Raw genomic sequence first — 288,358 nt, forward strand, 5'->3', positions numbered from 1 at the left:
TTTCTGCATCCTGCTTTGAGTAACACCCAAATATCAGCATCAGGTGTGAGGGGTGCAACTCTGTACCAGCAAAAGCTGGCATGTTGTTGTGGCAGGGGCAGAAGGTTGTTCACTATATAAGATGAAAAACTCTCTTCCTGCTCTCAGTTTGTTATCTTAACTTTACGGACTGCTGCACGCATAATTGCCTGTGTACGCTTGAAGAATGTAAAGTTTAATCTTGGATGTCTTTTGCAGTATTATGCTAAGCCACAAGGTGGCACTGGAAGATTGTAATAATGCAGTGTAATTAAGCCCTCCCCCCCAATCTTTGCCAGAGAAAGCATGAATCTTTACATTAAATGATGTAAACCACTGGAATTGGCTATTTCTCTTTCTTCTGATTTTTTGGGCTTCACTTCCCATCAGTATTTAGTAAAGTTTTCTCAAGAGTAAAATGGAAATATATCTGTGCGCAGTATAGCTATTACAACAGTACAGCAAAGTACTAGACCAGACAAAACAACATCCTTTTGTTTTTCAACATGTATTCGTTAATACTGGTGATCTTGGCAGCTGTCTCTCTTTTTGTAGCCAAGTATTTATACCTTAGCAGCAACTGCATGCAAAAGTAGGTATTTCATTTCCTCTGTAATATCTTTGATATGCTGTCTGAAGCTTTCTCTTCCCTTGTAAAGCAAAGATGAAAACCTATTTCAGGTTTTCATCAAAGGTGAAAATTCTTCCAAGATTTGTCCATTTCTAACAAAGGTCTCACAGTACTCTGGTCCAAAATGTCTCACTTTGTTTTAATACCAAATGTAGACTTCGGTGAGCAAAACCAGGTAATTATTGTGTTGCTAGTACAGGTGAAATTTGACACATTTTTGCATGGTTTTACAAAGTACATAGCTCCTTCCCATATTCTCACATTTCTTTCTTATCCTCTAAATACTGAAAATATTGAAGCTCGTTCATGCTTGAGAAAAGTAGAAAGATGCTGTACATTTGAGTGGGTTGATGTCTGACTGAAGATTGTCCTTTACACTTATGACTAAGAGAATCCCCTCTAGATCGTACTTAAAAAAACCCAAACAACAACAACAACAAACACAAACTCTTTTAGGGCCTTTTTAGCTCTAATTACTGTAGTTGCAGTGTGAAATCCTGACCCTGAAATGCAAAGAGCTTTAAATGATTTTAAAGATATTCCATGCTGGCCTTAACACCTTGGCACATGAAATCATTTACTAGATGAGAGACTTAGACAAGACCTGTTTCTAAAAATTCTTGTCATTGAAGGAGGTATCCAGATAAGATTTCTACAAAGGCTCAGCTCCACTTTGTTTGGAGGAAGGCTCAAATTTATGGGTCTAAGTAACAAAAGGCAGAGTTGTTTCCAAGTTGTTTCATGTTGCCTTGTAGGAAAAATGATACTAAGTTGTGTCATTATGAAAAATAAGATATCCCACACACTCAGGTTCTGCTGCTTACTGAGCTCCTAGCAAAATCAGTGTGGTAGGTAGTTTACAAACCTGCCATGAAGTAGAAGCATCTGAAAGGGTGCAGAGCTCCACATATCACACTGGGGACTTGACCAGGAGCCCATTTCTGCTTAGCTACAGCCAGTGGCAACAGTATTTGGCATAAAGAGTTCAGTGTCTGAGCTCAGCTTTCAGGCTGTTCTAACCAACATAATTTATCCTTTTATCAGCTGCTTTCTTAAAGGAGAATAAGCCTTCTTCAGGACAACAGAAATTCCAGTCATTCACCACCTGTACTTCCCTTCCTGATGTCAGCAGAGCTCTGAGGCTCTTTATCACACTGCATAAAAGCTCTAGCCCCAGCCTGGCTCCCCATGAATGGGTGACTGTGCAGCAGAAGACCCAGCGCCACTGCCTGTCAGCCTTGCTCTGAAAATGGTAGAGGGAAAGACACTAGGAGATCTCCCTTCAGTGGCAGCAATGTTATGTCAGGAAGTTTATCCTGACTTGCAATATAGTGAACAGAGAACAGCTGACTATGCTGCTTTAGAAGGTGCAGCTACATGATGTCATTTTGGCGCATGTGATATAGAGCTAGGATGGCTTACTCGGGCAGGCTTTCAGGGACAAGTTTTGACACTGTTCCTCATTCTCCATGGAGTGGCCTTCTCCCTGAATGCTCAGGGTTTGTGCAGCTTTCTGACCCAAACCTTGAAGAGCAATGTGCCCCCAGGAGCCCAAAAGCTTTGACGGTGCCTTGAGCTGTAAGCATCCCTCCTTCCTCTGGCTGGGCAGGCAGTCAAAAAGCCTGTGGGGACTTTCCTGCTTTCTTCCTTGCCATTAAACAGAAAGAAAAGATAACTGGCCTTGCAGACCTTCTCCCACATCAATACCTACTTCAAAACAATTTAACTCTCATATTTTAGCTCTTGTGTAAAGCCTTCCCAGTTGACATTATATACATTGTGTTATTTTGCAATTAAAAACCATACACATATGAATAGAAATTTTAATAAAACTTTTGTTATCAAGTGTTATTATTTCAACAAGTGTTGCTGTCAGCTAATAATCCCTAGAGTGGCCATCATGAAGTATTCCAATAATTGGATTTTAATTAAAAAATTCACTTAGTCCTACACTATTTTTGAAATCTAATTATGTCTTCAGAAAACTCACCCAAGTTGTGGTATTTTGTGGACAATGTACAGACTCAGTACAGACTCCTTCCATTACTTTAAGTTCTTTTTTCCTTTCTTTCTTTTCTTATGGGTATTATTAAAGCTCTTCTATTTCATGCATTGCCACTGTAGAAAATTGTCATGATCTAATGCATGAAAAATACGTGGAATGAAAATACAAATCTGTTATACACATCATGTTAGAAAAGAAGCTCCCTATGCAAAGAGGATTAGAAAATTTTTTCCTTATTCTATTAATGATCTTGAGATTTTCTCCCCTCTTGGGTTTCAAGGCATTATTAATGAAAAAATCCTGAAGATGAAACTGGCTGTAAATGGACAGTAATTTATGTCTCACTCATCTCAAGTATTTTGGGAAAACTCCTGAGTCTATATATGCCCACTGAGTGTTACCTGGAGTAACTCTAGTGGAGCCGGTAGGCTTGTTCATATTTGTATCACAGGAGCACTGAGTGATCCAGACACTGCTGTTTGTGCATTACCCTTTAGCCCTTTTTGATGCTGAATGTCACATCTCACTCCAGCATTGTAAGTGCTCATGACATAGCGACAGGAGGAATAGCAAACACCATGAATTCAAGGCATTTCTCTTCAAGTGGTTGGAGTATTCCTGTATTTTTCCACATGGAATACAGAGCAACACCACTTTGTGGTATGTCTTTGACTGCAAGTAGGCAGAAATCAATGTAATAAAAATAAAAGTCTTGCAGAAATATTTTTTATATTTAGAAATATGAATGGTACATACAGTCATATTATGACCTTGAAAGAATGGAAATAAAATGTGACAAGGGAATCTCTTTGTAATATTTTTACTAAGCATAAAAATACACTGTTCAAGCATAAAGATTTCCTTGAAACAAAAGAAATCTATTTAAAATGTGAAGAGGGGAAGGGATAAGAAGAGAAGGTCTGATGAATGAATGGTTGGCAATATGAAGAACATTTCAGTAAGATTATTTACATGAGTGATATGAAGCATCTGGCCTGCACATTGTATAATACAAATATAGAAAAGCTGTGGAAACCATAATCTGTCATTGTAGTGCATATGCAACTCCAGTTGAATTCAACAGTACTTCAACATGCATATAGATGAGATACTGGAGTTGCATGTGTACTGCGTATGGACTGTACAGTGTGCAGGCCAGATGCCTCGTATCACTCATGTAAATAATCTTAATGAAATGTTCTTCATATTGCCAACCTTTCAATCATCAGACCTTCTCTTCTTATCCCTTCCCCTCTTCACATTTTAAAGATTTCATCTTTCTCTGGCCCACCTTTGCCTTCTTTCGTTTTTCCAAGCAGTATTTCCAAAAATAAGAAACATGGACTGCAAAAATAGTACTGCATAAGATTTAGTTCTGTTTACTATTTTTATTTCTCACATAATTGTCCATGTTTAAGCAGGTTAGCTACATTGTACCATAGGTTTAGCATAGTAATTTGATATTTATCATTGCAGCATTGTATTTTCTTCTAGTGCCTCAAGCAATTAAACCATGTGCCCATATTCTGTTGGAATCTGTAGCAATTATTAATCACTTGCCATTGTCTTTGGATTTTCTGCTTGTGACCCTTTCAGTTCTGCAAGCCAGGAAGCTATCTTTGCAGTAACAGGGAAGATGACTAAAGGTTAGGATGTATTTCAAAGCTTTAAAAATAGAACAATTGCATTTTAAAGTCTAATTGGTCTTTTTAAAAGGCCATTAGTAAGCCTGGAATTTGTGATTCCAGGCTTACTAATGACACTACCTTTCTGACACTACCTTGCTAGAGACCTTATTGTTAAGTTTCCAAAGAGTATCCAAATGGTTGAAATTAAAATTCACTTTAAAAAATCAAATATTCCACTAAAGCTGTTGTACCAATATTACAGAATCAGATAAAAGTCAAAAGGCTGTGTCCAAAAATCCTAAATGTCAGATTTTCATAAGCATTGCATCTTTGAAAAAAATCACATGCTCACAGCTGGAATACTTTGGAGCCTGCTTTTTTTCTGGAGTGATAATGGAGGGAAGGAGCAGTCCAAACAGCATTTCCGAAGGAAACTTTGATTCTGCTGTAGCTGAAGAGTTTGTCCCAGTGGCCTTCGGCTAAGGAGGTCAGCTGAAGAGCAAAGATGCCCTCAGTGAAGCAAATGGGACCCTGGATCAGCCACAACCTGACAGAAAGCAGGTTCATCTGTCCTGAAGAACTCTGCCTCAAGAGCCTGCTCACAACACAAGTAGATATCACGCACGCTGGGCTGTTTGTAAAAGACTTTGCTGAATTTACAGGGGAATGAAATTTTAGTGGGCTAAAGTAAAAAGGAACCATGCTTGTGATTCCAGTGGAGCTAGAGGCTCCTCTAAATGGCATGTAAGGATCTGGATGAAAAAGAATGGGAGAACCTTCTCCTATTTTACCAGCTGGAGGAATAATTCTTCTCCGAGGACTACTTCCTTATCACCTCCAATATGAAGGCATTAGTGATCAGACCTTGGAGAAGCTGAGTCAAATTACACAGAAAGTAGAGTTCAATTATTCCTTCTTAAAAAATATCTTCCTCAAGAACATGACCCACTGAAATTTGGGGGACTTTGCATTTGCTTTTTCTGCTCCATATATTAACCTGGCAATCTCATACCTAAGGTAAGAGTAACCATGCTCCATCTCAACAGCATCTTATTGCAAAGATCAGCAGTACACTCTCTGCAGTTTATGGCATTATTTTTTTTTTCCTATGCAAAGACAACATCATCTATCATCTATCTATCTATGTATCTATCTATCTATCTATCATCTACCTACCTATCTACCTATCTAGTTATCAGTCTATCTAACTCTGTCTAGATTGATTACTAACTGTGGACATGTGCACTCTCACTTATGGGGAAGCATGAGTGGAACAGATAGGAAGGAGGTAGTTGAAAGGGAAAAGTCAGCTGTAATTTCTTCTCTGTTACCCATGTGATACAAGAAGTCCCTAGGCATCTTCAGCCTGCACTGTAATGCAGAGGCTGTCTGGAGGGGCAGGATGACAATATGATTCCTCTCAGGCTGCACACTTCAAAGTTGTGACGTGAGCATTCCACCTGTCTAGTAGAGTGATGGTGCTGGAGACATATGGAGGTGTCCATCTTCCAGGTGTTTGGAACAGAAATGGCGGTGATGGAGGCTCTGGTGTAGCTCTTTCAAAGGGCACTTACTCATTACCCCCCCCCCCCCCCCCCTTTCCCCACTCCCCTTCTATTACAGTGTTCCAACCTCAAACCGTCAAATTAAAACAGTGGTTTACAGCTTTACTGAAGACTGATTGCAGATATTAATTACCAGGACGTGCTCCGAGGGAAGCAAGGATTTGGCAGGACAACTGAAGTCCTCACTTTCCCCTCTCTGTACAGCATGCTGGCTTGCTCTTGGTTCCCCTGTGGGAGGTGATAAATCTGGGCTTTGCTATCGAGGCTGGGCATCTGGTAAGGGTACCCTGTGCTGTTGGCATCCTCCCCTTCGCCCTGTCCCAGTGTCACACTGGTAAGATAGGGTTTGGGGGATGGAATCGGGCAGGAGAACCCTCACAGGACTCCTTGTAAAGAAGGAAAACAAGGTCGATGAGACCTTTTACTTTGCGTGACAGCTGGCGGGATTAGCCGCAGCACAGGGCAGGGATGAGCGTTCAAGCTTCGCTCAGAGGGACTGTCCAGCTACAGGTTCCTGCTTGCGGGGAAGAAGCAGCCGTTTAATCCCAGAGCTTGGCTCCCGCAACCGACACATAGCTCTGCTCCAAGATCCCGCCGCCTCGGTGCCGGGCTGAGCAGCACTGTCTTTGCACGGGACACCCCCGAGGGAGGTGGAAAAAAACCTAGAATGAAAGGAAGGAGAGAGGGAAGAGCCGCTCTCCCAGGCTCCTTCCAGGCGCTGGGCAAACCGCCGCCTCCCGCCCGCTGGCGGAGAGGGAAAGGGGCTGTGCCCCTGGCGGCAGCGCGGGCAGCGCCGGCACCCCGGCAGAGGAAGGCAGCAGCACGGGCAGGACAAGCAGCCCGGGCAAGGCAGGCGGAGCGGGAAGGGCAGGCAGCGCGGGCAGCACAAGACAGCTCGCGCCACCCGGGGAGGGCTCTAATTCATCACCCCGTTCACAGGAGAGGATGGGACGCCGCTAAACTCCCCTTTCTCCCTCCTCCCTTCCCCCCTCGCCAGGCAAGCTCCCCCTTTTCTCCCCCCTCCGCTGCTCTTTCTCTCTCCCCAAGCAGTGAGGCTCGGACAGTGCTCGGCTCCAGCGCTTTATTTTAAGATGATCGGCCAAGGTCTTTGCAGATAGATTTCATCCGAAGTTAAATAGCAGGCGCTCGTCGCTCCCTCGCCAATAAGTCATTTTTAATAGAGACAAATCGTCCTGGACGCCCCGGAGCGCCGGTGCCGCCGCTCCCGCCCGCGCCCCCCGCCGAAGCGGAGCGGGCAGCCCTGGCAGCTCCCTCCTCCCGTAAGTGTCCTGCTTGGCGGAGCCGGAGCGCGGCCGTGTGCAGAGAAGGGGAGGCGAGAGGGGGGGAGAACCTGCCAGCAGCCCCGCCGCCCTGACAGTGCCTGCGCCGGATGCACAGCGGCCGCGGGACACCTCGGTGCGGAGCACGGCGAGGAGATGCGCAGGGGCGGCCGGCTGCGCCGCGGAGCTCAGCCCCTCTAGGCTCACCCATGGAGCGCCCCGCGGAGCCCCGGCCGCCGTCGGACCCCCCATGCCGTACGTATCCCCGCCGCGCCCCCCCCGCGGCTGCGGGGCTGTCCGCGAGGCGCGGAGGGGGGCTGGGGCCGGGGGTGGGGGTCCGCACCCGTCGGGGCTCCCCGGAGTTCGGTCCCGGCCCTGGGCGAGGTGCGGCTTAAGAGGGGCTGAAGGAGGTGGGCACTTGTGGGGATAGGCAGAGCCCTCTCTGGCGTCCCGGAGGCGAAGCGCTTCGCCTCGGGTGTAAGTGACCGGGAGTATCCGCAGCCCCGATCCCAGCGTCTCCTGCCCCTTCTCCCCCTCTCTGGCGCAGCTACGCTCTCCAGCACGCTGCCAGGGCTTCGTTGCCAACAGGAGGGCGGCCGAAGCCCTGTCCCCGCCTGGGGCACGCAAGAGGGCAGGGCAGGGCAGGGCAGGGCAGGCAGGGCTGGTGGTGGCATCCCCGGGCCGTCCCATCCCACACCGCAGGGCTCTCCAGCCCGGTAAAAGGACTGAGCGCCGGGGAACGCTGCCTACAGGCTCTCTGCAGCCAGCCTGGACCGTGCGATCACTTTGCTATGACGCTGGATTAACTAGATTTTAATCGTTTTTTGTTTCCCCCACCCCCATCCACACACCCCATCTCCTCCTTCTCTCCCGCCCCCCCTTCCCTACACACCTCTCTTCCCCCCTTGTCTCAAGCCTAACCTTGTCTTGTGGTCATGGGGTCTATAATTTCATTTTTGTCTAGGCTGGTGAGAGCTCTGCTTGTTCTGTAAAGTGGATGTCAGGTGGATCTATGTTCTGGAAGGAACAAAGAGGCAGCGACGGCAGCGCGGGGGAAGTTTGAGCGGCGAGGATGCAGCCTGTGTACTGGTACGCGGTCCTTCTGCTGCAGCCCACCCTTTACCTGGTGAGTGTCCCCGGCCCCTCGCACGGGCCGGGGCGGGGGGACCTCGACGGGGAGGAGGGCACCAGCCTGGCCGAGAAACAGCAAACTCACGGCAACTGCGGCCGCCCCGCAGCCAGCCCTGCCCGTCCTCCCGGGGTCGTGCCGGGACAGGGACCGGGGCAGGGAGGCGCGGGGCTCGGCCGCATCTCTCGGCGGAGCACGGAGGAGGCAGCACCCGTAACTTCTCCGCCGGGAAGGGGCGCACCATCCGGGCCGGGTTTCCCTGTGCCTCCTCCCGGGCTGGGTCCCCCGGTCCCTGCAGGGGGGCCCGCCCAGGCTGAAGGCTGGAAGCAACTTCTTGCCCTCTGCTCCCTTCTGAGGGTGGCAGCATCTTCGGATGGAGCCCGCCTTTCATGTGCCACTGCGGGCGGCTCGGCACTAGCGCGCGGTGCAGAGCGACGGGCACAGCTTAGTGTACTCCGCCTGAAGTGTCATTGACTTTAGCAGCAAATATCCTTTAAGATTACCGGGGGAACACGAGTAAACAGAGGCGTTATCTCCTTTAACACACACTTCGTTCCCTCTACGATCGCAAGTAACAAAACCAAGGAGGGCTGCTTCTTTGCAGGCGCGCCTTCTCTCGCCTGCCATGCGTTACTTAGGCGATATCTTGCCGGGGAGCTCGCCCCCGTGGCGGCGGGGGTCGGAAAAGCCCCTTTTCTGGGGGCGCTGCCTAGAGAAGCACCCTGGAGCCGTACCGGGGTAGGCGGCTGCTCCGGTCCGGCTTCTCGGCCTCCCGTCACTGCCTGCGTTGGCGCTGCCACGCCACGTGGGGGCACTGCGGGGCAGTGCGGCGCGGCGGAGTGCAGGGCAGCCAATCCCGAGCGGGCCCGGAACGGGACGGGACGGAGGGGGGGGGGTGTGCAGGCGGAGGTGACGATCGCTTTTTCCGCGCCCGCGCGGCGTCCAGCGCGGCAGCGCAGCCCCGAGTCGGCGCCCGTCCCGTCCCTCCCGAAGTGTGTCCCGCTGGGGGCCCCTCGGCGGGCTGTGCCACCTCAGCCGCGGGCGCCTCTCCTCCCCGCGGATTTTATAGCAGGGGGCTGGGGGGGGGGGGGGATTGAGCTGGAGAGTGGGGGGGGGGGGGGGGGAGCAGGGAAAAAAGTGCGAGGCAAATAATCTATCAAAAGCCGGAGCGAGATCGATACGTCGTGTTAAATTTTAAATGTGTTTGCTGGCAGTTAAACTGCTCTCGACTCATTACAACAACAGTGCTGGATTTATTCTAATGCGCTGCAGTCTGAACAACAAGCGCATTAATTCTCCTTTAATTGTAAACTGGGAGCATTTGAAAACCATTCAGTGTGCAAATTATGCTGATTCAATTACCGTTTAGTTACAGACTTCATTACCTGAATGTCTTTTTTTTTTTTTTTTTTCCTGGTTGTGTTGTTTTCCGAGGGCTTGGCATTGCAGAATGGGGAGATGATCTTTCAGTTTCCCTCGAAACGATGCGAAATATGATGAAAAAGAGACAAAATAAGGAATAAAAGACAAGCTAGGGGGAAGGGATGCGCTCTTCGGCTGGACTGTGTCTTCTGCCAAAACACTCGGGGGCAGATCCAAAGGATTTCCTCTGTCTAACCCACTTCTCCTTTCTGAGTCGATACTTCCACGTTTGTGTCAGCCTCTCCCTGTTCTCTGTATTTCGGGAGTGACTTTGAAAGTTTGCATTAGGCCATCGCCTGTAAATAAACAGTTTATTAGTATCAAAGCATGAAACTTGGATTAAAGCTTTAACACAGTGCCACAAACCAGCACGGCACAGCACTCTGGGCTGCCAGCCCCTGTGCATGAGCCACTCTGTGTGGACCAGAGCGTTTTCAATTAGGAATTACATTTTCAGTACCCAGCCTGTGAGGAGGGACAAATGAAATGGTAGCGCAACCAGCTTCCCATCGAGTTGGTTAAACTAATCCTTTCTGAGAGGGGCTAGTATTATAGGGGAGAGGGACAACAGCCTGTTTCCACTCTGCCTGAGCTGGGTGGTGTTCAGTTACTCATTTCCAGACACTCGCTGGCTTGTAATTTTCTCTTCACCAAGCAAAACATTACTCTCTTTTCTTTTTAATTTATTTTATTTATTTATTTTTCCCACCGTTAAACCTCTTCCTAATTAAATTGGGGGCGTGGGGGTGGGGGGAGAGAGTGATCCTTCTCTTCTTCCCCTTTTTAATAGAGCCATATGCCATCCAGCCTTGTTGCCACAAATTTATAGAGGTCACGGCCAGAAAGAGAAGGAATGTTGCTGGGGTAGAGATGGTTCGTCCTATTATGTTCACTGATAAGAAACAGTAGTTGGCCTTTGAGAGATGTGTATTTTCTCCTTGTTTCGAGCTGTGCAGTGTATTGAAAATGTTGCGTTTGATTTGCAGTGGAAGTGCATTTCCTTTGGCCTAAACGGATAACTTAGTACTTATTTGGTAGAATTAGGAGTTAACCTTTAAATGCTTGCAGTTATTTTCTTTCTAGACATTTGGAGAGCTGCAGAAAGTGTTCAGGCAGCTACGCTCGGTCTCCCTTACCACGACACTCCACTTCACTGCTGTTCTTTCAAAAGCATCTTAGTCTTATTCTAATGGGTAATGTTTTCTTAACGAACAGGGCTGTGCCAAGGTCAAAATCGTCATTAAGGAAGCAAGTAAATATTAAGAAAGAAAAAGCCGCCCGGAGATCGTAGACTTTTAGGTTTGAGCTCTATTAAAGACAACGGGGTTTTACACCGTTCCCTTAGTGGAAATTTCCTCGTTTAATTCCTGCTAATTGCCAGTGGATTTCCAGTCTGACACCACAGGACAATAAAACGCCAGGCTGCTTTTTTCCATTTCTTCCTTTTTTTTTTTTTTTTTTTTTTCATTTTTTCCGCTTTTTCTGAGTGGAAGAGACACGCTATAGAAGCGACTACAAACCCCGCGGATTGCTGGCGAAGACGGCAAGGTTCCTAACTAGTTATTTCTCACTAGAACAAGCCAAGCATGGCCCCAGAGGAGAAGGCAGGTCGTTTCCGTCACGGCTGTTAAGGGGACCCACCTTAGCGTGGAAGGCGGCCGGCGGGCAGGGGGCCGGCAACTCCCGGCGGCTACCGGAGCTCGCCCCGTCCTGCCGCTCACCGGCCCCAGCCTGATCCTGCTCCCCCCCCCCCCTCCCCCGGCCAAGCCAGGGCGCCGGGTGGCAGCGTGCCTTCCGGATGCCGGATGCCCCAGCATGTCCCCAGGTTTTGCTTTCCCGTGCTCTAGGGGGGAATTTCCCGCACTGGTTTCCTGAGATCACACCGGCTTGAAGAGACTTCGGCTCCTTTCCCTAGGTACTCCTTCCCCGAAGTGGCAAGTACGGGACTAAAACCGGTCGGAGTTTTGCGTTTAGTGTTGCTAGGGTAAGGATCCCTCCCCCCCTGAGTCTCCCCGCCTTGTCGTCTTTTCCCAGCAAAGTGTTTCTTTGCCGGTGAATTTGTAAAATAGGATATACACCAGAGCCGGCTGGCAGAGCAGTTTAACTCCTTGTAGAACTTATGGACAGCAAGAGCAAATGGAGGGGTGATTTTCCTCCCCCCGACGAGGGGTACGAGCAGGTTTTTCCGCGGGGGAAGCTGCTCTGCGAGGCGCTTTACCCGAGCAGGAGAACAGAGGGCTCCCGACCGGAGCCTTGCTCTGATGGGCCAGGGCTTTGGCGAGGGTCCGGTTCCAGCTCGACACCCTCCTTCAGCGCCGGGCTGGGAATTTAAGGTCTGTTCCACACCGTCCCTGTAGTTTGGAGGCCTTCTGACAGCCGAGCGGAGCTTTCCTGCAAAATGTTGTGAATAAGAGAGGTTTAAAATTGTCCTCAGAGGTGGCACACTTGGCACGGTATTTGCCGAGGGGGAGGAACGGGGGCGGGGGGGGGGGGTAGTGCTCAAGACTTTGTGTACATTTAATTTCGCTCCATGTCGCACTGTTTGCGGTGATTTCACCCCAGTTAATGAAAGCTATGGGGAACGAGAGGAGGTATCACGTGCCGGAGAAGATAAGTTGATTTATATCTTCTTCTTTCTTTTTAAAGATAGTTGCTGCTTGTGTCCTACTTTGTCTTGGGAGGAACAAAACCCCTCTGTAGGCAGCGAACATAAAAGAAAAAACAAAAAAACAAAAGAGGAAGAAGGCATTATCCTACCATAATCGGTACCCCCGGTAGTTTCTCAGAGGCATTTTGTGCTGAAAGTAGTCGGGTACTGCTTTTTTTTCCCCCAGATAAGCGATTTCTTGCCGTTTTCAAATTGACGTCGGCGGGGGGGGGGGGAGGAAGGGCGGGGGAGGGAGAAGAGAGCGCTTGGCGCGGAGGGGGTGAAGTGGCTTTCTGTGCGGGAGGGTTTAGGTAGCCTTGCGAAAGGATTCCGCTCCCTTTTTCTGGAGGAGTTTGAGAGGCTTCGCGGTGGTGTAGGTGATTACTCTTTCGGAAGGCAAGGCACGGGGATGGCAACGGGCTTGGAGGTGCTGTAGGCAAAACAAACTTTTCTGCCCTCTAGTTTCTTTTTTGTTTCCTGTTAAGTGGAGATGGTGAATTCTTTTCCGGGTTTCCTTCCTTCCTAACCACCAGGGACCTGCTCTAGGAGTTTAAGAAGGGGCTTCCCCGCACTAAGAGTTCTTTTTCCTGGTGCTTAGTACACACTACTTTAATTTCTTATATCGCTGGAGAAAGCAGTCTGGAACAGATTTCGTCTTTTGGGGAGGCACCTGAATATAATCCAATATCTCTGCCTCTCTTTGACTAGCCCAATCTTCCAAGTCGGCATCTAGAGGTACCCATTTTAAGCTCTTTAATATTTCCCTGCATCTCTAAACCGCCATTTTAATTAACAAAAAGTCAATTTCCCAGCCGTCTTGGAAAGTGCAGTGAGGCAGGTTAAGAAACCAATTGCTCGGAATAGCCAGCACTTGGAGAAAATGAATGTGTGAGCCATCCTTCCCTCCCTAGGATTGGCTTCTATTCTCCCGATTGGGTTTGGATGAAGTTATGCTGTGATTTATCAGATAGTTTAACACCCAGCTCGCTCTTCTTGTAAGTCAGCATTAAACCAGCTCCTGGGCTCTTTGTAAATACAGCTTTAGCATTTTTTTTTTTTTTTTCATGCAGCAGATTGACATGTTGACGATCCTGTTTTAAGGAATGTGACAATAAAGTGGAAAACCGAAGGCTGGCAAGCACTTCATCAAGGATAAAAAGGTTCTGCTGTAAGGATGTCACTCAATTTATTGTGAAAGTCGAATGAATTACGTTTAATGAAAGTGCTCCCCAGATGAATATTACCAGCAATTTCCTGACTTGGCTCTGTCAGATTGATAAGAGGAAATGCCAACCCGTGTCAAAAAAGATCTCCAATCTCAATTACTATGCAAGCTTTCGAAGAGCTTCTTTTTATTGATATGATATATATTGGCAAGTTCTCAATGCTAGGGAAACTGCTCTCTGTTCAACAGGACAGCATATTTCCTAGTTGATTGTTTAACCCTACGTGTTTCTGGTTGTTGTTTAAACTTCTGTGAGTGTCCTTCTTTTGGAGGAGTCCCTTTGTGTGACTTAGAGAGACCAAAGTTATGTGTCTGGTAGAGAGCAGGGGTGATGTTCTTTCCAGGAAATTTGTTCAGCCTGGATGAGCAAAGCCGAAGGTCAAGAGAAATAACACAGCTGATACAATGTCGTCGAGTTCCCTCATTTTTTGTGTATTTCTAGTAGACAATCCAGAGCACGCTAATATTTGTTACCACTAGCAATCCCAATATTCCTGCCATTTCTTCCTCATTCCTCTAGGGCTTCTTTGAGCAAATTAGAAATTCACTAAGACCGCAAAGAGAAAGAAAAGCTCTTTTGTCCCCTCATCTGCATAAGAATTGACTTTGTGAGAGGCTTTTCTGTTCCATTTTAACTACTATGACACCGGTCGTTGTTTAGGAATACAGCTCCTCTTCCCACAATCCATCTTGCTGGGCTTGTTTGTGATCAAAGGAGGGATTCAGTCAGCTTTCTTCTACAACTTTCCCTTTCTCTTTCAATTTTTAAATCGAAGAGGAGAGAGAGACGCTATTGAAGGACAACCGGGATATGTTCGGTACTCTGCAGCAGGGACATGAGCACCTTCACGTGTGGAGCTGTGCTCCCTACATGCAGCATTAAAGAGGAAGCAGAAAGAGTTTGTCCTTATCACATATCGGGTTAGTTTTGGTTCCCATTTTACTTTTCACTCCTGGATGCGCTCCTAAAACTTTCTTCAGTGCATGATTAGTCCAAGTGGGTTTTGTTTGTTTTTTCTTTCTTTTTTTTTTTTTTTTTTAAGTGTGTTTTCTTCCCCCTGTGTCGGAGATGCTGCCTGTTTCGAGCCGCGAAAGGCCAGTGCAAGCTCTGCGGGGAGAGCCGACAAAGGCTTGCAGACGGGCTGGGACAAGGCTGACTTCGAGGTGCCCCGCTCCGCTCCGGGCTGCTCCGAGCGGCCCGTCGCCGGCCCGGGACTGGCGCTTCCCGTTAGCTCTGTCAGTGCAGCACCTTGGAGAGGTCCCGGTGGAAAGCGGACGGGGAGCGGGGGCAGCCGAGCCAACATAGCGAACAGCGCCCGGCCCCCCTGCGTCACGGCGGTCGCTGTGCGCTGCCGGGGAGCCCGGCGACACCCGCAAACATTATGTCACAGGCGCCCTCAGTGTTTCGGGTCACTGCTGCTCAGACCTCGCCTGCAACCCGCTCTGGACGTGCGGTTTGGCTTCCTGCGTTAGTTTCCTGAAGGAAAAAGTAGGCAGGTGGACCAGCACACCAATGTATTTACTGTTGCTGTTGACTGGATTTCTTTTAGAGGCAAAGAAGCTGCTTTATATTCTGAGGGAAAAAAAAAAACAAAAACAAAAACAAAACCAAAACTGACCAGAGAAGCAATATATGAGTGTATGGGGCAACAGTGATGGGATCTCTGATAGGATCTTGGCAGGATTAATCTGGGGATCAGGAAGGCTGTTTTGGTATGTTTGTGTTTGTCTCACTTTATCCTAGAATGACAGCATCCTCTCTTTCTGGGGAGAGTCCCAAGACATCCGTGAGCATTGGAGTCAAAACGGCTGCGCAACACAGTTGATACTAAGACATGAAAGCAGGGAGTGATTAGTTAATAATACTTCCTATCCTGAGGGTCACGGCAGGAGTTGCTCTCAGGCACAGTTGATGTCATTGGTATAGGACAGTGGTACTTTTGACACACCTGTAAGGTGCAGGCAGATCTTGCTCCCTCCACATGCCTGTGTCCCGACAGCCAGTGCTCAGGGTGTCTCCCAGATCCCTCCTTGCTTTCAAGAGGAAATAATACCAGGCAAGTGCCTTCCTCCCTGTAAATCCCCACACACTATTGACAGAGCTGTCTTCTAGCGGTCAGATACCTGAAAAGCACTTGTCAATAAAATACTGACTTTTGGCAAGGCAGGTGTAAGTGGATGACTGATGAATAGTACTTCACTAAAGGAATGTGATGGGAATTGACTAGGCTGAGAGGAAAAGCAACCCACAATCCCCACCAACCCTGCAGACAAAAGCCATTTATTCCTGGTCCATATTCTCCCATGAATATCAGTATCAACTGTGATGCTTTTTTTCCAGTCCCTATGTATGGTGCCTGGAAATTGTATTGTCTGCTTCAGAGATACAGCTTTTATCTTCCAAATGCCACCCTCATTAATGTCAGTGTCTCACAGTCCAGCTAGCGACAAATGTCTCAGGGACGTTCATCTGCCTTGCACACTACATCCATCTCTCCAGGTGCCCTGTCTTTTACTCTCCAGGGAGTAGTTTAGTAATATTTTCTTTCTCGTTCTCTCTGTCTGCTATGAAAAGATTTGTTCACTAGCTGGTTTCTGCCCTGTCCATTCGCATTAGTTTTGTCAGTGCCCTCTGAAGTGTCACGTCTCCTGTTAACCTGTTCCATCACCTTGATGACAGGTTTACCAGCACATGTGAAGATAATCTTTCTACATCTGCAGACTATGATGGGGAGAAAGTAGGCTTTTTTGCTTGCATGATAATAACACCCTATTGTACTCAAGCCTCATTTTCTAGTACAGACTGGATGCAAAAAACTAAAAAATGAGGAGCCTGCTTGTTTCTTTGTGTGTGTAGCCTGGTTATTTCTTATTGCTGAACTTCTGAAAAACTGATAGGTAAAGTATGCTTATGTTATTTCTTTGTATATTTCTTAAAACTTGAGTGTTTAAGCTGGACAAGGTCTCTCTAGGCTCAGCAGAATCAGCAGCAGAGCTGATGACCAAAACAATACCAGGAAAGAAGTGATCTAGCAGACTCAGTTCTTGGATATATCTCTAATTAAAATATTTTATATATATATATAAATTGTTTTATTTATTTAGAAAAAAAAGTGAAAAGTCACTTAAAATCTAATCAATACAGCATTCCCAGTTGAAAAACAGAAAATCCTACTTATCTTCCTAGTTAGAACATCTGATATTTTGATCCAGAAATCCCTGGACTCAGTGTTTCTGCCTGATACTACATACTGATTTCAGAAATAACATCTGTAACATGATAAATTATTACTGACTCTCTTGTCTTAACGTTGTGTTCTCCTCCTTGACTCCCCATGCATTATTTGGGAGTTAATTTTAGATGGTGCAATATTTCCTGCATCTGTCTGAGAGGTGCATATAAGCCACTGGGTAAAAGGAAAAAGAAAAAAAGAAGATATACTGTAGCCATGTATTGAGAGCACTCTTGTAAACCAAAATCTCCTATACAGCAGATCCTATGGCCTGTTCCTGCAATGTTATACAAAATAGGATTCCTCTGTAAATTCATGTCTTACTTGTGCGAAGAGGATGGATTCTGTTTCCTGTTGAAGATTAAGTAGACTGTTTCTATCACTGAGAATTGCTTGCCATTATTCAGATGCCACTTCAAATTGAAAGTGTAATTGTCAGGTCTGAAAAAATTGTAGCTAATGGAATTTCTGTTATGGATAGTTCAGACCACCTGTACTGTAACACTTATTTGCACAGTCATTTTTATAAGCTATTCTTGATTGAACTGTGGAAAAATAATTCTTCTGCTAGGCTATTTTGTCAACAAATGTTGTCATAGGCCTTCAGATATATAAAACTACATATATAAAATAAATGGACTCCTTTTTATGTTTACAATCTCATCCATAATATTTGAGGTCCTGAAAAGGAAGGTATGGACTTAAAATAATGATCATATTAAAGCTGTGTCCTCATGCTTGCTGCACTATCAATAACAATATTGTAAAATACTAGTCATTTAAAATCAGAATGTTAGTGTGTAATTTGACTCAATTTCTGTTGTTGCTTTCTGTAACTACTCTGTTACACACTGAGTTTTTTCTTAATGTTTATGTGGGGAATGATTTGTGTCATGAGAATATTTTGTAAGCAATATTGTTAGGTAAAACATAGCAGCAATACTGTAGCTTTATGGGTGACAATTTCTGAGTGAACAGATCTTTAAAGAGGAGGGAAATAAGGAGGAGTACAAATACAGAGATGTGACATAAAAGATGTGCATACTAATACAGCAAAACCTTCACCATTAGAAAAGATGGACTCCATCCTGTTGCCTTTATCTGTAGTGGATATTACCTTAACAAGGCCCACAGTTTTATATTCCTACTTATCTATTCTCCCTGCTTCCACAAACAATCCCATTTGTTTAATTGGCTTGCTTGCTGTAGATGGTAGTGTTGAACATGTTGGAAACAGAGGTACAAGAGTATGACCCTTTAATTATACTGCTTTCTAATATCTGAAAGAGGAGACATTGGGATTTTGATAGTTACTTGCACAAAAGATGTTCACAAAATGCACAAAAGCAGAGCCACTTCTGTGAGCGGTCACTTGGAGTGAGAAAGGAACAACGTTATCTGACCCTTGGTAAGACAGTGGTCTGTATGAATCATCTATGTCTTCAGCTTTCTTCTGCTGAATCAAGTGGTAGTACCTCTTGCTGTTTACCTCCTTCCTCTGTGAGCAGCTCTGTTGCCTCTATTAAAATTAGTTATTGCAGTAAGATACTATCCCACAGAATTACAGATATATCAGTTTGTGTTTGCACCTTAAATGCACAGAATATTTGCTAGCTAAAGCAGAGTGTGAGCCTTAAAAAAGTTGTTGAGTGGATTAGCAGATTTTAATGTTATGGCTCAGTATTTCAATGTAATGCAACCCAAATGAATATGGAAATGTGTGACTAAGTATGTAGGAGGAGGTAAAAGTGCTGCTTTTATTCTTCACAATTTATAAAATATTCTGAAATTGTGGGGTTGTAGCAGACACTTCAGAGTAGATGCCAATGGTTTGTAAATACTGTTTAGAAGCAAAACACAAGCTTAACACTTCAGTGTTAAGAAATTCACTCACATACTCTTCAGTGCTTTACTGAACTAGGATCATAAGAAAGCAAATGCAGTATGTTTTTTGCATTTCTGGTTTTAGGATATAAAATTTTCTTCTTCCATATCAGAAAAGATCTCACATCTGTATCTTTATAAATGTTACAAAGTAGTATTTATGCCAAGATCTTGCTGAATTTACCTCTGGGCTACTTAGGATCTATTACAATATTATGCTTATAATGATGCATCTGATATTTCACACCCTAAATATATTTTCTCCATTATAGTTGGATAATAATTAATTGTATAATAAACATGATCCATTAATTATTTAATTTTTTTTTTTTGCAATCATAATTTGTTCTGGCTAGAGATTCAGTTTCTGAAGAAATACTTTGTGAAATGTCATTATCTTTGAAATGAAACTGAATTTTTTTTTTTCAAATAGATTTTTTTTTGGTAGATGTATTTTTTAAGTATCAGGCACCCCCAGAATCACAAAGAGTTACAAACAGATGCAAATGGTGGCATAGCTGAGAAGCCATGTGTGGCCTGTATGCAGTATTATATCTGTGCTCTACATTTGCAGTCTAACTGATACTGATGCACATTTTTTGCAGACCACTGCAGATTTTTTTTCCTTACAGAAGAAAAAAGTACTTAAATAGTGACCATGTAGGGCAAAAAAACTACATTATTTACTCCTACACAAGAAACTTGCATGTTGATTCAAGACCATTCAAGACCATTCAGACTCATCAGAACTTTGCCATTAATTTCTCTGGTCATAAAATGGTATCCTTAGCTTGATAAATACTTCCAATTTTATAAGGAAGTTGGGAATGCTATTTCATTACATTTTAGCTTGAGTTGCTTTGTGTAAATTGCCTATTCATACCTAGCACCGGAAGAAAGTAGTAAGCATTTCTAATAATAGTGGAAAATATACGTACATATGGCTATGTGGTGTTCATAGCCTTTGGTCTGAGCAACTTAGCACTCAACAGTGCTGAGCAACTGAGCAACATAGCCTTTGGTCTGAGCAACCTTAGAGCAACTAAGGTTTGAGCAGCCTTAGTTCTGTGCAACAGAGCACAGTCACTTAACTGTGAAGTTAAGAAGAACTGAGTGGGCTCCATATGCTTTCATTTTTAGCATATTTTTTTGACATTGTGGTTTGCTTCAGTATGTTTACCCAGAATATTGTCCTGTCTTTAATCTGCCATGAGACCCTTCCTTTAGATCCATTTGTTCTCTGGCAGAATGGTTCAATGGCTGCAGTACTCTGTCACCTAGAGTAATGACTCCATGAATTGTCCCTCAGCTTTTGTGTTTTATTTTATCCACGTGGCACATTGCTAGTGCCAGTTATCTATGTCTGGCAAAAAAAGGGAATCTGTGCTGCCAGACGGTATAGGTGGGTGATTTGCTTTAGCTCAACAGGTGGAGCTGTGACTTTGCTAGCCTGTTGATTCAGGCAAAAATTCAGCTAGTTGACAGGTCCCTGACTCGGTTATGCTTGTGTATTTCACATTCCCTAAACTTGCACCTACTTTTCCATTGCTTATGGAAAGTTTTTAACCTCCTGAGCAGGTGTAAAACACTTCATGTAATGAGAGGCATATGTGCTCTTGTATTCATAGGAAAAGTTGTTCACTGGTGGGAATGTAATGGTTTCACAGCTGCTATGGAAGCTGTTTTCTATCCTAGCTTTGCAAATTAATGTAGATATGTAGACTGAATCTAAGGCAGTATTTCTACATAGCCCTCCTTAAGTATGGTCCACTTGGCATGATTGATTTAAGATTAATCCCCAAATTCCAGGAATTTTTTGTCCCCTGCCTTTTTGTCAGGACCTCAAAGGCTGTAGAAATGTTCGGAATAATTCTCTCTTCAGCATGTTTAGAAAAGGCTAATTACCCTGGATTTATGCTAATAACTTCTGTAAAAATAGCATACTCATTGTTTGCAAATCCTGTATTTCTCACTTTCTAGACTACTTGCAGCTCCTATGTGCCATGGTCCTTGTTGCCCCTTCTTTCCTTGACTTAGTTGCAGCTGATCATGTGGTGGTTGGATTAACAGATGAAGGATCATTCTGTATTGGAACAACTATCACAGAAAAACAGGGGAGTGGCTTGAAATAAGCTGGGTTAATAGCATAAGGATCCACTTTCAAAAATTCTTACACTTTCAGAAGCTTTCAATTCTTCTGTATTCTCATCCTTTTATATTAATTTTTGAACACACACCTATGTAAAATTATTTTGTCTAATGAATGTTTAGGGAAGGATTGTTTCTGTATAGATTTGTGTCTCCCCTGGTAAATCAGAGCTTCAAACATCATACTAAACGTTTACTAATCGCATCATAAGCATTCCTGATACTACAGTTAGAGTGACCAAGTCAGCAGGACAAAGACAATACTAGCTGATGATTTAAAGTCACACCATCTCTAGTAAAGAAATAATCATGATTAGATGAAACAAAGAGCTCCTAAGCAAATTCCAGAGTAAAATATGCTGAAAACATTCACTGAATGCTTATGAATAAAAAAGGCACTCAGAGTGGGAGAGGCTATTTCATGAGCAGAATTGTAGGATAAATTAATCAAATTGTTTGCTATTAATAATGGTACCAGCTACAGTCAGATTCTAACAAATATGCCCACTGGGGATGGAAAATCTACCCAATTGAAATTAAATTGATAAACTTACCCTAGTTTCCAATGCCTTTCTGAGCATATATTTAGGAAGCAAAAGCTGTCCTAAAGATGGCCTGACTGAAAATGGACTCAATTACTTTTCTTAATTGAGATAGTTCTCTTTGACAATGGAAGCAATTTTCAGGTTACTTGAGGCATTAAATGTGTCACTGCTTAGGTAGAAAATTCTCGGCAGAAATATAAGTATGAAAGTAATCTCCAATGTTTACAAAAAAGAACTTGAGTTTATGTTCTTTTGTTTGTTTTCAAGATAAGTAAACATGATATGGGAGTTTGTTTTTGGTTTTGTTTGTTTGTTTGTTTTTTACATCATGTGTTTTGACCTGTTTAGTACCTAATGAATGTTTTCTATGTCCACCTCTACTTTTGCTAAAAGACTCATTGGGAATGGTAGAGAATGCATGTTGTTAGCTTTCATGCATGATGAAACAGGAGGTTCATCTTCAATGAAATCATGTTTGTCCTAAATTATGAATGAGTCACCGAAGTTGCATAGAAATAAGTACAGTAATCAAAAGGCAATCCCAGCACAAATTCCTTCTTAGAAATCAAAACAAAATCTCAAAGAAAATAGAATCTGAATAAAGACTCATTCTGTCCCAATTGCTTTGCTTTCACAGTCTTTTCTCCTTCAATATCTTAATTCTAGAAGAGTCTGTCTCCTCTAAGCCTAGACTTCTATTTCATTCTTGCCTGCTTAAGAATCATTTACACAGCATCTGATATTATTAGCAACTGAATCAGTGTTACCCAAATCCTAAGATTCTGACTTCAGTCACAAGCTTGTTTCAAGGCTGTACTCTTCACTTAGGGTTGTTTGGGCTTTTTTTTTCATCTTTTACAGTATTACTGCCATTGAGCACAGGAAAGAAACTACAAATGTTCAGTGAAATGACTATGCAGAAAGTTTCTCTTGTATGCAATATTCTTTAATCTTCATCTTTGATGTCTTGTATCACAGCTTCTACCTTTAAGTGGTTAACTACTTCATATTCAATTACTTCATAGTTACTTCACATCAACCATGCTCTCAAGCTCTAACTTTCTTCAGTGTGGTGATTTCAGTTCATGACAGGCTGAATATCATCTTTGTACATTTTTCAGTGTCCTCACTGTATAGTACCTTTTCCGTTGACTGGTGTAATTCAGAACATTGAAACATGTTAACAACATGCAGCTAAACTCTAATCCCTGATAAATGACTGCACCTCACATCCAGCTATCACAACAGAATTAGTATCAGCTGTGGTAGTTAGACTGTGGATTATTTGTTAGCTTAAATGCCACCACTGCAGCCTAAAATACCATGACATCTCTAGTAATCATGCCCTTGATTCACAGATGCACATGAAAGCAGAAAAACAAAAAATAGGGCAGGGCTGACTATTGGGAAGTAGCTCTAGCTGGGTCTGTAACACCCTACACTTGCAAAATATATGGTAGGGTCATAGGGCTTTTCTATTCTTCATTTAATTGGTCTTCCATCCATATTTTTTCATTAGATCAGGGTCTGAAGCCCTTGGTATGAATACAAGAGATATAATTTCTTTCTCTACTTCAGGACCATGAACACAAAACTTACACTTCTGAGGTAATTGCTTTAACTACTGTCTAGTGGAATAACATCGGGATTTTCTTTATTTTGCTTGCTCATTTTATTCTGCTTAGTTTAATGCACTCAGGTAATTCTTCAGCCAGGAAACAGGGTCTTCCTATAGGTAAGCTTTAAGACAGTTGTGGTTTTGAGTCTTTCCCTCTTGTTCTTTAGCCCTATGTATATGACTTTATTCATAGTAGAAGCACTTAAGGTTTGAGAGCCCTTATCAGAAAAAAAGCTTTATTCTGATGTGAAAGAAATTCTTAAACCAGAAAGTTAAAATTATGTTGCCTTGCCAACTCTATCCACTGGGCATATTAGCAAGAGTAAAATAAGGTGCCTAATTCTTGGAACAATTTATGTCTCAGAAATGTCAGAAAGTGTTTAAATTAATTCCTTGTCTTCCTTTGGTTGCTTAGTTTGGGTAGTTTAGTAGTTTCTGTGGACTATGCTTTCAGAAAACTTCTCCCAGGAGGGATATGTGGGTATCTAATTTGAAGTTACAAACTCTTAACAAGTCCTTGGGACAGAGAGAGGGAGCACTTCATTGAAGTAATTATAGGCACCTTCTGAATCTAGCCTGGATGATCTTCCAAAATTGCTAATAGTAAGCATAAACAGTTTTGTGATTTCCTGTTTTTAATTTGTTTGGTGGACGTCCTTTATTTTCACTTGGATTCAAGACCAATTCTTGTCCTTACATTTAAACAAACCCCCTGTCAGTCTGTCATAGCACAGTTAATGAACTACTTCTAGAAGGCAGTTTATGTGCCTACGATTATGAAGGCTTTTATTTTTACTTGAGAGCAATACTTATGGTTGTATACTTATGGAGTTGTGAGTGTATACTGTTAGCTTGAAACAAGTAACCAATTTGCAGGCCAGTACCATCACTCCTCATCCACTATGTTTAAGCTTACAATTGGTTTTGTTTAATGATTTGTATCTATCACTCCCCATAAAAATCTATCCACTAACTACTGCATGCTTTCTTTGTCTAGCTGCCTCTTCATCCTCAGTGCACCAGCAGAAACTGGCAGTAAAAGGAGAGGAGAACTTGGCTTCAGCATCTTACTTTGTTGGTTTAGGACGTCAGGAGCAAGGATTGCCAGGATATTCTAGCTTGGCAGGTCTAGCTCTATGGGTTGAAGAAAGACTGTTTTGCAGAGATGAAACATGTATGGTTATTCCAGGCAAGTAGCTTCTGAGAGTTGAAGCAAGCAAAGAATATTAATGATTTTTTTTAGCTGTAAAAGCTGAGGTGCTTCTAGGAAAAAGTAGCTAAGACTTGAGATTAAAACTACCCAACAAAATAGACTGGCTTTAAATGGGCACTTCAGGAACTGTAAAAATTATATACCTGACAAAAAGGCTGTGTCGCACCATGTTTCAAAGGTTTTTCTTTCTCCAAAAACGCAACATTAGGACTCCTCAAAGAAGAACCATCTTTTTCAAAGCAAGGTATATTTTCCTGTAATCTTGTTCTCTAAACCATTTTGTGTTAAACTTTCCACAAAGGCTAGATAAACATTGAGGCAGATACCTTACAGGTAAAATTTTACTCCAAGTGCTTAGAATTCAACAAAATCATAAGCAACTGAAAAATAGGTCTTAATACGGGAAGTTTCAGGCAACCTTAATCATAGCCATTGCTACCAGAATAATCTATAATTTATAGACAGATGTTTCCTCCTAGTTGTTCTTTGTGACAGTACTTTCTAAAACGGTTTTATCCTATAAATACCTTTTATGATTTCCTTTTCTGTTTTTTTCTTTTTCTTAAATGTTGCACTTCAGAGAAGCTTGAAGTGTTATACAGAATGCTTTGAAGAATGCAGTTACTGCTATTTATAATTACTTTATAACACTGCCCACTTTATAGTGGTTGCAGACCAGACTTCTAGTAATAAGTTTTTCATCATAAGGTCCTTAGAAGGGGCAGAGAAAATGCTGTGATATAATGGATAGGTTTGTTTGTTTGTTTGTTTGTTTGTTTGTTTTAATTGAGAGTGGCAGACAGCCACATTTGGTATGCATATAATGAAAAAAGTTGTTATTTAAGTACTTAAAAGCACAGATTATATAAAATTATACATAGCTTTAATTATTTTCTAAATATGCTCTTCTAGAATACTAGACATCGTAGTTCTGTTGGTCTAAAAGAGTGCAATATATTTCTTTTCAAATCAGGCTTTTTCACCCTGCCATCTCTTTATGGGTAGGCCTTTTTAATCTCTACAGCTGAAACATGTAGCTTGTTATAACAGCTCAAACATAATTAGTGATTAGTTTGTGCAGAAACAGCTAAGGGAAAAAAGAACTGGTCTCTCATAATTTCTTATATCTCTATCTTAAAATAAAGAGATTTCTCAACTGGTAAATGAAAATAGATCACCAGATCTGGGTGAAATGTACTGGTAGCACGATTAAGGAAGTCTTGCTTCATTTCAGGCTACGTGTGACCTTGGGGGATCTCAGTTATGCCTTGGGACAAAAAAAATTAATATTTCATTTTGTGGTGGTACCATCTTTCACCTTTATGTGGTTTTAAAAATGTAAATAAAATTGCTTTCTGTCAATGGTATGTGTGAAGGTCGCAGTCATATTCACCATGAGAATTCAAGCTACCATTTGACCCACTATTGGTTCAGTAGATAACAATGCATTCTATTCACTTCCAGTAATCTAATTTGTAAGCATTTTATGGCCCAATATTTTATGCCTAGCTGCTAAAAGGTAAGAAATCAGCCTTTAAGCACTTCATTGTAGATTTATTTACAGAATAACTGTGCATCAAGTACAGAAGCTTTTTAGAATGCCAGGATGTCTTGTATTACAGTCTTGCTTGCAAAAATGGCATGACTGAGTACAATGAAAGATTGGAGGAATGACTAAGAAGAGATTTCAAGGGTTCTCTGATCGTTTTACTTTTAAATTCTATGTTCTATCTCACACAATTCTGTCAGATTACCTTTGTGGCAGCTTTGTCAAATTGTATTCTTCTAAAATAAAAAAAAAAACAACCAAAAAACAAACAAAAACCAAACCCAAAACAAACAAAAGCCACTCTGCCTGATGTTTAAAGGTGGAGATGGATAAAACCAGTTTTAATTTAGATGATGCACTATAAATGGGATTTTTCTAGTTTTGTCAAATTATATTCTTCTAAAATAAAAAAAAAACCAAAAAACAAATAAAAACCAAACCCAAACCAAACAAAAGCCACTATGCCTGATGTTTAAAGGTGGAGATGGATAAAACCAGTTTTAATTTAGATGATGCACTATAAATGGGATTTTTCTAGTTTTGGCAAAGAAAGTCCTGGGTATAAGCGTGATATTTGTTTGCCACAATGCACACTTCCCAAGTGCCAGCAGATTTCTCTCTGGATATCTGGAATGTCTGTTGGCCAGAACTTCAGCCGGTATTAAATCCGGATGGTTCTGTGATCTGGCCATATGTGACTATACATACCTTCTGCTGTTGCTTCCTCTCTTGGCTAGCAGACCAATTGCCCTGAAAGTGTGTAAGCTGTCATGTTTTGAGACAAAAAAAAACCCTTAAATGTGAAATGCTAACATGAGACTTTCCTACCTGCAACTAATTCTGTATTTGCTCAGAACAAACAATAGATATTCCTGTGCTGCAGTATTATTTAGAGCTTCCTCAGAAACAGCTGATGCCATAGGTAGAATCAGGACACTAGATTAGGTGAACTGACTTGGCCATTAGTGATACCCTAAGATTATCTCCACCTATTTGAGAGTAACCGGTGAAAGCTAACAACTGTTAGACTACAAATGTTTTATGGCAACAGAGTTGTGATGGAAACAACTTCTCAAACTCTCCCCAGATATCCATGGGTATCAACAAGATCTGACTTACAGTATTAAGAGAAGACACTGTGGACTAAATTTTTACAAAAATATCAAATCTTCTGTGGGATTTCATACAGCTTATTTTAGGAACCTAAGGAGTTATCACTATGACTGGTAGTGGGGAACTCTGCACTTCTCATAAAATAGATGTCTGTAAAGAGTTACTGTAGAGAATGTGCTTGTGGCTCTTAAAATGCAGCTGCGTAGGCAGATACAGACAACCTTTTGCTTGATTAGTCTACCTTTGAGCTTGGGGGATAGGAAGCATCCCTAATCCTGGACATACGTAGTTAAGAGTGACAGTGTTTGAGCAAAGAAGTCCTGCTTCTTAGATGGACTTAGCTGTACACAAATATAAATAGTTTTAGTTTGGAAATTGCTTACATGCAGGCAAAGTAATGTACTGTATTTGACCACACAGATGCATTCTTTGTGTGCTCTGTCCTGAACCGCAGCATAAATGAACAAGATTAATATTGTATCTGAGACACAGGAGTAGAAGATCTATCTTCCTTAAATTGTTTCATTCTTCCTCTTCTCAACTACTTTTGTTGATCTTTGCTTACAAAGGTATTTGTAGGTTTAATAAAGAATGTAAGGGCAGTGTTTATTTGTAGTATTCACAGTAAATCTTAGCTTGAAGGAAAACATGTGAAAGCAAGACTATGAGTCTAACGGCAACAGTTCTTGTGTTTATTAACCAAGAGGGATTTTTATCAGACTGGATGTGTTTAAATGGAGTCTCATGTCAAGCTCAATGAGATCTAAGAACATGCTGATTATAACCAGGATTACTAAATGGTTTGGAGAAGTGAAACTTTATTTACTTTTTGTTTGCTCTTTTGCCTTTTTTTGAAGTCTCCCTTTGAGAAAAAGTACAAGCAAAAAGAAAACTGAAGGTTATGAATTGTACTCAAAACATAGTATAAAAAACAGAAATGTGGGGAGAAAAGTCTGGTAGTTGCCTATGCTAGACGTAGTCTAATCTAAAGCCCATCAATGAAATCAATGGGCACTTTTCCCACTGCCTTTCGAGAAGTTTAGCAAAGTCTCTCACCCAAAGATTTCAGAGCTTTGTAAAAAATAAAAAGACGTTATTCACCTCCTTCCCCCACCAAAAAAAACACTAAACCCCCAAACCCAATCAAAAAAACAAACAAACCCCAAAACAACCAACAAATCAAATAACAAAACAAACAAACAAAACAAAACCATTCAAAATGTCACAACAAACAAATTGGAAGTGCAGAGGAGTAAAAAGTATTACACCTTCTGTCCACCTCTGGTTTTAGATGTTCAACTCCAAACACCTACGTCACTTATCTGGCTGAGTAACCAACCGCAGGGGAGCTGGTGGTAAAGTTAGAGGTAGAAAGCAGTTCTCTGCAAGCTGCACTCTAATCACAGGCACTCAACATAAGCAGTAATTCTGGCTACTGAGTGGGATGCCATACTACAGTCACAAAGTCTTCATTTGAGGCAATTGTCTTATTTGCCATTAATAATGACATTAATGTATAACTAGGAATACTTCACCAATTCAGAACAATTAATGAGATGATAGCTCAACACATTTAATCTTTACTTGAAGTTCCAGACTTTATGAAAAAATAAAACAGTGAGGCAGAAATAGCAGAAAAATATATTGATTTGTCAGTAATTGATTTAAGAAGAAACAGAACAAAACCACCCCATGAATCCTGCTCTCATTATGCCATCTCAGATTGATGTCTTGGGATATTATGTGCTTTTGCAACTAACTCATCTGTAATAAAACACCCAGAGCAGCTAAACGTGACTCAGAAAAGGATTTAAAAGCACCAAACAAAACTGAACTCCTCATGGTGCCTTAGAAAGCTATTCATAGCTCATCGTCATTGATAGAGACGTAGCAGAAGAAGGGCAAACAGTCCCCATTTTTTGGTATTAACAGAGCTGCTCCATAATCTTTAGATGCCAAAAGGTTTTGCTGTGTCTGAGCCAGCTTGAATAGCTGGGCTGAGCACTCTGCACGTCTTTACACCTTTCTTTTGTGCATTATATATTATTTTGAAGATAGCAGATAAACCAAAGGTCCTTTCTATGTGTCAGTTGTACCATTACAGATTAACCTAGTCTGAATTTTTGTATTAATAATTAAACTGTTCACTACTGTGATGAAGAGGAATTGCTTGATGTCACTGGTATGGAAACCCTGTTAGTGCCAGTAAAGCAAAACACTGGAGCATGTGATGAACTCTGAATATGCAACATGGGTTGCATATTCAGGCAATGGGACTTTTCACAAGTTTAAACATTTGCTTCTGTCCTCTGCTACATTGAGGAATATGTCCTGCAAAAGAATCTCTGAGTACTGTAAGAATGGACTTAAGGCTAAATTCTTGTACTACCAGTGAATCAGTATTAAAATTAATAAAAAATTTATATCTGAAAGATTACTTTGTAATACATTTCTTAATACAACACTGCCTCATTTTTTATCTTCTGTGAATTAGAAGCTAAACACCTGAGCAGTGCCAAAGTTCACATGACAAACCACTGCCTGAATTGTGTACAGTTCTTGAGGCAATAGACTCGAGATTCAAACTAAAAAAAAAAAAACTAATGAAGATAACCATTTATTATTTTATATTGTGTCTTATGTCTTTATTACCTAGCTTACCAATAGATATCTGATTGATGAGGGATAATGATGATTTTGTACAGTACAGAAGCTGGGGATCTTTGTCCTTTAGCAAGACCTACAGAAGATTTAGGTACTATCCAAAGCAGGTTTGAGTAGGATAAACAAATGGTAAAGGGCTGGCTTTCTAGCTAGTTTTCAGTTATAGTGGATACTGAGAAGTAATTCAGCCCTCAGGTGCTTGGAAGGAAATACTTATTTGGTATCAATAAAACCAAGTGTAATATCATTAAATGTGTATGGGATTTCGGGTTTAGATAGAAAACATGTCTTTCTGCCTCACATGCTTTTGCTGGTGATACTGGCTAAGTATTGAGAAAAATGTAGCCTGGATTTGCCTACCAGCTCTGTTGCAAACCCTTGACATCACACAGTTACAGTGGCTTTTGGTGATAAGCACAACACTCATAAGTATGCATGCATAGCATTACTTTGACTTCCCGTAGTAACCACACAGATCTGTGGCTGCTTCTGCTTGATCCTGCTTATGTGTCAACCAGTGGTGCCAGTCCTAGCTTTATGCACCTACCGATGTTGTCCATTGCCAGTCTGCACCCACACTGAAGCAAAAATCAGTCAGGAGTTTGGCAGCACCTCCCTGCTGTGAAACCTGCCTGGCTCCCTCCACATGGCTCCTCTCCTCCCTTCGTAGGGCTTTCATGAATATATATATGTGGAGTGGCTTAATTTCGTGCAGTAGAAGACACTTGTGTAGGGGATGAATATGTTCCATATGTGCATATTTGTAATGTTTGTACAAATTCAATTTTCTTTAGCATAAATTCTCATGCAGAAGAAAAAATGTGAGTGACAGCTGGAGGGATTAAAAAAATCAAGACTGTTGTCTGTGAAAGATGATGAGGTATGTACATATTTGGTTTGGCCTTGCTCCTCCCCTGTTCCAGTTTCTGCTCTCTCACCCTCTGCCCTGCTTGCTCTTCTTGGCTAACCATCTGTTGCTGCTCTGTGGAGCTATTTTCTGTTCTTTGGGATGCCTTAAATTTATCCGCTCTTTCATTGTTGCATGGGAAGGAAAGCCCTGTCCATAACTCAAGCCATCTGTGTGAATCCTACCAAGTCAGATGATTGCTATCCTGGGAACAGGCACATGAGAAAAGGACACCCGTGAAGGTAGCTCAAGCACAGGGCCAGACTTGAAATGGCTCACATGTTGAAGGATGAGGTGGGTGAGTGCAGAGGCAAGTAAAGAAGTTTGTATAGCTTAAAGAATGTGTTTTAATGTGCCATTTTTTATTGGGGATTTCCCTATTAGAAAATCTTGTAGTATTTATTTATCCAGATTACTGTGTGTGATTGCTTGGTCAGAGGGTAATCAATTTTGATTCAGGGATCTGCCAGGGAGTAGTCTTGTGTGAGTAAAGGTCAGTGTCTCTTTGGATCACAATTAAGTAGAAAGAGCACATACATGCACACGTATGAATATGCATAAATGTATGTATGCATATAAGTGACAACTTGGCCTGCTTTTGTGAAAGTCCATACCAGGCGGGGACCCTTAGCATTGCCTGTCTTTGACAGACCCTTCAGTTATAGGTCAGACAGCTGAGGTGTGGCTTCCCACAAAACTTCATGTTTGAAAATATTACAGGGTGTGCTAAGGACAGGGTCCTTTGTGACAAATGCCATGTTTGCTTTCCAGATGGCCCAAGAACACAGAAAAGCACTCAGGATGCTGCTCCATGAAGCAGGGCTGTCAGAATTCATTCTTTGTGAAGAGAGCAAAGTGTGGATGAGGTTAATGAAAGTCTTCTGTCTTGGAGAAGAATAAAGGCTTTTTTGAAGAGTAAAACTGGTGTGACTTGTTGACATGTAGCTCATCTCCTGCCTGTGTGACTTGGGAAAAGAAACTTGTCCTTGGTAGTATCTGTTCTCTTACTGCCTACCTACCTCTTTTTGTGGACCCAAGAAGGTTGCATGCAGTGTTAAGTGCTCTGTCCTCTTTGCTGTTTTTAAATCTTGGTGACCTCTTATGACTTGGGATATTTTCAGTGGGGGAATAATGTTCCAGTACATCACAGCATCACTTATACTCAGGAAAATGAGGTTAAGCAGATCATAGTGCCTGCTGGAGTGCTCTGGCTTGGGTCCTTGGAAAACAAGGTGCTTGTTTGCTACGTAGCCCTCTTGGACTGCCAGCTACAATGTCTACATATGCCTGATGAAAGCCTGATAGCCACATCCAGTTTCTCGTCTCCTTTTTGTTTGGTTATGAGTTAATCGAGTGGTGAGATTTGGGCAGGGCCATTTAAGTTGTGTGGCTGGTCCCACAGTCCAGCTGTCAAAGGTGTGGAGAAATCTAGGCAGGGACTTTTGGGAGGAGACCTGAAGGCATGTAAGGACATGTGTAGTATTGAATCCATGTAGGTGGACAGGAATGTGGATAGCTGCCTACAGGGTTGTAGGATGGGTTGCACTTGGTGGGAGAAACCTGACTGATGTAAATGGCATAATGATGTTAAGTTCCAAGGCTGTGGACTACTGCACAACAGTGAGTGTGCACTACAGAATATGGAGGTAATTACATAAAGGTAATCCATTTGCATGTGATCCCATCAGCTGGAGGAGCCTGATGCCCATTGGAAAGCACCTCTCATTATAAGTGTTTTAATAGGAACCACATCAATACACTAACTCTTATCTGAGAAATGCTTCTGTGTTTTTTGCTCAGGATTCATTCTTTGGTTCATGGAAGTTCAATTAATTAGATAATACTAACATGATTTCAAAATACTTACATTTTAAGCAGAACTTGTATTTTACATTTCTACAGTTTGAAAGGCTGAAAGGGCCCCATCTCACTCTTTTGAAAGGCAAAGTGAGATTGCCAGTAGGCAGTAAGCATGATAGATGCATAATTTGCAGTTACATCCATTTTTCTATCAGATCTATTTTTCTCTTTGCTATTTAAAAAGTAAATGAATGAAGAGGTCAGAACTGCAAAGGAGTTGACACACCAGTCTAAGGTAAAGCTTTATCTGCCTGCTAGGCTGCCATGGCTCACAATAAAGTGAAGCTTCTCTTCTTATGGAAATGATTTAAAAAATTTGGAAGTCTTTGTAAGTCAAGCTGTACAGGGATGCAGGTATTGCCAGGCAGAAATTTCAATTTCAATCGTATGCAAGGCCTACAGTATTAACATTCATAAGCAGTTTATGAATAGCAATCCAGAGGAAATTATCTACTTCTTATCAATAGTTACTGTTTCCCCCATCTGCTGAGAGAGCTGGGTGAGAATATTTGGTATCTTTATTATTAAAATGTCAAGTTATTTCTTTTGTAGACTTTTGGAGTATGTGTGTTGTGTTATAGCATAAAGAGTGCGTGTCTTTTGTGCACATGGAAGACAAAGTGTATTATGCTTTTTAGTACTACTCTTACATGGTGTGTGAGCAGAAATAACCAGCATTCTTGGATTTCTGCACATAGAAGGATTGCTCTGCTGTGCCTAGGCCTGTTGAGGAGGATCAGGGAGTGAAGTACAAGGTTATTAAAGGAGAGATTTGTAGGAACTCTGGGAATGCTTACCCACAAATGCTTGCTGCTCTATAATATAAAAAAGAGAGGATGCACCCTGGACTCCTCCTGTCCACTGCAGTGGTTACCAAAGCAGGTTGGTAGCTAGGCCTAATTTGCCTTCAATAGCAATTCTGGAAAGGTCCATCATGTGTGGAGTAACTCCTGACTTACACCAGTGGAAAGCAAAGAAAGTTTTGTCCCTTTATGCCTCTTTGTGATTACGTGTGCTCAGGATTTTCTTACCCCTTCTTCCCAAGGCTGATGAATTTAGGACACCAATGAACCCATTCATAATTTTTATGAAATAAATATAGCCACTGGTTTTCTATACGTTAAATCTCTCCTTGAGGAGAGGTGATGGGCAATGTTTTCCAGAAAGAATATGTTCTGACTCAGGAGATCTCTGAGCCACAAATGGTTAGACACTGGAAGGACATTCTGGGTAAATGTCATTACAGACTTCCCTTGTTCTTATACTCTTCCCTATGCACCTTTTTTTGCTGGTGTTGAAAGCAGACCTTTGGCCTCACCTGTCTGTTTCTTCTTATGTGATTATGTGAGCAGTGGTGAATTTTCTTCAAGTAATATCAGACTGGTGGTAGAAGAAAATGTTTTTCAGTGCCACATCCTGAGGAGGAGTACAGTTACTGAATCTGAGTCTTCTGATCTCTGCATCCATCCCTTGAAGCAGTAACAACTATCTGAGTTGCTGCAAGCTAAGTATAATCAACTCTTTGCAGACAATTCTCTTTTCTGCAGCTAAAATATGCTCATGCAGGTGGATAATCTACTGCAATTTGACTATATTTTCCAACTTAAAGGGAGCAGGTGTCTTATCTAAGAGACATCTGTCTCTGCTCCTGAGATTAAATATTCTGGTTCAGCTGAAAGGAAATAAATTTGGCAAGCTCTAAATAATTAACAGTTTTCTGTGTCAAGCTTGAACTTGAGATTGGCCACCTGAAAAATGAGAAGCTCATTGGGACTTAATTTTCATTTACCTTATTCTTTTGCTGTTCAGACAGCTTTCTTCCCTTAAAAATATTTTGAAAAATGTGTATTGCTGAATATTCACTCAGAAAATTATGTAGTCTATTTTCATACTACTTCTAGTTCTGATATATATTTGTCTGTCAGACCTGAATGAAATGTAAAACCTTTGTTTGTTTCTAAAATCACTGTGGGAAATCTGAAAAAACAAAAAGTTCCATCAAAAAAAAAACCAACCAAAAACACAATGTCATGTATGTATTTCAAAGCTTGAATTGGAGTTTCAGCTGACTTTCTCTATAAAGAAGTTGAAATGTGTAACTGTATTCAAGACTCCCTGTTTTCGTGTTCAGAACATGCTGTATCAGAGGAAATTCAGCTGAATAGAAAATACACCTGTGGAAAATAAAAAAAATTAGTTTTTCCGTACAGTGCATTACAAGTTTCTTTGAAATTTGTTCTTAACTACATTAAAAGAGATGGATCTGATTTTCTGTTTAACACCAATGCTGACTTACCCTTTGTTGACCAGAACAATGATCAGAAAACTACCAGTGTATTACACTTATTTTGTATGAGCATAAATGACTATCAGAAGCCTAAAATGATAAATCAGGGTCAGTGCTTATCTTTCAAATAGAGAACCAAAAGAGCAGCTGGTCACCATGATTGAGCCTAAAATGAGATTCCTCAATCTGTGTTTAAACAGTTCAAGTTCTAAATGGCAGTGAGAATCCAGTATCTCCCATTTTATGGATATTTAGTGTTTTTGAAATGAAAATAATTTCTCTTAAGTACCTTTTGAAATCTAGGACTCTCTAGGGATGTCTAACTTCATACTCTATTTTGGTATTTTAGTACTACTTGCAAATAAAAGGTAGCCCTAGATTCCATCTTTTTTTTTTTATTTTATTTTAAAAAAGAAGGAAAAAAGCCCCACTCCTTGCTTTTTACGGTATGGGGTTCAGAACGATCTTGTCTGCATGTAGATACAGCACTTCTACATGCAGTGTGTATTTGCACTTCTATGCATTTAAAGATCTGTACAGAAATGATGTGGAGAATAATAAAGACAAGGAACACAACCACTGTAGGAGTGAAGAGAATAAAATCTTTGGATATGATTTTGCCATATTCACATTTTATGAATACAAGTATCAGTTTTAGCATTGGATGTATTTTTACTTCCTTCACTTCTTATTAAAGGGAGCTTTAAAAACATGAACAGTGTATCTATAAAATGCTTAAGACTTCATATCAGGACATATTGAGTGATCATAGTACTCATGTGCACAAGAGTATAAAGGTGAAGATAGGACTATACTAATGTCTGTGGGAAACTGATGCAGTAAATTCCCTTCCTTCCTCTGTCTCTCTCTCTCTGTATGTAAATGAAAATGTATGAGAAGAAAAATATTGATTTTTACCATGTGTACAAATTATATTTTCACAAAGTAAAAACACTTCATGAAAATTATTGAAGATGTGACAGACCTATTTACACTCCATTAATTTAACTCTGTTGGGGTGAATCACAGATCTTGAGTAATAGAACACAGAATTAACTAGATTGTTCAATAGTGTAACTACATCTTTATCAGCAGTGACAGCAAATCACAGTTCTGGTGTTTTCACAGGGTGCTGGAAACACAGCTGTGAATCTTAGGGCCAAATCTATCCATTTCTTATCTCTCGCGGTGAGGAGACTGGTTCTTGTTGCAGAAGTAAGAAGTGACAGGGAGATGTAGTTTTAGGTGATCAATGGGATTGTTTATTGTGAGGAAGAGCTCTGGAAGGGAGGAACAAGTGCTTTTTACTTGAATGTGTGGCATCCAACTGTACATGCTAGATACATCTAGTGAACGTGACAGACTTTTGAAGAGTGTATTATGGTGGGCTTTGCATCAGAGATGACCTGATTGATGAATGAAATAATACAAGGGTGTGTCAAGGAGGACAGGAAATACATGCAATAAAGGACAAAACTATTTCCTGAACAACAGCAAATGCCCTGAAGTGTTCATGGCAATGTATGTCATTATTTCCTACTTGTATAGGCTGTATGAAATCTGTGGAACATAAGAATTACTCCCCATGCATTCATCTGCATGACCTGGTCATTTCTTGAATTGTCTTCCTATTCTTCTCCATTCCTATGCTTTCACTTTTCTAGGAGAAAGGGCATATGAGCTTTAGGTGAACTTTATTCAACTTTGAGTAGGTGTCCAAATGACTGATTGTGAACAGACTATAACCTGCATCCTGCAGCGCATTCATTGCAGTCTGTGTATAGTCTTTGGGTGACAGCTCTTGCTTTTCAGCTGTGTCACTGGCATGAACAACAGAAGAGGAAAGAACTTCTAATCTCCTGTAATTTTGGAGGTTACATATACCCATGGCTTCCTTATCCATCTCCATAAGGTCCCCAAACCCCATCGTTTAGTTTTGGGATGGCCTTTTATCTTGGTCTTTATCCCATTCATTTCCTTTACTCAGGCTGTGAGGATAATCTAGATGCTTTCTTTGTTTTTCTGGAAGTTGCCTGCTTTGAGTCGTTGCCACAGGAGAAGACTGTTGTCTTTCAACATGTTCTGCATTGATGGTGTGGCAAATGCTGTTCAAGTACAACTAAGGATTGGGGCCATATGCCAGCTGTCAGACATGATTATTTTTCAGAGTTATGTTCACAGGAGTGAGTCCTTTGATCATATCCCAAAGGCAAGTGCAATAGGTTCTCTCTGGTCATATTAATGTCATGCTGGTTTTCATTTATTTTTCAACCAAGTTTTTTCCCTTATATGGTGAAAATCCTCATAAATAAATCATGAAGCATTAAATGACTCAGTATGTACTTGTTACTGAAAGTATTTGCTTTTTAATTTTAGAATGCTTTAAAACTTATTTTAGATTTCTCTGTGATGGTATTATATTGAGTGTTCAGTGTTCAACTGCTGTGACATTTCTGCTGGTTTCTTGTTTTCACTGTGGAGATGCCTGAAACAACACTTTCCTGGGGAATTAATTTCCATAAAGAAGGTTGCTTACTCATGAATATGTTTTTCTAAGTCATGGTGTAACTCATCAGTAGATCAGAGGGGAGAGAACTTGTACTTTAGCTACCTGAAGTGCTGTTGACACAAAAATGGATGGTGTCTAATTTTGGGTATTATACTGTAAGTCCCCCATGACCGAGGTTCCACTTCAGAAGTTTCTCTTGTGACAGATACAGAAAGAAAATATTTCTATAGGAGAAACCATGCTGCTGTAGTTAACACTTAAACATGTCCTGTGATTGTTCCAAAGTCGATATCACAAGCAATTTTGGATTAAAATTATGAAGCTATAAGTGAAATATACCCCCTTTATGTACTTACTTCCTGTCAAATCTGGAAACATAGAATCATAGAATAGTCAGGGTTGGAAAGGACCTTAACATCATCAAGTTCCAACCCCCCTGCCATGGGCAGGGGCAACTCACACTAAACCACCTCACCCAAGGCCTCATCCAACCTGGCCTTGAACACTGCCAGGGATGGAGCATTCACAGCCTCCCTGGGCAACCTATTCCAGTGCCTCACCACCCTTACAGGAAAGAATTTCCTCCTTATATCCGATCTAAACTTCCCCTGTTTAAGTTTTAACCCATTACTTCTTGTCCTATTCCTACAGTCCCTAATGAAGAGTCCATCCCCAGCATCCCTATAGGCCCCTTTCAGATACTGGACGGCTGCTATGAGGTCTCCATGCAGCCTTCTCTTCTCCAAGCTGAACAGCCCCAACTTTCTCAGCCTATCTTCATATGTGAGGTGCTCCTCATCCTCGTGGCCCTCCCCTGCACTTGTTCCAACAGTTCCATGTCCTTTTCATGTTGAGGACACCATAACTGTACACAATACTCCAGGTGAGGTCTCACGACAGCAGAATAAAGGGGCAGGATCACCTCCTTCAACCTGCTGGTCACACTCCTTTTGATGCAGCCCAGGGTACGGTTGGCTTTCTGGGCTGCAAGCGCACACTGAAGCCGGCTCATGTTCATTTTCTCATCGACCAGCACCCCAAGTCCTTCTCCACAGGGCTGCTCTGAATCTCTGCCCAACCTGTAGCTGTGCCTGGGATTGCTCCGACCCAGGTGTAGGACCTTGCACTTGGCATGGTTAAACTTCATGAGGTTGGCATCAGCCCACCTCACAAGCATGTCAAGGTCCCTCTGGATGGCATTCCTTCCCTTCAGATTATCAACAGAACCTTGGTGTCATTGGCAAACTTGCTGAGGGCGCACTCAATCTCACTGTCCATGTCAGCGATGAAGATGTTAAACAAGACCGGTCCCAACACTGATCCCTGAGGGACACCACTCGTTACTGGTCTCCAGCTGGACACTGAGCCATTGACCACAACTCTTTGTGTGCAGCCATCTATCATAAAGTCTTTACACTTCTTGGAAGAAAAAAAGAAATGTATAGTCTGAAAGGAGTCATGAGTGAGTAACATAGCTATATGGCTGCTGAGCAAAATAAATTCTTGGTGTGTGTGTTTTGAAATGGCTGTTAGCAAGTTAGATGGAGCAAGTTCAAAATCTATATGCTTGTGAAATAGTGTGTTGTGGCTGTGTACCTAACTTTATTGGATAACTAGAGTTGGATGAAATGTTTTTTATGTAATTCAGAAGAAGACTTCCAGACGCTGATGAGACTTTGGGGTAGAGTGGTGGGTGTCACAGCAATATAGGCTGGATTGTAGGTGTTGACTCTTTCTTTTTTTTTAGTGCTCGGTAAGAAAAGATTAGAATAGTCGCATCACCAGAAATGGTGCTTCCACATGAGTATGGCTCATCAAATACAAAAGGAGATGGAAACTTTAGCCTTGCAAATATCTATGTGTACCTGCACATGCAGAAGTGTTACCAAAATCAATGGCATAAAATGTAGAATGTGTATGCTCATAAGTTTCTGTGAAATAAACCAACCTTGATGGGTAGCATCATCCTCTAATCTTACAGATTAGAAATCAGTAATACAATGTGTTACTGTTAGGGCTTTGTATTTCTAATTATTTGTTCCTTTTGTTTCATCCATTTTCATTTGAATTTGATTATTTTTTTCACCGAGGATTTTAACCAGTGTTTTATATTCTGTTAGGCTAATTAATCTTTTTTCTTTCTTCTTCAATCTCATTTTCTTCCTCTAAAACTTTCTCAAGACTTTTTCTCCCCATCTTATCCTTTTTGCTACCATTTCTTTCTTCAAGGTTTATTTTCGCTCTTTTTTCCCCTAGTGTTTGTGTTTCACATCTGTGTATTTGTACTGACTTTCTTCTCCTGCTTAACTCTTTCCAGTCTCTTTATTTTACTCCCACTTTCTTAGTCTTATGCCACTCTATTGTCTATGACTTTTGTACCAGGTTTCATTACAGTTGTATGGGAAATTGTGGAAAAGCAGCATATAGTAGTCACTGAACACAAACACATTTTTTATGAGAGTCCGTATAATTCAAGAGTATGAGTAATAGATTTCTTATATTGCAGTGATAAGAAAAAACAGATAGACCTGGTTTGTATTTTTATTCTTCTTAACCAAAGAACTTTTTCAAAATTTATAGCTGTTAGTCTATAGAGAGTGTAGTAGTTGTGTACTAAAGCATCCAATAAATAGGATTAACAAGCCAATTGCATCAACATAAAGGACAGTGAAGCATTTTTTCAAGCTTAAGGAAGAATTGGTGATGAAAGCCCTTCAATGAGGTTTGAAATGTACATTCTTCTGATTTGGTTTACTCTTGCACAATATTTGCAAGGCTGGTTAGATGTGAAATATGTCAGTCTTTAAGAATTATCGGGAACTGCAAATTAACTCTACCTGTCAGTGTCTCCAAAGGGAAAGCTTTGCTCATGTGCAATATGGGAAAGAAGAGGGGAACCAAATGTCATAGGGAGCTCTAAATCAGCTGTGACAACAGACAAATCTTCTTTCAAAGAAGATCAAACCAATAGCCCTTCCTGCCAGTGAGGATTTTAAAAAGAAAAATACAAAAGTTCAGAAGCAGCACTGCAGGATAACACTTTAACAGGTCAAAGGAAGCAAATTGGTAGGAAATAGATGAACTAGAGAAACTAGGCAATCTACCTCATAAACTTAGGCTGAACCACACACTGTATTCCTAAACTTATTTTGTCTGTCCTTTCACTAGCCAGTCTCCCAAACACCCTTGAAGTATTCGTTGGCCTTGTCTTCCCTACACTGTTGCAGTGACCCCATGCAGTACAGCAATTCTGCCTCATGTTTAGTATCATCTGGAGGCAGGGACAGGAAATACTAGGAAAATCCTAGGATCTTCTCTCATTTTGGCAACCTAAAATATTCTAACAACAGAATGGATCTGCATGGGGTAGGAAGTATCAGGGGTTTAACTTCTAGAGTTTTGGCTAAAGCAACCAGACTAACACAAATAATTATAGGTGTTTATTTCAGTTTAGGAAGAATTTCCTGAGGGTCCCTTGATCATATATGCTAAATCTCCATCAGCTACAATGAAACCTTAGACTCTTGGCTCGTGTGCACAGACCTACATGTAGCCATGTAAATTTAGCTCAATATCCTCCTCATTCTGAAAGATTTTTGTGAACACTTATGTTACTTCATTTGGCCATTGCTGATATAGGAAGAATGCAATATTTCATGTCCACTTTGCTATTGTGGCAAGCAAAATCAAATAAAGCCAGTTTTCCAGCTCTAGTATATTGACTTCATTAGCTTGACTGAGCAATGCCACTTTACACCTGCTAAGCAACTGATACAGGAGAATAGCAGGGCTTTCAACAAGTCTCATCATTATTTTGATTCCTAAATTTTTAAGGATTGGGACCTGGAGGATGTATAGCCCCTAGCCTGGAATAAATTTTCTCTTTGGGATCCTGAATTTCCTTGCTGGAAGTGTGCTGGAGTAATAGAACTTTGTTTATTTTTTTCCCTATTGAAACAAAGGCACTTTTTCCTGACTATGTCTGAGGAGAGACTGTTACTTTGAAAATATTTTAGTGAAAGAGTTGGCAAGTATTCATGTTCTGTACTTTGAAATTATGCTGAGGAATATAAAGAAGGGTTTTCTTATAAGACTGAAGACAGGATATGTCTTTTTGTAGGGCTGTGGAAAACATCACAAGAAGAGTTTAAAAAATAACAAGATACAATATGGTATGTTAGAAAACCGACAAATTTGCACTTTCATTCATTTCATTTCTGGATCTGGTTGGGATGGAGTTAATTTTCTTCAAAGCAGCCTGTATGGTGCTGTGTTTTAGATTTGTGATGAAAGCAGTATTGGTAACACGTTGTTTTGGCTATTGAACAGTGCTTGCACAGTGTCAAGACCATCTATGTTTCTTACTTTGCACCTTAGTGAGTAGGCTGAAACGGGGAAAAAGTCTAGGAGGAGATGCAGCTGGGATAGTGAACAACCAAAATGATACTCCATACTGTAGAAAGTCATGCTCAGCAATGAAATGAAGGGTAGTTTTTCCAAAGTAGTCACTGCTCAGAGACTAGCTGGACATTGATCTGGTGGTGAGAAGTGATGAGTGATTGCTGTTGCATTGCTTAATTTAGTTTTATTTCTTCTGTCTCCCCCCACCCTTCTCCCCTTCCAGCCTCCCCCCTTCCCCAATTAGTAACCTTGTGACTTGTGAGGTTTTTCTTGCTTTTGTCATTCTGATTTTTTCCTCCATCCTTCTGGAGGGAGACTGATGGACTGACTGGGTGGAAACTTAGCTAACAGATAGAGTCAACCCACCACAGTTTTTCCCCAGGTAACGATTGCTGATCAATATTGAATGAGGTGTCAGCACTATTATCTTAAGTTTTTTTTAAGTCCTTTGGGAACTTTTTTTTTAAGGTTGGGAACGCTGCAGCAGATCACCTCCTCAACCACAAGTCAAGCTGAAGAGAGGGACTAGTAGCCTCAAATGCTGGAAAAAACAAGATCCATCAGCCATAAGATTTTCATTTGCTTATGAGAGGTGCCCAGCAGATCCCCATTGTAGAATAGTCCAGGCAATGTTCCACAGTTAAGCCTTGCAGCATGGTGGTTGTAGGGCTGAAGTTGTATGCAGCAAACTGCAGGCTACTATAAAAGGTAGCTAATAGTATCTTTTGTGGGAAAAAACCTGACAAAAACCCAACCCAAATAACTCCCCAAACCATAATTCTGCCTTTCCCTTTACAGTTTTGATCGCTAGAATTTGCAGAGATCACTGTTATTATGGTAATGGTACTAGCCACTAATTTGCAGTTGTTTCTGGAAACTGCTTTGGCACCTCAGTAGGATTGAAAAGAAGGTATCTGAAGAGATGATCTCTGCTGACAGTTCATAGAGTGAGGCTAGGCTTGGATTCAACAGACAAACCTGAGTATGTGAAAAAAACCACAAAATGAGACAAAAGAGATTAATGTACTCAATAGTAGTCTTTTTTTTTTTTTTTCTGGAAAGATATCCAGTTTCTTCATATGTGAAGGACTGTTTTTACATAGGAATGTTGGGAAGTTGCTTCATTATAGGAGCTTGTCATTATGAATTTCTGAAGTGCTGGGTATATTTTAGGTCATCATTTTGTAGCATCATTCTTACAGGGATCCCATGCCTGCTAACTTGCTGTAGGAATGGAGGGGCTAGCAATCATCTTAGGAACCTTGAATTTTCTAAAAGGCAAATTTGCACCACTTTTTTATTCTGTGATACCAATAATCTCTACTGAGTAGGTATGAAAAATGAGGATAGAAAGCTAAATGTCATGGCCAAGGTCAAACAGAAAAGAATGGCAGAGCTGGGATTTAAACTCACTTCTCTCCCAGGTGTCTTAACAATAGATCTAATCTGCCATTCTTTGTCTTAAAGGTAATTTCTTTTGTAAGTCAAATGCTTGGTATATTACTCCTAAGATGTAGCAGGATAATAAAAATAATTAAGCAGATGTTAGAATCACTAAATGAATGTCATTTTTTGTTTGAAGGCTATCCCAACATGAACTCAGATTTTAGTCTCTAGTGAAAATATCTGATATGATGTTGGGTTTTAACATTACCAGAGAGAAGAACACTCAGCTACCTTCAATGTATTCAGCTATTTGATTAATTGAAGGGCTCAGCAGTCAGCGGACATCTCATTAGCCAATTCATGTAGGCATGCTGTGACTATTTTGGATCACATATTCACAATTCAAATTGACGGTAAAAGTCCAATTAAAAAGTAAATGTATTTTCATACTTTGTAACAGTGGTGATGCCATGTGGTTTGAGTTTTTTCCTTTTATTTAATTCCCAATTACTCATTTTAATGATGTGCTCCTGAATGTGAGAAACTAATGCTCTGATTTTGAGTTCTGCTTAGAAAAACTGTCAAGCAACCTTTCCCATACTGCTCTACTCAGCTGCTGCAAAGTTGTGTACTTTGACTACATGTGCAGAGGTTATTGTGCCAGATGGTGTGGTTGTTTCTGAGATGTGAAGAACCACAGAGAGACCCTTGAAATATATCCCTTATGTCATAAAACATCACTTCAACTGGATTCTCAGAGATGAGACTTATAAGTAAATGAAGGTGCAGAGAGCCAAATTATATTTAACACTGAATATCAAAAAGGTCAGCTGATACATTTCCAAAGGCATTCAATTTATCTCCAATATTGGACTACTTTTTAGCAGAAGGCTCTTTACTGATATCAGTTTCTTGCTTTAGGCTATTGTTTAAACACAGAATGTTAATTTATCCATCAAAATAATAGTTTAAGCCTCTAAATTATATTGATTATGCATAGGGATTATAAAATGTACTTACTAGTACTTCAGACTAGATAGAATTATACAGTTTTACCAAAGTAATGCAAACCTATCAGAAATACAGGTTTAGTCTGAATTATATCAGGACCAAAGCAAATAATTAGGGACTTGTGGTTTCCTACCTACAGACACCCTCTTGGACAGTCCTTCAAGAAACCAAATTAAAACTTAGGTTTCCTAATGGCTTAGCTCCTTAAACAGACACTGAATTATATGAAGCAAATGGCAGTGCTAGAACAAAGGAGTGGGCAGGCAAGAGGGCTCTTTTATATGTAATCATCGGTTCTGTTGACTGAAATCTATTATGAATATGAGACTCACCCCCCTACCTCTGCAATAAGAACATGCAGAGGAGAGTACAGCGTACTTCCATGGCCAGTGAACTCTGCTAGCTGATGTAGTTTGGGGAAATTTAGGATTCTGCAAGTTCTCTTTCTGTTTAATCCAAGGGTAGCATCTGAGCTTGTTCACCTGTAGATCAGTTCTTGGTTGTCCTGAAAGGGCTTTATAAGACATGAATGAGATCCTTTTTCTCCATGGGTGCTTGTGTTCCACCAGTTAGCAGCTGGGCTTCAGTGAATATAATACCAGTGAATTCAGTTATGTGTAGGAAACCTTTTGCTCCACTGACCATGAACAATGCTTGTGAATATTCATATTCTACTTTTTATTTTTTTTGGCCATGTATAAAGCATGTGTATTATATATGTGTATGTGTACATATGTGTATTATATATGCATACGTGTGTATAGCCTTTTCTCAAAGGCTGTTGGAGCAGTACTTATCCGTGCCTTCTCACTGGGCTCTAAGAATATCTACAAGAGTTGAACATCAGGGAGATGGGCAATGAATCTGAGTGGGCTAAGCCACAACCCTATATGGCATATGCATTCCTTATGTTTCAGTGAATAGCAGTAAACTGTAGTTCCCAGAAATTGCTGCAGATCTAACCTCTCAGTATGTGAACCTGAATGTTTGCTTCAGCCTATGTATTATATGATGACAAAAAAGGAAAAGATTTGCCAGTGTGTGCAGACTTACTAGTGCAAGCCTTTTTCAATCTGTTCTGGAAATTAAACCTTTTTTGTTTTTTTTTTCCCTTTGGCAGTTTGTAAGTGTGTAATTCAAGATCCTTACTTGTAGATCTTGGCAACATGGTTGTTACATCAGTATTTTTGATGTTTCATGGTCAGCTTCTTCAGCATAGTTCAATTACTGAGAAAAATGACACATAAGTGCTTTGAGTAGTAAAGTTTCATTTGTAAATTCTCACACAATGAGAAGATGAATATGGCTACTGCAACCAGAGTTTAATGAGAAGCAGTAAACTGATCCACTCACATTTAGGCAGACTTTTGAAGTTCATCATTCAGTGTCTAAAACAAGCATTTAACTAACTTGCTATAAAGATTAAACTAAAAGGTTATTTTGATTAAGTTTTTTTCATTTACCATTTTGTCAGGTGGACTAAGAAAATATAATTTGAATTCTGTAGATGTTTATCTTTATTAACATCTCAAAAGTTACCAGAGGATGACTGTTTTTTTGTGCCACATAATAATACCTTGTTGCTTTGAGGTACACTGACTAGTCAGTCTTTTGTGTCTACCCAGTACTTATTTAAGTATCATTTATTCATTGTGATTAGTAATCTGATCTGCGCAAGAAAGATAAAACAAATGTAAAAATATTCCTCTGTCTCTGAATTATTTCTTGCTTTTAAGGCAGAGGAAAAGTAAAACAGGTCATCAAGAAATTAAATACATGAAGATGAGAGGTGAGATAATGAGCTCATTTGCATTGCATTCAGGATTTGTTTTGAACTTCAAAACACAGATCATAAACCAGTCAACATTTAAATGCTGACAGCTATATGAAAGACTAAATCAAAATGGGCTTTTTTTTTTTCATCCTATAACAATCATTTTCTCATTGGATGTTTTCAGTCTTTCATTTTGTGGTCTTTGAATGTGAAGTTCTGTTGTTAATTCTTTGTTCCTTAAAAACAAAGGAACAAACCAACCCTCAACATTCCCCCAATAATAAGACAGAACTCCATCCTCCCCCCAAAAAAGCCAAACCCGAACAAAACAAAAAACCCACAAAAAAACTGCAAACAAACAAAAAATGCCTCCCAAACCAAACAATCAGAAATCACCCCAGAAGTCTACTGTAAATAGCCATTACTAGAGAGTAGAAGAATAGAAGAGATACTGGGAAGGAAACAGAATTGCAGATGTTGGATTGTTCAAGAAACAGCTGCTTAAAAGTGTTTTGTGGCTGTTGCAGTTCAGAGCTTGACTTTGGGCAAACGAGACTTGTGTTATGTCTGTTGTTCTAACAGGCAGGGTATGCCACAAAGTGACCGCACACTAGCTGTATAATATGCAGAGTTTATTAAACAAGCACACAAAAGCCAATAAGCACACTAAAAGCAACCACACTAACGTGAGTAAGGGAAATCTCTCTCTCTATATATAGTGAATAAGTACAATAAGGCAAATCAGAGATACAGGTATATAAGCAAAGTACCAAAGAAAGTTAGCAATGCATTAGATCATTACTGTATAGCAAGAATAGAGATTAAGAAGAAACACATCACCAATTACCACTGAATCATAATCCAGGCTCACACTTCCAGCTGGCAAGCCCTGTTGCAGCTGATGCCGGGAATCTCAGGTAATTGGGAAAATTCCTATGTGGTGCTTCCACGCATAGGTAAGGCTTCCCTCATGGCCACAAGAGGGTCCCACTTTTATACTCTTATCAAAACAGCTGGCTTTATGCCAGATATCTAATTGATTACTAGTGGGACCGTGCAGTTTCTCCTGATCTCACCGTTGTTCACTCTGAAAGCATTGGCCAGGCTCCCCAGTGTGGCCAAGTATGAAGAACAGCTGCACACCTATGTTTTCCTGCCTCTTTCCAACAAACAGTCACAATGAGCACAAATGCATATACTCTGCCAAATAAACTGTGGCAAACCACACCCTTTGTTATGGTTCCCATCCATTGCAACACCACAGGAAAACAGAGCTGAGGTAATTGACACCAGCAAAGTTTTCCTGTTTTCACAGTAATGTTTACATCTAGTAATTTTGCAGATAAAGTATGCAGACCTCTGTAAGGCTGAAGGAAAAGAAACTTATTCTTTTCTGGGTTGTGTCTTTACAGTCTGGCACAGAATGTTGGAAAATAAAAAGTACAGCTGTACTTGTCTTAATCTTAGAACAGACCAAAGGAGAGTCTGAGCCTGGATGAAGATGATGGCATGTACGTTAGCAAGTTTTAGGATACTGCCAGTAAGATTTCCATCTTTGCCCTTCTATTCCTTCCCTGTTTAATTTCTGTGTAGGGGATAAGATACTTCACAATGTTTCACTGACCAGATTATTCCTCATATCCTTCTGGCAAGACTGCAGATGGGTTGTACGTCTCTTAATTCCCCTTTCCCAGTTACGTGGATGAAACCTTCTTGCTCTGTTCGCAACAATGAAATTTGTATTCCGAGCAGAACCAGGCAAGGACCTATGCCTGTGTTTCCCTGAGCAGTCAGCCAAAGCTATGACAGTTTTAGCCTGCTGTGATAAATGATAGCTCAGCCAGCTCATGACTGTAGTGAGGAGGGAGCTTAAAGATGTAACAGCATAACCTTTCAGGGATGTACAAATTTGCTCAAATAAATAAAATCAAGAAAGGGCACCACATATTTCCTTGGGTTTTTTTTTGCAATTACTGAAACTAACCCTTGCCCTCCCTACCACATTACTGTAAACTCATTTGATTTTCCATTATTTAAGTCATTGGTTCAAATTTGGTCCAAGATGTCACTTGGCCCAATCTTCTGTAGATTAGGCACACTTGACTAGGGGTACTGTCAGATACTCAGTGACTGTAAGTGGACACACAATATCTTTGCTTTGCCAGTACAAAACCAGAGACATAGATGAAACCCATAGAAAGATATGAGTAAAAAGCAGCTCAGGTGACTTTTTGTAGAAAGCCTAGTGGAGTCTCCAATCAGCCCCATGGATAAACCTGCTATTCCTACTTGCAATCTATTTCCTACTGGATATAATCAGCTAAACAAACACAAAATAATCTTGTTTGGTGCAGACTGCTGTGTTGGCACCTGAACAGTGCCTAATGTGCCAGCTGCTGCTTTGATTTGTTTGGTTTGTTTGTTTCTTGCTGTATTAATGGATTTTACATCACTTTTATTATCCAGTGAAAATATAGTAAAGACCATTCAGGATATGCGAATGCAAGGTGGTTTTGTGGAAAAATTTGGACGTATAGCATCTATTTTTGGAATAGGTGATCTTTGTATGTTTTCACTTCATTACACTTGTACAAAATGCGTGGCCTGTTTACTGCTTTGAGCGGACACTAGGGATTGATGATGAGTTTTCTAAGGGTGCCTGTGTGCTATGCACCACTTTGGTTTGCAGAGGGCACTCTGCCGAATTGCTGCTGTCAACCTAAAGAATCATTCTATGCCTCTCTTTATTCTGTGCTCCTTTTCCCAAGAAAAACTGATTTCAAACATGCTAAAACTTTTAGTGGTAAGATGAAAGGAGGAGAGGTTTTTGAGTTTTTAATTGCATCAGCATTTCAGATAACTTCTTTTTTTGTTTGCTTTCATATTCTCAATAGGCTATCTCAGGTATATTAGAATCTTCCATTCCTGGACAGCGAAAATAGTGTATGGAAATCAAGTATTATACTATTTTGATCCATAAGAGACTAATCAGAATAATACTCATAAGAGTGAAAGCCAAGATATTTAGGGTTCTGTTAAATTTAGCTGGACAGACTTACTGAACTGATCATTTACTTTCACAGGTGAAATTACTGTGAATTTTTGAAGCAGGCTAGAGATGAATTTTAGGAGTTGTAAGAATTTTTGAATAGTAGTGGAGGGAAATAGCAGAGAAGAATCTCAGATAGCTAAGCACTAGTTACGGCCTTTGGTGCACAAAACGACTCTTACTTATCAAAAAGTTCTCATAACTTTCACATACACAATAAGCATAGATCTTCACATACAGTTCAGCATTTACAGTGCCTGTAAGAGTTTGAAAAAATCATAGCATAGTAATTTAGATGGGGAAATTTGATTTATTTTGATTTTGTGTATTTCCCAGAGACCTTCCCTCAAGTAATAATCGATTTAATATTTCTGATAAAAGTTTCATGCAATATTTATGGGCTTTAAATAGTTTTAGACTGGAAGTGTTTATAAAATTCTTTGAAAAAATCCTTGTTTCAAAATGTTGGGATAACAGCTGTCTATAAAAACAGTGACAGTATTAAAACAATGGCATAACTTTCTGACTATTTTTATGTCTGCTAGCGCAACTCGTAGAACTACAGCTACACCAATCTCTTACTTGTTTGTTTGGTGGCTTTTTTTTTTTAGTAAAATACATTTCAGGAATAAAATAGACAAGTGGTTTATGACAAGTGATTACACATAAGTAGTAGTAGAAATAAATATGTATAGAGCACAAAAAATTATAGACAATGGTGTGTCAACAGAAGCAAACAAATAGGCATTTGAGTGCATATGCATACATGGCTTTTTGATATGTCAGGATATGGAGCTTTTATAATCATTATTACCAGTGTTTACCACTTGCTTGCTTTCCAGCCTGCATGGCTTATTGCATATTATAATTTGAAAAGATTATCGTACTAGGGTAATGAACAATAAAAAATTTGTAATTCATCCTAATAAGCTTGAATGGTAACCCGCATGCCTTGGACATTTCTAGCCAGGCATAATTTATCCACATCTTTGGCTGTGAAACGGTGTGGATCTTCTTAACCGAGTCCCTGACAGATGGTTTAAGCTTTTTCAGGACTACATTTCCAATCATTTCACCCATATTGCAAAATTGGCCTTGGAAAAGGGTAAAAAGTTGTTATGCTGCATTAACATCTCTTCTGAATTGCTTGCTGTGAAGGACACAAAACAAGAAGGAAATCATAAGAGGAATGCTTAAAAACAAAACAAACAAACAAACAAACAAAACCCAAGCCCCAAACGTATTTTAAAAGTTACGGATATGATGGTGATATTAAGCTATATCCCTTACCTCAATTCTGGTCACATTATGAGTGCTAATGAAAACACAACTGTTTACCTTGTTTCATAAATGACTTGGATGGCATTCATGGTATAAGAACTATTAAAAGAGCTGTATTTAGAAAGACTTCCTATATTCTTAAACTCTGCTGATGGATAGCACAAATGACTGTCATTAGATGAACAGGGATTTCTGTTGCTTTTGTCAAGATTTTTGTTACTCTGAATGGGAAGTCTCAAATATCTGTGCTCATTTCTGCATGAAACATGGATTGATCACATGTATTATTCTAAATTCTCATTTTCTTTTGCAGCTTCAGCTGACTGGATTCCTCACATAAAATGCTGTTCTTTTCTTCTTGCCACCTTTTAGTTTATGATAAAAATCAATGAAAGCTGAAGCCTTCCACAGTCGTCTATAAAATGCAATTACTGTATACAACACACAGTAAAACTCCTGTGGTGTATATGTTGAGACATAATTTATGCCACTTACCTCCAGAGAGATATTGATCCTACTCTATGAATATCTTACAAAAGGGCTGTTGAATGCAGGCTCAAGGAAATATGTGGTTATTGGGTCTGATCTATAATTTGATTAATAATGACCTACTTCTTGAACTCTGCTCCTTACTGCACTGTTTTCTGTGACTGAACCTTTTATCTTTGAATATTGCCCTTGCTGATCTCCTTCAGAGGCCCACCTTGTCTTGCTGTCTTTTAGGCTCACTGTGGTCTCTCTGATCCACACCAAAGGAGCTGCAGGACAAATGGCTGAAATGACTGGGCAGATTTAGTTATTATTTTTTAAGTGGCTGGCAAACTGCTAATTCTGAAAGTGGTGATTGCCTAGCACAGCCTGCACCCATTCTGCGATACGATCCATTTCTGAGGTTCCTGCTGCATATAGGAAGGAAAGGCAATTCTGAATAAATAGTCCAGCAAGAATTCTCCAAGACACAGCATAAAAACACCATCACTTACTTCAGCTTATGGTTTTGAAAGCTGTAATCTAGCATATAAAATGCCAGGAAATCTCCTTAAGAATGATATAAAACAGAAAGTGGGTGGATTTTATGTGCAACCTGTCAGTGTTTTGGTATTGGGTAATATCTGCACAGTGAAATCATGAGTATAAGCCTTTGTTACTAAGTGTCTCAGCACCTTGTTTCAGGTAAATTCCTCAAATAAAGGATTGTTGAGTGGTGTCTCTGACCTAGCAGTTTCCATTTCAAAGTTCACGTTCCTTGAGATGCTGCAAGAATGTTAGCAATTTGCCATACTGTGTGCAAAAAACATTGTGTATTCATAGAAAGAGAGTTCTGGAGAGTTAAATTTGCTTTGGGCAGAGACCTGGGTAGCAGGGGAAGCTTCTCTAATATATGATTACAATAAATAGTTCAAACTTGTTCTGACATAAATGCCCTGTTTTGGGATTTGACAGAAGTTAATTGCCTATTGCAATTGCAGTGTAGTTGATGAATGCTATGGTGGGGCATGACAAAATAATATTTATTGAAAATGAGAAAAATAGCCTGTTAAAGAATAGTAGCAATATAATTTAGGCTCAAATTAACCTAAAGTAATTCAAAAGAGAAATATGCATAATAAGAGACACTTTACATCTATTCATCGGTGGCATTTTCCACAAAGTATAAGCTTATTTCATCAGTTCTGGAAATCTGAAAGTGGTGCTTGAGTAGAAATGGAATAAAAAGCAAACTGTAACACAATAGCCTCATTATACATACAGGGAAAAAAACCCCAAAATGACCCAAACCCCCCAAAATGCAAAACCCTAGCTAAGAAAATAAAACCAGGACCTAAATTTGATTTAAAAATGCCTTTTGTTTTACTAATCATGTTATTATGAAAACTTAGTCTCAGTGAAGTCCATGCTGGTCTATTGTTGTATTCCTCAGAGCAAGGAGTACAGCTGTGATTTCTGCAGCTTTACATGGTTACCTTATTGGGCAAAGTCTCAGTTTCTCCATCTATGAGATACTTTATCTTTGTTTGAAGATAAAATAAAATTGCTTGAAAAAATATCTCTTGAGACTATAAAGCTTGATTGTGTACTTAATAAGAGATAAAAGAGTCACCACAGTTGGATGCAAATCAACTAACTAATTTCTTTGCTGACCTAGTATTTTTCTTGCAATGTATTTTGTAAAGTTTTGTCCACTCAGGAAGAAAAAAAGCTTTTTAATATTGAGTGGATCTGAATAAGAGTAAAGTTCCTGGTACAAAGCAGTAGTCCAGCCCAAGTATGGAGTTGAAATCCAATCTGTGCAAGGCTTTCTGGAAGCTCTTACACCATGAGTGAGCTTGACTTTTCGTTTGAAAAACGGAGAGGAAGGATAGTGAAATGAACATTTTTAGAACTCGGTCACTGAACTTAGGAACTAATAGCAAGAGTTTATTTTATAAACTGGAGAAATAATTTTTTGGAAAATGATGAGGAAAGGATGCCTGGTTGAATCAAATGATAACACATTGACCAACATCTGTCAATATAATTTCTGCATGAAATAGGTCAAATGTTCCTAAGGCAACTCAGGTGAGGCACTTCTGCTGAGATGGGAAATAATATTGCCAGTTCTTTATCTGGAAAACTATGTGTAATTCTAGTAACTCCTATCCAATGAAGAAATAAAAGACTCTGGGAAATAATCATAGAACAGTTAGGGTTGGAAAGGCCCTTAAGATCATCTAGTTCCAACCCCCCTGCCATGAGCAGGGACACCTCACACTAAACCATCTCACCCAAGGCCCTGTTCAAACCGGCCTTGACACCAGGATGGAGTAAATTGAGGCCAGAAGTTTTCTAGCCGTCGGAAGTGGAGCATCTGGCCACTTGGAAGAGCTGAATGAAGATCTTAATTAGTATTAAGGTGGATTTTGACCAGTTTCTGAAAGACATTATGGGAATGTGATGTCTGAAGTAGCTCATCAGTATCCTCATTTTTTAACTATGCCTTTTAGCTCATATAACCTAAACCCACCCACTGAAACCGATTTAACGCTGCCAACTTCAGTCTGACTGCATAGGCATATATTTAGAAGCAGCACTTCTAAAACGTAAATGATGCTTTGCAGAGACAACAGCAGATTAAAAAAAAAATAAATCTTAATTACAGCCAGGGTTAGTGGATTCATCTGAATTCACTCTGCTTAGTGAAAGCCTAAGGGAGGGTCAAGGAGCTATCTGTGATCTTTCTGGTGCCAGAAATCCAACTAGAATAACCTGAAGCTAAAATACCTCAAGAGAACATTAGATGAACCAGAGCTTGAGAAAATATGCAGCCATATTCCTTCAACGATCTTTTCACTTACTATGCACACTGCCTAGGAAATGCAGGATAAGGCATAGTGGAGACTATGCAACACTATCCTGTTTGGAGATTTCCTGTTAATGGAAGAATTAGCAGGCAGCTCTTTGCCTGTGACATGTTTTCAGCCTCTGGAATGAGACCAAACTAACTGTACTAACCTAAATATATTTTAGTTTCACAAGTAAAAAAACCCCAGACACTATCGTCACATGGTAAATGTTAAAGAGCTCTTATTTACCTGGCGAGTTTGCTCTGTATGTTTTTATTAACTTGTATCGAGTTCTGTGGACATCAGCTGCTGGCAAGGTTACCATAATACCAAAGCATAGTTTGGTCTAGGTTGAGTGTCCCAGAAGGGATCAGACAACCCAAATTGTGTTTATCCTCAATTTGATATACAGTTTATCAGACTGTGCCTGGTCACTGCACACTGTCTACTCTGCCACTGAGATTTGATGTGTTTGATCTCAAGAATCATGACACTGGGTGAATGAACTATCAGACTGTCTGGCCATCAGGGGTCTTGAGAAGATAATTACAATTCCTGACTGGGAAATGAAGTCTGGTGGGAGGTAATGCTTTACCTATAGCATATCAAAACTTCACAGAGCCATAGGATGGATAAATTGTTGATTTGGTCTGTCATTGTCCTTCTACTTTCCCATTCCCCCTTTCTTGACTATCATGTTGTGTTCTGGCAAAGGATTTGGATGGTGGAACTGGGAACTACCACAGGAGACAGGGCAGCAGCCTCTGCCAGCCTGGTTTCTCTCATGATTGCCCCCTCTGCAGAGGAAATCTGTAGGCAAAAGGGAATTCTTGGGGAGCTTTGCATACACTTTGCAGCTTGAACATACCTCAAACAACATTAAGCCTATATTTACATGTTAAATGTTACATACAGATGAGATATACACAGAGTCCATACTGCCTGTTTCACTGATTGAAATTTCTACCATGTTTCCCTATGCGTCTTTGGTGAGGTAGACTTTGGCTACAAAATCAGACCAAGGCTAATTAATTTGAAATCTTCGTTTCAGAAAGTATTTAGCTTTGTGACCTGGGAACTCTCTGGCAATTGCTTTGAGCATTTATTATTATTATTTTTTATTCCATAGGTTCCACATATGATGTGGAATTTAGCCCTTTATAAGGTTTCTTGGGCTTTCATGTTCTTTGTCTATGAAGTCCTTATTAATTTATGTCCTGTCAGTTTCAATCTCACACTTCAAGTACAAAATCTGGATTTAGAGAGTTTTCTAGTGGTTTGTAAAAATGGGAGGTTGGGATTTCGGTCTGCACTCATGTAGTGTTGGTTTCGACTAGTAAGTTACTTTGATTCATCTAGGGTTAAGGTACTGACATAGTCTGTAGATTGTTGTGCATCTGCTGACAGGTGATAACTTGCCAGGATCATAATTTGGTTACTTTTAGTTTTGTGACTGCATACCAGAAATTTTCTATAGAACTGTTTCTATGTCTGAAAACAAAGGCAGGTATAAAATGTCTGCCTTGTTTCTGAAGAAATGGCTCAGCAGTGCAAATACAAATGACTGGTATGACTTCCAGACACTGTGGCAGTCAACAGTTTCCAGGTGCTTTTAGAAGAGTGGGAGGCTTGTGCTTGCCTTGAGTACAAGATGCGGCCCATTGGGTTTGTTTGCAAGTGTAGCAGCTACTGTGAAGCATATTTTCTCTTATCAAGGTTGACTCAAAGGAAAGCAGCCACCAGGATGTGAAGGGAGTCCAGCAGCAGGTTGGCCCTGCACCAGCCTGAAGGCTGTTGCACCACTGGGAACAAAGCCAGGGCAGAGGATAGAGAAAGGACCAGTCACAGATGCAGATGCCAGTACTCAAGAAGTATCATCTGGAATCTGACAGCTGCCAAACTAGCCCTCAGAGTGACCTAGCTAGTTGGCTTTTTTTTGGAGGAGATGACAGAAAGTAGCTAAAGGGACCAGTAATGGAAATTCTCCAACTACAGGACTAAACCATGGCCAAGTGAGTATTGTGATTGTTCTGGTGTTTTCAGAAGAGGAGGCACTGTCAACAGAATTCTAAATCAGACATTTCCTATTGAATCCACACATCCTGGAGGGCCTGAAATTAAATGTAAGAACAAAATAGAAACTTACCCCCACTTTTCCTAACTCCATTTCCGTCTGAGGCAATGGCAAAGTAAAAAAATAGACACATCCCCTTCCCCAAATCTTGTAATCCATTGAGCAAAATGGTCTTTAAATTAGCAACTCAGCCTGATTTAGGCAGCTGGGCACTGGCCAGATGGGTCAGCCCTTTAATGGAGTCCGCTTGCTGTTACACAGCATAAGGTAGGAGGTATTTAGAGGCAAACTGTGACAGCTCATCACCTCCCTGGAGTTCATATTAAACACTGCTAATTCTTGCTAACCTACCTCTGGTCTGCTGCTGTGCCTAGTGCCTGCAGCTGACCTGGCAGCCTTCCACCCTGTGGCTGCAGACTGACCTCTCTCAACTGTGCCATGGGAGGCCAGGGGCAGAGGCCTCTGTCCTCAGCCCAAACACCTCTAATATCATGCTCAGCTAATAAAGCTCCTGAATTGTTGTGTGGCTGGCCTCAGGGGAAGATTGATTCTGCCACCAAAACAAGCCAACATTTCTCCGGTTTAGTCAGGTCTCCTTAAAAACCTTTGACAGAGTTAAGGATGAGCTCTCATGCTAGGAATGAAGGCAAAAAGAGAGTTTGAAGTTAGAGATGATGTTTTTGAAGTAAGAAGGAAAAAAAAAATAGTCTGGGGAGCAGACCAGAAGAAAGATTTCATATTTGAGAAACAAATCTAGTGTGAAAGGGGATTGATTTCTAGGGGAAAGACAATATGAAAGCTGTTACTAGAATTGACTTTTATTCTAGTACATTTGAAGAGATCCTTTCCACTTTATACAAACAGAATGGACCATGTGGCAAATCATAGAATCACATGAGACCTGAACAGGTCATATTCCTATGACCATCTTCATCTATCATACATCCTTTGTCAGACAGTTCGTCTTATTACAATTAAGCCATCATCTTAACATGTTAAAATCAGTGTAGAAAAGACATATTTCCTACTTCTGTTCCCAAATATAGAATTTACTTCATAGTACTTCTAGCAAGTACTGAGGATGGAAAAGTTACAACCATACTTTTCTATACACAGAAAATGTCACTCAGAGTGCTTCATTTCAAATCTTGGATTGCAAAGTGAACAGTCAGAGAGCTCAGATTACTAACTGGTGGATCATCCACTCACATCCCAGGAGACAAGGAAATATAGCTTATGTTTTTATACCTTAGCAAGACAGGTGTTTTACTGCATAAATATACCTGCTTCCCTCCATTCACTGCAAGTGGAGCCTGCTATGAAAAGTTCAGTTATAGATATTTACTTTGTAGACATCTGTAGGTATTTAAGGGGAGTCACACTAAATGGAGTCTTTATGCCTTGATGGGAGACTGGAATTGAGACCCCCAAAGTTACTAGGACAATCCTTGTCTTAGGGCTTGCGTACAGCTCAGTAGGTGGGAGACTCAACTACTTAAAGGCAGTGTTCTCATTGTTTGAAAAAACTGAGTACAAATTTTCCCTGTCTGTATGCTTTACTTAGAGGGGAGCTGGGCCCTGGGGTTCTTAGTTTTAAAGCACACAAGAGAAGCATAAGGTGTTATTATTAAAACTGTTATCACATAATCTGATAAAACATGTCTGGAACCTATGCTTAAAAAAAGTCCAATGATACGGATTTTACAAGTCTTTCCAGGCAATCTGTTCTGATCCTTTGCTCTCCTCATGTTAGAAAGTTTTCTAATGGCTAAAATTCCCACATTCCATTATTTCTTGTTCTAATCCCTGTGGATGCAGAGAACAATTGATTCCGATTCATCAGCAGGATACTGTTGAAGTCTCTTATGACTTTTCCTCTTAAGTGTTTCATTCTCCAGACTGAACAACTCTGATTTTGTTCAATCTTTACTTGCAAATCACTTTTTCAGCCTTCTAATCCACCTTGTTTCTCCCACTGGACTGCTGCAAGAAGTTCACATCTCTCTTAAAGCACAGTGCCTAAAGGGGCATATAGTGCATTAGCTGCTTACTAATTCTGAAGTATCTACAGTCAAATCATACACATGATTCTGTCTATACAACCTGTGCAATATTTTTGCGGGAAGGTGAGTTTGTTTATTTCTGTTCAGCTTGCAATTCCCCACAGACCACGAACTGTTTCCTACTGACTCATTTGCTACCTTCTATTTGTACAGTTGATTACTTCTACATGAATGTAGCACTTTCACTTGTCCTTACTGAATTGCACCCTATTGATTTCAGACTACTTCTTCAAATTGTCAGGTTCATTTTTAATAGTGAAAAATGAGCTCTCCTACCTCAGAGCCTGTCTGTGCATAGTTCAGTATGGTAACACAGGAGGCAGGAAAGAGTCACAGACTTTTTCATTTGTATTGCTCTAGGATGGCAGTGCACAATGACCACATCTCTGCTGGCATGAGTTCATTCTTTGGGATAAGAAGTAGTGATCATCTTTTGTTACAGTAGAGCCTGAAGGCAAGACAAGTTTATCCGATGTTTAGAAAGTGTTTTCTAGTCCTTCACATAAAGTTCTTCATTCCATTACTTCTTGTCTTGGAAGAGAAGAGGAAGAAAAATTTACTCTCATTGCTCAACAGGAAACCCTTTGTTTTAGCTACTGCATTCAAGTGAATCAATACATAATTTGTGCTCTGCTAAGTTTGTAACCTAAAGAAAAGAACCCAGGAATAGAGGCAAGGTCATTAACAGATAATGGGAAGGTGGCAAATGGTATGTCATTTTTTGGCAATTTTTAGGGCAGGGCTTAGACAGGTGTTGATGATTGAAATGGAATGCAAAAATGTAGGGAAAGGGTACACTGAAGTGTGGCATAATGAAGGGGCATGGGTGTGCTAAAGTCAAGAGAGAGGGAGGAGACTCCAGGAGGTGACTGTAGAGAAAGTCAAAGACAAGTCAAGAAAGTCCAACCATATCTGTGAAACACTGTCTGTCAAAAGGTCCCTTTGTCTCTGTCAAGCAGTATGTCTGTAGCTGTACTCATTCCAGAATTTGTCTTAAGGCCATAAAGCAAGAGATTAGCATGAAGAGGAGTGGAAAGGATGCATACTAGTTAGAAGCATTTTGTTAAGAGTCTGTGTGGAGGTGAGGGTGAGGGTGCGTGTCTCATGTGCACGGTTTGGGAAAGTGCTGAGGTGGCAACTTTAAAACTGTGTTCCACACTGAGTGACATGTTTGGCATTGCACAGCAGGCCCTTCCCAAGACAAATGCCATCTGTATATCGGAAGAGGATGATGACACAACTGTATTTTCTTTTTGCTGCTCCAGAAATACTGTCTTCAGGAACCCTTGTTGTGGTATTCTTCCATGCCACCTTTAAAGCATGCTCCTTCTGTGCACCTTTAAAACTTTCTAGCTCTGTGTCTAGAAAACTATTTTCAGTTGTTAACAGCTCACTGTGAATTAAAATGGGCTATTCAGAAGGGTGGAATCAGACCATTTATAACCCAAGTTCATTTTTTTTTTTTTTCATTTCTTCTTCCCCCCTTTCCTCCCCGACACAAGTGGGGCACATTAGCTTCACTGTCTCAGTTCATTAGGTCACTTCTGAAAATCGAAAATCACAGTTTTGTGTGTATTGGTGTCTTTTTACTTGTAGGAAATCATTTGCAATCAAACTACTTCTAAATTTCCTACTGTGTAAAAGACTCCAGAGCTGCTTACTTATACTTCATCAGAAGAACTGCTGGAAATAATAGCTCTGAGTTAAGAGAATGATGTTGCTCAAGCATTCTAGCCTTGGTAATTAAAAATGCCAGTCCCTCATGATGCTGAAAATGCTCAGTTCTTGTGGACTGAAGAGGGTTTTAGTTCTTTGCAACATCAGGACCTAATTGCAAAGTGATGGAGTAAGCTTTTCAGAACATACACAAGGGCAAAGTTTTTCTGCTGCAGTATCAAAATGCAGTGCAAGAACAGATGAACAACATCTATGGGACATTCAAGGGTAGTTTCTTTTAACTAGGTTGTACTGGTAATGTACTCTGTAGCCTATGATGTTTATAACAACTAAGATCTGTTTCTATCTACATCTGTCAGAAAAGAATCAGAAACTTAAAATTTTAAAGATGACCTAAAGAACTTACAATTTGCCTGAGAGATGCTTTTATTGAACCTTTATATGGCTTTTACAGAGGAAGAAAAAAACTCAGGATTATCTCTATAGGAGAAATAGTCCAGTGAATTATATGTTAGAAGATTACTGGGAAAGGGAAAACCTGCTCCTTTTGCCTTTCATAGCCTTTTTACCCCAGCTTCGCTTCACTCTCTTCTTTCTTCTTCAGTCCCCCTCATCCTTTTTCCTGTCAGTGATATCTATTCCCTCATTTTTTTCAAATTACAATTTTAAATGTCAGCCTAACCTGGGGGAATAATAAGCCAATTTAGTCTATTTTTAATGGTGTCTTTGAGTCCAGAATAACTTTTCTTGCTCTTCTTACTGCTTGTTTAAAGATATTCCTAGTCACTGTGAATATGCATGAGAGGCTATGAGATGCGATCTTGAGTAGCAAGCCTTTAGCTAGGGCTTATAACTGAAGAAACTGAAGACTACTCTGAACTTCCAATGTGCAGAACACTTTTGCAGAATATTTGCCTTATATTCTGAAGTGTGCCTTTGGCTTACTTCTAAGACTGACTGCAACCTGAGTACGAACTCTGATTGCTAGGTAAGACTTTGAAAGAGAACAGTTTCATTAGGACTTCTGTTACAGACTTGTAAATCTTTTAATCCAAAGTTTTGTTCCTGGAGCAATTAGTTGCCTGTACTCTAGCCTGAGGGAAACTGCCACAGGGAAAATGATATGAAAAATGGATGTAAATGGAGAACTGCTCCACTATCACTTAAAATTCAGTTACTTGACTGTGATGTTTTCAAAGAATACAAAATCATTTAAATATGCAAAAAGATTTTAAATATGTAATCCATATCAGTCATAATAAATTAGGACTTCCTAAAAGAAAGAAGTTAGAAAGATAATTTACACATTTTGTGTTCTCATTCATTGTAATTTGTTTTCCCTGGAAAATTTCAGTGATATCAGCAGTTCAAACTAGACCCTCTATAAAATGGCGAAACTTGAAATTGTTCCTCTGTGCTACTGTTGGCAGTAGAAAATTCTCTCATTATTCTGAATAAGTCACTGGGCAGGTGATTGTTGGGAAGGTATGTGTGACTGATATGAAGATGGGTTATTTCCTGAGATGAGCATAGAGGAAGTATTCAAAACCTCAGGACTGTGGTGGGAGAACTGATGTAAAGACAAAGGATTTACATGTACTCAGAAAGAGAAAGTTTTGAAGAACAAAAAGCCTCTACAGAAAGTGATGCTTCCTCTTTGCCTGACAAGGCTGAAGTGCTACCACAGAGAACTGATGATGTTTAGGGAGATTGCATAAAGAAGAAGCAGGAGAAGACTGACAGGTGCTAAAGATTATTCAGGTCAGACAAAGACATCTGCCAAAGACATCAGTCATATGAGATAAGGAAAATTACAATTGAACTAAGGGAGGAACAGGTGCTACTCACAGAGGAGTATCCTGGAAATTTAATGGTATGTCAGAACACAAAGCTAAATAAAAGAGCCAAAAAATTAAATAAAACCTATATATCTTTGTGCACAGCTGGGAAGGCTAAGAAGGTGAATGTGATTGCTTGGTCATGGTGTAAGGAGACTTCTGAAACATGGGGAAATGAAAGGTATAAATAAAATCTTTAAATAGGTGGCTTTGACTATTCATCATGAATAGATTAAGTCATCAAATGGTTGAGTAGTACTACACCTGCATTATTCTATATTCTCCAGAGAGGTATTTCTTTCTAAATACATGGAAACATCTACAGAAATACCTGCTTCATCTCACATTTATTAGATTACCAGCATTGTGATCAAGCTGTTTTGTATGAAATAAAAAACCAAAAAACCTAAACCAAAGGAGATTGATAAAATATCAACTCATTAAAGATCACAAAAAGAGTGACTTTGGGTATCTGGCTCTAAACCCCAATGAATAAAACATACTTTCTCTGTAATATGTAGGACAGTCCAATTGGAAACAGCTGAAATGCCAGATGTGACACTGATATAATTAAACCTGATTTATTAAGTGGCCACAGAGTTGGAAGCATAGTGTTGGAGGCCACTTTGGACAGCTCACTATCAATCTCCATAGTAATCAGCAAAGAGATATAACATGGAAGAAATAGATACGATACCATCACTTTATTAACTCTACTTCTAGCTGAAGTCATATACATTTAAACAAGAAGAGGTGAAGAGGTAAACTGCAAAAAAAAGGATAGAATCATGAAACAATTTTAATCTGAGGAAAAAAATGAAATATTGAAATTTAGAAAAGAAAAAAGGCACAATGAAGATATTCAGGATAGTAAGAATATTAATAAGAAGCTGAATCTGAAGCTTGTTTACTTTCTAAAGATTTTATCAAAAAGGGACTTGTGTTTGAAATTGAAAGTGTCTGCAATTAAAACTGATAAAAGGAAATACATTTAAAGATAATACTTAATTAACCCATGACATTTGTGTAGACAATGCAAACATCCACAGTACATTAAATAGGAAACAGCAAACACAAAAATAATCAGAGATTGAAACACGTGGATGTCAGCATGTTTGCCAACCTGGGAAAAAATATTCTCTGTGGGCAGGTTTTTCAAAAATTGCCAGTTAAAAATTATGTATTTTACACTCTCTCATGCACTGGATGCTGTCTATGTTACTGGAGTATCTGTGGTTCATTGGTTTTAGAAAAGAAGTGAAAACTTATATGCAAAAGTTGTAGTAAAGACTTTGACTTTTCAGATGCTTTTTAAAATCTCAGATTCCAAATCTTATAGACAGAATAATTTTAAAGCCATTCTAAACTCATATGGGAGAGATAGCATATACTTTTGCAGGATTTCCTTTACTTAAAAATAAAAAATAATTTGTTGTCCCAAAGTAAGGGGACAGGAACAATAAGTACTAGGTAGTTTGTATCTTTTTTCCTCATTCATATATGTGGGTAAGGGATGGACTGAAAATAGAAAATCCTATATGTACTTTCTAATTAACTTGGGAAATGTGCCAACATGAAAAAAAAAATAAAGTGAGTGACAGCCCTGAATAGTCTTCCCCAGATCTGAGCATACTTTTAGGTTTTGAGGTTGCAGCTACAGTTAAGGATGGCCTGCTGGGCTAGCATGGTTGAAGCATACCAATAAGAGGAAGGAAGGTGATGCGATTAGTATCTTATCTGTCTGTCCTTGAATTCCCCACTCCTGTGACCTTGTCTGCGTTCACATATACTGGCTGGGGAAATGCGTGTTGAGTGAAAGGCAGCAATGATTGCAGCAGAAGTTCTTAAGGAAGTCAACACAGGACATTCTAACTAATAGTTTTTGCTCCCCATGATGAATTCCCTGATAATGTCTTTTCAGATTACCTGCTAGCTACAACTTATTTACATATCTCTTAATGGCATTTATGGTTAAGAATGCATTTTTAATGAGTTCGGTTTTTTTTTCCATTTTTTTTAAGACCATGTTAATTTTCCACATCCAAAAGCAGATTGCCATTTTTTATAGATAAAAATATATATTTAACAATTGTTCTTTCAGATTTGGTTCACACCCTACAAAATTATTTCAGAGATCATACATAATGTACTTTAAAATCACATCAATGTTGGTTATAATTTGGCTCTGTGAAGATACTCGGAGGACCTGGGAAATACAGGAGCCCATGCCCGCCGCAGTTATAGTGGAATGGCAAGCACTGGGAGATGCTACCTGGGTGTGAATGATCTGGAGGTGAGGAAGCCTTAGCTCTTCAGAGAGAATCAGTTTACAAAATATAACTGACAAGAGATGTATCTGGGAAGGGAGGACAAAGGAGGAAGTAGTCTGCATCTTCTGAGAGCTATCATCCCTGATATGAAGGATGGATTAGAAAGGGAGCTGTGACTCTTAGGCAGCACTGTAGTAGAGATATAGAAGCCAAGATTTTGCCATCGAGTTAGTCCTTAGCAGAATATTTTTCTAATGAAAACATTTCTTCAGTGCATTCTCTAAATGTTTTCAATACCAATAATTACATGTCCATGCCCTAAGAAGCTAATAATTTACTTTCACACAGGGTACTCTAAGAGGGACAACAGAACAGTGGGACGGAGAACCAATAAGGCTATGGAGGTTATTCATAGATGGCATGGACACAGCATGGAGGAAGTCTTTTTTTATGTTTGTATGCATTTTATGACTGCTCTACACTACTAAGGTAGCACAAAGAGATCTCATGTAAATGAGTCAAAACTGATTAGATAGATTTTAGCTGGCACACGTTCTTGTAGCAATCATGGCAGAGCAGTTTTAAAGAGTGGCTGAAATCAGTCATGATATTGGCATTGACAGCCTGATTTGATATTGGCATGGGCAGCCTGGTTGTCAAAAGGATTTCCTCCAAACATATTTGAGACTACCACAATAATTCATAAACAACTGTCTTCCAAGATGGTTGATGGCTGCTTCAAAGCCATTAGCTTCATGAGGCTTCTGTTACCTTGGTCATTTTGTGGGAGAAAGTAGCAAAAGCCTGCTGAGTGTGGAAATAAGACATATTTCAAAAACATCTGTTAACATTATACATGCTGAGTAATTTAATTTCAAAATTCTGATGTTCTTCAACATGGGACATCTGTGCTGGTAGGAAGTATGTGTGGAGTGCAAACAAAGATGGAATTAAATGTACAGTAAATATGCCCAGACAAATAATACTTTTCAATGGAGAAGCAAACATGCAGAGTAACCCCTTTTCTCAGGGAGTGCACTTTCTTTGTTCAACAGTCTAACAACAGACTGATACATAAGGCTTTCTAGCCAGCTAAAACAAGTTTCTTCTCGAAGCCCTAGTTTCTACACTCCTTGGCACTTGATCTTTGCTGAGCAAATTGAATTCATAATGCCAAAGTTCCTCACACACAGTGAGGCAGGTTTGGTGCCTAGTCTCGGAGCCACAAAAATTCACGTGTTAATCACTAGGGCAGTTAAATTACTCAGTAGGTTATGCCAACAGGAGGGTATCACAAGCTACACTCCTCTATTGAGACAGAAATCAGAGCCTGGAATTGCTCTACGCACTTGGGTATCTCCGTGATACAAGATGTTGACATCTTGATATTGGAGGGTGGTATGTAATAGATACAGTATTTCTCTGCCGTTATGGAGTCATGAAAGCTCTCACTTGCATAATCTCCATGGATTTTGCATGCTGGACAGTGTCCTCAACAGCAGGTTTTTGGATGAAAGTACTCTGTGCCTTTTCTGCTGAACAGGGCTCCTGCTTTTGAGGCAACTGCTTAAACACAGCTGCTCTGAGTGTGATCCACTGTCATGGCTTTTCACATAACGCAGAGCAATCTGAATTAGTGAAGTTTGGTCAGAGTATGGCTAGAAATCTGGGCTTCTCTGAGCTCTCAGACAGTGCATCTGAGTTGTTAATGAGAGCTGACTTATCTAGGCAGTCAGTAAAAAGAAAGATGCCTCTGTGTTTCCTTAGTAACACATCTATAATTAGCAGAGGCTTTTCCCTGAAACCTAAGTGGTTTAGGTAGGGTTTTCCTCAATTGCTTTCCTGATTTCAGTAACTTAAATTTTATCTGTGCTCTATTTTCTGTTTGAAATAGGTCAGCCCGTGTTCTCAAAGGCCCATGATCCAACTATCGCAAAATTGTCTCAAGAAAGAGACACGACTGGTGAATGTGAATAGAGAATTCTCAGGCAAAACTGAGATTTTTTTTTTTTCTTTTCCTTTTTTTTTTTTTTTTTTTTTTGCATAATACTGGACCTCTGGCTCTGCCCCAGTGTTCTTCAGGAAGGAGAGGAATGGTGAATGGGGGAGAAGGGCCAGGGCATGAGTGAGGTTGAGGTTCTAGAGCTACAGAGAACTAAGTTAACTGATCTTGCTCTCGCAAACAGTTGTTGAGGTGGTGGAGCCTCATCTATCAATGAAAGGTACTGCCTGATTCCCACCTGTCCTTCTGCAGCAGGAGAATATAGCTTGGGTTGCCATCACTCTGCTGTCATCATAGAGATGTAGTGACTGGTCTTGTTCCTGCCAGTCTGTTGACCTAAACAAATGCTTACTTGGCTTTACCTAAAACAAGCCTGCCTTTGACAAAGGCCCATTTAATGGGCCGAATAGGAAAATGTGTCCAATATGTGATTGTTTTGGAGATGAATACTCATTCTTTATGAGTATGCCTTGGAATTAAGACCAATCTAGAAAAAGTGCTGAAGTGCTTGCTTTAGAAAAGTGGCTTTTGAGCAGCACCTTTTTTTTTTTTCTACCCTGTGTGCAGTGATTCTGTTAAAGTCTTCTGTGAAAAAAATTGATACAATCAATTTCTTTGGAAATATTCGCAAGCCTGTTTTGACACATCTGAAAGACAGGATTTCAACTTTCCACTTTGAAACAATAATTTTTATGTAGAAATCTATTCCTGCATTGGAAATTTATTTAATGTCACATTGATGCCTGTGTTTAGACATTGATTCATGGTGACAATTGGAAGAAAAGTTCTGCTTTGGAAAATATTTCAGAATTTTGTTTCCTTGTTTCAATTCAGAACAAAAGGAAGTTTGAAATCTTGCAATATGTCCTGGGCTGGCCAATATAGCTTACTCTTTGCCAGAATTTATAGCACAAATTAAGCAAAAACTATTAGGTTTTGTTCCAGTAATTTAAATAGTTAAGCCATTTTAAATGAATCTCCATTTTAGTAAAGTGTACAGGCTACTGTGCTGGAGAAAACAATTTGAAAAATATAAACCAAATATTTTTCACTTTCTTTCCTTATCAGTGTTGGAGATCCAAACTTTGTCAAAGAATAAACCAAACAAAATAGAAGAAATCAGTCCTTAGGTCAGAAAACTTGATTAATGCCTCATAGAGAATAAATCACATAAACTGCTGAAAATGAAGTTGATGTTTTGGATCTCATTCCATTGTCCAGTGTTACAAAAAGCAGGAAACAACTTTTATGTAATTTGTGCTGATATTTTAGTAATTTCTTTCCTGTCTTTTAAAGGACATGTTTAGTGGACATGTTTTTAGCTAAGCAGGATAGGTTTTGCATCTGTTTTTTTTTTTTTTTTATTTCTGTGGTTTTCACCTGCAGGTGAGTATCAAGAGACTTGGGACTATCCTTTTTCTATGGCTCTTCTATCTCCTGAGTTTTGCATGTCATTTGCCCATTTTTGTTCCAATTAAAGAAGATTTAGCAGCAACAGGGAAAGCAAGGTTAGTATTTTTTTTCTTATGTGCATGTGTCATTTGTTTCCTAATTCCCCTACTCTGGCTTTATTGTAATAACTAGCAGATACTGTTTGTATAATTTTTTCTCTTCAGAGATTTACAGTGCCAGTACAATATTGAGAATTATTGGTGAGAACTTACTGGTACTTGAACAAGACAATTACTTGAAGTTCATTATCTTTGTAATCTTGTGCTTTTAAAACTTAATTTTGTGAGACAGAGACTGTCCATTTCCAATAGAAATTTCATTCTCTTTCATCACAGGCTTTATTTGGTCTCCTACAGTTATATTGAAAATTGATACATCTGTCTTTTGACAAGTAGGGTTCACAAGGTCACTTTTCTTGTCCTGTGCCTTTGAAATCTTCTCTTCTTTCCCTTCTCTCAGCTTTTCACTAAACCTGAGAGATAACACCTCAGTCTCTAAGGCAATTAAAGCTGCTTTCAGACCTGCATATTTGAGCCCTGTTCAAAATGAACACTAAGTACAAAGCTCATACCTGTCTCACCTGAAAAGCTCTGTCTGTTAGATAGTTTGTGAAGACTGAACTTTACAGATATGTCCTCTTTCCTTCAAAATAAGTGCTTCTTATGGATCATAGAATCATGGGATGGTTTGGGTTGGAAGGGACCTTTAAGCTCATCAAGTTCCAACCCCCTGCCATGGGCAGGGACACCTTCCACTACACCAGGTTGCTCAAAGCTCCATCCAACCTGGCCTTGACCACTTCCAGGGATGGGGCATCCACAACTTTTCTGTGCAACCTGTTCCAATTTGCCATGTATGGAACTTACACAGACCATGGGAATCTGGGGTTCAGACCTTTACTTACTGTTCTTCCTCTAACATGCATCCTTCACCTCTGTGAAAGCATCTGTTGCTGAAGTTTTATCTCTGTTGTAGGTTAGGATGCTGGTTTTATACATTGTATTCAGGGGTGCCCAGTTTGACTTTGCACTGTGGAGGAAGTTTGTGTTCCTTTGTACTGTGGTAGGGGAGCTAAAAAAGTAGGCAGATGTTTAGATTCATGGTGGCCATTTCCTTTTGTAAACTTGAAATATTAACAGAAGTACATGAAACAGAAGTTCTCAACTTGTGGCTTGGTCTACATTTTCTAGGAATGGAAGCTTCCTCTCCTCCATGAAACAGCTTTTGTTTTCTTTGTTTTCCATTTTGGTCTTCGGATTTGCTTCTGTTTTCTTAAACTGTTGTCACTAGCTTATTGCTTTGTTGTAAATATAAATAAAAATTCCTCTGAGAGCAGCCAGAAACAGCTGAAAAAATTTAAAGGGAGCTTGTAACATAAAGTGTTTCACTACTTCTTAAGAGGGACCGGCACAGTGATTTAGATATGGTACGAATAACTGAGATAAGTGATGTTTCTCATCTGAAGTACCTGTACAAATACAAGCGTTTTGTTAACTTCTGCTATAAAGAAGCCTTGCCACTAGTAGTCAGGGAAAGTTTGGCAAAAGTTATATTTGCCTTGGACAGACAACATAAATGTCATAGAGTGTGCTTTAGTTTTGCTGTTGCCACTGCATATAAACATTTACATTCAAGATCTGTTCTACTACCTGCAGTTAAGATCATCCTTGAAAATATATTTGTTAGCATAACTCTGTGGTGTGCTGTATATCAGGTTTATTGATGATAAAGAAAATGCCCTTGATATAGCATTTGTTCCCATTTGTTTACGTATCAAATCAGTTTGGAACCTTATGTACCTGATTTGAAATAAATATATCTGCGAGTATTATAGAAATGATCCTGAACTTATAGTTCCCAGGAGCTGTTTGTGATGCAGTCTATTCTACAAACAACATTTGGCCATGAAGCATAATTTATTGTGTATAACAACAACTTCCATGCATCTTTTGCTATGTTATGCTATTCATTGATAGTGTGAAATGTATTATTGATTGCCACAAGTTCTTCTGGTAGAGTACTGTGCAAGGATTGAAGTTTACAGATTTATTGTAGTATCATGCAGTACATTTATTCTTGGCATAATATCTACTAATCGTATATTATTTAGAAGACAAACATTAGTTCATGACTGAAACAAGATATTGCTTTAGAAGAATGCATATAAATCTTTCTGTGGAAGATACTAGGTATTGGTATAAAAGGGATTTCTTCTCATGAATTCTAGAGAAATTATATTTATCAAGGTTTATTAAAGTTAAAAAATCAGCCCTACATACTGATGGAAAATACCAGATTACATATATACTTCGAAAGATCTTCAGTCTTTGTAATATATTTCAATAAACTAGTAGAATATACTGATACATTGTAGATGGTCTTCCATTTAGAATTCGTTTACTGAGATGGCAAAATAAGACATGTTCAAAGAAAAGCAGTAATTCAAATTTTAAAATGGACTCACCACATATTAAAATACTGTTTAGATTATACATATCCTGGAGTGACCTTCAGAGTCTTCTCAGTGGTTACAAAAGCTGTCTAGAGACCATGTGGAAATGAATGATATTAAAAGTTAAAACTTCTATTGATGACTAATTTTTCACATTTTCCCCTTATTCTTCAATAGAAAAATATGAACTGTTCAATGTAGGAAGTGGAAAGTTGCTTTCTTAGGTCTACTGGAAGGAGAAAGCCAAGTTTGAAAACTGCTGTTAAGGAACTAAATTTTCTAGCACGTTAATCCAAAATTGAATCACACTAAGACTCTTAGCAAATCAAATTCTTTACATTTGTGTTTTTTCACAACTAATGACACATTAAAACTTACTAATTGTTTTTCCAGTAATGGATGATTCAAATTTGATCAGAGTAAAAGAAATTTTGAAACATAAAAAATACATAATGAGAATTTTTTTTCAGACAGTAACTGAAAATAACACCCCACCCAGTGGAGACCAGAACACCTTCTGTGCATGAGTATATATATATCTACTTATCTTTACTGTTCACCAGAATAATGAAGCAAATTCTCTTCACGTGCTCTCTAGAAATAGTAATTTATGGATAAAAACCTAAACAAATTTCATATATACAACAAGGTGTTTTCCTGTGGTGACATTTCATGGTATGTTTGAAACTGACTTTTGCAATGACATGCTCATGAAGACCACAGCACTCTCATGCAAATGTACTCCTTTATGTAACTAAAGTAGTAAAACTTTCCATCTAGTATTTGAAGGATTTAGCATAAAGTGTTTTGAAGTTTCAGCATATTATTACTGGAAACTATTTTTGGATTCACAAGTTTTGCTTTAAAGCTTGTTAAAATGAAATCCTCTTTTCCTCTGTGTCTAAAAATAAGTATAGGTAAACTCTGATTTTCTGAAGGTCATGACGAATGACTGAAATCCTCATAAAACCAGGGTTAGTTATAAGAATATTCAGACTTGATACAAATTTTCAGTACAAGGATTGCTATGAATTTTGAACACCAAAGATGTTTAGGGCTTAGCTGAATATCCTCCCTTAGCATGAATAGTAGTGTTTATTCTTGATAAGGTGAAATTATTGTGCTTTGTTCAGTGGGCTTTACTCTGACGATTACTATTATAAAGAAGACCTAGGCATTTCTAACCCTTCAGGAGGCACGCAGTGCCTGAAGAACAGCAAAATATATGTAGCTTTGCTGCACATAGTGGTTAGGAAATAGTCAACAGAAAGCTCATGCAGAGATGGAAGTGAGGGTCCTGTCTACATAGAGTGGTGCTCTTAAGATGTCCATTTATCATTGCAGGGGGAATGAGGGCTTTAGTGACTGGAGGGAATGTGGCAAAATGCAGATCTACCAGTTAAACTCTTGACGGTGAGTGAGTATATAGGGAGTAGTTGATATGCAGGACTTAATCATAAGCCTCTAAAAGAGTGTAGCAGGCATTTTGAAAGCAGGCTGAAAGTTTTGGAAGAATTCACAGTCTAACAGAAGTGGTTAGGAACAATTATAAAAAGAACAACATCTGACATGTTTGCCTGGCTTCTTCAGTGAATTTCTGAATCAATAGATAAACCTGTGGCTATACAGACTGCTTAATTGTATTTCTGATAAGCACTTGGTGGTGCATTAGAAATGAGCAGATCTGTAGTATCACTATGTATAGCTTGCATGCTTGAGTCAAAATGAAACATCTTTCATCAGAGAAGTCAGGATGTGAAAGTATAAGAGGCAAGAAAATTTGGCACATCTGATTCAGGTTATAGTAGAGTCTACATTATTATAAACATCAAAGTGTACATATATAAACACACTCTGAGAAAAACCTGTTTTAAAAAATGCATAAGTAGCTGGATAATCAATTTGGTATAATGAGTACATGCAGGGTGCCAGTATTAATGTAGTATATATACAATGGTGATCAGAAAAAAACCTGAACACATTTTGGCGCATACATCTAAATTTAATCAATGTATTTGATTAAGCATCAAATACTGGGTTGTGGGGAAAAACTGTGATCTTAGGGAAATCAGTAGCTTCAGGACTGAGCCTCAGAGATAAAACCACCTGCCTGTATTGGCAATGGCAACAGGGAAAGGACACTTTGTGGAAGGATGGTTGCATGACAGAGGAAGACCTGCACTCCTTGGAGTGAGCAACCCAGTCTTTAGGGTGTAAGGGAAAAGGCCAGGGCCTAGCCCTGGCTCTTGACCTTTCTTGAACGCCTTTAGCTGAGAACAGTAAACAACTCTTGAGGAAGTGCCCCGGGGACTTTCCAGAAGTACATCTTGCTTGAGCAATGTAAGCAACCCTGTGGACAGCTTGCCATCACCAATCAGATGAGAGACCGTGGCGTGTGACAGCGGACGATCACCAGTCAGAAGAGAGACCGTGGCGCTTGACAGCGGGCTATCACCAGTCAGAAGAGAGACCGTGGTGTGTGACAGCAGGCGATCACCAATCAGAAGAGAGACCGTGGCGCATGACAGTTGTTGGGGACCAATGATAACTTTGCTTTAGGCGCGCGGCTTACTTTAAATCCTATATAAGCACTGCGTATGCAGACAATAAAGGAGAACGATCATACTCATATTGAGGTTGCGTCGTTACTCCGGGCCCGACTCCCACTCCGACAACACTTAAAACTTTCCTGTTTCTGAACAACTCCTATATGGGCAAAACCTCTCCTTGATCACTCTGGGGCAAAGCATACTGGTGCCCAGAGTGCAGATGAGATTTCTAGAAAGTGAAATTTTGGACTGTAATATTTTTCTGCGTTTGAACAGTAGCAGCAGAAATTAAAAGTGAGTGAAAGGTAACAAAACACTGGTCAAAAAGAACTAGAATATGACATGTAAGTTTTGTAAAAAGAAGATGCAAAGAACTTAAGAAATGGTAGGGAAAATGTATTACTTATATTTCTTGTGTTATTACATTTCAAAGGATTCAGCTGAAATCTGAATTGAGGAATTGCAACTTGAGAAATTCTGAAAGTTCTAGGGATCACACAGATAACATTTTGGTATCACATCTCAAATGAGTCTTTTGGGGAGTTGATCAATCAAGAGGAATTATAAGCTTCTGTTCAGTAGTGACACCTTTTATGCTGCTGCAGAATATAGTGCCAGAAAAAATGAGTGGATTACCCAGCCTTGGTTTTGACACCTATACCTGTTGTTCATGCCACCTATTTATGTTATGTAGGGCTCCCTGAAATCCAGCAGAAAGAGGAATAAAGTATTAATACATGTCCCATCAGGGAATCTAAAGCTGTTGGTGTAGTAAGCATAGTTAGAAACAAACACTGATCACCAGAGAAAAACTGCAATTAATATTTATTCATACCTGAGTGAAAGATAACAGAACACAGGTCAAAAAGAATTGAAACATGACATGTAAGCTTTGTAAAAAGAAGGAATAAGGAGCCTTTTCACCTAATTTATACTTGAGTGTGCGTTATTAAAATTAGCATCTGTGCAGAGAAGATAAATATTTTCACAGTGGATTTTTTTTTTTTAATTTTCTGTGCAGCAGAAAGAATACCAGTTCTTTATGTCCAAGATGTATCATGAGTCCTGGTAGGTATAAATATTCCTAGTGTTCGTGATGAGAGAAAGGGATACAAAAGTGATGTGTGAAATGCCTGAGATACTTGGAAATAAATTTAGTTCCCAGATCCAATAACCTGTGCAGTAATGCAAAAAGTAAAAGAAATACATTTCACTAAATATTGGTACTGTGAAGATTGCTTATGAAGTGCTTTTACAAATGTAATGCAAAATATGAAAGCACATCAACAGCTCCTTCTGATAGGTTCATTCCTGCCAAGGAATAAGGAGAGTCAGAAAAAGTGGAAGAAGCAGAACAGAAACATTTCACTGCAGATACTTGATTCAGTGTATGTGGACTCTGTAGATAATGCCCTAAATGGCAGAGCAAGACACTGTGTGGGAAGGAGGAGGAGAAGTGGAAGTACCTCTTTGATGTTCAAGTCTTAATCTGGAATTGGTTTGATTTGATGCTTGGAGTGGCAAGACTAAGCCTATGATTTAGGGAATTGAAAAATCTATACTATTACTGGACTGTAATAGAAAAAGAATCCAAACAGGTTGTTCTCCTCTCAGCTGAACATCAAAACAGTTTCATTTACATTTTGTACTCCTCCTCATTTAAACTAGTGAGAGTTACAGGAAGACTAGGTCCTAGAAGAGGAATTTGGCATTTGACACACCTTTTTGATTTAGTTCCAGGTAAGATACCTAAAAGCAAGTCAGGTAGGAGCCTAAGTTCCCAGTATAATCAGCAGGGTTTAATTCAGTTGCTTAAACATAGTTATCTAGTGCCATTTGAAACTAAAAACTTCCCTGCTGCAAGTTGTTTGTCCAGAAGGGCTGTATTTCACAGTATCACAGTAGGTTAGAGATTGGAAGGGACCTCAAAAGATCATCTAGTCCAATCCCCCTGCCGGAGCAGGAACACCTAGATAAGGTTACACAGGAACGTGTCCAGGCGGGTTTTGAATGTCTCCAAAGAAGGAGATTCCACAACCTCCCTGGGCAGCCTGTTCCAGTGTTCCGTCACCCTCACTGAGAAGAAGTTTCTTCTCAGGTTTAAGTGGAACCTCTTGTGCTCCAATTTGTACCCATTACCCCTTGTCCTTTCATTGTTTGCCACTGAGAAGAGCCTGGCTCCATCCTCGTGACACTCCCCCTTTATATATTTATATACACTAATAAGGTCACCCCTCAATCTCCTCTTCTCCAAACTATAGAGACCCAGCTCCCTCAGTCTTTCCTCATAAGGGAGATGCTCCACTCCCTTAATCATCTTAGTTGCCCTGCGCTGGACTCTCTCCAGCAGGTCCCTGTCCTTTTTAAACTGAGGGGCCCAGAACTGGACACAATATTCCAGATGAGGTCTCACCAGGGCAGAGTAGAGGGGAAGGAGGACCTCTCTCGACCTACTAACCACCCCCCTTCTAATACAACCCAGGATGCCATTGGCCTTCTTGGCCACAAGGGCACAGTGTCGGCTCATGGTCACCCTGTCGTCCACCAGGACCCCCAGGTCCCTCTCCCCTACACTGCTCTCTAACAGGTCGTTCCCCAGCCTATACTGGAACCTGGGGTTGTTCCTGCCCAGATGCAGGACTCTACACTTTCCCTTGTTATATTTCATCAAGTTATTCCCCGCCCAGCTCTCCAGCCTGTCCAGGTCCCTCTGGATGGCAGCACAGCCTTCTGGCGTGTCGGCCACCCCTCCCAGCTTAGTGTCATCAGCAAACTTGCTGATAGTACACTCAATTCCCTCATCTAAATCGTTGATGAATATATTAAATAATACTGGTCCCAGTACCGACCCTTGAGGCACTCCACTAGATACAGGCCTCCAACTAGACTCCGCCCCATAGACTACAACTCTCTGGCTTCTCTCCTTCAGCCAGTTCACAGTCCACCTCACTACCCGATCATTTACCACAGTTGTGCACCAATTCTGGGTAACTGAACTGAGCCAGCAGTATGGATGGTTGCTGGACTCCTAGGATGCATCAAGTTGATTGGCAAGAAGACACTTGGTCTCCACCATCTATTTTCACTGAGTGTCTATTGACTGCAATAAGAACCTGGACACCTAATATGCATATAGACGCCTGAAAACATGTGTTTCCATCTCATGATGAATGCTACCCTATGTGACTGAAATGGTGCTCAGTTCAGTTGCCCACACCAAATGCCTCATGCCATTAGAGACACTGGAGGCATCTGTGATATCAGCATGGCTTCAGCCCAGATGACACAGGACATACAATATATCCATGCCCTTCTGGAGGGGCAGCTGAATGCAAGGCAGCAAAACTAGGCTGTCCTAGTGACAGTAAATACCTGTTTTGAGGCAAGTGAATATTGTTTTATCTGTGAAGATAAGAACAAGAGCTCAACAGGTACCGTAAGTATCTTCTGTGTTAGGAAGCTCTACAATTCCACTCCTCCACGCCCTTTCACCTGTTCCAGAGCAAAAACAGGTTATTAGGATGCTTGATTTCTCCTTTTAAATGAATCAGCTTTGTTGAAAGATTTAACTGGCTTTCAGGCCTGTTTTTAAAGGAAGAAAGTTAACATAAGATTACTTTCTAAAGACACAGTTTTCAAGTCCGTATGAAAAGGAATCTGAAGACAATCATTATAACAGGATTCAGCACCAGATGAGGTCTGTAATCAGAATGGTGCAGGTTCAGTCAGTATCAGGTTTAGAGCTGAGTTTGGATCAGCAGCACCCACCTGCTGCAGGGGATTCAGATCAGATTTTTTAAATGGTGGAAGCACTGAGAAAGCAGTTTTTCATGTTGGATTTTCTATTCTGTCCTTAAATCTTGGCAAAAACATGGTTTTGCTTTAATGAAGTCCTAAACAGAAAGAAAAATAACTCACCTTCAAGTTGGCACTTGGCTTAGGAACCTAGAGTGGCTTCAGATCTAGGCACCCAAAACTAGTCACCCCGCAATGCATCAAAATGTGGACACGTTTAAAATTCTGGAACTAGCCAATTCCTAACTCTATGTCTTTTTGTAACCAATTAGCATTTGTAAGTGTATTTTATGACAAGAAAGGGTAATGCTGAATTTTTTAAATTTCTGTTGCTGATGCTGAGGTTGTAGCTTGTGATTATGATATTGTTATATATGGCAGTCAAATTTTGCTTTGTGTGTTACAAATAGAGAAGTTTGTAGTTGTGTCGTAGTGCCTTAAACTGTGGTCTTATGATTATTTTGTACATGTGGTAAAATTTGCTGCCTTGCTCTAGATCATCAAAGCTGCAAGACATATGCTTGAATAACCATTAATACTGTTTTATCTAAAATAATAAAAAAATCAAAACTGGATAGTTATACACATGCATATATATTGCATGTATTAAAACCCACAGTGTTACATTTGCAATGAAGCTCCTACTGATGCCGAGATACAATATTTTAATGCTATCAAGGAATTAAGGAATGTGCAAAGTACATCCTCTTATCTCTCTTTGCTAGGAGAAATGGCATTGCTCTATGATCTCAGAAGGTGATTGCAGGATGTCAAGTATGCAAATTAAAAGGTGGGAGGCAGGCCAAGTTGAAAAGTCTTCAGAGGTTTCTGCTGTTAGTATGCAACTTCTAGATAAAGTTGAGAGAAATGAAACCCAGTGTTTTCTGTGGATATAAATCCACATTTCATCTGATGGCAAGTTTCTTTTAACAATTGGCTTTAGCAGCCTTCAGACCTTTGTTCAAGGAGAACTGAAATAATCTGTAAATTATGCAGGTTATTTATTCACATGGTAAAAAGGTAACATTATTTTGTCAGAAGATCACAGCATTCTAGAACAGATAGAGCAGACCTTGAAAAAGTGAATATATTGTCAGAAGAATATTTCTCTCACTCTCCACAATAATCAATAGGTCAATTAATGGCCTATTTAAAAAAGTACAAAGATTTTAAAATATTGATTGTTTTCATAATTAAAACAAAGCAAATTCTAAATATCAACAATTTTAGTGCAAATGGCTTCATTAAAATCTGGCAGAGAACATATGCCTACACTGTTGATCTAATTTTTCTTTTTTAATCCACGGCAGCTATGCGAACTGGCAGCACTTAACATGATTATGTCAAGATTTCACACAAGTTAGGTCACAGCCAAGGGCTGACATGTAGAGTCAATATGTCAGGGCTAATTATGTTGATGTCAAAAAGTTACCTTTCTTCACTCATGATGTTGCACATAGATTAAAACATGTTTGGGTACTGTGTATTTTACCCAAAAGATTGCACCAAAAGGTCAGCAATCTTTGACGTGACTTAATTACAATATTGTTGATTATGCCTGTCTTGTAATCTGATACCTTGATCAAAGTCAAGTGTGGGATTTGGAAAAAAATAGTATTATGACTTCTAATCATTATTTCTGCTGAATGATTATGCCTGGGAGGACTAGTGCAGTCTGTATTTTAACCTTTGAAATGAATGCTTCGACTACATCCACTGTACTTTGGTTTTAGCAGTTCACAAATTAAAGGCATTATCATATCCTTTTCTTTGAGATTTTGTGTGATCCATGGCATGCACGTGTGTGGAGAAACAGAGCTCCCAGAGATCCTCCTCCAGAATCCAGGTTCAAAACTTCAACATTTTGTTGCACTAAAAAAATATCCAGGGCTTCCAGGTCTCCATTCTGATTTCATGATCTTCCTTTGCTGTTAACGAAACGCATATTGCTTATTTTGCAGTACTTTTAACTCCTCTTTCTCCCTGTGTGCTACTTAATAAATTCAAAATAAACACAGTTACTTGATACTGCAAGTGTATGTTTTAGCTCCTGGGAAAAGCACGGATATGGAAGCACTGGAGGATAAACTCCTGCTTTTGTCTGGTTTGTTTTAATCTCCCTTAAATTACACAGTTTTTTGTCTTACCTTCCCAGAGGGGCAGACCCTGGGCAAGATATTCCATAACCTTTCCCCCCTCCTCTATTCCCAGGATGTTTGCAGTTTATGCAAATTCTAATGGTAAGGAGATTTGATATGAAAATACTTTGAATGTCCCACAAGTACCCTTCAGCTCTTTCTTGATCATATTTTCATTGTGAGGTGGAAATGCAGTTTCTGCAGATTCATGTAGTGCAGAATTGCTGATTTGTCCACTTTTTTCTTTCTGTTTGCTCCTAGTGCAGTCACAGTACTAATTTCTTCTAGGAAAGCATCTGTCTGAGGTTGGTAATAAGCATGTTGCCCATATTTTGTGTTTTGATTTTTTGTATACGTGGTGGAAAGGAATGCATATAACTGTCAGTTGGCATGCACATCTTGGATGTATGCAAGATAATTGGTATTCTGGAAACAGAAATGTCTTTTTTTCCCAGTGTAAGATTATCAAAACAGATTAATGAACTATTTTTTTCTTTTCATGACTGAAACAACAACTTTTTATACTCCTTTGATGGATAATTGTGTAGTGGCACAGCTGAATTCTTTAATCCCTCTTTCCTTTCTCTCCTTCCAAGTACATTTCTTCAGTAATGACAGTTCACAGAAAAACTCTCCAAAGGGATATAAAATCTTGGCATCTGTATTTCTTTTTTTGGAAACAAGTATTCTGAAGAGCTGTCCTTGTTGCCTAATGAACCAAAACCCTAAACCTTGGATTTCATTATGGTTATGATTCCTTAACCCACTAGAGTCTCTCTGCAAAATGTAGTCTCATTAAGTGAAAGAGACACTATGCACCACTCCATTAAAGTATGCTGAGCTAATTTGTTGTCTGACGTGAGATGAAGTGAAATATAATTATTTCAGATCTGTTCCTAGTGGACTGTAGCACACATCATAAACTGGAAAAATATAGAAGACAGTTTTGTATTCTGAATTCTGGAGGTCCAAGTCTGAATGCACCTGTAAGTTAATGAGTCCAGAGAGATATAGCCTTCTTTTGGATGATGGAACTGGAAAGTCTGTGTCCCAGTCCAGATTCACCCAGTGACTTCTGTTGCTTTGGAAAAAAAAATAAAATCACTGCATCTTGCTCGTTTCCCACCCCCCTGCCCTGGTATTTGCACATGTATCCAGGAGGTGAGGGAGCAAGGAACCTTTCTTCACATAACATGCCCTCTTCACAGACCCTGAGCATGACTGCAGGCTCTAATTTCTTCCACATGAAGGGATTGTTCCTTGCGAGTGACAACTGGGATATATACTGAATGATTCTTCTGCTTTTGCAGACAGAAAGATCAGGTGAGCCGCAACATGCTGTGAGATAGTAAACAATGTATTTGCCCTAAGGAAGCTATGATGAAAGTCAAAGTTTGGGAAGGGGAAGAAAATACTTGTAATAGAGTGGCTAAGGTGCTTTGGGAATCTGTTATTGAGGGAAGATTCAATAAAGATCAGATTTATAACCAGAAAATGAAGGCTTTGACTGTGAAATTAAGTACCTAATTTCAATGAGAATTTCTGTAACTGGGGCATGTAAGCTTAACTCATAAGTGGGTGTTCAGCTTGTTATCTATGTATAAGCTATATGAACATATAATACTTGCATATGCAAAAAAAATTTATTGTTCCAGACCCTTATTTCATGCAAAGCAAACATGGCTTTGAATTTCTATAGTACTACTGCATTTATTCTAACAGTTCTTGGAAAAGAAATCTTGGAAATCACTTTGTGGATTTCTAGATGCAGCAAAGATAATGATTGAAAGGGAGTAATGGGATGATATCTTTATTCTCAACTGCTTTCCTACTTCATCTAGGAAGGTGATATCTGAGCATCGCACACAACTATTAAACTTTTCAATTGAAGTAATCTGTAGTTGGGAATTAGTAAATTGCTTCTATTGTCCTGTGTTATGCTGTGCACCTTATCAGCATGGTAGGGAAGATCCAAAGACAGTGTGAGAAAAAAATGAGAATTAGTGAGGTGAATGATCTAAAACCATCTCCTTTCAGCTGCTGCTTGTCAGAAGTCAGGAAAACATGCTGGACCTCTCTGTCAAGAGTGTTGATGTTGACTCAGGCACCGTATGGGTCACTGAATACTTGCATAGTTCTTGAATATTTCAGTCCATTTAATTCCTCAAATGCCACTTTAAACATTATGTACAATGTTGATACAGCTACATAGTGAGTTCTCTTGAGTCCTCTTCCTTTTTTTTCTCAGTTTAGGAGCGCATTTGACTCTTCCATGACTGAGAACAGTACTTCTCTTTGGTGTAAATATGAAAATTTGCAGGAAAAAAAAGCAAACTGGAGAATGAGTAATGATTTGTATAATGCTACAGGAGGTCTGAGTCCCAAATCCAAATGTGACATTGTTTACAGTTGCATAAATAGTATTCCCATACATTTATCCCAGCTATATACAGTAGTTAATAACAAATTATAGAGGCCCAATGTGATTTGCACACAGAAGTTTCTATACAAGACTGTATGTGAATAAAAATGGCTATTATTTCTTTTTCTATCCAAAGAAATGAATCAATCAAATTCTTGTGGAGAACACAATTTTTTCCATTCAGTTTTAAATAGCATTACCACATCAATCAGATTTTCAGTTGAAAGATAAATACTTCTGCACCTGGGTCTGAAAATGTACAAAACACTAGACAGTAAAGACAACTCCCTTACCTTTGTGTTTCAAAGGACATTAGCATTTTGCTGTATAGCCGGATAGCTTCTCAGACTCTCTTGCCTCTAAGTGACCTCTTCTATTATTTTTAGACTGTGTTAAATGACCCTGAATGTTCAGGGAAAGAAAGAAGGAAAAGATTTAAACATTAAGATTTTATCATGATTTTAAAGACACTTTGATATCACAGTATAATAACACTACTAATTGATAATTGTTTCTGACAGTGCTGTACCTTCCACAGCTGAAATTTCAGAGATTATTATAAACATATAACAGTATGGAGAAAACAGTCTAACTCTGTTGGAAGAAAAGAATATGTAATGACATTAATCCTTAAACTGCATTTGAAAATACACAGAGAGAGCAGTGTCCTGTAATTATAAAAGGCAGCAGCAATGATGTGGTGAAGACAGCCCCATGCGGTCATCTCCATCACTTAGTAAAAAGGGAACCAGATAAATAAGGGCAACAATCCAGTTTTCAACAGTGGAGGAAACCTCTGCTTATGCGTAGGTAGGCAGGGGAGGGGATGATGGGGGCTGGTGGGGAGAGTACTGAGGGGCACTGCAGGTACGCAGGTGGGGAAGATGGGAAACAAAAGGAGCGGATGTGTAACAAAGGGAGAGGATGAGAAGGTCTGTGTACAGGGAATGGTGGCCTCACGCTGCACAGCTGTAAGTTTCAGACTCTGAATGATGCTTTGTAGACTTCATTCATCTTGTTTTGTAGACGGAAGAAAGATTTCCTTTTTAATTGAGGCATGCTGCAGAAGCCAAGATGAGATCATGGTTTCTTGTTTACGGTTCTTATTTTCTAGCAGAGAAGGTTGTCTTGTTTCTTTCTCATAGTGGGTCAGAGCACGTATTCAGCACCTCACATGTCAAATTGGCTTTAATTACCCTTCTAAAAGAGAGTGATTAGAAATAAAACAAGTAGGGTTAAATCTTTGGGCTGCTGCTCAGGTTTTCCCTGTCTTTCATTGGACAGATTCCTCTGAATGCAGTGGGACTTTGCCTGAGTAAAAAATTAATGAGAGACTTTGGTTATAGCTTTAATTACAGAATAGAGCTACAAGAGAAATCAGTGTCACATTCATTTTAATTTGCCATATTGGAGCATGCTATTTGCCTCACTAAACCAGTGCCCTGCCTTTGTTATCTGTGCAGATCTGACGATTTTTCTGATTTTTTCACCATTCCCTTACAAGTGGATTGTTACAGTTCCAAGTAACTGCAAGATGTGGCAGCAGCTGCTGCTGTTATTGATAAATGAGGCAGCCAGTTTTACTCGGTTACATGCATGTGCCTTTCAGGTAACGAAATAAGAGGATTTAAAGGCAAAAAACTAGATAGAGTGATGTATGAAGTACTCAGCCTGCCTGGTTGTGAATGGTTGTGTTAGGTTGATAGCTGTGCTATAATGTGTTCACAATAATGCTTTACTGAAGGTAACACTGCATACTTCGAAATGTCTGAGTAAACACTGTACAGCTGCTCTCCTCCTCAAGCAGACCTAAGGGCAATATTTCACCTGGTTTCCTCCCATTTTGAGGAAAGGATGAGCTCTTTTCAGGGGACAGCTTGTTCCTAGCAATATGCTTGCTTTGGTTTGGTCTCCCCTCTTTCTTTCTGCGTCTTTGCTTATTGGGAAGACCTGGTTTTGATGCCCTTGCTCTTCCTCCTATGAGTGGGGTTAAATACAAGGCAAGCTTTCTCCTCTTTACTGCCTCACATGCAGAGAGTTGTATCACATCATCTCACTACGATCCTTCCTCCAGCTTTCAGACTTTGTTATGGGCTTTTGCTGCTCTTTACCTTTTCTGTCACTTGCAAATAGATGTCTTTTCCTCTGTTTTTATGTTTTGGATCTGAGGGGAAAAAAATCAATAAAATGTTCAAATAAAAAGAGAGTGAAAAGGAAAGAAAGAACCACACATAAAGCCCAAGGATGTGCACGCTTTTGGTTGTAATACACTTGAAAGGCCTTTATATTTCTGTCCGAGAGGGAATGATTGCTTTTGAAGGTATATTCAAGTATACTTATAAAAAATGTTTTGTGAATATCAGTGGATGAAGACTTAGATTTCCAGCAGTCAATGACAAAAAACTTGACATAGAAAAAAACTTTTCAGCTTACAAGAGTTACAAAAATGCAGTAGAGTATAAAAAATACTGTTACTATGATTCAAAAGACAAGCAGGAAGAAAGCAACTAGCTACATTGAAAAGGCAAACGTTAGGATTAACAATTAGAAAAGAAGACAGTGCCATTTTGCTGGAATACTCAGCATGCTAGTTTGTTTGCACTCGGTAAAGCAAAACCTTCTGCTGATATTGTCACATTGTTTTTAGTTGACATTTTGAAGTATGCATCTATGATAAACATGTAGGGGAAATAACCTGCATTGGGATGATGGGAGATATGATTATTTCATGAGAAATCCAGATCCCTAAGCAGAGAGGCGATATTCAGAACAGACTGAGATACAACTAGACAGGTTGTGAGGAGATTAAGGGTCGCATGACACAAAGCTGTGAGCTGGTCACACAGCATGATACAAGCTTATAAAGCAGGCTTTCCTCCCTCCTTCCAGGAACCTCCAAATCACTCACCCTGAAAGGAGATGATTGCTGAGAATTTAGGCAGGGTGCCTCATATGCCTATGAGGTTGTGGCTGACAAGTGGTGGGGCAGAGCACTGATGTTACAGCATGTGGTGGTAGACTGAGACCTGGTGGGCTGGAAGAAAGGAAGTTATAGTGGGCTACCTAAAAGCTTTAAATGCTCAGAATATTCTATTCTGTTGGTAGAAATTGATCTGTCTTGTACACTGATTTACAGAGTTTGCCTCAGTGTCATGACAAAATGTACTTAATGCCTTTTGTACACAGAACATAGATGTTCTGCTGAATTGCTGGGACTGTAGTCATCACCATGACCCATGGTGCCAAAATGTTTGGTGTCAGCTTTTCTTTGTCATCCTACATTTAATCTTCATTTCCCTGCTTTGTTTCTTTCAATTACACTGCATGGACTGTTTATATAAGAGATTAAAAATAATCGTAGATATTTTATTTTGGAGACACCCCCCCCCCCCCCATAAACCAAACAGTTCTACAGCTTGTACATGTAAGTTCTGTGGATCATCTTTACTTGACTGAAATTTCAAATTGATGTAAAATTTATGCCAAAGCAGTTTGATAGAGACCTGCAACTTTTATGCATTTGTTTCTCAAGTGGTAGAAGTGTTTTCAGCAACAACAACAAAAAAAAATCCTGAGTTTAAATCGTTATTTAAATCTTTCTTATTACTCAAATCCAAAATGTCTGCAAGAGAAAAGAGATTGCATTCAGTTGAATTAAACATACTTCAGGTAGTGAGAACCAGTAGATTATGAGATGATATGATTATAATCATAATAACCTCTTCTTTCTGAAATTATTAGGTCAAATTGAATTTTAAATTTAGGGTCCTTTGTTATATTTTGGTTGTCAGGACTCTTCACTGCCATTTTCAGATGTCTCAATAATTGGAAATAGAGTAGGGATTTCATACAATTCCTACAGGGGACACAGATGAAAGGATCAAGGCTGAAGGGATAACACATGAAAAGAAGCAGAAGGAATTATTGTTGCCAAGTCCAACAGGCATTCAGAGCGGGGTGTCAGAGTGGATTGACTTCAATACAAAAAATTGCCCTAGTAACAGCTGAGTTAAATGTGTGAGTAAGGGCCTCGGGAATTGGACTATTGTTTGATATTTCCACCATCACTTTGCATGTCAGTCAGCATTACTGACTGTCTGGGAAGCTGACACTGTCCGAATTAGTTTGGTTCTTAAGTGTTAGAAACGGTCTGATTAGCGTGGTTTTGAAGGAGCATTTGGGGTGTAGACTACTGTCTTTATCCTTGGCTTGTTGACTGATACATTCTTATGTTTCTCACACTAGTTACAATGCATTTTGAAGTCTGCTTTGAATATGAATACTCTGTGGTAGTGTTGCTTCCCTAACAGCTCTTCACCATACTCCATCCTCATTCATAACTTATTTAATGATGAATGGAAAACATCAATAGTACTGGATGTAGTGTGTTAACATATTTTTGTAGGTCTAACAGCGTGTTTGGGCTTCTACCGTAATTGATAGAGTCTGAAATGATTGAAAAATCACCCTGGAATAATACGAGTTTCTTAACCCAAGTTAATTCTTTATGAGCTGCATGAGCAGGCAAGTCAGTAGGTGGCATGGCAAATTTAGCATTTTATTAGTGTGAATATGTAACTATAAGGTCTCTATTGTAGTACAGTTTGTTCTAATACGTGACAATGCAAAAATATTGCTCATAAACACAGTCCCACTCTGCATAAGCTATAGTTTTATTTATAATAATGACATTAAAAGGAGGAAATCTTTCCTAATAGGAAAGGGAGGGTTTGATATAGGATGAGTGATATATGATTCCCTGTCACTGGGGTTTCCCAAAGCTTGAATCAGGTTTGCCAAAGTTTTAGTAGCTTAATAAGTTTCTGAACCTTGGTTGCATGTGATTTCAACCACTTTCTCTCCCCAGCACTGCAGCAACCTTATTTTACATCAGAGGCCACATAGGATCTTGATTTCCCAACTGGGTCAAGGGTTGGACCCAGGGTGCAGAGGGATAACCATATCCCCCCACTACCTCTCTTTGCAACAGCATTTGTTGACCTCTTCTGCCTTTACACATGGCTGTTCTGTGGAGGCAGCATCCACCTTTGACCTAATTATTAGATATAAATAATGAAATAACCTCTCTGATTTGTAGAAGGTCTTGTGCCATCCCTCTGGCAAAGAGCCATGTCTAGGTGTTCCTGCTCCTTATCTAGGTGTTCCTGCTCTGGCAGGGGGATTGGACTAGATGATCTTTCGAGGTCCCTTCCAATCTCTAACATACTGTGATACTGTGAGAGAAGGGATATGATCAAAGCCCAGATAATGGGTGGATGCTACAGCTAGCTGGTGCTGCAGTCTGGTAGCAGTGAGGAGTGCTATAACAAGACCAGACCTTTTACTTCAGGCTCACAGATCATAGAACTGCAAAGAGAATTTAGCTGCATTTTTGTTGTCATATCAGAATTTTTCATGGAGCTCACCATGATGGAGGACTTAAGATGCTGTCATGAAACAGTACTGTGAGTAATCCCTACATCAGTGCATTAGCTGTGGAAGTGAGAGAGCTCTGTTGCCAAAGATCATTGCTGAACTTTGAAGAAGCAACAGGCAATATAGCGCCCAGCTACCCAGTAATTTCACTCTGAACCATAGTACATCTGTCAGCAGAGGACGCCTATTACAGGCAGGAATCAAAATAAAAAATATAAACCCACTGCCAGTCATCAAAACACATTGTTCAGTAGACCTTCTTGTGAACCTAGCCACAAGCACCTTTCCCTCCCTCATAGGAGACTTAATTACAAGGTCAGAGCAGAAAAGCTGTTACCTTTTCAAAAGTTCCCATACCATTTCAGACATTGTCAGAGATCACTTTGGTTTAGTTCACGTAGAAGACAGAGTTTCCATAAGGCTGCAACTTCGGAACTTTGGATGTAATTGGTGGAGACAAAATTTCAACAGATTTCGATTGTCTAGCATGCTGATAAAACCAGACTGTATTCTGACATATGAATATTTTATCTTTGAAAGCTCATACAAAGTCTGAGGTGGGTGTCCTTGAGTAAAGCCGCATGAGAGTTAAGAGGAAGTTTAGTTGCTTTAGCAAATGGGCTGGAATTTGCTTTTTGAGTTTTCCTGGCATTTCACAATACCCCAGAATGAGTGGGGTTGGACCTAGGTTGCTTAGGCTCACTTTAAGGAGATACTCTAGCAAAGAAATGACACTAAAGCACACAGGTCTCAGTACATTATCTCCTTCCTTTCCCTGATAAATCTGACACTGTTGTGAAAGTCACATACCTACATTGAAGATGTTATTCCAGTGTTACCTATTTTCTTACAGCAGTTGAACTCTTCTTTCATGTTTGCAACCTGCCAAATGTAGTTTGGAATCAAAAGTGACTGTGTTTTCATTGATATTTATGGAGAAGGTCTGGGGGCTTCAAAGAAGATAGAAAAAAGATAGTGAAAAAGTACTGTGCCTTTAATAGTATTTTTTTTCTATAGTACAAGATGTGTTTGGACGTGTTTAGTAAATAGCGTATGTGAAGTTGTGACTCATATTTTGAAATCTGAAACTTGCATTATTTGCTACAGTCGTAGGTGGTGACTGAGACAAATGCTGTCTGGAGCAGCACTGAGTGTACTGGTGTGTTTATAGAATGGAGTTGTTCTGAGAATACTGCTGCAAGGCGGCAAGCTTTGCATACACTTGTCACAAAAAATCACAATTCAGAACCTGTGGTTGCTGGTTAAGTATAATGGGATAGTAAAAGAAAAAAAAATATATAAAAAGAAATAGAACACAATTACTCGTAAGCATAGTTTCTGGCTAATGGCTTGTAGTCACTGAGGAAAGGGGAGCCCAAGAGCTTCCTACTCCAAGCACCTTGCAAGACCAGGCTGGAGGGATAGGCAGGGCAGAGACCGAGTACCATGTGAGCCCTGCTCTGTACATGAGTAAACATCTCTTGAAAAAGGGTTGGGGCAAAGAGGTATGCCCCAGTGAGCATCACAGGATGCTGGGCAGCTGGCCTTTTCAGTTCCTCACCTGTGCTGGGCCACCCTTTCTGAGAAACTTAGCTAAAATGGTTGAAATGGTTGAAATGAGGTAAATCTCTCATTTTCTGCATGCTCTGGTTCTACCTGGGAGTTTACTTAGCTATTTTAGATGCATCTCTAGCAGAGAGGAAGGATACACTCTCACTGCCTGAACATAGGAGGTAAGAAAGGGGCAGAACACCTTTCCCCTCCATAACTCTCTGGGCACTTTTCTTAACCCCAAAACCCTTGCTTTATTTCACCAAACCATTTGACACAGACCTATTTCTTAGCATGGTGAAAGAGCTTTTGATCTGCAAAAGCATTCAATGCTGCTCTGATAAACAGATTGCATTTCAAATGAACTTGAAACATGAGAAGATGACAGTTTGGGAAATGTAAAATTGAAATATGAATGGCTTATATGCTACTGTATGTGTGGAGGAGGGAAACGTGATAACTGAGCAGTTTAAATAGCAGGGTTCCCCTCTGTTTCTTTTCTTCCCAGTGCTTGTAGTAAATTATGGGCTTAGTGCTCAGACTCCAGTGCATATTTTACCACCTTGTTTCATAAGTCTGAATACAGCATTTAGTGGGAGGACAGCCTGTAATTATGTTGTAAGTTATCAAACAAACTGCAGATGTATAAATGTGAGGGTAGGCTTAACTACTTTGTTTTGAAAGGGAACTTTAATATTAAACAAATGTGTACTTATTGGAAATGGCAGTGTTGAAAGCCTGAATTGTGAGTCTGACTTAATAAACCTAATCGTTCCCTAAAGTTCTGTATATTATGGAGAAGTAATAAGATATCTTGACTAACTTAAATAGTTCCTTTCATCTTGGAAAAAGGGCCCCACTCTTAGAAGTAATTAATTGTCTGACGTAAAGCATACCATGTACATGACCAGATTTTTAGTATTACCTGTACAGACATTATTGGTTACAACAAGGAGGCATGTGCATCCACAGTAGCTAGTTAGAAAATGCAAATTAAATGCTTGTGTGCATTTAGAGAAAGAAAAAGTAATATTTTCTTGCATCTATTTTTAGAAATTTTTGCTGTAATAATCAAGCTTTGGCAAACAGATCTAGATATGAGCCAGCCTCCACAAAATTTGCAGCTGAACCTAGGGCAAATATTTAATATTTCTCATGAGCTGTGCTTTGTATTTCTTCACTTTTTTATTGCCTTTTCCTTTTTTTCACCTAGGACAGGGAAGAAATGGGAATATAACACATGACATGCACAATTTTCACAATAATTATGATCTGTCTTCAAGGGCTATGTGCCCTGAACCTCATTTTTTAGTCCATTGTTGTATACACAGTAGGCTTAGATCATTCATGCTCACACCAATTGAGCATGTGGATAATGGGCACTTCTGTGAGCCAATATGAATTACTCTTAAATATTTTCAAAGTTTTCCTGCTTTTATTGCTAAATATGAATGGAGGGCTGGTATAGGTACTGTACAGGAAATGCGCTATGAGGATAAAGGTTGTGTTAGTTGTCTCACAATAAAGTTTAAGTGGATGAGGATGAACATTTAGACAAAGTTGATCTTTTCTGATTACCTGATTAATAATAATAAAGAGTCCAGGCATTTAAAACTTATTTGATATAGAGAAGTACTCAGTTATGACAGCAGGGACAAACAAGAATGAGCATGAATTCTCCTGAGTTGGTGATTTGGCTTTGAAACCAAGGTCATTACTGTTCCAATGGATTTGTTTATTGTTGCCTATGCATATTTAAAGAGCAAGGAAATGGAACATGAGTTGTGAAGAAGCAGCTTATTGTTCAGAGTCCTGAGGAATGAAGAAAGGAATGATAGAAGAGAGGAGGGAAGAAGGGAAATGGTAGTATTGTAATTCACATAGCCCTTAGTGGGGAGGCTATCTAGAGACTGGGGTGGTGGCGGCAGATGGGCACGGGGAGTCTATTCACAACGAGGTATTTGCTTTCTGCTGCAGTTTGACCTTTCATCTGAATGTGTCAACTCACCTGCTGCGGAATCAGCATCCAGAGCTTGAGCTGTCCATAAGGCTATGTATATTTTATTGCTGGATGAGGCAATTTATACATTGTCAAATACATAAGGCATATAAATTGTCACTATGGCCAGCTGTGTTTTTTCACAAAAGTTAATGCTTTTCCTGAAATTTTCTTTTTTTTTTAATTTTTTTTTTATTAATTAACCCACCCTACAGCAAATAATGTGACCACAATTTCTTGGTGGAACATTTACAATGCTGCTGCAGGGCTGTGATTAACCAGGATAAAGTGTTCTTATATTTTTTTCGTTTTCTATTAGATAATAGAGATTTACAAAGAACCCAGTGAAGCAGAAAACAAGTCCATGACTGTCTTCATTGTTTAAAAAAGCAAAGAGTTAAGGACTTGCCACAAGAGCAGCAGCAAGTTATAGGGTGCATTGCTCAATGCTTTGACTGAAAAGTAGCAATATGAGAACTGGCTGTTTCTCAAGAGACCAAAGAGCTGCTCTCAGGAGATCAGGTGGCATTAATGCTGAATTCAGCAAAAAGTGTATTTTATAGACATACTTGCTTGCTTTACTGATTAGACCAAGTTTCACCTTTAGTGCCTGCAGCTATAGGAGTACACGATATATTTGCCAGTCACACCACAAGAACTTTTCTATGAAGGTATCAAGCTTTAAAATCCTTTGAAAATTCTAGTATGTGTGAAATCTCAGAGAACATATTTGAGGGCATGGTATAATGGAGAGGAAAGAACACCTGGCCCTGTGCTGTGCATGTTAAAGACAGAGTGTACAGCAAGGCAAGATGTATCAGGAATCTCAGCATCTAAGATCTGATTCTGGCATACTGTAATCTGTGAGCCAGATCCACACTACGAGGCTTTTAGGTCTCAGGCTGAATTTGAGGAGCTGAAAGGTTGAGAGAGAAAAAACATTACATTCCCTCTTAATAGAAAATACTGGTGAGCTTTTGGTATAACAAAAGAACCAGACAGCAGAAAGATTTTCATCTGAAACAATATGTCATATTAATTTTGTATTTAGCTACGCATATTCAGTTAGGTCCTATGTAAGTTAGAATCATAGAAGCATAGAATAGTTTGGGGTGGAAAGGACCTTAAGATCATCTAGTTTGAGCCCCCCTGCCATGGGCAGGGACTACTCACACTAAACCACCTCACCCAAGGCCCTGTCCAAACCGGACTTGAACACCTCCAGGGATGGAGCATTCACAACTTCCCTGGGCAATTCATTCCAGTGCCTCACCACCCTTACAGTAAAGAACTTCTTCCTTATATCCAAACTAAACTTCCCCTGTTTAAGTTTGAACCCATTACACCTTGTCCTATCACTACAGTCCCTAATGAAGAGTCCATCCCCAGCATCCTTATAGGCCCCTTTCAGATATTGGAAGGCTGCTATGAGGTCTCCATGCAGTCTTCTCCAGGCTGAGCAGCCCCAACTTTCTCAGCCTGTCTTCATACGGGAGGTGCTCCAGTCCCCTGATCATCCTCGTGGCCCTCCGCTGCACTTGTTCCAACAGTTCTGTGTGTTTTTTATTTTGAGGACACCAGAACTGCACACAATACTCCAGGTGAGGTCTCACAACAGCAGAATAAAGGGGCAGGATCATCTCCTTTGACCTGCTGGTCATGCTCCCTTTGATGGAACCCAGGATGTGGTTGGCTTTCTGGGCTGCAAGTGCACACTGAAACCGGCTCATGTTCATTTTGTCATTGACCAGCACCTCCAAGTCCTTCTCCACAGGGCTGCTCTGAATCTCTTCTCTGCCCAACCTGTAGCTGTGCCTGGGATTGCTCCCACCCAGGTGTAGGACCTTGCACTTGGCATGGTTAAACTTCATGAGCTTGGCATCAGCCCACCTCCCAAGCGTGTCAAGGTCCCTCTGGATGGCATTCCTTCCCTCCTGCATATCAACCGAACCACACAGCTTGGTGTCATCGGCAAACTTGCTGAGGGCGTACTCAATCCCACTGTCCATATCAGCGACAAAGATGTTGAACAAAACCTATCCCAACACCAATCCCTGAGGGACACCACTCATTACTGGTCTCCAGCTGAACATTGAGCCATTGACCACAACCCTCTGCGTGTGACCATCTAGACACTTCTTTATCTACTGAGTGGTCCATCCATCAAATTAATGTCTCTCTAATTTAAAGACAAGGATGTCATGTGGGACAGTGTCAAGTGCTTTGCACAAATCCAGGTAGATGACATCAACTGCTCTACCCCTGTCCATCAGTTCTGTAGCCGCATCATAGAAGGCCACCAAATTGGTCAGGCAGGATTTCCCCTTAGTGAAGCCATGCTGGCCGTCACCAAGCACCTTGTTGTTTTTCATGTGCCTCAGCATGTCTTCCAGGAGAATCTGCTCCAAGATTTTGCCAGGCACAGAGATGAGACTGACTGGTCTATAATTCCCTGGGTCATCCATTTTCCCCTTCTTGATTTCATCAGGACCCATGGACTTGCGCACGTTCAGGTTCTTAAGATGGTCTCAAACCAGATCCTCTCCTACAGTGGACCCAAGGTCTTCATTCTCACAGTCCCTACGTCTGCCTTCCAAGACTTGGATAGTGTGGTCAGAGCTTTTGCCAGTGAAGACTGAGGCAAAGAAGTCATTCAGAACCTCAGCCTTCTCCAAATCCAAATAGTTAATAGGAAACTTCATTAGTTATCTACAGGAGTTGTATTGAGTTCTGGTAACCTGGTCCTGATCCTACTATATACTGTAGTGATCAAAAGTAAAAAAAGTCATCTGATCAGTAGGCACATTGGGCATGTATGTTCTTAATCTACGCCAATTACAAAATAATAGAATTTACATTAAAACTCTAAAGAAAGTCTACACTAAATGTTATTATACTGGATTTGAGATAATCTCAGGTGTGTACACTGATTGCCATGATAAGTCAGGTGACAGTTGTTAACTTTATAGAGCTATTATAACGCTATTATTAGACCTCATAGCAGCCTTCCAGTGTCTGAAGGGGGCTATAGGGATGCTGGGGGGGGACTCTTCATTAGGGACTGTAGTGACAGGACAAGGGGTAACAGGTTCAAGCTTAAACAGGGGAAGTTTAGACTGGATATAAGGAAGAAATTCTTTCCTGTTAGGGTGGTGAGGCACTGCAATTGTCTGTCCATGGAGGTCGTGAATGCTCCATCTTTGGCAGTGTTCAAGGCCAGGTTGGATGAAGCTTTTGGTGAGATGGTTTAGTGTGAGGTGTTGCTGTCCATGGCAGGGGGGTTGGAACTAGATGATCTTAAGGTCCTTTCCAACCTTAACTATTCTATGATTCTATGATTCTACTGTAGCTTTTAGATCTTAGGTCTGAACCCTCCACTTCAGTAAGGTTTTGTAATTGACCCAAAGGCTGACATCAGACTTGTTTGGAGTCCTGTGTAGGAGTAGATGGTTGAAGTCTCCTGCTTGTAAAAATGTGCTTGAAAACTGGAACATATATCTAAATATGTCACTGCTGAAATTAGCTGTTGTGCATTGACATTTGTATTTTGACAGAAGCTAGACACCTCAGCCCTAGAAACCTTGGTGTTAAGAGCTGTTTGTGAACATGACATGAGGCAAATTTTGTTCCAAGTTACCTTGTGATCAAAACATCTGGTTTAGTAGGAAAACTTTTCATTACTTTTAAAGAGAAGGCATAAAATCAGTTATACTACAAATTTTCATGGTAGAGAACATTTTAATAACTTCTTTAGCACATGCAAAATGAAAATATCTCTTGAAACAGCCTTTCTCTTATTTTAATTGTAGCTCTGCAATAATTTGGAAGAAGTTAGAAGTAATACTGTATCCTTTGTTTCACTAATAGTATGCATTTAGTGTGCTTTTATGTTTTTAGTTTTGAAGATTTGGTGAAAAGAACAGGACATGAGAAAGTTGGAATTGGTTTTTTGTTCAGAGTATAAATTGGGGACCAAAATGTATTGCAAACATGAATCCATCCATGACTATCTAATTTGATCAGGATGTCTCCAAATGTGTGACTGGTGACATCTACTCTGTTAACATATATTTCTTAGCTATGTGGAGACTGAGATTCAAAAAATTTCATTTGCAATCTATGAATTCACCAATGGAAACAACAAAATTGCATTGATGTCTTTAAGCTCTTTCACAGTAGTTATGGAGATACTTGCCATATGGCAAACTTTCAGTATGAAACTTCTAGTAATAAAAGATACCTTCGTATGCCAACTATTTCTACAAGTAACAGGCCAATAACATGCAGATGCTATCACAGCCACCAACAGTCAAGGTCCACTGCTGCTAGTGTAATGAAGAAGAAAACTTGATGGACATATCAAATTGTTCTTCACAAGACACATTCCTTCCTGTGAGGAAGGGAGAAACTGAGAATGTAAACCGAATGAAGAGTTTTGGAGAGCTATTTGTGCTACAACATCGAGGCATTATTTGTTATTGCTCTATGCCGCTATATTTGCAAGTAGCAGGGAAGAGAGCAGTAAGCATGAAAGTGCAATGAAATCTGTGTTTTGTGGCATCCGTCCTAGTATTCTGGAAGAATCAGAGAGAGCCAATATTGCAGAAATAATACTTGGAGAATCTGCTACTATGGGCCAGGAGAGTCTAATTCCACACAGAGGTCTGCAGGGCACAGTAACCAGTGTATTGAAAACTGCTAGTGATGCACCAAATAAGCATTTTTTGAAGTCAAAAGTATATAGGGAAAGGAAAAAGATGCCAGTCACTGTGATGACTCGGCAGCTGCCCAACATCAGTAACTAGAAATGTGTGATTCAGCATTTGAGAGAAGTTGGTGAAATCATTTTATTGGCTCTGCAAAGCCAATAAAGATAATCTTGCCAAAATAGTTTTCTTATTTATTTCTCTTATGAAATTCAGTACTTTGTTGATATCAGATACAAGGAAAATTGAACCCACCATCTCCCATTGCTTAATGGCAGTGGTTTTAAAAACTGTAATGCCCCTCTGATACAGTCCTGCTCCTGTTGTAAGTGGTTGCTAGAAACAGCTTTCTAGTAAGAATGCTTTTCTTGCTTCACAAACACACAATAATCTTCGACAGAGACAGACTTGTATCCTTTTAGGTACTTCAGGTGACAGAGATCTTCAGATTTTAGTTTGAATCAGCTACATCATCTGTATGTACAAAATCTGAAAGAAGCTACTGGCAGCTTTATGTAAATCCACAGGAAAGAACCTAAAATTCTCCTGTTGTGGGTTGGTTTTTTTTTTTTTTGTTTGCTTTTTTTTATTTTTGTGTGTTTTTTTTTGCAGGGGGTGGGGGCGGGGGGGGCATGCTTTATTAGGGTTTTTTTTTCAATTATGCAGTATGAATTTGTAAATTATAAAGTTCTTCTGTTTAAAAGGAATTAGGCAAAGATCTGGGCAAGAAACTGGCAGAGGTGGTAAGCTCTACATCCTACTGCTTTCTGTGTATAGTCTGTGTTCTTTCTTCTCCAAGACTGCGTTAAGTTCTAAAGTTTGTAAACAGTTCACAATTAATGATTATAATGAACTCTGAGTGAATGTATTTTTCTATTTATGAAAGGTTCAATAAAATGCTGTCCCATACTTATCTTTCCTTCATATCCTAGGATAATCAATTAAACATATAATTTCTACATTCTGAAAAATACTCTCTCGGAGTTTGATATTGGTTGTGAGCCTGTTACGTCTGACCAATTAGGCAAATCTGATTGATTTTGAAATTGGCATTCTGCACACATTTTTTTTTTTTTTATGTACAACTTTGGTTCATGATAACTTGTGGAAGTAAAGCATAAAAAACTAGAAAAAAAATTGATTTAAAAAATCATCAAATACTAATTCCCTATCTGTTTTTAGTTTTCTCCATTAACATCTAGATGATTTGTATGATTTTCACAGATTTGCTTTTCTGTCTCCTTTGGCGCTTTTTAAAACTCCACTTTACACATAACATTTTACATGTCAATGTGTGCTGTGGGTTCAGTTCTACAGAGTGCTTTCAAACCATACAAAGCCCATATTATCCCTAGCAATATTCCTGAAGTCATCAGAACCTTGTCATATTATGTGCTTGTGGTCTGACAGGCAAGATGTAGTTTAAAAGAAAAGTGCCTCATAAAAACAAACACATTTGATCTTTTCAACTATTTTTAGTTTGTGTCAATCTTCTATGGCCCTGGGCAACATAGGCAAAATGCCAACACTGGCAATCTTTTCAGACACTCTCATATTCCAAGTTCTGACAGCAGCACATTTTTATCAGAATTGTTTTCCAGCCTCAGTAAACTGCTTCAAATGCTGATATGCCTGTTACGGATATGACATCTGTGGAGACCACGATGATTGCAACCAAAAAGTAGTGGAGGAAACAGAGTTACTGTCAGTTCTGATTCTCACTATTCTCTTCATCATGACAATAAATTAATACTGTTCAGCTTCTGCTCTGGTAAGCCTTTTCCACAAGAAGAAGTTATTAGAATACCAGTGCTTAACATTCACAGTGAAATATTCTGGTGTTACAAATGTAGTGGAAGTGTAGTACAAAATGCAAAAAAGTATATCTGTGCAATGTCATGATAAGACTGTACATGCACAGTGGAGTCAAGGAATTCAAAGTGATGATTCTCATAGGAATTTTAATTTAGTCTCCTTATACCTTGCATTCTTTGGCACCTATTTTTAGGCGTAGGTGCAGTGTGGATGTTGCATTTGCCACAGGATTCATAATTTTGAATTGCTTGATGTTTTGTTGACTGTGAATTTCTTAACCTAATGTCACAAAATATTATCTTAAAGGGGTTTTTTGATTTTTTTTGAGTGCTCTTCTTCCTTTAAAAATGCAAACATATAAAATACAAAAATAGTAAATTGTGATGTGTAGTATGATATCTAAAAATATGGCATGGTTTTGGAGGTTTTTAAATGACTATTTGACTGTGTAATCAGTAATCTAACTACATCTGTGTTTGCATAATGGTAAGGTTTGATCAGAAGTGCTGAAAAGACAAGAAAATTGTTTCAATTATGTTAACACACATTTCGTCACTTCCCAGGATGCCAAGATGTATTTTCTAAGTGTTTAGTGTTAATGTAATACCTAGAGACTTCTTGTTGACTTCACAGAAGTGGATAAATACCCAAAGCCTCGACTTTCTAGTACCTTAAGCATACTTGTAATCCTTTTGCACTGGAGCATTAAATAACAAATGTTAGAAATGTCATGTTCCACATAGGGCCATAGATGTGGCCATGACTTATGTTCTAAATATGTTGTTTTTATGTGTTAATGCATTTGTTTCTTATCTGCTACTTCCAAACTCAGTCAAGTATGAAATCTTCCCCTTTGACTATACATATACAGCATTTTCAGCTTGCTAAGTAACACTTTTTGAGCTAGTCAGTATGCAATAAATGACAAAGATGTTTTCTTCAAAGTACAAAAGGTAGTTTACCATGAAAAATAGCCACATTTTACTTTATTCATCATGAAATGTTTCAAACTGTGGACTGAGCACAAAACTGAGAAAAAAAAAAAAGCAGCTCAGATTATATTTTTCTTCAGAAAAACAAAAAAGAATTACTCAAAATAGGATTTGGCACAAAATTGCCTCTATGCTTTTATTTGCTCTTCAGTTTGCTATAAAAATATGACCTTTTCAATGTTTTCTCCTTGGGAGGAGGCTCTTATCTCCTGTTTCCTTTCCAAAGGAGATTAGTGCATTAGTACTAATGGATCCTTCCCCTAAAATAAACCATTATGCAAACATGACTTCTTTCTTCAGTAATCAATATGGTGGTACCATGCTACCATCTGGACTTGGATAGAAAAGAGTCTGTTCTTTGTTCCCTAAGACAATAGAGTCAATGAGAAAACTGAAAGATAAAAGTAGACTACAGAGCCTATATTAATACACTTCAAGGCACAAATGTCTAATTTCTCAAGTGAAGCTTGGACACCAAATTTTTGGGAGCTGTTTTTCTAGCACTCAGTGGACAAGAAATACCATTCTCTGCTCTTAGTTCCAAGTATCGGTTGTTATCGGCCACTCTTGTTTGTCAAGGGACTTCAACAGTGCAAGATGAATAGGCCATCCAGTAACATTTTCCTTTAATGAGCTGGCTTCTCCTTCCCTGAAGGAGGATGTCTGGATGCTATACAATCATGCAGAGTGAACGAACAGTACATCTGGAGCTGTATAATACAAGGCAAGGCCATGCAGGTTACTTTCACTCCACCCAGCTGAAGCCCCAAAGATACTGAAATACTAATAATGCACAGCAATATACCTTTACTAAAGCTGCTTAATGTTGCAAGTAGGTGGGGCAGGTTGCTGTTCTCATATCCTGTACTGAGGGAAGGATAGAAAGTTGTCTTTGCTATTTGCTAGTAATCGTTTCTTCATTATCAGATGTTGCTGACTGGTAGGTGACCTAATTTACTGGAACATGCTTGTGACAATGTGGTTATACACATTGTGTACTCATCTGCCCTGGAAAATTAACACTTGTGTAAAATGTTTGAAAACAACTGAACTGTTCTGTGCATATGTGTTTTCTCTTGGCTTTGTTAGAACCAGAATAATTTGGTATTGCTCAAATCTGCTTTTCAGATGCAGATATGACTCTTGTAGTCATAATCCTTTGTCAGATATAACAGCGTCTAAAATTCTGTTTGACTTTAAAGACAGAATAAGGGCTTGATTAATATTCTGTATGCACTTTTCACATTTACAAAATTAGGAATGTAAGAAAATCTTGAAATAGAGTTTTCATAAGAAAAACTTGCAGCAAATAAAAACAGACCATAAAGGAAATAGATGCTTTGACTGGCAGAAACTTCTCAGTTATGAAATACCTTTGAAGTCAACTAGTAGTGAACAGAAATAAAAATAAGTTTCAGTTACCCCAATGTAAAGCATAGGAACAAAGGCTTTAGGGAGAAATATTTTGTAGTAGGTCAGAGTGGGGGCATGGGAGAGCCTTCCCCTTACAAACCAGTAAATTTTAGCATAGCTTCTCCATAGGTGCTCTTTTCTCTCTTCATATACTGCTCCGGGGTACTTCTCCATTACTATTTAGAGCATCGTTTACTGCTAAGTCAGGCCACAGCTGGCTTAATGTCTATCCTTACTAATTAACCTGTAAGTCTACACACATCTTTGAGCCTAAACTCTCCAATTCCTGCTCTTTGCAAATTGCACTATTGCCTAACAGCTCCACAACAGAAAGGCAAACTAATATGTAGTTTTCATAATTAAATATATTCCACTTCTGAAAGTAGCATATTCAGTTGTCTACTGTAAATGTGGTGAGATGACACTGCTGTAAGCTGAGAAGCAACTTTGCCTGAAAATTCCTTGTCTTATGGTAATGTTATACTTCAGTGAGAAAAATAAAATTAACTGTTGATGTCGCACTTGGGGAAGGGTAAGGACATTAAACCAGTGTATCCCTACTGACAGTTACTACCGCAGGTCAGCTGCTCTTGGGACACTTAATGAATTTTTTTCTACCACTGGAATAGGCCTGTTTGTGATCTTTGAGTTACGGTGCAGCTCAGGTTGCTGCAGAGGTCAGATATTAGTCTGAATCATAAGATGTTCTGTCTGTGTCATACTGTGTCAAAACTAAAGCTACATCTGGCTCTGTAGCATCTACCCATACAGACAGTGACCAGATACCCCAAAATATCTAAAACAAATATACAGTGATGCCTTCCTAGAACATATCTTCACACTCCAGAAACTTGCAGCTCAAGGACTGCGTTTGCCAGAGGATTCAGACTGGTAGTTGTATGATACAGGGACAGCGCTAGGACAAGCAAGGTGACTGAATATTCCTGATGGGTAACAGAAATTATGACCAATTGACCAAAAGGTCTAACGTCAAATCAAACAATTTCTTCTGTAATGAGATTTAATGTATGGAAAATCCTGAATTTCACACTGTCAGTGTTGTTATATATGTTAAAGACAAATGCTAACAGCAATCTATACAGACCTTCCTTAAGCACATTTTCAAAAATAAAACTATCAATTAGTGGGAAAAAAAACAAACCAACAATCATAGTATATTTAACCAATGAGTAAATTCACTGAGTACAACACTCCAAAATTACTTGCTTATGTTTGTTTCCATTGCTTGTCTCTAACATATCAAGCTTACTCCCCTTTCGTATTGCATGATGATGATAGCAGCACAGCTAGACTGTCTTTCCATTAACACAACACAGTTGGGAGAAATCTGAAACACAGAAATACTAACTGCTGTGTTGGTTAGAAGAAAAACCTCTCCTCTCTGGTAAGTCATTGCAGACTGCTTTGTAGACTCAAATCAACACCTTCACAGTGTAATACTCCATTTAAATATTAATTAAGGTCAATCTTTACCAAAATTCTCATCTGAGGTGATATTAGCAAATGTTATAATGTATACCTATGAAGTTTCTGGGGAATGAGATTCAGAAAACCTTGGCATTTAGAAGGGGTTTTCTGATGAGTACCTTTGAAGAATTAGCTTACATGCCCATGAAAAAGGAGCTGAACAAGTAAAAAACAAGGAAATACTTGGAAATAGAGAAAGCATAAAGTGTTTTATAGTTAATTCAATATTCTACTGTTTAATTGCTAAGATAATTACAGGGAGCAAAATATTTTCATGTTCTTTTGCAAGGTGAACGAGAGCTTGCTTTGGAAAATGCTGATATTTTGCATAAACAGGAAAATCCCAACACTGACGCACTGAAAACTTTCTTGACACTGGCTTGGTGGTGTTTTAAGTGGAGGTGAATGCCAGCGCATTAACTGATTTTGGATATTTTGTCTGACTTCTTTCCTGACTTAGTTCCAGCAATCTCTCCCGTAGTCAAGAATTGGGATATTGACATTGGGATATTGGGATAAAGACCCTTTTGGGCTTCTTTGAACCTGTGTGATCTTAGTGTTTGGCAGGAGTTCAGTTCCTCAATGTTGGGGAATGAGAATCGGTTCTAATCATTGGCTGATGTTGTAAATATGCACTTGGTCTTAGAAGATCTGAGCTTCTGCCAGAAATTACAAGCCTTTAGTAGTCCCCTGGCTTGTATTAACACTTCAGCTACTAATTAACAGTAGCTTTTCACTTCCCTGCTCTGGGGAGAACTGAACTGCTTCTAAATAACAGTGATTCTTGTAAGGCAGCAGTGCTGTGTTCAGCTCATGCTAGTCTATGACTAGCATGAAGAAAAGGGTGGTCCTGTCCTTCCCTCCGGCCTTGACTGCTTATTATGCTGGCATTAATGAGCATATGATTGTGTGATGGCTTGCACTGAAAGCTAACCCTGCAAGAAAAAATAGTTTTCCTTTGGGTGAGAAAACTGATGTGTCCTATTGCTTGGCTCCATTTAGTGTCAGAGCCAATGAAAAGGAGGAAATTAGAATCTGAGGCTATTGGAAGGGGAATCATTCTATTTGACAGCAGCACAATCTTGAATTGGCTTAAACCATCATGAAGTGACCCCTTCAGATGTTGTGATCCCCTCTGAATCATTTCTTGGCTTTCAAGTGAACACAGCCCCCAGTTTTAGAGCATACCTGGGGAAGAGCAAGGAGCAGATGTGATGTGATGAAAAAGAGCAATGCAAAAGAGGTTCAGGAGGTATGGGTGGTTCAATGTCTCTTTGAGAATCACTTGTAGAATTACTGTGAATCTGTGACTACTTTGGCTTCTACAAACTTACTTCCAGCAACCTTTTTAAATCAAGGTAGAGGATAAAGTGGCTCATGTTCCCTCTCTTTCCAGCTGCTTCTAGTGGTGTCAGGGCTCTTGTGCTTGAATACATTTCTCTTTAAGGACTGACGTGTAATAAGTAACTACTACAAGGTTTGCTGCTGGTAAAAAGTAAATTCTTTTATAGTCTATTTGTGGCAAGGCAATTTTGAATTTGTGGCAAGGCTCATGACAGTTTGTCGGAGCAGACTGGCACATTGTAAGAGGATGAGATTTTTTTTTTTTTCCTAGAGGAATAATGTATCTATAATAATGGAATTTTGCCTTGATATTTTTTCCCTCATTACTGGTAAGAGTTATAGTGTCTTATCTCTTGCATTCCTGTACAATGGCTGGCTTTGTATAGAACATCTGTCATTTGCTCAGTCTTCATTGCCGTACATATTGAAGGCAATGATGAATTGCTGTTTCAATGTCTTCATCAGATTGTTCAGATACTTTCTTTGAGCATCTACTCATCCTCAAAGGACTATCTGTATGGTTTAATTGATCTAATATAACCTAATGGCATGTGTCAGTCAACTAGCCTTTCTTAGTATCTCCTGTTCTCTTAATTTGGCTTTAGAAAATGCTGCATCATAATGAATGAGTAATAACCACCATACCTCCTGATCATATAGAGGTACTGACTGATTCACTGTGTCTGTTAGGGACCCAAGATTTTTCACAAAGTTAAGAAAGCAAGATGTTTCTCTATTTTCTTAAATAACTCTGCACTTAAGTAATTCAGGATATTTTTGCCACTGTTGCTGCAGGCTTGTCTGGTTTCATGTCACCTTTCATGACCATTGAATTTGTGCTAATATGGTTTTCAGACTTCTATGTGTCACATAGTCCTACTGTATGGCATATTTGTTGCATGCACCTTATAGGTTTTTGCCTAACTTTCAACAGAGGGGGATCACAGTAATTCTTTTGATAAAAGCTTTGATTCTGCCTAAAGAAGTAATAATGAAATTAGTATTTAATCTTTTTTACGTTTGCAAAACTGATTTTTGTGTGAGATGAAGAAACGTATACTTCAATATCAGATCAGAATAAGGTTCTGAATGTCAATCAGGCTCAGATAACAGAAGTTATTTTGTTGTTTTCAGAAAGTCTATGTCTGCAACAGGGAATTAATCTTATGGCTAGTAGCCAGCTGAAAGAGCTGAAAAAACCACAAAGCTAAGTTTTGGATATATGTTTATGCAGTACTTCTGAAAATACAGATTACATGCATCTTCAAAGTAGCAATATAAATAGCCTTTTTTCCCCCTCACGTATTCCACAGACAGACTTCTCTCTAGTTGGCTTCTGTTATCTTCTTTGCAGCTTCTATCACATTTCCACTTCACTTCACATGCCCTCTGTACTTAGAGTTGCAGATGATATAGCTTTGTGTCCTTCCACATGAGATAAAGGCTTTTGTCTCCAGGTGACTCACAGATGGATGGGGAAATAGTGAAGCGTAAAGCAGCCTCAAAGTCTAATGAAACTATTAGACTTTTTGTGTAATCCAATACTTTGCATTTTGACTCCACAGATGGCTAAATAGTCTGGATTTATAATTTCCTCTAATTTGGTGCAATTTTGTATCTTTAGAAATCACAGCAGATTGCCCATTACAGATTTATGGGTCCATTTCTCCAGTCTTTGTACTCCCATGCTCTAGTGGAGATTTCAGTGAAGGTTCTCAATCCAGCTGTGCTTCTATCAGTGAAGATGGCCTGTAGAGTTGTTTTGCTTGGCAGCATTTCGAATTGTCCATGGTTTTGTATTTGAAAATGAAGAATTTGTGCGCTGAATGTTAGATTTTTTTACCCTATCTAATAGAAGCAACAACAACAACAAAACCCCAAACAACCTGAGCAGGACAACCTTAATAAACATTGCACTAAAATATATTTAGTTTAACAGAGTGACCTCTAATTCTTTATCCTCAATTTTGATTCAAGAAATAACTGTATCTGGAAGTTTTTAATCTACAGATAATTGCAGCTACATTTTACAGTACTTAACCTGATTACAGTACCCACAGAGCTATGGTGAAATGTGAGTTGCATTAGCTCTGTTTCCGTTATGTGGTCTGAATTTATCCTTCATCTTTTCTGATCCAGCTGGTTCTGAAGAATTTCACTGCTCAGGCATTTGATAAAAAGGTATGTCTTAAAAACATACGAATTTATTGAAGCCGATTTTTTTTCACACTAATATAAATGTTTCAGCAAGCCTAACTAAGCAGATTTCTTTCCTCTAGGATTGAATTTCTTGTGAAAACAGTGAGATAGGTGGCAGAGAGAGATGAAACCCCAGAGAGCTACTATTGCATAGTGCATTAATGTGAGAAGGGTATGAAAAGGAGCTGAAAATGAGTCTTCACCATATTGTGGCTGGCCACTTTACTCCTCAAGAGATCATGTTCAGTTGTTCTTTCATAGGCTCCCCAACAGAGGAATCACCTCCCATAATCTGCAAAATCAGGTGTTCAAAAAATGGTGGAACTGAAAGACCAAGCTACTCTTTCCCATTTTCTTCACTTTCAACTATTTTAAAAACTAAAAACTTGGATAATGATAATAGGGATATCACAATATATGCGATATATCCCAATGATATGGGAGGACATGTTGGCATGCTGAGAAGGAATTGGGAGGAAAATCAGAAGAAAATCCTGGTAGTGGTTCCACACATGTTTTAATGCATCTTTCCTGTGCTGTTCGGTTTATATAATTTAAGAACTCCATGTTATAGAGGTGACACAAGAGTCATCTAGGGTCTTGAACTGAGAAAACTGAATTAGATTTACAGAAGCTGGTTTCTGTTGTTCTAAACCTCTTTTCTCTCCGAGCAGTCAATATGCTGCTAGACCATCATCTTACTATAGACTGTAATTGCTGTCCCTGATAACTGTAGTCCTAATAGTAAGCTACTAAGTGTTGAATGGTTAGAGTGTTTGCTGGAGTACCGTATTTGGTTTTTTGTTTTTTTTTTTTTTTGAAGGTCAAGTAATAACAGGATCTTGATAAGGTTATGAATTCTAAGCTACTACAATTTCATTTGAACACTATCAGTCCTGTTAGTTGAGTATGGATGCAGTTTGTTAGGAAATATCAGGCTGCATTTTGTGTCCTGTGGTCTGCCTGGAGGTTGTAGAGTTGTGTTTGTTTTTCTTAGTATTTTTTGTGGTTGTGGGTAGTACTTTTTTTTTGCTATACATTCTCATGGCTCACCTGACTTTTCAGATATAAAAAAGGAGAGCTTTTGCTGTTGAAAATTTTGTAAGAGCCTCCTTCACGCTTGGCTGTGTTTGCTCTTCAGTCAAACTCATCACTATGATACCCCTACTTAAGATGGCTTCCTTGGCTGAAGCCAATAGATTGAGACATTATCCTTCATTCAGCTGTTGTTTTTATTTTTTGGACTGGAGAATGAAACACTGGTGTCACAACTTTTCTAAAATAATAACCTCTGAAAATAAATGTAACACAGGTGATACATTCCAGAAATAAAATTTTTCAGGAAATTATGAATGTTCCCAAAGATCTTTTCATTTTCATATAATAGTCTTTATCTCTTGCCTTCCTTTCCTAGTCAATTCAACCCAGGCAAAGAATACTCAAAAGGTCTTTGGTGGCTGATTTGTTATATCTGACAGAGTTCTTCTCTGCTGACTGGATATCCTGTTGAAATTATTCAGTGCAGTGCTTTTTCCTGACTTTTTTTTTTAAACTGATGGTTACATACAGCCTTTGAAGTAATCGCCATTAAAACCTAGCATTTGCCACAAGAACCATGTGAATTTTACAAAATCATCTTAATCATCTGTGATGTATCAAGTGATAATGCATAAATGAGGATTTTGCTTGTAATGATCTCATGCATGGCAGGTGCAGTGGAAATGTACGTATTGCTATGTATAATACAGCCTGCTCCACCAGTCTTGTGACTGATGAGCTCTCTAAGCTCAGGGAACTTCTGATATGAGAATACTTTTATCCCTCTTTATCTTCAAAGAGACTTAAGTCTTCAGAAAACAAGAGAAATTTTTATGGCCTGAAGTCTGAGCAGTCATTTCTGGCATTCAGATGCTGGAATGCTTCTGATGTTTTATTGTATATGAGGACTAATACACTACTTAATTGTCCTACAGGGCATTATGCTAGTATGCCACGTTACCTTGCACCTAATACTGTTTACAGATGTGCATTGCAAAGTAAAATATCTGTTAGGATCTGAGTCTGAGACTACCAGATCTTAATGTAGCATTAACTATTCACATATGCATATCTTGCAATGGTGAATATTGATTGTAGTCCCCAACTCTACACTCCATGGTGTCTGGGTGTTAGTACTTGAACTACATTTATTCTGTCTGACCTGTTATCTTGGTTATTCCTGGCTTTATTTACACTGTTTTGTGGAATTCCTTGGGATATTTGGAAAAAAAAAGAGCTACATAAATATATACAAGAATAATAGGGTAACAATGCTTATGTGTCAATTTTGGCACAACAGCATGCCAGTTGGGGGATAGCAAAGGCTAATATTCAACAGATGGCAAAGTCCTAACCCCTATAATAATGGCTGCAGTTATTTTCATTACTGCTATTTAATGACACATACAATGGTTGGAAAAGACTTGAACTGGGTAATCACAGCAAATACACCCCAAAGGACCAGATGCACTTCAAGCAATGAAAATGGCGTTAGATGTTCAGGCTGAGTGCCACTTCTGTCCACATTCTAGGTGTATCTACTGCTGAGTACTGGAAGACACGTTGCTTGCTATTATACACAGGGCTGGCATTTCCCCTTCAGTAGTAGGTGGGAACGAAACATAAAAATAGTCTTCTATTGTATACAGAGAATTTATTCTATATTGCTGATATGTTTGTGTACTTTTATCACATATATAGTTTGCATTATCACATCTATTAGTTTGCAAGTTTTTCAACATGAAGATCAAAACATTAAAAACCAGGAAATGTTTGCTATGGAAGCCTAAAGAATTTTTTAAATAGATCATAAGCTTCTTTGAATGGTCCTGATAAATATCATACAAGTTTATAGGGAAAAAGCATCAGATGATTATACCTTAACGTTTTACAAGGTTAAAAGTGTTTTGTCCCTCTAGCTTAAGAAGCCTGTGTACTGTTTGTTTTTATCTTTGTATGTGATTTCAGTTTCATAATTTGAGGGTTTTTTAATGATTTAGAAATTTATGATTGTTCTTTGCCAAATTTGAAGGATAAAATGATGATAATCTGTGCTCTGGCGGAAAAAGACATTGGTTTTTAGAAAATTAGTTAGATCATATTTGAATATTCATATTTTTAATTTGCATTGGTTTAAAAATAGTTTTTGTTGGTTGCCTGGAGATTTAGGAGTGAGCTACTCTGACCAATTAAAGAAAAAAGTCCAACAAAGCAGGCCTTTTACTGAGCTATTCATTACAATATCTACCATCATGGTACATTCAGAGACTTCGACTCAGTTGGGACATGCAGTGATCCCTTCATATTTCTTTTATATTTCTAAAAAAGGAAAAATAAAGTAAAATCATATTGCATTGTTTAACAATTCTGTACAAGCCTTCAAACACTACAACAAAACTGGAATATTTCACATCTGCATTTGTGATCTAACACTTAAGACAGATCCTACTGTGACATGTTTTAAACTGTTTCTTCCTTCTGCTGGGTTAACAACATAATAGGGATCAGGAAAACATGGCATTGATAAAATCTCTGAAAAAATATTCTAGGTTAAGCCTTCTTTCTGACCCTGCCTTCTGTAATTGGTACAAAGCAGACTGAGAAAACCTGCAGAAGAAAATCTTGCTACATTATACTGTTGTTTTGTCAGCTAATGTTGAGATGCTTATATGAGGTCCTTGGTTGCAAGTCCTGATGAATTAATGGTTTCTATAAAGTGGAGCATTAAAAAAGCCATAAACAAAGGGGAAAATCCATAAATCAGTCTGAATGGGAAATTGAAATTATAGCAAGACTTTTGCAAATCTCCTAATAAAATGAGAGAGGCTGTTGGCTGTGGTGGTGTTTTGTTTTCTTTTTGACTCTACAGCCTTGAAAATTATATGGAGCCTATGCATCTGGAAAGGATTTTGTTTTTTATTTTTACAAGCAAGCTGTATGTGTGTGCATGCACTGCTCACAGATATTTGTAGGAATTCACTCCCCAGTGTTTTCAGTTCATTTTAAATCAGGCTCTTTTAATTTTAAGCCTTCAGCAGAATTAAGCTGGACATCACAGGGGGCTGGGGCACCTCTCCTCTGAAGAAAGACTGAGAGAGTATGGCTTGTTCAACCCGGAGAAGAAAAGGCTCCAGAGAGACCTTGTATAAGGTCTTTCAATAACAAGAAAGATGGAAAGAGACTTTTTACAAGGACGTTTAGTGATAGGACAAGGGTGAATGGCTGTAAGCTAAAAGAGGGTAGATTTAGATTAGACATTAGGAAGAAATTCTTTGCTCTGAGGGTGGTGACACTAGCACAGGTTGCCCAGGGGAGCTGTGGCTGCCCCATCACGGGCAGTGTTCTAGCCCAGGTTGGACAGGGCTTTGAGCAACCTGATCTAGTGGAAGGTGTCCCTACCCATGGCAGGGTGAGTTGGAAATAATGATCTTTAAGTTCCAACACAAGGAATTCTATGTGTTCTGTCATTTGAGACCAGCCTTTCAAATTGATTTAGAGCCAATCATGAAAGATGACATCACAGACAAAGGTCTCAGGAATTTATGATTTGTTTCTGTGATGTCCCATGCACCCTGGGGAAAGTCATTTTGCTTTAGAGTATAGGTTTAAGTACCTGCATCAATCCAGTAACTAGGGATACTGTGCATTGGAAGCAAAGACAGGCTTCTCACAGTCTCTGTCCAACACCCTGCCTACACCAGGAGTGGGGAAGGAAATTTTTTGCTGATTTGAAAATTAGGATACCTGCTGCAGAACAGAGGTACAAAGATGCAACTAGCCCAGGTTTGAAAGGGTATTAGTGAGTGGGCTTTACCTGCTTATTTGAAGCAGCTTATTCCAGGCTATGAGGAAGGTTCTTTCTTCCTTTAGAGCACTGTAGAACTCTACATTTCAAGTTTTAATCTTAATTCATCTGGATGCAGTTCTGACACCTTTACTCAGTCTGGGTGGTCCCAGTGATGAGACTTTGTGATTCTGCACTCATGACACAAACTAAATCGGAAGTCTGTACCGAATGCAAGTCAGTTGAGTCATGTGTTTCCATCCTCCAGCTGTGCAATATGATAAATGATATGAAGGCAAACAAATGGTTGCAAGCTGTTTGATTACTAAGGTACTGTGGTCTATGCTAAATAAACAGCCAGCCAGCCAACCTGACACAGAGTAGCACAATCACAAAAATACCACCTAATGATTCAAACAAGCCCTTCTCCCAGTTTATCTGAATAGATCTGAACCTCAGAAGTGTTGTGGGCAAAGGTTATGTACAGATTTCATCTGAACTTTTTTTTTCCCTGGACTTAATGAGTACCTTTGAGTATTGCAGTCAAGAAAACATTCCATCTGGTGACAGCTTTTGTACAAATGAGGAAAAAGGGTATTTTAAGCAAACTTCATGCTTAAACGGTACATTTTTGTTTGTTTCTTTGTTTCATACTCTGCTTGTCTTGCATCACTTTAGAAACACCATTTGATATTATACAATTCCAATACAAAATAAAATCATAATTAAGCCCTTAATAATATATCTACTGCTATCAGTTATTGTCTTTGTTAAACTGATTGGTTTTGTACTACTTGGAGAGATCCATAAGAATTGTGAATCTACGCAAACTTTAATAATGCTGGTGTCATGGAAAACCTGTTGACCTTTGGTCCTAGTTTTTAATGGATTGACATAATTGCAGATTCATTTACTGTAATAGCAGGCAGAAAATTAAAAGTACAAGTAATTATCATGCTGATACTAGAAACCAATAGCTGAAAGTGCAAACCTGTCTATCTTTTTAATTTGTATTGTTGAAAAGGATAAAAATCAGATTTATGAGCAGAAGGAGCGTGTGGGAATGATGCTAAACTGATCCAAAAGAATCAGCTTAGATTTTCAAAGGTAATTAGGATCTCCAAGTCCTATTTTGATGCTTGCAGAATCACTGCAATCAACAGGAGTTCAGGAGATTGGAGCACTGTTGTGAAACTGGTTAATTTGATGCAATTTGATTCTGAGCTTACTTCAAAAACTGATCAGCTGAAAACAAACTGAGACTTTGCATAAGAACATCATCCCCCTAAGGCAAGATTAAAGTGTAAAAGTATGGGCCTTCAGAGTTCTTATGTGTTCTAAGAAAGTGTTGTATGAGCAGTACTATGGCTGTACTATTTTGTGGTAGTACTGCTTGAATTTGTTTGCCAAGAACAATTCTGTACCACCGTTCTAATGGCCATAGTCCTGGATGCTGAAAGACCTTCACTGACCTGCCTTTCCCACCTCCATGTTAATTTTCTTTCTTTTTCTGTTTCCTTTTTTCTCCCTTTAATCTTCTTCATGTGGATATCCGTGGTGACAGAAAGTTGTGACTGAACAATATGCTTCTTCCAGTGGCTGGAAGGGGTTTCAGTATATTTATTGCCTTTCATCTCCATATGAACTTGTGAAGTGACTGAGGTCTCCTGATCTGTGTGTGTGTATCCTGCCTCTGGAACTATCATGAGTTGCTTTGATGAAGCTGCTGGTTCTGTTATGATTTTAGTTTTACAAGTATCCAGGTGCTTCAAATGAGATTGAGGCCACATTGTACTAGGTGCTCTGTACATAAAGAGACCGTACCTGTCACAAGGAGATCGAATCTAGTCAGCATAAGGCCGAAAAAGGAAAAGTTAGTCATACAATGGAATGATGAAGTTTACATACCTCAGAGTAAAGAAGTTGGAATTAGTTTCCTATTCCCTGAAATCCCACAATTCCGTGAAATCCCACAGGTACACTGCGTAGCAGCCTTGAGCACTCTTGTATGGAATGAATGGATGTAGCTTTAGGGACCATCAGTTGCTTGATAGTCCAGGTATTGAAACAATCAGTGAAAGCACATATCTTATCGCCTTCCCTGTGGTTATTGCCTGTGTGCTCATGCTCACCATAGTATATGACAAGTAATGTGGGGTTTTTAATCCTCTCTCATTAGATTACTAACCACTTATAGTCCCTGAGACTAATGATACCTGTAGAATAGGGTAAATGAAGAACTAATACAATTATATTATCAGTATTTTTTTCTTTTTAGCATCCACCATAGCTTGATATGGTTTAACATCTGGGGCTATGATAGAGCTGTCTAGAAAATATAACATTTTTTGAATTGCCATCCACTTTTGTTACACTAAGGCATTTTTCTTAAACCCTTACCCTAAGTGAATTTCTAATTATGAAAATCACGCAAAAAATTCCAGTTACAGTAACCTAATACCAGAATAATATCTATTTCAAATTGTGCTTATAGAGAGAGTGAGATTTCAAAAAATAAATCAATAATGAAAGAATCTATTTGTAGCATTTCCTTTTCACTCACATCACAACATCACTTCTGTAGAGCTGAAACTTAAAATTGGTTTGCGTGTATTTGCATTGATGCTTCCCATGTTTGATGTATGTAGACAAAAGAGAAAGCTTTTTTCCTTCTTCTCTTAGGCTATTATTTCTACTACAAGGCAGAATTTCTACTTTTTAGCCATCTGCCTGTGGTAAGTACTGAGGAAATTCATGGGAATCTTTCAAGTGATAGTAACGAGAGCAAGACTATGCTAACTACCTACTATGTCTTATGTCCTAACTACCTGACTACTGTTTACTGAAGTAAACAGTTTCTAGCTAGGCAAAACTCTCATGCAGGGTGCCAAACTCTAAAATTTCTGTCTCTTTCTTGAAGGTGGACAGTGAGGTCTCATTTATATCTGGAAAACAAGTCCTTGAATATCTGAATTGAGGCTCTTAAACTGATCCACTTGAACTAAGAAGCTAGTCCTAAAAACAAACATTTGCCTATTGAAAGTGTAGCTAAACTGTACATTACTAAAAGAGATTGGGTAGTGTCCTGGGTTTAGCAGTAGCAGCCATTTTTTCTCCGTCTTAGTAGCTGGTACAGCGCTGTGTTTTGACTTTCAGCCTGGGAGCGGAGCTGATAACACCAATGTTTTTAGTTGTTGCTAAGCAATGTTGACTCTGACCAAGGACTTTGTGACTCTCATGCTCTGCCAGGGAGGAGGGGAGGCCTGGAGGAAGCAGAGACAGGACACCAGACCCAAGCTAGGCAAAGAGGTATTCCATACCACAGCACATCATGCCCGGGGAGGTAACTGGGTGTTACCCAAAGGGCACTCTCTCCTCTCGGTCGGGCTCGTTTCGGCGAGTGGTATTGTGCTCTCTTCCCTTGTTATTTCCTTTATCATTACTATTACTGGTGGTAGCAGTAGTGATTTGTGTTACACCTTGGTTACTGGGCTGTTCTTATCTCAACCCTTGGGAGTTACATTCTTTCGATCCTGCTCCCCATCCCTCAGGGACTGGGGAGAGCAGGGGGGAGGAAAAAAAGAGGCGGGGGGAGCAGAAACTGTGTGGCTGACTGGGTTTAAACCATGACAGGTACAAACAGATTACATAGAATTACTGGAGTGTAATCACAAAGTTAAGAAATATAAAAATATTACTGTTAATATATCATTGTCGAATTATGTGACTATGTTGCTATATCCTGCAAAGTTCAAATCTTTTATTAATGACTTATGAGTGGAATGTAGACTTTGCATGTATGCAATGTCTTTAGAAATAGGTATCTCTGCTTCTTTATATTGTGTAGAATCTGAACCTGCTCAATACTTGTTTAGCTCACACTGTTTAGAGAGTTTAGATTTGTCCCAAAAGGAAGCAAACAATTTACATAAAGCAATAAAGAAAGAAATAAGAGCAAACTGTTATCTGAAAAGATAGATTTAAAATCCATTGTTTAAAAAGCTCTTTTGTCATCAGCAGAGTGATGGATTATTTCTTTACATGAAAATGGCAGTAATTAGTTATAATACCTGAGAGAACTCAATAAATATTTGTTATATTAAGAGACCTTATTATTTGTATTCTAGGAGTGTCTAGAAGAAACCTGTGAGATCAGAGCCCCATTGATCTAGGAAATATATAAGAACAGCTGCTATCCTAAGCAGGATGAAGTCCAAAATAAATGGCAGGGAAGACAGGAAGGGAAACAGAATAGCAGAGAAAGAAAATTAAATGCCTGGTGGCACAGGGTTATCAGCAGAACTAGGACTGTGATTAGGCTGGTCTCTTTAAAGCTAACCTGGAGCTTTACCTATTGGAGCAGGTACCTCTCCTTCTTATCCTGTTCCTTTTGACTTCCAATCCATCCCTCAGTGCAACAACCAAACTCTGATAACCGCCATCAAGGCCGTACTCATCTCCTTGTCTTGTGGATACCTCGAGCCAAGTCTTTTACAGAATGTTTCTGTTCTCTGAGTATGATGTGAGAATAATGTTAATTTCCTTTGAGATGATTCATCTATCCAGACTCACAACACATCCATTACACTTAGATAGGACAGTGAGTTTGCTTTAGATTTCTTGGTATTTTTCACTTCTTTATACCTCTTCGTTTTTGCCAAGTTTGCAACTGTACCTTGCAGGCAGACTGTTATCATTACCCATCTGCCCTGCTGTTCTTGATCCTATATAAGTGCATGGTGGATTATGAGTCAGGTGAGTTCTTTGCTGATGTTTTCCAGATAATTCACTGCATTATAAGTGTAAACCATATTTTCTGTTCTTTTTTATTGTGGATTTTCTTCACCTTCTGAACAGAAATAGATATGAAATAGCCATCAAGTTAATATACCTAAGAAGGAGGCAAGCCCATGTGGACATCCATGCCCTGGATAGAGTCCTCCACATTCTTTTTCTTATGTATGTCTCAGTTTCATAGGAATTTCACAAATTACTGCTCCAGGCAGCTGAAACAATGAAATGGTCTGGGGCAAAAGCAAGTGGGTACAGAAAGTCTGGATGGGGAACTCAAGTGAGCCTGTTCAGGTGAGAGTAATGCTCAGCATGGAGTCCCTTCATCTTGTGCCAGTATCCCTTAAGATGCAGTAAAGCAGGATGGGAGAGAAGAGTTCTGGGGACAGTGACTCTGCCATAACATGAATCTTCTGCAGTTCCCACACCATTTCCGTTTAGTTTATACACCTTTCTGAATTTTTTCTCAATCTTTATTTCAGATATTGCTCTGACAATTGCCTTTCACTTCTGTGTAGGCTGTAATTCTAAATCCTGAGATTCTTTAGTTCAGGTATTCCTTTTGTTAAGCAAAGGTCTCCTGAGACCCAAAGTAGGCTGTGCTATTGGGTAATTCTTTCTGGGAGCACCCGTTGACCAAGATCTTCTTTAATCTAGATAGCAATTGAAACACTCTCTTTCCCTGTTTCTTTGAAAGAGTATTCATTCCCTTCATCTTACATTTAAGAATAGGTTTGTGGGGGTTACCAGCTTATAGCTAGCTATTCATTGATTGAGTTATGCAGCTGGTATCTCTATGTTACCTTTATGCTTCTTCTTCAGGGTGAATTAAAAAGTTAAGTGACAGTAGGATTAAACCCAAGGTTTGAATTTTTTTTTTTTATGTCACACTCTGTAAAAAAAACAATAGCACAACAGATATTCCTAGAGGATGAAATAATTAAAAATTATTTCTGTGACGCATGCTTCCCACAGCTGGCCTGTTGGGGAGTCTGGCTAAGAAAGGCATTCAGCAAAATTTCTAGCATTTACTCCAGTTTCATATTATCATTGTGATTCTCCTTTAGCTGTAGTGTGTTCCATGCTGGAGTCTGATCTCGATATCATCTATAGAAAAGCTTTTGTGAGTTCATAGTATAGATGCATTGGCAGACATATGCTCAGACTTTTGCTGACAGGTCAGGCTATTTTTAGTTTTTATTTTTTGGCCTTAAGTGTGTGATACTGTTTCTACCAGGTGAACTGTGCAGTTGCAAGTTGAAGGGTACACTGCTGTCTGGTGCCACAAACTGATAGGGGTCTATTTACAATTGAGGCACTATCCATGAGATTATGAAATAAATTTCTCCAGCTGAAATAATGATATAAGCTACTAGTGAATGTATTTCCAAGAGAAATTTCTCCTTTTCAGAGATCAAATTCTCAAGAAGAATGATAGTTTTTGATTTGGCCAAAAACTCAAGCAACTTTAGAATTGTTGATTTGCCATGTATTAAATTTAGAGACCTATAAGTATCATCTGTTCCTGACCCAAAATAACCTATAGCTGGTCCTGAGGTTATCGGATCTCTCACTGAATCCCGAGACTAGTGCAGAGCTGCTGCAATTGTATACAGGAATGCAAATACAGTGTTAGTTGCAAGATAAAGACCCATAATAGGATAAACAGCATTTAACAGACAAAAATCACAGGAAACAGGATGGGAAACCTTATAAGCTCACAGTTTTTGGGGATAATTTTCAAAATGCCTGTTTTAGCTGAAACTCACAGCCCAGATAGTTTTAGTTGGATGAAGTGTGTCGGCAGGACAGTGTGGGATAAATGAAGCTTGTTCTGCAGGTAGTCACCCTAAGACAGATTCATGTACCTAAATTTAGTTGCATAGAGTAATTTTTGTTGCCTTAGGTTATCTGATATCTTGGATAACTTAGGGTATCTCAAGTGATACTGGATAGCTATGTTTAAACACATAATGTGTCTGACACTTTTGCAATACTTCAGAGACATTTGTCTACCTTCAGCTAGCTCCATATTCCTGGTTACATAGTTCTTGAGTAAGCATACCTTTGTACAGGCAAAGTCTACATTTCCAAACTCTATGAGAGAAACATATCTCAGGAAAAGGACAAAACCAGACACACAGGATATGCCATCTTTTATCTTTTTTTTAGTGAGCATTTCTGTCCATGAAGTCTTGAATAAATTACTTTGAACTTGGTATATTTATTCTTGGCGTATTCTTGGGTGTATTTATTTGACATCAGGTACAATATTGTTTCAGAAATATTATTATTGTGCATTATACTTGTTTGGTTTGTATGTGCGTAGGAGTGTGAACACATTTACGTAAGTATATTCACAAGATTTCTGTCTCTCTGAGGAAGTCATAGCTTCGGGTGGTCAGATCTTATGATGTGGAGACATAAGTAAATAATAGGTGCAAAGAAAGAATAAAGAAGACAATGAAGAGGCAGTCAGAATTTAATGTAAAGTATATAGGAGGATCTCAAAAAACAAACTCCAACAAACAACTGGTTACTCTTTCTTAGGCACAATTATAGTTAATAGCCAAGAATAAATATTTGTCAAGGTAGTCAAATTACATATTTACACCACAGAAACAATAGAAGGTGATCTCATAAAGGTACATGTAAGAATTGTACATCTATTACAGTATCAGTGTGCTTTTTTTAAATTCAAGTTCAGTGTTACCAGATGCTGTGAAAACTAAGTAGTCTCCTAAAATTCAGATTAGATTAATAGTGCAGTGATGGTGTTATTTGTTAAAGTGATCTAACAATACATCCACATAATTTATATTGTGTTTGATTATAGGTTGGGATTACACCTTTGACTTTCGTGGCTTTGGGTAGACAGAAACTTTTGCCCTTTAAATCAAAACAAAAAAACTCTTCAGATGAATATAGGGATTTTCTTTAAAGCTTTGAACTCCTGTCTTAGTACCACATACTCTGGCATTTTGGCATTTTGAACAAGTACCCTGTAAGCCATGCTTCTTTTTTTGACTTATTCAGGAATACCTCATTTAAACAGAGTTTCCTGTTTCCACTGGGTTTGTTCTCTCAAGAGAATAACATTTAATATTTTTTCATAAATGGCACTTGCAGGTACAGTGGATTTTTGGTTTTAGATGTGCATTAAAAACAATATTTCTGAAAATGTATAGTTTTAAACAATGGGAATTAATTCAGCAATTTCTAGTTTGAATCCTGAAGGATTAGAAAAATCTGACTCATAGACAGTTAGGTTATGTTCTGGTTTTGTTTTGTTTTTTTTCTGTTGGCTCAACAAAGACTAAATTTGTTGAACTTTATGGCATTCTGTAAGTTGATCGATACATCAGTATTTGTTTTAAGAAAGGACTAGGTGGAACTGGGTTTTATTCTGTTATTTCAAAAGACATCTCAATTCTTTGCTCAGCTGTAATAATTGGTTGTAATTTTCATAACACAGTACCCAGACATTAAGGTAGGTAGAAATGGTAAATAAATGAAAGGGCACATAGATCTTTTAGTTATGACAGTATACTCAGGAAATATAATGATCATTATATACCCCTAGATAAATGATGTTATCTTCAGCTAATTTTTCTTGATTAAAAAGTTTTGGATGATCTATGAAAGTAAGCAGGGTAAACTCTGCCTTTTGAAGAAAATCTCATAATAATGAAATGCTACATGATAGCTTTGAATTCTACATATGATTCTTTTCCAAGGTCAATGACCTATTTATCCTTCTTTTGGCTCAGAGATGCCCATTTGCAGCTTTCGTCTTATTAGAAGTTGTTTATTAAAAAGGAACAACAATAAGAAATAATCTGTGACAAGATATGCTACTCTCCAATAAGAATATCAGGTGCCTCTTCTGCTGATTTTGAAATAACTATATGACTTGTCAAATCAAAACTAGTAACAAAAGAACTCAGTCTAACTAGAGCTAACGATTGCCTACAGCGACAATCACTAGATAAAAAAGAGGGGCATTAAATGCTCATTGAAAGCAAAAAGGAAGGCAAAAATGATTCAGATAGGTAACTTTAATTAAATCAAAGCAGAATAAAGATTAAGTATAGTTGCATCTTGCAGATGAATATTGAAATCAGCCATCAGCAAAATTTTAGTGTAATGAAGTACAGTATCAGTTCAACTGTGACAATAATTCAGAAACATACCTCAGACAAAGTATGACTCCAAGGGCAGGCCATAAATAACAACTATACCAAAGGAAGGTCCAGCTCAATGAATAAACACAACTCACTACTGAGTTGATACCCACCATGACTTGCTATTGAAATTATACTCATGTAACTATCAATTTCAATGAAGGCCAGCTGTTATAAAACTGAAATATCATTGTGATGAATCAAGCTCAGATTCTCATTTCTGCTTTTTCATCACATTGACATTGAAGATTCTTAGCAGTGCTTGCCATGTTTTTCTGCCTTCTCCTTGGTCAGCATTTTATGTGATTATGCAATAACAGTATAAGAATTATTGCCCAAGAGGTTTGTGACTTGAATGTCTTCACAGAATTCTGGCTGTATGGTTTGCTACGGAGTTTACTTGGGACCTAATGTTTTTTCTACCCTACATTTTTCATAAACTTCCTACAGGTACCTACCAGACCTTTTCCAAAGACACATAGTTTAGCCTTCATAATCCCATATAGCTGGCAAATTGTGCAGTAATTTCCCATGCCATAGTCTACTTCTCAACCATATACACACAGTTTTACCGCCCTAGTAACATTATTAAGCAGCTCTTTCACTGCAGTACAAAGAATGTGCTGGAAAATGCTATCACACAGTTCTTAAAATCTATTTAAAATACATATGCTGGTCATACCACAATTTGGTTTTTTTTTTTGTCACTGAGGCATTAAAAATGTCTGATACACAGAGATGACATTTATAAAATGTTATATATGCCTGGAAACACTTCCATTCTCCTATTGTTTGTTGCCTGTAATGGCAAAATGTACGTAAAACTCTTAAAGCTAGGATTCTATGAATTGTAGCAAGTAGAGAAAGCAGACTGTCTTTCTTTATATTGCAACTTCCTGTTTGAAATTAGAAATATGCCTGCTTTCTTCAGTTCCTTTAGCATTTTCAAATACTTCTGTATCAAATTACTGGATGAAGTCTCCATTATTACATCTTCTTGTTTTTAAGATTTCAGCAGCAACTCTGTCGACATTGACACCTGGTGCTTGTTATCCCTAAGAGTTCTGATTGCCTCTTGAATCTCTTCAAAATTTGGCTCAGCTGCCTGGAAAGTGGCATTTGTTGTTAGCCTTTTCATTCTCTTTATGGAGTTTGTCTAAGTACTCCTACTGTATTTCTGTAGTTGCATCTATTGTAATAAAATTATTTCTATTTTTACCTTTTATCAGGCTTTCTCATAATTGATATTTCTTCCTTCATGTATTGATACCCATGTAAAATTCTTGCACAGTCATATCCTCCCTAAACTCAGCCACCAAAAGGAAATTCTCTACAAGCTATAGTGCTCTGAATAGATGCCTTAATGCCTAAGGAACTAATGTGCAATTTGCCAATGCTCACCATCATACCATAATAAGTATCTCCTCCAAAGGAACCATTGAAAGCCCTGAATCTTGTATTTGAATTTCCCAGAATATAATTTATTTTATCTAGCTCACTAAATGCCTTTATGGAAACTGGGAAGAGAAACTGGTAAAATTGAGCAAATCTACACTTCAGTGAGCTCCTACAAAAAAACAATGATGGATATAAGCATCCACTTTCCAGTGGAAGAACACTTCTCTCAAAATAATCCTTCCCTCTCTGACCTTTTAGGCCTGATGCTCAAAGGAATAGTACAAAATAGCTTCAGGAGAAAATTTTGGTAAGCAGAATTTCTAGTACCATTGGATACTAATAATCTAGACCTTATAGCTACAGATTTCATGGAAGAGTAATGGTTATCTTTTTTATCTTTATGATAATACTTGCCTGTGTCTCCCAGTTTATCACCTAAAGTCTTATCAAAATTCTACTCAGTAATAATCAGCTCTTCTTTCTCAGATTTTGTAACAAGACTGAACTCAGTTTCTACAACCTTGCATGTTATATACCCTTTGGCACCTTAGTCATCTTTATGGCAATCTTCTGGATTGCCTCTAATATGTTAACATCCCTCCTGTATCAAGACGTCCAAGAGTGGATGTAGTGTTCTACATGCAGTTAACTATGTCCTGAATACACGAAGGCTACTCACGTTTTTGGGAAATCTATTATGATTCATCCCCTCCCTGAAGTTTGTGTTATCTTGGTAGACTTGCACCTTATCCTTCAGTCTTTTTATATTCCTCAGTATCACACTGATTACACCAGCACATAGTCCATGTTGCATATTAGTTCAAAGTTACTCATCTACAGCCTTCTGTATGTGGATATATTCCTGGAAGCTGTGCCTTTGTATTGCCCTTTCCTAATCTTCTGTAAAAGTATTGATCTCTTGGAGTATTTAGTTATTAACAGATCTTTCTATCTGCTAAACATGCTCAAGGATATTTTGTGAACTGAGTGCAGTCTATTAACATTTCTTATGAAATGTAAACATCATATTGGGAAAGTATGTTCTTGCAGTACTTGAGCCATTCCCAAATATATAAGATAATATTATTATACTTCTCCTTGAAATTTCTTTTTCCTTGAAAATTCCTGAAGGTGGCATGGTGTTGAGATCTTTCAGCAAATTCAGTCTCCTTTCTACAAAGTAGTTCCAGGCACCGTAGCACAAGGCATGATGTGAGATTTTGACAATTTTTTATTAATAAAATTTATATTTTTGTTTGGTCTTTAGAAAATCTTTTCAATTGCTTTTACCCACTGGATTTGAATTGTATAGTTATCTATAAGTTTGCTACCTATCACTTCCTTCAAACACTGAGTTATCAAAGCCTTTATTAGTAATGATTTATGTTACCTTACAGGTCAGTGATAGATGTCTGTAAACTATGTGGGACCACAAGCCCTGAAAATTTCATGTCTCAGGTTTAGCATTAATATCTTGTCTTGAGCAATTCCTCTAAGAGGTTACATTTCTTCCTTTTCCTCCTAATCCTTTTTTTTTTTTTTTTTTCCAGCAAAGCTCAGGATAAAACCCTCAAGGGTAATGCACATTTATTTTAAGGATGCATCAGGCAGTTTGATATTTTATACCCATTTTAGTTTTCTTCAAATAAATGAGCACTGCTAATGCATATATTTTGTGTACTGGAACAGGTCATGTCCCTTTCTGTCATAGTCCACCTTGTTTTGTGATTGTGCACTCTTGGATGCATAACGGAGATAAGGCCATTTATGCATAAAGAAACAGCTTAAATGAACTGTAAAGCTTTGTGCTTTGTTGGGCAAAACTTTTTGATCTTTTTCCCTGAGTGATTTATTCAATAGATCACAGAATCATAGAATGATTAGGATTGGAAAGTACTGGAGAGGACCTTAAGATCATCTAGGTCCAATTCCCCTGCCATGGGCAGGGATGCCTCACACTACACCATGTCCCCCAAGGCCCTGTCCAACCTGGCCTTGAACATTGCCAGCGATGGGGAATTTACCATTTCTTTGGGCAACCTATTCCAGTGCCTCACCACCCTCACAGTAAAAAACGTTTTCGTTATATCTAATCTAAACTTCCCCTGTTTAAGTTGAAACTGTTACCTCTTGTCCTATTGCTACAGTCCCTAATGAAGAGTTCTTCTCCGGCACTGGTTTCACCTTTGCTATACTGGGAGGCTGCTATGAGGTCTCCACGCAGCTTTATCTTCTCCAGGCTGAACAGCCCCAGCTTTCTCAGCCTATCTTCATACAGGAGGTGCTCCAGTCCCCTGATCATCCTCATGGCCCTCCTCTGGACTTGTTCCAACAGTTCCATGTCCTTTTTATGTTGAGGACACCACAACAGTGCTCCAAGTGAGATCTCACAAGAGCAGAATAGAGGTGCAGGATCACCTCCTTCGACCTGCTGGTCACGCTCCTTTTGATGCAGCCCAGGATACAGTTGGCTTTCTGGGCTGCAAGCGCACACTGAAGCCGGCTCATGTTCATTTTCTCATCAACCAACACCCCCAAGTCCTTCTTCACAGAGCTGCTCTGAATCTCTTCTCTGCCCATCCTGTAGCTGTGCCTGGGATTGCTCCAACCCAGGTGTAGGACCTTGCGCTTGTCATGGTTAAACTTCATGAGGTTGGCATCAGCCCACCTCACAAGCATGTCAAGGTCCCTCTGGATGGCATTCCTTCCCTCCAGTGTATCAACCGAACCACACAGCTTGGTGTCATCGGCAAACTTGCTGAAGGTGCACTGAATACCACTATCTATGGTACAAAACTTTAAACTGGGTCCATAGACTGTAGATCTAGTAACAGGTAACTGATTATCCTCCCAAACTGCAGTTTTACATGATGATAATGCTTTTCTTTCCTGATGCAGTTTTTTTTTTTTTGTTTGTTTGTTTTTTATTTATTTGTTTGGTTTTTTGTTTTGATTTTCTAATTTTTTTGTTTTGTTTGTTGTTTTTGTTTGTTGGTTGTGTTTTTTTATTTGTATCATTACAGAAATAAGCAAGGTGTAATATCTTAATCTGTTGTTATTTTATATTTTTTTTAGCTTACTTAAATTACCCCTCATGCTTTCTTGCAAGATCATTTCTCGCTAAATCAAAATATAATTTCAGGTGAAGATGTCTGATGGAATTTGGAGAAAGACTGAAATTGATATTGCCATAAGATACACTGAAATTTCTATTAGGAAAGTAATCAAAACTCAATGGAGAAAATCAGGAAAAGACAAAGAGAAATTATGGTTTATTGATGGCTTTGATCTGTTGGGGGTGTTTTGGTCTTTTTTCCTTTTTTTCTGCCTTTCCCTTTTCCTTCCTTCCTCCACGAACATTTGAGTTTCTTCTTAAGGCCCCTCAACTTTCTGAGATTTTGGTAGCTCTCTGAAACCACATGGACTAAGTAAAAAGGTTTGCTAGCAGTATTTGTGTGAATAGAAAGTCCTTACTGTGAGTTGGCAAAGCTGAGCTTCTGCTATGCTTATAGCACATGGACCTTTTTGTATATATTGCTTGGAGTGAAGGTCTATTCTTTTATGACATGTATCCATCAGTTGCATACCTACCACTAGGAGGTTCTGACTATAGAAAGCAGAGCTTTGATAGGCTGCATTATTCATTATTTTTTTACAGTAGTTTTCTGATGTGAAAGTTGTAAAGAGCTGAATTTCTCTTAAGATAATTATTACAATTAAATGGAGACCAGTTGATCAGGCTTAACATAATGTTGTCAACATGGAATCAAAAAGGGGACAGTACATAGGCATTTCCTGTCCTTATAAAGTGAGATTATGCTAACAGCATGGAGCTGCCTTACTCCCCTAGGAGCACAAAGAAACTCCACAGCTACAATTCTAAAATGCTTCTTGAAGAGGTGAAGATTACACCTGCTCCATGTTGACTCCAAACCGCTTCTGTGCTAGAATAGCCTCTGGCTCTGACTACTGCTTGAGCTGCAATTGCAGGCTTACCTCCCATGGATGTGCTATGGGATTAATGAACTCCTAAGTCTTTATGACTGCTTAAATTCTCATAATTAAACCATTTTCTTGTAACTCAAATTGATTAAAAGGATAGAACACAGAGTTTAGCCTCTCATGAGCATGTTATAATTTGTCAGTTTACATTATTAGTATCCTTTGTTTACAAAATGAAAACACAAATTACCAAGTTCTCACAAAGTCCTATCTCACTTGAGTCAGTGACTTCATGTGTTTTTGTCTACCCAGAGCACACACATGGTAAAACTGACAGCTTACGTACAAAAATGAGCAACTGCTGTATAACTTGCTGATATCCATATATAATTTGATAGCTGTGTAAATTGATGCATTTTTCTCAGAGCTGTATCTTGTTAGAAAGGTGATTAAGTTCTTCAAGTGATAGACAATTATCAGCTGAACATGTTAATGAACTGTACTTCTATCTAATTTCTACATAGAATCATAGAATAGTTAGGGTTGGAAAGGACCTTAAGGTCATCAAGTTCCATCCCCCCTGCCATGGGCAGGGACACCTCACACTATACCATATCACCCAAGGCCTCGTCCAATCTGGCCTTGAACACTGCCAGGGATGGAGCATTCACAACCTCCCCAGGCAACCCATTTCAGTGCCTCACCACCCTTACGGTAAAGATCTTCCTCCTTATATCCAATCTAAACTTCCCCGGTTTAAGTTTTAACCCATTACCCCTTGTTCTATCACTACAGTCCCTAATGAAGAGTCCCTCCCCAGCATCCCTATAGGCCCCCTTCAGATACTGGAAGGCTGCTATGAGGTCTCCATGCAGCCTTCTCTTCTCCAGGCTGAACAGCCCCAACTTCCTCAGCCTACTACATCTCTGTGTAGTATCCACAGTGATAATGTGTCAGACTGGAGCAATAACTACCCTTCTTTTGAACAAAGGTTGTTCCTTGAGCAATGTGTGTTAGATTAATCTCGCAAAAAGGAAAGAAAGAGCCAAAGTGTAAAAGGAAAGATACAGTGGCTAAGGACATATATGTAGAGGACTTAAAAGCCAAACTGGGAGCATCAGCCCTCATGTTCACTCTGAGATCCATGAAGAGGAAGCTCATTCATAGGAAGGGCTCCTTTTATTGCAGGTGCAGGGCTCCTTTGCGTGTGTGTATTACAGAGGATTACGTATAAATTTAAGACCAGATTATGGAAATAATGTACAGCTGTGAGGCTGCGAAATGTATGATTAGAAGGACATTTGCTTTTCTTTCCATTCTCCATCACCTCATCACCAGTGGAACAAAAAATTCTCTCTCTTCCTGAAGAAAAAGATTTCCCTTACCATGGGAAGTGCCAGAGCAGGGGTGTGTGCCTTCAAAAGCAGCAGGACTTGGACATTACTCAGCAAGTAGTGGCAGTCAGTAAAGGAAGAAAGAAAATTGGTAATCCACAAGAAAGTCCTCATCCTTTCCTTGAAGAGAATCCTATTTGTTCTGTCCTAAAGGGTAGGAAAAAGGTGGAGAGAAAATGCTGTTAAACTTCCCTGTCCTCTATGAAAAAAAAATGTGCTGAAACATGAGCTTTTTTCTCTTACCCATAGTTCTCCTTTTCAAATTTTTTTTTTTGTTTTTTTTTTTTTTTTCAGAATAAAGGATGAATTAGTCTTTCACTTGTGTGTTCCCTTCTGAAAAGGGAGAGAGGACTTCAGTATTATATTATAGTGCTTTCTATAATTACTTGCTAGAAGCTAACACAAAAAGGAAGTGTGAACATGTTTTTAGGAGCTAGCAAAGTATAATGAGAAGGAAAAGCCTTTTCTTCTGATTATTATTGATATTATCAGCACCAAAGAGCTCTAAGTCATAAACCAGGATGACATGGGGAGGCTGTAATTCAAATATAAGATAAGAGAGAACACATGGATCCAGACCGCTAAAGGAGCACAAGGAAACAATGAGGCAATGTTGGACAGTATGAGAGAAAAAGTCTCAGTACGTTATTAGCTTAAATATTTTCTCATGTTTTTTTGTAGGCAACACAGCAAGAGAGTTTTAATGAGGGATTTGAAGGAAGATAATGAGGTTGTGTAGCAGATGCTTGGAAAAAAATCACAGAGGGGCTCATTTAAAATTATCTGACAAATGGGTGATGGAAGTCAACATTATGATCTATCTGGAGAGAGAGCTTGCTGGAGATGATAGGCAGGACAAAAATGAAAGGAAATTTTGAGATGAAGGCAAATAAGTTATATCTGATTCTTCAGAATATCATAAACAGGCACTGGTCAAAGAGGCTGATGCTTTTATTCTAGTGGATTCTGTGTGAGAGGATAAAAGTTCAGCAGAGGAACAGATGTTATGATGGTGGAAAGTTACAGTGAATTATGACACACTGGACAAGACCTCTAGTCTTGTGGCTGATATAAATGGGCATTCATTAAAGATGTTATGCAGAAACATCTACAAAATTTATACTGAAGTCTATCCCATATGGCATTGACTTGTTTACAAAGATTATGTAATCTCAATTTATGGAGGCATGTAAGACAAGTTTTTATAGATATAAAGGGAAGCACTGGCTGATGTTGGGAGGAAGTTGTGTCAGTGGTGCTCTCTAATGTGAAAAACTAAGAATCTTATGTATAAATGAGGGCAAAATAAGAAGGTTAAAAGTATTACACATGTACACAAGTGCATGTGCTTGCATATTAAAATACAGTGTTAGTAGCCATAGTGACAGAAACTCACTTTTGTCCATTTTTGTTAGACAGATACTTTTGCCATCCCATTAAACTTTTTTTCAAAAGCTTTGGCTGGTTACTTTGAATTTTAGGTAATCCTCACCATTAAAAGCTCTATTGCAAGACTGGCTATATGGAAATGCTTGCAAAAAAAGATTTAAGTTACCTAAAAATCAGGTGTTTAATACAGATGATCAAGGCAATTACTACATTCCAGTGTTGAGACCAGGTAGTTAGTGGGAGATTTGGAAAAAAAACTAGTGCACACAATAGATTTCTTTTTTAGCTTTTATAGAAGAAGAATGTAAGTACATGTTCTTTGTGGGAACCCTGAGTCTATAGCAAGTCAACATGGGAGAAGACATGCTGATCTGTTTTGTGAAGTAATTTTAAAATACTTTGCAGGAGAAGTCCATAAATTTAGCAGGACTAAGAAATTAGTATAATTAATGGACAGAACTTCTAGACATTAAATTAATAATTTACCTTAACTTTCACAAAAGAGTGGGTGACAGATGCTGGGAATGGATGTAGATTTCCTATGAAAGGAAGAAGAAATACTGAAGGAAATCAAGACCATACCTGAACAGATCATAAAGATATTAAAATGTCTAAAGACTAGCAAAGCTCCCAGGGCTGATGCAGTCTATCCATACATGAGAAACACAAGAACCTGAGTGTGTATATGTAAAACCATACTGTAACAGAGGGAGACTGTAGATAGAGTTAATAGTGGTGGCTAGAAAGTGAGAGATAGGAAATTACTCGTATTTAATCATTGTTTCTCCTCTTGAAGATAGTGACAGCTAAACATTCACTTTCAGAAAGGTGTCATTTGGTTACAGAGAGAATTGGCTCAAGAAAGGAAGGCATTTACTTATTTTAAGTAGTGGTCTACCTCCATTACATTGAATGTTGACTGAGGGAGAAAGGGATGTAAGTGCTTTTGAATTTAAGAAGCTTTATCTACAGCACAGTCTAGAATACAGACCAGGCTTTTAGAAGTTTTCCTAGCCACCCAACATCTCTGAATCTGTATGCCTCTAGGTCTTCCTTTACAAATGTGGTGATTCCTTGCAGTGTTCTAAAGTGTCAGTTGAACTGAGAAGGCCCTGATTTTGTCAGATGTGCAATACAGTTTGTGCCAGTTTGCTCAATGTCAGCTCTAGCAACCACTGAAAAGTTCATCTTATTTGTGTAAGAGAAGATGATTAATTTCAGGAGATGAGGGAATCCTGGAGTTATGAGGTAATGGCAAACACAAATGAAGGCAAATGAATTCAGCCATTTTGTGAAGATCAGCATAATGATAACTTTCATTTACTAGAGCAAAACAAAGAAGCATAGGTGGGTAAAATGATGCAAAGTAATGATTTGTTGCTGTGAAGAATTTAGCATTGTAATACAAATAAGCAAAATGTTTCACAGCTGCCTGGGATAGCTCAAAAAGATGGCTCAGTGAACTGGTTTTGCATACCAGGTAGAAAAATGTAAGAGAATTGTAGTAGTATCAAAGAAAAAAATAGAAAAATTATTAATCCCGCATAGTGACATGCAAATCAACACTGATCAGGAGGATGATTTAAGTGAAAAAAAGGTAGCCATATAATTAATTTTTCCATGTAATATGTAATAGCAGCAAAGCAAACAACATCAAGGATACATAAATACAGCTATGGATATAAGTTATGTTAGTATACTGTTATAAAATCACAAAATCTGTAATATAAAAATATCCATTGTCTCTGCAATTTTAAATTCTCTAGTAATATTTTGGTACATAAAGAGTGTTTATACAAAAATATAGGGGCTAATAATTCTGCAAGGGAAAACACAGATATGTATTTTTGGAACCACAGCATTTATTTCCAAAATGAAAATAAAAATATGTGTTTGCTGCCACTTAGGAGAACGAGTCAAAAAACTTGCTGATGAACAAAATGCCATTCGTTCCTACATAATTTGTCGTCAAGCTGATCTATTGAAATATAAAACTGGTTATTATGAACTATGAACTGTGGTATGGCTGTTGTAGTACATTCCTGAGCTTTTCTTGTTTCTTGGAAATGTCAGGATTGTACTTTTTTGTCTCTGTTTTTCTAGTGCAAACCTCTCTACGAGACCCACAGTTCTTGACAGTGCTGACTAATGAATGAAGATCAAAGTCTATCAATGTTGCCTTTGTCCTCTGTCTTCTGGCACTTTGGACTTTTGGCTTTTCCATTCAGTAAGAAATTATTTCAGTTGTTTCCTCTTTACAGAAGAGTGATTTACTTTTAATCAGACTTTACCAGTGAAGAATTTATCTCTGAAACCCAGTTTTCAGAGTCAAAGATTTTGAGAAGTCTGGGAGAAGAGGAGGAAAGATGCATAGGAGAATTTTTGAAAGAGCAAGCTGAAAGATCTTGCTTCATAATTGGTTTCATGGTTCTGGAATTTGAAAGACTAAACTGGGAGGCTATAGACTTTTCTAGGGAGGACTGATCATATATCACAAAATCTGAAAGCTAGGGAATCAGTGGAACTGTTGGAGAGATTACTTTTTATTGTTTCATAGTGATTAATCATAGGCTGGAAAATGCTGTGGTAGGTTGGTGGTGAGAGTGCAGAAAATCCCCCTATTCATGAAGAACGTTCTTCCTAGAGAAAAAGCTGGTAAAAGTCTGTTACCCTGCCATCCTTTAATATTTCTGGTGTAAACTTTTATGTTCCTGCTACTAAACAGTTGCAGTATCTTCCCAGACTAAACAGATACTTTTTGCCATCCCATAGTAATTGCAAACACCAACTGATCGCTGATGTCAGATCTGTACCCTCTAAATCTTCCTAGTCAGCCCTGCTTAGTGTGCTGACGAAAAGAAATTTCCCCATTCAGTACTGTGGAGTCAATAAAAATGTAGCTGTGGGAGAGCAAGGTGCATTTTCTTCTCCCTGATGTACCATAATCATCAAATTGTAAGCTAAGATACAATTCCAGAAATAACGCTGCACATAATAGCTGATGTATGAAGCAGAAAGAACTTAGTTAATTTGCAGATGTGAATTTGAGCTTTCATGTCCATCAGACAGGAAAATCAGGTTTTGACTGAAGACTGAGAACAATTTAAATGGAAGCTACTGATGGAAATATATATGGAATGCAAGAAAGAGTTTGTATTGTCCATTTTCTGTCCAGATGAACTTTCTTAATTCTTCCTGTCAATCTTACTCGGACTTTTTATTAATTTTCTTTATGGTCTTTGTACATTCCCCCCACTGTAAATTTTCTCATGTTTTTTTATTTTTACAGACATATTCTGTTTCTTGCTATGCAAGATATAGCACCTATTTAATGACTTAATATAGAGGTTACTGTTCCAAATGAAAAAAGTATGTAACACTTTCATTGCGATATTGCTTTTCTAATCCTACCTCTATTTAGTGTTACTATATGGGCCCCTATTCACAGAAACAAATGTTCAGGACAGCATTTAAACATTAAATTTAGTCTTTGGTTTTAAGGTATCTTCAGGAACAGTATCTTAAGCTGCATCCCAAACAGCTAGTGTTATTTTGGGATGTAGGAATATTATTGTAGTGGAAGTTAAATTGTGATCCTGAGCATTCTGTAATAAAAATCTATGGTCTTGCTTTTTCCCAGTGGTAACTTTTAATTGTTGTTTAAGCACAAGTGTTCTTGGCCTGCCTTGACTTTACTACATGCTAAGCACAGGCATGTGGGCTCTAACTCTGAAAGTGACTGACATATGATATCTGAATTCTTCATGATGACTACTTTAAGCATCAGTGTGATCATAGTAGATACACAGCTGGGAGTGCACCTCACCTATGGCCACATTTCTTTGCAACTGAGATATTTGTACGAAGACATGCCATAGTACATTCAGCTGGTAATTCACTATTAGCAGTTGGCAGGATTGAGCCCTGGGTAACTGGCTTTGCTATCTTGATGCAACATCTTTCACATTTTTCAGAAAAGGCTATTCTTGAGCTTAAAGAGGTCATTTTTAAATGCTGTTGCCCAGCAGCAGTAAACTTCAGAATGGAGTAGGCTGAGGGTTTTTTGACATAGCTCCTCTTTGTCAAGACTGAGGGTACTCACAGGAATTGCAATTTTAAAATCTTCTGAAACACACTTGTTTGGTTCAGAGGAGCTTCTTTATCACAAACAAATGAAAGAGGAATACTTCTGGGTGCAGGTGAGATGGTAGTATGCCCATCTCCACTTACGCAGTTGGTTATTTTTTGTTCTTCCAGTACAAATCTACTCAAATGTTGGCCATAAACCTTGGCTGCATTTTAATATTGGCTGTGTACTTGTGATCTTTCTCTACTGATGCTTAAAAAGGGCACTGACTCTTCTTTTTATTTGATTTCTGTCTGCAGTTATAAAATTAATCTCCCAGCCTCATGCTGCAATGAGCTGTGTCAGTGGAAGAGAGATAACTTTCATTCTTTTTTGCCTTAAAACTTCTCCCAAAGTTATGAGCTTAGAACATTTGCTTTCTCTTTTCAGTTTTAACAAAGCCTTTTTCTTTTTTTTCTGCATTTCTATTTTATCCATGTCATTTTGGGTCTTTTGTTTTATACTTCACATTTTTTTTCCACACTCTTTTTTTTTCCCTTCAAGACTAGTTTATAGTCTCTGACAGGATTCTTTCTGTGCTATCTGCCAAAACATCTGTTCCTTTTCTGAATAAAAAGCTTGCTTCTCCAGAAAGTGTCACATGGGTCCATACCAACTATAAACCTTCATTTCTCTCTGTGACTTTGCCAATGATGGGCCAGCATCGGGAACCTTTGTACTCTTGTCTGTCTTGTCTCATTTTTCATTATGCCCAATGCAGGTAGTCTGTTGGAGAAAAAAAATATGGAATAATTTGGATTTCATTATACACATTTCCTAACCAAACATGCTTTCTATTTTTAACCTTGTAATTATTTCCTGAATTTCTGATCAAAGCTGATATTTATTAGCTTAAAATTGATTTCACTTAAATAAAGTCTGTTGCCTGCTCTTTTCCGCTAGGACCACATTTACACTAATGCCTTCACCAAACATGCAACATAACTGTCTTTGATTTTTCTAGGATTCATTTACGGTGATGCCACAATTTTGCAGTCAACATGGCATTCAGAGCAATTTCAGGTTCCCTTGAGGAAGTTGTGTATCTTTCAGTACTTCAGCTTTCCCATTTATAAGTCTTTCTTATGTATTAGACAGACTTGATTCTATTGCAAAGTTCTTTGATATCTTGTCATAGTTTAACACTACTAGGCAGCTCAGCCCCACACAGCTGCTTACTCACTCCCCCATGCTAAAGGGGGGTGAGAATTGAAAGAGTAAAAGTGAGAAAACTCATGGTTGACATAAAGACACCCTAATAAGTAAAGCAAAAGCCACGCACACAAGCAAACAAAACCAGGAATTCATTCACTTCTTTACATTGGCAGCCCGGTGTTCAGCAATCCCCAGGAAAGCTGGGCTCCATCGCATGTAGTAGGTGGGAAGACAAAATGCCATCACCCTGAATGTTCCCCGTTCTCCTTCTTCTCCCAGCTTTATATGCTGAGCATAATGCCATATGGTACAGAATATCCCTTGGGTTAGCTGGGGTCAGATGTTCCAGCTGTGTCCCCTCCCAGCTTTTTGTGCAACCTCACCCTCCTCACTGGTGGGGTGGTGTGAGGAGCCGAAAAGGCCTTGACTCTGTGTTAAGTACTGCTCAGCAATAGCTAAAATATCCCTGTGTTATCAAAACTGTTTCCAGCACAAATCCAAATCATATCCCTATACTAGCTGCTACAAAGAAAATTATCCCACCCACAACAAACACACATCTTTAAGATAAAGTGCTGTATCCGAACAAGATATTATTTTTATATTGTGTTCAATATGAAAAAAAGTCAAAATTCATGTCAGTACATATTTTTCATGTTACATTTTATAAGTGGTCAACACTAGCAATGAATCATTTAAATATTTCTCCCAAATACAGAAAGAAATTTGTACTATCTTCTATGTTGCAAAGTAAAGAAGAAAAAAGTGATTTTCAAATATCTGCCTATGGCATAATTTGCTGTTTAATACGTTTCTGAGATGATTGTCTTTTGACTGTATTAATAACTAAGGAGAACAGGGTTTGCTGGTCCTTAGCTTTAAGTTCTTGCAAACATCTGAGTATGGTAAATAATATGGTACAATAATAGATAGAAACTTCCCCCTGGAGACCCTAAAATTTAAATTAATTTTCACAAAAATGAATAAGGAAATTTTATGTATTTATTTATTTTCAATCTGTCAGCAGTATCTTCACCTTCCCAGGAAAACTGTGTACCTCTATTGTAAGATTTGTATCAGTTACTTAGGGGTTTCCAGCATCAATCTGGTATGGGGATGAGGAAACACGCATTGTGTTCCATTGTTTCCTCTCTCTGCTAGACACAGAGAGTTTCTCCAGGTGGCAGAGATTTGATAAATGCAGGGAAGCAGCATGCAAAAAGAATTGCTAAGGAAATTGAATTCAGCCTCTCTCCATGTCTTGATCCCCCTTAGAACAGGTGGCTTGGCACACTGGCCACAAGTTCCTGTTGACTGAGTCCATGCAATAATACCTCAGTCCCCTTGTGCAGGGGACTTTTGGAAGCTGGCAAGCTGCCCTCCTGGAGGAGCTGCAGCAACAGCAAGAGGGCTGGGAATGGTTCAAAAGTCCTGAATGTTTTCATGGCTCTTGCTGTGTTTTGCTGGTTCTTTGAAATGCTTAAGAGAGATTGTGTGGTTTGTTATGGGAAAGTCTGAAAATTTCTAGTCAAGAAAATATTTCCAACACAAGACACTTTTTTAGTCAGCTTTCTGCAGGGACTGGTGTGTGTCTCTGGCTGAGATCTTAGGACAATTTACAAGAGGTTTTTTTTTTATCTTTCTTGGATTAACTTGTCCAAAATACTAATTTAAAAGCAAATTTTATTACCTGTGTAGGCCTGACCCAATATGACCACGACAGCAGGGAAGAGAAAGTGTTCTCAGTCCCAACAAACATTAATTACTCATTTCAGTAAATTGATATTGACTGGGCTATTCAGTAACTGTGAGAAGTAGAACTTCCATCATTCCAGTGTAGTTCTGGAGCAACTCCACTAAAGTGCAGTCAATTCTTACTATAAATTTTTATTTGTATACTAGAAAAGCAGTGTTACCTTATTTCCCCTTGAGGTGCAACCTGAGTGGCCAGTAGCCCATCAAACTGCACAAGCTGTCTCCTGAACCAGAAAACACAGAGCTGCACCAGCTCAGCACAATGTCCAGTGAAATGAGCTTCCAGTTTGCAATGATGATGTGCTAAAAATACTACAGAAAAATAAATGTAACCCATATAGAGATGTCTTCAACAGGCAGGTTTAAAGCAGAAATGTGGTTTTAAGCTTAGTTACAAATACAGTCTTAAATCTTGAAAAAAGGCAATATATGTTGACATACACATGTAAGAAGCATGAAACCATCACAGACTGCAACAGTACTAGACACTGACATTTACAGGAAAGTTGATATAAATTTATTGACATTTTAATTTGGCAGACAATATGCAGGTAAAACCTCAAGTTCTTTGAGTTTTAAGCTTTGCAGTAGGACTCGAGTGCATGGTAGGCTATTTTATTTCTACGTTTCTCAGTTAGTAAATGTTAGTCTAAAATACAAGTGAATGTAAATTTGAAAATAACCAAAGACAAAGATTAGATCCAGAGACAAGAAGCTTAGAATAAGTTAATCATATTCAGAAAAAAACTCAAAGAATATGCTCTTCATGTTGTAGCTTGAAATTTGAAGAGGGGAAAACCTTTTGTTCATCTCTTTGCTGTATGATCCTTTTTTGCAATTAAATTCAACACAAAGTGAATCTCAGCTGGTTTGGAATTATATTACCATCTGGGGGAAGATTTTGAAACAAGCCAAAACTAACAGATTTTCACCCATCCCCTTAAGAATTTTAATTGCCAAGAGTTGTTCATTTCTTAGGAGCAAACTGACAGTGCAGTAGCATGAGTCTGCAGGATCTTCTTGGCTGCAAGATCTTGGCTAGAGATACTTTTTTATTCATGTAGAATCATCTAGAGCTCAGCAGATATTTTTAATATTTCTAGTTAAACATCTAGCTAAATATTTATTTCATCTATACTTCATCTGGAAATTATGGCTAAATGTGTAATTAACATTATCAAGCCTGAGTATATTCTTGATGTTGTTGTTGGTGAAAACCAGCGTCAAACACAGGGGGGTCAAGCTGGCTCTACAGTGTACTTCAGAGTCCCTCAGTAGGGATTAGCAATTAAGTTACTAGTTCAAATTCACAAAAGGTCAAGAGTGATTAACACTCTTTTGTTCCATTGGTTAGTGGGAAACAGATGTAAAATAAAGTCATGATCAAAACCCAATTACTCGTAGATATTTTACATCATAAGCACCAAGCTCCTAATGATCCCTTGCTAGCAATCTGATTAGAATGAGCAGTAGTTGAACAGGCACAGACACTGCCATGCAGCCATTACTGCCGTTTCCCATAACAAACAGTACTGCCATTTTTGGACTGAAGGACAAGCTGGAAAATTGCAGTCTCTCTGCCTGAGCTTTTGTGTTCTCTTAATAATTTAGGAAATCTTTCATCTTGAGTGACGTAAAATCATATTTTGGACAACAAATGAAGTCAAAGATTATTTTAAATTCTTGGAATGCAGAAAACCCTTCAATTTAAAACTGTCATTTTTTTGATAATTTTGAATGTATGTGGTTTCTTCTCAGATGGATTTTTCTCATGGATCTGCTGAAAAATTAGTAAAGTTGTAGTCAGTGAAGCTGGCAAAGGATCTGAATCTGCATTACTCAAAGTACATGATCATGAAAATGCATGAGTAGTTTTATAGAAAGTGTGTCGTAGCTGAGTTCTGTGCATCGTAGCTGAGTTCTGTGCATTGCATATACAACCCCTGCCCTTCTCCTTCTTGGGCACCAAGCAGGCTGGAGTTAGGGTTAGGTGAAAGGTTGAATGTCATGGGCTTAGAATGAGGAGTTAGGGTTTTGGTTTGGGACTTAGGCTATAGGCATTTGGTTAGGGTTACTAAGATGATATAGCAAAAAAATAAATTCTGGAGCTTGATGTTCGCATAGTATCTTGCAACTGGTGAATGATAGAATGTCTCTCTTGTAAACATAGTGTCTTTTACACCAAATATATGCATATACTGTTCTCCATCAAAAAATTGAATTTACTAGAAAATTTATTCTATTAATTTATTCAGGATGTTACTAGATTCCACAAACAAAAACAAAAAACAACCCCAAAAAAACAAAACAAAAACACAAACACCCCCCCAAAAAAAAAAAAAAACAAAAAAAACAACACCCACACCACCACAAACCCCCCCCCACCCACAACACACAACCCCCCAACCCCACCCCCACAACATGAAAATGTTTCCATATTTTCGCAACAATCTATAAGATGAATTCACACAAATTTTTCAGTGTGCGGATAAAATGCTTAAAGGATTTTATAACAACTACCAACTGGACTTTCTTGCTGCCCTACAGTCCATTGTCTTAGTTATCTATACAGCAAATCGAGAAAGAAAAGACCCCAAAAAGCTAATAGCTTGAATAACATAAAATGTTGCTGTTTCCTAGTAACTTTATAAAACTGATATCATTAGTATTTTAACAAGTATATTTACAACAATGGAAAATATTCTTTCTTTTTTTTCACTAGATAACTTATGGACTACCCAGAGCTGCTGTTGACTAACAGCTGAAGTGTAAGATGGGGGATTCATGTTTTGGAAGACAGATTATATTTGTATGATTACTTTCACTATTGTTTTTATTGGAGGAACAAGTCAAACATTCCTTATTACTTGGGGCAGATGTCCATGATCCTAGAGGAAACTGGGACCTCTTAATGAGAGGGTTTCAGGCTTCTTGATGACATGGACATAGTGAGTTCAATAACACAGCTTACTTCTGAGCTGACTTTGTTTCCTTGAGCCTGAATTCTTTTTAAAACAGCTAGTGGCATTTTGTGTCTCAACCAGTTACTGGAATCAATGTTTTTTCAGACATCGTGGATATGACACTGGAAAGAAAAGGACAAAGATTTGTACTAACTCTTAGCTCTGCAATGGAGTAAAGACATCACCAATATTTCTTTTTTTTAGCTTTCTTTTGCCAAATCTGTTTCATTGAGGAAACTCTTTAGGGCAGTGGTTATAAAAGTTTAGTTTGTAATATACATTAAACCTGACCACAGGGGGGGTCTGTGAGCATTGCAGTAAGTAATAATATGCAACACTAACTGTGGATTTTGAAAGGATCTCTATTCTGCAAATGCATTTAAAAGAAACACAAGCAAGGTGTCATTTACTCCAAGAAAAATGGAACTGCTAAGCATTTATATTTAAATTAAATGCTTTTATGAGTTCATTAAATGTTATTTAGCAAGTTTATTATAGCAAAGGCATGTTACCTACTGCCATAGAATGAGGATTTTATTAGTTTTTCATAGTTATCTTTTGCATCAGCATTTGGCAGGTAACAAATGAAATTTGCTTGCTAAGGTTAAATTGTTCTGTGCTGCTGCTCAGTCACATAGATATAGAGGATGAGACAATGGAAAGAAGTTATTTGTTTCATTTGGGCACACATAAGAATATATTAATATACAGTGATCTTGACCTGCCTTTGAAGAAACATTTATTCTCTGGAAGGTGAATAACTTCACTCTTGTATGAGTCACTCCCCTGAAATCCTTTTCATGCAGGAGGCTGCACAAATGCAACTGCAGGAAGAACTGGCACAAATAATTCTGTGCAGTCAGGGTGATGATACTCAAAACAGTCTAAGGTCAGAGCAGAATGGACACCAAGTATCAAAAGATTAAGGTTCTCTGGAACTTGGAATGGAAAGTTCCTGTTTCACTATGCATTTTCAGTACCACTGCACTTCCTAAATCATGCAGATGTGGGACAAATAATGCCTGATTCTCCCTGAACCCTAAATTTTTTGTACTTTAAGAATATGAAAACATGCGGTTCAATAAAGCCCAAACCTGTAAGTATTCGATCCTGTCTTTTCAGACTGCAATGTTTTCTTTAAATTTCAAAAAACTTCTGGAAAACACACTTTGCATGTATCCTTATAGCCTAAAGCCCATTTTGACAGGCCAGCTGACTTTTTTTTACATATCTGAGAAGTCCTTGTGATACAAGGTCAGAATGATAAATTTTATGTTTTTAGTCTTCATGTAGGAGAAGTAATATAATGCCATCACTATTTTATTACTCTGCATTCTGTTACTGTGCAACTTAAAGTATTTCAGCCATTAGCGTTTGGAGAAAAAAAAATTCATAAGTGTACAGCATTCCATTATAATTTGCCTGTAAAGACTACATTTCTTCTAGTCACCCTGAATAGAAATGTAGTTATAGATCAAGATACTGGAGTGTGCTTTGAGGTGAGCTGAAGAAATGGTAAACTAAGAAAGCACTGCATTTGCACTAGTATAACCAGTGCTACAGGCCTCCAGTTTCTGTTTAAAAAAATAGTTAATATTTCCTGCTAACTAGAAATGTTTGGATCTTTTCTGAAGTCTGAAAGGGTTTATGAAACCGATGCTCAGGTCTTGGTTGAAAAAAAAGTCTGTAATTTAAAGGTGCTTGGCAGAAGTCAGCATAGTATAATCCCAAAGATGTCAGTTTGCTGGACCTTGAACTGTCTTGTATTCAACTTGCTTCACTACATTGTGATATGAACTTAAAGCATTAGAACTACTAAAAGTTACAGGAGAGGACTCCTGGTCTACAAGCTGAAGCACTGCTTATTATCCTGGAAATCAGTGTGCTGAAGCAATGTTAATGTATTTTCTTCCTGAGTTTTTCATTTCACTGTAAAAAACTTAGCAACGAATAACCTCCTTCAACTTATGTGTCAATGCCTAAAGGACTCGTATCTCATCTCAACTTAAATTAATGGCCTTAGTGATAGTGCTAGCAATTGGACCATGGCTCTCTTGAGCCAGGTATTTGCATGTGGAATTTGATTAATCCTGCTGGCTATTACTTTTCATTTTTAATTAGGTGTGATACTATTGCAGGAAGAGAATACAGGACTACTATCAGGCACAGACAATTTTGATTTTCTATTGGGTATTCTACTTTATTTTGTTTGGCTGTGCTAGTTCCCTCACAATGTATGTTTGGATCAGTTCAGCAAGGTACCACAGACCTAAAAATTGGTCTGTGAGAGTTCAGGAATAATCATTACAAAGAATTACTATATTGAATTAATATTACCAGTTTACAAGAGGTAGAGAAATTGGTGTATGGTACCCCCTTCTAATACTATGTAAGTGTGACACAATGACATATTAATGTGAGTCTTAATGACATAATCGGGGCTCTCGCTTCTGGTGCCCAATGCCCGGCATGTGCCAAGCACGACCCCCTCCGGGGGCAGCAGCAGGTGGGGAGTTTGACTGGGGTGGCACACCTGTCAAAGCGTAACGCAGGTGTCCTGAAATGAGCTCAGGGAGGATGAAAACCTCCCGTGGAGCAGAAGGGCAAAAGCTCCCTTGATCTTGATTTTCAGTACAAATACAGACGGTGAAAGCAGAGCCTCATGATCCTTCTGGCTTTTTGGGTTTTAAGCAGGAGGTGTCAGAAAAGTAACCACAGGGATAACTGGCTTCTGACAGCCAAGCGTTCATAGCGACCTTGCTTTCTGATCCTTCGATGTTGGTTCTTCCTATCATTGCGAAGCAGAATTCACCAAGCGTTGGATTGTTCACCCACTAATAGGGAACTTGAGCTGGGTTTAGACCGTCGTGAGACAGGTTAGTTTTACCCTACTGATGATGTGTTGTTGCAATAGTAATCCAGCTCAGTATGAGAGGAACTGCAGGTTCAGCCCCCTGGTGCGTGCGCTTGGCTGAGGAGCCACTGGCGCAAGGCTACCATCTGCGGGCTTATGACTGAACGACTCTAAGAACCTGCCTAGACGCTTGTGCTATTGCATCATTGGTTGCTTGTGACTGACACAGGATATGACAGCCTTGTTCAGAATGCATGGCTAAAGGTCTTCCTGAATCTTTGTTAGCGAAATCAGGCCTTCCTCATAGGAGAAGGAAAACTCCTATCTTCAAACCCGGGCTGATGGAGCTCGTCTAGCCTTGTATGGTCTTCCATCTAAGAGAAGGACACTCTTACAAAGCCTACAACCTGTGGACTTTGTTGTCACCGTCCTAGCTAACTAGGCCATGCCAGTTAAACCTCAGATTTAAAGGGTGGGGCCAGTTCTGCACAAGCTGCACTTCACCTAAAAAATCCACTGTGCAGGCTGGAAGGGCTCACTCTCACTTGTCTGTATGGATGGGCTAGGGTCAAAACGGTAGGTGACAAGGTGCATGGGAAGCTGCAAGATCCAATGTTGCATGTGGGCGGACCAACGCATGGGTAGCTTGAGTTAGCTCAGCAGTTGACAGTCGTGGTCGGACACTACCTGATTGCCTTGAGCACCCTTTTTCCCAAACAGATTTACATATCCCACATGCCCTTGGTCATCATGGTTGTAGTAAGCATGGTTAAAGCCCTTCCCAAGTCTTCGCTCGCGAAGCCAAGCCATCAATCATGTCTCTTGTGTTATCTCTTCCCAGAGTCACAGAAAAAACAACTATGTAAGCAAATAAGGGTAGTACTTTTCTGAGACTACTTGGTCTGCCTGCATGCCCAACTGAGCAAATGTACAGCATCAGTAGAGCCATGTTCAGCTTTGGATCAAGAATAAATTTTGTCTGGATCTTGTAAATACATAACATGTGATGTCTCCTAGTTTCTAATAAGACAATCCATACTTCTTTGACATCTTTGCACTTTGGGAACACTGCAATATATTTGCGTATATCATAGCCAGGAAAACAATGTGCAACACTTGGCTTCCCAGCAAGCTGGTGCCCACATGTTGCTCACTGCTGAGCAGACCCCTGTAAGAATCAGCAGACCTTGAGAAAATCACCAAAAAAATCTCAGAAATGGTCTACTCTTTCAATCGAATTGTTATTTAAACTTCCTCTTCCTTACCAGAATAACATTAAAGAAACACTCCTCTTTCCTTAGAGATGGATTTTAATAGATTTTGATATCAATTGACTGACTGACTGAATCTTCAATGCCTATTAAACAAACCCCTCACTTGGAATAGATATTGCTGTTTCTGACTGAAATTCAAAAAGAAGGAAACCTTCTTTGTGATCACAGAAGACTTCTGAAGAGAAAGCATGCATATTTGGCAAAGGTAGAAGGTGAAGATGAAGGCATAAAAGCATTTTTATGCCAAATTCCAACTGAATCTTAGAATGGCCTCCTCTGTGCTTTTGAAATGCTTCTCCTGAAGTATTTGGCTGCTTGTAGTTAATCAATAACTTATAGTGAAAACCATACAATTTTAATGAAAGGGATCTATACTTTCGCAATAGAATTTTTTATACTTATGCAAGCTCTTTTTTGTTTTTTATGTGCATCTCATACAAATATACAATTTATTTGTGTGGAAATATACACTCTGCCAACAACAGTGGGAGGTAAATCTCCTCAAAAGACATCTTTGTTCAAATTCAGGTTTCTAGAATGCACCCATGAATAGCTATGTAGAAAGTGACTCAGCTGTACCAATATTCTAACTATTTTCTTTGGAAAAATATGGTATCAGACACACAAGCAACAAAGTATTTGGGTAAAATGTGGGAGTGTTTTAATATTATTAAACTTTTACATTAACAGTGGATGATCTGAAACTGTATGAAAATGAGTAATACTAATAGAGCATGTCAAAAGTGCATGGTGGCTTTGTCCATTAGGCAGTACCAGGGTATCACACATTATAGTCTTTTTCACCTTCTTCAGAAGATATGTCTACCCATATGAAAATGGACACTCTTCCATGTGTTATGTATAAGGCAAACTGCAGTGCAAATTTTGATTAAAATGTTGGTCTGTGGCCTTTCATATAAATTTAATTTTATTTAATATTGCTTTCTACATGTATGCGGAAAATGGCAAAGCAAAATTAATAAAAGGAGGCTTATAGGAATGTGGAATGAGAACAATATATCCTTGACAAAATTTATTTACCTAGCTAGACTTTCATTTCGAAGTTAGCAGCACTCTGTGATACTAGCATAATATAGGGGGTCTTAAAACTGTTAGACATTTCTAGCCCAATTTAATTTATTCCATGGAAGTTTAATCCCTCACTGAGCAGAGATGGGGTGAATTTTCAAAAGTCATAATCCACTGAAGTAAAAAATCTTTAATGACAACATAGGCAGCAGACTTCAAGAGTTTAGTTTAAATTCTTTCAAGAGTTTAGTTTAAATTCTTTGTAAAAATGTAAAATGTAGGGCAAGGGTTAATAGGATATTTCATACAGTTGTATTTCAATCCTTTTCCAAATCTTTATAAATTCACTTGCATCTCCACCATTAGAAATATTTGGGCTGAATACCTTCACTTTTAAAGCAAAAAGCAGAAAACTGTGAAATTGTAATGTGAAGATTTTCAGAGTTTATTGTCAGTCATTTGGTCCTTCACTTCACATACTATTCTATGGGAAAGTATATTGTTTTCTAAATTGAAGGGAAGTTATGTTTTACAAACTAACCACCTTCTGTTCTGCCTTAACTAGGCAAGAAAATGAAATCAAGCTATGTAACAGCACACTACATTCATCCTTCTGCTTCTCTAGGATTTTCACAATTGACTTTAGTAGTGGGTCCCACAGATTTGACCCACAGATTGAGATGAGAGAGTCCGTACATTTTGTATGTATTCCAAACCCACAGTTTTAAGATTCCTGTTGGCAGCTTAATTCCCAAAGTACCTGTAGTTCAGACAGCATTGCCTTTTTTGGACCTGGACCTCCAGTGCCAGCCATACCATAGAGTTAAGCTTTGCCTGGCCTAAGTACCCAGGTGTCGTGGTATAACCCCAGCCAGACAGCTTGTGCACTCACTCCTCCCCCCTTCCTCTCCCCCGTCTTCTTGCTGTCCCCCTACTCCTGGAGGGACAGAGAGGAGAATCAGAAAGAATGCAACTCCCACGGATGGAGATAAGAACAGTTTAGTAACTAAGGTATAACACAAATCACTGCTGCTACCACCAATAATAGTAATGATAAAGGAAATAACAAGGGAAGAGAACACAACACCTCATCACCAGGCGACCGATAACTCACCCCCCCAGCCCAACCAAGCACCGACCGATACCTCCTCCAACCCTGCAGTCCACCAGCCTTTCCTGGTAACTCCCAGTTACCTCCTGGGCAGGACGTGCTGTGGTGTGGAATACCTCTTTGGTCAGTTTGGGTCAGGTGTCCTGTCTCTGCTTCCTCCCGGCTTCCCTCCTCCCTGGCAGAGCAGGAGGCTCACAAAGTCCTTGGCCAAACTAAAACATCATTGTTTTCAGCTCTGTTCCCAGCCCGAAAGTCAAAACACAGCACTGCACCAGCTACCAAGAAGGAGAAAAATGACTGCCACTGATAAACCCAGGACATTATCCACCCCTTATTCCATACCATTCACGTCATGCTCAGATCCCACGTTTTCAATATACCATCACTCTTATCTAAGTGCACGCTTATCTTAGTGCATGGACCAGTCCCTATAAAGCTGCTGAGTCCATCTGGTCCATGATGTTAGCCTCCATTTCTTGTAACAGTCTTTCAGAGCAGGAGAGCCTGTGTGCAGTGGTCACACTCATGCATAACCTGGGCAATAGTGTCCATTGCTAAGTCCACCCCTCGATCATGAGTCCATCTCAATGTTGCATCTCTGCTCTGATGACCTTAAGGGTCATGGGCCCACCAGGCTCAAAATAATTCACTGTCCCCTTCAGCAGTTTCTGCAGCTTGTTGCTGGGGACTCCACACAGCTGCCATCTATCTCCAATGTTTCCAAAGCACTGGAGGGGCCCAGTGGACTAGATACTTGCCCATACTCTCCCACATGCCCTGCCACTCATGGCTCTCCAGCCTTGGGGAAAATCTCTTGGTCCCCCCATATCGTTGTCTAACCCCAGACAAGACCCAAACCTGACTCTGCTTAACTTCTGAGATCAGACACAATGGTGGTGGGTAAAACACACTCTGTGTGTGTGCCAACATGCTGATCCCCATCATAATCAGCAGGCAGGTCCCAAGGATACCCAAAGTCCATTCAAAACCTTCAGAACTCTCAAGCGATGCTGCTGTACTTGTCACTGGGGCTGGTGTAGCTGCTGTGCTTGCCGGCTCTCCCACCACCAGCTTCTCTTTTCCTGAGTCCAGCTCTTCCTCCTCCGCCTTGCTGGGAAATGCTGCGGGGTCTCCTGCGTCCTCCTGGGGCTCGGCGGGCGGCTTCCGGGGAATGCTCTCGGCCGTTGCGGGGCTGAGCTCGGCCGTGGGGCTAGGTTCGGTCTCGGGGCTTGGCTCCTCTGCGGGGCTCGGCTGCTCCTCCGCCTTCTCCCGCTGCTCGGTAGCCGCCTCCTCCCACGCCTCGCCCAGCCCGACCTCCTCCACCGGCAGCCGTCCCCTTGCAGCCAACGGCCCCGCTCCTGCTTGGTGCCCGGGGCCGCTCTCCCGGGCCGCTTCAGCAGCCGCCGGCTCCCGGGGCCGCCCCCCCTCGGCTCCCCGCGGCCTCAGGCAGACGGAGGCGAGGGCGAGGGCCAGGACGGTGAGGAGCAGCCGGGCTGCCAGGGACCAGTCCACGGCCACGTCCGTCCCTCCCTGCTGCTGGAGCCCGCCCGTATTACAAGTCACTGCCATAAAGTACAGTGAGACAGGAACCTTAGCCCAAGCCCCACACTTGATAAACACTAACACAGCAAATACCGGCTCTAAGTAAGTTACAACATTCTGAAGCTGTGAGATCAAGAGGAACAACTCTGAGAGCCAATAAATCAGCATTGTGACGGTCAGATCTGTCGTTATCTCAACCCCTCGTGCCCCACGTTGGGCACCAAAAAGAACTGTCGTGGTTTAACCCCAGCCAGACAGCTTGTGCACTCACCCCCCCCCCCCCCCTTGCCCTCCCCCTACTCCTGGACCTACTCTTTGGTTCATTTGGGTCAGGTGTCCTGTCTCTGCTTCCTCCCGGCTTCTCTCCTCCCTGGCAGAGCATGAGGCTCACAAAGTCCTTGGCCAAACCAAAACATCATTGTTTTCAGCTCTGTTCCCAGCCCAAAAGTCAAAGCACAGCACTGTACCAGCTACCAAGAAGGAGAAAAACGACTGCCACTGCTAAACCCAGGACACCAGGCTTCTGCCTGAACCCCACAGGAATAATGCTGCCACCTTACTAGCTTTTGTTGTTGACTGCTGGACCAGAATGTTGGTGGCATCAACTAAAGCTAGGAGGTGATTGTTCAAAACAGGAGGAGAAGGTTCCTCAGAGAGTCTGAATTTAAGAATTGGAACTACCGGTTGCAGAGTATGTATTTGCTGGAAGAGAGAAAAAGGCAAGTTCTACTAAGTGATATTTGTTGAAAATTACAAAATTTACAGCCACAAAACCACTTTAAGAAGTCCTTGATCTGCAAAACCTTCAAGATGGGAAAGATTTTTTGGCAGATGTAGTATATTCTTTCCCTGATTTTAAATTCCTTGTCAAAACCCAACTTTTAGCCATTGTTGCATACATGGTACAGCACTAGATGAACTTTTGGTTTGACTTGATAATGTTCTTAAGCTCTTGAATTAAATGGATGGTAACACTCACCTCCTTTTTACTCTAGGAGCTGCATCTTTGAAGGAAATCCAATGAGATTCCTTCTTTGAAAAGCAAGTGACGGCAGTGCCTGTCTTTACCCCTGCTTTTCAGGGAAATGATAGAACATTTCTTAAGGCTGGCTTTTCATCACTTCCTACCTTGGTTTTGGTTCCTGGTTCAAAATTACAAGTCTTCTCCAGGCACTTAGAGGAGCCTGGATGTTTAATTCTGACTCTGATTTCCACTCTGGAAGTTTGTGAAAGGAAAGTCATAGGTTCTTATATGCAGCTGTACTTACACAGCTGAGAGGGCAGCACTGGCAAAGTGAAGCAGGGTAAAACAAGAGAAAAATATCAGTTAGGGCACTACTACCAGAAGAAATGTCCCCATAATTACAGTGTAAGACTGATTGTTTTCAAGTTCATAACTATCATTAGATGACTAAAAACTTTTAAATCCTGTTTAGTAAACATTTTTTTAGTTGCTAGTGATCAGGACAGGCTCAAGAAGCCTAGTCTTTCAGACTCTACATACTTGTGAAAATGGTTTGTGTGACTTAATCAAACCCCAAAGATAACAGAATGATGCAAAGTTACACACTGTTTCTGAAAGGAAAAGTCCAGGTGGGAAATTTTTTATATCTAAAAGGAGGAGCAATACTAGGAAGTACTTGGAAGTCTGCACACCTTGCTGAATGAGTAACACAGCACTAGCTTGAGTGTGCTTAGAGATATATGGGTAGCAGCGGACTTGAACATGACTAAAGCATTTCAGAAAGTGGTTAGTCACAGCAGTCACTGTGCTGCTTCCGGCCTCCAGCCTTTGTGCTCTCTCCATGGTGTTCTCTTCAGGGAAAACTATGCACTGTAGGTTAGATTTTTCTTGCTTACCCTTAAGCATCTGGATGAAGAACATTTATTTAATCCTTGAAGGTTCATCAATCATGGAGACAGAGGACATCATTCTGTTTCTCACTTGAATATGGAATAAATATAGACAAAAAGTTTAGACCTAAGATCTAAATTCCAGGTGAATTAATTGATCTGTGGGTGGCACAGAACATGTTCTAACTCTTTCCTAATATGTGGCAGATCACCACTTTCCTTCATGAGTCTGTTAAGCTTCCCAGGAGTTGTGGCACTGCCACTGCTTAGCCCACAGTCAACATGAATGCGAGGGAGAGGATATGAGACTCTATAGTGAAATTTGACGGTAATTCTCAAGTATTCTCACCAGAAACCAGACATTGAAAGTGTTTTATGACCTTTGCATTTCCTGAAAATTGTTTGAGACTTGCTAGTTTTCAGACTTATTTATCATAGTCAACTTATACTGTGTAGAAGAGCAGTGTAAAACTGTAGCTTTTGCTAGGTATTTTTCTTTTGCAGAACAGCCCACTGCAATATCTTCATATTTTATGATCAACACCTGTTAAGAATTGTAATGTCCCTAAACAAAGAAGTATATCTACTATTTTATTAGTGTCCTCATCTTTCTGTAGGTAAAATTTTTTTAGTTAGTCTTTGATTCTTAGTCAGGTCTCAAAAAGATGTCAACCGATATTTGTAGAAAAAAATATGTGCAGCAGCAAATAAAAGCAAGAAGCAGCATGGGAATTTTGGATAGAAACAGAATTTTTGATCTGGAGGAGAAAGGGTTCTCCAAAGAAGGTGTCAGGAGCCAGGTTCAAAACAACGAGAGGGAATAGAGCTGTGAAAAATCATTGCTGAAGGAAATTATGGAGGTTAAAAATTTACAAAAGGTCAGAGTAGACAAATGCACAGAAGATCAGTCTACTGAGAGTTACTGAAGCAGAAAACATATACAGAAACAATATCTAGCAGAGGAAACCATCAATATTTGACAACTGGGAAAATACTAGGGGACTATCATATGCTTACCATGTTCTTGCTCCTCTCCAGGTATCTCTTATAGCTGCTATTGCAGACAGGATGCTTTTCTAAATAAGTCTTTGGTTTGCTCCTGCACAGCTCCTTTTGTGTTCTCCTTTGACACAGTAGGTCAGGATCTATCAGATTCCATTTATCAGATTCATCTGAGTTTGTATTTTTCGAACAACTAACCTACATCCTTATTCTTTCCATGTCATGTATTAAAAAGGCTTTTAAGTTAAAACCAGAGGGGTCTATTTCTATGAAATATCAACCCATGTCATTTTCTATGTTTGTTTTCCCTTTCTGAAGTGTCAGTTTGTAACAGGTACAAATCCTTCACTGTATTTTGTTGTTACATCTCCATTAATTTTAATTCTCAGTATCTTTATTTCTGTACAATACTGGCTTTGACTTGTCTGGAAATTATCTGGAAATTGTTCACTAAAAAAACATTTCCATGCCACTAGTAACTTTGTAGTGTCTAGACAAGTATAGAAGAAAATTATATCTAAAGTAGAACAGTAAGGTATATCCAGATTTTCATCCACCCATTGCATTAACAGGATTAATATGAAGAAACAAGATCCAGCTAAAATTTTCTGAGTGTTGTCCTGCCTTGATAATGGTCCACCTTATAGTAATGTCCATCAGTACTCTCCTACCCATGCTGCATCTGAGATACCTGACAGAGAAAAGAAAATTCTGAATTCTTTTATGCAGAGCATGTACAAACACAAGGCTGCCAAATTCTGATAATGCTATGCCAGCAAAACCAATCTTGGTTTTGATTAGCTATTTACCTGAAGAGAGAGGTTTTCTACCTTGAGGATTAGATTGTTTGTTTACATTTTTGTTTGCCCTCAAGTAGTCATACATTCAGAGGAATAAATATGTAATTTCTAAATCAAACTGTAATTACAGGTAATGAACTGTAATAGAGCTCGAATGAAAGAAAAATAGTGAGAAAGCAAGAGGCATTCTGTACCTCTTTGAATGACTATTTTTTTTAAATCTCAAATTAATCAGTCTTAAATTAATGTTAAATAACTATGGTTGATCTTACGCTGAGAAGGGGGCCTAAATCGCCACTTGAGGCCTTCATGGCTTCCCAAGATGCTTTTCCAACTTTTTTTCTCTGCTTCAAATATTCAGGTTTGGTCTGACAAAGAATTCAGGGCTCAGCATCTTGAAAGAGAACTTGGAAATTTCTGAGACAAATAAACTACCTATCCTTTAGTCCTAAATGAACTGCATATATTCATAAGAATACATTTAATGATGTTAAACATCATCATAAAAAATTCTTCACCCTCAAAAAAGGAAGATACAGAATGATGTAAAAATGATGGAGTAAAAATTGTATTACAGATCAGTTCCTATGTCTTTTTTAATGATGCTTTGGTATATTGTACCCAGTGAAACCCCTGTCTTTGCTCTGTCCTAGAAGCAGAAGTGGAATAGCAATTTATAATTATTCACTGGAAATGAGCTACCAGGCAGTCAGCTCCTGGTACGTTTTATGGTATCAGTAAATTTTACTAGGCAGTGGAAATTCATACTTTCCATTAAAAGCACAAGACTGGAACCAAAGGTCACTCTGCTGGGCTTACTGGGGGATGTTCCACAGACATTTGTAGCATTGGATAAGCATTTCTAAATCTTTTTGATACCTACTATTGTTGTATATGGACGTTTCTGACATGGTAATAACTCAAAACCACTTTTCTAGCTTTGAAGTAAGGGAGGAAATCCCCATTCTCAGGCCTTTTGCAGTATATGCATAGGCAAGGCTCACTGCTTTGCATGGGTAGAGTGATGTTCAGTCAGTTCCTGAGCAAAAGGTGGCTAATCCCTCTAAAGTCCTCTCTATCTTTTGTTTGCTAAGCATGATGTTATATGGTGAGGAATCTCTCTTTGGTCAGTACAGGTCCCCTACTAACCTAACTGTGCACCTCCCAGTCTGTTCACTTGAGGGGCCAATAGAGAAATGGAGAAGCCTTTGATGCTGTGCAAACATTCTTCAGCAAAAGCTACAGCATTAGTGTGCTACAAGTGTTTGAGTCAAAAATCTAAACCACATCACCTTATGAGCTGCTATGAAGAAAATTAACTATACCCTAACCAGGCCCAGTACAGATTTCTTAATGTATCATCTAGGAGTGGCACTCAGGTGTGGAAAAGAAGGAAAATTTGTTTATAGCAAACGTTGGTAAGGTACAGTACCCAAGTTTCTTAATTATGTGCAAATCTGCTTAAGACAGAGGACAAAAATGCCGCCATAGAATCTGGGCTGCCATTTTAAATTGACTCTTTTTTTCATGCACCACTAAAATAGATCTATGTTTCAATAAGCTAGTTTTCACACCACTAAGTGCAAAATCTCATGGTTTTGCATGATCTTTCCCGTATTATTGCAGCCTTGTATTGGAAAGAAGAGAGATGGAAGTATATTGTGGATTAGTTCATGTGAAAATAACTGCTACATTTGCAGAAATTCTATCACACAGCAGTGCTCTGTATTATTTGGTGTGTGAGTCTCTGAGGATACATATAGCCACTTTCTATAGCACACAGTATACTAACAGTATATGAAAAAGCAGTTGGCTGGAAACTGTTAGTGAAAAGCAATGAATTCTAGAGCTTTTTTATTAACCCTTGTGGGCTGTTTTTTCTTTTAGTGCTTACACAGATATTTGACGGGGGGGGTCAGGTTCAGGCCTTCAATCAGGAATGCAGCCTGTTACCCACAATGTAAATCACAGAGGGCTTGGGGCTAACTGCATGACCAGGAATCTCTCAGGTATTTCAAAATCAATGATAGTAACAATCAATTGTATTTGTTAGATCAGGTGTGAAGCAGGATAGCATGCATGGAATATGAATCATCCATTTTCATGAAATATACTGGTTTTCAAAAAAACATGTGTTGGGTCAGCCATCAACTATTTCAGAAAATGCCTCCTTCCTTTCCTGGGTGTTCAGTTTTATGTGCCTGAAACCTTCTTTTTAAAAGGTTTCTATACCATTGCATCTTGTTACATGGAATTTGTACTGTAATCCTATGAAATGTAAATCACTGGATATAGAAAGCAAAACAAAAGAGAAAGCAGGTGTGAACAAAGAAAAATATAGTGGTAAGCAATCTGTATCCTATCTACAGATTACAAGTATACTAGCTCTGCTAGCTAACTACTTTTCATAGCAGGCTGACAGATTCATGATACCCGGGCACATTTTTCCATTTATCCACATTTCTTTTCTTATTCTGTACTCCTTCCCCATACGCCAGAGCAAAATTATATTCTGAGTCTCTTTCTTTCTCCCTGTGACATCTTCATTGCTGCTTCATTAACCAGTGTACCATCAGTGCATTTCATTACAGCTTCTCTCCTGGCTCACTGTGCTGATGCTAAAATGCAGCTATTAACTGGCTATCAAAATACTAGTCTGTATTTTAATCCTTACTTCTGTTCAAAAGAGGAGGAAGTAATCTCTAGCAAAATCCCAAATAAGCCTCATATTTTATCTATTACACTTCACTTACTGGCCCACCAACCTGAAATGCTCTGAAGAGACATAGAGTGAGATGTCAGATTTATTTACCTATTTATTTACTGTAAAAGGCTGGGGGCATACCTCCTATCTGATCAGTGTATTAAGACAATTTAGTCTGATCTTATGTATGCGCCTTCAACTGGCCTTGAAAAAGTGCTAAAATTAATGAAAACATGCTTCAATTTCATGATTTTTAGGAAATGAAAAGGCCATGCTGTGATAGATATCCTCTGTGACATATAACTCCAGTTGTACCAGTAGAGAGGGGACATGATTTAAATACTAGCTGGTTTCCAATGGGTTTCCTGGGTTAGGAATATACTCAGTTCATTTTTAAGTGAAGAGGAAAATATAACTGCAATTGAGATAGAAGCATGTAAATCAGAGCCAGAACACAGAAGAATACACCAGGAATATTCAGATCTCCTTTGTACCCATTAAAAGGAAAATACAAAACTTCATGGCCTCTTCAGAGGAGTCAAATGTTAAAAGGTGTGGCTGTGTCTGGTGTGAATTGTTTACAGGAATGGGACTAAGGATGTTGTGGGTCCCTTTCGATCCTCTGTTGTCTCTGTCAATTCCATCCCTCCCTGTTACGCTCCATCAGAGCTCTCTAGCACTGCTGCATGTCAGACAGCTGTGAAGCCGCATCTGTTCTCTGTTTTCCACACAATTAAAGCAAAGAGAAAAAATATAAATAAGACAAATTACTCATACACTAAATTATGTGAAAAAATGTCTGAAGTTTCGGATTTTGTAGGAACATGGTGCAAGATATTGTCTTTTTAAAAATGTGGTTTTGCTGGATTTTTTAATTACCACTTTCAAATTGATGGCCTTATTTTTATTCTAAGTACATAAATGGCTTTCTGTCTTGCACACATCACTTTTTGGTTTGGGGAGGAAGATGTGAAAGAATAAGTAAAGCGAGGAAGGAAAAGTGCATGTCATGCTAGCTACAGACAAGGCAAATCAGTAGCTAATTTATAAGGAACTATAAGAAAAGACTGACTCCTCTTGCATTAATTGAGGTACAGCACACAGTATATAGAGTTGCTAACACAAAATTCATTAAGGTTTTCTTTTTTTTTATTATTTATATTGTTGTTGTGACTGAAGGTCCTAGTCATGAACACAGACCAATGTGTACTCATAAAAGGAGTAGGAAATAATATTACTTTTATTAGATTTATAATGACATGGACTTTGAGCGTGGTCTGGCTGGCACCACCAAGACAGCACCTTCACAGTAAGCTCCGGGGGCAGCAAAAGTAGATGAATGTGACTCTTATGAAGGAAGATGCAGTCATTTTACAGAGAGAATATTCATGCAAGAGTACTTCACCTGGAAATGAGAAATGTCCAATGAAAGTCACATATAGGCTGTGCACCTCAGTTTTTACAGTAATTCATTCCATACTTCTCACTTACCGGCATTGCAACAGGAGCGATTTACAGGCTGAAGAATAATGTAAATGACTGAGATTAAATTTGAAGGCCAGTGTAAAAGACTGACAAAGGAGAATTAAGAAATAACTACTTGGAAAGAAGAAGAAAATAGATATTTATGTTTTGTTTTACTAGGTGCAGAGATATAATTTAATTAAAAAAAATCCCCAATGATTTTGAAATCTGATCATTTTGGTCTCAGGTGGGAATGATGGGTTTTGTGTTGCATATCTCAATATATCCTTTCTTTCTTCTTCCTTTCTTTCTTTATCAGGTTACCTGTGCAAATTTAACAAATGGAGGGAAAACAGAACTTCTGAAATCAGGAAGCTCCAAATCCACACTAAAGCACATATGGACAGAAAGTAGCAAAGACTTGTCCATCAGCCGACTGCTGTCACAGACTTTTCGTGGAAAGGAGAATGATACAGATTTGGACCTGCGATACGATGCCCCAGGAACTTATTCTGATCAAGATCTCTGGGACTGGCTGAGGAACTCCACAGACCTGCAAGAACCCCGGCCCAGAGCAAAGAGACGACCCATTGTCAAGACTGGGAAATTTAAGAAAATGTTTGGCTGGGGAGATTTTCATTCCAACATCAAGACTGTGAAGCTGAATCTGTTAATAACTGGGAAAATTGTTGACCATGGCAATGGGACATTTAGTGTTTACTTCAGGCATAACTCCACTGGTCAAGGGAATGTATCTGTGAGCCTAGTGCCCCCTACAAAAATAGTGGAATTTGACTTGGCACAACAGACGGTGATTGATGCCAAAGATTCCAAGTCCTTTAACTGTCGAATCGAGTATGAAAAGGTTGACAAGGCTACCAAGAACACACTCTGCAACTATGACCCTTCAAAAACCTGTTATCAGGAGCAGACCCAGAGCCATGTGTCATGGCTCTGCTCCAAGCCCTTTAAAGTAATCTGTATTTACATTTCCTTTTATAGTACAGATTATAAACTAGTACAGAAGGTGTGTCCTGATTACAATTACCACAGTGACACACCCTACTTCCCATCAGGGTGAGAACCAACATGTGTCTGAGACTGAAGCCTGGGGAATAAAAAAGGTCGTATGACACGGCTGTAACCTCGAGGAGGAAGGCCACATCTATTGCCTGGAATGTGTCTACCTACTGCTGATGTCAAATGGCTACAAATATGTTAGCGGAAAACAATCCAATGTAATTTTGCCCAGTCAGCTCCATGTATCAGTCTAGTTGTAAATGACTATGGATTTGAAATAAAACCATACATATATACAGAGACACACATTCTTTTCATCTCACATCTATTGAGATTCCTGTTAAGAGAGCTTTCATTTTCTGATATGTAAGGTTTCAGGATAGCCTGTCATCAAACAAAATGGATTAAATAGATAGGGAACGGGTTCTAATGCAGACTGTTATGGAAATCTCTTTGAAAGTCCCTTGGGTACACACCAATCAATACTCCCCACGCATGCATTCTATTGCTTGGAGTAGCTGTACTGGTGAATACTACTGTAGGAGTAAACAATTGTTAAAATGGGAAAATTGTGTGTCTAGAGTTCAGTATTCCTTATTATATGAACACAGCAAAGCATTGTGACTTTTTTCCAGCATACAGTAGGCACATTCGAGGTGGTGTTAGGTGGCTTTTTTCCATGGAACAAGCCTGTTATTAGTAAAGATGGGCAAACATTTGGAATTTACATGTGGATAGACATTCTGGTTTCATGTTTATCTGACTCTTTAATCTCTGATTCTTTAAACCTGATTGATTTTAGGCCAGCTAAGGTACTTAAAAATTCTGCAACTGATCATTAAGGAGGAGAATGACTGGTGGAGAACATGTAAGTTATAAGTGGCTGTCTTATCTTTATTACAAAATATTGTAACAAATTCAATATCCTAGTCTTCATTTGTATGAATGGTTTGTATTGTACATAATTTAACCAGTGTTATTTGAGCTGCTTATTAATATTAACTTGTAATTGTCTCTCTGCTTGTTATTGGTTAAAAACAATCAAGGAAATGAGGAATCCGTTTTATCAATGTAGCTGTAAACTCCATTAAAAGACAGAACTATGTACAAAGCATTTATTCAGCTAAAGTCTTGTTGAAAGCTATACATATACAACATTACAGTCTGTCTGTATTTAGATATTTTATTTCCAGAGAAAAACAGTGAACTGTACATAAAAATAAAAAATCTTAAAGTTGAGTTTCAATATGTACTGTGTAGATAGTAGCTTAAATGGTTCAGACAAGCGGATAGTACTCCATGTCTGACATGGTTTTCAATCTTATCTCTTATATGTACATATATATGCATATATTTATAAATTTGTGTGTGTGCATGTATGTACGTGTATATGTATGTGTGTGTGTGTGTATGCAAATACATAAAGGCATATATGTATAACATATATAATAATTTCTAAGGCCCTATTCCTAGCAAGCAGGTGTTACTGCTGAAGCATATTGATAACCTGAGTGGCAGCCCCTACTCAGATAAGAAATTACAGGAGCAGGGCTTTATTTAAAATGATTTATTATCATTTAAAAGTGTGGAAACATGAAGCCACTCTGTATACACAGGCCTGTCTTTGCCTTAATTCTAGCCTTCTCTGAGGCACAGATCTCTATAGAATGAAAAGATCCCTTTTGATGGTACAAGGGCATTTTGTTCCTATAAACAGAAAGCTCATAGCTTTTGTTGTTTTGTTGTTTTGTTTGGCTTAGCTTGGGTTTTGTGCATAGTGGCATACTTTCTCCCAGCATCCAGGTAACCAGCAATTATAACAAGTCCATGCCTACAAGAAGGATGCCCAAAATGCTCAGTATTTCATCTTGAGTCTTTCAGAATTATCGCTCCTGATAATGTTTTCTTCCCTCTTCCACCCTCACACCCCAGATTCTCTGCTCTTGTGTCAAAGCTGTGAATGCAGATATGGGCCAGGTTCCAAATATGCATAGCATCCTGAACAGCTTCTTTAAGGTCCCCATAAACACTCCACTAATGTTTCAAGAAGTGAGAAGTTTGAAAACTTCCAGTTGTGGACCTGTCTTGCTGAAATGTGCAGAACCTAAGTGAGAATGAAACAAGGCAAATGGATAATTTTCACATTGATGTATGCGTAGTAGAGGAGACTTACATATTATTATTGATTCGGCTTCTTTATGTGGGAATGTTTGTGGGAATTTCTTTATAGACGTATATATACATTTCCCAGAACAAACCTGTGACCCTGGACCCTGTGAACATCTGGAGAAAGGAATGGTCCAAGCCATAGAGTCCAGATTCTGGTCTCATTCAGGAATATGCTGAAATGCAATTTTCTTTTCTTTGACAGGAATTGTGATTGTACTGGCAATGTTTAGTCTTTTGTGCTCTATTGAAAGTAACTGTTCTGAATATAAACCATAAGTATATCTGTACTATAACCAAGAGTTAAATCTTGTCTCTATTAAAGTAAGTACAAAGTTGAGGTCAGTACAAATTTCCATGCAATAATATGCAGAATTCCAGTGTTAAATATGATTAGCAAGCTTAGCAATCTGTAATTGAGCATTAAATCCTTTGTGTTCTTCTTTATATTTCTGAAAATTTGATGTGAAATACTATTACTGGTAGTTTAATTATTTTTCTTTCCTTTTTAAAACTTTCTATAAATATATGAAATATATGCATTCTGTTCATATATATAGATATTTATCCACTTTTAAAGTAATATAAATATGAATCTGCCTTTGTCACAATCAGTCATAGTATTTTTTAGTCTTAAGCATTTGAAGAGGTTGCTGTTCTTCATAAGAATCCTTGAGTTTGAACTTGGACCGAGATCTTTTGGTAATTTGGTCATGAAATAGTTATCTAATATGGAGATATATAAAGTGTTCTTAGGTGCTGGTTCATTGCATTCCTCTTTGAGAAATATTTCATGTTTGCTAACTTTGTTAAAGAATGTTTCTGGTTTTACCATTTGAAAAAGGAATTTAATGAACAAGAATGTGTTATTTCAGTTAAACAATGTATGCATGAGTATGTGGGTCTTGCACATGAATAACGCCTTAATGGAGTGCTAGGCCAGGCAAATATTGCCTCAATATAACTCACCAATTCTAGACTTAATAAAGATGTATATCTCTAAAGGTATATTTTTAGGATTAAAGAAGGTCAAGTTATTTATTTTTAAGAAATGAAGAGACTGGTTCTGTTCAGTAAAACAAAACCCAAAACAGTTAAAGCATATTGTTTTGTCTTATTTTCGCTATATAGAGAAGTCACAAATAGGGGTATTTTAGGGAAACCAACTGCTCCTGCTGCAGAAATACATTGATTATGCACTTGAACAAAAATCAAAATATTAAACTTGGGTTGAATGGGTCAGTGATAGAACTTAGCTTAAGTGCTTTTGGGTAAAGAAATCCAGGATATAGGAAACAGATGGTTTTACATGGCAAAAATCACCGGTCAAATTTCCAAACAGCGATGAAAAGCTGGAAGACTTTAACTTGTTATGTTTATCAAAATACTTTGGCATGGAAAGAAAATATCTTTTCTTCCCTCCTTATGAAGTCTTTGCTAAGTTTTATATCTTTCCCTTTCCCAGGTTTGCATCAATAGTAAGCAAACTAATAAATTCACCTTCACCAAGACCTTGTCTTTCAAAGTTTCCCTTAATTAATAAGCATGATGTCAGAAACTGTTGAAATTTACTGTCCTAATTTACAATGAACTAAGAAATGTTCGAACACCATTCATAGAAGAACAGAATGGAAGTCTTATAGCAGTTTGGTGCATGATAGCCTATTGATTTAAGTAATACTACTCAAGGGGTTTAGTCAGAGGGCAGTTTTACTGTGATTATCATTACATCCTCATGTATTCTGAAACCTATACTTTAAATTGGAATCCTGTAGGAATATCATAAACTACTCTGAAACTGGTGTATTAGAGAACTGTGGAGAAAATCAGGGATTACAAAATATCAGCTACTTTTACAGAAAAAAACAACCTAAACTCAGCCATCTGATCTGAACAACTGCCCTTCATTAGAAGATATTGAACATTGTATGGATCCTCTTTCTTCTTCTGTGACAGAGGTGGTCAAGTTGTATCCAACTGAATCCAGAAATGAAAGAGAATCTCATCTCTAGTTATCTGCACTTAACTGTGTCTTAACATGGAAGAGACTGCAGGTAGCTGCATCAAATATCTGTTGTGTTAGGAGCTGCATAATACAGCTCCTATACAATACCTATTTAGAAATGTATAAATTGTAGACATATTGTATACAATACTTATTCAGAAACAGTTTTGATACCGGTAAGTCCCAATTTTCAAAACAGTGTACTATGGAGTTCTTTCAAATCATGTATTTATAAATTTAAGGCATATTGTTTACAAAATCAGCTTAAAAAATATATGCACTGTTCTCAAAAAAACCACTGTTTTTAAATATTCATATATTTGTCAATGAAATACAAACATCCCTGACCCTTTGCAAAACTTCTGATTCCACTGTATCACTCTGGAATTCATGAGAAATGAAGCAACTGATTCAGTTTGTGGATGCATTAAAAAACTGAAACATTGATTATCCTTTATACTAAAGTCCTTTTATGAGTTACCCTGTTATCACTTTAATGTATAACTATGCTTTCCAAAAACATTTTGACAGTGGAAGCAAAGTCTAATAAAAGTCTTTTTCTTTTTCTTTTTTTTTTTTTTTCTTTTTAAAGAATGGGCAATATCTGACTGACATTATGCTAAAATTTACAGATTAACTTTCTAGCTAAAGTTTAGAAAGGCAGCATCTGTGGCTAAGATTAACAGTTTTTGCTGTTTGTGAAAGGAGTACTCATTAAAATAAGACTGTCATTTGTAAAGATACAATAAATTGCAGGACTGTAGGAATATTGTGTTTTCTTGGGTAGTACACTCCAGACAATATGATCATGTAAAGCATGATCCCTTCAAAAGGGTTGTTAAATTACTATCATTACCCAAACTAAGAAGTAGATCGCTTTGTTTTGTGCAGGACTTTATTTTCTCATTGGAATATAGCTATAACATGTTTTATTCTGCTTGAAGGGCATAGCTGGTGGAGCTCTATTTCAGCTTGGACTGATGTCCTGTGCATAATATATATAATTTAAATCCTTTATCTTAATTTGCTTTTGGGATAAAGAAACAAATGTAGATTTTGTAGGTGCTTTAGATTAGGATGAAAACAAAGAATCACATGAACTTTAATTCTAAGAGAGATACAGTCCTATTGTCAAAGATATGATTTGAGACGGTGGAGCACGTGTGAGAGTTTAGTTCAAAGTGTACCTCAGCCATTTAGCAAGTAGAGATATTTCTGTGAGAGAAGGCTTTAGTGATCTGTGAAATGAACTTCTGCTGTTGTTAACAGGAAATTAGAAGGACAAAAAGAAAAAAACTTATAAAATTGTGACAATTCATACACATCAGTGAAAATGTAGAAATTAACCATTCAAAAAGTAAAGAAGATATTTTGCCTAGTATTTTATGAATGAGCTACTGTGTTCCTGGAAAAAGTCCATTGTACCTACAAATCTGTTCATTGTAGAAAATAAGTAAAACCAGAGTTGGCAAAGACAAATAACATGAGCCCTTCAGTTCCTCACCTAGGTTACAGTGAATCTATAATGAGATGCAAAAGCCTACTTAGAAACAACCTGTGGAAAAATGAGGCTACTTTTGGAGTCCAGTTAATAATGTGGGCACTCAGTAGTAACACAGCTTGTGTATCAGTGCGACTTTAACAAGTTGATTCCCAAATGAATCTTCCATAATTTAAGAACAATTAATGAAAACTTTTAGCTGATTAACTTCAGTAAGTTAGCTGTAGCTCTTCGTGAAACAGAAGGAATAATCATTATTGGTTATTTGATGAAAATTTTGGACTTTTTTATTTTCTCAGATACTGCTCAGCATTATTTTTCAACACCATCTCAAATTATGGGATGATAATATCTCCTCTGTGTATCAGACAATTTCCTATTGGCCACCAGTTCTTTAAGCAAAACTATTACAGTGAGGAACATTTTTGCAAGGAATATCTCCTTCATCCAATAAAGTGTTATTTTCTCAAACCTTTTGTACTAAGTGTTGAGGAAGTGTTATTCCCTTTTTTTCTCTGCAGACTTATACATTTACTGAATTAGACACCTGGAAGAAGGGTTTCCTTCCTGTTGAGATACAAGAATCCTTTTCAGTTATTCATGGGAATCTTAGAATTTTTCTCCATATAGACAACTTGGTTAACTGCACAAATGTTACCTGTAAAGTTACCTTTCATTAACCACTCATGAAGAACTCTGTTGGTGTTTTCAGAACAACTCACATTTCCTCCGTCTACTACAATTAAACATTACAAATGAATGCAATATTTTAGATGTAAACCCAATAAGAAAGGATCTCATCACCTTTCTGTAATGAAATTCCTCCATGTTCAAAGTTAAAATGGTCTCTCTTGGATCTCAAACTGCAAAAAATTACTTATAATGAGCTTTCTGCTATTACTTCTAATAGAAATGGTAAGCCTTATTTATACTGCTTTCCAGTGTTCTTTCTCATTTACCATTTGAGTTTTGAAGCAGCAGTTTTCAGATATCTTAGCAGCTTTTTTCCTACACTACTATTTTCTGCAACTCTACCTCTATAAGCCCATTTTTAATACACTTCTGACTTCACAGATGTAAGAATCACCTGTGAACTTTATTAGCAAATTACTTAGACCTACTTCTAGATCATAGTTGTAATGTCATATGTAAGGACTAGTTTATTTTTTCTGGCTGATTTCTGGTGTGTTTTCTTCCCTGTTTGATATGTTTTTTTTTTTTAATCTACCTCTTATTTGAAGTAATTTTGTCTGTTTCAGATCATGTGCAAGTAGTGCTCCACATTAGTGGGCTTTGCATATAGAAATGGATGCATAATTATGTATTTTACTAAAACTGAGCTAATGAATTTACTGTTTTAAGTCATTTGGAAATACTAACGAACAAGTAGTAGTGGTACTTACAATTATTTCTTGGGTAAAGATTTAAGTATGCCATAAAGTAGGTACTTTATCCATAGGGCTGGGAATTGATGTAAAGAAAGTTCTTGCCTGCAAGTGTCTATCATTAAATGGTAAAATTATTTGTTTGGTGGCAAAACAAATGAACAGCATTTCACACTATTGCTACTAAATTTACACTATTTCCCTTTAGTTTCATGCTATTTCTTGTATGTTTCCAGGAAGCAGGTTAATACACAGTTATTCTATTCCTTCCACTTCCTTTCAGTCTCCCCAGATATTATTAACATTCTGTTTTAAAAGGCTTTATATTATGTTCCCTTTGCTATTCTTACATAGCTTAGAACATCTGATAGCTGGTTTCCAAGAGAAGGCAAATAGACTTCTATTACCATAATTTCCTCTCTCACATTTTGAATTTGCAAATTTCCAGAGTTTCTAGTTTATCCAATTAGCATACTTAAATTTACTCTCCACCCTATACTGATTTTTCATCTCCCAGTTTTAGATCTTTTCTGTTTTCTGCATTTGTGGAAGAAAAATGCAGTCAACTCTAAGACTACTTTTTCTTAGGTTAGGTGGATCCTAATATAAGAAACCACTATAACGTGCAAACTGTAAATTAAGTATAGAACCTGTTCAGTGCTGCAGATTATATACGGACAAGCAGGAGGCACAAAGAATGCCAATTAATTAATCAAATTCAAATGAATAATGAAACAATGCGCCCAAAAATAAGCATAATTTTATGTGTAATTGTAAATATATTTATTTATTAATCCTTTCAATGATAAGCATGACATTATAGTCTTTCTTTACACGTAGAGAAGACTAGGAAAATAAGTTTGATGAGACACTGAAAACCTGCTGGTAAATGGTCAGACATAAACTTAGAGTCCCAGCAACCTGCTCTCAGGTTTCAAGCACTAGATATTGCTGCCCTGCAACTAATTAGAAACAATGTTTGAGCCAAGTACAGGCCAGTAGAAGGTCTATATTTTAGCATCGCTGCCATAAAAATGAGAGGGAGTTGCAAAGCTGTCTAATTCTGAGCTCCTGACCAGAAAAAGGTTCAAGGGTACTTAGACCACACTTAAAGATATTTGTTTCAACTATAAATTGGTTTTAGGACTCTGTGGTGTGCTCGATTCCTTGTTCTCACAAGTTAATTGGCCCCAAAACTCAGCCAGTATTTTCTCAAGTACTCTTGTGTCTTTCCTCCAAGGGAAGCTACTCTTGGGGTCTCTCACTTTTTCACTCCTGCTTTCACTCTCAATCTCATTCTTGCTCCCAGAACTGGCACATCTTGATGTTAGAAATGAAGGTAATACACCTATTTCTCCTTGTTCTCACTGCTCTTATACCCATCAGGATGGTGGTATATGTTAGTGTTTCCAATCTGAGAGTATTAAAAATCACCATTGCAAATTAAGCAATTATTTCCTTCCAGATGCTCTTGGACTGAAAAACTAAACAGGAGTTTCTTTCATAGTATTCTTTTACATGTTTGAAGGCTGTTACCAGACTCAGTCATCAGTCACAGTTTTTCTAGACAAAGCAGTAATTTTTTATAGCATATTTGACTGTATTCCTATGACTGCTCTAAAACTTACCTACCCTTTCAAGTGTGGTACCCCCCCAAAAAACAGACTGTTCTGGCTGTTACCAATGGTGAGCAAACCAGAATATTAGCAATTCTTCTGTTTCTTTCTATGTACTAGTAACAGTGTTGCATGTAGGACCAATATCACAGTTATTCTTCACTGTGTATCATTGACTATGCTGGTTATACTGACTACAATTTGCTTACGTAGTAATGCTGTCTAATGTGTAATTCTGCATTTTCTATTTGTGCATTTGATTTCTTTTCTGCCTAAGGGAGTATTTAAACTGGTAAATTGCAGTAAAATAGGTTACAAATTTTACAGCACACTAGCTTCTCTATGCCAGCTTCCCCTGTGAATTCTTGTAGCTTGCATTAATATTGGCTCTGTGCAACATGTGGAGTGGATGACATCACACAGAGCTATACTTACTGCTTAGCAAGAGTAGCAGCATGAAAAGTTACTGTGCAGCATGAAGTGTTCATACTTTAGTTTGCTGTACTAACCTGCTTGTGTAGACAAGCCCCAAGTGTAGTGTGCTGCACATCTTCTATTACGAATTTCCTGTTATTGACTTCAGACCAACGCCTCCATTTCTCAAGATGATTTTAGCATTACATAATGTATCTCTCACCTCCCCTTTTCCCTTTCAAATTTACAACATCAGATTTTCATAGTCTTTAATGACATTATAAATCACTGCAAGGTGGCACAGATGGGGTCTTAATATTGTCAGAATAACCAAGATGGCATTTTTATAGTTACTCTTTTTTAGTCTACAATGACAAGATTTTAAACAAATGATTAAGTCGGGACTAAGAAGAAGATTCACAAGATTATTCAACAGAAGAGATAACTTTCACGTGTTGAGGGAGTAAGATACTTTCACTATTTATCTGCTTTTGGGAGAAAGGAAGGTCATACACTTTAAAACTAAAGTAGATTTTTGTGCCTAAAGCAAGGCAGAAAAGTGCTTCTCTTGGAACTAGTGCTCAGTTCCTTCTCATATTAATGAGAGAAACAATTCTCCAGAGGACAATATATGTAGTTTCTTTGGTATTTATGCTGATAGTTCCTAATGGATTAGAAGTGGCCGTTACTTGTTATTTGTTAGTAGGTACGTGTTACAAATACAGTCTTTGCCTGGATCAGAGGTTCCAGTTAGCAGAAAGATTTTTTATATAGTTCAAAAACAAACTTCTACATTTTGATGGGTTACACATGCTTGGAGAAGATATGCAAGGTTGCATTATATGTTAATGCTGTCTTCTCATCAAAACAAGGATTTTAACCATTATAAAAGTTATTTGTTTTTGATAATCATTACATTTTTGTCATTTAGTTTTAAACTGAGTTTGACCCTTTATAAAATTTTAACTACAAATATTTGGAAACCTAAACTCACCTATAGCTACTCTTTACACTGTTTTACCTTTAGCCATCAGCTCTCTTGTTTGCCTATGGTTCTAATGTGGCTATTATAACGTGGAGTAGCTTCAAGTGAAAACAAAGGTACAGTTTTATTTGGTTACTTGCAGCAGAGACAGGCTTTGTCAGTGCTCTGATTGGAATGGATATAAGGAGGAAGCCATACAGCTGCATTAACACACTCTCCTGTTCTAATAAAACTCTGTGGTGCTTTTAAATGTGAGAACATCACTGAAGTGATACAGTTGCACAGCTTTCAGGCTGGAGGGAGGTAAGCTCACAGGATAAGTGAAGCGAGTTCAAGTCTGGCTTTAAGAAAATACATGAACAAATTTGTGGAGCCTGGACTGGAACCAAGGAAGTGATTTAATTTAACACTGGTGTCATTTCTGCACTTGCTGGTAAAAGAAATTTTCTGTTTCTTCTTCTCCTGGCCTGTTGTCCCCAGACATTCAGTCTTACCTTTTTCTATGAATCAGATGTCATGACAGATGCAGTATAAGTTTAATCTGCCCTCAGTCTTTTCTTTCCTCCCAAGAACTGAACAAAAATTTTCCTTTTAAAATATGCAGGGTTCATCCTCTCCATTCCTATGAGAATCATATGGTTACGACACTTGCCTTGAAAATGGAAGACATGGATTCAGTTCTGTACTCTGTCAACTTCCCCACTGTAGCTGCATTTTCTAAGGCTATGATTCCTCTCCTTTTCTGTTCTGTGTGCTCTAAAAAAGCCTACCAGATTTAAAGCCTCAAAGAAGTCAAGAATATTGTCTCAAGCATGTTAGGTATTCAAATGTACTTTATTGTTGAAAATTGTGAGTCATCAGCTATGCAAGAATTAGGGGAAATTTTGTGTTCAGTGTCATAAAGACAACAAGCTTGATGGGCTTCAAGGTGCATTGTCCTTCTGTGAACCTCTCTACAGCATAGTTAAACAGAGGAAAGAAAATTTACATCACAATGGAGGGCAATGTCTCCTTTTACTTGTTCACTGATTAGTCAATATATTCAGTTTATTTACAGTGTTGTTCACTGTTAGAACTAAAATACCAATTATTTTCAGTTGCTTCGCAGCCTGATGGGTATAAATTGCCTCATTCCTACAGAAGTTCTGTCAGAGGTGGGTCCTCCCCTCTTCAATTATTTATATTTCTGCTGTTATTAGTCCTGTTAGCTATCAGCCTAAGTAGGAGACAGTGTGGAACCTTGTCTTTCCAAAGTAGGTGCTGCTGGCAAGAGGCAGCAACTGCTGGTCAGCGCTTCTGTGTGGCACCACATCAGCTCTTACATCTCTGCAGTCTCTTCTTACTGTTTCCTGTTGTTCAAGGAAGGAGGATAGATATTCCTCCTTCTCCTTCCTAGGGCTGTTTCTGCATGCCTTATGTGGAGCCCCTCACTCTTTCCTCTGTCCGCTTCATTACTACTCTAGACAGTTACGTAAGGACCTTTACTGCACATACTCTGCTTGAAGAAAAGCCATTCTGATGAGAGATGGCAATTCCTCATCTGCAAGTACAGGTTCTTGTTTTGAAGTCTCTGAAAAATACTATCAAAGAACATCATTATTGCTAATCTTTTATTTGTAAGTCTGAACTATCAAATGTCCTTACTGTGTTGAAAAAATCATATACGGACACCCTGAATCACAAGGTGTAGTTTGGAAGGTCTGTGGACCTAAAATAAATGTCTGGTTAAGAGAGATTTGACTGTAAATTCTGTCTGGCTGCCAATTAATTGAAGTAACCTAACTGGACATTGTCTGCAAATTCATATGGTGTGGTTGATTTAAGAGTTGTTATTTTCTTTTGTGTGTGTTTTCAACTATGGCATGCACTATCATGCTGCAGCATTTCACTGTTCAGGCAAGTCACATTGAATCATTTTCAGAGGTCATAGTTACAAGGTCAGATTTGCACTCTGAGGGATCCAAGTCTTCTAAGTATTCACACTGGGTTAGTTTTTGGTCTGTACTTCATGTCATTCTCTGCTTAAATAAAAACACTGACATAATTCGAAGTACCCAGTTTTGAAGTAGCGTCAAACAAATATCTAACTGTTCATGTGACACCTAACTTCAAGCCCAATGAAATCTGCAACAAGATTCCCACTGGAGACAGTGTTTTTTTCTGTCAGGATTTTAGTTAGTACTACCACAACCCAAAGACATCAAAGGCTACATAAAGATATAACTGTCTCAGAGGTTAACATTACTGCAACTTCTCAATGGATGAACAAGATAGCCAAATTGGACTTTCTCTGGTTTTGAGAGGCAAGATCTCAGGTGGATTATTACTCATTTTCAAAACTAAACACCTCTTCTTCCCATTCTAAAGGAATATAAATAGTCTAGGTAAATATCTGGGATCTGTGATATCAGCCATTGTGCAGCAAGAAACACAGCCAGTCCTGTCCCAAAACCTAGCTAAAATGAGATGGGAGCTTAAATGGGAGTATTATGAATGAAAAATAGGAAGGCAAGGGAGGAAAAAGAGGAAAAGTAGATATGGAGATATTACCAAGTAGCTCAAAACTATCTAAGGGTTGCTGTACCCTGTTCCTAGGACAAAACACGTATCCCACGAGTATGGTCTGAACCAGTCTCATCGAACACCTGATACCTTGAAGGCTTGTAAAACGAAAGGCTCAAGGACAATTATAGGGGTATACAGCAAAACAACACTCAAGAGAAGAGCAATAGAATAATTGTGAAAAAGAAATCCAGCATGAGAGCAACATAGAAAAATAGATAATAAAACCTGCCATCCTATTCCAGTAGCTAGAGCAAGGATTACTGTTCTGTGTAGCATTATACAGTGTGGATAGACCCTTGGTTTCGAGGTCATTTGCTTTTTTGCTTTCCGCATCTCTTTTCTATGCCTCATCACCTGGCAGGTCTTCCTGTCCCAAAAGAAAGACACATCTGAGTGTGACTTTTTTTTCTGTGTGTGTGTAGTAGTTTTTGTTGCAGTAAAGGATGCTTCAGAACACTACTGCCCATGTTCCAGGTTCAGCTTTATTCTTTCTACCATGGTGTATGGCAGTCTTCTGAATCCCTTTTCTGAGATGCTTAACCATATCTTTGCACCTGGCTAACACAGGACATCTTACCACCAAAGACTCCTAAAGGCTTTCTAAGGGTTAGATATTTGCTCTATTGAGCACAACAGAACCTCAGGGATTGCCTAAATGTTCAGAGGCTGCCACTTGTGTGTTACCTTTGCCAGTGCTCTGAGCTGATCAGGGTGGCTCATAGCAATTAAGTCCATCTGAGACGCAAGAATTGTTAGTAGGGACACAGTCACACATGTCTAAATGGCTCTGGAGTCTCAGCTAGCTTTGACAACTCTGTCTTGGAGCTGGTGTGTAACAGTCACTGCCTGTCTGTGGAGATTGCCCATAAATCTTAAAAAGCTGGTCCTAAGTTTTATGCTGGAAGAAGAGAACTTGAAAAATTATCTTTCGGACCAACTTTTCTCAACTTCAAGCAATGTGTCATTACCCAGGTGAGATACTAAGTGGCCTTGTTGACTTAAATTCCACGTGATTGCATTTAGCCTACAGGTAGTAAAAAGTGGTCTACTACATGAAAGGACTTACGGATTTTTAATTTTTTTTCAGACCTGCTACCAGACCTGTTCTTGTTGGCAGTCAGAAGCTGCATGAACTGATAAGCAACTTCTGTATCTATGAACTGCTGTATATTGTGGTTCACTAACTGCTTGAGTTATACTGGGGTAATTTGGCACATATCATGTAGAAAACACATAAATTGCTCACTTATGTTTTTGCTAGGTTGTTGGTTTTTTTTTAGAGAAATGTAATTTTCTGTTCTGAATTCATTCTACTTACACTAACTTGCAGTCTATTATCCATTGCAGTCCTTGTGATTATATGAATTCTTGTACATTTTGTGGCAGAAACCATTACAAAGCCTGAAAACATTTCCATCATTTATGTATATCCAGAGAACTTCAAGTGATTTTCTTCTAATGCAAGTTTTCTCTTTCATAGCCCTAAAGAATGTTTGATTTGCTTTTGACAACATATTAATTTTTATGTGTAGAAAAGCTGCTATAAGTGAGCACACTGTCAGTTTTGTAACAACATTCAGTACAGTCCATATTTGGAACTATAATTTTGATACACAAAGTCTAAATACTCCATTTTCATTGAAAATCATCTTTAGAAAACAGATTTTGGTTCATTTCACACTGTGTTAATTGTGTAACACACTGTAACCACTACTTTTTACCAGACACAGTTGCTCATGTAATGGGAAATTATGACTTTAACAAGGAATTATTAGATCTGTCTGATCTGAGAATGCACTTGTGGACAATGGGAGCTGCTGGCTGGAACATGCACCATTTTCTCCCCCTGTGAATATATGATTGAATTACAAGTCTCATTTTAGGAAGGAAAAAAGTGTCAGTAAACCTTATGTTTTGTAGCTAGCCCTGGTTAGTGGGAAATTTTATTTAACATTACTAAATAAATATGAGGCATCTAGTGTTACTGCAGGGCCACTTTAAAATATGTCAGATTTTCTAACTGGAAGGCAGATAGGTAAAACTGTTTTAATTGTAGGTTATAAAAATTTTGGACAATTTTTTCATTAAATAACACTTCAACTTTAAAATTTGATACGGGGGTCAGCATCTCAGGGTTTTACTACAAACAAGAACACATGCAAGTATCAGAAGGTAATGTTCAACACTGTCTAATTAGAAAACTTTTCAACAGTGTTGCTTTGAATGAAATGTTTCTGGATTTGCTTGGGGAGTGAGAGACTTACAATCTTGCTGTGAGACAGATGTCTTATGGGAACATAAGCCCTGAATGTACCGTATTTAACTCTGCCATTGTCATTTATTCTTTATTTGAGCTATAATAATTATTTTTGTTGTAGAAATTGATAAAGAGTGAAATGCCACTCTAAAATTGCTTGGGAACCTGAAGTCCTGTGTTCATAAGTCACTGAGAGACAAGAGTTTTGGGATATCTACCCTGCCTTGCTGTGAGCAGAAAAGATATCTCTCTTTCCTAATTGAAGTTTCTCCCATTCAACAGTTATTCCAGTCTCAGCAGGTCTTAGTCCAAGCAACCATCCCATTCTGAGTGGATAAGTACACTTACTGGAGTGGACCTGAACTGATGTGACTACTCGACCTCAGGACCTGAGGTAGTACCTCTGTGAAACATCCTATCACAAGCTACAGCTGTCACCCTAAGTCTCCTTGACAGTAATTTGCTAGGGCTTTCAAAATAATTCAGTCCCCAAACAACAGATTGGTGCTTAGATTCACCGTATTGGCACTGCTGCTGTTTTCACAGCTATAACTACAGCCTAACCTCCCAGGTGTCCAATTCAGTTGTGTGTAGTCTCTTGCAACTGGCAGCTTCAAAGCAACAAAAGCACTGCTGCAACCTTTCCTACTGATTAGCTGCTCAGAGCATTAGCTCCAGCCTTGCGGCCTGGAAGATGGACTATTGCAAAAGCTGAGAACGTCTAGTTTGTGAATGATATATAATTCACATGAAATGCCTAATGCTTTCTATTCTGTAAACTCTGTAGCAGAAGGGCCAGATTAAAGTTCCTAACAGCTGGAACATCTGCATAAACAACAGCCAAGTGGCACCAACTGTGTCTGAAAGAGGCACTGTAAATAGGAAGAGAGACTGAGAAGCCTAATTTCATGTGAGATCCACAATAGGACAAGTTATCTGTCTTGTGCTGTCAAATCCAGAACCAAAGTCCTTCCACTCCTTGCTCCCAGTCTTCCCATGACCTTTCTGTTGTGGACCCTAGATACCTGCATAACAGCTTAGTCAAATCTAGGACCACTAAGAGTGTGTTTGATCACCTAAAAGACCCTGAATCCCTTTAACAATGGCCCCCAAAGATTTGTATAAAAGATTGTGCTGCCACAGTTTCGTGTTTTAAAAGACTGGACGCCTTTCTCTAGCATGGTTCAGTTGGCCGATCAACTCCTACCATCCTTTTACGGGAAACATTTTTCCACAGCTGCCAAGAACCTCCAAAAGCTGAGGGACAGCTTCTGTTTTGCAAATGCTTTGTAAATTCTCTCTTCCCTAACAAGTGATCCCAGCTTCTTAGCTTTCCTACCTTCTAGTTTGTGACCGTCAGCCCCATTGTCTCAACACTGGAGCAACCAAGTGATGATGTGCTCCCCTGGTTGATGCGCCAAATCTTTTCGCATATTCCATAACTTGATTGAGGTCTGGGGTCGAGAAGTCACCTCTTCTTCTTTCTCTTCTTCTGATCCACATAATAATAACTCTTGTTCAGATGTTGGTCCATGTAGTAAGTCCACTGGTTCTTAATCTTTCTTTGCTGTATGGGTTGCTTTTTGTGCCTCTTGTTTGCTTTTCCCCTTGCGTACAGGGACAACTGATATTGCCACAGATTGATCCTTTGGTTTAGCTGCAGTGATTATCACTGTGGTTGGAGTGGCTGCAGTATCTGTTGTTGAGGTTGGTGCAGCTGCTGTGCTTGGGGTTTGAGTAGCACCAGCAGCTGCCCTGTCTGTTGCTATCGGGGTTTGGGTAGCTGCTGTACTTGTCACTGTTGGTGTAGCCGCTGTGCTTGGATTAGCTATGTTGTCTGTTGTAATCAGAGTTTGAGTAGCTGCTGTACTTGCCACTAGGGTTGGTGTAGCTGCTGTATTTGGAATTGGAGTAGCTGCTGTATTTGGAGTTAGAGTAGCTGCATTGTCTGTTGCTTTGCCGTCAGATCCAGAGACATTTTTTTCCCTTTGAAGGTCCTGGGTAGTGTTGAAAAGGGCTCTGTAAGCATAGGCCAAGTCCTGGCATGTTGCCATTTGTCCCTGTCTGGTATGACCAGGATGACAACACACCTCATTTAAGTGTTTTACTAGTTTTTCCAGATTTTGCACTTGTTTAGTGGTGAAGTTCCAAAGCATTGGAGGGGCCCACTGAGCTAGATACTTCCCCATACTATCCCACACAACCTGCCACATGACTGTCCAGCCTCAGGGAAAATCTCTTGGTCCTCTTTTATCATCATCTAACCCTAGACAAGACCCAAACCCGACTGTGATTAACTTTCAAGATCATACAAAACAGCTGTGGGTAAAACACACTCTGTATGTGTGCCAACATGGTGATCCCCATCACAGTCAGCAGGCAGGTCTAAAGGGTATCCAAAGCCATTCAAAACCTTCAGAACTCTCAAATGATGCTGTAAATAGTCTGGTGGGGGAGCTGGGAACATAAAGGAATGCTTCCTTCATAGGCTGACCACCCAAGGACGAAAAAAAAGGTGTGCAATTTCAAAACACTTCCATTATATACCTCCCAAAGTATAGAGGTGATGACCACACTGGGAACGTAAACCAGATCAGTCTGATGATCAAGGAGTCTATTGTATTACAAGTCATTACCATAAAGTACAGTGAAATAAGAACTTTAGCCCAAGTCCCCCAGCTGATATATACTAAAACAACAAATACCAGCTGTAAGTAAGGTACGACATGCTGAAACTCTGAGATCAAGAGCAACAACTTTGAGAGCCAATAAATCAGCATTGTGATGAGTGACTATTAATCCGAAACAATGAATGTTTATCACAAATATGATTAGACATGCTCTGGTTAGATCTGTCGTTGCCTCAACTCAGAGGCTAGTAACTCAGAACCACAGAGCTGCTCACTCACTCCCCCCATCCTCTTCTTCCTCACCCCGCTCCCAGAGGGATGGGGAGGAGAACTGAAAGAATGAACTCTCACGAGTTGAGATAAGAACAGTTCAGGAACTAAAGTACAATACAAACCACTACTGCTACCATCAATAATAATAATGATAAGGGAGATAATAAGGGAAGAGAATACAACCGCTCACCACCTGCCCAATAGCCAGTCTGACCCGAGCAGTGATCTAGCCCTTCCAGGTAACTGCCCCCATTTTATATAGTAGGCATGACGTGCTGTGCTATGGAATACCTTTTTGGTTAGTTTGGGTCAAGTGTCTTGTCTCTGTTTCCTCTCTGCTTCCTCTCCTCCCTGGTAGAGCATGAGACTCAGAAAGTTCCTTGTCAGAGTAAACACTACTTAGGAACAACTAAAAGCATCAGTGTTCTCAGCATTGTTCCCAGGCTGAAAGTCAAAAACACAGCACTGCACCAGCTGCTAAGAAGGAGAAAAATGACTGCTGCTGCTGAACTCAGGACACAGAGATGAGCATGTTCTTAGGTGGCCCAGTGGATGTCTTTTGGGACAGCTCACAGAAGTGGTGCTCAGTGAATGAAGACCTTGTAGCATCAAGAAGGCCAGATTACACACATGACGTGGGATGTAGCTGAACTTGGGCACTGCAGGCCCACCACAGGCTGAAATGTGAGCCCAGTTCCTTGTGACTCCTGTTTTGTCATTCCTCCCACTGCCCTGATTTCATCAGCCCACATTTGCCAAAACTAGTCAGAAAGCCCTTATAAACTTCGAATACTTGTCAAAGGAATGTGAGATATCTGAGTCATAGAATTGGAATCACCAAATCGGAATCACCAAATCCGAATCACCAAATGCTCAATTTTCAAGGGACCTCTGAAAGTCATCTTTTCTAACTCTGCTGAAGAAGGGTCACCTAGAGCAGTCTGTGTAAGACAGGTTCAGATGGCTTTTGAATATCTTCAAGTATGTAAAGTACAGAGCTTCCTTGAACAACTCTCACAGTATAAGTGTTTCCTGATGTTCAGATAGTACATTCTGTTTTGCTGATTGCTTCTTATTTTGTCACTAGGCATCAGTGAAAAAAATCTGGCTCCATCTTCTCTCACAGTCTCTAATTTAGGTTTTTATGCACCTTGATTCAATTCCCCCTGAACCTTCTTCAGGATTAATAACACCAGCTCTACTTGTATGATGAATGCTCCAGTTCCTTAATCACCTCTGTGGTACTCCAGTGAACTGCCTCCAGCATGTCTGTATGTCTCTTGTACTGGGGAACCCATCACCGTACGCAGTACTCAGAGTGTAGCCTCACTACTGCTGAACAGGGGGGATCACACTCCTAAGCCTGCTTGCAACACCCCTCCTAAGGAAGCTCAAGACACTCAGCCTTCTTTGCTGAAAGGTCGAAGTCACATTCTTACAAAAATATAGCTAAAGGTACACAAAATACCAAGTTTTTTCAGTCCTTGCCTAATCTTCTAAACCCAAATAATTAAATATCATTGTGCATAATTTTAAGTTCAAGCCAGATGAACTAGTTCTTGCACTCAGTAAAGAACAAACAGAAATCAAAAGTTGTGTTGAACCTCAGGCAGTAATTTACTCTGGTGCACCTTTACATATATCAGGGTGATTCCTTCAACTTCAGTGGGACCAGCATTGTATGGATAAGGCCTCCAGAGTACAAGAAATGACTCTATCTTCTTTCATCCCTCTTCAAACTTCAGTGTAAATAATGACTAACAATGTATTTTTGAAAGTTGCTAAATGCTAATCTGAATCCAATTTAACCCCCAGTATGCTAGTTCTTACAGCAGAATTTGACGCATCTCAGCAGACCTAAATTGCCTACCTCTATTCAATAGCAAACGCTTTGGATTTTCAGTGTCCCAAGGTATGTATGCAAAATGAAAGCTTGATAGAAATATAATCTATGTATCTCAGCAGTTTATTTACAAAAGCCTCAAGTTAGATATCTAAAATTATACATTCTGATATCAGGTCTGATTTTCAGTAAGGCAATGATTTTACACCCACCTTGTAACCAGAACTGCAAGTTACTGATACTAACCATTCATGAAATGCTGTACAAAAAGAAAATAACTGATATTTCCACATTCAGTGAAGGCAGCAGTTACAGGAGTCAAGCTACCTCACTGTTCTTTTTCAAAGCTGCCAAACTGTCTTCTGAATGCAAAGATAATGTAAAGTTATTCTGAATCCAGTAAGATATTTTATTTCTCTCTGAAATTGGTATTATTTTGATTTGTTTCTCACTCTCTGCATTGACTTTGAGATTCTCTGCCTCTTAGAATATGTTATCAGAAATGTCACTGCATTTCTGGGCAGCTTAATGGAAATATTTTTTGTAGCTTTGATTTTTCTTCATTACTATGTTATTTATTGAGTTCATATGATGGAACATCGATAAATTGGACTTTGCTCATATTCTATATCACATTGGTTTGAATTACCATGCTCAAACCTCCCAGTAAGCAAAGGCAAAACTGGAGAGATTACATCTTTGATAAGATTACAATCCCCTTTTGTAAGTGATATTAAAATTGACTCTCTGAATACAATCAAGAGTTTGTCCAGTTATCTTTAATTGATCTCCCTAGAAAGATAGTGCAGGCTGTAAATGAAATTGCAGTACATTACAAATCAAAGCAATAATATAAAATCAGAGAGTAAAATAAAATGGAAATTTTTGCCTATCTTGGACCTTAAAAGTTCTGACTTTTATCTAACTGACAGGAGATGTCAACTCCTGCTTACTGAAACAGGAAGTAAAGTAAGACATCTAGGACAAGGCAAAATCACATATTCAATGTCAAGATGTTGAAAAGAGTTTTCCTTCTTTGTGGGTGTGGTTAAGTTTAACAAACCTATGAAAAAATCCAGAACAAAAGTAACATTTCCATGAATATTGCCTACGGCTTTACCAGTCACAGTGGAATAAGATATTTAAGTTTCCTTGCTTCCTTTACTTGAGATCATCCCAGTACTCTAATTTTAGCCTCCTGCTGCATTTTCTGCAAGACAGTAGGCTGGAGGCCTGGACTCCAGCTATTTAAAAAGTTTTAAATCTGTCAGACAGTGATTTATAGGTAAGTGTTTCGAAAGTCTCTCAAGTGTTGGGGGAAGGGGGCATCATTCCATCCCAACACACCCAGTCAGTTGCCAGCACCTATAATAAATGTTCGGAGCAATGCAGAGATATTCTGGCTGCTCCAGCCAATGAGCCGGCTTCATTTGGAGCTCGGCTCAGATGCCCCTATACAAATGTCCGTAGCATGGGGAACAAACAACAGGAATTAGAGATGTGTGCTCATCTATGGGGGTATGATATAACAGGCATCACAGAAACATGGTGGGATGGCTCCTATGACTGGAGTGTTGGAACGGAAGGCTACAGTCTCTTTAGAAAACACAGGCCCGGCAGGCTGGGAGGGGGAGTTGCCCTTTATGTTAGGGATAGGCTGGAGTGTATGAAACTCTGTCTCGAGACTGGTGAGCAGTGGACAGAGAGTTTGTGGATCAGGGTTAAAGGGAAAACAATGATGGGAGACGTTACTGTGGGGATCTGTTACAGACCGCCTGATCAAGAGGAATCTGCGGATGAAGCACTCTATAGGCAGATAGGAAAAGCCTCACGCTCACAAGCCCTCATTCTCATGGGTGACTTCAACCACCCTGACATCTGTTGGGATGATGGTACAGCCCAGCACAAGCAGTCCAAAAGGTTCCTCGATTGTGTGGAAGACAACTTCCCTCTGCAAGTAATAAAGGACCCAACAAGGAGAGGTGCCATGCTTGACTTTGTGCTCACCAACAGGGAAGGGCTCGTTGGAAATGTGGCACTGCAGGGCAGCCTTGGATGCAGCGACCACGAGATGCTTGAATTTGAGATCCTCAGGACAGTGAGAAGAGCATGCAGCAAGCTCACTGCCCTAGACTTCAAAAGAGCAGACTTCAGCCTCTTCAGGAACCTGCTTAGTAAGGTCCCATAGGATATAGCCCTAGAGGGCAGGGGGGCTCAAGACTCTTGGTTGGTCTTCAAGGATCACCTGCTACAAGCTCAAGAGTGTTGCATCCCAACTAGAAGGAAGTGCAGCACTAGGGCCAGGAGACCTCCTTGGATGGATAAGGAGCTCCTGAGAAAAATTCAAATGAAAAAAGAGTCCTATAGAAAGTGGAAGCAAGGACAGGTGGCCTGGGAAGAGTACAAGGATGTTGTCCGGGAAGCTAGGGACCAGGTTAGGAAAGCTAAGGCCCAGTTAGAATTAAACTTGGCTAGGGATATTAAGGATAACAGGAAGGGATTCTACAGGTACATAGCAAATAAAAAAACAGACTAGGGAGAACGTAGGCCCCCTCAGGAAGCTCTCAGGAGAACAGGCTACCCTGGATTTGGAGAAGACTGAGGTTCTGAATGACTTCTTTGCCTCGGTCTTCACTGGCAAAGGTTCTGACCACATCATCCAAGTCTTGGAAGGCAGACGCAGGGACTGTGAGAATGAAGACCTTGGGTCCACTGTAGGAGAGGAACTGGTTCGAGACCATCTTAAAAATCTGAACATGCACAAGTCCATGGGTCCTGATGAAGTCCATCCGCAGGTCCTGAAGGAGCTTGCGAATGAAGTTCCTAAGCCACTGGCCATCATATTTGAAAAATCATGGCAGTCAGGTGAAGTTCCCGACAACTGGAAAAAGGGAAATATAACCCCCATTTTCAAGAAGGGGAAAATGGATGACCAAGGCAATTACAAACCAGTCAGTCTCACCTCTGTGCCTGGCAGAACCTTGGAGCAGATTCTCCTGGAAGACATGCTAAGGCACATGAAAAACAACAAGGTGCTTGGTGACAGCCAGCATGGCTTCACTAAGGGGAAATCCTGCCTGACCAATTTGGTGGCCTTCTATGATGGAGCTACAGAACTGATGGACAGGGGTAGAGCAGTTGATGTCATCTACCTGGATTTGTGCAAAGCATTCAACACTGTCCCACACAACATTCTTTTCTCTAAATTGGAGAGACATCAATTTGATGGATGGACCACTCGGTAGATAAAGAACTGGCTGGATGGCTGCACGCATAGGGTTGTGGTCAATGGCTCTATGTCCGGCTGGAGGCCAGTAACGAGTGCTGTCCCTCAGGGATTGGTGTTGGGATAGGTTTTGTTCAACATCATTGTCGCTGACAAAGACAGTGGGATTGAGTGCCCCCTCAGCAAGTTTGCCGATGACACCAAGCTGTGTGGTTTGGTTGATACGCTGGAGGGAAGGAATGCCATAGAGAGGGACCTTGACACGCTTGTGAGGTGGGCTGATGCCAACCTCATGAAGTTTAACCATGCCAAGTGCAAGGTCCTACACTTGGGTCGGAGCAATCCCAGGCACAGCTACAGGTTGGGCAGAGAAGAGATTCAGAGCAGCCCTGCAGAGAAGGACTTGGGTTTGCTGGTTGATGAGAAAATGAACATGAGCCGGCTTCAGTGTGCACTCGCAGGCCAGAAAGCCAACCGTATCCTGGGCTGCATCAAAAGGCGTGTGACCAGCAGGTCGAAGGAGGTGACCCTGCTCCTGTATTCTGCTCTTGTGAGACCTCACTTACAGTATTGTGTGCAGTTCTGGTGTCCTGAACAGAAAAAGGACATGGATCTGTTGGAATAAGTCCAAAGGAGGGCCATGAGAACGATCAAGGGGCTGGAGCACCTCCCATATGAAGATAGGCTGAGAAAGCTGGGGCTGTTCAGTGTGGAGGAGAGAAGGCTGCATGGAGACCTCATAGCAGCCTTCCAGTATCTGAAGGGGGCCTATAGGGATACTGGGGATGGACTCTTCATTAGGGACTGTAGTGATAGGACAAGGGGTAGTGGGTTCAAACTTAAACTGGGCAAGTTTAGATTGGATATAAGGAGGAAGATCTTTACCGTAAGGGTGGTGAGGCACCGGAATGGGTTGCCCAAGGAAGTTGTGAATGCTCTATCCCTGGCAGTGTTCAAGGCCAGGTTGGAAGAAGCCTTGGATGACATGGTGTCGCGGTTTAAACCCAGCCAGACAGCTTGTCCAAACACTACCCCCCCTCTTCTTGCCATCCCCCTACTCCTGGAGGGACAGAGAGGAGAATTGAAAAGACTGCAACTCCCAAGGGTTGAGATAAGAACAGTTTAGTAACTAAGGTATAACACAAATCACTACTGCTGCCACCAATAATAATGATAAAGGAAATAACAAGGGAAGGTAATACACCACCTCACCACCAGCTGACCGATAACTCGCCTCCCCCAGCCCAACCAAGCACCGACCGATACCTCCTCCAACCCTGCAGTCCCTAGCCCTTCCAGGTAACTCCCATTTACCTCCTGGGCATGACGTGCTGTGGTATGGAATACCTCTTTGGTCAGTTTGGGTCAGGTGTCCTGTCCCTGCTTCCTCCCGGCTTCCCCTCCTCCCTGGCAGAGCATTAGGCTCGCACAGTCCTTGGCCAAACCAAAACATCGTTTTTATCAGCTCTGTTCCCAGCCCAAAAGTCAAAACACAGCACTGCACCAGCTACCAAGAAAGAGAAAAATGAGTGGTACTGCTAAACCCAAGACACATGGTGAAGTGTGAGGTGTCCCTGCCCATGCATGGGGGTTGGAACTAGATGATCTTAAGGTCTTTTCCAACCCTAACTATTCTATGGTTCTAAATGGCTTGTGTCAAATTAGGCTGAAGGTAAAGGCTCCAACGGGAACATTAGGAAGCTTTAACTTCCCAATTATAAACTGAAGAATAAGTACTGCTTAAGATAGTAAGATACATAGAGTTATGCATGTGATATTAATAGATTTTTTTAACCAAATAACCATAAAACCAACAAAAGGGCATGGTATTTTCTTTTGATAAGTACTAAAGAACTTTTAGGAGAGTCAGTCAAAGGAGATGACTCAAAAATAATGGAAAGATAAACAAAAGCAGGTTTATGATTTATAATTTTAAAGGAAAACACTGAAGTCTGGAAGAAATCCAGATAGAAAAATCTCCAAAGAACCTTAGCTACTGAAAGTCAAAAATGCAAAAACTGTCTTCTATTCCTTAAATAAGGAAAAAAACAGTATGAGAACACTGAATTCAGGTCTATATGGATGAATATCATCTCCAAAATGAAGTAAATGCATAACAGAAAAGAGTAAAATTTCATTTGCAAGCAAAAACTAAATCCTTAAATATCAACTGGAGAATTGCATTTATTTACCACATGTAGCACTATAGTTACAAAAAAAACCTACTGACTTGATGAAATGATCTCAATAGTATGTTGCATAAAAGATTTGGGGGATATTTTTAAAGAAATAAAAAAGAAATTAAGGAATGCAGAAAAATGGATAATATATTGAAATTAACTTTGAAGATGACTAAGTTTCTGAATACTGAGGAAGACTGAATGAACTTGAGAAGCCCTTGCTTCTATAGCTTGAATTTTGAGCAGTTAAGAATGCTAGTTAATGAAGTCACCAAAGACAGAAAACCTCATGGGACAATCAGAGTCTCTAAATCAGAAAATACCACTTAAGTTAATCATGTTCAGGGACGGTAAAATTGTACTGTAAAGCATACACAGAAGGATATTAGGATGAGCAAATTTCATTAATTCATACATAAGCCTTATTGCAGATTATAAATTGGTCTGTTTGGTAACAGAAGATGAAGCCTGAGATGCACATAAATGTCTTCTATATTTATTTTTGGGGACTAAAAACCAGAAGGAAATTATAAACAAAAAATATAAACAAAAAGAAAACTTTGAACAAAGGATCTTAAATAAACCCTTCCTGTGAGGGGTCATTGTAATAGGTCCAGGGAACATTAACAGAGCTGTGTGGTTTCTATACAATCACTACCCTGTTTAATATTCAGTGTAGGTAAATTAAAGAAGAAATCAGGAAAGGGGTTATGTTTCACTGTACTTGTAAGGTGTTTGAATGATAAGAAACTATGCAAGAGAAAGAGGAGACGTAAAGGATTAGTGCAACATTTAGGACTGATTTCAGTTTTGATTTGAACACATGGCTATACTTGAGGATGCAATAGTATTTCAGATGGAGCTTATACTGTCTTCCCTGAAAAGAACTGCCAGATATTGGGTTGTCCTTCTTAGTCTTTGGGGTACATTTGGATGGATAAAGAGGGTCTTCTGTTTAATTGTGTTAGATCATATGATTTTAGTTACTGTCTTTGCAGAACTGGGCTAACATATCTGAAGTCACGTTAATTGACAATGTTGTAACGTCCTCACCCCTAGTGTATTTTCCCTGAGGGTAACTGAGTCTAAAATGGAGTAGCCTAGTTTGTCAGTGTTTTTTAATTGGGTTAAAGTCTCCTGAGCAAGCAGCACTGAGAGTTTCATTTATAGCCTAAACAGAGGGCATAAATAACAAGTGCAGAACTTTTGCATACCTTTTGGTACTGGATGAATTTCCTCTTACAAAATCTCCTTCTCAGCAAAAAAAATCAAACATAAAAATGAGTCTTGTGCTGATTAATCGTATTTTAGAACAGCTAGTAAGATGTAAATTAGTTTTAAAAATTAGGCTTCTTAGAGTAAACTTTGATTAAATCCCCGGAAACAATAAATCAACTACAAAAACAAGCTAAGTAAGAAGGGTTTATTTTCTTTATGGATGTCCTCTTATGTGAGAAGTAACACAGATATAATATCGGCATAAGACAGAGATATAGTGTTTAAAAATTACAGCAGTGCTATATGAATGCATATTAAAATAAATCAGTTGTTAGTTGCACTCTGAAAATGACAACATAAAGAAAAACTCTTCTTTTAATTTCAAGCAGCATTATCTTAGAAGTAGTGCAATGATTTTTTCTTTTTTCTTAAATGGCCAAAGTACATGCTAAATGATTGATAATGCAGATAATGGAAAGATATTGTAAAGTGATCTCTTTATTTTCTGTGATAAAGTAATTTAGAGGAAATGCATTTTTGGAAGTTATGTAATAGTTGGCAGCCATTTTCAGTTGTATATAAATTAAATTGTGTCTTCATTAATTTCCCTGTTAACCATTCAAAATTTAACCTGTATTTTCTTCAAAAACACCAAAATCTGAAATCACCTGTGAATTATTAGAATGACATTCATATACATTTTATTATAATCAGAATTGTTTTCTGTGTAGTTGGCAAAGATGATGACAGCGATTGATAAGGTAACTTATAAAAGTCATAAGAAATGTATCTTGCATTTTTGGTTCCTTGAAAGTACTTTTTATTCCCAGAGTTAATCAAGGTGTTAGATATTCTTGCATTAGAAATATATATAATATTGGGTGAAATGAAGAAAATAGTTTATTTCAGATGTCAGGCTCAGCATTATTTTTCTATGCTGGTACAAGATGAGTACCACATGGTCTAGTTCATGAAAAGAAATTTCAGGTACTCCTTTAGCACAGATTTTAGATAATAACAGAGATAACTCATGAAATAATTGAAAGGCTCTGGGAAGAGTACTGGTAAACCTATACTAATCATTTCTAGATGGGGAATTATTTAAGAGATATAAAGCAGACTAAACTTTCTATCACATGATGCAATCAAGATAAATCTAAATAGTCATATTTTAATAGGAATATTTTTTCATGCTTCTTGGCATTTGAAACTACTATTTTTGTTTGTACAATTTTTTTATTGTTTTTTTTTTTTTCCTGGAATCTTGCCTATGCTTGCCTAAATTGCTATTAATCTAGTCAAAAAGATTTATATCTAAGTAACTTAGAATTTTTTTGGGGGAAATAATTTCCTGTCATCTCAGTGCCAAACATTTTTTGTATTACCTGTATCTAGGTCTGTCACATCAGCTGAAAATAGTAAGGGTACCATAAAAAGTGATCTCACCATAACTGACATGCTCAGTGAAATTCATTTACATAAGTGGAATTGAGGGAAAGTTTTCATCTACTATGAAATGGAGAACAAAGATCTAGAGTGGACTGGAAACAAGGGCAGAGTAGAGATAAAAGAGTGAGATCATTAAGTCAAGTCCTTCAATCAGCTAGTCTATTTTTCAGACCCAGGCTAACTCACTGACAAAAGTACATTATTACTCTTCAATCACACCTCAAGTCTGCAAGTCTCATGATGTCTAGAAACTTTGTTTTTTTGCATGATTTATGCAGTCACATTTCAATTTAAGAACTTTAGTCTGCTTACCAACCATTAGTTTACAGAACAAGTAGATGTTAGGGTTAAAGCCAGAGAAACATCATCCTATTTTTCACATAGATTTTAATTTTAATTTCCAAAGTCTAATTTCTTTGTAAAAGAGGTAGTATTAAAAATGCTATGTGAAAAAATTATTTAGACAGAACCAAATCTGCATAACCAAATTGAATTAATTAGAAAGAGCCTTTACACCCTACACAAGGATTTAATATGACTTTGAGGATACGTAATCTCTGACAGATAACAGTTTTGAAAATAGGAGGATTATTTTCTACTTTGAATGTGTAAAAATGTTATAAATAAGTCCTGCCATCCCCACAAAATAGCAATCAACTAAATAATGGTATGTCTGCACATGCATGGGGTAGAATGAGACAAAAAGATCCATCTGCAGAACCACTGTCCACTCCCATTAGTCATCTCATTTGGCAAACTGAATGTGAATCATTTGTGTCTGGCAGCTTTTATGCAGAAAAGATCACAGCAATAATATGAGATGTTGTAATGCTAAAAAATCATTCTCCCAGGAGAGTTTTGCCAATTAGGAAAGGAGTGAAAATTGTGTGTTACAAGAGGTAACTCAGTATGGCTCAGGATCAGAAATTGGAAAGGTGAGAGGAGGAACAAGGAAGAAAAGCAAAATTATGTAAGAGGAATTTGAGACCCCCAAGAAAACCTAAAAAGCTTTCACCACTGGTATAGCTGATTTTACCAACCAAGGTGGAATTTGGTTCTAAAGATCTTGATTGTTGGGTGGCTACACTTTGTACAGCTGTGTGGTATGGGGATTGGGCTGACAGAAATGAAAAGCTACATGTAAAGGCATTGAAGAGAGGAGCCACTAAGAGCAATATGGAGTTGAGCCTCAGTTGAATGTTCTTTCATAGACTAGTGCTCGTAGCCTTGTATTCAAATGCTTCAGTCTCATGTGGATTATCTGCTCAATATTGTGAGACAGGGAAATAACATTGTTAACCCTTAAGGGAAAACCAACACAGAAAAATAAAAGCTAACTGGTGCGTCAAAGGACATAAACGTCTCCTGCCTGCTTCACCAGACATGCTTCATTTTCCTTTTCTGGATGTTCTACCTTGTATCTTGTGACAGTCATGTTTAGAGAGGAAGATATTAACCTGGTCCAGACAATAGCATTATTGCCATTGAATTGTGGAAAGATTTTTAATAAATCACTGAAAGAACAGCTACTCAAAGCTTTATTGTCTTTAAAATATGATGAAAACCATATCAATCATGTCAGAACAGTGGCTGAGCCTAGAATAAACCAGATCCTGGCAGCTGTAGTCACCTAGTATGAGTTTATCATAGCACTGACATCTGTGGAGGTATGTACATTAAATTTATTTAACTACAGAATTCTTAACTAGTTGCAAATTCGATCAACCTTTTAAACATCTGCTTTCAAAAACTGGAGCATTAAAGTCATGTCTCCTTTTAACACCCAGTGTTTCTTTCGTCTCATTCTGAAAAGGGAAAATTATTTCTTCAAAGGCTCAGTTGTGCTGAAGTACAAGGTATACAGGTTGTTTACAACTGCTGGAAATACTCTAAATTCCCTTGTTTAATAAAAGATACTATTCTCTGAGAGTTAACTGAAAGTTGTAAACCAGATCATTCCCTTTGTACGAAAAATGATTTGGTATATTTTTGTGAATGACTGTGGTAAGTCTGTTTCACCTTATTATGTTTGTTACGTATTAGTATTTTAAAAGTAATTTTTTTTTCTAAAAGCTAGGGATTAATTTCAGTAGGGATATTCCCTTTTATATCTGAAGAGTATTGGTCTTTTCTGATTTTCATTTGTAAGTCTCCTGCCTAAACTCCTCTGTTGTCCATTCAAGGAGCAGGAACTATACAGGGAATTGTGGATGAAGAATAATCATGTAGCAGAAAAGATGATATAGTTCAGATATTACCATTTTTTGAAATAGTCTTGAATAGCAAAAATGATCTGTGAGACCAGGATAGGCTTATATACAGTTCATAAAACTCTGTCCAGGCAACAGCCCTGCCTGTGGATTACATTACAGCCTGTTGCTGTTCTTGCTGTAAGCTGCCTCCTTATCTAAGTAGTAGAAGCTGCAGTCCTGTGGTGCTTAGACAGTGTGTTAAGCAGGCAGGGAATTACTTGGGAAAGTCAGATGCCAGCATTTGCTTCAGGTGCTGTAACAGAGGGAGCTTACATGTGGCCAATACACAAGTACTGTTTCCTTCACCCTGTACACACAAGCACAAAGCGAGCTGCTGCTTGTGTGATATAAGCTCACCCTGTTATGTGATCACAGAGTCATAGAATCATAGAATGCTTTGGGTTGGAAAGGACCTTAAGATCATCTAGTGCCAAGCCCCCCTGTTATGGGCAGGGAAGTCTCACACTATGACCAAGGCACTGTCCAAACTGGCCTTGAACACTGCCAGGGATGGAGAATTCACGACTTTCCATTCCAGTGCCTCACCACCCTCACAGGAAAAAATTTCTTAATTATATCCGATCTAAACTTCCCCTGTTTAAGTTTTAACCCATTACCCCTTGTCCTATCACTACAGTCCCTAATGAAGAGTCCCTCCCCAGCATCGTTATAGGCCCCCTTCAGATACTGGAAAGCTGCTATGAGGTCTCTATGCAGCCTTCTCTTCTCTAGGCTGAAGAGCCCCAACTTTCTCAGCCTATCTTCATACGGGAGGTGCTGCAGCCCCCTGATCATCCTCATGGCCTCCTGTGGACTTGCACCAATAGCTCGAGGTACTTCTTATGTTGAGGACATTGGAATTCCAAGTGGAGTCTCATGAGAGCAGAGTAGAGAAGTAGAATCACCCCTTAGTATTGTGCTACTAAGTTGTATGTCTGCCAACTGATGTGACAAAACCATGTTTTCCCATTGTATTATCAAAGCAGGTATACAGTTACATCCAATGGATGCTCAAAAGAAAGTTTTAGCCATTACACTGACTCCATGTTTCTTTGCTTCTGCTGGACATAGACATTTGAACTGTGTGATCCAGCACTACTTTCCTTAAATAAATCTGTCTCAGTTTTGCACATTGTCCATGTAGTCCAGAGGCTTGTTTACATGGCTCTTCTACAGACAGGAAACCTGATGAAGACAAAGCAGATGAAACTCTGAGCTTGGCATACACAGTTGGTTCTGCTGGTTGAAAATGGAGGCTATTGAAATCATGCAGGATTGGATCTTAGGGAAAATTCCTTGTCTTTTTATCTCAAAGTGAAATAGCGTATTTATAGAAAATGTTCAAATAAGCTACACTGATGAAAAAAAACATATTTGCGCAAAGTTTAGATGTCTAAAGGCTGGATGTTGAAGTCAGAATTAAACATGTGAGACTCCCTTTATAGCAAATATAAATGGAAATAGGTACTCATAATTAATCTGGTCCATCTGTGTCCATTTTAGGGACATAAATGATTGTCTAGAGGTGTCTTTTTTATCTCCACTGGCTGTAACAAGACCTTGGGGTGACTAGCTTAGCCTCAGAAATGAGGGTTTGGGTTTTTTTTAGTAGGGGAGATAAATCCTCCCCATTGATGAGTAGTCTAGCAGATATCCTGAATAAGGAACAGCTTCATAACCCCCTCTGGGCTTACTTGTTAGTGTAGAACTGAACTCAAGTGAATTCCATAATGCTCAAGCATTATACTGAATCCCGTTGAAAGTTTTTTTTTTTTCCTTTTTTGCAACACTAAAATATTAATTTGAAAATAAAGTTATAGCAGGATGATTTTCTTTATAGAGATCTGATCTAATTAACTTCAAATGGCAGGAGCTTATTCTTTTGGAGTGGAAAACATGATGTCCAATCTCTTTTTATAATGAATACCCTAACTGCAGCATAGTGGCAGCTATGAAGATCTACTTTGCTTTTTTAACAAATCCAGATTTCAATCTTTCTGAGGGGATAACTGCAGAAGGAGATAAATTTCTGGTGTCTCTGGAGTGTCACTAAACATGAAGAACTACATAGGAATATGTCTTTTGCTTAGTACTCAAAATTATTAAGAAACACCTCTTTAAATTAGCCAGCAAAATAAAATGCAAAAATGTGTTACCATCTTTAATATTTATCATTCTGTCATACATTATCTTGTATTTTCAATAGAAAATGGTTATTCCTAATTAAATGTTTGCTGGCTACGGAATTTATAGCTGCACTTTTCTTTTCAAGCAAAACTTACAGTGCAACAATCCTTGTCATATTCAGGGAACATGCAAGCTAGTTGGCCAGATCATGCCTCTTGGTCTTTGCTTTATTGTTCTTTAGGTGCCAGTTATGGTCAATCCATTGTGTTTAAATTGTTGGCCATTGCTGTCTCTCTCTTTTTCAACTGACAGCACACAGCAGGAGAGAATTTCAAAATGTCTGGCAAACTCATTATTCCTCATAACTACCGCTGTGCTCAGCTAACTGGAGATGTGGCAGCATAAGACTTAAATGGCTGACTAAACATCATAACATCCTAAACATCATATTCATTAGCTTCCTTTTCCTTTTTTCACACTTTCTTTCTTTTTTTTTTAAATTTATTTATTAAAAACTGCTTTCAGAAGAAACTTTCAGTCTCTTGAATGAGCAGCACATGAAAATATAAGGTAGTTTAAAAGGAAAATTTAAGTCACAAAATTTTCTTATGTAAGTTTCTATACAGAACGTTACATACTGTAGGAATATATTCTTACACTGACAGTTTATTTCTTCCCAAATGCTATATAACATGTAAGATTAAGAAAAGCACATCGGCATCAAATTTTGCAATACTAGTAAAGAAGAGACACAACCTCTTCCTATCACAATTGCTTTTTGAAGTGCTGTATAGCTGATACATAGCCTACAGATGTATTAGTATCCATGTCCTGCCCATACACCAAGCCTCATTGCACTAGTTAGATGCTCATTCTGTTGTTTATTTGATTGGTTATTTTTATCATGGAGAGAGCTGACTATACCAAGAAGACTCTGGGAATACACTGCATGTATTTTCTATGGAGTATTTTCTACTGAGTTCAAATCCAGAGACTTTTTGATCACCAGAGATTGTGCCCTGCCCCCCTGCCTCAGACTTTGAATATGGGATGCAGTCAAACATGATCAGAAGCTACCAATGTGATCATGGAAATCAAAGGTGAACTGGTGGGAGCAAGGAATTTTCTGTCACAACCAGCTTTTGAATACCTTTGTCAGGGGGCCCTCTGAAAATGAGCCGTTCAGTTAGCAGCAGAGAGATCTGAATGGACTAATTCTGATAACCATGCCTTTGTCATAAATCTTCCTAGAAGATGTTTCTTACTGCCTGCCTTATGCACCAGATTTTTCATACTTTGTGGTTTTATGTGCAATTCTGTACATCTCAATTATCTTCTCTCCAAGACACATTCTCTCAGTACAGAAGGAACACTGAGAGCACTGGTTATCTCTAGCTTCTGTTCTACTGAGGATCAGGATTTGGTAGTGCAGGTGATAGTATCATGTTAGGGTAAAGAGAGCAAAAATGCATCCATTGTTCAAGTTCCTTTGGCTGGCCTTGCCAACTTTGTAAATTCCTTACCTTGAAGGATGCTCTCAGCAAGGGGGTTAAGGAGATATTTTTGAAGTAATGTTGGTTTTCCTTTTTACCCATACTTCAGCAGACTTGCTATGAGGTTGTACAGTGATGTCTAGGTGATTCTTTGGCATTTTTGGATGGCAAAATTTTAACACTTCCATGTTAAAAAATGCTGGTGGAAAAATTCCAGTAAAGTTTATTACCAGTGAAGATACCTACAAGGTATGGATATAACTTAGGGAACTGGATATTGTGCTTAGAAGTGCTTAGGATACTGAGAAAACAAAACAGTTCTGGGCTTTAAAACAAAACATTACCAAATTCATCCCTTAAAACCCTCACAGACTATTTGTTATCATCACTGCATCTTTACATTTTCTAGTCTTTAACAATTGTTTTGTACCTCAGCTGTGAATATCTCTGTTGTGTACTTGTCATTATATCCTGCTTAAGCTTTTGTTCTTTACTTACGATTTCTTGTTACATGGATTCCTCCTTATATTCAACAGCACACATCTTTGCCCTTTTGATGCCACACAGCTCACATACTTATGTAAAATGAATGTACAGTGTCTGCCTATGACACTGCAGTTTTACAGCCAATTGCTTTTGCTGCAAATTGAATGAAGCGGTCTTAATTCCCCAACATGTTAAAAATGAATCAAATTTCTTTTGACACCTCTATTTATGGATGATTTTACCCTTTGTCATCTCATTGAAGTGACATTGCTTCGATATTCATTAACAGCCAGAAATGTTGCTTCTAGTTGCATGCTTTTGCAAAAAAGAGTATAGGAAGTAAAACTTGATAAAGATGCAAAAAAAACCTATAAATAAAATAAATAAAAAAACTTTTTGTGGGAATTTGTGCAATTAAACTCTTGCTTGTGTACTTAAGGCCCTGAAGAGACACTCAGTTTTACATGTGACGTTTAAAGTATATGGATATCATGGCATATAAGTGTGATTGGTCGTTCTTTAACTACCAATTTATTGAGATCCTCAGCATAAACAAGGGGATCATAAAACACTCATGTTTTCTGTCATATATGAAGAAAAGAAAATGCTAGAGAAGATCATAGAATCATAGAATAGTTAGGGTTGGAAAGGACATTAAGATCACCTAGTTCCAACCCCCCTGCCATGGGCAGGGACACCTCACACTAAACCATATCTCCCAAGCCTTTGTCCAAACTGGTCTTGAACACTGCCAGGAATGGAACATTCACAACCACCCTGGGCAACCCATTCCAGTGCCTCACCACCCTTACGGTAAAGATCTTCCTCCTTATATCCAATCTAAACTTCCCCTGTTTAAGTTTGAACCCGTTACCCCTTGTCCTATCACTACAGTCCCTAATGAAGAGTCCATCCCCAGCATCCCTATAGGCCCCTTCAGATACTAGAAGGCTGCTATGAGGTCTCCACGCAGCCTTCTCTTCTCCAGGCTGAACAGCCCCAACTTTCTCAACCTGTCTTCATATGGGAGGGGCTCCAGTCCCCTGATCATCCTCGTGGCCCTCCTCTGCACTTGTTCCAACAGTTCCGTGTCCTTTTTATGTTGAGGACACCAGAACTGCACACAATATTCCAGGTGAGGTCTCACGAGAGCAGAATAAAGGGGCAGGATCACCTCCTTCGACCTGCTGGTCGCACTCCTTTTGATGCAGAACAGGATACGGTTGGCTTTCTGGGCTGCGAGTGCACACTGAAGCCAGCTCATGTCCATTTTCTCATTGACCAACACCCCCAAGTCCTTCTCCGCAGGGCTGCTCTGAATCTCTTCTCTGCCCAGCCTGTAGCTATGTCTGGGATTGCTCCAACCCAGGTGTAGGACCTTGCACTTGGCATGGTTAAAATTCATGACATTGGCATTAACCCACCTCACAAGCATGTCAAGGTCCCTCTGGATGGCATTCCTTCCTTCCAGCGTATCAACCAAACCACACAGCTTGGTGCCATCTGCAAACTTGATGAGGGAGCACTCCATCCCACTGTCAATGTCACTGACAAAGATGTTAAGCAAGACTGGCCCCAACAACGATCTCTGAGAGACACCACTCATTACAGGTCTCCAGCTGGATATTGAGCCATTGACCACAACTCTTTGTGTGCAGCCATCCAGACAGTTCTTTATCCACTGAGTGGTCCACCTATCTAACTGATGTCTCGCCAATTTAGAGACAAGAATGTTGTGTGGGACAGTGTTGAATGCTTTACACAAGTCCAGGTAGATGACATCAACTGCTCTACCCCTGTCCATCAGTTCTGTAGCCCCATCATAGAAGGCCACCAAATTGGTCAGGCAGGATTTCCCCTTAGTGAAGCCATGCTGGCTGTCACCAAGCACCTTCTTGTTTTTCATTTGCCTTTGCATGCCTTCCAGGAGAATCTGCTCCAAGATTTTGCCAAGCACAGAGGTGAGATTGACTGGCTGTAATTCTCTGGGTCATCCATTTTCCCATTCCTGAAAATGGGGGTTATATTTCCCTTTTTCCAGTTGTCGGGAACTTCACCTGACTACCATGATTTTTCAAATATGATGGCCAGTGGCTTAGGAACTTCGTTTGCCAGCTCCTTCAGGACCCGCGGATGGATTTCATCAGGTCCCATGTATTTGTGCACATTCAGATTTTTAAGATGGTCTCGAACCAATTCCTCTCCTACAGTGGGCCCAAGGTCTTCATTCTCACAGTCCCTGCGTCTGCCTTCCAAGACTTGGGTTAGGGTTAGGGTTAGGGTTAGGCCTTTGCCAGTGAAGACCGAGGCAAAGAAGTCATTCAGAACCTCAGTCTTCTCCAAATCCAGGGTAGCCTGTTCTCCTGAGAGCTTCCTGAGGGGGCCTACGTTCTCCCTAGTCTGTTTTTTTATTTGCTATGTACCTGTAGAATCCCTTCCTGTTATCCTTAATATCCCTAGCCAAGTTTAATTCTAACTGGGCCTTAGCTTTCCTAACCTGGTCCCTAGCTTCCCGGACAACATCCTTGTACTCTTCCCAGGCCACCTGTCCTTGCTTCCACTTTCTATAGGACTCTTTTTTCATTTGAATTTTCCTCAGGAGCTCCTTATCCATCCAAGGAGGTCTCCTGGCCCTAGTGCTGCACTTCCTTCTAGTTGGGATGCAACACTCTTGAGCTTGTAGCAGGTGGTCCTTGAAGACCAACCAACAGTCTTAGGCCCCCCCTGCCCTCTAGGGCTATATCCCATGGAACCTTACTAAGCAGGTTCCTGAAGAGGCTGAAGTCTGCTCTTTTGAAATCTAGGGCAGTGAGCTTGCTGCACGCTCTTCTCACTGTCCTGAGGATCTCAAATTCAACCATCTTGTGATCACTGCATCCAAGGCTGCCCTGGAGTATCACATTTCCAACTAGCCCTTCCCTGTTGGCTAGCACGAGGTCAAGCATGGCACCTCTCCTTGTTGGCTCTTCTATTACTTGCAGAAGGATGTTGTCTTCCACAGAATCAAGGAACCTCCTGGATTGCTTGTGCCAGGCTATTCTGTCATTCCAACAGATGTCAGGGTGGTTGAAGTCACCCATGAGAACAAGAGCCTGCAAGCGTGAGGCTTTTCTTATCTGTCTATAGAGTGCTTCATCCGTAGGTTCTGCTTGATCAGGCAGTCTGTAACAGATCCCCACAGTAATGTCTCCCATAGCTGTTTTCCCTTTAATCGTGAACCACAAACTCTCTGTCAGCTGCTCACCTGTGCCCAGACAGAGTTCCGTACTCTCCAGCCTATCTGTAACGTAAAGGGCAACTCCCCCTCCCTGCCTGCTGGGCCTGTCTTTTCTAAACAGCCTGTAACTTTCCATTCTAACAAGATATTACTTTGCTACTCAAGAATGTTCGTTCTAAGTATGTATATATTTCTACAGTTTTTAAACATGTTAAAAATTCTTTGCTGATTTTGTAAATAGCTCTGGTTTAGGAAAATGCATATGAACTTTGCTTTTTATGATTTTTACTTTGCATAAAATACTTATCAGAAATGTCTGATGGTAGGTGGTTTGATTGCAGGGATGGCCTCTGTGGGATCAGGCCAGGGATTGACCCATGTTGGACACAGACAGCTCCAGCCAGCTCTTCAATGGATCTGCCACTAGATATAGTCAAGCCTATCAGCAAAGCTAGTGAAGTCTTTGTGAAAACGTACTTGGGGGAAAAAATGCCAGACAAACAAGAAGGAGAAAAAAAAGTGAGAAGCAGCAGTATGAGCATGAGGGTCACAGAAAGAGGGGGAAGACATGCTCCAGGGCCAGAGCAGAGAGTATTCTGCAACCTGTGGAAGAGGCCATGGTTGAGAAGGTGTTTTTCTGCAACACATGAGAGGACCATGCTGTAGCAGGTATCTGCATTGCATGGAGGAATCCACACTGAAGATGTGGATATTTTCCGAAAGAAGGGGATCCTGTGCTGGAGTAGGTTTACCCTGAAGGACTTCAGTCCACTGCAGCAGTGGAAAAGGAAGGAGCCACAGAACGGAACTGTTATGAGAAAGTAATATAACACAACACGCTCCACAACTCAATCCTTCCTCAGCCCCCTGTGCTGCTTGGAGCAGAAAGGAGTAGAGAAGTCAGGAATGAAGGAGTGAAGTTGAGCCTGAGAATAAAGAGGGATAGAAGGGTGGAAGGAAAGAGAATTTTTATTTTTGTTTGTATTTCTCAACATCCAAGTTTGTTTCAGTTGTTAGCAAATTGAATTACTTTTACCAAATTCAAGTCTGTTTTCCCTGAGACAGTTAAGTGATATCACTGTTTTTATCTCAACCTGCAAGCTTATTTCATCTTTTTTTCTCCTCCAGCAGAGGCCCTGCGAGAGTAGGGAGAATGAGAGAGTAGCTGGGTTGATATCTGGCATCTGGCCTAAGTCAAACGCCATAGTTGATGACAGGTTATAAACATACTTATCACTTTGGTCAAAAGACAACAAATCATAATCTCATACCAAAGAAAATAAATAATCTCTTAAGATACCAGTTGATCTCATAGATAAGTGACAAAATGAAAATGACTCAATAGAATAAACAAGAAATAAAATCCATTACTTTCAGTAATTCAAGGAGAACGTTCAGAATAAGTACTATTATGGGATACTAAATCCAACTCACTTGCCAGGCTTTTTTTTTCTTCTTACTTTTGTCTTTCTTTGATGATAAAACCTCATTTTACAGCATAATAAAATTCTTAGTTCAAGCAATTTTTACAAGAATGCCAAGGATTTAAATTTTAGACAACACTGATTGTTAGGATATGTTTTACAGAAACTCATTACTTTTAACTTATTCATGTTCTTTCTCTGATGGAAACTTTAATTGTTCCTCAGCTATTTAAGATAAGGCTCCTCTGAAATTTGTAGTTAAAAATACCCTATGCTTAAATGTAAACCATTGCACAATACTTCCCTGATTCCATTGCTGTGTGAATATAAAAAAAAACTAAAAAAAAAAAAAAAAGAAATATAATAATGCCATCCAATTCTATAATTGGATAACAAAGTAAAAATCCATTTAAACATACACATATGTATAAAAGAACCCCAAACAACACTATCATTTGGGGAATTAATTAGGTATCAGGCAACACTCAAGCAAGTTCCTTACCAATCTAAAAAAACAGACAAAAATCTATCTTTCAAAGATTAAAGATAAGCAAGAAAAAAGGATGACTTCTCAATTATCCATTTAAATGTATAACCCCCCCTCCCCCTTAGGAATAATTAGATTTAAAAAAAACCCACCTCTATTTAGAGAACAGAAGAATAAGGGTGTTTGTATTTATTTGAAACAAATCCAACTTGCTATGGCCTCTGGGGAAAATAAAGAGAAATACCAGAAAATAGCCTAATAGAAGGGCAAAACCCCTCACCTTAAAGACTGTCAGAACTTCCTCCCAGATAAACAAAGGCAAAATGAGTGTGATGGTGAAACAAATCCATAATCCTACGACACAGATCATCTGTTCATGAACCAATGTTAACAATCTTAAACTGTTAATGAGGCAATCTAAAAAATTAAGTGAGAGAAAGCATGACAGCATTTTATTCCTTCCTTATTCCTTGAAATTAGGGAAAGAAAGGGATATAAAGCTCCCTGAATTTAATACAGAACACAGTCAGTTCCATCTTTAGCTTCACAATGCTCGTAACTACTTATTGCTGCTAAGTCTGACTCACAAATACCCAAAATTGAGTTTATAACAAAGCAATGTTAAATACCATGAAAAGCTGGGATAGTAATATGACTGTATGGTTTTGATGATATGTATTTTGGCTGGAAATACAGCAAAGTTGTCAGCATGAATTGGTAAAATTAATTTGAAAGACAAATTCAGGGAATTAGGTTGAAATACACTCGAAATATTATCATTTAAAGTTGTTCACACTAAATACTGTAAGTGATCTGTTTATTGCCATTCTAATTTTATTTTGTTTTAATTTTCTATCTTAAGCATAGACTTACCAAACTGAAAAAGCTGAAGTGCTACTATTCATCGTATAAACTCTTTGTATAGCTATTTTGATGGTCTGAGAAATGCTGCTGTAGCACACCATGTCAGTAAGTACATTTTGATCACTGGTCATAGCTAAGATTTGAATTTGATCATTGGTCATAATCAAGACTGGTCATTGTCTTTATTGTACTGTCCTCAACACCCAGTAAGTGACCTCTTTGTTACTGTAAAAACAGTTTTTAAAAGGACATCAGAAAACTGAAACATAATTTCTTGTTTCTTTAGACTTCAGTTTCTTTTTGCAGAAAAGAACTTGGCACTCTGCAAACTACAACTGTCCTTGTCTGATTCTACTTTATTGTCTCTAGGTGCTCACCAGAAACTAAATCCTTGGGGTTTCAAAAGGATGGGGACTTTTTTTGAAGTGTCTTTCAAGTTAACTAGATTAAATTATTAGCTACTGAAAGAAATTGCATTATATTCTTCAAACTGAGTTTAAAATCCAGAATTGTGTCAGGAACTTAGGTTATATGGGAAGATGGTCAGACACCTTCAGATGAGATCTGAGGCAGTTAGTGCTCTTGGTTGCCAAGAACTAGTTGAGAGGAATACGTAGTTCAGGGTAGCTCTGTAACAATTCAGGGAGATTATGGATCAGAACTGCTAAGAGCTACTCCAGTCAGTCAGTCTCTCATCAGTCCCTACCGATTTGAGGGTAGTCCCTACCCTGGAGTCCTTTCCTAACTGTAAGTGCTTATGTCCTACCATTTTTTTTCACGCTTCATGTTATAACCTCTTCATTGCCTTCTTCCTTACTTCCATCAAGTATATTAAGGAGTTCTAGTTTTGAATGTGCAGAAATACATAGAGACTGGAGTTAGGTATGCAAATTGCCATATATCCTGCTTAGGTTTTAACATCTCCTTTTAAACCTGGAATCTGTCAGATTTTTTTAATAAGCAACAGTTGAAATCCAGAAACTAAACTGTCAGAGAAAACTCTTCCTAAATTTCTGTGAAATCCAGATTTCACCTGGGTGTATCCATGACTGAGTCTTGTGGTTCTGGAGTATTTTGACAGGATCTAGATTTTTTTTAGAGCTGAAGCAAGCCGTTTGTTTTTAAAATTTAAGGTAAAACTTCACCATTAGCTTTAATTTTCTTTTGAAGATTTTTTTAAGAAAAGACTATTTGCCATTTTCCTCTATCTGTACAAACTATGGATTTTACCACTCCTATTTAAAAACAGTCCTGATATTGCTCCTGCCTCATTTTTTTTTTTTTTCCCCAGGGTAATTTAACTGCTTTTAGATGGTTCACGTTCACTAGAGTAATGCATTGCTGGCTGAAGCCTCGAAAGTTAAAATGATGCTGTTCATATTATTATATTTTGAAAGGCTGTTAAATAGCTTTAGTACTGAAAATATGTTCTTTGGAATTATATTGCAGATTAAGAACATCCCACCACACCTCCTGAAGATCAAATGCAATGACATGTCCTTAACTGATGTCATATCTTCAAGATACATCAGCAGCACTATTCTGCTTCACAGTAGCTGAGAATCCAGCTGCTGTTTGCTCATGATCACATAAGATTTTCTTATCTGACCAAAACACTTGTCTAATTCCTATTAAAAAACAAATGTGCAGTACATTAGAGATGAACTGGGACTGGATTATACTTCAGGCACCTGGAGTTGCCTTTTCTTGCAACCAAAAATTGTCTTTACTCATTAACACAACAAACTCTGTGGATCTGTCATGTTTTTTTACCTGGCTTCTATTAAGTTTTCATTCTAAAAAGGGATACTGCAGCAACACAGATGTCACAGAGTGTGGTAATCAGTAGAGAGCCATTTCATAATTTCTTTTCCACAAATCTGTTTTATAGGACAATACGTATTAATTAGGTAATTCAAGATGCTAAGAGTTGTTGGTTCTGCAACTGATTTGATGTTTAAATGACAATTTAATTTCCTCAAAATTTTGAGGTACTCGGTCATGGTGTATGGCAATTTAAGTAAACTGAGTTCTCAATCCTCCTTAAATGAATATTTTGTCACTCTGTGGGAACAGGTTTAGACGTTTTATTCAGTCATTCTTTTTTGAAGGAAATTTGACTCCCATGTTTGACAGAGACACATGGAGTCCTGGAATTAAGTAGCCAAAGAAATTGTCCTGGGTTTAGCAGCAGCAGTCATTTTTTCTCCTTCTTGGTAGCTGGTGCAGTGCTATGTTTTGACTTTCGGGCTGGGAACAGAGCTGATAAAAATGATGTTTTGGTTTGGCCAAGGACTTTGTGAGTCTCATGCTCTGCCAGGGAAGAGGGGAAGCCGGAAGGAAGCAGAGACAGGACACCTGACCCAAACTGACCAAAGAGGTATTCCATACCACAGCACGTCATGCCCAGGGGGGAACTGGGAGGGACCCGGAAGGACAGGGGGTCGGGCGGGTCGGACTGGTGGTTCGGCATGTGGTATTGTACTGCTTTCCCTTGCTATTTTCTCTTATCATTGTTGTCGTTGGTCGTAGCGGTGGTGATTCGTATTGTACATTAGTTGCTAGACTGTTCTTAGCCCGTGGGAGTTGCATTCCTTCGATTCTCCTCCCCATCCCTCTGGGAGCGGGGAAGGGGGGGGGCAGCCCCTGGGGAAGTGGGGGGTACGGACTAACGTGGGCCTCAATTGCTTCCAGCCTGGCACCACTCACTGGGAGTTAGTGCACAAGCTGTCTTGGTTGGGGTTAAACCACGACAGAAATTAAGATCTGTTTTATTCTCACTTGTTAATTTTGAGCCTCAAGTTCCAGATTTTATACAACAGCATGGAAGCAGAAGTGTTTGGCAGTGGAGACTTTGACTGCTGAGCTAAACATGCCAACTGTATCCCAAGTTTGTGTTTACATCTGTATTACTTTGAAAAAGTATTAGTTTCAGTTCTCCTAGGCCCGTTTGTAGGTGTATGCTGTAGGGTATACCTTATATTAGAAATTATTTCCTTGCTTAATCCTCAAAAAGGGTATAAAATTACTTAAAAATTAGTGACCTTAATTTTGCCCCTCCAACTGCATTCTCTATGACATTTTAGACTACTACTACATTTATATCCTCTTTTTGATTTTAAGTTTTTTTTGCTGTATAATATTTTAAGTTTAATCAAAAGTCAACTTAGAAAGGCCACTCTGCCTAAGGGATATTTTTCCATTAAGTTTTTGACATACTGGTGGCCTTGAGGGATTATTGGGTTTTGAAGAAATATTAACAGCTGGAAATTTGCATTTTAATACAGTTCTCCTCAACTACTCAAGCAATTTTATTTTTAAGACCTGTGACAGGCTTCAAAGCCTTCGTTCTAAAGCAATCTTGCCAAGTGGTAGCTAACATAATTTTACTACAAATGATTAAGTTTCCTAATAGGTTTCCCTTTTCAAAATCTTGTTTGAGGTGTCTGTGAAATCAATACCAAAACTTTGTGATTTGTACTAGAACTAGCATTGCTAATTTGTCTGAACTAGGGGGAAATGAAAAAAGAACTTTCGTCAAAATTTGCAAACCCAAACAAAAAGCAAAATGAAAACTAAACACAAACATCACAGTCGGACCATAATTATTTTCTTTAAGAACGATAAGAACATGTGTAAATTGTTATTCTTGATGAGTTTGTTAAAACTATGATTATCCAAATAGGCTATAATGTACATTTGTGGGTTTTACTAATATCTGACGCTTTCAGGTGACTCAGATGTAGGAAGAGGTAGCTGCAGTAATACTGGAACAAACTGCACACTACGGAACTGTTGATGCCATCACTATGAGTGCAGGTCTGCCCTAGCTGCTATTAACTTCATGAATTTTGTGTCAACCCAGCTAAGAACTTATGGATCAATGTCAGTTTTGAAAGCCAATTGGACAGAGTTAATTTTTCCTGACATGCTAGCATTGCTGATTGAAATTAAACACATCCAGTTTGATCAAATAATCACACATTAAAGTATGAAAGATTTGTTTTGACAATGAAAGTTTAGCTAAATCTTTATATTTTAGAATATAGTTAAACCACAACTGGCTGCAGTGGCAGAATGGAGAAAAAAAGGCCACAGTGGGGAAAAAAAACAACCACAAAACTTTCAGTAAATCATCAGGTGTAGGGTAACCATTATCATCAGTGAACTCATTTCAAAGCAAATTTTTCTTTCAGAAAAAAAAAAAAAAAAGCATGTAAAACTGATCAAGAGCTTACCCTAACTGGTGAGAGCTTTTCCATTGACCTTAGCAGATCTTAAATCAGGTCTGAAATTTATTATTTGAAAGCAAAGTATTTTAAACAGAGAAAGTAAACTTTGTGTTCATTTTACTTTTTTTCCATAGTGAGAAAGTTGTTTATTCATAACAGTGTGGATAACACAGTCATGTTCTCATTTTAACTGAGATTTTCATTGCAACTGAGAGTCTATCAACTAGCTGTTCTGCTTAATATCACCATGGAAATCCTACTAAATAATTTGGAAAAAAAAGACCTAAACCAGACTATATTTCCAAACCAAGGATTCAAGAGTCAGCTGTCTTTTGATCTTAGTTCCAAAATAATTAGAATGTTTGGTTTTAATGAATTCATTTTTTATGTGTTTGCATTTTAGTTTCTGAATTTTAACTTCCATGAAATACTTAACATTGTTTACTCTCCACAACTCTCAAAATTGCCAAATCAGTTCTGGACACGAAGGGCCTAAGGTAAGGCTGAAGTCAACTCCCATATATGACCATACCCTCAAACTAGCATTTTTTCTTATTCTGCCGCAGACCTCGACTTCAATTTTTTTGCTGCCTCCTCCACACTAAAAGGTCTACACAGTTTTCCAAAAGGGTGTGCAAGCCTACAGATTAATGTGGCTTTGACTGTATCTTGCCAGTCTCCTGGATTCCATCTTCTAATTCATATATTGACTGAATGAGTGAAGTGAAGAAACAAATATGGAAGCAAACCTTAGAAGGGTTAAGATGCTTTTAATCCTGCTGGTCCCGTATAACAATATTCCCCGGTAAAAGCAAAGGGACATTTACTTTACAGCCTGCCCCAGATCCTGGCTGGAATTGGATGGGCAAGAAATACTGTGGAAATAATATGGATTAATCTGCTCAGCACATCTTTTCTGTTAGATATCCTGAAAAGTTGCTTTCTGTCTAAACAAAAAGACTTCTATTTATTTTATACATGCTTCTATGTCAACGTCATTTTTTTTTCAAACTGTAAGAGCTAAAACTGTGGTGAAACTGGTTTATTTTTAGGTTTCAGTAATGCTTTTTGGATTCCATAAGCTATTTTGAACTGCTAAATTATAGGAATTACAGGAAGTGTTTCTTTGACTTAGGTTTCACTGAAATTTCTCCTTTCAATCCATTTTAATTTCAAGTTTAATTGCATTATCATTACTCAGACCAAGGTCAGAAGAAAACCCACCCTCTTAATTATGCAACCAAAAAATGTTCTGAAATATGTGTGCAGATGAGAAATTTTAAGATATTTGGCAATCTTTCATCAATTAAGAGAAAAAGAATACCTAATTTAAATAGGTAAAGATGAACCCATTTGATTCAATGACCTATGAAATACTGTTTAAAATGAAGTATGATTTTCTACACACCTCTGAGCTCAGTAAAATCACAGAATAATGGAATCATACAATAGTTAGGGTTGGAAAGGACCTTAAGATCAGCAAGTTCTAACCCCCACCACCATGGGAAGGGGCAACCCACACTAAACCATGTCACCCTAGGCTCTGTCCAAACTGGTCTTGAACACGGCCGGGGAAGAAGCACTCCCAATTTCCTTGGACAACCCATTCCAGTGCCTCACCACCCTTACAGTAAAAAACTTTTTCATTATATCTAATCTAAACTTCCCCTGTTTAAGTTGAAACTGTTACCTCTTGTCCTATCGCTACAGTCCCTAATGAAGAGTCCATCCCCAGCATCCCTATAGGCCCCTTCAGAAACTAGAAGGCTGCTATGAGGTCTTCATGCAGCCTTCTGTTCTCCAGGCTGAACAGCCCCAGCTTTCTCAACCTGTCTTCAAATGGGAGATGTTCCAGTCCCCTGATCATCCTCGTGGCCCTCCTCTGCACTTGTTCCAACAGTTCCATGTCCTTTTTATGTTGAGGACACCAGAACTGCACACAGTACTCCAGGTAAGGTCTCACAAGAGCAGAGTAGAGGGGCAGGATCACCTCCTTCGACCTGCTGGTCACACGCCTTTTGATGCAGAACAGGATATGGTTGGCTTTCTGAGCTGCAAAAGCCCACTGAAGCCAGCTCATGTTCATTTTCTCATCAAAGAGCACCCCCAAGTCCTTCTCCGCAGGGCTGCTCTGAATCTCTTCTTTGCCCAACCTGTAGCTGTGCCTGGGATTGCTCCAACCCAGGTGTAGGACCTTGCACTTGGCCTGGTTAAAATTCATGAGATTGGCATTAACCCACCTCACAAGCATGTCAAGGTCCCTCTGGATGACATTCCTTCCCTCCAGTGTATCAACTGAACCACACAGCTTGGTGTCATCGGCAAACTTGCTGAGGGCGCCCTCAATTCCACTGTCCATGTCAGCAACAAAGATGTTGAACAAGACCAGTCCCAACGCTGATCCCTGAGGGACACCACCTGTTACTGTTCTTCAGCAGGACATTGAGCCATTGACCACAACTCTGCGTGTGACCATCCAGCCAGTTCTTTAGCTACTGAGTGGTCCACCTATCTAACTGATGTCTCTCCAATTTAGAGACAAGAATGTTGTGTGGGAGAGTGTTGAATGCTTTACACAAGTCCAGGTAGATGACATCAACTGCTCTACCTCTGTCCATCAGTTCCATAGCCCCGTCATAGAAGGCCACCAAATTGGTCAGGCAGGATTTCCCCTTAGTGAAGCCATGCTGGCTGTCACCAAGCACCTTGTTGTTTTTCATGTGCCTTAGCATGCCTTCCAGGAGAATCTGATCCAAGATTTTGCCAGGCACAGAGGTGAGACTGACTGGTCTGTAATTGCCCGGGTCATCCATTTTCCCTTTCTTGAAAATGGGGGTTATATTTCCCTTTTTCCAGTTGTCAGGAACTTCACCTGACTGTCATGATTTTCAAATATGATGGTCAGCAGCTTAGCAACTTCATTTGCCAGCTCTTTAGCAACTTCATTTGCCAGCTCCTTCAGGACCCACGGATGGATTTCATGAGGTCCCATTCATGGACTTGCACACATTCAGGTTCTTAAGATGGTCTCGAACCAGATGCTCTCCCACAGTTGGCCCAAGGTCTTCATTCTCTCAGTCCCTGCGTCTGCCTTCCAGGACTTGGGTGGTGCCGTGAAAGCCTTTGCCAGTGAAGACCGAGACAAAGAAGTCATTCAGAACCTCAGTCTTCTCCAAATCCAGGGTAGCCAGTTCTCCTGATACCTTCTGGAGGGGGTCTACGTTGTCTCTAGTCTGTCTTTTATTTGCACTGTACCTGTAGAATCCCTTCCTGTTATCTTTCACATCCCTAGTCAACTTTAATTCTAACTGGGCCTTAGCTTTCCTAACCTGGTCCTTAGCTTCCTGGACAGCATCTCTGTATTTTTCCCAGGCCGCCTGTCCTTGCTTCCACTTTTTATAAGCTTCTTTTTTCATTTGAATTTTCCTCAGGAGCTCCTTATCCTTCCAAGGAGGTGTCCTGGCCCTCCTGCTGCACTTCCTTCTAGTGCGGAGACAACATTCCTGAGCTTGTATTAGGTGGTCTTTGAATATTAATGAGCAGTCTTGGGCCCCCCTGCCCTCTATAGCTATTTCTCATGGCAACTTACCCAGCAGGTTCTTGAAGAGGCTGAAGTCTGCTCTCTTGAAGTCCAGGGCAGTGAGCTTGCTGCACACTCTTCTAACGGTCCTGAGGATCTCTAGCTCAACCAGCTCATGATTGTACAACTAAGGCTGCCCTGGGGTGTCAGATTTCCAACCCACTGTTGGTTCTCAACCACCTGTTGATGAGCAGGAGGTCAACCATGGCACATCTCCTGTTGGCTCCTCTATTACTTGCAGAAGGAAGTTGTCTTCCACACAATCGAGGAACCTCCCGGATTGCTTGTGCCAGGCTGTACCGTCCCTCCAACAGATGTCAGGGTGGTTGAAGTCCCCCATAAGGGCAAACACCTGCGAGCATGAGGCTCCTCCTGTCTGTCTATAGAGTGCTTAATCAAACATATTTCCCCAAATTAAGTCTGTTTTGCCCATGACAGTAACTGGGGAAGGATCTCTCCCTGCCCTTTTCTTGACCTATGAACCTTTTCTTAGGTTTCCTTTCCCATGTCCATCTGAGGAGGAGGAGTGATAGAGTGACTTAGGTATCTATCTGGCATTCAGCCATGGTCATCCTATCACGATCATACACTGGAATCATCGACCTCATGTACACAGTACAGTTATGAATTTTCTGAGCAAGTTTAAAACAATTTTGCCTTCTAAAATGGGAGTAATTTTCCTAAGCTATCTTTGTCTTCTGTTGTGTACATTTAGTATAATTTACCTACTTCTTTTATGACCAAAAAGAATAATTTGGTTCAGATAAAATTTTAGATTTGTCCAGCTTTTTATGCCTTATCATGTGTCTGAGGCCAGTGTAGGCTTGTAAGTATGATGTAAAAAGAGCATTTTTCCATAAATGATGAAGTCTTTGGTCATTCAAGTAAGTAAGCCATTTTCTTACTATAAGTTTTTGTCTCAGTTTTTAGAGTGTCAGGCTGGTGACTCATTGCCTTAGACAATAGTCCACATCCATCAAAGTCTCCTCGTTGGCTCAGTGTATAAAATTCAGTTGTATTTTCATTGGATACCAGTAGTTGAGTCTTTACATTAATATCATGAAAGTAACTATAATTACAAATATTGAAATTAATCCTGCTGAAGAATGACTATTCTTAACTCCTGGGCACTGCACAACTGTTACCCTAAATATGTCAACCTTTAATTTCTTTATTTGTGAAGTTATTTCTCTGATGCTTTCTTAGTTTAAAAACACAAGACTTATTGGAAGACATATCTGTGATTCATGCAAGACTTTTAAAGTCTGATAATTTAAAGTTCCTTTTGAATATGCTTAGTTTAGTGATTCTTAATGATTCTGTGTACATGATAATGCTGTTTGGTAAATAATTTGGCATTCTGTAGACTGAAAGACATGAAGTTATCCAGAAATTTTACTAGAGGTCTGTGATACCACTAAGTTATTTCTGACAACCACAAATGAGAGTGATTGAGAAAGTGATTGACAGCCTCTAATGAGGCTTTATGACTAAGATGGACAAAAAAAAAAAAAAAAATTACACTTCTCTTTCCAGGGAGTTTACAAGAATTATTCTCTGTGAAAGGAATCAAATCCAAAGAAAAGTTACATTTCCGATTTTCAGCATCTGACAATGCAGATTTCAAAAATACCCAAAGAAGTTAGAAGTAGACATTCTGAAAACCTAGCACTCATTCTTCTTAAATACTTCAGTTGCTTACAAAATGTCTGTAATTCCCTCTGTGAGAAGGAAGAAGAAATAGACTTTCTACCACTTCTACCATGTCCATAAACCATTATTAGACATCAGCAATCCTTACATGTGATTGAAAGCTGTCTACTTTACAGAGTGTGCTTATAATGAAATAATACATATTGTGGATGCTAGATTATATCCAAAAACTGAAGTATGCTATTTTGTAATGAACATATTATTTTCTTATATTATTATGCACATATATAATTTCTTATGAACAATACTCTATTAAAAACATTACAAGACAGAACACAGGTGGAAAAAGAGGTATCTTCAGTAGGCATTTGTAAGGCATTCTGTGAATAAAAGAAGGTGCATAATTTACTGCAGCCTCAGGGTAGCTATAAATTATCTCCAGACAAATCACTATTTGTTCTCTTATTGCAGTGAAAAATTCTCCTAGCAACTACTGTCTCATATTGTATCTGTTAATTAATATACAGAACATGCTTTCTTAAAAGAATACATACAAATAGACGACAAAGATCTTTATGTTTTCTGGTGAAGTCCATGAGGTAAAATGATTACTATGCAGTTGAAAGAAGAAAGAAATCTTAGTTGCTGTAGACTATTTAGATGAAACAGTAGAAAAGTAAGATAAACAGTAGAAAAGTAAGATGTAACTTGTATCAAGAAAATAAAGAAAAGGGCAAGAAAAGTGCTAAAACATCATTAGAGAAGAAAACAAACTAAATATTACTAGGTAAGAATTAAAATATAAAACAAGGGAATGAAAGAAGTGATAATAAAGTCTGAAATAAATTATTTGAATCTTTATATAGTTAAAAACAAAAACAACAACCCAAAAAAAGAAAACAAACCAGCACCAGCTAGTGGTACTGTACGCCTTCGTAAAAGAAATTGGTATGATGAAGAAATTATTAGATATATTTGTTATGGGACTTCTGGATTGGAATGGAAAAATTCCTACAGCAGCTCTTGAAGTGTTAAAACCAGAAGCTACTATATTCATGAGGGACTTAACAATAACCCTTTTGAAACCCACTAGGTAATGAAGACAATAAAACATGAAAGTAGATCCTAAAATACAGAGAAGACAGCTTTATGAACCAGAAAGTAGAAAAATCCATCCAGAGGAGAAACTGTCCTGGATCTACTTCTTCAATAGGGAGGAACCAATTGCGAATGTGAGTGCAATGCCAAGCTATTTCAATTATTCACCATATGTATCTGATTGTAAGAAAGTAAATCTTGTTGAATAAGGAAACTGAAGAAACATGGCACAGCAGAGGAAGAATATGAGACAGACTAGAATATGTCTGTGCCAAACTATTAACCTTGCCTTGTAGTCCTAGAGAAAACAAAGTGTAAAAATTCTAGGAATATGCAGAATGTTGTGCTGCACAGCAATGATGGTTGACACACCACTGATAAATCGGTACTAGAGGTTACCAGTTATCTAGTGAGTTCTTTCCTGCAGTTTGCAGCATTATGTCTCTGTGGTAAAGTTAGCTGGCAAGCGAGTTAAATGTAAGAAGAATAAGCACATCAGAATGGAACATGATGCAAGGTGATTTTTCTGGTTTTGCAATTTAAGCTAACTTGTTTTAAAACAGTATAAAATATATAAGTGTATACTTACAAGGAGTGCAACACAGAAATATTTTCTGCTGTTGTTTGACTCTTTAGTAAGGTGTAGGTAGGAACAGGTTGACATAGGAGAGTAGAGTCTGGAGCACTCAAGGTCCTTTTGAGTAGTGCTTTATCCAAGAATGTCTCTAGTACTTTTTCATAGTTCATTGATTATTTGATTGGCTAGTGTCTATCCTGGCCTGTCTTTTTCATCTGCACAAAACTCAGCAGAATCAGGCAGGACAATGAAGTTCTAGGGCCTGTTTATAACCTTGCATTACCAAAAATTAACATAAGAACAATGACCTTTGATGGAGTGAAAATTCTCCAAATGAAGATGTAAACTAGTTTGTCTAATGTGTTTGTTTAGGATGACAGCGCAGCTATCGAAAGCATGGAGATGTAGTCTGGTAGTCATTTCATTCATTCAGTGAAACTCTTGTGCTCTCACCAACAGACAGTTCTTATCTGTTGCTGATCTATGGAGATAATCAGTCCAGGCAGGAAAGAGACAGTGAATTCAGTGATTTGAGAGGGAGTAAAGATCTCATTGTGAATTCAAGAGAGAAACTTCTCAATTTAATTTTTTGACTTGTCCTCATACGAAAGTTCGATTTGGAAGGACCTCATGGCATCTCTAGTCTAAGCTCTAGCTCAAAAGCGAGTCATGTATGAGGTCAGACCTGGTTGCGTAGGGTCAGGTCAGGTCTTGAAAACCTCCAGGGATGTTGACTACACAGCCTTTCTTAAAAAAACAGCTGGACTGACCTTATGGTGAGAAAGTTTATCAATGCATCCTTGTTGAACCCTACCTGTTTCAAATTATGCCAGTTCTGATTTCAGCCACCATGCCCTGCTGTGGAAAGCATGTCTCTGCCTTCTTGGTTATTGCTCTGTAGGCCCTGACAGGTTGCTTTTAGATCCTTTCAATCTGTCTCTTCTCTAGGATGAGCATGTGCTCTTTTTTTAGTTTCTTCTCACAGAACAAGTATTGTAGTCCTTAACCATCTTGGTGGCTGTCCTGAAAACTTGCTCCAGCTTATCAGTGTCTTGTACTGGGGGGAACAAAACAACACAGCATCCAGATGTGGTGTAACAAAAGCTGAGTAGAGGGGAATAAGCATTCCCCTTGAGCTACCAGCTGTGCTACTGTCCATACAGCACAGGGCACTGCTGGCCTGCTTTGCTGCAATGGCCCATTATGGGCTCATGCTCAGCTCACTGCAAGCCCCTCCTGGTCCTTCAGCAGAGTAGCATTACAAGGTGGTCCTGATTCTCATGCATTTTTCTCTGATGAATTTCATTATGTCCTTGTGACCCATTCCTCCATCTTGTACAGGCTCCTTTGGATGGCAGCCCTGCCCTCAAACATGTTGACTGTCTCCTCCAATTTGGTTTCATCTGCAAGCCTAGCATCAGTTTTTCTCTTCCTGCAGTCTTCTTTTGAGTAAACTCATTCAGGGAAGGGCTGTCTCTTGCATGACACTGTGTGAGTGGCCTGGCTGAGGGATCTTAGAAAGCCATTTTTCTCAGAAACTTCAGGGCTTTCCTGTTATATAAAGAATGACTGTATTTGTTGGAGCACCTGTCACCCACCTGTGTGCTTAAATCCCTGACAGAAAACTCTGTGGACAAATTATGGGAGAGTTACGCTGTGTTTCAGTTCACAGCCCAAGCAGTGATACAAAACACTGTGTGACTGGACTAAGGAAAGAATGCATATTCTGAGGAATGAGATACAGTGAAATAATAACAGATATTATTTACTGCAGCTTTGCAATAGAAAATTTCCATAAACTCTATCATGTTTTTTTTTTATTTTTTAAATATCTTCAATAATTTACTGAGCACTAAGGCTATGTTGCCTTCTTATTTCAATAATTTATTTTTTATTACCAGTAACCCATGATGGTTTAACCCTATAAAAAATCTGACCTCATTATTCAGCTGGTTTGACTAGCTAATTTGGAAGAGCAAATCTGTCTGAAAAAAGTGAAAAAATCCAGCCATTTTTCACATTTTGCCTCAAGCATGTAACTATGAATGATTCATAACACTTCTTGGTCTGTGACAGATTCATTATTAAAAGTTTATTTAATTATCAATACTGTGCTCTACTCTATTAAGAAAATCATATTTTATATTGACTACTACTTGTGAATGAAGTTATCAGTGTCATTCAATCCACTTGGAATCCTGAACATCTGTTTCATTACGCTGATAGTGTTTGTTATCGACATGTTTAATGCAATATATTTTCCAAGAGCATATTGGCAGTTTCTCTATGTGTTAAGAGAACTCTCTGGTGTAAGCTAGTATATATGATACTGCATGTCCTGTTTGTTGCTGTCTGTTTTTTTGGGGTATTTTTTTACATCAAATCCACTGAGAGATTGTATTGCAGTGCCCACTTCAGTAGTGCTGGATTAATTGATTTCATTACTATTTTCATTGCAAATGTGTGACAATGAGCACAATGATCTCTGCATGTAAATTCTATCTAGATGTACATAATAAAGGGATATACTATCTGCTGTTAATGTCAGTTGTTTCCAGTTTGACTAAATACATTAAAAACATATTATGATATTATGGATATTATGCAAACACCAACATTAATAGATTTTAACACATGCATCAATTTTTTTCTTCATTCCATTTCAGATGAATATCCATTACCATTATCGATGTTTTATCTTTTTTTTTGTCCTGGAAATTGAATTCTACATTAGAGAGGGTAGGTAATGTTTAATAGAAAAATTAGAAATACTTTGTAATATTCTGTTTCAAATAGAAAATATTTATTTTTTTTCTATATGAGATTGTTTTCATGCTCAAGTGATATTTTCTGATTATTTTCACTAGTCTCAGTATTTTTTATACTGGAAAATTCCTGGGTGAATTATTAGCTTTTTCTAAACAGATGTTCCAAATTTAATCCAGAAGCTTTCTTTAGAAACATGTACAACTGCAAAAGAATGTCTTGATTTTTTTTTCATTGTTTTTATTTTTTAGTAGTCTGCAAAGGATTGTTCTAGTAACTGGCAATAATGCAAGTTGCTTAATTTTCTGTGCATAAGCAAGTCTTATGATGAATCAAATAACTGTCTTTAAAGTATTAATCCATGGTTACAAATTAACATGTGATCAATATATTGATATGTAGTTAGAAACACATACAACTTTCTTTCTTGATCAGTTCAGCCTAACTCATTAAAAAATCAAGCAACAGTTCTTAACAAGACCTGCTACTATTTTTGACTGCTCCCTGAACTTCTGTCTTTCATTCTCTGATTCTACTGAGGAAGGCAAATATCACTAGAAGATATATTTTTTCATTAAAATATTCAAAAATCTCTGTATTAAGATACTTGCCCAACCTGAGCAGATGAGACAACTCTTCTGCTTGATGAGCTGTTTACTGTATCGCTGACCAGATATAATAAGAAAAATTATCTTGTAGAAATTAACTGATCTTGAGACTGTAGCAGTATGGGAGATATTTTCAAAAATGTGCAGAAAGATTATGTGGATCTAAATACAATAGTAAATCAAAATTGAAGACAGTCAAGCCACAATAGCAAATAGCATAGAAAACTGGAAAAATAAGACTTGGAAACTTGATTCCAGGTCTTCTGTAAGCTAAATTAATATTATAATTCATGTCTTTGCACACAATTCTTGTTCTGGCATTGCAACAGTGACCGTTTATAGGCCAGTCTTTCATCTCCCAACTAAAACTTTTGATGAATTCTCATTCTAGCTATTATTAAGACCAAAAGGTTTCAGTTTGGTATCTCCCTCCAGACACTCTTCTGTAAAAATATGTGTTTGTGTACATGAAAAAGATCCCAAATTACCATATATTTTCTAAATAGTATGTAATCAAGTAGTTAAGGATTTAATCATAAAACAAAGCATAACACTAGCTAGCAACTTTAATGTATGTACCTTCCATTTACTCAATGTCTTAATACCATATACAAATTTAAAGAAGAAAATAGAAGACAAATGAGCTCCTAAAACACCACAAACTCTGTATTACTAGTTCTCACATGGTATAGCATAAACTAATCTATATGAAAATAATTGAACACAGTATTTTAAATACATTCTTCCATTTCTCACTCTCAAAAAGATTTTTTTTTTAATTTTCATACAATCTTGACTATGAAACTCAAGACCCAAACTCATCACAAGACCCAAACTCATCACGAGACCCAAACACCCACCAGACTAATATAGAGAACAAGACCATATCAGAGCAACAGCTGGCAAACCAGCCCATCAAAGCCAGCACAGTCAATCTGTTCCCCCACTATCCCAAATGTAACATAAAAAAATCATAAGAAAAAATTTATATGATTACCTCCAGTGGTAATTCCATGCCCAGTTCCACACTGGAACTATGCAGGGAAAGCAAAGCAGTCACCTTGTGTCAAAATGAATTCCCTTGGTCAACTAACACTCTGGGAGAAAATTTTCAACAAAATAACTATTTTCTGATCTAGTCATTCTGATACTCAACAGAGAACTAAAAAAAACCAAACAAAACACAAGGGCAAAAAAAAGGTCTTTAAATTAAAATTATAACTAACTGATATATACTGTGATTTATAGACTTGGTTGTGATACTGGTTTTGAGGTATATTCTAGTCTCTTGACTTTTCTGGTTTATACTTCATTATTTTTTTAACTGTTAGCTGGCTTGGTCTTGCAGATCATTCAGTATAATGGTTTAACTCAAATCTATTGTTTCAAAGTGTGATTTGAGTTTGAGGCTATTTTGTTAATCACTAGGAAATAATTGAGTTTTAAAGTTGATCTGCTATTTCCAGCTACTTAACCTGGTGCACTAGATGATATTACCTCTAAAACTCTTACCTGCCGTGTAATTGTTCTGCAGAGCTCTTACAGCACTGGAAGTTATTTTGTACCACTAACAATTCAAAACTGAGAAAGAAATGTCAAGCAATATTTGTCAGAGACTAGGCAGTGGGCAACTTGTCAGAGTGCTGTTTTGTAACATTAAAAAAGTTATCCAAATTCCTGGTCTGAATACAGAAATGGCTTGAATTTTGACTTTATTTACATAATTTGTCTTTGAAACCTTTTGAAAATTTTAATACAAGTTTAGAGTTGAAGAAGAAGGAAGAAGAGAAAGAAATAAACTCTTTGTGATATTATTACCTGAGCCAACAGCTCTTTTTTTCCACACAGCTGTGGCCACTGACAGAGGCAAAGTACCTTTTCCAGCTGTTCAAAGTGCATGGGTAAAAATGACTTTCTCTGTGCCAGGTTTCATATGACAGCAGAAGCAGCCTCCACAACGATACCCTGTAACTGGTGGGATGGCTGGATATTGGCAAGTGGGAGCTAACCAAAGAATCATCTGAGGATTAGTTATTCTCACCTCACCATAATACACTGCTTAGGGATGGTGTGTGCTTAAAAGTTCTCCTAGCTGTTAGTTCAGAAGTCTATGAAGCTATGTCCCTTTCCTCCTTGGCACAGACTCCCTTCATGGCTGCCTTGTTCCTTAAATTTCCCTGGACAGAATAGTAACACTCCAGATCCAATGTCCAGCCTCAGTAGGTTGTTTTATTTATTATCCATATTTATGTGTCCTTGCAGATACTTTCATAACTTTATGTTATCCAACCATGTTTATCCAACCATAGGGTTTTTTTAAGAAAGAAAAGTGCATAGACTGGACTGCATAGACTTTATCAAGTTTATATATTGAAGGAGATATTCTTAAGCTTCAAACTGTATTACCACTTTCTATAACAAGGGGGAAAAAACCAGCATCTTTTCCCTATCATACTATACTTTTAATTGATACTGGAATTTAGTTTAAATGCAACAGAAAGGAAAAAAAAAAAAAAAATAAGAGGCTCACTCAATTAGTGATGTATGTTTTGAAGTAAAATACTTTCCAAACTGCCTTATTTTCTAGAGGTTTATTTCTTTTCTTCCATATATGAACTTTTTGTCCTCCAGGTTAGACTTTGCACAGTGGAACTCAAACACAGCCCACTGAGAGCATTAACTGTGTTTCAAAATAACTAGAATGTTTTGAAATATTCTTTAGAACTCTCTTGAAAAAAAAGTGCTAAGAAGTCTGAATCAATATAAAATAAACACATTAAAATATGGCCAATTTCTTTTACACTTTGGGGCAGCATTTTCCTAGAAGCTGTGTTTTAGTCAGATTTTAAGAAGAAAAAATATAAGATTGTCCTGAAACAATCTGAATTTATTCCTCCGGTAACATTATTTTTTAATTGGACTTAGCATAAGTGAGATTTTTTTATCTGCTGCAAATGAACCATAAATGTCCTTCTTTCTTGCTCTTCTTCCATATTAAAATTTTTATTACGATGAAAAAAATAAATTGTTGGCACCACAGGAACTAATTTCTTCAATTATTTTATGATACGTATATGCTTTACTTGAATGACCTATGGCATAGTCCACTAATTCAGAAGAGCATATAGGGTTAACTAAATGTTTTGCTTCAGTACATTTATACTTGTTAAACCTTCACTTACTGCAGTGAGCCATTTTTTGATTAATGTTGCTATTTCTGATGGCTTTGCCGCAAGGTTCTCGCTATTTTATGAAATATATTGCTGCTTAAGTTTGTTTGATCCATCAACTCCCAAATCAGATAGTTATGACAATTTGCAATTAACTTTTGTTTTAGACATTTAAATATAGCTGATGTGTTCTTTGCAATGGGTGCTTAATCTATTAGTTTATTGTCAGTTATTTTCTAATTATCGACTTGCCCATGCTATATTTTTTGGTAGAAATTAAGAATATCATATGGTACCAGAAAAATGACACAGTGGACAGTCATTTTGAGAAACTTAATTGAGGTTTGTGCTGTGCTTTGTGTGGAGAAGTATCACATATTGCACTTGCAAATTATTATGATGAATTAATAATAAATCTTTGTGATGAACTGGTGAGATGCGAATTCTAATGCATATTTCTGGGGAAGAGAAGTAACAGATGTAATCCCGAAACAACAGAGAAATGATTTACTGATCTTACATATAATGGAAAATTTGCTGAAAATTTCAAAGTGACTGAAAGGCAAGCGATCAGGAGCTAATGGCTGCAGTGAGCTCTACTAACCAACTCCCAGATTTAAGTTAGCCTAATAACACAGTATGTCTAATATACTTGTGAATTATATAATTTTAAGAGATCTTATCAATATATTTGCAGAAGTAACTGAATCATTTTCACTATTTTCAGATTTTCTAACTGTATTATAAACAACAGAAAAGTTACAAAGCTTTCTTGCTGCAACATCCAAAGCCTAGTTCAGCAGCATCCAAACTACATATTGGCAAACTGCAGAGTTAAAAATTAATTAACTCACAGAAAGAAAAGTTAATCTAATTCTTAACTTTAAAAAATGTGGTGACTATTACTACTCCTTATGGAACTAAAAAATGATTTCTTGAGAGCAGTTAAAAAGTTTTTGATGAAAAAAAAGAAAGATATTAAGATACAAGTAAATCTGTGCCAATTTACTTCAACAAATCCCATAGAAAACAGGACATTAGCTATACACAGATGCAGTTGTTAACTATAAACTATCACAAATATCTTTGAAATAATGTGGAAATAGACTAATAGTGATAATTGGTATCATTAAGTCAAAATTTAAGGTGAAAGAAACAATTTCTTTCCTCTTCTCATTTCCTCCAAATCTTAAAACTTAGCTTTCTTTGTTTCTTTCAAAGGCAATACATTAAGCAAATGAGCTTATAAGAATAGAAATGTTAATAATGGACAGCATAAAGGATTTGATCAGACTCTCAGGAATATGAAATAGTGAAAAATAAACTAACTCCTACATTTGTTTCCCCAGATGGTTTTCAGTTTTCTGTTCAGTCCATAAATCTTAGGGGCCTTTCATATCCTGCCCCTCAGCCTACATGTTTTGTAATACTGTCGTAACTTGGTTCTCAACCCTCTTAATGTCTGTTTTAATGGTTTCCTGTTTGTGCTTAGTCAAGGAAATGCTAACTAAAGTATCAACTGATACTGTCTTGCATTGCCATATTTACTTTTTTTTTCTTTTTGGTTTGGGTTGCTTTTTCGTGTGTGTGTGTTTGGGGTTTTTTTTTTTTTTTGTTTTTGGGGGTTTTGTTTGGGGTTTGGTTGTTTTTTTTCCTTGGTTAGTTGGTTGGTTCTTTTTTGTTTGTGTGGTGAGTGCCACTGCTTGTCAGAAGGGACTATTCTTCCTAGAGATTTTTGTGAGACTGATAATTTGTCAAGAAAACACATTTTGAGTAATGTGCAACCTCTGCTGTACTGGTTTATCTGTTATGAGCACCAAAGTCACCAATATAGTAGGTTTGAAAATACTGTCCTGAATCATACATGTGACCCTTGTTTATGAGTGCCTGTAGCCATTATATTGGATAATTAAATAGTATTCCAATTAGACAATCTTAATGATATATTACAGAGACAACATGCATACATCCCAATTTTCTCTGGTGTTTAGAAAGAGCAAATAGCCAGTTGCATAATATTGTGTAATATAGGCTGGCTATTTTCAGCATAGGTTGCTGTGAATCTATATTTATATACAAACACGTAAGACATTATAAGGCTAAGAAAGTAACCAATACTCTTATTTTCATATTACTTGTCTAAGGTTATGCTTTATGGGACAGATTTAGCATACTGAAACATTTAAAAGTGAAAGATCAGGTAATTGAGGGTTACTATTCAGCTGAGGCTTTGGTATCTATTTTTCTGCCAGTGAGGAACGTTAAGTATTCTGCTGATCACTAAAGCAGCTAAGACATTACAGCATCCTTGCTATTCTTTAATTTTTAAAAGTTAATAATAAAATGCGAATTACCAGTATAAAGCAAATGAAGGCTACTGTCAAGTTGGGATAATATGTTAACATGGCAGAGATACAGTTTAGAAAACAGATTCTGTTCTTGATGCTCTTTTTTTCTCGGGAAGGCTGACAGAATAACATGTGACAATTGGTTTGAGTGATTTTTTGAGAGGGCAGGCTATTATTTTTCTTGCGGCATCATGAAGGATAAGTGATTTCTCTTGTAACTGCAGGGCAGGTTTAGTGGAGATACATGACCCAAACCATAAGACTCAGTGAAGGGCAACAGTGTAGGGAATAGGAGCCTTTATTTACCAAGTTGCACTAGATTACATATGGCTGGATGAGAATTTTTTTCTAACACAGTACTTACCGTGTTTTACCTGCTGTATGATGCATGGAGTGCATTTACTTTTAGATGTGTTTTACTTGGTGTGCAGCGCATGGAGTGAAAAGTGTTTTACTCGGTGTGCAATGCATGGAGTAAAAAGTGGTTTATTTGCTATGCAGTGCATGGAGTAAAAAGATATATCTGTTTTTTAATGTGGGACACTAAAAGTGATTACACCAGTCTCAACAATTGTGAATTGCTTTGAACTCCTAAAGAAGACGTCAATGCAAAGCTTACTGTTCCTGTGTTTTCTGCAAGAAAGAATGACAAAGAGTCAAGACTGGAGAACTGTGGCAGGTGATAGTAAAGTCTCTTTACTATTATCATGCTTTGTTAATTTCTTTCTCTGCAAAATTATAACACTGAAAAATATGCTTTCCCAAAAGTGCATTTTAAGGTCTAGAAATTTGTCATTATTTTTAGAGTATTTTAAAATCCTCAGGTTAAATTCTAATTATACAAGATAGCATTATTAATTTTTATTCCTATTTTTGCAAACATCATTGTTTACCTTGGTAATTTTCAGTTTTATTTTGAATCTGGCCAAGCGATGTAATTCTTATTAATATATTAAAACCATAGCACTAAAGCAGTAAATAAGTCATTCCTCTCGGGGGGGGCCCCCCCCCCCCCCCCCCCCAAAACAAAGAACACAGCTGAAAACAATATGATAAAGCTTGTAATCAAAATGAATTATGCCTTGGAAAAAAATTTACTTTTCACAATTAGGTGATACAATAGAATGTTCAATAATTAGGTGCAATACAAGTGTAGCCATCCTTAATATCAGTAGTATGCAAACCTTTCTGACTTCATTAAAGGGTTCCCTTGGAACATGTGAATAATAGGATTAATATAGCCATGGGCACTGCTGGGTCAGCTGGCAATAGATCAATCCAAACGTACAGCATATTAAAAGGATTATAGATTAGCAATTAGATGGCTTTTTCATGAGCAAGGAATAGTTCCTCAAGCTTTGCCAAAGGTTAACAGAGATAGGATGTCGATTTTTCCAGTTTATAATCCAGTAAGAGCTCTAAGGTGAGGGAAGAGAAGTTATGGCATTTTCAGGATGGCAAGAATGATAGGAACAAAACATAAAAAGCCTTTCAGAATCAGTGACTCGGCTTCACAGGGAAAAGATTCTTACACAAAATGTGTGGTATAAACATGTACTGTTAATAACTGCACTCTAAGAAATAAAGTTTCAGGTAAACTGAGAGGTCAGAGTCAGATTTTAAGCCCTTATCTATACTATTCAGTTTGAAAACATTTGTTGCATTTCAGAGAATACATAAAAATTGTCTAATTCAGAATCTACAAATCAATGTTGAGTATTACTAAGACGATGCACCAATGGAATTATAGTTTGACACTTTTAGTTTGTCAATAATACAGATATCTAAAAATTATTTTATGGCTTCCTGATGAAATGCTGGTTGGCAATATTGGTCTGTTTTCAACTGTATAAAGAGAAAGTGGTATGTGAAATCAATACATATTGATCACACCGGGAGCTGAGTCTAAACATTTCTAAAATCAGGTCACTTATTTGGATGCCCCAGTGTGCTTTTACTTCAGATGTCTAGCTCTGAAAACACAGGCTTTTGTATAAAAGGAGACAGTAAATGTATTAAAAAAGATTAAATAAGTATTCAAATAGGAAACAAATCTAGGATAGCTGGAAATAAAATGATTAACAGTGAATAATTTATTCAACAAATGTAAGCATTTATGTCTGCTCCTATATAAGTTTAATTCCCTTGTTATCCAACTGCCTTGTTGCGTTTCTCTAGAAATTTTGGAACAGAGGTCTGACAATATTTTGCTGTATCTATTTGTTACTCTAAAAATGTATTGGTGTTTGTTGGGATTAGAGGTAAGCAAATTGCACTAAGAAGTTTTCTGAATAAAGTCTCTGCTAAAAAATGAAATGAAAGTTTAAAGGATATTCTTTAAGATGCAGAAATATTTGCAAAGTTTTTGTAAAAAAGTTTAAGGATTTATTGAAAAATATTTTGGTTTTGAAGGATTAATTTTCAGTGTTGCCCAGGTTACATGACAGACTAATTAAAAACACCTTCTTAGTAAATGAGTCAAGCCAGTTGCAGGAGCAAATCGTTTCTTAAATTGTTGAATGTCACATGAATTTGCACTGCTTTCACTATAATAAGAGCCCGTGTAGAGATTTGTGGATGAAAGGTTTAAAACTAATTCTGCCTCCTTATTCTGCCCAATAACAAGAACTTTCTGGTGGAATCTCCTGAAAGGTCGTGAAAAACTATGATGCAAACTCAGTCTCTGATTCTGAATGCTTCTTTACCATGCTTACTACATTTTATTGATTCTGTCGTAAATGCCTCAACTGTCTGTATAAGAAAGACCTAAAGGATAGAAAGTTACATGTCATCAACACAAGATTCAGAAATAATAATACACAGTATTACTTTCTAATACTGGAGATATACAGCAATATTTTAATCTCAGCTAACCCCAATTTTTCATAATCACACCTTGCATTCTGAGAAGAGCAAAACGTAATATTTTTTTCTACTAAAAAAGTTAGAAGTCTCCATTTCTGACTGAAATCTGTATAATAATTACTTTGACTTTAGCTGAAGCATGCCAGGAATTTTATAAAGTAAGGAATTTCTAATTACAATTCCTTTCAATTTAGTTGAATTGTGACAGCTGCTCTGATTTTGACAGACAAGAAATGAAGTGTTTGTGAGGCAGTGACAGAAACACCCATGACAGTAATTGCAACTTGCATGGGAAAATGTCGTGAGTTACATTTCAAATAGGATCCAAATATAAGGACGGCTCTTCACTCATTTTACTTTGTAACAGAACTCTGGAAGATAAATAGTATTTTTTCCTTAGTTAGACTAATAATTAATTGCAGCAACTGAAGACACTGATACAGGTAGGAGACATAAACGAACACTGAAACATTCCAGTCAACTCACTGGCTTTATTAAATCTTCTTAGGCAGCCACTGCTTCTGGGTGACCAGAAGAATGTTGTTATATGCCTAATTATTTTCTTTTTAATACAGCAAAATAAGTGGAAACAAGCAAAAATGTCCGTGTGATCTTTTAAGACTGTTTAAAACATGAGATGAGGTTGCAATTCTTTCTAGAAGTGGGACATGTATATTTTTGTCAGAATAAAAGTGACAGCTGCTAAAGATGAATTTTCTTAAGCTCATAAGTAAGAACAGAAGAGCCACTGATTTTTCCATGTGATGTGTGTTTCTAAATTCACTTTAGTTTAAACTTTCTGGTGTTTAAATTACTTCAGAGTTTAATTTCCACAGATTATGCTTTTCAGATTAGGTTTTATTCTCTTTATCCACCATTAAATTAGATGCTTTTATAAACCTCACTATGAATCTTACTTTTTCTTAGGTGCCCATATACCTATATAAATATAGCCCTCATCTTACCTGGAATATGCTGAGATCTACCCTACCGGAATTTAAAATTATAAGGAAATATACCTTCCCAAGCCCAAAATTACTGCTTTGGGGGTAATTGAGAGTTCCCTTTAGAGTCTGAGCAACTGTATTGTCCCGAATTTGTATGATTTGTAAGCATATATATACTGTATGTTTGCAAGAGAACAAGGTCGGAAAAAAGCTCAAGACAGGAAAACCTGGAATTTTAGATTTAGTTTAGAAAATGTTTTTGAAATGGAATTGAATTTGCAGAACATTTTCTTCTTGGGAAAGATGGAGTTGGAGAAAGGCAAAGTTAAGCTTCTGAAACTACTACAGACATGCAGAAGTAGCTTTTCCCCTTGGCTCAATACTCAGTGTTTTCTTCTGAGTGCTTTGGCACGACTTCCTTCTGTACACCACAGCTACTTAAGAGAATTTGCCAAACCTGTATTCACTTCCCATTGCATTCAAGTAGTATTCATGGTAAGCCCCATGTTCTTTACATGTGAATAATAATTCACAGAATTATTATTTTTTCTGTTCTAGATATCATCTCCATATGTTCTGGCTGAATCAGGTCTTTCTGATTTATGTCTTCTGTAATTAACTGTGATTTCCATAGCTGCTTATTGCTTATCTATTAATGCATTATATTCCAAGACCTCTGTCTAGTTTAATAGTTTTCTTTCTTGCCAGCTTAAACAAATATCTTTTCAATGTCACCTTCTCACGTTGTTCAGACTCATGAAGATCAGCACTGGAAACTCCCTCTCACCCTTTCTATATCCTATCAGCTGAAATGAAACTGCCTTTTCCCTCTCCCTTTTCAAACGGAAACTTGGCAAATATTTTCCCAGTACTATTTTTATCTAAACCATCTTGCAAAGATAACATACCTGTGAAAACTATGATTTCTGTATTGTGCACCCTACTGTGATCGTTGCAGGAGCGTAATAGGAGTCATACGCAGACTATAATATGTAACTTTGTAATACCATGGTGTAAAATTATCTCAATATTTCATGGCCTGTTCAGCTACTGAAAGGTTAATATTAAAATTTCTGATGATGATGAGAAACTGCCATTGATCAGCCTTCCTGGCCAGTTTTGTTGAACAAGCAAGGTATATAAGTTAATGGTCACAAGCCTCTTCATAGATCCTGTTGTAGAATACTGATATAATGTACCTGTTCAACTTCCTTTCATAATATATCTCCTTTGTGAATCATTCCAATTTACTCATAGCATGAAAAGAAAGAACCCCACCACCTGTCATGTCTCAAAAAAAAAAAAAAAAAAAACCCAAACAAATAAATATAAACCAGAAGAGGAAATTATAAGGGTATCAATGGAGGAAGTCTAAAAGTAGCTGTTTTTCTTTTCTCTAAAAACCTTAGCTAAATGTTTCTACTTTTCTCTGTATTTCTAGGCTGACTGCAATGTGCTGTCTGGATGTTGCCCTTCTCTGTTTCATTGGTAACTTGCATTTATTTGCTCAAATGTTACAACAAAAATCAGCTCTATAAGTGGAAGTAACAATGGAAAGTAAAGATCTGGACAGGGAAGAGGCCAAAGAAATAGCAAAATGCTGTATAGCAAAAATACCTGAAAGAGAGTTGGCATTATTATTAGCAGTACAGAATGTGTATCTTGGTGGCAGGTAATCATAGCTCCTACTTACTACCCTAATGTAGGATTTAAAAGGAAATACTGTATGAGTGTTGAGGATATGCCTGAAAGAAGACAGAAGCTGCATGAAGGAATTCTCTTTACTAGTTAGATAGACATGAACAGAAGAATGGAGTGTTGCTGTGGGAGATTTGTAGCCTGCCTGAGCAGCTCTGCAACTACTCTGGTGTATGCAAGGCTGAAGTGCCCTGAGCGGAGCAGGGTTGCACGTGTGTGCAAGGTGTTTTCTGTTGTCATTACAAAGAACTGTCCTTTTCATCCTTCAGTCTTAACTGCTTTGCTTCTTAACTGCTTGCTGGCCTTGTTAATAATCAATCACATTTTACTTACTTAGCCTTTGTTTGCCTGCCCCCTGCCTCATGCTTCTTCATGTCACAGGAGGTAGCGCAACTTCAGCTGTTTGTTGATGAACAAATGCACACTGTATGTGCTGCAGCCATTTCAACTTCTTCACTGAGCATTGTGCTGTAGCCATTTTAACTGCTCCTTTGCATATTGATTGAACACTACTCTCATTGAGTATTGACTGCCACAGTGTTCCCCATTTACCATTATCGTCCTTGTTCATCCTCAGGAACATTCCCATAAACATTGATGTTCATCCAGTTTCTCCTGCCTTATATTTCTTCACCATCTGCATCTTTGTTTCATTGTCATACTTGTAAATTAACCACATACATACAATCATTCCTTTTCTTTTTGCTATTGCCTCTGAGGAATATTTCTTCTAATCATCAGTATGGCCAATCTCAGGTGTTCAGCATTCAGAAATGGAGTCAGCCTCCCCTTCTTCTCACATCAGGATACTGATCTAATACTGAAAAAAAACAAAAACCCAACCAAAACCTTTTTTTATTTTTCATTTGTTTCCTAGGAAAATAAATACAGTCATCTAGTCTTCTAAGTTGTGAAAAAAAACCTAGGTAGTAACATGAAGGTATTGTTTACAACTCTCAAGAAAATAATAATGCCTTCATAAAATAAAAAAAAAAAAAGCAGCAATTATCCCTCAATAACAAAAGTCTAGGATGTGAAGATAAACATAGCTAAGATAAACACAGGATGCAGAAGAGGAAAACAGAAACTTCCTGAGGTGGAAGATGATGCTGAAGATTCCAACCAGTGGTCATTTAATGAAATAACACCTTGGGAAGTGGGAAAAAACAGTTCTAGAGATAAAAAGAGAAAAAAAACAAACCAACCAAATATTCAGGGTATCTCTGTCACTCTGGATATCATAAGTTTGCATGTAATATGGATGTGAAGATCAGTGGAGAATGAGCACAACATGAAATCATGTTGGAAAATGTTGAGACAGTCCCAAGTGGAGGAGAAGACTCCTGGCAAAGAGGAAGAAACTCTACCACCAATATTACTTGCTTTGCTTTGAGTGAGAGGTTGGGTTACATGACCTCTGTGGTTCTCTCTAACCAACACATCTTTGACTCTAAGAGATTTTTAATAAAATTGTGAAAACAGACATTTAGACCTCTTTTTCATCTATAATGCTCTTCTGTTTTGGTTTGGGTTAGTTGTTTTTTTTCACAGACTTTTTTATTTCTATACTCATAGGAAGGACTTATTGGCAGTTTTCTGTCAAAATACTTTCTGGCATATGGTTGCTACAAGGAAATATATTTTCAGTGTGAAGATAGGGGACTAGTAGAGCATTTTTTTTATTTAGAAATGTCAGAAGAAAAGTTATCCTTAATTGAGATATCTTCAGTTTATATGCAATGAAGAGCTTTTATTTTGTGACAACAATCATAGAATCATAGAACAGTTAGGGTTGGAAAGGACCTTAAGATCATCAAGTTCCAACCCCCCTGCCATGGGCAGGGACACCTTCCACTAAGCCATTTCACCCAAAGCTCTGTTCAACCTGGCGTTGAACACTGCCAGGGATGGAGCATTCACAACTTCCCTGGGCAACCCATTCCAGTGCCTCAGAACCTTCACAGGAAAGAATTTCCTCCTTATATGCAATCTAAACTTCCCCTGTTTAAGTTTTAAGCCATTACCCCTTGTCCTGTCACTACAGTCCCTAATGAAGAGCCCCTCCCCAACATCCCTATAGGCCCTTTTCAGCTACTGGAAGGCTGCTATGAGGACTCCACGCAGCCTTCTGTTCTCCAGGCTGAACAGCCCCAACTTTCTCAGCCTATCTGCTGCAGCCGGGTTTTGCTCAGGAATGCAGCCCATGGTTATCCTTATGGCCACCCCCATAGGGGCCACAGTGCATCCTCTCCCAGTACACACAGACATAACAGCCAGCCCAGACCATACTGCCACCCAGCTCTACTCAGGTGAGCTTTACTGGGAGCACAGCATGGGCCCATTTCTTGTCTTTCTCCAGTTGGACTGTGGACATCTGAGTTGCCACTTCAGCAGTGGCCGCAACATGCGGAGGCTCTGCTCTCAATGCCCTGTCCAAGGGGCGCAAGCTTGGTGTGCTCACATGCTGACAGTCAGTACCGCACTCAGGAAAGGCAGTGTGCAAAGCCAAGGGATGGACACCAATATTCTTAGTGCAGCCAGCAAAGGTGCCTGCAAGGCTTGAGTTACTGTTAAGGCAATGGCAACCCGGCTCCAAGATGCAAGGAGCGATGGCTTCTTTTGGGATGAGCTGTGCTATGATGTTCTGCCTCCACTTGCTGTTCCAGTTGGACAGGCTGCCCATGCTCATAAGGGCAGAGCTTTGGGCTCTGTGTGCAAAGCCATTGTGTGTGGCAGTCTGTATGGCCAGCTGCTGCACAGCCTTGCTGATGTAGATCTCTGGCTCCTTTTCTTTTAAGCTGCACATTCTCTTCTCAGCATCTTCCTGCAAACCCTGGTCCTTCCTGAGGGTTGCACTGCTGGGCACAACAGTCACAGAGGGGACTGCAGTTTGCTCCAGTGCATGACTGCTTTTTAACTGCTCTGTTGACCAGGCTACTGGGAGAGCTGACTCCATGCGTAGAGTGGGATCGTGAGGTGGTGGGGATGCTGTGGGTGTTTTTTACCTTCTTGATCTCCAGGGACTGAGGGAAAGGCACTTTAGCACTGCTTGGCCATAGGAAGGAGTTGTTATTAAGCACTGGTCTACAGAAGCTGGAAGACTGCTGACCTGAGCTCAGGGCAGGGCCTTTGACCCCAGTCTCAGAGCTACGTTAGTGCAATTAGAGTTTTGGAGCTTACTATTTTTATTCTCCCTGGTGGCTCAAATTCTCTGTATGGGTCATATTTCTCTTACTGTATCCTGGCTTCATCTTTGTCTTGTTTCCAGGAATGTACTGGAAACCTCATAAACTTGGTCTATTAGGAGAGATGTAGTTCGGCAAAAAGCCAGGCTCATAAAAGAAAATGAAATTGGGTATCCAAACGAAAATGCCTAGTAAGGTTTTGTCGAGGAGGTCTGAAGATGGAACATGAAAAAGGTGGTAAAATGATAAAGATAGGGCAGGAAAGAAGAGATCCAGCTCAGAAAAGGAGGGGTCCCCACCCATATATGTCAGGGCCAGGGAACAAATTTGCTTGCTATGTAAAGAACAGGCAGTGAAGTTTACTGAAGGTGAGATACATCCAGCTGTACTGGGCAAATGTATCAAACCCTGTGCTTCACAATCCCACCTAGGAAAATACCAGTGCCAAGGGGCAGACAGATACCTCTCATTGTCATTTTTAACAGATGTCCACCCAGCACCGACTTTATTTTGTTGTGTGGAATTTTTACTCATAACTCATTTATACATGTATTTCTTCCCCATGTTTCTACTTTTGTCAAAATTGAAAATGCTGGCATGTTCCTTTGCGTTCCTGTAAAAACTTGAGTATTTCGGCTTTCATTTCCGAAAAGTCTCTCTTGTGCATCAAGGTTGTGAAATAAAGCAGAAATATTTGACTAAAACATATTAGATGTGCAATAAATAAAGTAAGTGGAAAAAAATATTTATTTATTTTAGCCAACAACCTGAACTTTGAAGGCCTGGATAATTGTTTTTGAACACTACAAACAATACTTTTATATTAAATGCTACATTCTGTATATCTAGCTCAGGTTGTTTGCTGAATTTCATCTTTAACTCTGGTACTCCTTGACAGACTTCTTGCACTTAGACTTTCAGTCTCTTCCCATTTCAGCTGCTTTCGTAACACTGAGGTCTTTGATCTCACCTTGATGGTTCTTGGACTTCACTGTTCTTCCCGGCCAATGCTATAAATTACACTTCTCTTTCTCATTTTCCCACTATCCTTTGCTGTTATATTCTCCATGGTCACTTCATCTTGCCCTGTTCCTCATGCTCTGACTCCTTTGGGATGCTACTGTTTTGCTAATCACTCTGTATTTTCTACTGCTTGAGTACAGTATCCTACTCCTGAGGGTCTGACCCTCTTATTTGTTTTGAAATTTTGAAGCAACTGAAATTCTTTACAATGAATTTCAGTTGACTCAAAATTAGGGTCGTACAAGAAGATGTTATCAAATATATTGTTTAAATGATCATACTGTAGAAAGTTGAGTGATATAAGATTCAAAGACAGTATCTGGTGTTAGATTTACTCTATTGTGAATGCCTGTAAACCTGAAGATTATGAGTCTTAGTGAGTGAGACTTAAATATACGAGTGAAAGTTTCTTGGTTCTTGGCCGTTGGCAATAATACCGTAGGAATACACTTAAGCAACTTTAACTATAATTATATAATAACTTGTTCTGTGTGGTATGTGCCAAACTACTGGCAAATTTATATTCTCTTTCCCATGCACTGCTTTTGGAAGTGCTCCACAGTGACACTGAATTTTGCTATTTAATTTCGTTTTGCTCAAACCTAACTGCTTTTCAGAGAGTAACTGCTGTTTTGATAAATGTTCTTTCTAGACCAGTTAATTTCTTAGGCTGATAAAAGTGATTTTAATAAAAAAATGTAGCTTGCAGCTAGAGCCGAGATTTTAAAAGATAAGAACATCTACATTTTCTTCCTTTTTTTTTTTTTTTCTTTTTTATGAATTAGTTACTTTAGTTTAAAGACTTTTTTTCTGGACTGGTTAAGAAGAAAGACTGACAAATTGAACTTCAGATTTACTCTTTCACCAGAGTAAGCTAATACAAGAAGTAGGTAATGAGATCAACTCATTGTTAGTCACAAAGAGGTTTCTTTGAAATAAAACTTGTCAAACATACTTATCCCTTTAACATTCACAGAGATGCATATAAACAAAAGCAGGACACTACAGGTTCTTCCATAAATATTAAAGCAACAAATGTGTACAGAGCTGCCACTAATTTGATACCTATTTCTATCCTTAAAACTGCATTGCTTACTAGTCATTTGCCAACAGTATATTGTATTTTTTTGTAAAGCTACTATTTGGTAGTGTGGAACTTTGATTTCTCTTCCTTCCAGTAAGTCAAACTTCAGCTTTCATTTTTCCAGAAGACTGATTTTTTTCTTATGTATTAAAGGTAGGATTAGCAAAGAAACAAAATAGCCAGGTTCAGTACACCCCAGTATTCAAACTGATGAGCCAATTGGCTTTTCCTATGAGCAGGCAAAGTGTAGCCATGTTAATGGAATATGCTCATTTACAGAAGAAATTTGCATCTTCAGCACTATAAGGATTATAAGATTATATCCCAAGGTGAGGTGTTGAGTCACATTATATGATTTTCTCAGGTTCAGTAAGATGCACCAGTCTTCGTATGGGAGGAAAATGAGAAAGTAAGAATACTATGCATAAAATAGAAAGCAAATCAGGAGATAAGAACTAGTCACCTGCTGATAGTCACTATTGGTATGGATAGTTAAGAAATGCTTTCTTCTGCTATATACCATTCAGTGCTATAGAAAAGAGACAGAAGGCAGCCAGTAGCTAATGGAAAGAAAGAAGGACGGGTTATATAAATTTCTTTACTATGAATCACCATGCATAGAGTCAACATTCCTCCTCAATCTCTCTCCTCCACACATGAAAGAGGATGTTCACAGCTTGAAGGAAAATTACAATAAAAGCACACAAAAAAATTCTATCTACCTATGAAGGACAGTAAATACAAATTTTGCATGCAAAATGTCTAATTTTACTAACTTTTATTGGTTTTACTCTACCCAAGAATCTATCTTTTCCCTTCACTAAGAATTCCTTTATCACCTAAAGGAAATTACTCTTAAAAATTAAATGAAATAAATATGTTTCCCCAGTTTCTCACAGCAGTCATACTTCTGCTTTCAGCATAGGAAACCACATGTCTCTTTTGGATTTTACCAAACTCTCACTAAAAGACAGTTAAAATTCCTCCTCTTCTTCATAAGGTGTAAAAATAAGAGTATCAACTCCAGCATGCCTCAGGAGAACTCAGAAAAGCAAACATCTTCTTTACAAGGTGCACATTTTAAATGCCCTTATAAAAATGAATTTGGTTTTGATAGTTCACATGAATGTGCTCACCATGAAGAATTTGGGGAGCAAAGGTCTGATGACATAAATAATTGTGGGGTTTTCAGGGTGTCCTTTAGAGGGTGAAAGGTTGCTATTCAGCAAGTCATCTTTACAATAATGAATCAATTAATAACTCATTCCAGTCATAAGAGAAAATCTGACTTGACATCAATAAAAATACCCCTTCCTCTCCTCCCCTTTTATAAAAACAAGTAGTGTGTACTTTTATTTCCATTTTAGTATGAAATAGTCTTTGTTTCCTGCCCTGGGATCAGCTGATTTCTTCTTCCTGCATTTTTTGTTACCTATGTCTAATAGTACCTTCTCCTCTCTTTTCCTTTCCTCTCCTCTTCCCCTTCAACACAATGCTGTGTGCTTTTTCTGTTTCTTTTACTAGGGTTTCTGCCCTGGAAAGCCGTATCAGTTTCTGAAGTACCACCAGTAAGGAGTTTGGATATGTCGGGAAAGGTAACATCTATTTCTTATAGTCCTAAGTCTCACCTTGCCTGTTCCTTACCACTATAAGGAGTATCAAACCTGGTTCTTTGGGTTCTTTCCTTCCAGTGTACACAAATTCACATTTTCTCTATCCCCTCAAATGTGTGCTAAGGCCCCAGGTGCTAGAACAAGGAGCAGTATGGTGCCAGTAAACCCCCTTTGTTCCTTGCAGGAACAACACTGAGATTGTTTACACTGCTGAGAGCATACTTCAAGGGGTTCTGCTCTAATGTACTGCAATTCTTTACAGATTGAAAACATTTTTAATGCCCTCTCAAAAATATTTACATGGTACCAGTATATAAATAGAGCTTCAGTGAATTGGAATGAATTTTTACAATTTGGAAATATTTTACTTAATTTTTTTAATTAGAAGATTCAACTAAATTCTGAAATAAAGGTCATTTTCCTGTAAAAAAAAAAAACACACACACAAAAAGAACTTTGGAACAGAAAAGCAGTTGCAATGCAAAATTTCTAAGTTCATTTTTTGATGAGTCAGTATTTTCACACAAAGTAACATTTTGCTGTCAGTTTCTTAAAGGGCTGTAGTCTTGGTTAGAATACGGATGCAATGAAATACATGTTTCTCAGTATTGCACTGCCTTTTAGTTTCAACCCAGATGTTAGCCCTAAGTGTTATGCAAGTTTAGATGTAGAATTAGTGACTTAGAAGATATTTTGATGGGAGTTTCTTTGGAGGTTTTGAACATATACTATTTTCAGCACTCTGTGGGACCTTGTTTCCCTAAAAATAAAACTGTCACTACCCAGGTCTATACAGATGTGGGTCAGTCAGGGGGTTCTGTGAGACAGTGGAATAATACAAGTTGGTGAGGTGGACAACAGTCTCCACACTGCAGCAATCTAAAGGCTGTCAAACAGTCATTTCAGTAAAAGACATGTTTGAAAGGGGATAGTGCCATAAGCATTAGGCAACCAGGTTGTCCAAAGAGGCTGTGGTCTTCATCTTGGGAGATACTGAAAAGCTTGACTCTAGGTGGTCCTGCTTTAGCAATGGGTTGGACAAGATGACATCCTGAGATCCTTTGTAGCCTCAGCTATTCTGTGATTCTGTGATACTTGGAAGGTAATTAAAAGTGGACTAATCCGTGGGCCAGGGTTGAATTTGTGATCTGTTTTGTAAGATGTTGCCACAAAGGAAATTATTTTAAATATTGTGTAGAAGGGGGAGTCAATGGCAGAACTAAAAAAGAGAGGTGAAATAGATAAAGTGATGGCCTGAGGAACTCATCTTAATGTAGCAGAGTAGGGAACAGATTGAAGGGGAAGCTGCATTGCCTTGATTACAGAAATAACTATGGCAATATACCCTTTCATTGTACATCAGGACAGTAATGGAGAAAATATTTAAGGTTCAAGTTAACAGAAGAATTTTCTGTACATACATTACAATGACATTTATTACCCAAGCTGATTTATTAATTAGTTACAGCCCTATTGTCTGTTTTTAATATCTCTGTACAGTAACACTGTATATATGAAGTTGCCTTCTCTCTAATGTATTTTGAAGTTTTGCTCTTTCTAACATGAATAATTGCATAGTCTGGCGTGATACACCCACAGATGTTATTCTTTAACAGAGATGCACCTTTTTATTCAATTCAGCAGCAATAACTGTGATTATATGTTTAAAAAAATAAGAATTTAAGTAATAACAAAAAATCGACTTGTCCACTTTTAACACCAGAATGTTATTAATGACATAAAACTGACATGTTTTGTTACCCCTTTGTACTGGAGGCCTCATATGATGCCATGATGAGCTTGCTTTTTTAAGCCTAAGGGCTTAACTTTAGCAGCATATGACAATTTTCTTATCAGAGCCTATTTCGCAAAACACAGAGTGAGAAAGAAGTGGACTGGAGACTGTCATGTATGGGATGGTTTAGTAATTAAGCAACACTGTTCAAGCATGAAGAGAGCAAACACAAAGGTTTTCACTGTTAGGCTTCTTACATGATTGCAAAACACACCAGTGTAAAGCTTTTTTGCCTTGCAATAAGGGACTCTTCATTTAAAAAAAAAAAAAAAAAAAAAAAGTGCAGTTATTAAACTCAGCATGGAGACAATCTGAAACAGGATCTTCATCAATCAGATTAACTACTTTCCAAGATGAAAGTAGACGAGGCACAGTGTGAGCCTGAAAAGATATTTATCAAAACCCATATTAATAACCACTTTCAGCCTTCTCCTGACAGTTTCATCTTAGCTTCCATGTTTAACATTTGAGTATCATATGTTTTTGTCAGGATGAGGCTGCTAAGAGCATCAATTAATTAATTCCTCTGAAGTATGGTTTGGAAAGGTAATAAAGTAACACTCCCTAAGGCTAGGACCAGTAATGGTAAGCAGCATTCTGATGCTGTGCAATTCGTTACTTCAGAAAGAAATTAAAAGCACAGAATCATTTCCATTTTTAAAAGCAGAATATATTCAACTTTATTTTAATAAAATTGCTCAGACTGATCCATTTTTTTAAATAATAATAATATTTCCAAAGTAGATAAAAAATGTTGCTGCTTTTTATTTGTCTTATTTTAATAGGAAAAAGTAGAATGCCTCTGGCAAAATAAAAGGCAAAAAAAGGCAACTGGAATATGTCTCAACATTGTTATTTATTTTTTATTATTATGATTTGCCTTGTTATTTGGGTTTTACTGTTCTGTTCTGGAATTTTCACTGTGGGGTGAAGGAAGCCTGCTGCCAGCTCAGAGAAATTAACCCTCTCCTTGTTTCGAAGCCTGCCACCTTTACACAGGGAATTTTTAAGGTTCCATAAGTTCCACATCCTTTGCTCTAGTTAGCACCAGTGTGATTCTTGTTCATTCAATCTGTAAGAAGAGAGGGGTTTTGTGTTGTAAATGGTGGAAGAAAAACAAAGATAAAGAGCTGTTTGGTAACATAGGAAAGCATCAAGAGACTGTTTTTTGGTATTTTTAAAATCATAACCCGATTGTGGTTGAATTTGGACACCTTGTTTTAATCTCCTAAAATATGTCCACCGTTTTACTTCCACATCCTTTTAGTCCCACCACCACAAACAAAGCAATACTTCTATGCAAAAAGTTATATGTATGTTGACAATAGTACCTTTTTGGATGCTTATGGACAACATCAGCCTATAAAATTAGTGTGCCTTAATGACTGCATAAGCTAGATCAAAATACTCTGCTCACCAGTCACTAATTAAATGTCTCCACACATTTTCTATGAATGTATTTCGGTCTGGTCTTGTCAAAGAATGAGATCATGGTGGCCATACTCTACATCTGTATGTGAAGTGTGTAAATATGTGTCTGTGATACTTTTGCTGATCAGTCGTCCTACATAGCTTTTGAGTATTTTAACTATGCTCAGCCAGTTTGGTATAGTTCTGAAGACATTTAGGTTCATGGGAGCTAACTACTTTGTCCTGCAAGAAAGCTAGAGAAGCAGCCAGTCACTGCAGAACCAGCTAAGAATAAGAAACTTGGTTAACTTTCTTCGATAAAGATCCACAAGGCAGGGAATTTTTTTCCTTCCCTCACAGTAAAAATTCATAAAATCATTCCCAAACCAAAATGTTCCTGATGCCTTATAACTGTTGATTTATGTTGCTATTTGACATGATAAGACTTTGCCTGGACACCATTATTCAGGGACAACAGACCAAGGGAGCCCTGTGTAGCATCATCTCCTTTCCCGGAGAGTGGAGGCCAGAAGTGTGCAAGCTAGACTTCCTCTCAGACTTTCTTAATTTCCAAAATAAACTTGTTTGTAAAGAAAATAGATTTTTTTTGTTTGGTTGGTTTTTTTTTGTTTGTTTGTTTGTTTGGTTGGTTGGTTTTTTTTAATTTCTTAAGTAGTCAAATAGCCATCAAACAAGTTGCATTCTGCATTTTGAAGATATGATGTTGACCTCTAACTTTCAACAAAATCATGTTTTTCCTCTTTCCAGGGAGGAACCTCTATCTGCTTCATTGTTTGCACAGGGAGTGAAAAGAACTCAACCATCCCTTTCCTCAGACAGAAGGCAAAATTCTCAGCTCTTATAGAATCTGGAAGAAAAAACCCACATGATGTCAGTATTCAGCTGTAATTTTTTCACTTCTCGTCTAACAGCGCATATGACCAGTCATCAGTAACTACTGGAAGTCCATTTGGAGATCTTATGGCACCATCCAGATAAGGTCAAAGTATACTGCAGGTTCTGCAAAGAACTTGCTAAGTCCTGACTGTAGTAAACAGAGTAAGCAAGACGTTCAGCATTTGCGGCAGAAAACTTAGACTGGAACAGGTCACCTCTGGTCAGGAGGGCCCTGTGTCAACTTTCCTGAGCATGGTCAATCTTATGACATGATGTGGATGTTGCTTGTTCCTAGTCTTCTAAGAGTTATTTCCAAATGGCCTGTGGGTCATTTTCATCAGCTTTTTTTGTTGCCCTTCAGATGGTACTCATGAGTAAATGCAACGAAGGGGACAGAAAAGATGGAAAACAAGGTTAATTGAATGCAGAATTTTCTTACAGAAAAAGTTTGTCCTGCAGTGTAGACAAATTCCATTAACTGTGTTATAAGCTGTTGAATGTTGTTTTTACTCGGGACTTTTTCATTATAAACTGCTGTTGCTAAGGATTTATGCTTGTTTTGTGAAAATGAAACATCTACATTTTTTCAGGTAAAATAAAAAAATAGCCTCCAAATTTACAGCTGGACTATGCTCATACTCAAGGTTAGAAGTGAGGGACAGACATAAAGTTGTTCTCTGGCCCATTAGATGAACTCACATGAGTCAGATCAAAAGTCCTCTGGGATTCCTCGTGGCTCTGAGCCAGGCTCTTCTCTACATAGAATTGTTATGTATGTGTTCAAACCTAAACATCTTTTCAAAAATATACAAGTCTGAAGTGGTTTTGTTCAACGTCTTTGTATCATGCTCTTTCCTAAAGTTTAAGGTAGCTGTAAGTGAATTATGGAGCATTTTCTGTGTAATGTGAGAGGACTTTAACAGAAGCGTGAGAAGACTGTTTAACAGCAAGCCAGAATCACCAGCTGAGGTCCCTTGATTTGCATTCAGAGGTTACAGAGCATACAGCAGGAAGGAAGATTATGGAACTGAAAGGTCTTAAGCACAAGCAGGCTGAGTTTCTAAGTGCTGTAAAGGAAACTGAGAAAAATCTCAGGAAGCTGGGAGTTGAAACAAAGCAAGTTTGCCTTATGTTCTAATTTGGCTTCAGAGAATTAAGGGTTGATCTCTGCTAAAACTCAGAGACTGTGGCTGAACTCTGTGAGCACCAGATCTGTTGTTACTGTTTTCCCTACTAGGGTGATTGTTATTGCTGGATAATGAAGGTGTACATCAAAGCAGAAAGATTACTGTGATTTAATATCACTATTTTAATCTTCAATTCTGCAAATGGGATTGATTATTCTGGTGTTTACAACTATGGAAAATTAACATTTGGAAATGCACAGAATTGCTTGCTAAGTTAGGTAGTGTTAAAGACATCATCAAAAGAAGTGTATGCCTACATGTTAAGCTGACTGAAAGCTGTGTGACCATGCTGAAAAGTAAATTTTGCTAGGTAGGATCTGTGAGGCACTAAAATTAATATAGTGTTTACGATCAGTAGAAAGCACTGGTGCAGACCAAGAATAGACTCTACACCCTGAATATGCTTAACACCTTAGGTGGTTTGTTGTTAGAAAATCAGCCTACAATTTTTGCTACAGCATCCTGAGAATCTGAGACCTTTTTAAACAAACATTTTCTTCCATAAAATTTTGTTCTGTGCTCCATCGGGTCACTGGGAGAGGTCAAAACCATGATCAAAAATATCTTCTGTTCCTTCTTTGAAAGCATTTCCCTGCTGTTTGCTGACTGTCCGTTCCCATTACTTTGTTTTACTCCTAAGCCTGCAGAATGAAACTGAAGATCAGCACAGTGCTGTTAAACACACAGAGAACTGAAAAAAAAGAAGAAAATAAAGCATTTCTGCAAGTGTCTTTTACTATTACTAAGATGTTGAGATTGCATGCATATTACATGAATACATATGTGTGTAGCACAGTATTATCTAGTGGAGTTGCAATACTTAAAACAGTGATGTGCTCTTATAAGTAAGTCATTACTGTCAGTTAAGTCATAGCTCCTGAACATAATAATGTAGACAATAATTCTTTAAAAGATCTAAATGGAATTATAGTGGTTATTTTTTCATCTTGTGGATGTCCACTGATATTCAGGATTATTTAGGTAACACTGTTTGTATGTTCTTTTAGCAGTAAGATTTTATTTGTGGTGTTTTCAGCCCAGGTAAAATTACAGGGCCTCTCTGTTTGGGATTAAAGGAAGGGAATCTGTGAAGTTCCTCTCTGAGCATTATCTTTCTGTCTGAGAAACTGATAATTGACAAAAAGGGTAATTTTGATGCATCAAAATTGATGATTGCTGATAAACATCTCTTTTCATATACTGTTTGAAAGCCCAAATCTCGAGTGAGACACTCAGGGTAGCCATACTTTCGATAAATGTTCTACTTTCCTATTGTCATACTGAAATGCATACTTTTTACAGACAAGGTTTTGATAACTTCTGGTAATAGCCCAGCACAGCTGGCCCATTGGTCTGGTTAGATTGGATATAAGGAGGAAATTCTTTCCTGTTAGGGTGGTGAGACACTGGAATAGGTTGCCCAAGGAGGTTGTGAATGGTCCACCCCTGGCAGTGTTCAAGGCCAGGTTGGATGAGGCCTTGGGTGATATGGTTTAGAGCGAGGTGGCAGGGGGGTTGCAACTTGATGATCTTAAGGTCCTTTCCAACCCATGGCAGGGGGGTTGTAACTTGATGATCTTAAGGTCCTTTTCAACCCTAACTATTCTATGATTCTATGACATAAAAAAAATGTCTTTTCACTATTTGCATAGAATTGTTTTCGATGTTCATGTGTTGGGCAGAATTTTAAGTGGAAAAGTATGGCTAGAATAACAGGACTGTATCTGTGGATCAAGTGGGCCTTTTGGGCAGCATTTTTTCCCTCTATCAAATTCGCATTTCTGCCTTTTATTTTTTTCTGTTTACTTTTTCATATAATTTCGCTGCTCAGGATAGTCTGGTGTGAAGCATCCCTGCTCATGGCAGGAGAGTTGGAACTAGATGATCTTAAGGCCCTTTCCAACACAAACCATTCTAAGATTCTATGCAAACCAATTGGGCCACTGCAGTTCTGTATCATAACTCAAAAAGGAAGAAATTTATGAGGTCTGTATTAATATATCATGCTTATTTTTACCAGCTTGATATGCCTTTTTTACCTTTCTATGGTTTTGAAAGCCCAAATGGAGTTTCCTTATCCTTTTGTTTCTTGCTTGTATACTGACTGAAGGCAGTTGTGCTTGTTGATAACTGCATGCACAGAATAACCTAAATCCCTGTTGCAAATGACATAGCTAATACTCTGCATATGCAGGCTTCATATATTCATATATGATTTGGAGAAATATGTCCTGCTGTTTACTTTTACCAGTAAATGTATGCCCAGGGAGGAATAGAATTTTTTTTAATCAGGAACTTAGAGAAATATTTTCAGCAATGAAAGAAAAATAATTTAATTGTAATGCCAAGTCTAAATCATCCATGAAATCTATAATTCTCTGAAAAAAAATTATTCCATATCACTGATTTTTTGAGAAAAACTCACTGGTTATTTCTTGTTATTGATTCTGATGGGGGGATAAAATGGAATGTTCCAGGTGGTCATTAGAAATTGTATTCCTATCAGTTAAAGTATTGGAATTAGGCTGAACTGTATAACTGTATTTTCAGACAAAACTATGGGTCTGTGTTAAACAAACTTTAAAGATAACAGGAGACCACTACTGATTTGCCTGCCTGGACACATTTCACCTGAAGGAATTAATCCATGGTCCTTGGACCCAGAATTCTAATGCTATCGGGCAGGTATTATTTCAGCACTAAGTTCTCAATGAGGTAAGGTTGAGCCAAGCATGGATTCAGCGTAAAAAAAAGAGTTTAATAATCTTTTATTCATCATAGTGAACATTTGCATATACTTTATGAGAATAGTTCTTACAAGAATCTTTTCACCTTCTAGCATTCTTTAAAAGATTGTGGCATATAGCTCTTTCTGAAACATCCATAGTATTTTTATTTCTGTTTAATATTTTTTTCTATATTTAGATTTTTGTCTTCATCTATTGGAATTCAAATTTAGGTTAAAATAATTACATTATGTCACACATAAATAAACACATTTTAATATCTAAGGCAAGTAATAGTGGAATACTGGAGATATGATGTTCTCCTTTCCAATCAGTTTAAGGTAGGACAGTCATATATTTGAAAATTTGAACTCTCAAGACCAGGTATCCCTTGAATTACTGAATTGGTAAATTGTTATAAGCAGACAAGGGCACAGTTTGATTTCCAGGGATTCATATATATGTATATTCACACACACATCAAAGTCGGCAATCTGCTCAAACTTAGATGGACTGCCAGTGTAGCACTGCTAAGGTACAGCAGTTCTTTTATGCCATGTCACACAAGGAGCAGTACTATTAGCAACCTGTCCAATTGCTCTCAACTTCTTAGCCATGATGAAGGCTGATGCCAGTCTTCAGTTCTGTTTCAGGTGAAACAAAGAGATTCAAACAAAAAAGATCTCATGCAGGCATATAATGTAAACTGTTTAATGTAGATGTGGGCATTCTCATTACCCACATAATGGAAAAGATCTGGTTAAGATTCATCTTGCCTTAGTTATATGTAATGCACCTGCCTATATTTGAATTAATTGTGTAAATCCCATTACAGTCAATGGAGATATAGCCAATACAGTCAATGGCACCTAGAGAGCTACTCATCTTGTCCAAATTTGGTCAGATGAATTGTTCTTTAAACTCCATTAACTGTATTGATTACCTCTCCAAGACTATAATGGAGTCCAGAGAGTAAGTCTGCTGTAGACAGGCTACATAGTAGACATCTAGAGTAAGAATTTCATGTGCTCTGCTGTTCTTCACTGCTATGAAATCTAGTTCAAATACTGGTGACTCTGGTGACTCAAAGACAATTAAATACAAGAATAATGTTCAGGTCACAAGAAACTTCATAGAGAACTACTACCTTCGCATTGCAGCTCTGGCTGCCTAAATATCAAAGAGCATTCAAAGAAAAGAACTGATTACTGTTTGCTTTTATGGATTCATGGAAAGGCCCACAAAATCCTTTCCAGTTCATAATCTCATATGGTTGTTCAAGCTAGCATATTTATCCTCAGACTTGAAGGAACTTTGCCTGTTGTCTGAATGTTTTCTCTGTGTCCTGTTCAGACTAAAGAGTATACCAATGTTATGAGCTCAGTAGGTCACTCACACAAAGCTGAAGACAAATTTTTATTGTCCTTCACTGCTGACTTGACATTTCATATTGTGTTGTCTTCATAAATTCTGAGTTTACAGAGCCCAGAGAAATTACTGCAATCACTTAATCAGCCCTCCTGACAGGTTTGGCCGTGAGATTTCTCTGAATGATAACTGCTCGAACCTGGATCACATCTTGATTAAAAAAACAGCCATTGGTGGAAACTTCATTACTGTTGCCAATAAATAGTTCTAGCTAAAAGTTTCCCTCTTATTTTCCATATGAATTTTGCTAGACTTTATAGTGGTCGAAGTAGTGTGCTAGAACAAAAAGCTCTCTATTATCATGTTTTTCTTCCTTTGGCATATAGTTATACATGGAGCAAGATAAACAAGGGCTTTCCTGAAAATTAGATATGCGCAGTAGCTGCCAGCATGTAGTGTCTTTTTCCAAGCTGTCTTATTGGAGATGTTTCACATCAGATGACTAATTAAATATTTATCACAGTGGGGACTTGGGTCTCTATTTCTTGCTTTTCGATGGAATACAATGAGCACTAGGTCAGCCTTTAAGTAGCTGCCCTAGTGGATTAGTTATACAAAATGTCACCGTGATAAAGAAAGTGAATGATAGATCCTCCTTCCTTAGCCAGGATATTCAGTTGGGGTATAAAAAATGCCCTTGTCTGAGTTGGTAAGAAGGACACATAAAGGGCTCAGTTTCCAGTGGTGGCAGTAACCTCTGGGACAGAATGAGTGTTGAGATTGAGTCCAGCAGCAGAAAAAGCTGTACAGAATTAAACACATCTAGACCCTTGCAATACATATTGATCACAAGAAGAGCTTTTGTGCTATGTGACTTTCTAATATTTTATTTGAATTAATAAATAGTGGAGCAAGGACATGAAAAGATTTTGACATGATGATCCCCATTCCTGTTCTAGGAGTCAAAACAGGAGCCGTATAATCCTGCAAAAGACTGGAAAAGAGTTCCAGAGTAAATCAGGGAGAGGATAAAAGAACAACAAAGAAACAGCAGAAGCTTTTGGAAATTAAAATAAATTAAAAAAAAGATGTTTTTTTCTCATTGTTTGCTCTCTCTTGGTAAAAGAGAAAGCAAACAATGTGAGATCATTAATATGTGGTGAAATACCTTGTCAGAGTACAGTTAACCTTTCTGAACCACTGGAGATCTATTCTAGTTGGATAAATTTGAACCATGTAGCAAAGCTTAGAGATCAAATAACTAATATTACCATTGTATATCATTTATAAGTATCACACTTGAGAAGACTTTAGATTTTTTTCATATTTATGACATTTTGTCCTTTTGTCACTGCTTTCAAATGTGGGGTATTTTTTTTGGGGGGGGGGGTATGCTTTACAAATTCTGTTTCTGTTGATTTTACCTTCATTAGTATTTTTGCAGTCTCTGCTGTCATAATCTGAGCAAATCTGGGGCATTACCTGCTTAGTCATTTATATACCTCAAACTTGGATACCAAAGTTTCATGTTAGTATATTTTAACAATAACTAACCAGTCCCCTGAAACATGGTAATGCTAATAAGTAGTTTAGTTATGTAAAATTGAATATTTTTTTGCTTTTCATCATCTTATCTGTGACCTGCTAGAACTTCAGACCAATCTGCAGGCCTTTCTCCATTGACTCATGAAGACAGTATTTTAAGGTGTAAATGTAGTTATTTCATGATATTTAAAAATACAAGACTAGGTTTGGTATATGTATAAATATAATCTTTTATAAATGCAATAAATTTCAAAACCATTATTTAACATTTTGATTGAAGAAGGATTTATAACTTTACATCTGCAAATTCTGACATGAAATCACTGTGGCTGTACAGAGCAGCAACAGCAGAATAACAGTACTACAAAATACAGTCATAGGCAATGTTAAAGTGTTGCAATGATGTCTTTGTATGTTTTGTTGACTTTCAGGTCTTCAGCCAATGAAGCAGACATTATGCATTCAAGCAGGATTACACAACTGAAGGTCTAGGTGATATTTACAAAAGATCAGATTTATTTTCCTATAGTAACTGTAACTGAGAAGATTACTAAAGCACTGAGTTGGTGTCAGAAGACCAGGATTTATTCCTTACCTGTATCACTTTGGACAATTTATTAATCTCCTAATGCTTCAATTCTCTGTTCAGAAATAGGGACAATACTGCTTCTTACCTTCCAGGTATTTCAGAAGGATGCATCAACTAGGCTTCAGTCCTCCAGACACAATAAATGCATACGAGAAAGATATCACCTATGTTTAGGTACCCACATCCTTCTAGCTCTTAGCTTGTTCATATAACATTTTCTAAGTTGCTCTTAAAAGACCTGTGTAGATAAATTCCAGTCTTGTCTTTTTGAATACTCAGGTTCTCAAATGTCACATCCCCATGTTGCACTGCAGAGCAACATTAAGTAGGGGACAGATTGCTGCTCCTAGCTGACTCCAGTCATAGAAATATAGAATAGTTAGGGTTGGAAAGGACCTTAAGATCATCTAATTCCAACACCCCTGCCATGGGCAGGGACACCTCCTACTAAACCATGTCACCCAAGGCTCTGTCCAAACCAGCCTTGAACACCGCCAGGGATGGAGCATTCACAACTTCCCTGGGCAACCCATTCCAGTGCCTCACCACCCTCACAGGAAAGAATTTCTTCCTTATATCCAATCTAAACTTCCCCTATTTAAGCTTGAACCTGTTACCCCTTGTTCTGTCTCTACAGTCCCTAATGAAGAGTCCATCCCCAGCATCCTTATAGCCCCCCTTCAGATACTGGGAGGCTGCTATGAGGTCTCCACTCAGCCTTCTCTTCTCCAGCCTCAACAGACCCAACTTTCTCAGCCTATCTTCATATGGGAGGTGCTCCAGTCCTCTGATCATCCTCTTGGCCCTCCTCTGGACTTGTTCGAACAGTTCCATGTCCTTTTTCTGTTGAGGACACCAGAACTGTACACAATACTCCAGGTGAGGTCTCACGAGAGCAGAGTAGAGGGGCAGGATCACCTCCTTCGACATGCTGGTCGCACTCCTTTTGATGCAGAACAGGATATGTTTGGCTTTCTGGGCTGTGAGTGCACACTGAAGCTAGCTCATGTTCATTTTGTCATTGACCAGCATCCCCAAGTCCTTCTCTGCAGGACTGCTCTGAATTTCTTCTCTGTCTGACCTGTAGCTGTGTCTGGGATTGCTCCGACCCAGGTGTAGGACCTTGCACTTGGCATAGTTAAACTTCATGAGGTTGGCATCAGCTCACTTCACAAGCGTGTCAAGGTCCCTCTGGATGGCATTCCTTCCCTCCAGCGTATCAACCAAACCACACAGCTTGGTGTCATCGGCAAACTTGCTGAGGGGGCACTCAATCCCACTGTCCATGTCAGCGACAAAGATGTTAAATAAGACTGGTCCCAACATCGATCCCTGAGGGACACCACTCATAACTGCTCTCCAGCCGGACACTGAGCCATTAACCACAACTCTTTGTGTGTGGCCATCCAGCCAGTTCTTTATCCACCGAGTGGTCCATTCATCAAACTGATGTCTCTCCAATTTAGAGACAAGGATGTCGTGTGGGAGAGTGTCGAACGCTTTACACAAGTCCAGGTAGATGACATCAACTGCTTTACCCCTGTCCATCAGTTCCGTAGCCCCATCATTGAAGGCCACCAAATTGGTCAGGCAGGATTTCCCCTTAGTGAAGCCATGCTGGCTGTCACCAAGCACCTTGTTGTTTTTCATGTGCCTTCGCATGCCTTCCAGGAGAATCTACTACTAGATTTTGCCAGGCACAAAGTTGAGACTGACTGGTCTGTAATTCCCTGGGTCACCCACTTTCCCCTTCTTGAAAATGGGGGTTATATTTCCCTTTTCCCAGTTGTCGGGAACTTCACCTGACTGCCATGATTCAATCATTTGGTCTGATTTCTGCTTTAGGTGTAAAGTGTTACAACCAGCTCCTGAACATCATCTATTATCACAAAGACATGTCTACAGCCCTGTCAGCTGTCTTATTTGAATTCAGACTCCTAGGAGCAGTTTATCAGTGTGCGTTAGTGATATTTTCACCTTCTTGATTGCTGAAAGAGGAAATGCAAGATCAGACTTTTCTCAAGATTACAGCTAAGATGTCTTGGACAGGGGTTCTTTAGACAAATGAGGACCAAACAGCACATTGTTGCCAAAACCAAACCATTATTTCTGATTCATCGGTTTTTAGAGAAGAGCTAAAAATCTCTGGAAGTTTACATAGTGTAATTAACAGTAGGAAAGACTTCTACGTTTATCTCAGATAGAATTTTTGTCAGAGGTGTTGAACGGATTGCAGTATATTTTGTTTCTAAACCCTAATGAAGTTCTTTTTTCTTCACATGCCCCATAGTTTGTTTTTTTTAGGTAATGCAGTGGACACACCAAAATACCCTCAAATCACTGTATTGAAAAAAATTATTCTTGTTTTTTATTATTATTTCTTCTGTTTAAAATTTTTATTTATATATAAACATGGCAAAATTAAAAGCAGCACTCAGTCACTGAGGCATGCAGCTACAGCAAGAGTAAGTTCTGTGGCTGAGAGCTAGATTGAGGTGGACAGGGGAGTTGCCAGAACCAGGGATGCCCAAGGAAGAGCAGACATCTCCACCAGAAGCTGGTAGCTTTTTTGCTGTTAGGGGGTACTGAGGCACCTATCTACCAGCCCCTCAGGGAGTCATGAGAGGTATGCTGCCTTCCACGAGAAAAGGTCCAAGTTGTTGGCAAGAGGCTGCCACAACCTGTCAAGAGCACAGACTACTCTCTATTGCTACCCTTTCATGTGAGTATGAATGACATTGCAAATGGAACCTGTACAGAATCAAAGAAAACTACAAAGCCCAGGAAGTGCAAGAGAAAGGTGCTGTTGCCCAAGTTATCTTCTCTTCAGTTTTACTTGTTAGAGGACGTGATGCAGCCAGAAATAGGTGTATAATGCAAATCAGCTTCTAGCTTCATGATTGGTGCTGTCATGAGGGTTTTTGCTTTTTTCACAGCAGGATAGTCTTTGATTACTATAGCCTGTTACTGAGGGGTGGGATCCATCTGTCTAGAAGAGCAAGGGAATCTTTGGCAGCAGACTGGCCAACTTGGTGAGGGGGTGTTAACCTGAAGGACTAGGGGCCAGGGTCCAAAACGCCAATGCTCACACCGTTGTAACCAACTGGGGAATAAGCCTGACCAACTAGAGCAGCAAGTAAGCCCCATCTGACATGGCTTTGAACACTTCCAAGAATAGGGCATCCAGAGCTTCTCTGGGCAAGCTGGCTGACATCCTTGTGAGGCCACTTTCCATAATCTTTGAGAAGTCAGGGAGATTAAGGAAATGTCTCAGAGGACTGGAAGAAAACTAATGTCACCCCCATGGCTTAAAAGACTTATAGGAAGATCCAGGATATTACAAGCCCATCAGTCTTACTTGAGGCCCAGGGAAACTTATGGAACAAATCCTGGGAGCTACCATAAGTCATATGAAACACATGACTAGGAAAAGTCAGCATGGATTTGCCGAGGGCAAATCACGCTTGACAAACCTAATTGCCTTCTACAACCAAGTAACCTGCTTGCTTGATGTAGGACAAACGGTGAACATTGTCTACTTGGATTTTTACAAGGCTTTCAATACAGTTTCCCACAGCCTTCTCCTAGGGGAGCTCCTAGAGCTCATGGTGGTCTGTGTAGATGATGAGTAACTGGCTGACAAGCTATACCTAGAGGGTGGTGGTGAATATGTCCTCTTCAAATTCGCAACCTGTCACTAGTGGGGATCAATACTGGGACAATGCTGTTTAATATCCTCATAAGTGATCTGGAAGATGGGATCAAGTGTACCCTGACTAAGTCTGCTGACAATACCAAACTGAATAGGGAAGTGGACACTTTGAAAGAGAAAGCCACCCTCCAGGAAGACTTGGATAGGCTGGTAAAGCAGGTTTACAAGAACCTCATGAAGTTCAACAAGGACAAGTGTGAGGTCTTGTGCCTGGGAAAACACAGTCCAAGAGTGCAGCATATTCTGGGGGGTGCACGGTTGTGGAGCAGCTCTATGGAAAGGGACCTGGAGGCCCTGGTGGACAGGAAGCTCAATATGAGTGAACTGCACACAGCTGCAGCAAAGAAAGCCAACAGGATGTTGGGCTGCATCAACAAGGACACCACCATCAGAGATAAAGAAGTCATTATCCCACTTAGTGCTTGTCAGGCCACACCTGAAATACTGTGTTCAGTTTTGGTCCCCTCTGTGCAAAAAGAGGTGTGGACAGGCTGGAAATGGTCCAGGAAAGGGCCACAGAGGTGGTGAAAGGACTTGGAAACCTGCTGTGCGTGGAAAAGCTGAGGGAACAGGATTTGTTCAGCCTTGAGAAAAGAAAGTTCAGGGGATACCTTATCACCCTGTCCCAGTATTGAAAGGGTAGCTACAAAGAAGTTTCACAAGAAGTCATATGGAAAAGACAGAAGACTCAAGTTACTCTTGTGAAGATTCCAATTTGACACAAGAGGCAATTTTTTCACAATTTGACCAATCAGCAATTAGACTAAACTCCCCAGGGAAGTGGTGAATTGCCCTGCACTGGACATTTTAAAGACTGAGCTGGACAGGCCCATCTTGTCTAGACTGTACTTTTGCTAAGAAAGATCAGACCACATGATCCTTGAGGTCCCTTCTGAACTGGTCATTTGTGAGTCTATATACCTCACTACATCCTCTGTTTCATCTTGGACTAGGCCTGTATTGACGTTTTCAGGGCTGGCATGCACAGAGGCACAGATAATTTGCAATTGGACATACTAACAGCAATTTCTTTGGTCGTTTGCTATTTCTGTTAATCTTACTATATTTGTGAGTCAATAAACACTGGACCAATTAAGTACTCAATCAAAACTCCAACTGAAGTCCATGAGAGTTTTACTTAATATCATAGGGATGGGAGTTTTAATTGGAGTTTGCATTAGTTATGCTTTGTTTAAAAAAAAAATTACTTTGCATTGTTCTGTTCATTTTCCACTCTAAATGAATGATTGTATAGAGGGATGGGAATATGAAGGAATGTATATTAGGGAGATATTGAGCCTACAGAAGAAATATGAAACCTCAGCATTGTACACATCAAGAAGGCTAAGGTGTTGTCTCACTTTAGTAAGTGGCTCTGGGGTGCTCCTGTACTACCAGGCTCAGCAATGAGAACATTCTACGTACTTTGATGTTCACAGACGATGGATAATTGTGAACATGGATATCTGTTAACTTTCTTCTCTCGATCTTTCAACTTAACTTTGACTTGAAAGGTGAGATGTCATACTTTGGGCCACCTGTTGGCCAGAAGAGCCTAACAGCAGCACAGAAGTTACTGCGCTTGCAATGTACATTTTTATAGTGTCCTTGATATGAAGGTAGAAGACTACTTTGAGTTACTATGTCTCATTTTCTCGGTGAATTGTAGTCCAGCACAGAAGCGGAAAAGGGCAATAGGGGAGGAAGACAGAAGGTGAGAGAGCATGTAAGAAAGGATCATGCTCTGAGATCTAAGAAATCTTAAGTTCTAAGAGTTAATGAACAACAGAATGAAGGCCTGACAGGTCTGTGGTGTTGTCTGATGGAAAGACAAGAGCATAGATCCTCACAATCCCTCCAGAGATGAGATGCGAGACTAACATCCAGCTGCCATTTTAATAATGTGAGAAGTAACAAAGACTACTCAATCTCTTGGCTTTCTGCTGTTGAATTCTAGAGAGACGTAGGTTAGACAAGTTACGTAGTGATCTGCAAAGGACTGTGACTTAGTGACCCCTGCACAAAGCAGGGATTACCTGTGCCATCAAGGTGTTAGATTCTCCAAAGACAGAGATTTCACCCATCTACTGCTTTATTATTGCCATTATTAAGAAAAAATGACAAAACCTCCAAGGTCTTATCACAAAATACTTTGAAAGTCACAGCAGTAGGCATTAGTATACTTAATCTGACCAGCCTGGATTTTCAACTGTTCATTGTTTCATTCAGAAATTTCAGATTTACCGAGGGGACATCTTGACTGTAACTATTCTTGGTGCTGAAGTGCAATGTTCATAAAGTACAAAAGTAAACCCACTGAAAATCATGTGAAAAACTCTTGTATTTGATCATACAATCATGTTTGATCAGGAACTGCCTGCCAATCTACAGAGAAAATGTAGTCACCAAAAGGGGTGTGACCAGCAAGTTGAAGGAGGTGATCCTGCCCCTCTGCTCTCATGAGACTCCACTTGGAGTACTGTGAGAAGTTCTGGTGTCCTCAACATAAAGAGAGCATAGGGTTGTTGGAACAAGTCCAGAGGAGGCCATGAGGATGATCAGGGGACTGCAGCACCTCCCATATGAAGACAGGCTGAGAAAGCTGGGGTTGTTCAATTTGGAGAAGAGAAGGCTGTGTGGAGACCTCATAGCAGCCTTCCAGTATAGATAAGGGGATCTATTAGGATGCTGGGGAGGGACTCTTCATTAGGGACTGTGGAGATAGGACAAGGGGAAATGGGTTTAAAGTTAATCATGGGAACTTCAGATTAGATATAAGGAAAAAGTTCTTTATTGTAAGGATGTTGAGGCATTGGAACAGGCTGCCCAAAGAAGTGGTAAATTCTCCATCTGTGGCAGCTTCCAAGGCCAGGTTGGACAGTGCCTTGGGAGACATGGTGTAATGTGAGACTCCCCTGCCCATGGCAGGGGGCTTGGAACTGGATGGTCTTAAGGTCCTTTCCAACCCTAACTATTCTGTGATTCTGTGATTGTGAAACATGTCAGTTTATGGAAAGAAACTCTGTGTCTTTGTCTCCCTATAACGTGAGACTGCAGCTTCTCTGACAAGCCCAGTTCCTATAAAAAATGTAAGTAAACATGGAAATTAACGATAAAAATCCTCCAAAACTGGAGATACAAAACTGAGCTCATAGTTATCCTTAAAGTTAAAATCTGTTTGAACAGGTAGGCCCAATCAACAAAATTTTCCTTTTTCCATACATCTTTTTAGATGAATTTTTTGTTTAGTTACATAAATTTTATAATGTGTCTTCTTTGATTTTGGGGTAAGTATTTCTGAAATATTTATTAAAATATTTTGCTTGCATCCCACCAAGCATTGATACTTCTGAAAGATTAGTAGATACTGAAATTTATGACATGGTGGTTGATGTCACTTTGCTTATTTTGAAGGGCAGTATTTTAAGTGGGAAAATGGTGGCTTTGAAATTACCTTCTTTCCAGTTGCTCAGCTCAGAAAAAGATTAGAAAGAGCAGCACTGAAATGATATATTTCCTCCTTATCACCTCCTCCTTTTATTTTTTGAGTCTCTGAAGTCAGCATCAGGGTATGCTTCTAGTTTTAAAATAGTTTGGTATTTTGGTTAAGTAGCTTGATTCCATCATTAATGAAGGCACTTTATTTTAAATTTATTATTTTCTATCTCTCTGATTTAATGTTAACAAAGAAAGGAGGTCTTAGAAATTTGCCTGGTCTCTACAGCATTTTATACTGGTGAAGATGATGGACTTTTCCCCAGAATAGTGGGTTAGAGGAAGAAAGCTGGTTTCAGAAGTTTATGTTCCTTTTCACTGTTGTCTTTAGGTCTCATACCTCAAAAAAGATTTCCAGAGTTAGTAGTTCAGCTTAAAGCTGGGTTACTGGCTAATAGACCTGTAGACGGCCATGCTCAAGGGAAATTTTTGGTAGGTTTTTGTGTTTATTAGTTAACAGTTTAAGAAACATTATTTCTAATGCTTCTTATTTTACTTTTTATTCAGAATTCACATCTATTAGCCATATAAAACTAAAGTTGGAGTATGCCCTTGTTTTGAATAAACTAGGTGATGTAGAAAAAATATTTTCACCCATGTTTTCTACTTAATTTATGAAATGAAACCTACAGTAAGTGAAATCTAATTGGCAGAACATGCACACATAATAGGATTTTCAACAGAACCCTGAAGAATACAGATATTCATATTTCCTTTTTTCCTTTGTATTTCCTAGTACATTTCTATTGCATTTATGGAGCAATAGCTCACATCAAAGACTGGTATATTTAGTCTTGTAGTAGTGCTTAAAGTTAAAGAACTCAAATCCAACTAAGTTGTAATGGAGCATGCTCATTGCATGAGACCTATAGAATTTAGAAATAAAAGTTTGCACTTATGACACTTTTTTGTCACTGGGGCCAAATGACTGAACATAATGGGATAAGACAAAGCTTATAATATTCATGTATTATAGAATATGTATTAAACACTATATAGAATATATCATGTGCACAAATACTCTATACTTGTATGTATTATAATACAATATAATTTTCATATATTATGGAATGCAGGATGTTCAGCATTAAATCCAGACAACTGAATATACCTAGGTACATAGCAGTAAACACCTACAGAACACTGAGGGCTAGACTGGTCTTAAAAGTAAGAAGCATTACATTTTTATCTACCATCTCTTCTCTTATTAAGGTAGCTATAAGGAACGTGACCTACTGCTCTAAGGATCTGAGGAGAACGATATTGCTGCTGCACAAGGATGCTTGAAGACAGTGGGAAATTACTTAGTTCCCTCAGACCTCTACACATCTCATGTGGAGTTAGCTGGAAGACTGTTGTGTGCTGGAGTACCTAGAGGAGTATTGAGAACTAATAGCCCATATCATGATATTTCCTGGAAGCAATTTGATCCCAGTGCTGTCCCTGACATTTACCTTTTTAACACACCTTCCAATGTGGGACAGCATTTTCTGTACCTTAATATTTAAGTATGAATCAATTCTCTGAGCTGAGAACACTCTAAAGAGTTAAGTGTCACAAAGGGAAAGAAGAAAGATTAGCTCCTGAATACATCAAAAGACTCCCGTGCATATATCTGCTTTACTTGACTACATATAAACTGAAAAGGCTGAGCTTAAAGGTTCATTTGGTTTTCTAACTAATAGTTTGCATGTCAATTCTCAATGTACATAATGTAAATATGGAAAACATTCTTTTGAGAAAGGCCTGGGAGCTTAATGAAACATAAGTGAATAGATGTGCCACTAGCCACAGAAGCTGCAAAGCTAGTCTAGAGGATTTGAGAACCGTGGATGGTAGGTAATTAGCTTTTGCATCGGAAAGAGTAACTATATCGTGTACATGGGAAGACAACTGCAGACTGAATATCCACGTATAATTACTGTCCACATAACTTGTTTAGCAGTAAAATATTGCTAGAAGCCAAATTTTATTCCAGTAGTTTCTCAGGTCATTTAAAACAAATTAATGAAGCAGATGTAACAAAGAAAATTATAAACCCAGTTAAGCTGGCACAACAGCAACAAGAAAACTCATTCATTTGATACACAATTATTATTTTGTGACTAAAAGCAAGACTGAGACAGTGTAATAAGTATGTATATTATTATAACAGTAGAAAAACTTTCTTACTTCTGTCATGAGCCTTTTTCCCTTTATTGCTTTGTTTTTCTTCTATTTCTAATGTACTTTATCTGTCACATCAGTTGGGCTCCAGCTCCTGTTATAATATATCTTGCTCCCAGACACTGTGCTGATAGATGCCCTAGAATTTCAAGAGTAAACCAGTAGATTTAGCTCTGAAAAACTCAGAGACTGGACATGTTGCTAAGGTGAGGGTAAAGAACTTCTAGAATTAGTTTCATAGCAGAGTATATTTTGAACAGATGTATGCATGTTTAAGTTGCTTGCAACTGTTTACAGTTTTGGCTGGCAAGCAAGTGTAAACTGCAGAAGGTGATAAATGCTTTCTTTTCATAGACTCTAAGCTGCCTGCCCTTTGAGGCCACCAGGAAGCTAGGCCTGAAGATAGATGAGCAGAGCAATATTCAATCTCAGGAAATGATGAAGAGCTGCATTTCTAGTCGCCATCTGGTGGTCTCCTCTACAACGGCAAGTAATTTGGGAAAGAATCTCAATGGCATTTATAATGTCATGAAATTATTTTTGAGTATTGAACCAAGTGTAATAAATATGGATGCAAACATTTTACTGACTTCCCAAGGTGGCGTTTGTGTCACTAGAAATGTAAAAGTGGCATCTACTAACTGATCCTAAAGTACAGATTTGTATTTGTATTTATTACAAAGATGTAGCCCTCACTAGCTGAGAGTTTCTCTCTTTGCTCTCTCTGTTCTTAGTAGTAACAGTGAAATTTCAGCATATTTACTACTGAGAAAACATACTTTTCTGCCATGCCCTACTTTTGTAATCACCCTGTAGTATTTTTGCAGATATTGCTTACTTGTTTTTTGCTTCATTTTATGGAGACCTTGTCTTTTAAGTGACTGATTTTTCCAGGTGTTCATATGATTGCCCAAATCACTTGCCTTGTATCTGTATTTATGTGTGTGAAAAAGTGTGAATGATCTTTTGCAGCCCTTCACCATTCATCAGAAAATGTCTTGGAAGCAGAAAGGACATTCTCTGTTGAAGATTACATTCTCTATTGGTGTTGAATAGGACAGCCACATTTCTACCCTTTAAGAACATGATGAAGCCAAAGGGCCACTGAAAGTCCTTTTTTCATGTAGTCAGGTTGTCAGGCTGAGATATACGGTTAACAAATGAAAACATAATTGCCATTTGAAATTTTACTAGACTTTCAGTCCCTCAGGAAAGATCGAGATCTTGGTATTGAAAAGGGTGTGCCATTACTAGTCAGTAAGTAGAGGAAGAGACTGGTGAGCCATAGCTAGGTTATTGATTTACAGTTAATATAAATAGGCATTCTTTGCATAGTAGAGAAGTTGTGGAAACCTGGAGAGTGACAAGGAGCTAAGCATCAGGGTTAGGGATGTGGAATGGCAGCACGACAGATGGGATAGGTCTGTGTGTCTATCACTCCCCAAACTGGGAGGGTTTAGATAAAGTCTAGATCTAAGACAAAAGCTAAGCAGTGAGAAAATAAGAGGATGATGCTAAACACCTTAACCACTCCCAGTTAAGAAGTAATTGCAAACATGCAGGAGGTGAAAACACTCAATTGCAACCTGCAAAAGAGTGTAATTTCTTCATGTATTATCAGTTACGATTTTAGACTGAAAAAAGCTTTTTGAACATACTGCCTCCAGTTTCTGTACAAACTTGGTATTGTTACTCGTATGCAGTAAGAATGAATGAACACAGTTTCGCAATGTGTACACGAAGGGAATTTTATAGTGTTTTGAGAAAGAATTTGGTGTTTGCAAACAAAAAAACCTGACTCTGTTTCTTGTCCAAATATTTTTGCATATCATTACTACAAGACTTTATCAATGTAAGTAGTGGAGCAATTAGGAAAAAAAATACATACACATAAGAGAAATGTGTATGTGTTTCTTGACATCTTTTATCACAAGTAGTAAGAAGCTTTTGAAAACACAGATACTTACATTATAACATTGAAAATCAATCTTTTCCTAAGCAGGCATTTTGCACACTGTCAATAAACCTCCAGTTTGGTATGGTTTCAGTGGGATAAAGGCATATTATTTAATGATTTTTATGATTGCTTCTTTTGCATCCTAGCATAATTTTCCCTTGAAATAATTTTCAGTCATAAATTATAGAGAGTCTTAATAATCTTTTGCTCTTTCACACTGATTCTAGCAAGGTGTTGACCTGAATACTCATGTGTTCCACATCATTTCCTCCTGGAGATTACCAGGCCAAGCCGAAGAGTAAATGAGTTGTAAGGTCAAGAGATTCTCACTGTGAGACAACTGCTGAAATCCTGGTAACTATGACTGCATCTTTCTGTTACACCTTAATCACTATTTGACAAATTTCAGTCAGAGATTCATAAATCAATGTGACTTATTTTAATTAAGGCAATATGTTGCTTCAGTACAGGAATATTAAAAATTCACAGACCCTGAAAACAGTAAATATGTCTTAAAAGGATGATAAGATGATGGAGCTTTAATCATGGGTGACTTCTGTAGATATAATCTCTGGTTTAAGGGTGGGTAAAATCATCACCTAATAGTTATAAGAGAGTGAAAGGTTTGAAATTAATATTTTTTAATATCAAATATTTTGAAGCCTTTAGAAATTAAATAAATCACACAGGTGAATTTAATGACTTTACAAATTTTAATATGGAATATATTAAAAAAGCAATGACTTGTGTTCTTTTTAATCATGTTATTACATTGTTAACAGTTGAATGTAGTTTATGTAAATAGTTACATTCCCTTCAGAATAATCTCTTGGTGCTGAAGAGCCTAGAAACCAAAGCATTAGATTCAGAACCCCCTACTACACATGCTGTTTCTGGCATTTCTACTAACCAGAATCAATGACATCACCTCTTTGGTAACAGAATTTATCCTAAAAATAGTAGCACAGTTTTTGTCTTTGGATGGAAAACCAAGGAATAATATATTTTAACCTTCAGAACTTTAGTGAAGGTTCCAAGTTCCACAACACCACCAAGTTCCACAGCAACAGCAGTGGAGAGGAGAGGGACAACTCTAATACTTGCAAGCCACTCTGATTTTAGCATTCAGATTTGACAGTGAAAACAGAACAAGTTTCTGACTCCTGCCTTTGCATCATTAGGATGAGAGTATAATCACTCTTTCATCACTCTCATTATAGGAAATGTACCTTAAAATATTTACATTTCATTTGCCTGTCAAAGCTACGCTTTACATTATGACTTCAGAGATGGTTGAATCTTTAATTGTTTTGCAAACCTGATAATCATGTAGGAAACTTTTTTGTTGCTTCCATCTTGTAGATATAGATGGTAAAATACAATCTCTACCCAAATTCACATAGCTATGTATAAAAATATAAGGAATACAAGGAATGTGTTGTCCAGTAATGCTTCATTTTCCTAGCAGGATAAACACTAAATTTTTTAGACATTAATGCAAAGCAACCACCTGCATGAAAACTACTTGTTGTATAATAAATGGAGTTGATTCATAGCATAGGAAAATGTAAAGATATTACTCAGTTTATTTCACTTAGACGAACGGCTATAAATGTTAACTTCTAAGGTAAAATTCTGTTGACTTTATATCAAGACAAACAAGGGATGTGTTTAATGCTGTCAGACTTTTTGAAAATCAAATGAGCTGGTGAAATAGTTCCACTGACAAGATACACTATAATATCAATTTTCATTCAAGCTTGCGGTAATCCATGTTTGTTTTAAAGATTATAGACATAGTTGATGTGGGAATCAAAACCCAAGTATAGGTCAGATGATGATTTAAGTTACTAAACCTTTATATCTCTCTGTCTATCAAATCCTCCAGTAATATGTGAACTCAAACATCTATAGATTCTAGTACAGCAGTTGAAAATTAACCCTTAAAACAGGTGGGCTTAAGGTTGACTTAGATATATATTTAAAAGCAGAGTTTGCACGCAGATATGAATATTATTCTAGTGATTAAAATTCACAGGACATCTCACTCAAGACTGATCTGGAAACCAAGCATGTAGGGCACAGTCAGAGGAAGATAGTTATTGTAATAAATACATTGTGCAAAATGACTAAAATTTGCTGATGACAGAAATGATAGAAGAGGGAGATAAAGAGCAGAGAAGTGTGGTGCCTTAGGTACACTAAGTTCATAAGCAGAAGAGTGATACAGAAGACCTCAGTTCCAAAGGTAGAAATATATGTACTCAGGAATTATTTTAGGATTTGCAAATAAAAGCCAGTAAATATGTATGTCCTATGATCTCTATTATCTGAAAGAAAAGCTCCATTCACATTCTCACCCAGGATTCAAACCAAACCCCAAATCTCCTTTTCAGATCTCAAGAAAGGCCAGTTGAATTAATTAAATGATGAAACCCAAAGCATTTCTCCTAACTGTATATTAATGCTAGATATATTTTTTTTTCCTAGATTTGGCATATCTAGGTATTTTTTTTCTAGATTTGGCATATGTTATCTCTATCATAAAGTTTTCCAGCCAAGTTGCAATTATCAAGTCTATTTCATAAAAAATTTTGTGTCTAGCACAGTACACAGTGATATCTTACTGAGAAGGGTTCAGCACTGCAGTGTTTGGAGCAGCATGGTATCTCACTGTTTGCTACCCTGGGATATGTTTAAATTTCATATGTAACTTGGATCAGAGCTCTAGGCATTTCCCTGCTGAAATGGCCTTGTAAGCACAGGTCTCCTTGAAACAGAGAACGCAGAGAAAAAACCAGTGGCAGGTATTTACAGAATGATTTACAAGTACCTGATAAATGGTATTAGTGCTCTGCTACTGTCACTCTGTGTTTGCCATATTTGCTGTCTTAGGTGGTTCAGCTAACAAACTCCTGAGAGATTCTGCAGTCGAGAAAGGAAGGATAGCATTCAGAATTAAATGAGAAAAGAGATGAGAGGCTGAGAGGAGGATTTTGGGGTTACACAAAATTGCATTGCTTTCTTAGGGAATACTAATGATTCTGTGTTCAGGGCTGTCAGGTTTTTTTTTAGTAAAGTCTTAAACCTCATTCCCTTGTGCATACCAAAAAGGCTAGCTTTCTGCTACATGAGAACAATAAATTCTTTAAAAATATATATTAACTGTGCTTACTGCTTAAAACTGACCAGTCAAGGTGACAATTTGCGATGAGGAAGGCTGAGTAGTGGTGAGGTACTGGAGAAATGTTAGTTTTCAAAGGTCAATACAGATGGTAACACTACGGAATAATAGGAAATAGGAAGGAGAACTAGTCCAAATATACTGAAATTAGGCTGACTTTTGTATGTCAGGGCTGGAATTGATTGTTCTGATGCTAAATTATACTGTCTGTATGTCTGAGGTAGATAATGCCTTCTAGGGTTGACTTCAGAAGCCCAGGGAGATAAATGGTCTTGACTTGTTTTAGCGTTTTAACAACACAAACAGAAAGTTTAGTAAGGACTGAACCCAGGCACTACACTTTTCTTCAGTTTCTCCAGTTGTGAATACTGAAGCCAGAAGTATTGCAGTCAATGTGGAATCCATATTGTGCATCTAAAAATAATATTTCAATAAAGTCAGTTGTCATTTAGACAACTGAATGCAGTCTGAGCCAGCCATTTCCCAGATATGACTTGGAAGGAGATGCTGTGCTTGTTGGAGTATAAGATACAATCACTTTTCCTTGTATAAGGTGTGCAATAGAAATATCCTTAAATTCTTGAGTTACTTTTCCTTTTTCCAGATGATAGAGTGCTGTACTATGTCACAATTTCAATGCATAGACACACCGAAATTTCATTGGCTTGCTTTTGCTGCTGTATGTCATACAGCTGTTTAAATTGCTTTCCACTATTGCTCCTGCCTTAACTGTCTAGATTTCTTTCAACCTGCAAATTTATGGTTTATGTTATTTTATCCCCATCTAATTGTATTACCCTGAATTTTTCTTCTTATCTTTTTTTTTTTTTTCTTTTTCCATCATGTCCTGGCCACATTTCTGTATCTTTTACACATGTTTTTTTCCTACCACCTTGTCCTTTCCAGTCCTTTCTTCCCATCATAGGCTCAAATTTTTGGTGGAAGTAGGTAGCAAATTCTTCTACAAAATCATTGCTGAGGATCAAAATTTTAAGCAATTAATTATGAGGGTTTTATAATTAATGAGGGCTTGCTGAGAACAGGTCATAGAAAAAGGTCTGAGAATTAACAATCCAGAGCTGATTCAGTACTTCTTAACATGTAAATTGTAGAAAAGTAGATCTGTTTAATATTTTGATTAATCAACTTGGTGATGTAGGAAAGTAGAGGTGATACCAATCCAAGCTTTACTATCAGTTTGGGGAATGACAAGACCACTGTATCATATATGTTCAAGTGTGATAGCAATGAGATAGACCACATTGAGTCCAAGATCATGTATGTTGGAATGGATAGCATAACATCTGTTTCCAGCAGAAGTGGTTCATCAGTTAAATGGGATGGAAGAAGAGCAAACCTGAATGAACAAAATGCTGGTTAAATATTAGCCATGGTAAAAAAGTGGCAGTTTTGCAGTATATAATGCGAGATATTCTCAGGAGAAATGTTATTCCAGGCGTTATACAGCTGCTTTACAAGGCTGTTAATAGGAGCATAGTTAGAATACAGTAATACTGTGTTAAGCAATCTGTGTTTAAAACAAATGAATAAAATCCTTTGAGACTGAAACAGGAGCAAAGGAGAACTCCTTGGATAACTAGAGGAAAGGAGGACTTATCAAATATAAAGAGATTAAAGGGTATTGGTTTGTTCAGCCTAGCAAAATGAAAGTTGAGAAGGATATGATTATTTTTCATAAATACATTCCAGAAATAAATTCAAAGGCATAAATATTGAAGAATAGTACTTACAGAAAATTAAATAAGTAAAAATGTATATACTTAAGCCAGAAATTATAAATAGTTTTCTAATCAACAAAGGAAGATTTGGAAGAGCTTAATAGCAGTGGAGGAATCTAAATAGCTTCCAAACTTGAGGAAGCGGGTATGTTCATAGAAGGTATTCATAATATGACAGGAATAATTCTAATATAAAAGCAAACATTTTTTTGTGTTGATTTTTTTCATTAGTCTTGCTTCACTGAAAAATGCTTTTTCAATTTAGTAGTTGTTTTAACAAAACCTGTGAAGTAATTTCTTGCTCTTCATTCAAAGTTGTCCTAAAAAGTTGTTCCATCATGTGATCTCTATGTTACAATTCTAACCAACAATTCCATTAAGATATGGATGTGCCTGAATATCTCCATTCATTGCCTTTTTTTTTTTTTTAGTAATGCCTTTATTCCTTGTTTACTCTTCTGTGTTTCTGCCTCCCCTCAATCCTCTTCTGTTAAAGGCATAATATTCTTCACTGGCAATCCAACACATAGGTTAATAAACCTTTGGAACAGATAGTAGCATGGTCTGGTGCTTAATTGTGAGGGAAAATTGAAGGATTTAGGGAATTGTTTCAGTGATGTCAGGCAACTATGAAAAAGTGCTAGTATCCATTCCTGTCCTGAATTGTGTTTGTAATTGCCAGAGTACTGGTGATCTATAAGTGCCAGAGATTGAAAGAACTATTTTTAGATCCACAAACTAAAAAGAAATTAAAAAGGTAACATGGTAAGTAAGCTATTGCCCATGGAGGGGTGTTAGAACTAAATGATATTCAGGTCCTTTCCAACCCCAACCATTTTGTGATTCTATAATTCTCTATTGGACAAAGTTGAGATGATCAGTCAATGCACAAGATACTCGTAAGTACATATACATTAGAGGATATGGGTTAAGAATGCCTAGGTTGCCAATACCATTGAGGAATCATTTTGAATGCTGCATCTTAACAGTTCCAAAGCATTTTGACCATTAGAGAAATGTTAGTATGGGAGTAACATTCAGAGGTAACTGGAGTTTTTTGTATGTCCAAATTTTGAATATTAGCTTAGTTCTGCTGATGAAAACCAGACATTAGTTGATTTGTATCTTGATTGTTTTGGCAAAATTTACACTTTTTATTGTAATAGATATACGTTGACAATATATAAAATCAGTATTTTTAGATATTCAGCTATGACGAATGTTTTCTTGAGGAAAAAAAGAGGGAAGGGAGCAGACATTGTATTTTACCTAAGAAAAGAATTGTCCCCATCCCCAAAAGGAAGAAACAATAATTGTCTGTTAAACTACTGATTGAGCAGTGAATTCTGGTCAGGGGATTCATGAGGACATAACTGAAATAAGATTGTTTCACCTTTTCTGAGCTCATTCTAGATCTGGGACCTTAATTCGTATCGTGGTGTCTTGCTGCGCATGTACTTGGAACATGAAAACAATATAAGCTTAATACTTCTCTTTAAACATGCAAGTCCTTATTTGCAATTCAGTGCATAAGGGAAAAGGTTGTCACAGTGTTTGAACCTGACACTTTGATATGATGCAATTTCGAAGAGACTTCTGTCAGATGTGCTGAATAGTCATTTCCCCTATTAGAGCTGACAGTGCTAAATAAAAGGCTTTTACACAAATCTTAATCATGACAAAAGACCTTGTAATAATATACAAGGCTATATCCTGTCTATAAAAACAGCTTCTGAGTGGGAAGTGGTAGATTAGATACCCACAATATTGCCTATCATACTTGCACTGAGAATCAGTGCAGTGTTTGCTAACAGAAGGAGCCTTGTTTTATTTTTACTCATGCAAATAGTAGTTTTGCTAATGGTATCGCAGTGGCACTGAGATCTGGAGCATCACTGACAGAAAATATATGGAAACACAAACAGGTTCATACTGGCTTCTTTGTTGGGCCTTTGTGTTTCCTTCTGCTGCTCCTTAGAATACATTATTAGTATAAATTATGCTTCCATGTCCTTTGAGAGTGTAAAGCTATTTGGAGAGAACGAATATGCCTTTTAACATATGGTAATATGGGCTTTGGAAATCTGAAAGTATTAACTGTGATTGTCTTTACAGCAAACTGTATTGCCCTGAAATAATGTGAAGTTTGGCAGTTGTGTTTTGCAGGGGTCCATATAAACATTTTATTTGGCTTTGATACACTTAGAATAGCATCTCCTAATTTAAATTTGAATTTTCTATTGTCTTAGTCTGATTCTGTCAGAACTCCTGGATTTCTCTCAGATTTACATGCCATCCATGTAAAACTACAGATTTCGTATGTTACAAATGCATCACATGTTTTCTTATGCTCAGAGATTTGCAAAGAATGTTTTGCTTAAAAAGAGGAGTTTTATACTTCACAAATTGACTAGAAATTAAAAGACTTTTTAGTTTATCTTGCAAATGTTATGTAGATTTTTGTTGTGAGAAGCAAAGGCCAAGCTGGTAGAAAACATGGACATTAAATGACTTTGAGCTAAGATTAGAGTTAACACAGATTTTCAAGAGTTTGGGTAAGGTTAAGGACAAAAAAGTCTGAGAAGGATGAAGTGAATACCAGCATATAAACTATCACTAAACTAGACAAGACAAGCTAGTTATGTGTGTTGGACATCTCTAATTAAGGATGTCCAGCCTACAGCATCATTGTCCTCATTAGTGTACTGTCACCGTCATCATCATCTCCATCCTACCTAACACCAAAACCTGAGGGATTTGCCATCACACCACTGGGCATCCCATTTCCTTGATTCTTAGATTGCTTTGAGACACAGTAAATCGCAGCTGCTATTCCCCAAGGAGCCTATTTAAAAAGCAGAGCACAGGAGGGGTACTCTGTTGTTGGCAGCTCTTGTGGCTTACACAGATGGTCTACTGCATTCAGAGCCTACTGTGTCTTTTAAAAGTTGGTTTTATTCCTACATGCAGAAGATTAAAGTAAGAAAGTGTCAATCACAGATGTGCAGATTGCCAAGTCTGACTGGCTTTTCAGTTCCTGGGTAGCAACTACTGAGGTATCAAAAATCAAAGAAAAACTAATTGGCAGAGGATGTATCTACACCATGAACATGCAGACCCCAGAAAAAGGAATTCTGATGAGTGAAGAGCAGAGATACCCTTGCTTTGGAAATGAGATGCCAGCTAGCCTGGGGCCTACAAGCAGCGATCCTGTGTTCAAGTTAATAATCATCTCAGAGGGGTTTTTTTCACTGAGATGTGTCAGTATTAAAACACATATTGATTGTGCAAACTTATTGGGTCCTTTGAATGCCACGTTAGGGATGCAGCACCCTGTGTAAGCAGTGTTGACCTTTATGCACTCCACCCATCCAGTGTTTCCAGTGTTCAGAGAGTTTGTGTTTATTGTTATTGATACAGAAAAGAAAATGCAAATATATATGTGGCAGAACTGCTGGGTTACACATTTTAAGATTATCAGTTCTAAGGTATTATTTCCATTTTAATCTGTGATAAGTGAAGACCATATCACCAGAATTTGGAATCCAACCCTCAGCCTAGATCAGGAATAACTACACAGTTAGTGGTACTTTTGCATTCAGGGAGCTTTTTTTTAACAACTTAGTGAAAGTCCTCTACTGAAATGATTTTACATAGGGAAAAGGTTCATGCAGGCAATAAAATCACCACCCTCTGCATCAGTTTCAATGCCCTTTTCTCAGAAATTAGTTAAAAAGGTTTTGTTTTGATGTTACTAGAGCAATTATTTTGGTTTATTAGATGACACTTCTACCGTGCATTGCTTTCTAATGTCAAGTACAGTCTAACAGAAAACGAAAAGGTGAACTTTAAGGGAATGTTGGAGCCTTACATCTGTTTGATGTAAGCATCTATTTGAAGCAAACATTTTTTTTGAGTATATGCAGGGGGATGAATTTACCTTTTTTATTTATTATATCCAAATTTAAGGAGGCAACTAGACCAAACTGTTTATGAGAAATTCTCTTTGACCTGCTCTGCTACTCAAGGAGTAAATAAATGCTTTAAGGGTACACTGACTGTGGAGCCAGTTCTTTCCCTCCTGTCTTTGCAATTTGTACTTAGCCATGTGTAACCCCACACATTATGGGCAGCATGATGTCAGCAAAAGCAGGTGCCTGATTAAGTGCTACCCACTGGAGAAACTGGGCCCTGGGCTATGATTTGTGGGGCAATAGTCAGTGTAGTGAGATAACTACGGTGTTTAACTGTAACTTGGAAGGCATACATAACTTTTTTAAAGGCAAGGAAAGAAAGAATATATGCCTTATTAATATTTACTTGGCAAATTCTCAGAATATATACCCATATACATATTTGATATATCTCATCTTTTTATCTTCAGAATGCTCCTAGTTTGGATAAAGCTCCAACTTCACTCTGGCTTAATAAAGTACAGCTATATTTCAAAACTACAGTGGCATCTGAGAGGTGTTTATTTCAATTGAACTGATATAAAATCTCCCCAGTGTCATCTAAGATATAAAAAATGGATGGAGTGCCACATATTAAAAAAAAAACAGTACACAGAAACAACTTTTACCTTGGAAACTAGCATTTTGGGTGCTGTTGCTTTAAATATGTGATGCACTTCTGGTTTTGCTCAGTAGCAATGGTGATTGTCTGAGAATTAAGGCACAAGATGATGACACTTAAAGTTTGCACGTGGGAATTGAGTAATTTTCATCATACTGTTTAACCTAACTCCCTGGCAATTAGACCCACTGAGCTAAGCAGTGCTGCTGTCTCTTTGCCTCGCCAGGTGTGCTGCAGTGAACCTCCCAGGACAGGAAACAGGGTTAAATCAGACTCTGATCATTCTTTGCCCTTCTTCAATTTTATGATTTGTAAGAGGCCAGTGAGGAGGCAGTACAAGAAGACACATAAAGCCTCCTGACAGTGTGCTGCTTTATAGTAGACTCAGGGAGACTGTGGTCATCTGGAGTTGATTCCCAGCTACCTAGGGTGTTGTACTTTCAGAAAATGTGGCTCCATTCCAGGTGAAAAATGCTGGCTAGTTCAGGGCTCAGACCCTGGTATACGGCCATGACAGATGGAGACACACAACTAGGCTGCATCTACTCTGCTGAAGACTCCTTGGCACTGTTAATAGGGAAAGCAAGTAGATCAGGATGACACAGTGATGAGTTAAGACATCCATCTACACTTGCAAAAAACATGTGAAAATAGGTATCACAATTCGTTGTAATTGTGATCAAAATCTTCTATATTCCAGTGACTTCAGATGGCACGCAATTTGAGCAGTTACAATAGCATACCAGGACGTTAGTACCAAGGAGTGAAAGGCATATATTTATCTTTCACATACTCCTCTGTATTGCTAACCACTAGGGTACCTTGCAGCCTTGTATGTTGTTGATTTTTGTTGAAACTATCTGTTCAGCTTTGGAGACTTTAAAGTCCTAACTGAATAGTTTATACATACAAGCAATCTTTCTGGAATCTGATTCCTGTATCCATAAGATCCCAACATGATCTTTCATAAAAAACAGAAACAAAACAAAAAAACAAATAAAAAAAAGCAACACAAAAATCTCACAAACTTTTTTGAGAAAATTGTTTGAATAGGTGCCAGAGCTGTGGCGCTCACAATCACTGCCACCATGATAGAGCAGGAGAAGTGCCTGGGTCTCATGGTTCTGCTTATGTCTTTGCTGAGTGTGGCACATGATCTTGTGTCAGAACGATCTGACGCAAGGGCTCAAAGGGCCTTTTCTTGCTCTTATGAGGTCTACAATAAAACTTGATTTCAGCTGGGAATTTTGTTTGCATATGGCTTCTTCTAGACACCAAAGTAATTAGGAAATCAAAGACATTTCCTCTCAGAGAGTCTGAGTGCTGTCCATAATGCAAATACAGGCCTTCAGCATCTCAGTATTTTCCCACTTAATTTGCAGGTTTTACATATGCAGTTTTTAGTAGCATACTCTTTAAAAGAGCCCTAAGAATTCGTCTTCTGTTTGTGCATTCGTTCAGTCTTCTGTCTGTGAAAAGCTACTTGCCTTGAGAAAAAATGTGTAATGGTTTTATATGGGATATGAAATTTCTCTCATAAATGTGATATGATCTAATAATTAATGAACGCCAGAAGACAAGCTAGAAAGCTTAAAGTCTAACTACTTTTGTCTAAGTTATTCTATCGTCTCACTTTCCATCGTCTCAGAATTTCAAATAAGTCTAGGACTTATAACTAGGCAGATATTAAAAGTCCAAATCTCTTTATATTGAAGTCCTTTTTCTCCCTTTAGGTCTCTCTGCCCATATAACCTAGCATCAAAATGAGGTGAATGTAATGTAATTTATTTCCACTTTAACTTTCCTTAAAAATGTAAGTATGGTATGCAGTGGTATGTGTATTATTTGGGAGTCTTACTATATATAAATGAAAGCTAGGCTAATAGTAGTAGTAATAGCAATAATAATAGTAAGCTATTCATTTGCATATGCTTTTTTATATATATTTTTTGCCGACAATTTTTTGTGGAATTGAATTGTAGGTACTATCAACATAACTTTTTTTCTGGACAACAAAGATGGAAAGGGTCATTTTAGGTTTAAACAAATATTTTGTTTGACAGAAATAAGTTTTTTTCTTTTTATTTTAATTTACATTCTTAATTAGGTTGATAAGATTATTTCTTTAAAAATGTTAAAATATACCGAGTGGATACCTGACAAGATTTAAAGTGTGCAAAATGGGGCTACTACACCTACTAGCAACTGCATAGAGGATTGTGAATATTGGCACAACATGGGGTATTTTTTGTGTTTATATACTTGATAAGTAGATAATTATTGTTTTTACTAGAATTAATCTGTATCCACATATCTTTGGATTTTCAAGACCCTGTATAATGCAGCAGTTAATTGCTAACTTGTTTCTTGTGTAAGGACAATGGAAAACACAAAATCATTGAAAGTATACATAAAGAATCTAAAGAAATAACCTCTGAATCCAATAAACAAATGCAATTAATTAATTACAAATGCAGTAGAGAAAAAAAAAAAGAAACTGATTCTGTAGCCTGATTTCAGTAATGTCATTAATACAGTTCTGTTTACTAAGGTTAAGTATTTTTCTCCTGAAAAGATTGGTTTACCTGCAAATTGTTCTTTTTTGAAAATGCAATTCAAATCTTTCCTTTTGTGTAAATTCAAAGCCAAACAAAATGCTTTCATATAATTTTAAAAGAGGTTATTTACTGTAATTTTGAAATGAAAAATGATCAATTACATAGGTGTTGTAACTTTCGTAAAACTGGATTATAAAAAAAATGGACATACTTAGCATACTGAAGACAGACAAATTTCTTTCTTATTGTTCTCTCAGGACTCAAAGGGAAATATTCAGGATCCATTTGATTGTCTTCCTTTTGAATCATAAATCAGTACTGGAAACAAAAAGAGAGCTGTAGTTCTGTAGTTCTTGTAATGGAAGTACTGTTTAGATAAATTAAGATTCACTGGTTTTATTTTTAAAATACTGTCAAAAGTTTGGCGTGGATATATTTATTCAAAATAATATGAACATAAACCTAAAAAAAACCAAACATAATATGTTGCATACAAACTATATTTAGAATAATCCTAATGTAATTCTCAGCTGCTGAATTGATTTGATCTCCTTATCATGGGGAGAAATTGGACTCTGAGATATTATCAACAGCTTCTAACTCCAATTTGATTATTGCTATAATCCTGACAGTGATTGATTCTGAGTAATTATCTCAGGAGCAGAATTAGATTAAAAAACAATATTCCAGATTATAAAACTCCAGTCCATTCTTGTAATTAGTTCCGTCTTAGAATGCACGATGCTATCACATTTGAATAATTTAGAGGGAATTATTTGCAAGCAGCCTGTTTGACTACACTTTAATAGGAAATAATAAAACCCCATAATATTTTTAGAAATGTTACACTGTAAATTAGCAGCCTTATTGCAGTAAAGTTTACTTTGCCAATGTTTTCAGTTTGCTATGTCGGTCTTAAAATATTACTGGGTACTAAGCAAAAGCCCAGTGCTACAATAATCTGTCATCATGCATTCATAATCGTTTATGATTAGTGATGGTGTCATTATCATCATAATTATAGACTACGAATTATTTTTTCACAATTGATAACTAAATAATTTTCAACTGTAGTCTTTTCCTTTGTGAAAATTCCCTGCAGATAGTGGCCATAAAGAATGGACTTCTGAGAATAAATGCAAATTTAAAAAAAATATATATTCGAAATTCTTGAGCAATATTCACTTATAATTTTCATTAATTCTATTCATAGGAGTGATAGCCTGGACCAAAAAAGGTGAACGTTTTGACATTCTCTCCCATAACATTCTTATAGGCAAGATCAGGAAGTGTGGGTTTCAGGAGTGGATAGTGAATTGAGAACTGACTGAATGGCAGAGCTCAGAGGGTTGTGATCTTGGTGCATAGTCTAGTTGGAGGCCTGCAGCTAGTGGTGTTCCCCAGGGGTCAGTATGGGATCCAGTCTTGTTCAACTTATTCATCACCTGGATAAAGGGACAGAGTGTGTCTTCAAAAATTTGCTGATGATACAAAACAGGCAGGAGTGGCTGTTACACATGAAGGCTGTGAGACCTGGACAGGCTAAAGATGTTGGGTTGATAGGAACTAATGAATTTCAACAAAGGCAAGTGTAAGGTCCTGCACCTAGGGAGGAATAACCCCATGCACCAGTACAGGTTAGGGAATGACCTGCTGGAAGGCAGCTCTGTAGAGAAGGACCTGGGAGTCCAGGTGGACAACAAATTAACTAAGAGCCAGCAATGTGCCCTTGTGGTCAAGAAGGCTGACCAGCAGGTCAAGGGACTTGATCCTCCCTCTCTACTCTGTCCTGGTGAGGGCACATCTGGAGTACCGTGTCCAGTTCTGGGCTTCCCAGTTTAAGAAAGACAAGGAACTACTGGAAAGGGTCTAGTGGAGTTCTACAAACATGATTAGGGAACTGGGCCATTTCTCTTATGAGGAAAGGCTGAGAGAACTGTACATTTTATCCTGCAGAAGAAATGACTGAGAGGGGATCTTATTAATGCATACAAATATCTCACAGGCAGGTGTCAAGATAATGGGGCCTGATCCTTTCCAATGGTTCCCAGCAACAGGGTAAGGGGCAACAGGCACAAACTGAAACACAGGAAGCTCAGCCTCAATATGAGGAAAAACTGTGTTACTTTGAGGGTAACAGAGCACTGGAACAGGCTGCCCAGAGAGGTTGTAGGATTTCCACTGGAGATGCTCAAAACCTGTCTGGACATGTTCTTATGTAACTTGATCTAGGTGAACCTGCTTTAGCAGGAGGGTTGGATACATGATCTCCAGAGACCACCTTCCAGTGGATCTCCCTTCCAACCTCAACTATTTTGTGATCCTGTGATACAAAACTTGTGTTCGCTGTGCTTTCTGTCACTGAGAAACAAACAACAAATAACAGATGATGAAAACAGTCATCTGTTATAAAACATAGGTAGAAAATTGCTCTTTTCTTGTACCTCTGATTTCCCCACAGGGATTTTGTATACTTTGCCCTTTAGTAAAAATGCTGATCTGTTCTTGTTTCTTGAAAATTCCTTTGAATAAAAATACACTGATGTATTTAATATAGGCACTTGAAAGCAGTAGATAAGGTTACTAGAATAGATTTTCATGATGTCCCATTTTTATGTCTCTAGAACATGAGTAGCTGTGCATTTGAGCCTTCCCTTATATTTTTGTTATGCACTTTAATAGTTTTTTTTCTAATTATGGCAACATATTTTATTTTTTACAGCACTTGAAAATTAACAAGTTCTTTATAGTACATGTGCTGGCTGTGCAGTAATATTATTCTGAATGCAAAAAAGATTGCTGTGGGTCTCATGTAACTTCTTCTATCTTTAATAGTGTTGAATGAGAAAATCCAGGAGCTGAAGGTTTGTGCTTTTTTAATCACTTCAAAGTTTATAAAGTTGTATTGCTCCCTTCACTGTCACATTATTTTTGTCACTCTGTTTTTACCAACAGTATTAAAACTATCAGTTATTTTGATTATATCAAGAACAATTTTTTATATTAATAATATTTATTAGAAGGGGTACAGAACACCAGTCCTTATAATAGATGAACTTTAGAGCTTTAGCCTAAAATTATATTTCTAGTTGAAAGTTTACACTTAATTGATTTATATTGTTCTTAATGCTGTTTTTGACAGTGTTGGTTATGTCAGGCTACACTTAAACACTGCCTCTTGCTAAACAGAATTTACTGCATTTTGTATTTTTATATAAGGCTTACTAGGTTATTGAAAGCTTTAGCAGTGAAAATACATCAGAAACTTACAGATGGTAACTGAGGTCACAGGTGAGTTTGACCCATCAGTAAGTGCAGCTTGAGAAGCTATTTAGCGATTACATGGATCAGTCATATCTTTCTAAGGTATTTAAGGTATTCTGCTGATGGTTCTGGACTTCCAATCTGATTCAACTGCTTATTTTATTTTAGAAAACCATAAGATTTAAAGAGTAAAGGAAAGAAAGAGTTGGGGGTGTGCCCTAGAAACAATCGTTATAATTGTTCAGAGTCAATCTGTAACTGTTACAGCATGATCCAGAGCTTACTTTTGGACTACAGGAGACTTACTTAATTTTTTACACTGAGAACCACATAAAAAAAGGCTAGATTAGTGGCCTTCCAATCTGATAGCATCAAGCATGATTTGCTTTTATGCATTCAGTGGTATTGATTCAGTTTTGATCTCACCTATAGATGTGAGCTTCAATGGTTACAAAGGGAGAACTAATCATAACTGTTCCTGCTTTTGAATGAACTAGTTATCACTCCAGTGAGTATGTTTATTATCTGGGAGCACAGAGGCTGGGGTACATGGCTCAAATGGACAATGCTTGAATATTCAAGCTATAAGCCGTACTTGAGTGTAGGAAGAACCTGGTTGTCCATGATAATTTATTGAGGACATCCTAAAAGTTGGAATTATTTGTAAACTGAAGCAGCTGGCAAATGAAGTTGCTAAGCCGCTGGCCATCATTTTTGAAAAATCATGGCAGTCAGGTGAAGTTCCCGACAACTAGGAAAAGGGAAATATAACCCCCAGTTTCAAGAAGAGGAAAATGAATGACCCAGAGAACTACAGACCAGTTAGTCTCATTTCTGTGCCTGACAAAATCTTGGAGCAGATTCTCCTGGAAGGCATGCTAAGGCACATAAAAAACAACAAGGTGCTTGGTGACAGCCAGCATGGCTTCACTAATGGGAAATCCTGCCTGACCGATTTGGTGGCTTTCTACGATGGGGCTACGGAACTGATGGACAGGGGTAGAGAAGCTGATGTCATCTACCTGGACTTGTGCAAAGAATTTCCCACACAACATCCTTTTCTCTAAATTAGAAAGACATCAATTTGATAGATGGACCACTCAATGGATAAAAAATTGGCTGTATGGCCGCACACAAAGAGCTGTGGTCAATGGCTCAATGTCCAGCTGGAGACCAGTAATGAGTGGTGTCCCTCAGGGATCTGTGTTGGGACCGGTCTTATTTAACATCTTTGTCGCTGACACGGACAGTGGAATTGAGGGCGCCCTCAGCAAGCTTGCAGATGTCACCAAGCTGTGTGGTTCAGTTGATACGCTGGAGGGAAGGAATGCCATCCAGAGGGACCTTGACACGCTTGTGAGGTGGGCTGATGCCAACCTCTTGAAATTTAACCATGCCAAGTTCAAGGTCCTACACCTGGGTCAGAGCAATCCCAGGTACAGCTACAGGTTGGGCAGAGATTCAGAGCAGCCCTGTGGAGAAGGACTTGGAGGTGCTGGTCAATGACAAAGTGAACATGAGCCGGCTTCAGTGTGCACTCGCAGCCCAGAAAGCCAACCATATCCTGGGCTGCATCAAAAGGAGCATGACCAGCAGGTCGAAGGAGGTGATCCTGCCCATCTACTCTGCCCTCATGAGACCTCACTTGGAGTATTGTGTGCAGTTCTGGTGTCCTCAACAGAAAAAGGACATAGAACTGTTGGAACAAGTCCAGAGGAGGGCCATGAGGATGATCAGGGGACTGGAGCACCTCCTGTATGAAGATAGGCTGAGAAAGTTGGGTCTGTTCAGCCTGGAGAAGAGAAGGCTGCATGGAGACTTCATAGCAGCCTTCCAGTATCTGAAGGGGGCCTATAGGGATGCTGTGGATGGACTCTTCATTAGGGACTGTAGTGATAGGACAAGGGGTAACGGGTTAAAACTTAAACAGGGGAAGTTTAGACTGGATATAAGAAGTTCTTTCCTGTGAGGGTGGTGAGGAACTGGAATGGGTTGCCCAGGGAAGTTGTGAATGCTCCATCCCTGGCAGTGTTCAAGGCCAGGTTGGAGAAAGCCTTGGGTGGCATGGTTTAGTAGGAGGTGTCCCTGCCCATGGCAGGGGTGTTGGAACTAGATGATCTTAAGGTCCTTTCCAACCCTAACTATTCTGTGATTCTATGATGAAAAAATGAGAATATATATAAAAAAGGCCTTCTTTTATCCTCTTCAGATGACAGCATCAACAGTTGAGCTGGCGTGTATGTTAGAGCCTACCAATTGCTAACACTGGCCACCAGCAAAGTACAAGTCATTCCCTTGGAGAAAGGGATTGACAGGGAATGATTTATGCATACAGAGGTGTTTGTGCAATAGTGACGCCCAGTGTTCCCCCTGAGGTGACACCGTACTGTGGTTTCCTTAGCTGTATGCACTGTCACTAGCTCAGGGATGCTCCTGTATGTGCAGACCAACCCCTGTTCATTTGTTTCTCATGTGCAGGGTTCAATCTCATGTGTAGAGTTCAACTGCAGCAGATACCCTTATCCAAGGAAGAATGCTTATTCTCTCCAGATGTGAATGACAGACTAGCAGTTTAAACTGTAAATTTCCAGGAGATAAATGCTTCTCAGATTTTAAGATGTTTTTTTAAAAATGCTATTCTTCTAGTGTTTGAGTGTAACAATCTATATAGCTCATATTCCCTGTTATTTAAGAGTATAGCAATCAATATAACTGCTATATTCCCTATGTTTACTCTTGTGTTTTTTCTAAGTGGAATGTTTATTTACATCATTATGGCAAATAGATAAATCCAATATACCTCCTTCTACTGTTGTGAAAGACTTTGAAATGGTTAAGCTCCCACTCCTTTTCAAATTTGCTGTTCCCTGATAAAAATTCAAGCCTGTTCAGGATGTTTATTTTTAGTGAATATCAAACTAAACACCTCTAAGAAGTGCCAAATTGTCTATTTTATGTTGTTGAGTGCATAGAAACAACACTGGGATAACTTTTCAATATTAAAGCAGTATATTTTGTTTTCTCCAAAGGACAAAACGACATGATTTTCCTATATTGATTACTTTTTCCCCTCTCTTATAACAGCACATACACTTTGACCATCAATGTCACTAACACCTCTGATTTTTTTTTGTAAATAAATCTCTATCTCTTTATAAAATAGTTTTCTTATCTTTGTTAATTCATCTTCATTATAATTAAACCTAATTCACTCTCTTTTAAATGATTTGTTTTCTGCAAGTACTAATGGAATGCCATTTGAAATATTTCCTTTGGAAAATAAAGATGCTGTAAAATCTACGGTTTTAAATCTGGTTAACATTTTTTTCTGCAATGTCATTTTAGCAAATGTAGAATGTAGACACACACCACCTTCTTTAATTTTCAAAGACAGTCATATAAGAGAGAGCTGAACAAAAAGAGCCCTCTGCATGCACCACAATTCTTTTCCTGCTGCAGCCATTTCTGATACACTTAGGTGATACATCCATCCTCATTAGCCGTTGTTCTTCTTTACGGGCAGACTATCTTGAAAAATCACCTATATGAGAGCTTACACAGGATAAATATAACCTACCTTTGTTCCTCGAGAACCTAATACATGGTTTCTTGTCCTTTTTTCCAACTAGTGCCATATTTTCCAAATCATTAGAGACTTAATATTTAAATTCCTGTGTGTTCATATATGCAAGAGTATGTTAAACTATATTTTGCATGTATAAAATAGTCGTTACATACAGAGACTAAGATATGTCCTTATCTACTTTATCTAGCTGTCCAAAAATTTTTTACACAGTGAATTCAATAAAATGCAAGTAAGCAAAACCTACATATAATATTAATATTATATTCTCCATATTACGATCCACCTTGATGGAATAGATATCTTTTATAATGTATATCAATTATTTATAAATAAAGTTTTCTAAAATTATTTTCTGCATTACTTTATATGCATATGTGAAATCTAGTAACAAAAAACAGTTCTGAAGAAATCTTTCAAGTATATGTGAGCATTAAACATGCTCAGGTATTTGGTTTAATTAAAGATTCATTTTGAAGATAACTTATTTTTAGTCTCATTACCATTATTGTAAATGATCATAGTTTCATGCCTGAATATCTGACATAGCTAAAGATAACAATCAGCAAACAAGCAAAAATATAAGATGAATTTCAAGAAAAGGTGTACTAGTCTTTGACACATATATTTGGAATTACTATTTATTTCCAAAACCAGAGCTACTTGCAATGCATGTGTGTTCTTGTTCTGCTATATCTAATTTTCCTAAAACTAAGCTTAATTCTCCTACACCTGTTTATTCTTTGTATGAGAGATCTTATTGCTTCTTATATTTTGAGGAAGTATCTTTCTTCTACTTTTTGTATTTTGGGCATTGGAGTAGAAAATGGCTTTCAGTTTTGATCTCTGTTGTATCATTTGTAGAGTCAGTCTTGCATAGGTTTCTAGCTCATTTTGTATAATTTCTGGTTTCTATTCCTAATCTGTGGTAATAGACTGTGCATTTTGTTAGGGGAAAACATATACATATATAACAAACATTGCTATAGAAAATCTGCCTGCAGATTTCTCTTTATTCTCACAACCTAGGCTATTAATGAAACAAGCAGAATGTATATGAAAACTGTTGTGTTTCTATGTATGGTTGCATAGCTCATATCAAATTAATATCATGAATACACATGAAGTTTAAACATGTCAGGGTTTTACCATCACTCTTTTCTTCAGTTTGCTTTAATGTCTAATTAGAATTCACAACAGGAAAGATGTATTATTTGTCCTTTTTTAGGATGATCATTTCGCATAAGTACAAGACTATCTCAAGTGACTGTGTATGTCCATTTTTATTCAACAAAGTGATTTTGCGTATTGTTACTGGTATACTGTTCCTGAGGAATACAGTACAGATAGCTCTAGTGAGCCATTTTTAAGTTAATTAGCATGGCACTGGGAGCTGTCTAGGCATGGTAGCAGAGAGCACCACAGAGACTAAATTACCCTTCTTAGGCAGTTTTTCAGTAGATTAGGCTTCACTTCAACTGAACTCTGTGCTGTTGCAGCTGGTCTGCTCCTACATGTCTCTGTGAGCCTGTGAAAATCTAGTTCAGATTTCTGCAATTTGAGATGTAGAGGTGCTGAAAATGCCTCTGTCTACTCTTGGTCATTCATAAGACAAGTTGTTTGTAGTACCACACAAGTTTTATTCTGAAAACTTGAATAAAGAAATTAACAAAAGCAAATAGCTCCGATAAGTTAGTATTAAACACCTCATAATTTGCATTTCTCCTTGTGAAAACTCTCATGTTGATTAACTTCAAACATCTAAGGACCAGGTAATATCTGGTAGTTTGAAAGGAACAGATTCTTTTAGTAAATGAGAAGTCAAGTATTGTACCTGTACGGGTGCATTCCCTTTCTGTGTGAAGCCCCTATGACACAGTGTCCTGCTTTGCTTTTTCTGTCTTCACCCAAACCATGCCACATATATGAAGAAAGAAGGACTGTGGGACAGCATACTTAAGCCAATGAATTTGTGCAGTTCTGTTTTTCTTATACTGCTAACTTAGTAGAATCTAATTCCTTGGTTACTTGATTGCTACTGATGTAGTAATGTTAGCTCAAGTGGCTAATTTACACTAGAACCAGTGCTAGTTCAAGAGGAGTCATCAGTTGTCATTTTCTCCCTAACAACTCTTCCCAAGCCCTTCCTTAAGGAATGCATGGAAGACAGTGAAAACCAAGCTTAACATTGTAGTAGTTAGAATGATTTGATGCATACCATCAAGAAGTGCCTCCCTGAAGAAGACACATTCTCTTGTTTCTATCTTACTGAATATTTACAATACTTAAAGTTTCATAGGAAATGAAATTACATAAACTAAAGTAATTTTATGTGATCTGTTACAACAAATTCGGCTAAGGCTAAGGCACATGAAAATTCCTAGGGTACTACTATTCTTTTGTAAGTAATGATGTTGGTCACGTTCCAGGATTTAATGTTTTCTCTTGGGCATAATAAACTTATAAAAATATCCACTATAAATGTTTTCTAACTCTTTTTAGTGATCTTGGACTTGAATATATACCCATTAGTCTTACAGTATTAGCATTGTGCAAGTTTCAAACCTTTTAATAATCATTAACTCTGTTATCAAGATACTTTCTAATTTCTTTTCTTTTGTCCTGGTAAATCTAATTTCTGGTGTAAGTAAATGTTCACTGATTTCATTTGTACAGGCTGTGCTTAAGTAGTTGTTTAACATCCTTTCTATTTTCTTATCCTGTCTCTCTCTAATTCTGGGCCAATCACTCTTCCAAAGATGATTTTTCCTCCTCTACCAATTTTACCACAGAAATGGACAGGATATTGTTAGTCCTTTATGTGAGAGATTTTCCAGAACCATCCTTTATTATACCTCTTTTATGGGAGATGTCTTTATTTTTATGTGTGACTCTGTTCCCATGCAATTGTCTGAAATTATCCCACTAAAAAGTTCAGATATGAATATTAAGCATGTGTTTTGCAAGGGAAGAGAAACTTTGATTCAAATTATAGAAATATTTCAGAAACTACCCTGGAGAGTATGAAGAAAGCCTTCTTGCCTCCTACATGATTCCTGGATTCTGGTTTAATCTTTTCCAGCACCTTAATATTTATTGATAATGTCTTTTCATATTGGATAGATCTGAAGAATTAAATATGAAAATACACAATAGAGTAACCCTGTTGCATTTATTTCATAGCAATCAATTAACTTGACTCTGTAACTACATTTTAAGTTTTCTGCATTTCAGAGATTTTTGTATTAGGTCTACAAAATCTTAGCCTCAAAACTGTGAAAGCTAGAGCTGACTCCAGGTTCCAATAGACACCCCTTATCGTGGGTGCAACAGTTGGGGTATTTGACAACAAAGAGAAGTGGCACATAAAATATAGTTATGAAGTAATAACATTGCCAGTAGTATTAGTGTGAAGCAGTTGGAACTGTGGAACAATTAACACCACTGGTACTTACACATTTTCCTCAAGGTTTCAGTGCTTGTTCCTTTCTGCAATGAACGAGACAGTTCATATTATTCAACTTTGTTTTGCTATTCTACTTGATAACTTTTTACACTCTATTTGAAAAGATCCCTCTCCAGTCCTAAAAGACTTCAATGATTTTAGACAGATATAAAAAAAGATGCCCCAAAACAAGTTTTGATTTATGATGTCATAATTCTGGATCAGCTTTATTATGAACTTTATGATGGTCACAAGATGAAAAGCCTATATTTCTTTTACATTTACTTTTTATCATTCGTCTTAAAGGAGTTATTTGAATTTTTCCTTTATAAATAGCTTTGACCTGTTTTATTAGTGGATGTTTGCTTTTATAACAGAAATTGCTACATAATGAATGCTAATGCATCTTTGTTTTGTTCTCACTAAAAAGTCTAAAAAACTACTGAGGTTTTTCATAGACACAACATTGTAAAATGGGATAAAATAGTAGGGAGCAGAGTTTGTGTTGTCCTTTCCCAGGACTCTGTGTTTTGCATCTCAGTAAACTCAGTATCCAGGAAATTACTTTAGTGATTAGAAAATACCAGTTTTCCATTCTGTTCTATTACATACGTTTGCCTAACACGATTGCTCGCGTGCTGTTTTTAAGGATTCTTTTGATGTGTGTGTTTCTCAGTAAGTGACAAGACTTCACATCATAAGGTGCAAGAAGTTGAATCACAGGCTGAGACTGGTGGGAGTTGGGTCAAAAACAGAGCTCTGGAGATAGATAGCTACAATACAAACTCTTAGGAAAAGAATATAAACCAAATATGTTTAGGAACTCAGAGTCCCTCTCTTCTGATTTCAGAAATTCTGGAAATACTATTTCTTTATTAATCCCTTAAAAATAATAATATAGCAGTGCAACAAGGGTAGGATAAATACAGAAATCATATTTTACTCTGAAATGTTTCTTAGATGAGGAGGCTGCTTGCATGAGATATTGAGACCTAAGAATCCAGTACTCTAAGAGTCATAAACGCTACTAGACTTAAACTTTGCTAACAAATGTTCCAATTTGTGATTTCTTGTAAATAGATTGGATCAAGATAGATTTCTGATGAATACATTACTGCGCCATTAGTGATGTGTAGTGCTCACTGTTATGTTTCATTTTTTCCAAAGAAAGGTCTATTCTGGAGTAAGAAGGCATATATTTCATGAAAACAAAGTACCTTATAGAAACCTTTTGGTAAACTCTCAGTGAACCATAGGCCAATATTTGCCTATGATGGTTTTTTCCATAGTTTTCCTGGTCTCCATGGCATCCAGCACAAGGGTCTGGAATGGCCTTATTATGTGGATTGTCTTTGGTCTAGGTGCCTACAGAAAAAGAACCCAAGACTTGCTGAAGGAAGGTTTGGGAAGTTTTGGCATTTTGGAGACAGAATGGTTTGTGCTTCTAGGTTGTCTGCCTTTTGCTTTTGTAGCCACTGAGTCCCAGAGTAGATATTGTTTAAGTTGCTGCCCACCACCTTGTCCTAATATTGAGGGCCTAGCAGGTCTTTCTCAGTGAGAGTACTGTTTGCTGCTGCTAGGTCCCATGACCAGCCAGTGAAGGATTATCACAACACTGAGGCACTATTTTAACCCCTTGGGAGGCAGGGAGCATGGGACTAGTAGCCCAGGTTCTTGGGGATTCCCCCCCCCCCCCCTTTTTTTTTTTTTGAGAAGAATCTGTTTCTCTGAATTTAAAAACAAAAAAAAACAGAACAAGGACCACAACCCCCCCCCCCCCCCAAAAAAAAAGAAACCCAGTTCACTTTGAACAGAAAATTATCAGACTAAGTTTTCATTCTCAGTTGAAGTGAAAGACTTGTTTGAAAAGTTGGAAACTTTGCAAAAACAAAAATACAATATTCTGATCAACTCTGTGCATAGTTGTAGTTATTTTGGTTTTCATTTGGTACTGCCCCTAGTCATACTACTGCTGAAGCAATTATCTGTCTTTGGTGGAAACAGCATAGCTTGGGAACAACCCAGTAAAGCACAATGGGATACTTATGTGAACTACAGTCTGTTTCCTTACTCTCTTTTGTAGATGCAGTTTGGTTTTTTGGGTCAGTGTAGGAGAAGAATGGCTGAGTAGTTACTAAAGGTGCACTGTAACAGCACTTTGCTGTTAGGGTGAACCACTTGAGCTAACCCTGCTATGCCTTTTTGATATTTTGGTGAATTAATAAAGCTTTTAATCTCTTCTATAATAACAGCCATTGATAAAAGCCAAATAAGAGTTGTGAGCCATGCAAGAGGCACATATTAGTGACAGCAGAAAAGATTTTATACCTTGAGTGACTGACACGAGTTCCTTTCCTGATGACTACCTAACCTCATACAAAGGCAACACGTAGTTGAAACATAACCATGTAAAATCTTACAGAAGCTCTTTAAGAGCAGTACTGGCAGCAAAAAGATGTATCAAACTAAAACTGCAACTAAAAAAAACGTACAAGGCATAGCAGTTAGAAGGAGTATTTTTCCTTGACTTTAGGTTTAATATTTTCCCTATTGTAAGAAAAAAAAAAAAAGGACTTGATTTTGTTTTGTTTTGTTTGTTTTAGTTGGTTGGTTTTGGTTCAGTTTGGGTTTTTTATTTTTTATTAATTAATTTCTTTTTTTTCTGGCATTTATTAGACCTTGATTCACATGACTCCAGAATGAAAAGGGGACCTGAAGCTGGCTATCAGCTAGGTCTGGATATTTCAGACCTAGTACATAGTAAGTTGAATGTGTTTGGCAGCTCTGACATAGATTAACAGAAGCTTTGGCATCCAGACTCACTGCACATGCAACATCGACTCTTCTGACTGTACAGGGTGACATACCATGCATGTAACTTTAAGGCTCTGCTCACATAAATTAATGCTAATGTTAATGTTAAAATTATCCTAATACTATCCATATCTGTTTTTATATATAGTATTAACAAATGCTAGCATACACCCAAAAGGTGACATAAAAGTTGTCCATGGAAGAGTTAAAAACATAAAGCAGGCAGCTTTCAGAAGCTATTAGGTGGTAGAGTTTTATCTTCAGGATACCCATAAGAAATGAGAGCAGCTGTTTTGTTTTGTTTTCTGGTACTGAAATGTTTGCTTCATCCTCTTGTGTTTTGGGTGGGTAGTGAAGCCATTTCCAGAGCAGGAATTACTTCCAGTTTATTATAGGCATTTCAATTAAACCTAAGTTGAATTGAGTTGTCAGTAAAATTGGATGTTACCTTTTTTAGTTCACCTCTGGACAGTTAAGTGTTATTGCTTCAAATAGTGTGCTTTGGCTACTGTTGGGTGCTTATAACTAAGATATGTAAACAAAACAGACCAAGATAGTCCCTAGTGTAATTTACTGGAATCCAGCACTGTCACACAAAGAGTGAATTTGGCTCAATGTTTTGGCATTAGCAGTTTGCTCTAAGTCTAGGAAGTGTGTTCAAAAAGTTTTCCATTTTATTTCTCTTTTGATGGTCACATTAACTCTTATTGCGCTGTTGGTACTTACCTTACTGGAATGTCTGTGGGTTTTCTTTATAGGCAAAGCTTTCCATCCCTGGACACCTATAAATAACTCTATTCACCACACTTTCTTTTGCAGCATTTGAGTTATGTTTCAGAGCTAAGACAAGTGTTAGTTGAGTGTTCTGCAGTTGGATTGCTGGTTCATTTTTGTCCATTTCAGAGAGGCTGCCTTTTAAGAAGGGCTTTTTACTCAGGACTCTCCATTCCAATTAGTTCCATCTGCATGTTCTCCCCTGTACCACACCTTTGATAGGACACTTATGTGACTTTTCTGATTAAAGTGGATTCACTACTGTAGATACAGAGCTTTTGAAAGAAGAGACTGCTGCTGAAAATTGGCTTCTAAGATTTGTTTCTGAAATAGATGCCACAATAAAAAAAGTGCTAACTGCATATTTTTTTTAATAAAAGGGTTAGTATTTATGTTCTTGGGAAGTTATGACTCAGTTGTATATTATTCAGGACTTCATTTTTGTAAGTTGCTTTCTGATTAGTTATTGATTATAATCAGAACCCTTATAGCTAAATGTGCAATATAACTAATAAGCAGGTATTCTGCAGATGAAGAGAATACATAAATATAATTTTGATGCACTTTACACTTTCTACTTATTGAACTTTGTCACAAATGGCAAATTGCACCAGGCCATTGAAAATATAGCAGTAGAAGTTTTTCAGTATTTCTGTAAGCACAGAAAGAACAGAGCCTTAGAAAAAGGTCATGTTTTTCAGTCTCCAAGGTCAAAGCAATAAAAAGCACTCCAAAATATCACTTGCTATCTAACTTAGTCGTGTGTAGGGTGGTTAAATTTCATGCACTGACTGTAAAACTGTTATAATGGGGAGCTGCCTCATCAGTTCCCACCAGCCAGCATGGGTTTCAGGATCAAATAGGTGAAGAAAGCTTATGAGGGTGCACCGAGGGCTGTGTCATCTAAGAGAATCCCTGGTCAAAGCACATTTCCCAGCTTCATGCTGATGTTGCTATTCTGCCCCCATCAAGCCACCTGGGCTTCAGATAAGAGCCTGCTGTTAAGACAAGAAGCACTAGGTATTTGTCCAGTGCACGTACCTTCATTCTTGGGAGACAAACAACTTGAGAGCTCTGCTGTGGACACTATAAAAGGCTCCTACTTGATGAACAAAGACACACAAAAAAGAGAGGAGTAGGATAAGGCACAAAGGGTTGATGTTGCCTAGCCCCAACAGCCTGTGGGAAAACAGAAGTGTGCTGTAGAACTGGTCACAGAGTGAAACGTGATCTTTTGATCCAGGCAGTATATCTGGCTGTTTTTTAGATGTCTTTTCATGCTTAATATGTATTTACTAGCAGCAGGCATGGAAGTCAAAAATACACCCCGAATTTGTTAAAAGGCTCCCCTGAAGTTAATCAGAATCTTTCAATAGATTTTGGCTTAAGACATTCTATATCAGTGAGTTAGAAATCTGTTTACTACCATGGGTTTTGGTCAGTGAAATTATGCTAGGCTATAGGAAACATAAATATTTATAATGTAATCTTTCTCATGAGATGCTATTGCATTAATTTTCACTATAAATAAGAATCCTACTGACAAGATTATATAAAACTTTGGAAAAACCAAATTTGCTGTCTAAAGAAGCCAATGGAAATAAAATCTAATGTGAATTTTTTTTTACCATTAATAGGAGCTCCAGAACGTTTGTCCTGGTTTCAGCTGTAACAGGTATTTTTCTCTCCTTCCTAGTAGCTGGCACAGTGCTGTGTTTTGGCTTTAGTCTGAGAACAACGCTGATAACACATGGTGTTTTAGTTGTTGTTAAGTAATGCTTACTCTGATCAAGGACTTTTCAGTCTCTCATGTTCAGTCAGTGAGGAGGGGCACAAGAAGCCGTGAGGAAGCATACAGAACCTGACCCAAACTAGCTAAAGAGGTATTCCAGACCACAGCATGTCATGCCCAGTATATAAACTGGGGGTAGTCACCTGAAAAGCCCAGATCACTGCTTGGGTCAGGCTGGGTACCATTTGATGGGTGGTGAGCAATTGCATTGTGCAATACTTGTGGTGGTTTTTTTTCTTTTCCCCTTTTAGTTTTATATTCTCTCATCTTGTTATTTCCCTTATTATTATATGCGGTAGTAGCTCTATATTATACTTTAGCTATTGGACTGTTCTTATCTCAACCCGTGGGATTTACATTCTCACAGTTTTCCTCCCCATCCTGCCCGGAGGCTGGGGGAGGAATGGGTGGGAGTGAGGAGCAAGCTGCTGCGTGGTTCTGAGTTATTGGCTGGTCTTAAACAGTGACAGTGTTTCAAATGAATCAAAATTTATCAAAACCATCTTTTTCGGAAGTATATAATCTTTTTTTCTGCTGCTTTTAATTTGCATTTTGGATCAATTGAAGCATGGAAAGTAGAAGTAAAAATCGCAGCATAAACCAATTGCACTCATAACACAAATGGTGACTGTAAATTAACATGGATTTATTTCAGGGAGAAACCAAATCTCCTGGAAAATTACATTCTTTCGTGAACTTTATCCAAACTTTTTCGCTTCTAATGAAAAAAAAAAAAAACCCAAAAAAAAAAAACAAACCACCAAACCAGTGGTTAAATATAGCTTGAATTCTGAAGTAAAATATGTATACTTACCTTGTTAATAAAAAAACCCTGAAAGCAAAAGCATATGCACCTCTAATGCAGACTCCATCAAGATACACTGAACCATTTGTAGTTGACACTTTTTACCAATTGATGCCTCTCTGTTAGTTGATTCAAAATTCATGGCATGTCTTCCCTGCGTCTTAGTTATGAAATTGTTTGATGGCAGTCATAAACCCCTGACTACTAGATATAGTATCTGCAAAAGCTTTTGAAATTACCTCTTGAACATATCAGAACCTATTTATAAGGCAGATGAAAAAACAGAAACAAAACATCATAACTACATAGTTTTTAGCTATCCTAGCCAGTAGAAAGAGGGCCATGATATAAGTTAACAAGAGGGTAAAATGATGTAAAAAATGGCTGATAAATTAGTTTCATATGTCCCAGTGCCAAACTATGGAAGAATTTAAGTCTCTCTAGTCTGTGGATCTGGCTTTGTATCCATCCACCTCTGCAGAACACATAAGACACTGATGCACAACCCCAGATGATGAGTTCCAGACTAGATGATCATTCCACATTCTCATTCTGGAAAGTGCCTGCCCATTCATTTAAAATAAATGAGGGCTTTAGGATTTTAACTGTTATTACACTATGCGGACTTCTATTTTGTATGAGGAGGAGAAATCATGAATACAAAGAAAAAGGTTTTCAAAATGCTTCAATCTAATTTCAGTCTGTACTTTACATGAGACTATTTGTTGGATTTAGGAGAGGTCTCATTAACAGATCTGAAGGTGGGTTAGTGCTTTACAGTTTCTTTTCACTTTCTGAAAGCTTGATATCTCATTTCATCATGTCAGACTTTTCATTTCTAGCAGAGGCAAACCTAGACAAAGTCTGTAAGTATACAATAGTTGATGGAATGTATTAAGTGAAATTCATATCATTCATATCCATGGATTCACTGAATCATATCCTTACCAGTGTTGTCTAAGACAAAGCAAAAAAGACTTTTCCATGGATGCAGTAATTTAGATTGCTAAACACTCTTGAGTTGACTCTACTTACAGATTCGCAGTTTAATGACTTTTCCCTATAATCCCTGCACTGGTTCTCGGTTTGAGGATAAATGATTTTTAGGCTGATTATCTGTACCTCTACCGGAATGCTGTATATGTTCTGTACTTTCTTTTTAATGTAACCATTTTTGGTACACACACTAGGGCTGACAAAGTATGACTGGATGGCTATGTGGTATCTGGGACTAACATCAGACCATGAGATCCTTCTCAAAACCATTCATTGGTACAAGAAATGCAGTTAGTATTATGACACTGTAGGTATGTTTATTATACACTATAGGGGATGGAGATTTCCCTGTATATACTTTAAATTTTAAAAGTCTTCAGAGCTAGAAAACCCTAGTCCTAGAAAATAACATAGTTAAAATTAATTTATATTTTTAAATGAATTTCTTTAACCTTTGCCTGAAAGAGATCTAAAGAGATTAAAAATCTGGACATGTGAAGTCATAACAATGCCTGTACTGGTATACAAGAGAACTACCCAAAATTCTCCCTAAATATTACTATCTTGTTAATCTGTTCAACAGTCCAATGCCAAAACAAAACCAACAAACAAACAAACAAACAAACCAAATGAAACCAAACTAAACCAACAAAAAAAAAAAAAACCAAAAAACCCAAACCCCCAAATATCTGAAGATTTTTTACATGGCATAGCTGTAGATCCATGCTCAATTTGTGTTTTGTGGTGTCAAGGATGTTTAACAGTATAACAGAGTATAAACTTAAGAGAGCTATTGGTGATTTTGACTTTTTACCATCTGGGACTGATAAATAATAATCCCCTATACAGTAAGCAAAAAGAAATAGGATCTGTGTTCATACTATTTGTGAATAATATACTTGAGTACATTTGTTGCAACCCTTACATTTTTCTATTAACTTTCACCCATGAATAGTAGATACTGGATCTTTTATCCTGCATTTATACTAAGCACACAAATCTTCCTTAGATGGTGTGGGTATAGCGATTTCTCCTAACAGTGAGCACAGACAGTTTTATTGCAGGAAGAAGGATATTTTGAAGGAGACCAGAGTGTGAAATGCTGTGAGGAAATGCATGAGGCCATGGTGAACATCTGTGGTAAGAAGTTATTTGGACCTGGCTGTGTGTCAGCCAAAACAAGGACAATGTGAGAGATAGATAAACTAAAATCTTTTGGTGTACTCATGACAATGCTTAGTTCTGAGACTATGCACTCGAAAAATTTCCTTTATTAAACATACATCTCTCAGGCATACTTGTGTGTTAACAGTAGAACACTGCCAAGCTGCTAATTGGAAATTCATCCTGTAGGTTATGTGTTTTAAAATCCCAGTAACTTTGATAAATTAGAACAGTTTTCAGCAGACTAGTAAAAGTCAAAGCTGTAGCTTCATGACAAATTTGGTGTGTCCATCTTTTCTCTAATAGGAAAGGTGCGTATTTACTCTTATCTACTCAGTGGCAACTGGATGAAAGATGGTGGTGAACTATACCTAGTTCTCACATGGAAAGGAGTGGCATTGCTATAAATAGCTAAAGAAAATCCCTTAGGTACAGTAGCATCAGTTTACAAAAGTAAGTAAGGTGTGATGCTCTCTAGAAAAAATTTTGGTGCTATACTCAAATGCTCTGATTTGTAGTTTCTTACTGTTGTGAGAAAGTTTCTTACAAAATCACATACAGTGCTAAATAAAATTGCAAAAAAATCAAAACTGAAACCATATGATAAGCTTTTGGGGTGTTTTTTATACAGTTTCAGTCCCTTTTTCCTATAATTCGGATGATTTTGTGACAGCATGTCACACAATTTAGAAAAAAAAAAGCTAAAAGGATAAAACAGATATGGGGGCATGAATATCTTCTAAGATCATTGTACATATTCTTATTGAGTCAAGAGTGTGTGCATGAAAAAATAAGTCAAAAGCCACAACAGATTGTAGAAAAGTGTAGGAGATTTTAAAATGCAAAAGCAGAAGTTGTAGCTAGCAAAAATCAAATTAAATAGAAAAGATACATGTAAATAATAAGAAGTCAAAGATTTTTAAATGTATCTTCCTTAAATCTTTTTCCAAAACAGAAAATCTGCAGCCTGCCAGGGTTTCTGTAGGTCTCATATAGAGACCAAGATCTAAACTGAGTTCTCAAGGAGAATGAGGACACCACAGAAAACCAGAATGAATCGTTTGACTCAGTTCTCAGTTTAGAGGACCTTACGTCAATCTAGACCTAAGGGGGACAGGACAAATGAATTAGCTTGTGGTGCCATCATCTAAACTATTTGAAAGAACTGACGAAACAAGCATTAAGATCTCCATGACTAGATATTTTTTTGGCCAAAAGTTCTAAAGAAAGCACTGTATGTAAACTGCCAAAGTATGAGTCATGGTTTGTAATTTATCTACTGAAACAGCCTTGCACTAGAAAAGAAGGGAGATAGTGAACACAATAACACTAAAAGGTTTCAAGGGAAAATTTAGGGAACTGAAGGCTAGTGAGCTTGAGGTTTGTAATGGTTGAAATTGGTTTCAAATTGGTTGAAACTATAGTAAATAATCAGTTGTGTAGACACTTCATATGGTGATAAAGAATCATATGGCTTTTCTGGGGGGAAACTGCATTTATTAATCTACAAGAGTTCTTTGAGAAATCAAAAGCCACATGATAGAATATTTGGTTTTACTCATATTCAGGAATCTGTCAAAATGTTTCTTAGCAACGGATCTTAACCAGACACAGAGCAAAAGGATCGCTCTAAGGGATTAAACAAAATTATAGAAAATGGGATTTTCATTTGTTTTGGAGAAAGGAAGATATTAGGGGAATACCAAAGAGAGATGTTTTGGATGAAGTTGCATTAGCTACATTCATAAATAATATGAAAATGTATAATGACAATTTTGCTGATAATGCAGTTACTTTAGTTGTACAACGCTAACATTCAAAAGATGAAAATTTTTGAATGCCTGAGTGGCATTATGGGAGGGTTCTTTGGTTGGTTGGTTGGTTGGTTTGGTTTTCTTTTAATAAATGCAGAACAGTCACCCTGAGGAAACAGAGCCCTGAATATGTATGAATGATGGTGAACTCAATCTTCTTTCTTGCTAAATAAATCTTAGAGTGAATCTGAATTGTTTCTTCTAACAGACAATTCTGCATGAGAGTTTATAAAGAAAATTACAGAGAATGGGACAGAAAGCCTTATACCCAAGCAAATTAACAGTGACATACGTTCATGAATATTATGCACTATTTCAGTCAATCCCCTCTAAAAAGCAAAATAATTGGATTAGATAAATTACAGAGAAGTGTAACCTGTGTATTTAGACTTATTGAATGACCTTGCTATAAGAATCATAGAATCTTGAATAGTTAGAATTGGAAAGGAGCATAAAAGATCATCTAGTTCCAACCCCTCCAGTAAGAAATGAATAAGTAGATTAGAAATCAGCTTGAAAAAGAGACCTGATAAAGCAGGGTATTTGATAGAATGCTTGCCATTAAATACTTTGTTTAGTTTTGAATAATTTATTAAAAGATATTTGGATGCCAAAGGAATAATTGTATTAAATGGGAATAAAAACCAATCACTACATGTAACAATGAAGATGTTCATATGATATGTGGAAGTTGGATGGGTATATCAAAGGAATTATCATACAGAGGTTCTTACCTTTTATTTTATGTAATATCTATGGAAAGTGTTACTATTCCCTTTTCAAGTATAATTTTGGGCTAAAAGGATGACTTTTTTGACTTGCAATGGCTGTTGGCATGCCTTATTTGAGTGTTAAAAAGTAGAAATACTTGCATAGTCATTGAACTGGTTAGCCACTTTTATGAAGATGTCATAGAAAGAATTCTCTTTTTGAGAGGCAGATATACATTCATATAGCTATGAGTGCAGAAACTAGTCAGGGATTTATGTTTTTATGGAATGCTATATTGCACATTTCTGTTTTAGAAATAGTTCATCATGTATTGCTGTGATGCATAAGATGCCAGATATGCTTACATAAAAAGTAATAAATCACAGTTGATAAGCATCAGCCACAAGCCCAGCATAATCCCTGTTTCTCAATCATTTTTGATGCTGAATAAAATGCAAGTATTTTAAACTGATAGCTTAGTCTATATTGAAGTTTATTCCTAGAAATGACAGTGTTTAAAAGAGTTCAGCCACATGGTCCTGAGTCAGGAAATACTTGTAGTCTCTTGTCCTGTAAAGAATGAGAAGAAGAAACTTATATTTTTTTGCCAAGATAGATAATAACAAAATTACAATAAAAACATGCCAAAATATCTCTTGGTGTCAGTAAATAACAGTGTTTGCAAACACTTCGACTCCATGGGCTATTTCAATTAGACTGTGTAAAATGCTTAGCAAACATGGGTAAAATTTCTCAAGAAGAGGTACGGTTTACTGCAACTTTAACAGAATATGGTAAAGTCTGCCTTCTAAAATCTTCAGCTTGTCTCACCACATGACACCACATTCATAAGGCTAATGCAGAGTTATATAATACAGTCATATAAAGTATGAACACTGGTTCTTTTGACGATACCATTACAGGCTTTTTCAGCTTTCTTCATGCTGAAAATGCAAGATGACTATTAAAGTGTAATGGCACAGAACATCTTGGTAAAAAAAAAAAAAACATAACTAAACATTTTACAGTATTCTTGTTTATAGATGATATTTATTGCCTTTGTATTCTTATAGTGTGCTTCTAAGCCAATTGAAATGCAAGTGCTAATGAAATCTCTACCATAATATGTTCATTCTTTTTTTACACCAAATGAGTCTACTACAAGATGTAAATGACTTACATATATCTGCTGCTCAGGTTTTATTGTTTTAGGTTAATTTATTGACTGTAATATTCTTAATGAAAGTAATGACTCTTCCAGTAGTTTGTATATTCATATATTGCAATTTTATTAAATCATGCTGTGAAAGTTCATACGGGCTGCTCTAAACCTTCCTGAAGTTTCATTTTATATTTAATATATAAGTGCAATCTTCCAGCAGATTATCAGCATAGTATATTTTGTTATCCTTTGCTCTTCCTAATTTGTTCACACCAGGGTAGAGCTAATGTAGAGGGTACTTGTACAGTGAGGGCTGTAGCATTTTTCTGCATTTCATTAGCACAAACCATTGCAAACATAGATCAAAATCTACAATGCAGATCCAGCTCAGCACATACAGTTTGGTTTTGTCTTAAATATACCTTATTTTTTATGAAGACATAGTATAAGTTTACTATCCCAGGGGAAAAAAATATAAAAAATTATTTGTCAGCTAAAGCAATGGCTTTTACTTTAGATGCTTAAATTGAATCTTTTCAGGAGTAATTAAGAAATAAAAAGTCCAGTGTCTAGAATCCTTAGACCTGCCTCACAAACAACATGTAATCTAAACTATTAGGTAATACAGCTTTACATGATCAAAATCTCCTAGAACTCTTGTTGCACAAAGAGCTTGCATTTTCTCTTTTATTAATATTAAACTTCTTGTGTGTCAATACTGGCAGCCCCTACTTCCTAAAACATTGTTCAAACACTAGTTATAAAACATCAGACTGGATGGGCATGGAAAAATTACTACAAATCAGTGTATAGAATAAAAGCCTGAAGGCCAGAAACGCGAGTTAGAGCTGACAGAGGATATAGCAGGCAATAACAAAAAGAGCTTCTGGACTCCACTTAAACCTAGAAGAATCAATTTTAATGGAAAATGAAGAATGCCAAGATATGAGCTTACTGCCTGTACCCTGTAGGGGACCCACGCTGGAGCAGTCTGTTCCTGAAGGACTGCACCCCATGGAAGGGAGCCAAACTGGAGCAGGTTGTGAAGACCTGCAGCCAGTGAGGACTCACTTGGAAGCAGTTCATGGAGGACTGTCTCCTTGTGAGGGACCACATACAGGAGCAGGAGAAGAGTGTGAGGAGTCCTTCTCTGAGGAGGAAGGAGCAGCAGAAACAGCATGTGATGAACTAATCACAACCGCCATTCCCCGTTCCTCTGTGTTGCTGGGAGGGGTGAGGTAGAGAAATCCAGAATGAAGTTAAGATCAGGAGGGTTGAGGGGAAGGAGTTCTAATATTTGTGCTTATTTCTCATTACCCTACTCTGATTCAATTTGTAATAAATTAAACTGATTTCCACACATGGATTCAGAAATCGGTGAGTGATATTTCCCTGTCCTTATCTCAACCCATGAGCCTTTCATCATACGGAATGACAGAGCCTTTCATCCTACAGTGATAGTGCAGCTTGATGGACACCTGGCATCCAGCCAGGGTCCTCCCACCACAGTATATTACTATGTATCAATGATACCACTCATGTTTTCAAGATACAGTGGTGTAACCTGCATGAATATCCATGAAAGATGAAAAAAAAATAAATAAATATGTGCACAAAAATCCAAATCCCTCTGAATTTCATGGGAACGCTTCTCATATCTTCAGTGAATTTGGGATTCAGCTGCCATAGCTGGGTGTAGGGTATGGTTCTATTACTTTGGAATGGTCATAAATATGATTTGGTCACTATCACATTAGTGGTCATGGATTGTCTCATAAGAGAGATTGTAAGAGCGAGGTGTCCCTGCCCATGGCAGGGGGGTTGGAACTCGATGATCTTAAGGTCCTTTCCAACCCTAACTATTCTATGATTCTATGATTCTAAGTGTGTTTTCCTCTGAGATATCACTTGGAGACATTATGAAGCACAGACTGCCCACTTTTTAGAAACAACACTTGCAACATAATTTGAAGCTATCTCTATGCAAAATCAACTTTCTGAATAGCTTAAGATAAACAGTTTCAGGTTTTCAGTCTAACTGCCAGAAACAGTTTGTCTATTTTTGTTCTCTATCTTCAACAAAAGGACGAGTGAAGCAGCACAACATTCTCTCTAAATGTTGAAAACACCTGGAAAATATTTCAGTGTGGGAAGATTTCTCAGAAGAATCATTTAACATATCACATCTTTGTTCAGAATGCATCCTTCTATTTTCCACATTAAATTATTTCAGAATATTAGTAGTAGACTGAAGGAAATTGCTGTCAAAAACTGTTTAAGAAATAAGATATAGGCACTACTGTTAAATTTGGGGCTTCTCTTTAAATTCTTGCTCAAAAAAAGGGTCATTTGGTTCTGCATATTGGAGTCTTTGCTTCCTTTAATTCAGTCGCTGGGTATACTTGTGTGTCTAAGTCAGAGACAGCCTGATGCCTGTGAATGTCTGTAAAACTAAGCTTGAGCTCCCAAGGAAGTTTAGGAATCGAAATCCCACTGAAGTCCTGTCACAACAGTACTATAAGGAATCTTTAAATTAAATATCTAAAATATATGAAGAACAACTCTAGTGGAAAAAGCTACTCATGCTTTACAAAGAGCTCAAAAACATATAAAACCAGAGTATTTCTGAGATAGCATGAGAAATATTTTGATGTGATTCACATTCTATTCAGAAGAGGTATGTATATTTTATAAATACTTGCAGCACTTTTCATCTTCATAATTGGTTTCCTGACATTAATTAATCCTTACAATGGGGTGGGTGACAAATTAAGGTGGATGAAGAATTCACAACAATTATTTTATCTAGGAAATATAGTTATTTTCCTGACTATGAAGTGTTCAGGAACAGACAGGGAGTTTTACTGACTTATTTGTACTTCACAAAAATTGTACTAACATCATATGCAAATGTAATTCATTCAAGAGATTTCTTGAAAAAATTTTAATGTGGCTGGGATTGATGTAGAAGCTTCAAGAAATTAGTTCTCCAATTCGCACTGATATTAAACCAGCAACATTTTCAGGCTCATCACACTTAATCTGTACATGTCCTGTCCCTGTTAATGGGCAGAGAGCTGTCAGTGTACCAGCATCTCTTTTAAGGTTGGTTTTGGGGACGAAACCTGGAATTGTCAGTTGGATTAGAGCAGTGACAAACTTCCCATTGGTCTTTGATATTCAGGACTGTGGAACTTGAATACAGAACATGTCATGGTGTGAAGCTCACTTTCAGTCAAGATAACAACGAGTAGCACCCAATTTAACAGTTCTGTGAGAATGAAGACCTTGGGCCCACTGTAGGAGAGGAACTGGTTCAAGACCATCTTAAAAATCTGAAAGTGCACAAGTCCATGGGTCCTGATGAAATCCATCCGTGGGTCCTGAAGGAGCTGGCGAATGAAGTTGCTAAGCCGCTGGCCATCATATTTGAAAAATCCTGGCAGTCAGGTGAAGTTCCCGATGACTGGAAAAAGGGAAACATAACCCCCATTTTCAAGAAGGGGAAAATGGATGACCCGGGCAATTACAGACCAGTCAGTCTCACCTCTGTGCCTGGCAAAATATTGGAGCAAATTCTACTGGAAGGCATGCTAAGGCACATGAAAAACAACAAGGTGCTTGGTGATAGCCAGCATGGCTTCACTAAGGGGAAATCCTGCCTGACCAATTTGGTGGCCTTCTATGATGGGGCTACAGAAATGATGGACAGGGGTAAAGCAGTTGATGCCATCTACCCGGACCTGTGTAAAGCATTCGACACTGTCCCACACCACATCCTTGTTTCTAAATTGGAGAGACATCAATTTGATGGATGGACCACTCAGTGGATAAAGAACTGGCTAGATGGCTGCACACAAATTGTTGTGGTCAATTGCTCAACATCCAGCTGGAGACCAGTAATGAGTGGTGACCCTCAGGGATCGGTGTTGGGACCGGTCTTGTTCGACATCTTTGTCGCTGACATGGACAGTGGGATTAAGGGTGCCCTCATCAAGTTTGCCGATGACCCAAGCTGTGTGGTTTGGCTGATATGCTGGAGGGAAGGAATGCCATCCAGAGGGACCTTGACACGCTTGTGAGCTGGGCTGATGCCAACCTCATGAAGTTTAACCATGCCAAGTGCAAGGTCCTACACTTGGGTCGGAGCAACCCCAGACACAGCTACAGGTTGGGCAGAGAAGAGATTCAGAGCAGCCCTGCGGAGAAGGACTTGGGGGTGTTGGTTGATGAGAAAATGAACATGAGCCGGCTTCAGTGTGCGCTTGCAGCCCAGAAAGCCAACCATATCCTGGGCTGCATCAAAAGGAGTGTGACCAGCAGGTCGAAGGAGGGGATCCTGCCCCTTTATTCTGCTCTCGTGAGACCTCATCTGGAGTACTGTGTGCAGTTCTGGTGTCCTGAACATAAAAAGGACATGGAACTGTTGGAACAAGTCCAGAGGAGGGCCATGAGAATGATCAGGGGACTGGAGCACCTCCTGTATGAAGATAGGCTGAGAAAGTTGGGGCTGTTCAGCCTGGAGAAGAGAAGGCTGTGTGGAGACCTCATAGCAGCCTTCCAGTATCTGAAGGGGGCCTATAGGGATGCTGGGGAGGGACTGTTCCTTAGGGACTGTAGTGATAGGACAAGGGGTAACAGGTTAAAACTTAAAGAGGAGAAGTTTAGATTGGATATAAGGAGGAAATTCTTTCCTGTTAGGGTAGTGAGGCACTGGAATAGGTTGCCCAAGAAGGTTGTGAATTCTCCATCTTTGGCAGTGTTCAAGGCCAGGGTGGACGAGGCCTTGGGTGGTATGGTTTAGTGTGAGGTGTCCCTGCCAATGGCAGGGGGGTTCAAACTTGATGATCTTAAGGTCCTTTCCAACCCTAACTATTCTATGATTCTATGATTCTTAGGTTTAAATTTTGTGGAAAATGTCTGGCTACTCTAGATGTTATCCAGTATTTGTAGCCTCATCATTAAGATTAGCTGGTCATGTTACACCACCCTTCAGTACCTGATACAGCTGCAGGTAATGTGATATGAACTGCTGCTACTGACTGTAACACACTTCATGAGAGCCTGAGCTGATAGTGACCTATGCAATTTATAGCTGCTTGCGCTGTTTTGAGTCAGCCTATTCCAACTTGCTTGCCAGTACTATTTTAAATGTTAATGTCAGGAAAAAAACAAAGAGATAATCTATTGTTGACAGAACAAAATAATTATTTTTATTAGAGCACTTTAAATACAGGTGAGCTATACATGGAGTAAAGCAGGCAGGGTACATGAAGTCTCATAAATCTGGCATGAGATCTGTGCTACTAGCCACAAAATCACATTATGGGAAAAGAGAATATGTAATGCTGCCTGATTTTGTTAAAATAAGCATTCCACCACTTAAGAAGATTCTTCATTCTCTGATGGAGAAAAGTATCCTTCTCCATTAAAAGTGCATTTTCTGTAACAGTCAAATATCATAAAATTTCCAAGCTAAGAATCACTCTTGTATGTGACAATAAATGCAGAAAAGTAAATGTGGTGGTTCCTTCACAGCACTGAGGTGAATTAGTTACAAAAGGAAAGTAAATAAATAAGGATGCTAGCAAACCTTGGCCATCTATCTGAGATGCCCAAGTCAAAGGTCCACTCAATGAAAGGAGACAGGCACCTGTAAAAGAGATTTTGCATATTGCCAGCAGACAGTTCATGTCATTTATTTCTTTTTGTTTACTCTACAGAGATCTCAAGTTCGCTGGGTTCTTCCTCAATTAGGTGCTTCTCTTGGGTAAGAGGTGAGAGGGTATTGAGTCTCCCTGTAAGCTTGCGCTGATTTGCCCAGAGCTGCCAGAGACCTGATTTCCTGATGCTGCAGGACTTTGTCCCAAACTGCTGCAACATGACAGCATGCTTCAGGAGGAAGGAGATTCTTCTCTTCATAGTGCTCACAGTAATAAACAAAAAAACAAACCCAAACCTACAACAACGGTGTTTATTCATCTTTTTTTTTTCCTATTATTTGCAAAAGGACTTAAAAAAATTGTACTGAAATCTTTGAAATTCAGAACACATCCTTTGAAATCTTCTCTTTAAATGGCATTCAAAGCTTTTACTTAGCTTTTGATTTTTCTGTTACATACTTTAAAGTGATCAGTGATACATACTTTGTCATCTTCAGCATGTACCTTTCCAGTATCAGAACAACCAAAAAAAAAGATTCCCAGGCTGAAGTCAGATTGACCCTGGCTTTACCCTGTGGTTGGGAAAAGGGTTTAAACCTAGTCCAGCATTAGCCATGGAAAATGAAAACAATTAAATGTTGCCTAATTGCATTATCTCCCATATTTTTAAGTTAATAAAAACATAATCTATTTGTACCTGCTATTTGTCTTAGGAAACATCAGAAGATAATGAAAATATTTTGCTATCTATTTTCAAATGATAAGCTGTTGTTTCCAAAGAAAGTCAAAACCCATGTATATTATCACATTATTGTTCTCCAGGGACTGCAGTCACTATAGTGATTGTAATTACATGGCTTCATTAACTTTCTACATTCTACCTGTTATGGGGGTTTCACATTAAGAAAATTTGCATATACAGGAAATGAACGCCGTTTGCAAGGACCTAATGTCATTAAACATCTAAGCAGCCTCTCTCAAGTAAACAAGGAATTTTCTCTATAATATCCTTTTAGTGTTTAAAACCAATGCCGTCACAACTGTCACTTTAAAGAAAAACATATAAAAAGCATTTAGAGTAAGCAACAACCATCTTAACAAAACTGCTTTAAAACTGGAAACAAATTATTCTCACAATTATTATAATGCATAATCAGGTGTAATAGCCTTCTGTCAGATTAGTACTAGCTCATGTTAAGACACTCTATATGTGTTTATGATATACTGTAACCAGTGACCTATATTTAAATAGAACATGCAATGAGAACCGTAATTGACTAATTTCTGCTATCAATGGATTATATATAAAAATAACTTTCCATTTTTACTTATAAGTTATAAAAAACAATAAGAATGGAACACTGTGCTGTATTAGTGGGAGCACAAATGTTTTGTAGTCCGTCAC

General features: G+C 38.4%; 1 protein-coding gene across 3 annotated transcripts; it reads left to right on the forward strand.

Annotated features, from left to right (window-relative positions):
- The first annotated feature begins 6,514 nt into the window (after positions 1-6,514).
- On the forward strand, positions 6,515-152,799 carry NXPH1 (neurexophilin 1). Of its 3 annotated transcripts, none has more exons than XM_061344705.1 (3): positions 6,515-7,382; positions 8,092-8,253; positions 150,853-152,799. In XM_061344705.1, exons 2-3 carry the CDS (start codon positions 8,200-8,202, stop codon positions 151,612-151,614), a joined length of 816 nt encoding a protein of 271 aa, XP_061200689.1. In that variant the 5' UTR covers positions 6,515-7,382; positions 8,092-8,199; the 3' UTR covers positions 151,615-152,799. The 3 variants fall into 3 exon arrangements, with proteins under 3 accessions (XP_061200689.1, XP_061200690.1, XP_061200691.1); XM_061344706.1 differs by having other exon boundaries at positions 6,990-7,127; XM_061344707.1 differs by lacking the exon at positions 6,515-7,382 and adding an exon at positions 7,744-7,843.
- The last annotated feature ends 135,559 nt before the right edge of the window (positions 152,800-288,358 follow it).

The sequence above is a fragment of the Neopsephotus bourkii genome, unplaced genomic scaffold (genome assembly GCF_033783945.1).
Source record: "Neopsephotus bourkii isolate Nb327-2 ecotype Australia unplaced genomic scaffold, CSIRO-AGI_Nbou_v1 NB_233, whole genome shotgun sequence".
Taxonomy (NCBI): domain Eukaryota; kingdom Metazoa; phylum Chordata; class Aves; order Psittaciformes; family Psittacidae; genus Neopsephotus; species Neopsephotus bourkii.

Excerpts from the sequence above, each read along its gene's own strand:
- NXPH1 (XM_061344705.1), top strand. The coding sequence starts at position 8,200 with ATGCAGCCTGTGTACTGGTACGCGGTCCTTCTGCTGCAGCCCACCCTT. Across the intron at positions 8,254-150,852 it reads TGCAGCCCACCCTTTACCTG|GTTACCTGTGCAAATTTAAC; the intron begins GTGAGTGTCCCC and ends TTTCTTTATCAG.